Source organism: Ovis aries, chromosome 2 (assembly GCF_016772045.2).
Source record: "Ovis aries strain OAR_USU_Benz2616 breed Rambouillet chromosome 2, ARS-UI_Ramb_v3.0, whole genome shotgun sequence".
NCBI lineage: Eukaryota > Metazoa > Chordata > Mammalia > Artiodactyla > Bovidae > Ovis > Ovis aries.
In genome coordinates this window covers 73,306,684-73,593,526 of record NC_056055.1, presented here as the reverse complement: position 1 = coordinate 73,593,526, position 286,843 = coordinate 73,306,684, and the positions used below count along the sequence as shown (strand labels likewise).

Sequence of the window (286,843 nt, the reverse complement as noted above, 5' to 3'; positions counted from 1 at the left end):
GTGAGACCACATGTTTGCAGTGATGGGAAGAGAAGCTCGACAGCTTTACTCATGAAATTATTTGCATATGGAGATGACTCAGGAGTTATACTTCCCTGAGTTGTAAAGCTCATGTAAGCCAGCATTGGTTCAGTGCAATGAAAGCCTGGTGTCTGGCTTGCTTTCAGTGCAACTCTCCAAGACCACTGTGTGCAAATGACAATGGGATGTTCTGGGACTAGGATGCCAATTTAGTAATTTACAATATGAAATGGAATGGTCAAACAAATCACATCCTCAAATCTGGCTGGTCATCCGTTTTGCTCCATCAAGGACCCCACCTTGGAAAAACCATCAATGCTGAAAAGTTTTCTACTGTTTTAAACTACAGCAAAGAAAATCACAAATCCACAAGGGACATTACAGAGCCCAGAAAAACTGGAAGAACAACTTTACAACAGGGAAAGCTTTCCCACTCTCTGCATACTCCCTACAGGCTGATGACTCTTCTTATGGAAGCAGAAGCTTATACTCTGTACTTCCTTCTAATCTACTTATGCCAGGCTGATACTCTTCCTACCCACCCAAGATCTAACAATGCTGGCTGTTCATAGAGCTAAGTCTTGATCATTTCTTTAATACCTTGAAATATAGTATGCCTGATAACTGCTGATAGACTGAAGAAAAGTTAAAAATCTCAACCTGGGATCCCATCAGCTTATTTTTATAAATATCTGCTCTGGAGAAACATATGGTAAGATATAATTAAATTAAATCTATTTCATTAGACAAGTGAGATTTTGATAACAGTAGCATTAACTGAGCCAAATTCAGAGGCCCAGTGATACACCATGAAATAAGACACATTCCTATATAAATTTTATTTTGAGTGTATAATGATTAGTTACTCTTTTATGATAAATGTAAACTTTTCTTATTCATATTACAGATTTTCGGATTGATGCTTAGGTCAGGAATAGAAACTCCAAGGAACACTAACTCTAGTCACATATTAAAAGGTCACCATGTGAAAAAAAGAAGCAAGCAGATACTCTCAAAACTGTGACTATAGATGGCAGATTCCAACTCGGTATCTGAAAGAAATTACAAAAGGCTATGGAAAGGAGGTCCAAATGACAAGAGTATCATCGCAGTAAGCATGTGAATAGAAGATTCTTTGTGGAGATTTCTTTGGGTGTTTGGACTAGCTGCTCTCGTCTGGGATTCTTTCAGCTCTCAATTTTGTGGATCTTAACAGTGAAAGCAGAGGTGGTCAGCTAAGGTGTTTTCCTTTATTTAGCTAGCTGCTGCTGCTAAGTCGCTTCAGTCGTGTCCGACTCTGTGCGACCCCATAGACGGCAGCCCACCAGGCTCCACCGTCCCTGGGATTCTCCAGGCAAGAACACTGGAGTGGGCTGCCATTGCCTTCTCTAATGCATGAAAGTAAAAAATGAAAGTGAAGTCGCTCAGTCGTGTCTGACCCCTAGTGATCCCATGTACTGCAGCCTACCAGGCTCTTCGGTCCATGGGATTTTCCAGGCAAGAGTACTGGAGTGGGTTGCCATTTCCTTCTCCGTATTTAGCTAGAAGCAACCCCAAATTTTGAACCCAGGTGGCCAGATATCATATTTATAGGTCAGTACCTAGGAATTGGACACTCACAGTTCCTCTTCAAGGCTCCAACATAATATTGGCATGGATTTTTAAGATGAAAGTGTGCCCAGTAAGCACAGTTCGTACATTCTTCATTTATTCAATACTTGACTTGATTATTTTTTGCCTTCATAGATTGACTTCAAGTCTTTTTGAATGTGAACTTTACAATGGGATTTGTTTTTAATATATGTATTTACATTTGACATAGAGAGTTTCCAAGGAAGGAAAATGCAGGCAGACCTCATAAAACTGAGAAATAGGTACTAAATTTAAAAATTCCTGGAGGAGCATACAAATAGTGATTATTACCTTTGCATGCCATGGAAGATATAGTGGCGAAGGGCGGAGAGACATTTTTGTAGTTCATTGTATCCTTTTCAATAGTATGTGAATTATTTGCAAGTATGTGTATACATATTACTTTTATAATAATAAAAAAGTGAAGATTAGGAATTTTTAGGAAAACTGAATGTACTGAGAAACATGACTGTCATGTTTGGCTCTAGATCTCTGGGGACTATCAAATAGGATGTGCTCAAGCAACACTCATTGGATGAGTGTGCAAATGAATGAATAACAGACTGCTGCTGTGGAAAGTGAAGCTGGACTTCCAAGAACGAAAAGTTCAACACTGAGATATGGTTTTAACAAAGGTTGTGCCTTATTATCTACAATAAATCTTACCATTGACTTTCAAAGTAATCCGCTTGTAGTCGGCACCGCCATAGCTGATCAAGCAACAGTAAACCCCTGCATCCTGCAATTTCACATCTGTTATCTGAAGTGCAGCCTTTCCCAAGGAGAGCTGGTCCTTCAACAGCTGGGCCCTCCCATGGTAGCTACTGTGCTGAACGTTCAGGTCTTCCTTCCCATTCACAAACTGAATAATTTTCTTATCCTCCATTTCCCAGTAAACAACTAACACAAGCAGGTTTAATTGTTGGTCTACTGGAAATCTGCATTCCAACGTCACATTGCTGCCATATTCTACAACATACAGGTCCTTGGGAACTGTGATAGTAAATGCTGAAAAGAAAGATAACCAATCTTTAGAAGATGGAAAATTCCTCAAAAAATTTATAGAATGAGTCCAGGATTTACAGAAGCTTTATCTGGTCACTTACATGATAATTACACTTACGGACTTCCCTGAAATATTTATTTTATCCAGTGAGCCTGAGACATATCTCACTCCCAAGTTAGAATAATAAAATTATCTAAACAAGTTGTCCCAAAATTCATCAACATACACTACTGTAGAACTAGTACATGGTAAAGGGGTACTTATAACCAGGAAGACTTTGTTTCATGTGGACATGCCCAGAATGTCCTTTGACTGGACACTTATTTGCCTTTTACATAGTCTAAATCATAGACCCCAATGGATCTTTCTACTTATTGCCCCAAACTCTTGATCAGTTGTCTGGCCAGATGAGCATAGAGATTTAGGGAGCATCTCAGGCTGATACAGGTACTGTGTTACCCTGACATTTCATGTATGCTACAATTCTTCCTTAGAATATACTTATTGGATAAAAACAGGTCTTAGAGCAAGGTGGATAGAATGATCCTGTCCTTATTTAAAACAAATATGTAAAAGTATACACATAGGCCATTTCCCCAGATATTTTCAGTAATTATTCTTGGGAAATAGATAATGGATAATGAGTAATAGATGGGCTTCCCAGGTGGCACTAGTAGTAAAGAACCTGCCTGCAAATGCAGGAGATGTAAGAGATGCAAGTTCAATTCCTGGGTTGGGAAAATCCCCTGGAGAAGGACCTGGAAATCCACTCCAGTATTCTTGCCTGGAGAATCTCCATGGACAGAGGAACTTGGCGGGCTACAGTCCATGGTGTTGCAAAGAATCAGACATGACTGAAGCGACTTAGCATGCACACAACGAGTAATGGATATGGGTTAATTTTGTTTCTTTCAGTATGTCCCTACTCCTTATATCTTTGTCCGGTGAAATAGGCTTATGAAATATGTTTATCAACTATAATGAAGGAAGAATAAAAAGTCCTCTATATAAAAATTATATCCATTATTTCACTTTTGATCTTATAGTTAAAATATTTAAAATATAGAACCTAATGAAAGGATTTTGCATCTTACCTTTCAGCAAACAACAGTAAGCCATGAATGTTAAGACACTATATATCCTCATCTTTCTGGAATGACCTAATTATGGAAAACAGAAAAAAGGAAACTCCTTTATTCAATAATTGAATACCCAGACATTATGGGACTTGGCAGTTCTAATTGAAACTGTCTACTGATAACCAGACAATGACTGATTTGTAAGTGTTAAAATGCAGCAGGGAATTTAGAAGTTCAATACCTTCACATAATATCCCATAGCCATATAAATCTAAGTGAAAAAAAAAAGATACTATGATGAGACTTTAAAAATTTAAATACAAGGCCTGGAAAAAATTTGTACACACAAAAGAAAACCAAGATGAAAATACTGCACCAAAATCCTCTCAAATATCTTATGGGTTTTTTCTATAGTGTAACATCTCTAGAAATCCAAGCCTGCCCTATACAAAATTTCAAAGCAAGCAGAGTCTGACTTCCATGTCTCCCACCCTTCAATGCCTTTTCCCCTCAGCAGCTGAATACCTTCATCCTGCTGCTACTGCTGCTGCTGCTGCTGCTGCTAAGTCGCTTCAGTTGTGTCCAACTCTGTGCGACCCCATAGATGGCAGCCCACCAGGCTCCCCCGGCCCTGGGATTCTCCAGGCAAGAATACTGGAGTGGGTTGCCATTTCCTTCTCCAATGCATGAAAGTGAAAAGTGAAAGTGAAGTCACTCAGTCATGTCTGACTCTTAGCGACCCCATGGACTGCAGCCCACCAGGCTCCATCCATGGGATTTTCCAGGCAAGAGTACTGGAGTGGGGTGCCATTGCCTTCTCCAACCCTCATCCTACTCTTTAACTATTCAACTCTTTCAGATTATTATCCAAACCATGCCAGTTCTCGTCAAGGTGCCATCTTTCCAAAATCTGTTCTTTTGTCCTTTGCTTATTCCAAATTATAAATTATATTATATTTCCTCAATAAACTGATTCCACTAGTAGCAGGGGGAGTGAGAAGGAGAAACAGTTGGCTTCAACCACTTCATACTAAGATGTGACTCACTCACAGCCTTTTTTCAGTGGTATCTGCCTCAATTCTACTCTTCATTGTGTCATCCTGCTTGAAATTCTACCAATTCTTTAATTTAGCAAACATTAATTGAATACTTTTTCTGTGCCAGGCACTACTTTAGGCACTAGAGATATAGCAGTGAACAGGAAAGAAAAATCACTCTCTTTCTTTTAGGAGCATATATTCAGTAAATAGAGAAGATTTGGGCTATAGTTCAGCAAATTGGTTTACTTATTAACATTTTCTCATGATATACATATATTTACACACTTTGAAGAGAAAGCCAGTTTTCCCCCTTAAGAATCTCTGTGACCTTTGTATATATACAAAAAAATCACAATTGATCAATTAATCAATGCTACACATATGTAAGGCAGAAGATTTATGCCATATATATATAAATAGCTCTAAAAATCAGTAAGAAAACTACATACAACCCAACAGGAAAATGAGCCAAAGGTTCTACTATACAGTTCAGAGAATAAGAAATACAAATGACATCTAAACAAAGGGAAGGATTCTCTATCTTACCAATGAAGAAAAGATAATAGTTTAAGACATGAGACATAATTTTTCACTTATTTGCTTAAGACTACAAGTATTCCTAATATTTAGTGTTTATGAGGATATGAACAAATGGGTTTCTTTAACAACTACTGATAGGAATGTGAAGTTATATAACCTTTTTTTTTGGAGGGCAATTTGGTAATCTCCATTAAAATTTTAAATGTATATGCCATTTAGCTTTCACTTCCTCTCTAAGAAATATATCTTACAAAAACAAAAACACAAGCATACGACAACAGACATCAAAAGATTTTAGAGGCACTATCTGCTACTATCTAGTAGTAAAGTAGTGAAGGCCAGGGATGCTGCTAAACATCCTAGAGTGCCCATGACAACCCCTGCAGCAAAGATACATCTGGTCCCAAATGTCAACGATGACAAGGTTGAGAAACCTTGCAACCACTGAGAGTATCTCAGTATATATTTTCCTTCTAGATTTTCCCCTATGAAGCTTTTAAAAACAATTAGACACATAACACCCACTTTTTAAATTTAATATTTTGATGAATATTTTCCATTTTGCCACACAATATTTATAAGTATCTTATTTAGTGGCCCCATAATGTTTAGTTTCCCTGTTGTTAGGTATAGTATTGTGTTCAGTTTTTAAAATAACATAAGTATTTGTGTATTCAGAAAATATTTGTTAAGTGCCTACTGTGTACCAGGTCCCAGGCTAAGCCCTGAGGATAGATTTTCCCCAAGCAGAACTGCTGATCAAGGAGAAAGAACATTTTCCTAGTTTTTGACACATGTGGATAACTGGTGCCAGTTATACTGTGTCTTCACCTAGCACTTATTTTACATATATATACACACATATGCATATATATATTCTAATTTAATTATTAGAAAAACAAGCAAAGAACTATTGCATACAACAGAGGCACATTAAATCCACTCACAGATTTCAACTAATTTTTCCAGTGTTTATGACATTCCTTGATGGAGTTCCTATCTCTTGACGAATCTGGTTGAAAATTTTAGAGGTAATGAAAGTTTACTGGAAGGTGAGGGATTAGATCTGATATTTACCTAAGTCCTCATCATACCTCCTCTTCCAGGGCTCCATTCCTTTGGAGTACAGCTATTGTTAGCGAGGGAATAGTAGTGGGAAGGTTAGAGACCATGTAAGTAGACATGGTCTTTGACCTCTAACAGTTACCTGGTGTTCAGAAGGTAAAGTGTTTGCCTGCAATGCGGGAGACCTGAGTTTGATCCCTGGGTCTGGAAGATCCCCTGGAGTATGAAATAGCAACCCACTACAGTATTCTTGCCTGGAATATCCCATGGACGGAGGAGCCTGGTGGGCTACATACAGTCCATTGGGTTGCAAGGAGACGAACACGACTGAGCGACTTCAGTTTCTTTCTTTCTTGACCTCTAAACCCCACATCGGGGCAGCTGGTCTGAGATAAGAACACTAACATCGTCTTCAGATAAGAAACTCAGTATAACTAAATTCCCAGACCAGAACTGAGACATTCAAAGAGTAAGAAAATGTGAACTAGGAAAGAAGTGATGGTTCATTCAGGATGGGGAAGCAGGTTTGTCCCTGGGGGAACCCAGTATACCAATATGGAACTGATACTACTTCTCTATCTCACCAAGGTAGGGCAGACACGACAGAAAGTCAGGGAAAAGAACTCAGGTTTTCTTAAAAGCAAGGACTGTCATGTTACCTGTTAGCTCAGGGTTTCCTTTGATTTTTATCTGATGTATATGAACTACAATTTGATTTTTTAAAATTCCTAGAGTTTGAAAATGTCTCCAAGCAAGGGGAAAACCTACTCAATTAACAGATCAAGATAGTTGATCTATTAAACCTCTGTGCTCATATTCAGTCTCTTTAGTTGGGTGCGACTCTTCACAAGCCTTGGTTGTCAAACTCTATTAAACCTGACTAAATCCTGTGCCCTGACTCCCTCCCTTTAGTCACACTGAGTTATTCTACATTTCCCAGGTGTGGCTTCAGTTCCACAGTATTTCTGCGGCTTCCTTTAAGAACACACTCTAACTATTGTCCTGTAACCTCTGCCTACTCTATTTCACTGAGGGACGGGGAGGAAAATGTTGATTATTATTATGAATTTATTTTAAAGTGTCACAGTTCTAATAAACTGCTGGGCAACTGTCAATATGAACTGGCACAACCTTTCTGGAAGGCAATTTTCAATCTGTATCAAAGGCTCTTAAATCATTCAGACTTTGATTAGTAGTTATACTTGTAAGAGTTCATCTGAAGGAAATAATCACCAATGTTCTAGCTTTTATAAGCAATGAAGCTGGGTGAGTGGCTAAAAGAGTGAACCTCTAAATAATCTTGACGTCCAGCATGAGGGTATTAATTTTGTTTGGTTATCCAGCATCATGGAATGTAGCCATAAAAAAAAAATCACATTTTTGGAAAGCGATTTTAGAAAGCTAGAAACTCATCCACATTAAGCCCCCAAAAACAAGGTGTAATATTGATATGACATCCCTATAAGACAAATCCAAACTCAACTTTAATATAGGCTAGGCTCAAAGTGTTAAGAAATGCTTTAACATTTTTTTTCCTCAGGCTCCTCATTCCCTCCTTCAGGACTCCTTTACTCCTCAGAGCAGACAGACCCAAGAACTCCGGTTTGGGTATCCTGGCTCTTACAGCAAGAAGGGGCCTCAGGAGATGCTGCGGGTGTGAGGACTTACCCAGATCAGACTGCTAGTGAGCGGCTCAAAGTGTACTAGGACTCAGGTGTCCTGACCTCCAGCCCAGAAATTTCCCTCTAGACCCGTTTACCCACCTCAGGACCACAATCATGAACGCGCAGAAACATGTATGTACTTACAAGATAAGCAAAACTAAATCCCGCCTAACGAAAAGCTATATCTGTTACTTGTTCTTAATTTAGACAAGTAATCGGCTCTACATCACCGAAACCAGCACATGCTCTCCCTTTCCCTTCTCCTCTCTCCATCCCAAAGAAAGGGTCTATGTGGCAGTCCTGTCTTAGAGCCAAGCGAGTGAGGCAGCCAAAGACGCTGGCCAGTGAGCGAGAACGCTCCCTACCTGCCGGCGGGAGAGTCGCGGCTGGCGGTGAGACTTCGGCGCCGAGCCCCGGACTGCCAGGGCCACCCGCAGCTATTGAGCTCCCGTGGGGTTTCTCCGCCCACTTTCTGGCCCGCCCCGTAAGCGCTGACGGGACTGGATTTTCTCATCCTGACCCAAGTATGTGGGTTGGGAAATAAGCGTTTTTTCCATTCTTGGAATAAAAAGACAAAAGAAACCAAAAGTGAAACTTAAATTCGGCTTCCCGTAAATCAGCTTTTTAAAAGAAAAGTTTCAAAAATGAAAACAAATCATTATCTGACGTTTTAAACAGTATTTAGAAACAAACCAACGTCGGAAATCATCACAGATGTCCGACGTTGGTTTTGCCTTGAGAATCCATACTAAATTCTGCCATGAGGTTTCCCCTTTCTGATAAAAGCTTTTTTACAAGATGTCGGATCATCCTGACATAACTCGATCTACAACATAAAGAAAGTGGAACGATATTTCCCTAATTACTCATTATACCTCCTCTTCCAGGTCCGAATGGCGTTGATTTTTTTATTTAGAAAGTAGGTGTATGTGTATGATAGGAAATGTTATTTTTAAAACGTGGATTTTGTCACTTCCTCAAAGTTCCTCGACATAGTGAAACCATAACTGCCTTATCATTAAAATAACTTCCCATCAGGACTGACACCTTTTAAGAATGCTCTGGGGATCCTGCTATTTTGCCTCTTTGAGATCCAGGTTAGGGTAGCACATTCTAGGTATGGGTTGAGAAAATCCTCTGGTAACTCCGGATCACTGGCTGAGGGCAAGCTGAAACCACGTGACTCACACTGAGGAGCCCAGGATTGTTTAAAGCACCACCGAACTTCTGGGTGCATTTCTCTTGCTCTTTCGTTCTGGCTCTCTAGGGCAGTCTCACTGTTCGTCCCTCCCTCCTTTCTTTCTTTTTATAATAATTTTAAATTGATAAATTGGACTCTTCATTGCTTGCCTTTCCTGTTTATTCATCTCATTGGGCAATTCAAAATAGGGATAATGAATGAATATTGAGATGTTCATTGTCATGGTTAGGCACCTGCTTCCCAAGTAAGGCCTTTCACATTCTTAGAATATCACATATTTTTTTATTATTATTTTTTAACTTGGAAAAATACACAAGATGATACTACCTTTAAAATCTGGTGGGGGGGGGGGTATGAAATTCTCTTTAGCCTTAATAAAACTGTAATGGATTTGGAGATTTACCTCAAATCTCTTTGAGACCACATGGTGGAATAGAATCATGTTTTTTCAACTTAATCCCCTGTGATATTTTCTATTTAACCAGTTTCATTTGTCTAAAAATGACAGTCAAGACCCAGGATTTTCAAGACCTGCTATTGGGGTCATGATTGTCACACAGGAAAAAGCTGGCTCTAGAGCCACCTACCACTAACTCACTGAGTTTTCTGGAGCAAATAATTTACTGAGTAGGCAGATAAGTAATATCCTCTTAGACAGCCTCTATGATGCATGAATAATTTTTTAAAACTGAGGGCCAGGGGGATTGTTTATTTGTTTTACCAAAACAGTGTTCAGGGTCTACATAATGATCAGCAGGGAAGGCAGGAGGTGAGTGGAATTTGTCTTTCTCTGAAGCTGTTGATGGGAATGGAAGGTATGTACTGAGCTTTCTGCCTGATGACTTACATATTAGTAATCTGAGTAATTAGTAATCTGAGGGTTTTTGATTTTGTTCATCTCACCCACCTGTTTCCACCCTTCAACCATTCATATTTTCCCATACCATTTATTAAGCTTAATGGAGTTTGTATATCTTCTGGAGTTAGAAAAACAAGATGAGTTAAGAAAAAAATAGATTTTTACCACCTCAAAGAAGCATATGAAAATTTAACAACCAGGGGGGCATTACTCCCAAAACATTCTTCAGGTTTTGTGATTTGGGGAAAGTGGATGGAGGAGTGCTGAGACAGGAGATAAGTAGTGGGAAGCCACAGCTGTAGAAGTAGTCACCTACCTGATCATCTCTAGAATCACCATGTCCTGTTCACACACCCCCGCACCACCACTCTGTTCATCTTTAGAGGTGAAAAACTCATCATTGCCAATGTCCTGTTTCTCAGAGCATTTCTGAGAATCACTTGCGTCACAGTTGACTTGGGATAGTCATTTAAACACAGATTCCAATGTGTATAATGGACTTTTGGACTCAGAGGGAGAGGGAGAGGGTGGGATGATTTGGGAGAATGGCATTCTAACATGTATACTATCATGTAAGAATTGAATCGCCAGTCTATGTCTGACGCAGGATACAGCATGCTTGGGGCTGGTGCATGGGGATGACCCAGAGAGATGTTATGGGGAGGGAGGTGGGAGGGGGGGTTCATGTTTGGGAACGCATGTCAGAATTAAAGATTTTAAAATTAAAAATAAATAAATAAATAAAATATTTTTCCATTCAAATAAATAAATAAATAAACACAGATTCCAGGTTTCTGCCACAGGCCTGTTAAATCTGGGGGTGGTCCTGAGAGTCTACATTTCAACACCATCCCCATATGATGTACATGCACACTGAAGTTTTTAAAACTGATAGCATAATGTTTAAGGGAAAAAACTGAATGAAGACTTCTTTGCAATCACAGTATGAACCCCCTTCCTTCCTTTAGTTTGGTTAATTGTTATCAACACTGCTCTTCCCTCTACCTCTGCCCTTTCTACGTTCACTCTTGCCCCTGAAACAAGCAACATGGGCTATGCTTGTCCTATCCTTAGAGAGATAGATTTCAGGATCTTACACGTGGGCCTGAATTTCCTGGTGAAGGAGCAATTTCCAGTAAACTTTCTTGATCATTAAGAATGGTACCTAATAAAGATACTTAAAAAAAATTGACAAACTGCTTTGTTTTCACTAACAATGTAGATAATGAATTTTATTATTATATATAGACAACATCCAGATTTTGCCCCATGTTCTATTTCTTGATTACCTAGATTTATAAGCCACAGTTGTATGCTATGCCCATTTCTCTCTCTGTCCCCATTCACCAACTCTCACCAACTGTTGCTTCCACCTTTGACAGCTATTCATACTCCCATAGTGAAAGTCAAAGTGAAGTTGCTCCATCGTGTCCGACTCTTTGTGACTCCATGGACTGTAGCCCACCAAGCTCCCCCATCTATGGAATCTTCCAGGCAAGAGTACTGGAGTGGGTTGCCACTTCCTTCTCCAGGGGATCTTCCTGACCCAGGGATCGAACTCGGGTCCCCCGCATTGCAGGCAGACACTTTACCGTCTGAGCCACCAGGGAAGCCCCATAGGCTGGTGCCAAACAGATCTCATGGAGCAGAACACTTTACCCTTTTTATATGATTTGCTGTTGAGTGGCTAAGTAGTGTCCAACCCTCTTGAGACCCCATGGCTGTAGCCCGCCAGGCTCCTCTGTCCATGGAATTTTCCAGGCAATTTTCTGAAGCTGTTGCCATTTCCTACTCCAGGGGACTCTTCCTGACCCAGGCATTGAACCCACATCTCTGGCATCTCCTGCATTGGGAAGCAGATTCTTTACGACTGCACGTGACCTGGGAAGCCCTGGTTATATAACTGTTTAAAATACAGGGGCAATTAATATGTGTAGATGCCCTAGGGGTAGCAGCCGTCATCATCTGGCACCCATACTCATATGCTTCTCTTACTTAAAAATGACTGTTTTTGTCTTCTTCCTTCCTGTCCTGAACGGGAGAAGAGCTGGTCAGGTGAAGAGCTCTTGGCTCCAAAGGGTAGCTCCCAGATCGTGGATACTTTAGAAGAAAGACATGGCCTCCAACAATGTCCCTTATCCTCAAGGAATTCACAAACACAGATATAGATAATTATGACTCAGATAAGTGTGGTGGACAGTTGGGAACACACTATGGTGAATAATTCCAAAGACTCTCGATAAATGAACAGAAGACTGCTAAAAACAGAATCGACAATAGGGAAATACCCTTTCAGAGGATACTGGGAATATTTTATAGATTTAATATCTTCAGAAGTAAGTAGCCTAAGTGAATATTGAACAAATGAAAACGTCCCCTAGTGAGTCATTTCACTTGGTTTGAGGACATGATTTAGTTCAAACATCTCTGTGGAATTGCCTCTATATTATTTTATACTCATTCTTGATTTTAGTTCTAAAAGTCTAAAAGTCTTCAAAATCTTTACTTGAAAGGGAAAAACTGATTTTTGTTTTCTGGTATGAATAAATGGTTGTTATTCAAAGGCCACATACTTTGATAGTCACATCCAGGTTACTGGATCTAGAACATAATTAATCTGCCATTCATGATTATAGACTCAGCATAACAGAATGGGAAGTAGTCTTTTCCTTTTCCCCCACCCTATCCTGAAAGGATAGCAAGACCTTTCTATTCTTGGAGACAGAGACAGAGAGAGATGGGGGATAGGGGCAGGGGTGGCGGTTCCAAACATAAACTAATAAACAGAAATTTCAGATACTGGAAAGTACTATGAAAAACAAAAAAATAAAGAAAATGAGGGGACAGTATGCTAGAATGCCTTGATGTGAGTCTCCTTTAGTGTAGTGGCCAGGGAAGACTCCTTGAAGAGGTGATATTTGAGAAATGAATTATGAAGACCAACATGAAATGACTTGCAGGAAGAACATTCCTGGTAGAATGGTCAAGATATGGAAAAACTGAAAAACCAAGGTTTTTCCATCTGTAGCAAAAAACTTGGCAAGTTCTTGGAATGAAGGTCACTGTGGCTGGAGTACAGAGTGAAGTGGGCCTGGTGATCAGCTCATGAAGGGTTCTGAACACCAAAGGAGGAAGGTTGGATTCTAATTGCAATGGAAAGCCACTGGATAATTTAAAGCAGGAGGGTTACCTGATGGATATTCCAAAACCCATGCTGTGGTCTTAAGTATGGAGTACCGAGGGGCTAGCATGGAAGTTGGGAGACCTTAGGAGCTATTGCCATAGACTACATTCTAAATATAATTAATAGAACTTGTTGATGGATATTAGTGGTAAGAAAGAAAAGGGAATCAGGGATGATAGATATGATGTAATATGCTGTTCCAGAGTAGGATATTATACCCAGAGTTACAGGTTTTCAAATATTTGTGAGCTCTTTAAGGAAGTCTCAAAATGAAACACAAACTCTTCCATTAAATTATCACTGGAACCTGGTCATAACCTATCGAGAGACTCATAATTTTTTAAGAAGAAATTACAATCCCTTCCAGAAATGGAAAGTTGGTGGCAGTATGCTGAACTGGTCCAAGGCCTTGGTCCTGTTCATGGGATTTAATCAGGGTACAACATGACTGGTCTAGATCATTTTCTATCATAAGCTGAAGAAACTAACTGGGAACACTACGCCAGATATGAGTTATAGGTAGAGCATTCCTTTGACAAGTATGCAGAGGAAAAGTCTCAGAGGTTGAGAAAGACCATCAGCTAAGGCATTAGCACTAAGGTGTGCATGCGTGTCTGTGTGTGCATGCGTGTCTGTGTGTGTATGCGTGTCTGTGTGCATGCGTGTGTGCTCTTTAGGGATGAACTGCTTTACTTCCTACAGAATATGGCAGTGTGGAAAGTAAGGGGAAAGCATAGGTTTCATACATGCTTGTGGAAGAACAAGCCAACTAGAAGCATGTGAAATATGTTAGACAGCATATTCAAAAGCAGAGACACTACTTTGCCAACAAAGGTCCATCTAGTCAAGGCTTTGTTTTTCCCAGTGGTCATGTATGGATGTGAGAGTTGGACTGTGAAGAAAGCTGAGCGCTGAAGAATTGATGCTTTTGAACTGTGGTGTTGGAGAAGACTCTTGAGAGTCCCTTGGACTGCAAGGAGATCCAACCAGTCCATTCTAAAGGAGATCAGCCCTGGGTGTTCTTTGGAAGGACTGATGCTAAAGCTGAAACTCCAATACTTTGGCCACCTCATATGAAGAGTTGACCCATTGGAAAAGACTCTGATGCTGAGAGGGATTGGGGGCAGGAGGAGAAGGGGATGACAGAGGATGAGATGGCTGGATGGCATCACTGGCTTGATGGACATGAGTGATGGACAGGGAGGCCTGGTGTGCCGCGATTCATGGGGTCGCAAAGAGTCGGACACGACTGAGTGACTGAACTGAACTGAACAGACATTTTACAACCCCACGCAGAGGCCCCTGACTCAGAAACTCTCGCTAATTTTGTGTTCATCAGAGTTGACAAAGCCAAAAGAGAAGACCATAGCAGCGTTTTAAGAGTAAGATAGGATAGTGACACTCTGATCTCAAACACTGAGGTAGACTTGGAAAGTCAGAAGCAACATGGGCATACTTCTACCCCTTGAAGTCCCGCTCTCTCAAGGCGAGGCCCCAGCGGATAAAGATAAGCAGTTTATCCACAAACCCAGTGAGGCCTTGTGAGGTGTGAGTTGGAAAAGGTGGTTTTAGTTTGCAGCTGGTACAGTAGGGTTGATATCAAGCAAAATTATTGGGTATCCTTACTCTGTATGTCACAGACTCCAAAAGTTATGAAGATAACCCTCATTTGCTATGTTTTGATAAGGGGATAATTAATGCCTGCTGTAACCACAAAAAAAATTAACCCAGTGAACTCATCAGTTTTCATATGTTCTTGGAGGTCCTAAGAAGAAGATGAGGGAGTTGGCATGGGGAAAATAAAGTCTAATATTGACATGCTGCTCCCAGGTCTGCTTGGAAGAAGTTTAATAGACACTGTTTAGCATTTCCAGGGATCCTTGCCACAGAAAAAAGAGAAAAAGAATAAAGAATGAAACCTGGGAATGGTTTTTTGATGTGTATGGATGGCCCAAACAGATGTTGTGTCCCTCTTGTGAAGAGCTGCAAAAGAGAAGGAATATATAATAAGGCAGACCATTTTATTCATCAAATTTCAGGGAATGTTTTCAATTTTTTAAAAAAGGGGGTGGGGGTAGGAGAAATTCCAGGTAGGAGACCAGGCTGAATTTCTCAGAGGTACAGGAGCTGAGAGTCAGTGGCAAGGAACAGGGTTATGTGAGTAGCATAGGCTGTAGGGGAAGGAAGTTATCAGGGATTTAACTACTTCCATAACAGTGATATGGAAACCCCATGTTTGAGAAGCAGGAAAAATATAAGCAGCTACTGTTAGTGGAAAAATACTTGGAAAGAAAGCAATATGTAGAGAAGATTTTAGGAATTCCCTGTTAAATACGCTGTGCAGATCATTTCCAGGGACTGCTTCAGAAAGTTTATGTACTATTCTTAAATGCTTTAGCAGTCTGTTGCTGTTTTCTTAGAATGCTATTACATGCTTGGAGTGAACCATGTGAAGCCTCAGTTTTATTCAGGTTACACTCAAATATAACTCCTCACTGCTCGAAAAAGCTTTACTTGACTTGGCTGAATTACTGTTGTCTCTAATTATCCCATTTCAATGGCAAACCTCAACAAATGATTTCTTCATCACTTTTTCAACTATCAAGTTAACAAAACAAAATGCAATAATTATAATAAATATTAAAAGTTAACAGTAATAGTAAAACATGTATCATTTTTTAATATGTCAGACACCATGTCTTGGTGATTCAGTGCACTGCTGTTGCTGTTTAGTCGCTCAGTCATCTCCGACTCTTTGTGACTCCATGGACTGCAGTCTGCCATGTTCCTCTGTCCTTGGGATTTCTCAGGCAAGAATACTGGAGTGAGTTGCCACTTCCTTCTCCAGAGGAATCTTCCCAACCTAGGGTTCAAACCTGCATTTCCCGCTGGGTATGCAGATTTTTTACCACTGAGTCACCTGGGAAGCCCTCACCATTAGCTAGCTTTAATTTTACAACAATCTTATAAAACAGATACTATTATTGCCACTATTTTAGAGATGTGAATACTGAGGCACAAAACTTATGTAACTTATCTAATCTTACATAACTAGAAAGTGGTACAAATGAGATTCAAACCCAGGTACTCTGGTTTCAGCGTTCACTCAGTTCAGTTGCTCAGTTGTGTCTGACTCTTTGTGACTCCATGAACTGCAGCATGCCAGGCCTCCTTATCCATCACCAACTCCCGGAGTTTACCCAAACTCATGTCCATTGAGTCAGTGACGCCAATCAACCATCTCATCCTCTGTCGTTCCCTTCTCCTCCTGCCCTCAATCTTTCCCAGCATTAAGGTCTTTTCAAATGAGTCAGCTCTTTGCATCAGGTGGCCAAAGTATCAGAGTTTCAGCTTCAACATCAGACCTTCCAGTGAACACCCAGGACTGATCTCCTTTAGGATGGACTGGTTGGATCTCCTTGCAGTCCAAGGGACTCTCAAGAGTCTTCTCCAACACCACAGTTCAAAAGCATCAATTCTTCAATGCTCAGCTTTCTTCACAGTCCAACTATCACACATCCATACATGACTACTGGAAAACCATAGCCTTGACTAGATGGACCTTTGTGGACAAAGTAATGTCTCTGCTTTTTAATACACTGTCTATGTTGGTCATAACTTTCCTTCCAAGGAGTAAGTGTCTTTTAATTTCATGGCTGCAGTCACCATCTGTAGTGATTTTGGAGCCCCCCAAAATAAAGTCAGCCACTGTTTCCACTGTTTCCCTATCTATTTGCCATGAAGTGATGGGCCCAGATGCCATGATCTTAGTTTTCTGAGCGTTGAGCCTTAAGCCAACTTTTTCACTCTCCTCTTTCACTTTCATCAAGAGGCTCTTCAGTTCTTCACTTTCTGCTATAAAGGTGGTATCATCTGCATATCTGAGGTTATTGATATTTCTCCTGGCAACCTTGATTCCAGCTTGTGCTTCTTCCAGCCCAGTGTTTCTCATGATGTACTCTGCATAGAAGTTAAAGAAGCAGGGTGACAACATACAGCCTTAACGTACTCCTTTTCCTATTTGGGACCAGTCTGTTGTTCCATGTCCAGTTCTAACTGTTGCTTCCTGACCTGTATACAGATTTCTCAAGAGGCAGGTCAGGTGGTCTGGTATTCCCATCTCTTTCAGAATTTTCCACAGTTTATTGTGATCCACACAGTCAAAGGCTTTGGCATAGTCAATAAAGCAGATATAGATGTTTTTCTGGAACCCTCTTGCTTTTTTGATGATCTAATAGACGTTGGCAGTTTGATCTCTGGTTCCTCTGCCTTTTCTAAAACCAGCTTGAACATCTGGAAGTACATGGTTCACATACTGCTGAAGCTTGGCTTGAAGAATTTTGAGCATTACTTTACTAGCATGTGAGATGAGTGCAACTGTGTGGTAGTTTGAGCATTCTTTGGCATTGCCTTTCTTTGGGATTGGAATGAAAACTGACCTTTTCCAGTCCTGTGGCCACTGCTGAGTTTTCCAAATTTGCTGACATACTGAGTGCAGCACTTTCACAGCATCATCTTTTAGGATTTGAAACAGGTCAACTGGAATTCCATCACCTCCACTAGCTTTGTTCGTAGTGATGCTTCCTAATGACTTCACATTCCAGGATGTCTGGCTCTAGTTGAGTGATCACACCATCGTGATTATCTGGGTCATGAAGACCTTTTTTTGTACAGTTCTTCTGTGTATTCTTGCCACCTGTTCTTAATATCTTCTGCTTCTCTTAGGTCCATACCATTTCTGTCCTTTATTGAGCCCATCTTTGCATGAAATGTTCCCTTGGTATCTCTGATTTCCTTGAAGAGATCTCTAGTCTTTCCCATTCTATTGTTTTCCTCTATTTCTTTGCACTGATCTCTGAGGAAGGCTTTCTTATCTCTCCTTGCTATTCTTTGGAACTCTGCATTCTGATGCTTATATCTTTCCTTTTCTCCTTTGCTTTTCACTTCTCTTCCTTTCATAGCTATTTGTAAGGCCTCCTCAGACAGCCATTTTGCTTTTTTGCATTTCTTCTTCTTGGGGATGTTCTTCATCCCTGTCTCCTGTACAGTGTCACGAACCTCCGTCCATAGTTCATCAGGCACTCTGTCTATCAGATCTAGGCTCTTAGCTCTATTTCTCACTTCCACTGTATAATCATAAGGGATTTGATTTAGGTCATACCTGAATGGTCTAGTGGTTTTCCCTACTTTCTTCAATTTCAGTCTGAATTTGGCTATAAGGAGTTCATGATCTGAGACACAGTCAGCTCCCATTCATATTTCTGCTGACTGTATAGAGCTTCTCCATCTTTGGCTGCAAAGAATATAATCAATCTGATTTTAGTATTGACCATCTGGTGGTGTCCATGTGTAGAGTCTTCTCTTGTGTTGTTGTAAGAGGGTGTTTGCTACGACCAGTATGTTCTCTTGGCAAAACCCTATTAGCCTTTGCCCTGATTCATTTCGTACTCCAAGGCCAAATTCGCCTGTTACTCCAGGTGTTTCTTGACTTCCTGCTTTTGCATTCCAGTCCCCTATAATGAAAAGGGCATCTTTTTTGGTTGTTAGTTCCAAAAGGTCTTGTAGGTCTTCACAGAACCATTCAACTTCAGCTTCTTCAGCATTACTGATCGGGGCATAGACTTGGATTTCCATGATATTGAATGGTTTGCCTTGGAAATGAATAGAGATCATTCTGTTGTTTTTGAGATTGCATCCAAGTACTGCATTTCTTTTGTTGACTATGATGGCTACTCCATTTTTTCTAAGAGAGTCCTGCCCATAGTAGTAGATATAATGGTCATCTGAGTTAAATTCACCCATTCCAGTCCATTTTAGTTTGCTGATTCTTAGAATGTTGATGTTCACTCTTGCCATCTCCTATTTGACCACTTCCAATTTGCCTTGATACATGGACCTAACATTCCAGATTCCTATGCAATATTGCTCTTTATAGCATCGGACCTTGTTTCTATCACCCATCACATTTCAATGTCTATGTCCATACAAGTGAGCCATGAAATTAGTATTCTTATTCACTGCTGATGAAAACACAGGTACAATAACTGGTATGAAATGTTCATCTCAGAACTGTCCATAATAGCAAAAACATAGGAACAATCCAAATGTTCATAAATTTTGAATGGATAAACAAAATTTGGTACATCCATGCAATGAAATATTATTCCACCATTAAAAGGAACAAAATGCTGATAGATGTTACAACTTGGATGTACCCTGAAAACAGTATGCTATTTTAAAGAAAAGACTTATGCTGTGTGAAAGAAGTCACATACAAAAGGCCATACATTGTATGATTCTCTTCATATAAAATGTCTAGAATAGGCAAATCTATTGAGACAGACAGGAGGAAAAGGGGGTTAACAGAAGAGGGCGACAGAGGATGAGGTGGTTGGATGGCATCATCGACTCAATAGACATGAGTTTGAGCAAACTCCAGGAGACAGTGAAGGAAAGAGAAGCCTGGGATGCTGGAGTCCATGGGGTTGCAAAGAGTTGAACGTGACTGAGTAACTGAACAACAGAACTGAGACTGAAAGAGATTAAGATATGCCAGGGGCCAGAGGGGAAGTGACACAATGAGGAGTGACTGCAAATGGGTATGGGGTTTCTTTGGGGGGTGATGAAAATGTTATAGAATTAGATAGAGGTAATAGTCGAACAACATTTTGAATAAACTAAAAGCTACTAAACTGCATAATCTTAAATGGTAAATTTTATGATATGTGAATTATATCTCAATCTAAAGTTTTCTAGGCAGGGAGACAATAAGTCCACTGTTGTCATTATATTACAGGGCCACATGATGTCACTAGAAGAATGGACAAAGTCCAAAGTAGGCTGCACAAAGCTCAGTGATGCTCTGCTGGTTCAGATTGTGCCCAGTCTACATTTGAATCAACAGGGTGCCCCATGAATGAAGTCTAAGGTTAAAATTCAGACTCTGTTCCAGAATACAGACAACACCATTCCAGAATAGCTTAATACTGAAGAGTTTCTATCCTTAGCTCCATACTCTCCTTCACAGACTGAAGTTCTTGGCTAAACTTAGTTCCCATTGTAATGGAGAAAGAAATTCATACTCCTTTAGAAAGCATCTCTTTAAAAGGAAATACATCTGAGTACACCCTGAACTTTCAAAAACTTTGTTTGATCTACAATTCTGTGCCAGCTTCAGGTGCACAGCAAAGTGAATCAGCTACACATACACACATGCACACTCTCCCTTAGATTTTCCTCCCGCATAAGCCACCATGGAACACTAAATAGAGTTCCCTGTGCCACACAGTAGGTCCTTGTCAGCTGGTCCTCATTCCGTACATAGTAGTGTTGAATATGTCAATCCCAATTCTCCAATTAAAAACTTAAAAAAACTAATTTATGGATATACAGGGAAATATTGAGTACTTTTATTGTCCTGAGGTAGGGGGTTTTTCAGTGAGTTATGGATTTTATGCACTTTATGTCAATTCTTTCTAAAATATGTATACTATTTAATTCAGTACTTCCAATCAAGATATTAAAAAGCTATATACATATACACACATATATATATGAAGGTGATTATCATGATGTTATTTTTTAAGGCTCTGGGAAGTGACTTAATTCTATTTTATAAAGTTTTACATTGGAGCATAGTTGATTAACAATGATGTCACTGACAGAAGCAAAAAATCAGAAATATCCAAAGATGAAAATTGTACATACTTGCTTAAAATCTTATATATGTTAAAAATGGTATATATGAATGTCATTTAATAACATGAAAATTCTTATGCTATAATGTAAACTGATTTTTAAAAGCACCTGTCTGTATGTGTGCATAGAGCATATATACATACTTTCACAAATTCATAAAATTGGAAATAATGTACACACTAGTTAAGGTTATATGTCATTTGGTATTGAAATAATTTTCCTTTAATCTTTTCATCCCACATTCTATGTCTTCAATATCTATGCCAATATTTCTCTCAATTCCCAGAATAGATATTCTTATGGTCACTTTTTTCACTCATATTTTAAAATACATACAAGAATATTTATAATGTATGTGTATAAAGTGTATCCATTGGGTTTCCATCTGGAGTTGGAATTCTACTCAGTTAGTTTGACTAAAGAGATCTTAAACGGTAAACAGAAGGCAATTAAAGGGAGTAGGATTAAGAGAACCATCCAGTTCAGGCATCTCAACTACCAATTTGGGGTGATGAACCATCAGGTTGACAGTAATAGCAATGGCAAGAAACCCATACTATCTCTAGGCCGAAAAGTAAGGGAAGAGAGCATTCCCAGAGCTCTGTGACCTCAAGCCACAGAGGAGGGGCTGCTGATTAAGAGCTTCAGTGGTGAAAAGACACTACCACTGCCAGATCCTAAAACAGAGAAAGAATGCATAAAATGTACCCTATTTCTCTTTCCTCCTGCCTCCTGTCTCCTGTGGATGCCTCCATAATCCAAAACCAAATATAAGTCAGCTGAGAAGAGCCCAGGTGATGTTTTCCAAAGAGGTCAGCTTCTGGGGTATAGAATAAGGCAGGCAAGAGAGGAGAACAGGTATGAAGGGAGGCAAACAGAAGACCCAGATAGTTTACCTGTTTTGCCACCCAAGATTTATTTTTCCCCTTTGTTCAGATGGAGAGAAACTCATTCCCTAAACATGAGAATCAGAGAGTCCTATTAACTACTGTGTTGCTTTGAAGTGATGTCAATACTCTGACCTAGAAACTAAATTATAATGTTTGTCTCCATCACTACTGTTCATACAAGGAAACAGAGAAAGCAAGGCCATGGAATAAATAATCAATTAACATTTTATATACAGAGCTGAGCCTCCCAGGTGGCTCAGATGGTAAAGAATCTGCCTGCAATGCAAGAGACCCAGGTTTGGTCCAATAATCCCTGCCTCTATAGCTTATTGCTAGGTTAAAAAAGATAAATTGATAATCATAATTTCCTACTTCATTCACTTATGTTTTTCCTGCCCTATACAGTATCTTAGTAGATTGTGATTTTTTTTTTTTTTTAACCTGGTACAGTGATACAACACTTCAGTTCCTCCATGGGCTGAAATTGAAGTGCTCCCAACATTATCAGGTTACTGTAGTTATCTTATGATCATCATTGCACATGGGAGTATTAAGATGTGCCCAGTTAATCCTTGGGTGTCATGCACATTTCTCCTTGCTCTCATTGTATAGCTGTAACCCAGTTTCCTCATGGAATTCCAGTTCCATGAGGAACCAAAATGAACAGAGGGCAGTTTCAGCTTCCAATTCAGTGGTACCATGGCTGGGTCCTCTAGTGGAAGCATTTCTTCCTTTTGAACTAGGACTTCAAAATATGATAAACCCAAGGTTGTAGAAATGGTATGCTGGATTTTTGGACATTTTGTCAGAGGTCTTCGTGCCTAGCAAGCTGACCTCTATAGGCTACATAGACCTGGCCTCCTTCATCTTCAGGCTTTCTAGTGGATCCAGAAATCCACCAGATTTTTCTGATGAAAGATTTCAGCAGGATATCAGAACATAGAAGGACAGGGGATGTGTCTTTCTTTTCTACTCTGTCCCCATTTGGAGTTGAGGTGCTCACAGTGGCTGCAGCCATTGAATCTTACCCTGTTGGGCCAAAGGTCAGCATCTACTGCTTTCCTCTACTGAACAACATAGCTCCTATCGGGTAGCCCTCTCATACAGGTACAGCTATGGCTCTCGCCTGGTTTTAGTAACTTCTCCCTTCCATCCGTCTCTTCTGTGGAGGTTCTGCGGGGCAAGGCCCAGTCCTTGTTGCCATCTCGGGGGACTTCAGAGTTAGTAACAGGTTCCCACTGTTGTTGTTTACTACTGTTAACTTAATGCTGTGTGCTAGACATGGTGCTAAGTGTCTGAATATAGAATTATCTCATTTAGTCTTCATAATCCAATAAATTAGATGGCTTTAGACCTATTGCAGAGATGATAAAATTAAGTTTTGCAGAGGATGAAGAGCGACAGTGATGGAGTTGGAGATCAAATCAAATGTAGGTGTGCTTATGGCAGAATCTGTGCACTCAGATACTATCGTTATCAGTTGTTATCCTATCTTAAAGGGCCAAAATTCCAAATGGCTTTGCTCTTGTGGTTCCCAGGTCACTCTGGCAGGTCAGTGAGGTGTGCTCACATACAGAGCCTGGGAAGGTTAGACGCCTTCTCCACTGATGTGATGGCAGCCATGCCTAAGGGCAGGAACTTTTCTCATAGACCTTCTTAAAGGCCAGAGCCTGGTGAAGTCCATGCTATTTTTCCAAATTATTTAATAACAAAGAACAGAATGCCAACAGCTCCTCAAGTATTCTCTCAATGAAGCTGGGAAAGAGGGTGGCTTACTCAAGACAGAAATCAATGGTGGGGATGAGAAGAAATGAATATCTCTCAGAGCATAAGTTGAGAAAGATGGCTGTTAAAAAAAAAATGTTTGTTTTTTTTTTGGTTTGGTAACTCTGGTCAAGTCTTCTCTGTTTCTTTTCATGTCCTAACCTTTCCCCTGCTTTGATGGTGGGCAATTTAACAGCCAGAGGAGGCTGAGGCTCTAACGAATTAAATAAACTATGTCAGTGTTGAGATTCAAACAGGGGTGGGGGGAGAGTCCATCCTCAACATAAACCTAATCTATAAGGAGAAAAGCCCTTACAAATATTTGTAACTATGGATTATATGTTCAAGTGACAACTTCTCGAAAGATACATTTTCTTCTAGAAATAGACCTTACAAATGGTGGTTGACATCATATGGAGAGTACTGTGAGATGGCTCATTAAGCTGTATGGAGGTTTTAGTTCTACAAGGGAGCATGATTGCTCAGGTTCCTCATGGGTAACTGACAAACCTCAGTGAGGCCTTTAAGTGAGATTTCCATTCTGCTTTCTCTGCCCACTTCCCTCAAAATCTGAGTCGCTGTATTTTGAATTTGCCTCTTTGACCTGCCCCTCCCACGGCCTGTCGGCAAGAAAACACCAGGCCGCCTTGGTCAGGGGCGCGGGCCCTTTAAGGAAGCCAAGCGCTGCGCTGTTTGGCTGCCGCGGCCAGCCAGTCCGGAGGTTCTGCGGGGCGAGGCCCGGTCCTTGTCTCCGTCTCGGGGAGCTTCAGGCCTGGAGGCCTTGGCTGTGATCAGTGTCTCCCGCACCTCCACGGTCCAGTGAGTGAGCGCCGGCTGGGTGGGCCAGGCCGGCCGCAGGCTGTTGGGGGAAGGGCGGGTCCTGGCGGCAGCGTCTGCCGGCGCCGAGCTCCGGGTCTTCGGGCTTGCTGGGCTGCTCTGGGTGCCCTTTCCTTGTGAGCGCCCTTGGCTCTCCCGCTTCTAGTGCCAACCTGTATCGCCAACCTTGTTTCGGAGGAGCCGGTTCTCCTCTCAAAGAGTCCAGGCCGCTCCCATATCGTAATTAAATTGGGGGAAGTGGGCAAAGCGTTGTCAACGGAAATCAGCATAACCTTGCAGGAATTCCCAACTGCTGTAATTCACTCCAAGGTAAGCGGGTGGAATTTTAAATTAGGGAAAAATCTCCCGGAAGCTGTAGGTTCCGGGCTGGAATTTACAGGGGAAATGGGCTAGTTTGAATGGAACCCAAAGACGTATTGATATGATTGTAATCATGCAACCAGTCATATATATAGGTAGTTAATGCGTCATTCGATCAGGAAATGAGTCACTGGAGAAACTTGGATAACAGAAGTTATAGGTCATGGAATTATTCTTTTTTTTTTTTTTAAGTAAAATCAAATACCAGTTCTTAGATGTGACCTGAGGCGGACAGCCCCAACACTTCCTCCTCAGAAATACCCCTACCTGTTGTAATGTGTAGCACAGCTGAGGCAAGGCTGGCACAAAGAGCCCTTTATGAGATCTCAGGAGTAAATGAAGGAAAAATGAAGGCAGAAGGGACCCAAATCAGGATTCTTAGCCTTCTGAAACACACTGGTGTCAAAGTTGTAAGTAGCAAGGTATTTGTCACCAATGACAAAGTATTGGCATTTTTTAAAGACTTGCCTTATACAGTTGAGTGAATTCAAAATTATTCCTACTGCAAGGTCACTCTAATTTTCTGACACAATGAGTGAGTGAGTCAAAGTCACTCAGTAGTGTCCGACTCTTTTCGACTTCATGAACTGTACATTCTATGGAATTCTCCAGGCCAGAATACTGGAGTGGGTAACCTTTCCCTTCTCCAGGGGATCTTCCCAACCCAGGGATCAAACCCAGGTCTCCCACATTGCAAGCAGATTCTTTACACAGCTGAGCCACAAGGGAATCCCTCTGATATAATAAATTCCCTACATATGAACCTTTAAGTTGGTAACTTTCAAAGATGTGAATGGTATGCTTGCATCTTTAATCATGTAAGTTAGTTCATGTATCTGCCATACATTGTCACGTGTGTACATCCTCTACAAGTAGTTGTGCTTTTGTGTACTTACTGTACAGTACTTTATAGAATACAGGAGTATAGTATCTTTTTTCAAACCCCAGATGTCCGGAAGCAAGCATTACAGAAGCAGTAATATAGCTAGCTGGTACTGTTACCAGCCTCTGTATGTCAGCTGCTGTACTACACTACTATCCTTTTCAAGGTACTGTACTACAAGATTAAAAAAGGTTTATTTTTGGTTTGTTTTTCATGTATTTTATTTAAACCTGGAATCAGTTCAGTTCAGTCACTCTGTCGTGTCCAACTCTTTTCGACCCCGTGGACTGCAGCACGCCAGGCTTCCCTGTCCATCGCCAGCTCCCAGAGCTTACTCACACTCATGTCCATAGAGCTGGTGATGTCATCCAACCATCTCATCCTCTATTGTCCCCCTCTCCTCCTGCCTTCAATCTTTCCCAGCATCAGGGGCTTTTCAAGTGAGTCATTTCTCATTAGGTGGCCAAAGTATTGCAGTTTCAGCTTCAGCATCAGTCTTTCCAATGAATATTCAGGACTGGTTTCCTTTAGGATAGACTGGTTGGATCTCCTTGCAGTCCAAGGGACTCTCAAGAGTCTTCTCCAACGCCACAGTTCAAAAGCATCAATTCTTCAGTGCTCAGCTTTCTTTATAGTCCAACTCTTACCTCCATACATGACTACTGGAAAAACCATAGCTTTGACTGGACAGACCTTTGTTGGCAAAGTAATGTCTCTGCTTTTTAATATGATGTCTAGGTTGGTCATAGCTTTTCTTCCAAGGAGCAAGTGTCTTTTAATTTCATGGCTGAAGTCACCATCTGCAGTGATTTTGGAGCCCCCCAAAATAAAAGTCTCTCACTGTTTTCATTGTTTCCCCATCTATTTGCTATGAAGGGATAGGACCAGATGCCATGATCTTAGTTTTCTGAATGTTGAGTTTTAAGCTGAATTTTTCACTCTCTTTCACTTTCATCAAGAAGCTCTTCAGTTCTTCTTCACTTTCTGCCGTAAGAGTGATGTCATCGGCATATCTGAAGTTATTGATATTTCTCCCAGCAATCTTGATTCTAGCTTGTGCTTCATCCGGCTCAGATGTAAATTCACATGATGTACTCTGCATATAAGTTAAATAAGCAGGGTGACAATATACAGCCTTGACGTACTCCTTTCCTGATTTGGAACTAGTCTGTTGTTCCATGTCCGGTTCGAACTGTTGATTCTTGACCTGCATACAGACTTCTCAGGAGGCAGGTCAGGTACTCTGGTATTCCCATCTCTTGAAGAATTTTCCACAGTTGATTGTGATCCACAGAGTCAAAGGCTTTGGCATAGTCAATAAGGAAGAAATAGATGTTTTTCTGGAACTCTCTTGCCTTTTTGATGATCCGGTGGATGTTGGTAATTTGATCTCTGGTTCCTCTGACTTTTCTGTCTTGAACATCTGGAAGTTTGCGGTTCACGTACTGTTGAAGCATGGCTTGGTGTTATGAGCATTACTTTGCTAGCATGTGAGATGAGTACAATTGTGCGGTAGTTCAAACATTCTTTGGCTTTGCTTTTCTTTGGGATTGGAATGAAAACTGAGCTTTTCCAGTCCTGTGGCCACTGCTGAGTTTTCCAAATTTGCTGACATATTGAGTGCAGCACTTTAACAGCATCATCTTTTAGGATTTGAAAGAGCTCAACTGGAATTCCATCACCTCTACTAGCTTTGTTCATAGTGATGCTTTCTAAGGCCCACTTGACTTCACATTCCAGGATGTCTGGCTCTAGATGAGTGAGCACACCATCATGGTTATCTGGGTCATGAAGATCGTTTCTGTATAGTTCTTCTGTGTATTGTTGCCACCCTTCTTAACATCTTCTGCTTCTGTTAGGTCCGTACCATTTCTGTCCTTTATTGTGCCCATCTTTGCATGAAATATTCCCTTGGTATCTCTCATTTTCTTGAAGAGAGCTCTAGTCTTTCCCATTCTATTATTTTCCTTTATTTCTTTGCATTGATCACTGAGGAAGGCTTTCTTATCTCTCCTTGCTATTCTTTGGAACTCTGCATTCAAATGGGTATGTCTTTTCCTTTTCTCCTTTGCCTTTCACTTCTCATCTTTCCTCAGCTATTTCTAAGACCTCCTCAGACAACCATTTTGCCTTTTTGCATTTCTTTTTCTTGGGGATGGTCTTCATCACTGCCTCCTGTACAATGTCACAAACTCTATCCACAGTACTTTAGGCACTCTATCAGATCTAATCCCTTGAACCTATTTTTCACTTCCACTGTATAATCTTAAGGGTTTTGATTTCAGTCATACCTGAATGGTCTTAGTGGTTTTCCCTACTTTCTTCAATTTAAGTCTGAATTTGGCAATAAGGAGTTCATGATCTGAGCCACAGTCAGTTCCCAATCTTCTTTCTGCTGACTGTATAGAGCTTCTCCATCTTTGGCTGCAAAGAATATAATCAGGCTGATTTCGGTATTGACCATCTGGTGATGTCCATGTGTAGAGTCTTCTCTTGTGTTGTTGGAAGAGGGTGTTTGGTATGACCAGTGTGTTCTCTTGGCAAAACTCTGTTAGCCTTTGACTTGCTTCATTTTGTACTCCAAGGCCAAATTTGCCTGTTACTCTAGGTATCTCTTGACTTCCTACTTTTGCATTCCAGTCCCCTATAATGAAAAGGACATCTTTTTTGTACATTAATTCTAGAAGGTCTTGTAGATCTTCATAGAACCATTCAACTTCAGCTTCTTTGGCATTACTGGTTAGGGCATAGACTTGGATTACTGTGATACTGAATGGTTTGCCTTGGAAATGAACAGAGATTGTTCTGTTGTTCTTGAGATTGCATACAAGTACTACTGCATTTTGGACTCTCTTGTTTACTATGATGACTACTCCATTTCTTTTCAGGGATTCTTGCCCACAGTAGTAGATATAATGGTCATCTGAGTTAAATTCACCCATTCCAGTCCATTTTAGTTCACTGATTCCTAAAATGTTGATGTTCACTCTTGCCATCTTCTGTTTGACCCCTTCCAATTTGCCTTGATTCATGGACCTAACATTCCAGGTTCCTATGCAATATTGCTCTTTATACCATCGGACTTAACTTCCATCACCAGTCACTTCCACAACTGGGTGTTATTTTTGCTTTGGCTCTGTCTCTTCATTCTTTCTGAAGTTATTTCTCCACTGATCTCCTGTAGCATATGGGGTACCTACTGACCTGGGGAGTTCATCTTTCAGTGTCCTATCTTTTTGGCTTTTCATGCTATTCGTGGAGTTCTCAAGGCAAGAATATTGAAGTGGTTTGCCATTCCCTTTTCCAGTGGACCACCTTTGTCAGAACTCTCCACCATGACTCCTCCATCTTGGGTGGCCCTACATAGCCTGGCTCATAGTTTCATTGAGTTAGACAGGGCTGTGTCCATGAGATCATCACATCAGTCCATGTGTACCTAGTATAGTATAGTACTATATACCTGATCGTGTTAGTTGGATACCTAGGCTAACTCTGTTGGACTTACAAACATCCTCTTGGAATGGAATCTGTTTGTATGTAGGGGACATACTGTATATATTTTGTGAGTTGGAGAATGAAAGCTGAGAATATTCTGGAAACCTTAAGGAACCTGCCAGACTTTGGAAAATGGCTTTGTTAGGGTTGGAAAAGAGGGGAAGGTTGAGAATACTGAACTCCAGGGCACAGTTCACAAGGTGTGGTGTACTCGTTTTCAGGTGTGGTCTCCTTTGGGAACTACAGGGAAGCTATTCTTCCTGCTTAGCTTCTACCTGTAACCTGTGGGAATATCCCCTGCTATAGCCAAACTACAATCCAGACTGAAGAAGGCAAGGCCAAGAAAGAGGTAAGCCGAAGTCCTAACTTTCCAGATAGTTTCTGTTCCCTAGATGAGGATTGTAACTCCACTTCAGAGGAGAGTCCACCCCCTTATAAATACAAGCACTCTATGGGACCCAACTCTGACATACAGGGTGTGGGTGTGTATGTGTGTGTGTGTAAATAGGATTACAGGACAGCTATTCTCTTTATAAATGTTTGCTGCATATGTAAAAATTCAATTATCTACTCCTATGTGCAAAAGAAAAATAAGAAATGAAAACTGTTAGAGCTACAGTTTCTCTTGTATCATGCTTTCTGCAACATTTGTGGGAAAGAGACACCCTCAGTTCAGTTCAGTTCAGTTGCTCAGTCGTGTCCGACTCTTTGCGACCCCATGAATCGCAGCACGCCAGGCCTCCCTGTCCATCACCAACTCCCAGAGTTCACTCAGACTCACGTCCATCGAGTCCGTGATGCCATCCAGCCATCTCATCCTCTGTCGTCCCCTTCTCCTCCTGCCCCCAATCCCTCCCAGCATCAAAGTCTTTTCCAATGAGTCAACTCTTCGCATGAGGTGGTCAACGTACTGGAGTTTCAGCTTTAGCATCATTCCTTCCAAAGAAATCCCAGGGTTGATCTCCTTCAGAATGGCCTGGTTGGATCTCCCTGCAGTCCAAGGGACTCTCAAGAGTCTTCTCCAACACCACAGTTCAAAAGCATCAATTCTTCGGTGCTCAGCCTTCTTCACAGTCCAATTCTCACATCCATACATGACTACTGGAAAAACCATAGCCTTGACTAGACGGACCTTAGCCGGCAAAGTAATGTCTCTGCTTTTGAATATGCTGTCTAGAGACACCCTGGGGACTGCCAAAATGGGTAATATATTGCTTCTGCCTTCTGCTCTGCTGTTGGAGACAATGGACATGGGGCTGTGAAAGTGGAGAAAGGAGAGAACTTCTGCTAGCTCTCTCCACCTTACTGGGTGGCTGTGCCTCTGGTCACAGGATGGAGTAGGACAGCAGCTGAGGGATGGGGTGGGTAGGGAAATCTCGGCTTCCCAGGCCTGTTCAGGATTGTGCCTCTCCTCCTCTGGCTCAGCTTCTTATGCCTAACATTGAAGCTGATTCTGGCTTGGAGCCTCCTATAAATCGATGGTCTGTCTCTGGCCAAAATACAGGGAAGCCACTGATGTCTGGCGTGTAATATCCACTACTTGGAGCCCCATTAGCAGGGATAACCCATTATGTCTGATATGAAATGCCCTCCCTCTTCCTTCATCTTCTCACCAGTTAAGCTAGAACCCATGATTTTTTTTTTTTTTTTTTTGCTGAGGGTATGGCAAATAGGAGCTCTGCCCGGGGTTCCCACAGAATATTGTGAATCTTGGATAGGAAGCATTAAGAATGACCACTCTGAGCTGAGGTTCACAAAGTGCAATGGCTTACCAAAGAGAATCAGCAACATTGTTGAGGAGGGTAGAGGAGTCATAACTTTCCTGAGCTTTGTAATGTTCTGAAGGCAGAATCAACAATTAACTGAGGTCTTCTGTACCTACCCAGTTGACTTAAGGACAAAATACTGAGTTCTGAGCCATCTAGAATTGCCAGCCCACTTAAGAACTTCTTAAGTAAGATAAATAGGATAGATGATACCAAGTATTCATTTAAAATTTGTGTTTCCCAAGACATTCAAGTATCCTTAGGTTTTCCCCATTTTGAGAACTTTAATAGTAGCTTAAAAGAAAAAAATGAGGCTAGAGGACAATGGCCAATGGATGTTAACAATGGGTGGATGGAAATAGAAAGTGGGTAAGAGAGGGGAAAAGACTGTAGGAAGAGTACTGATAGAGTAACCTTGATACACTTAAAGCATAAATGCAAAGAGCAGAGAAATCAGTGTTCTAGGTGTGCAATGCATCTTCTAAGTCATCCCTCATCAGAAGCAAAAGTTCTGTCATCCAACTATACAGAAGGTAAGAGAGTAGATGGTATTCACCCAGCCCCTCATAAAAAATGAGCGATTCTGTTTGTTTTTGTGTGTTTAGTTCTTCCAGATATACAGTGGGAAGAAAAATCAGGAAACATCAACCTATAGAACAGGAAACGATTTTGGAAATCACCTAGTTGTTAGCTGTTCTTATATAAGTAAATGATGGCCAGGGGCATTATTCTGTCACTCAAAGGCATTGCTGTACATTCTAAGCAGTTATCTTTTCCTGCTTTATGAAAACTAAAAGCAAGAAAAGACTGCTAGTTAAGTTTGTCCAAGATCAGACAGCTAGTTAGGAGCAAAGACTAGAATCCATAATGTGTTCCAGGTCAGACAATTTTCTTTTTTTTTCAAATTTTGTCTTTAGCTCATGGTAGCCTGAAAAATAGAGCATGTGAGGATGCATGTAAAATACACTGCTTTAAACTTTGCTTTTTTACATTTCAGGTCAAGATGGGGTTTATATTTTCAAAGTCAATGAATGAGAACATGAAAAGCCAACAAGAGTTCATGCTTATGAATTCCCGACTTCAGGTACATTTTTAAAAAAAAAGTTTATGTTGTTACAGTGGTTAAAGTTTCTGTCACATGTATTTCAGCGCTATATTCTCCTTAACCTCACCAAAGATAAAATGCTCTTGGTGCCGTACCCTCAAAGACAAGATGAAATGGACTGCTAATTATCTGGTGAATGGACTTGTTTAAATCTTTAATCTAGATACCTAATGTAAAAATTTCCATAAAGAAGGAAAAGATAACTGCTTACAGAATATATGGCAAACAGAATAATGCCCCTCCTCCACCCCACCAAACGATGTCTGCAACCTAATCCCCTTGTCAGTATGTTATGGCGAAAGGGACTTTACAGTGTGAGTAAGCTGATGAGTTTCTAGGGGGAGATCTTTGATTATCCTGGTTTTTCTTGATGGGTCCAAGGTAATTGTAAAGGTCCTTATAAGGGAAAGAGGGAGGAAGGAGGATCAGAGTCAGAGAGAGAGAGAAATTTGCAGATGCTATGCTGCTGAGTTTGAAGATGGAGTAAAAAGTTCAGGCAGCCTCTAGAAACTGGAAAAGGTAAGGATATAGATTCTCTCCTAGAACCTCCAGAGGGAATGCCATCCCTCCAGTCCATTCTGAACTTCTGACCTCCAGAACTGGAAGGCAATAAATTTGTGTTGTTTCTGAGTTGGGATGATCCCCTAGAGAGGGGAATGGCTGCCCACCCCAATATTCTGGCCTAGAGAATTCCATGGACAGAGGAGCTGGTAGGCTACAATCCACGGGGCTGCAAAGTGTCAGACATGACTGAGCAACTTTCACTTTTCAAGCCACTGTTGCTAATTTTTTATAGCAACAATAAATTTTAATAGAGTATGAACATTTGACACTGGATTTATACAATGGCTAGATAAAAAGATCAAAGCAAAGTAGAAGATTGTCTAGTTGCCTAATATATGTTATTAAAAAGTATTTTAAAATGTACGTCAGATACATGTATACGTATGGCTGAGTCCCTGTGCCGTTCACCTGGAACTACTGCAACATTGTTAATCAGCTAAACCCCAATACAAAATAAAACAGTTAAAGTTTGAAAAAAAATGTTGTATGTCAAAATCAAGTATTAAAAGTTTGACTGAAGTTATTTTCCTAAGATTTCTAACAAAGATCTCTAGGCCTCTGCGGTCCATTATAGCCCTAGGAGTAGATGGTCCTATTGTGAGACATATAGTGACTGGTTAAAAGTGAGGACTAAAGCAAGGCAGCCTGGGTTTGAATCCCACTTCCACCCTCCTGAATCACTGTGTGGCTTGTGCTCAGTCTCCTAACCTGTAAACTGGAGGTGATAATATAGCCATTGCTGTTGTCATTATTATTATGATAAGAGTTTTCTACGAGATAAAGATTTCTTTGGGGAGAATGGGACTGTTGCAAAGAATGGGCAACTGAACTATTTAACAGAATAAAGTGACCGAGAGGTGACCAAACGTTAGGTTTATGAACCAACAGAGTGTGTTACATACTCAGAGAGCCCTTGTCCAAGACCTCTGGAAATCATAGGGCTTGTTACAGAAGTCAGGGTCTGTGAAGGTTTTAGGATTTACCCTACTTGCATGCTAAGAGATTAGCCTATTACTATTCCATTGATGCTGGCAGAACACAGGAGACACCTCTGTGTAACAGAGGCCTTTTTTTTACTCACAGCAGAGTAAGAGGATAAGCATGAGGTTCCTGTCAATTCCCCATGCTTCTCAAGTCTGATGGAGGTGACAAGGATGGGTTCACATGGGTGCTGTGCACTCAGTGGGTTGTGCCACCCTTGAGGAACACTGGGCTTGGGGAATCTACTGCTTTTCTAGTGAGTGGGGAGCTGGTGGAGTTGAGGTGGGGAGAACTTTATAACTCCTTCCTCAAGGAAAACCTCAAGAAATGGCCTGAACAAACAGCAGTCTGGGCCTTGCATTCTTGGCCTATCTAGAATGTGTAGGGACATTCAGAGCCCATGGTAGATTGCCCCTCAGTGTGACTGACCAGAGCTTTGAGAACAGCCTTGACTTCTGCCCACTATAGCTGGCACTGAGGTCAGACTGGCAGGAGCACTGTCGGCACCATTAGTTTTCAGCTTAGCTGAACCAAAGGTGAACCAGGCCCAGGCATTTAGGACAAACTCGGTGAATCCGAAGGGCCTATTGAGCCAGTAGCTTTGCTTCAGGTGTCAGAGTAGGGAATAAAGTTTTCCCCAAAGTAGTAGAGTAGTTTCTACTACTTTATGCAAAACTGAGATGACACTAGGGCCAGGCTAGCCACATCCTCAAATTTATTACTTTCATTTGATCAACAAATGGGTGCTTTCCTTGTATTTTCATGTCCTAGTTGATCCACTCAAAAATGGGGATGTCAGACCTGAGATTTACAAATTCTCTAGGGGTTAGGTTTTTAACAGGAGCTCAGTAATAGGCCAATTAACTCTCTCCCTGTTTTCTTTTTTTGAAATTAAAGAATTATTTTATTTGGTGGGAATGTTTAGGACTCCAAGTCTGGGAGATAGCATCTTATAGCTCTGAGAAAACTGCTCCAAAGAAGCAGGGGGGAAGTCAGGCTATATACAAGTTTGCAACAAAGGGAGCAAAAGTGCCTCCCTTTTTTGAAAGGAGTATGTTATGGGTTTGGAACTCATCCCATCCCCAAATTCTTATGTTAAAATCCAAACCCCTATTACCTCAGAATGTGATCTTTTTTGGAGATAAGAGTCTCTACAGAGGTAATCTAGTTAAAATGAGGTCATTAGGGTGGTGGCTCTAATCCAGTATGACAGCTATAAAATTTGGACACAAAGACATGCATACAGGGAGAATGTCATGTGACTAGGAAGAGAGTCCTGAAACAGAGCCTTCTTTCACAGCCCTCACAAGGTACCAACCCTGCTAACACCTTAACTTTGGACTTCTAGCCTCCAAAGCTGAGACAGTTTATTTCTGTTGCTGAAGCCACCCAGTTTGTTGTACTTTGCCATGGCAGCCCAGAAAACTAACACAGGATGCATTTGGGTGCCTGTGTCCAGTATGTGGCGCTGCTTGTATTGGGCAGTGGCTTCTGGAGATGGCTGGGATTTTCTCTTTTTGTCTCTATTGAATATATTGTTTCTATTTGGACCTCTTGGAAGGGGTCAGAGAATTCCTCAATGGGAGAATGTCCTCTCGTCACTATGAACATTTACAATAAAAGCAAGTAAAACAAAGTACATTATACATTTATATTCAGGGGACACAACTGCAGTTATGTTGAATCAGTCCAGTGTACTTTAATTTCCTTTTCTCACTGCAGACTGCTTAAACCCTATCAGCTGTATTTTGCTCTATGGGAACAAAGACCACAGATTTTAACATAGGTCCTTCAGAGGTTATCATGATAGTTTCAGGAGATTAGGCTATTTCCCAGCTGGGGAAGATAGGGAATACAAATGTGTTTTTTCCCTTTGGTTTCTCTTCCTGGAATTGGTACTGTTTCCTCCCCTGTGCTCTCCTGGCCCCTAGAGAGCTCAGGGGCATCGTTCTTTCAGCCAACACTGGTGCCACTGCTCCGCCCTGCATCCTTAGCACTTTGGACCACCTTGGCACTCAGCACACCCTCCCTGCATGGGACCATATCCAGCAGAGCCATAAACATTCAGTCCCTCCTCTCCCCTCCCTGAAGTTCCCTGGAACACTCACCATCTTCCCTGAAGCAGCTCAAGTTGGAGGAGAGGAGAAGGCAAAGAGCAGCTCAGAGGCAGTCAGCAAGGGTTTGACTTTACTCTCAATTTCAAAGGGCTTCCCACCACTGGACTCCACAAACAAATATCTGATGTATTTAGTCTATACAGAGTTCTATATCCTAAAGGCTGACACCACTATTTCAGCTTTATGGAACCCCTGACCCAACAGCCACAGCCACATTGCATGCCTTTTGGCTGGGGAAGGGGGCTTGCTGCCCCACTGATGTCATGATAACATCCTTTCCTTCTCCTACTCCAGAGAAGAATGTGCCACAACCAAAGCACCATCTGGGAGTCTTGTTTGGACCCTACATTTTGTTTCTCGGGCTCACTTAACACATAAGACAATGAGAGATCTTTATTCCACCCTCCTACTCCGACTACCACTTGTGCAAAAGCATTTGCTTCCAGATCTCAGGGAACTTTCTGATACCCTCTAACCCAACCAACAAGGGCCCTTCTCCTGTGTCTTCCAGAACACTATCTCTATCAGCACCTTATCTTTGTCCTCAAACTAGCAGGCTCCATGAAAGGTCCGGAATTTTACCCTACTTGCAAGTTAACAAGTTAGCCTGCTGTTGTTTCACAGATGCTAGCAAGAGCCTTGGTCCCAGCACAGCAGGCAGCATGAGCATAGTGTTGCTGCTGGTCTTCTCTGCGCTCCATGGAAGCCCCATGAAGGTGGGCCTGGTTGGATGTTGAGGTGGATGCATGGGTTTGTGACATAGGTGAAGAACAGTGAACTTGTAGAATCTATCACTTTTATCATGAATGGTGAGCAAGGCGGCTTTCTGACTGGGAAGAGATGTTGCTTCATCCCTCAAAGTTGGTCACTGCAAACACAACCCTGACAAATGACCTGGTTGAAGAGCAGGGCCTGTATCCTTGACCTACTCAGCAAGAATGCTCAGGTCAACGGCAGATTGATTTCTTCCAACACATGTGTTGGTTAGGATGATAGTTTTTCCTTGTTGACCAGGATATACTTTACTATTTTATTTTTCATTTTATGGAGAATGAAAAAAAATAGTATAGATCAACACAGTTGAAGCAGCCTTCCAAAACTGATGAAAACTGCCTGAGTTTTCATCCTAACTGGGGCGGCCAAGGGAGAGGCATACTCATCTGTAGCAGTTTGGGAAGATCGTCTTGGTCTTTAAATGCTTCACATTTAAAGGAATTGTACATCTAGCCTCATTTTAGGGCTTGGAGCTATTTCTTTTTAAATAAGAAACATAATGGCATATTTTATATATATGCTATGCTATGCTGTGCTAAGTCACTTCAGTCGTGTCCAACTCTGTGCGACTCCATAGACAGCAGCCCACCAGGCTCCCCCGTCCCTGGGATTCTCCAGGCAAGAACACTGGAGTGGGTTGCCATTTCCTTCTCCAGTGCATGAAAGTGAAAAGTAAAAGTGAAGTCGTTCAGTTGTGTCTGACCCTCAGCGATCCCATGGACTGACTGCAGCCTACCAGGGTCCTCTGTCCATGGGATTCTCCAGGCAAGAGTACTAGAGTGGGGTGCCATTGCCTTCTCCGATTTTATATATATATGAGAATATATTTGTAAATTATGAAGCATAATAAAATGAACATGGATGAGTCCATGACTAAATTGAATAATTATATTATCACAATACCCCTGAAGCTACCTATGGGTCCTTCCCTACATGCTGAATGAACCCAGACAGCTAAAGCTAGACTGGAATGTCCCAGAGTCCCTAAAACTAAGCATGGCTCTGAAAATGGAAGAAATGGGTCCCTAGGGTGGGAGATGACATGTAAATTCTTCAAAGGTGAGGTTTCAGTTCAGTTCAGTTCAGTTCAGTTGCTCAGTCGTGTCCAACTCTTTGCAACCCCATGAACTACAGCACGCCAGGCCTCCCTGTCCATCACCATCTCCCAGAGTTCACTCAGACTCACGTCCATCGAGTCCATGATGCCATCCAGCCATCTCATCCTCTGTCGTCCCCTTCTCCTCCTGTCCCCAATCTCTCCCAGCATCAGAGTCTTTTCCAATGAGTCAACTCTTCACATGAGGTGGCCAAAGTACTGGAGTTTCAGCTTTAGCATCATTCCTTCCAAAGAAATCCCAGGGTTGATCTCCTTCAGAATGGACTGGTTGGATCTCCTTGCTGTCCAAGGGACTCTCAAGAGTCTTCTCCAACACCACAGTTCAAAAGCATCAATTCTTCGGTGCTTAGCCTTCTTCACAGTCCAACTCTCACATCCATACATGACCACAGGAAAAACCATAGCCTTGACTAGGCAGACCTTAGTCAGCAAAGTAATGTCTCTGCTTTTGAATATACTATCTAGGTTGGTCATAACTTTCCTTCCAAGGAGTAAGCGTCTTTTAATTTGATGGCTGCAGTCACCATCTGCAGTGATTTTGGAGCCCCCCAAAATAAAGTCTGACACTGTTTCTACTGTTTCCCCATCTATTTCCCATGAAGTGATGGGACCAGATGCCATGATCTTCGTTTTCTGAATGTTGAGCTTTCAGCCAACTTTTTCACTCTCCTCTTTCACTTTCATCAAGAGGCTTTTCAGCTCCTCTTCACTTTCTGCCATAAGGTGAGGTTTTAGAAACCCCAATTAAAACACTTGGCCTACTAATATCTCTAGTCTGTGATGGTATGTCTCTTGGCTCTTTTCCTATTTAATGGCACTTCAATTAAAAAGGAGAAATAGAAGAAATAAAGCAACACATTTATTTAAAAGAAGCCTGATAACTAGAATCGGTTTCCCAGTGGGTTTTTTTTTAAGTTCTACTTTTTTGGTAAAAAAAAAAAAAAATAAATCATAACTTGATAATTCTACATTATTGGTGTTTTTCTTTCAGAAGAAAGGACCAGAATTAGAGATTCAGCTACATCTTATACCACTGTCCAGGTTCCCAAATCTGGCTGTATTCAGATTCAGATTCAATTCAGGGGGTCTTTTGAATGTACAAGTCCCATCCCAGACCAATCAGATCTCTCATGGCCAGGCATGTAGTTGTATTAAGCTCTTCAAGGGACAATAATCCACAGCCTGGGTTGAGAACTTTTGCTCTTTCCTTTTGCTACATAACTGTAATTGGTGATTGGCAGTGACAATATAGCATACATTGGCAATAAAGCCAAATAAGTTTTCAGTTTAAGTAAGTTAATCATTAAGTTAAATCAATCATTGGAGTCTGGTTAATAAAAATTTATAAAAGGCTTCAGATCAAAAAGGTTTCTCTTTTGTTTACAAATTGGTTGCAGTTGAGCTGAGGAGAATTCACACTACTCAATTTAATGTTTTCAGATCATCAGCAAAAGTCAGTTTCTCACTACTTCGTCTAGCCTCTGTTACTGCAGATAGTGAATGGATGGCTGTACTCAGCCAAGTATCTCAGGTAAAAATGAATACGTTCTTAAAAATGCCAATAGATGGCACACCTAAATCAATTATATATGACCTAGTGTTAGTTGCTCAGTCGTGTCCAACTCTTTGTGACCCCGTGGACCATAGTCCACCAGACTCTTCTATCCATGGAATTCTCCAGGCAAGAATACTGGAGTGGGTTGCCATTTCCTTTTCCAGGAGATCTTCCCAACGCAGGGATCGAACCCGGGTCTCCCACATTGCAGGCGGCTCTTTACCATCTGAGCCACCAGGGAAGCCCATAATATATGATCTAAGTGGCCAGAAAAGCATTTTGGTATTTTTAAAATAGGATAGAAACTACAAGGACACAAAGCAGAAAAAAAGGAAGGAAGAAAAGACTCCATGGGTCCTTGCTGTTCTGCAGTGTTTTTGTAGTTAAAGCAGTCATGGTCCATGTAAAGATTAGAGGGCAGTTTATTAATTGTTCACTAAGAGCAGGCAACAAACTAATGACAAAAAAATTATACAAGAGCCAGCCTTTGACCTGTAAGCAAAGGCTGTATACACCTGTATAGCATTTGGTGTTAAGAAAATAAGGTATAGTTACAAAGCAAAAATATAGTTATTTAACATATATGAAATTATGTGTTACATGCTAAGCAGGATTCAGACATGTAAAAGGTACAGGCTCTATATTCAAGGAACGTCTCATCTTATTTGGTGGGAAGATGGTGAGGTATGCTGCAAATAACCAGATATTTGTGGTATGAATGTGGCAGGCAGAATAAAGACCCTGTAAAGATGTGTACACCCTAATCCCTGAAGCCTATGAATATATTACTTTATATGGCAAATGGACTATTGCAGATGTGACTCAGGGAGTAGACTTTGAGGTGAGAAAATTGTCCTGGATTATCAATGTGGACCCAATCTAAACACACAGATTCTTAAAAGTAGAGAGTTAAGTGGAGAAGGCAATGGCACCCCACTCCAGTACTCTTGCCTGGAAAATCCCATGATGGAGGAGCCTGGTAGGCTGCAGTCCATGGGGTTGCGAAGTCGGACACAACTGAGCGACTTCACTTTGACTTTTCACTTTCATGCATTGGAGAAGGAAATGGCAACCCACTCCAGTATTCTTGCCTAGAGAACCCCAGGGATGGGGGAGCCTGGTGGGCTGCCATCTATGGGGTTGCACAGAGTCAGACATGACTGAAGCGACTTAGCAGCAGCAGCAGCAGCAGAGAGTTAAAGACCAAAGAGTCAGAGTGATGTAATGTTTTTGGCTTTGAAGATGGAGGAAGGCACCCCCAGACAAGGAATGCAGGTTGCCTCTAGAAGCTGAGAAATGCTAGTGACAGATTCTCCTCTACACTCTCCAGAAAGGAACACAGCCCTGCAGACATTATGATTTTAGCCCATTCAGACCTGTGTTGGACTGCCAGTGTTCACAAGTAAAGATAATAATCTGTACTGTTTTAAGCCATGGTTGTAATTTGTCTATACAGTGGTATATGCTAGAGTAATTTTTACAATGTGAAATACAGTGTAGACTCAGTAAATGCTTCTTCAAATATATAAAAGTTAAAACAGCAAATAAGAGCAAATAGCTTATGAGAAATTGAAATTGCTTAAATCCTTGTAACTCCCAATATCTATAATTCTTATGCCCTCCATCTTCTTTATTTATTTATTTACTTATTTTGGAGGTGAAAGCTGTACCAACATCTTAGACTAAGCAGGGCTTGATGTTCTAAGGAAAGCAAGAAAGTACAGTGTTTCCTTTGTAGAGAGTCCTGTGGTGACAAGGAACGCAAAATGTAGAGCAGGTACTGAAGAGGAGAAGAAAGCAGCCCACTCCATCTATAGCAAAAGGATAACCAAGTGGGAACTGGCTCAAGACTTAGAAGTGTCAGGGGACTTAACCAAGAAGTAGCTTGGAATAAGAGAAAGTATGATTAACACAAGTTCACCCCCAGTGGGAGCTATAAGGAAGGATACAGCAGCTTGATTCTACTGCCTTCATTCACAACTGTCTTCAACTTATTCCTCTGAAACTCATTTCTGCCATGTCCCCATCCTGGCTACCTGCTCTTAACCTCCCTCTTCTGAGATTCTTTTTTTTAAATTGCAGTAAAACACACACAATATAAAATTCACCATTTTAAAGTGTGCAATTCAGTGATGTTTAGTACATTCACAGTGTTGTACAACTATCACTACTACTTGATTCCATTACATTTCCCTCACCCCAAAAGGAAGCCCCATACCCATTAAGCAATCACTCCTCATTCTCCCATCCTTTCAGACCCTGGCAACCACTAATCTGCTCTCTGTCCTGATGGATTTCCCTGTTCTGGGCATTTCATGTATGTGGAATTATATAATATGTAGTCTTCTGTGTCAGGCTTATTTCAATTAGTGTAATCTTTTCAAGGTTTATCTGTGTTGTGTAATGAATCAGTACTTCACTCCTATTCATTCCGTTGTGTAAATATACAACATTTTGTTTATCCACTGGTTTAAAGACAGTAATATTTTTTCCCCTTTGGCTATTGTGAATAGTGCTGCTTATAGAAATACTTGTACACATTTTTGTTTGAATACCTACTTTTCAATTCCTTTGAGTATATATATCAGGAGTAGAATTGCTCAGTCATGTATCAATTTTATGTTTAATTTATCCCAGAACCACTAATGTTTCCCACAGTGGCTTTACTATTTCACATTCCTATAACAATGTATCATGATTACCATTTCTCCACATCCTCACCAATACATGTTATTTTCCCTTAATAAAAAATTCTAGCCATTCTGAGTGGGTTTACAGTGGTATCTTATTGTACTTTTGAATTTCCATAATGAGTAATAATACCATTAAGTATTATTCATGTGCTTGTTGGCCATTTGTATATCATCTCTGGAGAAATATCTTTTTTAGTTCTTTGCTCATTTCCAAATTGGATTGTTTGTCTTTTTCTTGTTGAGTTGTAAGAGTTCCTTATTTATTTGGATACTCAATCCTTATCAGATATAAGATTTGCAAATATTTTCTCCCATTCTATGGGTTCTTTCTATTCTTGACAGTGTTCTTTGATACATACAAGTTTTAAATTTCAGTGAAGTCCAATTTATTTTTTCTTTTGTTGCTTATGATTTTGGTATCATAATCTGAGAAAGTGTTGCCAAATCCAAGATCATTAAGATTTGCACCTGTGTTTTCTTCTAAGAGTTTTATAGTTTCAACTTTTATATTTATGTTTTTGTTCCATTTGGAGTTCAGTTTTTGTATATAGTATGAAGTAAGAGTCCATTTTCATTCTTTTGAATGTGAATATCCAGTTATCTGAGTATAAGGTTTATTCTTTATAAGCATGAAGTTAAATACTGAGCAGTAAAGATTAGGAATTTCATAGTTAGGTCTGTTACTGGCTCAGATGAAGAAGTTATTAACCTGGGCCCAGGCCCTCTGAAATGAGCATCTTGACCTGTTAGTGATCTTCAAGTGCCTGAACTGCAAGACAGTGGTAAGCTGCTAGTATCTTTTTTACTAAAGGTGGAATGAAGGGAAATAAGTTAACTATACTATGAAGGATTGGGTATAAATGCAAAGAATATACCTAATGAATTTCCTAACTTTTAAAGAAACTTCTAAAAATGTTCAGCAAGTCTTCAAGTGTGGGACAAGATATTAATTTGTCTGAAATCCCTTAGAGGAGTTAATGAAAACACTAAGAATTCCTGTATATCGTCTATGTTGAGAAATGAAAGGAAAATAATTACTGAAAGTCATTGGTACCATAGACATGACCTGCTACAAAGGTAAACAAATAACAAAGAAGGGTCAGACTGCCAAGTTGATCCTTTGCTGCCTAGCTCTTCCAGGCTGGCTCCAAGACCCTTCCTGCACTCAAACTCTCTAAGGGGAACACTGGTTTTAGGTTTGTTCACAATCTTAAATGAGACCAATGAATCCAGTTATAGAGGATCAGGAAGCTTTTCCTCTTAGTTTCCTCCCTCATCTGTAATTCTGTTTTCATAAGTCTAGTCAGAGTGAATTTTATTTTTAGTTCTTCATTGCTTGAGCAAGCAGGGAGTATTTATTAACTCTTATTTATTTATCTAATTTATTTATTAACTCAATTCATTAAGTATATTCTTATTTATTAACTCATTTACTGAATGTCCAGTATATGCAGAGTTTTGGGCCCAAAACTATTGATTAACATATGATCCTATGGCTTTAATAATTATTTTTGCTTTCCTCTAAAATCTTCATAATACATACAATGTATACACACCCAGACTTATCCCATTTATCTCAGAAATAATGTAAGGTAGGCTTGCTGTTAAAATCTTTAGACTTCTCATATGTGTCTTGTTCCTATATCATTTTCCTCCTTAAAATATGGGGCAACAGGGGGAGAAGGATTTTAGAGAGAAAAAATAACCCTATAAACATCCTTAATACTTAATATAAGAGGGAAAGCTAAAATATCATTATTCTTGAATAAAGTTACTAAAATGCAGAATTAGAGTGAATCCAGATTTTAAGAAATGTTTTAGCTTAAGATAATATATTTGTAGAAAAGTTGCTAAACCATCAATAGGAGAGAGTTTACGTATACCCTTTGTTCAGCTTTCTTCAATACTAACAATTTATAAAATCATAGTACAGTGACCAAAACCAGCAAATTAACATCAGTACAACACTGTTGACTAAATTACTGATCTTTTGAAATTTCACCAGGTTTTCTCCTCATATTCCTTTTGTGTTTCAGGGATCCCAGATCTCACATTGCATTTAACTGTTGTTTCCTGTTAGTCTCCTTTGCTCTGTGACAGTTTCTCATTCTTTCCTTTGCTTCCATGATAAGTACTTTTTGTATAAGTACTGGTTATTTAGTATAATTTCTCTCACTTTGGGTTTTTCCAACTTTTTCTCAAGACCAGATTGAGTTTGTGCGCTTTTTACACCTTATTCTTACACCACAGAATGCTGTTATGTCTTTCTCATTGCATCTTATCAGAGAATACTGTTGGTAGGTCTTATTACTAGTAATGTTAAACTTTGGTCACTTGGTTAAAGGAAAGTTACTATTTTTTCTTATTGATAAATATCTTTGAAGAGATATGTTGAGAGTCTGTTACTGTCTTGCTTCTCCTCAAACTTTTGCCTACTGCTTTTAGCATCCATTGGTGGGATCTTACATGGAAAAATGATTACTGTGGTGTTTGCCTAATGGTAACTTTTTATTTCCTTCATTCCATTTATATTTGTTCACTGGAAAAGCTATTCCATCTCCATGTATTTATTCACTTATTATACCAATATGGTTGTATGGACATATTATTCTATGGGTTATAATTTAGTACCATGATTATTTATTTTATGGCTGAAGTTATTTTGACTATTGGGAATTCCTTCCAGTTGATTCCTATGTCCCTTTGGCATATCCCATCATTTTTTGCTCATTATCTGTGATCATAAGTTAGTTCATATATATTGCTCCTGTCCCAGGCCTGGAATTAATCACTCGTTCAAAGAGTCCTGGTTTTTAGAAAATGGTGTTTAGAAACCAAGATCTGGGCTCTAAGTGTGCTTACTGCTATGGCCATTATTCCTAGATCCTTTCAGCAAAGACATGTATTTATATACCAACCCATGGATATACACAGACTTATACATAGAAGTATTTCATATTCTAAACCATGAGTTCATCCTGATGCATCTAATTCCAGTGCATTATGATGTTTCATTCTGGCCTTTCCTTTTTCTTTATATTTAAGTTTTTTTCCCAAACAGTGAAAAACCTGGCTCTCATTTTCTACAATGTATTCACTTCAGTCCTAGTGGAAACATGAAATATTTACAGGATTGCCAATACGTATCCTGATGAGAAACAGGTTCACTAACCAGAGAACATTATTTGCATGTTCTTTTCCCTTTTACACTGTCAAGTCAAGGTACTCTTTTCCTGTAAATTAGATTAGTTCTTCCTAGGCTCCTTCAGGGTGATTATTTTATTTGCAATACAGTTATACTTTGTATTCTCTCCATATCCAGGTTGAGTTTAGTTACAGGGTAGGGGAGTACATGAGACAAAACATTCTAATAATTAAAGCTATACAAAAGCTATACACTCAAAGAAGCATCCCTCCGTCCTCATCCTTGCTAACCTATGCCTAATATCCTCTTTATACATCCTTTCCCATGCTGTCTCTGTAAGTGTCTGATCTCCTAGTCTTCGGTTTACCCTTCCTGCATCTTTTGCACAATAGACTGAGAGACGTGTATTTTCCTATGTCCCCTTCTTTTTTACATGAAGGGTAGCATACTACTGATACCCTTTAGTACCTTGCTTTTTTCATTTAACAGTTTATCATGGGGATCATTCCAGTCAGTTCATAGAGCTGTTCCTCATTTCTAACAGCTGCATAATGCTCCACTGTGTGGATATATTATAATTTATTCATATTATGTTTGGGCACTGTATTAGTTTCCTATTAGTATGACAAATTTTCAAGACACAAAATAATCTTACAGTTCTGGAAGCCAGAAGTTTGAAATGGGTCTCATTGGAAGAAAATCAAGCTGTCAGCCGAGCTGCATTCCTTCTGGAAGGTTTAGGGGAGAATCCCTTTCCTTGCTTTTTGTAGTTTCTAGAGGCTGCCCAAATTCCTTGGCTCATGTCGCCTTCCTCCCTCTTTGAGCCAGAAGTGTAGCATCTTTCTCTCTAACTCTGACTCTCTTGCCTCCATCTTTCACCAATGACTCTTGCGATTACATTGGGCCAACCTGGATAATTCAGGATAATCTCCCCATCTCAAGTTCCTTAATTAATTACATTTGCCCTTTTTGCCATGTAATGTAATATATTCATGGATTCTGAGCATTAGGACATGGACTTATTTTGGGGAGAGGCAGTATTCTGCCTACCAGAAGTACTTAGATTATTTCCAATATTTTGCTGTTATAAATAGTGCTTCAGTGAATAACCTTGTGTTTTTTACATTTTTGTTGTGTTGGAGGTATACCGTCAGACTAGAATTCCAGAAGTAGGACGACTGGGTCAAAGGCAGGTGCCTTATAGTTTTGTTAGGTATTGCCACTTAGGTATTTCCCTTCAGAAAGGTACCAATTTGAGAATACCTATTTTCCCACAGTCTCTACAACAGAATGTGTAGTCTTGCTTTTTAATTTTTGCCAATCTGATAGGCAAGAAATGGTACCTCAGCCTTGTTTTAACTTGCATTTCTTTAATTATGAGTAAACTTGAACATTTTCTCACATTTGAAGGCCATTTATATGTCTTGTTTTGGGAACTATCTGTTCATTGGTTTTTGTCCCTGGTCTCTCAGTTCTTTATACATTAGCAATATTGATCTCTTGTTTGTGGAATATATTGCAAGTATTTTCTCCCAGATTGTCATTTATCTTTTACTTTTATCATGGGGTTTTTATGCCATGAAAAAAATTAAAAATTTTTTCATGTATTCAAATGAATAATCCTTTATTACCTCTGCATTTTGAGTCTTTATTCTGAAAGCCTTTTCTTATATTAAAGTTGAAGAGGCAGTCACCCATGATTCCCTATGGTATTTGTACAGCTTTATATATTTTTAAAAACATTTAGATCCCTAATCTATTCAGATTATCTTTGGAATCTACTCAGGAAGGATTAATTTTACTTTAAATCAACAAATGATTAAGTATTATTAGAAGGAAATTACTTCATTCCTTGAGTTAGCTGGTCTTTATTATCAACTTGTTAAAGAAATGTGTGTGTGTGTTTAATCAGAGTCGTGTTTGACTCTTTTGAGATCCTGTGGATTGTAGCCCACCAGGCTGCCCTGTTCATGGGATTTCCCAGGCAAGAATACTTGGGTGGGTTGCCGTTTCCTTCTCCATGTGATCTTCCCAACCCAGGGATTGCACCAACGTCTCCTGCATTGTAGGCAGATTCTTTACCACCTGAGCTACCAGGAAAGCCCTTATTAAAGCAATAAAAACCTGAATATAAACTACAAACTAGTAACAGAATATATGGAACCAAAATAAAATAACAGATGAGAAAAAAAAGAAAAATTGTTAATCTAAATTTCCCTTTGAGAAAGCACATATCTGCTGCTGCTAAGTAAAAAGATTAATGTTGAAAGACCATATTAAAATATAGAAGAAACTGTTTTGAGAAGTATGGTTATGAAAAAGTATTCATAATTATTTATACTTGCCTTAGTGAGATTTTACAGCAAACATTATTTAACTGCTTAGAGCTAATTTTAAAAAAATCTATACCTTTCACAGTACATATGCTGAAAGTCAACAGGAGATATTAGAAATACACAGAAGCCTTTTAAAATTTATTTCATATTATTATGAGATTTTCATTGTTCAAACCTACTTCTTATTATTAAGTAGATGGAAGGAGAAAAATAAATACTATTCATCAACTTGGGCTTCCCAGGTGGTTCAGCGGTAAAGAATATGTCTGCCCAGCTAGAGACATGGGTTCAATCCCTGGGTTGGGAAGATCCCATAGAGAAGGAAATGGCAATGCACTCCAATATTCTTGCCTAGGAAATCCCACGGACATAGGAGCCTAGTGGGCTACAGCCCATGGGGTTGCAGAAGAGCTGGATACAACTTAGTGACTAAAAAACAACAGCAGCAACAATTCATCAACCCTTGCCCCAACTTCTATCAACCAAGAGGGAAAATGAAAACAGCAGAGTGAAGTCTCTTTACTGTAACACTGCAAATAATTTTTCACATCCATTAGCTATTTTAATAAAGAAATATGTCACTACTACTAGTAACTAATTTTTACTGAGTGCATAGTAAATGCCAGCCACTATTCTGAGAATTTTATGTATTCTCATATTTTATTTCATGATAACTTAGTAAGGCAATCCAATTATTATTCCCATTTTATAGATGAGGAACCTGAAGCACAGAGAGGTTAAGTAGCTTGCCTAGAGTCACGCTGTCAGTATACAGTGGAGCCAAGATTCAAACCAGCATTTGCACTTTTACATAACTAACTGTAGCATTTGCAGTGTTCAGCCTTTTTAAGTCTCATTTTGATTAAACCCTAGTTGGAAATGGCAACCCACTCCAGTGTTCTTGCCTGGAGAATGCCAGGGACCGGGGAACCTCATGGGCTTCCGTCTATGGGATCGCACAGAGTCGGACATGACTGAAGTGACTTAGCAGCAGCAGCTAGTTCCCCAGAACTGTTGTTCTAAGAGATTTGCTGCCTGTCTGCCATCCAGATCTCACAGTACAGGTGTCAGATTTCTAAGAAATCAGTTCAGTTCTGCCCAGGCCAGGCCAGCTTCTCACCTCTGTGCATTTTTGCAGCCAAGGAGGTTGGCCTAGGATTGCCCAGTTGGGGAGAAGATGCCCAAAACCTTTAGCATGCTAGCAGTGGGTAAGGGGGAGGTACATCCAAATTACTTGAGGCTTTCCAGCCAACCTTTCTTTCCTTTTGAATTTCAGTTCAAATTTTTACTTTCCCTTTGAATTTCAGTTCAAATTTTAATACTGAACCCAGTTAACTCACCAACTTCAGCATGGGTTGGCTAGCTAAAAAAATTGAGGACAGCTGAGATGGACAAAGCACAAAAATCAGTGCACACACCAGGACACCTATGAGGCTACCTGCTTCGTTTCATGGTTTGAGAGTTAAGGGCCAAACTTACTCTTGCCTCGAAGCCACAGACCCTACCTTTGATTCTGGAGGATGGTCTGAAAAATCTGTGCCACTGATGACAGGTGATGCATGGAAGGCAGAGCTCAATCAACACCAGTTTCTCACTGCTTCTCACCAAAGCTGCTAAGAACTGGTCAATGTGACGTCACCTTTGTTTCCTACACGTGACAAACTACTGTGGAGTTTTCTAACACAAAACCAAAGTATGCTACCCTCATGAGAAATACGATGATGTAGATAAAATTGGTATTGCAGTAGGTTATGACTTCCTTCTATTATCTGACACCCCCCCACCACCCCCAACAATGTTTTAGGACATCTTGGCTATTTCCTATTATACCTTAAGTAAACAAATGTCATCAATTGCGATTTTGTAGAAAGAAATCTTATTTTGATTTAGCACAAAATCAATATCATATTGCTTTATCCAGAGTTTACTCAAACCAATGATTTTAGGTAAACTTAATGACCTTTACATACACAGAAACATTTAAACATCAGAGACAAATTATAACGTCTTTCATGGTTAACATCTGTTCAGCAATTATTTTTCAGGCTATTAGGATATGCTATATATCCTTCAATTGCTATTCTTAGAAAATCTTGCTACTTTGATATTTAGGATAGGGAGACTTAATAGTGCAAAATAACAAATGTCCCTTTGAGTTGAGCATTATGTTAGTCAATAGATTTTTTTAAAGTCATTTTATATTTTGAAGACATTTAAAAATTCCTCTCCCAAAATATTCCCACTTGACATGAGATGTGGAAAGCATCACAGTAGATTTGATTGGCTTCATCATCCTTTGTTTCCTCCTCCCTGGGCTTGCCTTTTTACAAATATTACCTCTAAGTCTCACAGTAACCTTGCAAGGAAGGTATTACTGGCTGCATTTTACAGGCTGAGGAAACTGTGGTATAGGGTTTCATGCTTGAGATCAGGTAACTAGTAACCAAAGGAGGCTGATCATCTGGATCTCTTTGGATCCAAAGCCACAGACTCCAACTTGGTTGGTGAATTATGTAATACCACAGAGAATAAGCATTGTAGAGGAAGGGTGAGAATGATGTAATAATATTTATTGTGCTCTTAGAGCCCACGGGGATAGAGGCCAGGCAGGAAGTTTCTCCAAACTCCACAGCCTGCCTCTTTGGCCCTCTCTGCCTGAGCCCACTCTATCTGACCTCTCTTGTGGTCTTTCAGATCCTGAAACTGGTCTAACATCAGTTCAGTTCAGTCGCTCAGTCGTGTCCGACTCTTTGCGACCCCATGAATCACAGCACGCCAAACCTCCCTGTCCATCACCAACTCCCGGAGTTCACTCAGATTCACGTCCATCCAGTCAGTGATGCCATCCTGCCATCTCATCCTCTGTCGTCCCCTTCTTCTGCCCCCAATCTCTCCCAGCATCAGAGTCTTTTCCAGAGAGTCAACTCTTCGCATGAGGTGGCCAAAGTACTGGAGTTTCAGCTTTAGCATCATTCCTTCCAAAGAAATCCCAGGGCTGATCTCCTTCAGAATGGACTGGCTGGATCTCCTTGCTGTCCAAGGGACTCTCAAGAGTCTTCTCCAACACCACAGTTCAAAAGCATCAATTCTTTGGCGCTCAGCCTTCTTCACAGTCCAACTCTCACATCCATACATGACCACAGGAAAACCATAGCCTTGACTAGACGGACCTTTGTTGGCAAAGTAATGTCTCTGCTTTTGAATATGCTATCTAGATTGGTCATAAGTTTTCTTCCAAGGCTGCCTTAATTCTGTCAACATGTCAGGTCATTTTCTGGCAATCCACGGTTTTATAGGATAATTTTACATGGAGAAAGGCAAGCAAAATATAAACAAGGACTTAACTAGGTAGAGTGAGCAAATGCTGGAATTCTAAATAAAAAACCTTCCTAGCCTGATTCAAATGAAGGCTGGCACCAGAGTTTCAGAACCTTCTAGAAAGCTTGTATTCAGTCCCCCACATTTCCACAATGATTATCTGAACCAGAAGATTCCTTCTGAGGGCTAGTGGCCATACTACACCACCATCCCTGGTTGTTTACATTTCAGACCCCTGGAAACTTCCTTTCTCTTCCTTGATATTTCTCTTTGGTATCTCGGTTTTCCGGATGTACATTCTGGCTGGGAGTTTTCCATGGGCTCCGTCCCTCAGGGAAGGTCATTCCTACTCACTATGAAGCTATTTTTTCCACTTCATCTTCCTAATGGCTTGAGGTTACCTAGGAGAATGCCATCTTATCCTGCAATGTGTGCCAGGATCCCTTTGCTCCAAGAGCCAGAAGCAAACTCCTCTCACCTCCTGTTGATACTTTCTCCCTGGGCTCACTTTGAGTCACCCATTAATTTTCTGTCTTTTTCAGAGAGGTCCCAGAGAGCAGCTCATCTGCAAAGCACGGATGATGGGTGCATCTAGCACTAAGCAGTCAGAGTTCTCAATCAGTGGACCCTCTCACCCGCTTCTCCACGTTCTCTTTGATGACTCATTAGTCAGATATTGTCAGAGGAAATTGAAAGTCTTCCTGAAGTCTTTTAATCACCCCCTCAAAGCACAGGTCATTTTACACAGAATGAGAAAGAAAACTATCCAACTGACAGCTAGGAGCGGACGTGGCACTCTCAGCTAGTCCCTGCTGAGACAGTTTCACAGATCACCACCATCAGGCAAGACCTCTCTGTAATTATGTTAGCAAACAAAGGTAGGAACATTGTCTAAACTGCAGAATGACCGAGCACCCTCAGCCCTGACTGATAGGAGTGCTGCTGCGTCTTTACTATTTGCCATTTAGATCTGCTTGATTTTTTTTTTTTTTTTTTTACCTTCTAGATAAGAAGGCTTAAGATCTCCAGTCATGGGAAACACTCCAACTTTCTGGCAGTACCCAGTTCAAACGATCTTTGAACCTCCCCCAAATCACTTGGCACAAGTCTATATGGTATAAATCTTTTTCTAAAACCTTCTCACTGAGACTCTTCACAGTTCCCACAGTATGTGTCTCCTTCACTGCAGCAGGTCCATGATGTTTTTTTTTTTAAAATTAGAGGCATGTTCCTGGTAGTCTTTAGCTGGAGGACACTGATATCATTATGATAATATGATAAGTATCTACTGTTTATTTAGCACTTACTATGTGCCTTAGCATTGTTCTAAACTTTTGTGTATATTAATACCTGTAAGAATTGATGCTTTTGAACTGCGGTGTTGGAGAAGACTCATGAGGGTCCCTTGGACAGCAAGGAGATCCAACCAGTCCATCCTAAAGGAAATCAGTCCTGAATATTCATTGGAAGGACTGATGCTAAAGCTGAAACTCCAATAATTTGGCCACCTCATGCCAAGACCTGACTCATTGGAAAAGACCCTGATGCTGAGAAAGAAGGGGACAACAGAGGATGAGATGGCTGGATGGCATCATCGACTCAATGGACATGAGTCCGGGAGTTGGTGATGGACAGGGAGGCCTGGCATGCAGCAGTCCATGGGGTCACAAAGAATTGGACATGACTGAGTGACTGAACTGAACTTAACTGAATCTTTGTTACACATCATGAAATAAGCATGATAATCCCGTTTTGTTGATGAGGAAACTGAAGCACAGGGAGGTTGAATACATGGTATTCCTGTTTCCCTGAAGAAGGACATTCCCTTTAAGTCTTTAAGATACAGAACAGGCCAATAAAACACTTCATTTGTCTATCATCTCTAGGACTGAAAGCTAGTCTATTTCCCTAGGAGAAGATCCTTTACTCTTGCCCTTTTTAAGCCAAAATATCAAGAGCTGGAGGGAAAGAGTAAAAGAGTGAGCTTGTTGCTGAAGAACATTTACTTTCTTCACTGTAAAACACGATCTCCTGCCAAGAACAATGATTTGATTTACACAGGCTTTATGATATTCTTCATGTAGCCTATGATATTTGAATGCTTACTATGTGATAGGCATAGTTTCAGATGTTTACTAGTCAATATAATTAATCTCTCAGTCTTCATCACACTCAGTTTCTCAGCAGCTCTTGACATGGTTGATCACTGATCACTCCTTGAAGCACATTCTTTAGTTCCTTTCTGGGAAAGCATTTCTTGGTTCTCATCCTATTTCCCTGACCACACCAGCTCAGACCCCTTTGCCTCCTCTTCTCCCTGACTCCTGTACATTCCTGGATTGGCCCTGATTCAGATCACACTTGTGTTCTCTTCTGCATCTACACCCACTTCCTAGGGGAGCTTGTCTAGTCTCATAATTTCAAACACCAGCTATATAACTGATGACTTCAAATTTCTATGGCTAGCCCAGACTTTGGCTATAGCTACAGACTGCCTGCTTGACATGGCCACCTGTATATCCACAAACATCTCAAATTAACGTATGCAAACCCCAATTCCTCATTTTGACCCCATTCTCATCCACCAAATCTACTCTTCCTACAGGCTTCTCCATCTCCATAAGTGGCACCAGTATGCTGTGCTCAGGCTACTACAAACCTGGGATCACTTCTTACTCTTCCCCTTCTCTCACATCCTTTTGTTCAGTCCATCAGAAAACAATTTTTAGTTCTAAATTCCAAACATTTCCACAGTCCAACCACTTTGTATCTCTACTGCTATCACTCTATTCCAGCCCCCCATCTTTTCCTTGGATTAGTGCTACAGCCTCCCAGTGGCTTTTGCAGTTTTTACCCTGCTCCCTTACAACCTCTTATTTTCTTCTGAAGTATATCATAGACACAGTAAAAAGTGTACAGATCTTGTGTATAGAGGTGAATTTCTAAATACATTTATGCCTATATAATTACCATCCAGATCAATATATATAACATTTGCAACCTAGGAGGCTTCCTCCTGCCTCTCCTACTGTTAAAAGCAGCCACTATCTGGATCTCTGCCTCCATAGATTAATTTTGCCATTTTTAATGCTTCATATATATGGGATCATCCTCTGGAGGAGGGCATGGCAACCTAGTCTAGTATTCTTGCCTGGAGAATCTCATGGAAGGAAGATCCTGCGGGGCTACAGTCCATAGGGTTGCAAAGAGTTGGATAAGACTGAAGCAACCTAGCATGTACACATGCATATATGGGATCATACAGTGTGTATTCTTTTTTTTTTTTAAGTTAATGTCTGTGAGGTTTATCCACATTGTTACTTGTAGCAGTAACTCATTCTTTTTCCATGGTTTTTAGAATTCCATTATATGAATATATCATAATTTATGTATCCATCCTACTGTTAATGGATATTTACATTGATTCATTTGGATCTATTATGAGCATTGCTGCTGTGAGTGGTAAAAATATGTGCTCATGGGTTTTAGGTACACGATATTCTTAAAAGTCAGACTGCTCTGTTAAAATGTTAAACCACACTTCTGGTTCAGAGCACTCCAGTAGCTTCCCATCTCCCTTAGAATTTTTACTAAAATTCCAGCAAAGGCCTACAAGATCTACACTGTACTCAAATATGGTCTATTTTCTAAAAACAGCAACATAGGATCTGATTAGAAATACAGAATCATGTGTCCTTCCTTGTCCTACTGAATCAGAATCTGCTTTTAACACATCCCGATGATTCATATGCATGTTAGAGCTTGGGAAGCACTGCCCTGGGTGATCTATCTCTTAGTCACCTCTGACTGCACCTTCTATCACTTTCCCCCTTGCTCATTCCATTCTGGCCACACGTAGCTATTCGTTAGACACCCCAGACACGCTCCTCATTGAGGGGTGGTGTGAGCAGGACCTAGTCAACAGTTTCTTTTCCTGACCCAGTTGTAGGCTTATCATGTGACCTTAATTTCCTAGTATGGTATCTAACCTCTTTATACTCATAAAGAATGAACCCAGAGTATAATGCTAAGTGAAGGACTTGGGAAGACTAAGATTAAGTAGTGGTGATGGGGATAAGGAAAGAAACAGATCTCAAGGGAAATACATATACAGCCAAGGACACACACACACACACACACACACACACACACATATGATAGGCTGAAAGATTTTTCCATGTCAGAATAAATAGCTTCATAGGAATAATTATGATGATGATACAAATAACAGAAAAAAACAACCATTTTTCATTAAGTCTTGACTTGACCTGAAAGTGGAATTGACAGATCAAGGGGTAGGTGTATTTAAAATTTTAATGTTATTGTTTAGTCGCCAAGTCATGTCCAACTCTTTTGTGACCCCATAGACTGTAGCTAGCCAGGCTCCTCTGTCCATGGGCTAGCCCAGGCAAGAATACTAGAGTGAGTTGCCTTTTCCTTCTCCAGGGGATCTTCCTGACCCAGAGACTGAACCCATGTCTGCTGCTTGGCAAGTGGATTTTTTACCACTGAGCTACCTGGGAAGTCTAAATTTTAATAGATGTTTCTGAATTCAGCCATGCTGCTGCTGCTAAGTTGCATCAGTTGTGTCCGACTGTGTGTGACCCCATAGACCCCTGTCTGTGGGGGTCAGCCCACCAGGCTCCGCAGTCCCTGGGATTCTCCAAGCAAGAACACTGGAGAGGGTTGCCATTTCCTTCTCCAATGCATGAAAGTGAAAAGTGAAAGTGAAGTCGCTCAGTCATGTCTGACTCAGCGACCCCATGGACTGCAGCCTACCAGGCTCCTCCGTCCATGGGATTTTCCAGGCAAGAATACTGGAGTGTTGCCAGTACGGGAACACTGGCATTGCCTTCTCTGGAATTCAGCCATGGGGCTGTAGTATTTCTACATGTTATTCTCATTAAAAATGTAGTCCTCATGACAACCCAGTAAGGTAGTTACTATTACTTTCTATATTTTATAGAAGAAACTGAGCTACAGAGAAATTAAGTGACTTGCCCAAGGACACAGTGTTGTAAGTGTGGCATTAGTCTGGCTGCAGGCAGTCTGGCTGCAGGACTCACACACATTCTCAACCCTTTCATCACGCTCCTTTGTGCAACCATCACCACCGTCCACCTTTTCCATTTTCCCAACTGAAATTCTGTACTCATCAAACACTATCTCTCGACTCCCTCTCTCCCCAAACCCTGGCAATCATCATTCTACTTTTCTGTCTCTATGAATTTGACTCCTCAGGGTACCTCATATTACTGGAGATCATTATGTAGTGTCTTTGTTTCTTACAGCAGCCTGTGAAGTCTGTTTTGTCTGATATAGTATTACCACTGCAGCTTTTTTAAAATTTCCATTTGCATGGAATACCTCCTTCCATTCTATCACTTTCAGTGTGTGTGAAAAATTGTTTTAAGTTGTTGGTCTTTTAATTTTAAATGCATTTCCAACATCCTGCATTTGGACTCTCTTCTTCTCACAATTTTTCATTTTGATATCATATTTGTGTGTGGATTATTTCCTGCTTTTACTTTATGTTTATCTCTGTATGTACTCAATTGATCAGTCATGTCCTACTCTTTGTGACCCCATGGACTGTAGCCCACCAGGCTCCTTTGCCCATGGAATTTTCCAGGCAAGAATACTCGATTGGGAGTGCCATTTCCTACTCCAGGGCATCTTCCCAACCCAGGGGTTGAACCCACATCTCTTATGTCTCCTGCATCGGCAGGTGGATTCTTTACCACTAATGCCACCTGAGAAGCCCCAGGTGTATCTTTACTGGTGAGCTTTCCCATTCATAAGTTTCTTGTTTTTAGTTGTAGCTTTTTCTTTTTCCTCTGGCGTGGTGGTGCTGAATTTTCTTTGCTTTGTCTGTAAAGCTTTTGATTTCTCTGTTGAATCTGAATGAAAGCTTTGCTGGGTAGAATATTCTGGGTAAAGTATCCTTGGTTGTAGGTTTTCCCCTTTCTTCACCTTAAATATTTCATGCTACTTCGTTCTGGCCTGCAGAATTTCTGCTGAAAAATTATCTGGTAATCTCATGGGGGTTCCCTTGTATGTTATTTGTTGTTTTTCTCTTGTGGCTTTTAATATTTTCTCTTTGTTTATAATTTTTCAGTTTAATTAATATGTGTCTCAGAAATATGGATCAGTGGAACAGGAGAGAAAGCCCATAAATGAACTGACACACCTATGGTCAATTAATGTACAACACAGGAGACAAGAATATACAATAGAGAAAATGCAGTTATCTTCAATAAGTAGTGCTAGGAAAACATGACAGCTACATATAAAAGAATGAAATTAGAACATTCTCTAACACCATACACAAAAATAAACTCAAAATGTAAGATCGATACTATAAAACTCTTAAAGGAAAATTTAGCCAGAACATTCTTTGACATAAATTACAGTCTTTTTTGACTTGACCCACCTCCTACAGCAATGAATATTAAAAACAAAAATAAACAAATGCGACCTAAGTAAACCTAAAAACTTTTGCACAGCAAAGGAAACCATAAACAAAATGAGAAAACAACCCACTGAATGGGAGAAAATATTTGCAAATGATGTGACTGACAGGGATTAACCTCTAAAATATACAAATAGACACATGTACCCCAATGTTCATTGCAGCACTGTTTATAATAGCCAGGACATGGAAACAACCTAGATGTCCATCAAGAGATGAATGGATAAGAAAGCTGTGGTACATATACACAATGGAGTATTACTCAGCCATTAAAAAGAATACATTTGAATCCGTTCTAATGAGATGGATGAAACTGGAGCCGATTATACAGAGTGAAGTAACTCAGAAAGAAAAACACCAATACAGTATACTAACACATATATATGGAATTTAGAATGATGGCAATGATGACCCTGTATGTAAGACAGCAAAAGAGACACAGATGTGTAGAGCGGACTTTTGGACTCAGAGGGAGAGGGAGACAGTGGAATGATTTGGGAGAATGGCACTGAAACATGTATACTATCATGTAAGAAACAAATCGCCAGTCTATGTCCAATGCAGGATACAGCATGCTTGGGGCTGGTGCACGGGGATGACCCAGAGAGATGTTATGGGGAGGGAGGTGGGAGGGGGGTTCATGTTCGGGAACGCATGTACACCCGTGGTGGATTCATGTCAATGTATGGCAAAACCAATACAGTATTGTAAAGTAAAATAAAGTAAAAATAAAAATTTTAAAAATTAAAATAAATAAATAAACAAAATAAAATATACAAATAGCTCATGCACCTTAATATCAAAAAACAGCCTAATCAAAAAATGGGTAGAAGAGCTAAATAGACGTTTCTCCAAAGAAAACATACAGATGGACAAAAAGCACATGAAGAGATGCTCAATGAAGCTAATTAGAGAAATGCAAATCAAAACAACAAGGAGGTATATCACCTTACACCAGTCAGAATGACCATCATTAAAAAGTCTACAAGAAATAAATGCTGGGGAGGGTGTAGAGAAAAGAGAACTCTCCTACATTGGGGGTAGGACTGTATATTGGTATAGCCACTATAGGTTCCTTAAAAAACTAAAAATAGAACTATCATATGATCCAGGGATCCCACTCATGGGCATATAACTATCCAGAGAAAACCATAATTCAAAAAGATACATTCATCCTAATGTACACTGCAGCACTGTTTATTAACACAATAGCCAAGACATGGGAGCAACCTAAATGTCCAGTGAGAGAGGAATGGATAAAGATGTGGTACTGTATATAATGGAATATTACTTCGCCACACTAAAGAATGAAATAATGCCATTCACAGCAACATGGATGGACATAGAGAAGTAAGTCACACAGAGAAAAACAAATATCATGATGTCAATTATATGTGGGATCTAAAAAAAAAATGAGACAAATTCATTTACAAAACAGAAACAGACACACAGACTAAGAAAATAAACTTATGGTTACCACAGGGGAAAGTAGGGGGAAGGGATAAATTGGGAGTTTGAGATTACCCTATATACACTACTATATATAAAACAGATAATCAACAAGGACCTATTCTCTAGTACAGGAAACTTAATAGTCTATAATACTCTAAATGAAAAAGAATCTGATAAAGAATGTGTGTGTATATATACATATATATAACTGAATCACTTTGAATCACTTTGCTGTACATCTGAAACTAATACAACATTGTAAATCAACTATAAAAATTTTTTTAAAGAAATAACTAAAAAAATTATGTTTACAAAAAGCCTGTGTGAAAATGCTTATAGCATAAAAAATCTTATAATATAAAACTCTAATTACACTTATGTTTGTTTCTCAGTTTGACCTTTCTCTCCCTCTCTGTAGCTATTCAGTTTAGGTTTTTGTTTAGCATTGTCTTTGAAAAGAAATGACTGCTCACTAGAGGGATTAAACAGCAGCAAATCTAAGATTTATTGGTCATGACTGGGTCAGGCTCACTTTTCTGCAGAACTCTTAGATCCATACAAATTAGAACAGGAGAACATGCAAAAATAATATCTTTTTCAATTTCAGGAATTAACCATTATTTTCTTATAATAGTGAAATATTTTATTTTTAAATTGCATGTGTATACAAATATCAGAAGTATCTTTTCCCAGAAATGGATAACTACATAATGAATTCTTCCTACAATCTGCTTTTGTTTTCACTTTTAAATCAAGCTTAAAGAATCAATTTCTAATTTAAATGCTTGTCTAAAATTTCAATTCCCTGGAGAAGGAAATGGCAACCCACTCCAGTATTCATGCCTGGAAAATCTCATGGACTGAGGAGCCTGGTGGGCTACAGCCCATGGGGTTGCAAAGAGTCGGACATGACTGAGCGACTTCACTTCACTTCACTTCAAAATTTCAATTAGAACTGGAAATGATTGCACTATGAATTATTCCCATTAACAATTTTTATATACCAGACTAACCTTCTAATGTTAAGTGGATTCTGATTTTAGCTGCTGTAAAATGTATTTTTGTTCTTAATGAGAGAATCTCCAGATTAACAGCCATCCAAGCTGAGCTCCCAAAATACTTTGCAAAACTGATGCGCTAACATTTGAGCATTGTTTAAAATAAAACAGATCAGCTCAACCCACCCTTTTAACAAAAAATTTTCTGTGGTATATACTGTACCTCCTTAGGGCAAATAAGGTATAATACTCAAGGAGGGTGATATGAGTATTAGGGATAGGAGTGCTTGAAGAGAAATTGGAAAAATTTAAAGAGAAAAAAGCAGTTATCTTCCTCACTTCCTGACACTGCAAGGAAAATTTTCATGGTGTGTTTTAGTAAGAAAATAGAAAATGTATGGAATATAAAGCTTAAAAGTAATTATTTATGATAAGGGATATATAAGTAATCATGGTTATCTGAATACCAGACCACCTTACCTCCCTCCTGAGAAACATGTATGCAGGTCAAGAAGCAACAGTTAGAACCAGACACGGAGCAGCAGACTGGTTCCAAATTGGGAAAGGAGTACGTCAAGGCTGTATATTGTCACCCTGCTTATTTAACTTATATGCAGAGTACATCATGCGACATGCTGGGCTGGATGAAGCACAAGCTGGAATCAAGATTGCTGGGAGAAATATCATTAACCTCAGATATGCAGATGACACCACACATGGCAGAAAGCAAAGAACTAAAGAGCCTCTTGATGAAAGTGAAAAGGAGAGTGAAAAAGTTGGCTTAAAACTCAACATTCAGAAAACCAAAATCTTGGCATCCAGCCCCATCACTTCATGGCAAAAGATGGCAAAACAATGAAAACAGTGAGAGATTTTATTTTCTTGGGCTTCAAAATCACTGCGGATGGTGACAGCAGCCAAGAAATTAAAAGACACTTGCTCCTCGGAAGAAAAGCTATGACCAACCTAGAAGGCGTATTAACAAGCAGAGACATTACTTTGCCAACAAAGGTCCGTCTAGTCAAAGCTATGGTTTTTCCAGTAGTCATGTATGGATGTGAGAGTTGGACTATAAAGAAAGCTGAGCACTGAAGAATTGATGCTTTTGAACTGTGGTGTTGGAGAAGACTCCTTGAGAGTCCCTTGGACTGCAAGGAGATCCAACTGGTCCATCCTAAAGGAAATCAGTCCTGAGTACAAATTGGAAGGACTGATGCTAAAGCTGAAACTGCAATACTTTGGCCACCTGCTGGGAAGAACTGACTCATTGGAAAAGACCCTGATGCTGGGAAAGATTGAAGGCAGGAGGAGAAGGGGATGACAGAGGATGAGATGTTTGGATGGCATCACCGACTCAATGGACATGAGTTTCAGCAAGCTCAGGGAGTTGGTGATGGACAGGGAAGCCTGGCGTTCTGCAGTCCATGGGGTTGCAAAGAGTTGGACACAACTGAGTGACTGAACTGAACTGGTATAAATAATGCCAAACCATTTTTTTTCTTCCCTCTTTGATAAATACAAAAATGGAATATGTTATTATAAAATTATTTATAATTATAAGTTATATAAATAATATAAATTTTAAGAAAGAAAATGCACTGGAAAAGCAGATTACTAACTCTGTGCTCAGATTCAAATATGTATAACCATACTTTCGTCTTTTATTTTATACAGCTGGAAAGGCAGCTAATAATGCAGAATGAAATGAGAGAAAGACAGATGGCTATGCAGATTGCTTGGTCTCGGGAATTCCTCAAATATTTTGGAACTTTTTTTGGCATTACAGCAGTCTCTTTAACAGCTGGGTATGTTTACTATTTATTTTAAAATTTTCTTCCATTTCTTTTTGTCTTGCCATGATTATATTATTAAGTTGGCCAAATAGGACTTTGACGTAAATAGTCTAACACATGTATGTCAACAAAGTAACTCTTATAGCTTAGTGCTTGGGGGTAACTCTGTAGAACAAGGATAGTAATAGTTAATTCTGCCTTTAGTTTCTTAGATTTCTCCTGTACCTTTCTTCATTTTACAATATAAATAAGGGAGAGGATTGACTTTACGCCAAGCTAGAAGGTCTCTACAAATTCATCTCACAATCCCTAAGGGATAAATATCAATACTTACATATTTTAAAATGAGTAATATGAGCCCCAACATCAAATAAAGATGAACAAATCATAGGCTCATACACCCTACCAGAGAACTGCAGAATCTGCTGAGGAATTATGAATAAGGAAATCCTATCTCCATAGAGAATTAAGACCTTCTGAAATGTAGGATATTCTTCCAAAAAGCAGGTAACTTTTTTTTTTAATTGAGTACAGAGATATGTATTTACAGGTTTTTCTTTTATATTAATTATTTTTTGTTCCTGAATCAGAGCAATTAAAGGGAAGAAGCCCGTCCTCATCTTTCCTATGGTTCCATTAGGCTTTGTCCTTGCCTACCAGTATGACATGGGCTATGGAACCCTTATACACAGAATGAAAGGTAAGTCTTTGGTAAACCAGAGTCTCAATTTCTGATTCATTTTTCGGTTCAAGGATCTAGTCCTCCCAACTCTCCCTGAGCTACCATTGACCAACATTTCTGTCCCCTCTTACACAGCTCACAAGAGCCAACTGTCAAATGTTTGGAATTTTGTAAGCTGTTTGTTAAATACAGTCATTATTAAAAATTAAATGATATAAACTAACACAACATTGTAAATCAACTATACTCAAAAAAAATTAAAGTACATAAACTTACAATTCAATAAATTACAGAAAATAAATAGTTTGAATTATATAAGAAACATTAATACATACTCAGAGCTTATCAGTCTCTAATTTTACTATTATCTATACTCTCAAGTTATGTATATCTCTTCAAGTTATGTATATCTACTGTATCCGTATGGTGGAAATGCAGGTACAGTATACAGACACAATAAAATACAGATGCAACTCTGACTTCCATGCCATCCCACTGGCATGTCAGCTTAAAGTTGGTCATGGTGGGAGTGTTTACACCATGGAAATCTGCAAATCCCAAATTAAGGCTTGACCTACTGTTTTGTTGATTGTGGTTGATAAACTGTAGTCTACAGGCTGGCCACCTATTTTTGAAAATAAAGTTCTATTGGAACACAGACGTGCCCATTCATTTCTACTTTTCCATTTCCATGTCAGAGACGACTCACTGAAACAGATATGAAAGTGCCCACAAGCCTAAGATGTTTCCTATCTGGCCTTTTAAGAAATTTTGCCAACCCATGGTCTAGACTTAAAAAAAATGATAAAGAAAATGTTAATAATGTATATTAATCTTAAAAGTGTACTGCAGAGCCATCATATTGTGAATAACATTAAAAAATTTAGGAAGTGTTCTAATATTTTAAAACTATTATCTGATTCAACAAAGTTCACAGCATTCTCAAACAAGTTCCAACATTCGTCCTTGTTTCAGTTTTGTCCTCCTTATTAACATAAATAAAAACAGCAACCATCATTCATGTTGAATTATACTCTCTCATCAACTGTTATAGGTGAGCTATGGGTAAAAGAGTTCAGCAAAAATCAATAAAAACATTCTTTAAGGATCAATTTGCTATTTGGAATTCATGATAAAGAGTATTGTACATGTTATTATTTATAAATTATGTGCTACACACATTTCATATAAGCAAAATTTATAATAAGCTATGTACATAATAAGCTTATACACATGTTTTGTTGTTTTGGGAAGCGTGTTGTTAAATATTCACCAGTACCATGCTGCTTTCACACTGAACTCTGGCTCTCACTGCCCTTGAAAATAGCATGGCTGACACAGATGCTGTTCCTGACCCAGAAAGACAGGGTTTCCCATCAGTTCAGGATATCTGTGTCTTTGATTCCCACCACCACATACTGCTCATGAAGATAACTATTTCCCTACTCCTGAAGCCTTCAGCCCAGAGCATACTGGAAACAGTGTTTCTCAAGCCTGCATTTTTGGCATCCTGTTCTCTCCTGAGCTGTAGGCTCATGACTATCCCTGAGGCTCTGTAGGGACCGATATGGTATGGGGAAGGAGAAGGTGCAGATTCCTCTGTAGGTATTGGAAGTAGGATGTAAAACATTTCATTCACAGACTTAGGAAGATAGAGGGATTACATGTTCTTTACAATTCCCATTTGACAGAGACAATAACTGCAAAAGAAACAACTGATAAAGGATTAATCTCCAAAATATATAAGCAGCTCATGGAGCTCAATACCAGAAAGACAAACAACCCAATCAAAAACTGGTAGGAAGAACTAAATAGACATCTATCCAAAGAAGACATACAGATGGCCAACAAACTTATGAAAAGATGCTCAACAATGCTCATTATTAGAGAAATGCAAATCAAAACTACAATGAAGTATCACCTCACACCAGTCAGAATGGCCATCATCAAAAAATCTACAAACAATAAATGCTGGAATGGGTGTGGAGAAAAGGGGACCCTCTTGCTCTGTAGATGGGAATGTAAATTGATACAGCCAATATGGAGAACAGTATGTAGATTCCTTAAGAAAACAAAAAACAAACAAACCTAGGAATAAAACTACTATATGACCCAGCAATCCCACCACTGGGCGTATAACCCTGAGAAAACCATAATTGAAAAAGACACATGGACCCCAATGTTCATTGCAGCACTATTTACAATAGCTGGACATGGAAGCAACCTAGATATACATCCACAGATTAATGGATAAAGAAGTTGTGGTACATATATACAATGTAATACTCCTCAGCCATAAAAAGGAACACATTTGAGGCAGTTCTAGTGAGGTGAATGAACCTAAAGCCCGCTATACAGACTGAAGTCAGTCAGAAAGAAAAACAAGTGTCATATATTAATGCATATATATGGAATCTAGAAAAATGATACTAATGAACCTATTTGCAGGGCAGGAATAGAGATACAGACACAGGGAACAGACTCTGGACATAGCAGGGGAAGGAGAGAGTGGGATGTACTGAGAGTAGCACTGAAACATATATATTACCATATGTAAATGAGATAGCTAATGAGAAGTTGTTGTATAACACAGGGAGCTAAATGTGGTACTCTGTGTCAACCTAGAGGGGTGGGATGAGGTGGAGGGTTGAGGGGGGAGGTTCAAGAGGGAGAGGACATGTACACTTAAGGCTGATTCATGTTGCTCTATGCTGCTGCTGCTAAGTCGCTTCAGTCGTGTCCGACTCTGTGCAACCCCGTAGACGACAGCCCACCAGGCTCCCCCGTCCCTGGGATTCCCAGGCAAGAACACTGGAGTGGGTTGCCATTTCCTTCTCCAATGCATGAAAGTGAAAAGTGAAAGTGAAGTTGCTCAGTCGTGTCCGACTAGTAGCTACCCCATGGACTGCAGCCTTCCAGGCTCCTCTGTCCATGGGATTTTCCAGGCAAGAGTACTGGAGTGGGGTGCCATTGCCTTCTCTATGGCAGAACCCAAAACAATATTGTAAAGCAGTTATCCTCCAATTAAAAATAAATTTTTAAAAATCCCCATTTGAAAAGAGAAGTATATTTTTCACAAAGATCCTAGGTTAAAATGTCTTCTGGGGTCAGACGTTATTGGTATCACAGTTCAGCTATATAGTGGGCTAAGCTGTGTCTTGTGGGTTGCCTAGAAATTTATAGCATATATCACTGTGGAAAATGTATTCTGAGTTCTAAAACACTGATCTACAAATTAACTTTTGGAGTACAATTCTATTTTAGGCTGAAAACTAACTGTACAAATTGATTTATTTATGTTAAAATTCATTTCAGTAACCTGTTCAGTTTCATGTTATTCATCTGCTTAAGAATTCTTTGGTCTGAGCTCAACTGTGTCTCATTGTTTATATGCACATTAGAATTCTCAGTGCCTCATACAAATTAATATATAGTATTAAAAAATCTCAGCTCTGTTATAGAGCATTCACTTGAAGATATTACTAACGAAGGGAAAATTTATTTTCTAGGAACATTTTGCTTATACATTTTGGATATACTTGTATTACAGGCCCATTAGAATCTATAGAGTATAAAAGTTTAACTTCCAAGATATGTTGTGGAAATGGAAATTTCTTGTTTAAAAAAAAAAATTAGAACCCACTGAGAAATTTACCATTTAAAAAAATATATAGACTATAACATATAGCCCTGTTAACTAGTGATCACTCCAAGATAGACACTTCCTGTTTAACTGAATTTATCATCAGCCATTCTGTTAACACATACTAAGAATCTGTCATGTGGAAGGTACTCTCATGTGGAAACATCTAGTCTGCCGTCAATAGTCTGCAGAATTACATACAATTTTACTATTTTTTTTAATTTACTATTTTAGACTATGGGCGGGGAACATGTTTGCAGATAGTTGGAATGCTGTGATAATTTACAGATTGTAGCCTGCCCTATTGGATTTGGAATATAAATTAATTGTGTGTTAAAAGAGGAATACTTAAAGAAAACAATTACCTTTATTCTCAAGGAAAGTATATGGAATATCAACAATATATATTATAATTTTTCAAATATTGCTAATTAGTCTTAAAGAATAAAAGTTGGCAGAAGTCACTGGGCCCAGGAAATTACGAGCTATTATTTAAAAGAGGACTTGTTTATAAAAATGTATATATATGTGTGTGTGTGTGCATTTATTTGGGATATTTATAAGTAGTTTCAAGTCAAAGATTAGCTTTCTTGAAAAATTAGAGATTTTAGCAAACTTTATTTTTTCTCATGTCACTTATAAGAAGGGGCAATAAGAAGAACTGTACGTGATTTCTCCACCCTAATCCCCTCCTGATACAACTCAAACTTACCATCCTGACTTTCCTTCAAGGAACAAACAATATTACTTGGTATTGTTTCTCTTCTATATTTAAAAATTCTGTCCTCTGTCAAATAAAGTCTCTGGAATCTGATGTATCTTATGTATCTGATGTATTCATTATAGTATTTCCTTTGGGAGGTCAGTTCTCCCGGGGACAGTAGGCAAGATATTTAACAGTGAGATGTGGGGGCATGCCTCCATACAGTGTTACATCATGTCACTGGAATACAGCAAGTAGATCTTCTTACAAAATGCTGATTACCCCTTTGTCACTTTGTACATTTCTGTACTTTATTTAAGGTGAAGCTGAGAACATACTGGAAACAGAAAAGAGTAAGCTGCAGCTGCCAAAAGGAATGATCACTTTTGAAAGCCTTGAAAAAGCAAGAAGGGAACAGAGTAAATTTTTCATAGACAAATGAAATCATGTTTACCCACCAGATCTCAAAACACAGAATTGTTGACTTGAATCATGACTTTCATAACTTTTTAAATGCTTGCGATTTTGATATAATGGATTTCATTTTAAAATAATAATCAAGATGAATTTTGTTAAACTATTTTAAAATAAAATTTATACCATTCAACACAAAATTATGGACGTACTCTGAATAACTTTCAGATTTCCTATATATGTGTATGTATCACAAACATCTAAATGTAATAAAATATATTGTTCTGAATTTCTGAAAGCAAAAGTTCTGCTGCTCTCATTTCTCTGTCATACACACTTTCACTATCACATTAATCTCCCACAGATACTGCTTTTATTTGGATTTTTAAATTGTGTCCTGTCTCCACATGATAGAAAAATACCAATATTAACAGTTAACATGTATACTGCACTTGCTGTGGCCATACACTCTCTGTTTTGCATAAATTCTTATAATCATCCCAACAACCTCATGAGGCAGGCATCATTTCATAGATGTGAAAACTAAGGCATAAAAAAACTGAATTACTCACTCAGGATTATACACAGACAGAACTGAGACATAACCTTAGATGGTTTGGCTCCCGTGTCTACACTCTAAAAGATCTTGAAAAACTTCTGCCTTAATGCATTCTTGACATGTAAACAGAGCTGTGAAAGACAAAAGGTAAAAATATTCAAATAATGACTCAGGGTATAGTCGCTAGAGAGGCAAGAAGAAGGCAAGGTTAATTAGGATGCCTACTTTTTTATTTCCACTCACCAGGATATAAAACATTTATATTATATATATTTATTTTATATTATATATTTATATTATAAATATTTTATATTAAATATTTTTATTTTATATAATATATAAATATAAAATATTTACACTCAATTTATGCCATTTTTACAGGTGTAAACCCTACATGTGCTAATTTCAAAATATTTCACTGTTGTACGCACTAGGGCTATATGAGTGAATGTAGAGGCAAGGTTGCTATATTCTAGGCAGAGAAGTAAGTTCTAGCGAAGAGTAGGAGATCTGGGGAGAGAATCAATAAACATGAAGATAAGTTCATGTCTAACAGTGACACGTGCAAATAGGATGATAAAAGAATGATAAGAATGTTGGAGAAGGCTACTTTGATCTTGGACAGTAGGGACTGCCTTTCTGCGGATGACACTTGAGCTAAGACTTGAATGAGGCAGTCCTGTGAAGAACATGAATGGGGACAGGGAAGGGATCTCTAGGCAAAGGGAAGAGCCAGAGGAAGGCTCTGAGACTTGGCATGGCCAGAGAATGAAAGGCGGCCAGGGAGAATACCAGAAAATGAAATCTGAAGGGAGAAAACAATTATGAATACAACGGCTGCTACTCTCAAGCATCGCAAGATATAGTTTGAAACAATAGTTGTAGATAACTTGGGTGAGGTCTTCAAGGATATGTTGATTTTCTCCATGAAGACAAGGAGGTAAAGGGGAGGGGCATTCTGTGCAGAAGACTGATAAAAGGCAGGTCCATGCATGCCAAGTCCAGGGATCTGCTGCTGCTTGTTCAGTTTACCTGGGGCAAGAAGTTCCTCACATGGGGTACTTGTCATGAAAGGAGCCTGGAGGCACAATTCAGCTCCTCAAAGACCTTGGATGTACACTCCATAGTTAGCTAACACTCCATAGTTAGCACTCTACCTTCAGGGTGATGGGCATGAAAGAATCTGCACTGGGGTTTTACTGGGATCAGTCAGTTGCTGAGGGAGGATCCCAGAGCCCAATCAGGGAGGAACTGCAATGGTCACCTGAGCACTCCCCGGGGCCCTAATCTGTCTAAGATGTGGCTCTGGGGATGGACTCAGGAAAATGAAAAGGAATAATAACAGGCCTAGAGAGCTAGATGGAGGTTTTAGAGGGAGGAGAAGGTGATCTCTCTTCATTTAATCCACGTGGATTATCTGGGGCCCATGGAGAACACAGGAAGGAACTAATTGGGAGGCATACTCGTAGTCTAGTGGATATCTAAGATTTAGCACTGGCTTGTAGACCGCGTCAGAATTGGGAATCATTAAGTCTTTCTTTCCTTTGTCAGCTGACAAAGGTCCCATCTAGTCAAAGCTATGGTTTTTCTAGTAGTCATGTATGGATGTGAGAGTTGGACCATAAGGAAAGCTGAGCACCAAAGAATTGATGCTTTCGAACTGTGGTGTTGGAGAAGACTCTTCAGAGTCCCTTGGACAGCAAGGATATCCAATCAGTCCATCCTAAAGGAAATCAGTCCTGAATATTCATTGGAAGGACTGATGCTGAAGCTCCAATACTCCAGCCACTTGATGCAAAGAACTGACTCACTGGAAAAGACCCTAATGCTGGGAAAGATTGAAGGCAAGAGGGGAAGGGGATGACAGAGGATGAGATGGTTGGATGGCATCACCGACTCAATGGACATCAATTTGAGTAAGCTCAGGGAGTTGGTGATGGACAGGGAAGCCTGGCATGCTGTAGTCTATGGGGTCGCAGAGTCGGACATGACTAACTGAACTGAAGTCTTTCTTTCCACTGAAATTCAATCATGTTGTCCAAATATTCCTTACATGATCTAACCAGGGCTCCCCAAGAGTGGGTTCAGTCCCCTGTATGGGTTGACTGGCTAAATAACTTACATGGGATTTGTGATGTGCAACATATCCAGGTCCTAAGCTCCTTCTGAACCACCAGGAAATCCATCTGTCTTGGTTTCTTACATTAGCATTGACCCTGAGTTCACTAATAACAGTTACTCGATAGAGCCTCTGCTAGACACACTCACATACTCATACTTTTTCTTTAGTTCCTTCCTGGGTTCTCCAGGGCCCCCAGATAAGCCATGTGGATCAAATGAAGGGAAATCACCTTCTCCTCCCTCTAAAACCTCCAAATGGCTCCCCAGCCTTGTTATTATTCCTTTTTATTATCCTGAGTCCATCCCCAGAGCCAAGTCTGGTGTGTGGAGAGGTAAAAATCAAAGCATAGCTATTAACTAATGGCTTTGCAACACAACTGTATTAAAATATATCTTAATTGTCTTCTTAGGATTAATCATGATCCAAAGCTTTCCTCCTAATTTATTATTTACAGTATTCTTTAATTGAAAAGACAAATATTTATGCCCGGATTCTCCTGAGCTGTTTCTTAGTCATTTTATCTTAATTAATAATTGCATTAATATATGCTCGGGACTTACCTATTGGTCCAGTGGTTAAGACTCTGCACTCCCAATTCAGGGGGTACAGGTTTGATACCTGGCCAGGGAACTAAGATCCCACATAGCATGTGGTGCAGCCAAAATATATTAAAAAAAAAAAGAAATACTAAGCCTCAATTACTAACTAGACATCTGACATCTCCAAATTCTGAACTACATACGGTTTTTGTTCAGCTAAATTACAACCACAGATTTTTGTGATATTACAAGAAGATTGAGGAAATTACTCTAAGAAAGTATATAAGGAGAAGGATAACAAACTATGATCTGAGTAGGAAGAAAGCTTTAGAGCTTAAAATAATGTCAGCTTCATCCAATGTCTTTGTCAGTGATTAAGATAAAAGCTGGGGAGGGGGGTGTGAATCTCTTCAGTCCATATGACTGTCCATCTCTCCCCAAATACTGCTGTTTTAACCAAAGCAGAGACTCTCTTAGTGGATGTGGTAGTTAAGTCATGATTTAAAGGAAATAAATATGGGTGCAGAAATTCTCTGCAGCAGAATGACCCTTCTTGGAAATCACTTTATAATAGTAAATATGGAGCTTCTGACATCACAGTACCTGAGTATTTTGAATGTTTAAAAATCATATTTAAATGAGAAAACTGGGGAGTAAACTTAGACGGACTAAAATTACAAATAAATAGTTTACATGGAGTTCCACCCAATACTTAACTGCAGTTTGCATAGCAGTGTCCCAAATCTACGGAAAAGAGTTTTAATGACAAATACTGAAATGATCATCAAGATCTTAAGGAAGGAGGGAAGACCTTTAGAAATGATCTTGTCTAAGCCTCCACTTTTACAGTTGAGTAAATGGAGGCCCTTAGTGATTTACCTAAAGTTTCACATCTAGTAATGGTAGTTTGTTCTGAACATTTGGTATACCTGGGAGGATATTTTTTCCCCCAATACAACATGCTGCCTGACTCTAAGAGAATGATGATAAGGTCAAAAAAAATGTTTTTTTAATAAAACCACCACATATACTCAGTCTCAGAGCCTTAGAAAATGCCCTACAGAAACATGAGTTAGAAGAGATGGGAAGGAAGACTCAGGTTGCAAAAATAATCTACAACATCATAATAGGAATATGAGCAATCTGAAGTTGAAAATGTTTTTATAGATTTCAACAAGTTTAATATTTATACATTCAAATAGGATATTCTAGACCCTTGCCAGAACTATTCTGCTCCACTTTTCTGCAAAAAGAACAATCTCTTACAGAGAATATATTTTCATATTAGTTTTTTGAGAAAATATTTTTAAATAAAGCCTGTTACTCAGGCAGTGTGGTTCTTCTTGGCCTTGGAGTATGTCTGCTTGGCATGAGGGTTGGAAATATTCCTTAGCTTTGGCCTTGTGGACACTTACAGGAGATTTCAGGAATACTTGCATACTACCAACTATTAATTTGCAGAAAGTAGTTTCTAATATTCAAGGCTAACTATTTAGCATCCCTACTGATTTGTCTACTGGAAACTCTGCATCAGTCTTGGATTATGAAGGCTGGAAAAGTACTCAGGCTGCAGGGGCACCAGGAAGCACACATTAACCAGGGGGAGAGAAAGGGAAACAAAAAAAAAGACTAGAAATTAAGAAGAGGACCAAGTATAGTTTCAGGAAGGGAGAGAGCTAACCCAAATCCCTCTCACAGTGAGGAGCCCAAGAATGGTTGCCACAGTTCAGTTACTGGCCTAGATGGGGGAACTGAATTTCCCAGGACTAAAATCACCCATGGGACCCCCTCAAAGGCAAGTTTATTTTGCTAGGCTAACTTGCTCCTCTGGCTACTTGGATGACAGTAAGAAGTATGGCTGGGGCAACACAAATTCATCATGATCACAGATAAAAGCAAATGGAAATCTATACCCCACTGATAAAGATTCAGTAACACTGCTGAGTCTGAGCTCTTGATGACCTTTTTGGTTCACAATTTCTTAGTTCACAAGTGTCATGAAACTGAATGATGGGATGCAGGCAGATCCTTAATCGGAGATGGTTTTGCCATTTCATTTGGTGTTAGGAGAACAGAGTTAAGGATGTGTCCAAAAGAAGTCACGTCCTATGGAAGACTGGCAATCAGAGATTCAGCTTATTGAAGGTTTCAAAAAACTGTACGGAAATAGGTGTTGGATATATGTGAAAATCAAGGACTACAGATAATAGTAGACATCGAAATGCAATAACAGAAGACTGTGAAAAGCTATCAGGATGTCAGGATAATACGGTTGGGCTTTGAGGAATATAGGTGACAATTTGTCTTTCTCTTCACAATATCTCCACACCATTAAAGTATTGCTGATGAAGATCGGACTTGAGTAGAAGGTAGAACCAACTCGACCCACCAAAGTGATATTGAAAGAGAGAGAAGGTCAAGGAGAGTGCGAGGAACCCAATATGGATTCTGAGATACTTGACAATTTTATATATTCCTAAAATTACAGAAAAACTGGCCTCGGGAATACTTTTCATCTTCAAGGAATTAAATCTTTGAAGAGTTCAACTAATGCTACCTGTTTCAGAATAATAATAATAAAAAGACATCAGGAGTTTGAATACAGTCTGTGCCTACAGATAGTTACTTCTCCGAATTCAATAGCCATGGGAAAACACAGGGTGCTGGACTGAACTTCCAGTCGTTTTCCTTGTCCAAACTGGAGGCTCACCACCTCTGAAACAGCTTGACAGTCTATCTAGGCAGGCAAAAGAGGTTCTCTTCAGCTTATGACTTTCATAAGTACTTCTCAGCAATTGCAACAGAGACACCAATTTCCCACTAGAATAGGAGAATTTTAGGAAAAGGAAAAATTTAAACAGGCTCATAAGTCACAGTTAAAAGACATTCTGTTCAACTTCCCATTTCCTTTTCCTCAGAGATATCCACTTTTACCTCTTTTAGCTGTCTCAGTGTAGGATCTCCCTGAGGCGAATTTTGCAATAACGACCTGACCCAGTCATTTATTTGGCAGACAATCATAGAAATGCTTGTGGGGAATTGGGGAAAAAAACAAAGGTGGTAAATAAAGTCAGACACAGGAAGTTACCTCTGTGGGCTCCAGCTGGGGAACACTGAGGAAAAGTTTAGAACACACTTCCCTCAGGCCAGAGTTATCCCACACAAGGAATGAAAGAGTTGGGGTATTTATAACCAATTCTTGAGTTCACTCATGGGGGGCACTTCCTGATGTGTTATTTCTCCAGCATATATGATATTCAGGCTAAGTGTGATCTAGAGGCCAGAGAAAACCCTCCTGCTGCTGCTAAGTCACTTCAGTCGTATCCAACTCTGTGCGACTCCATAGACGGCAGGCAACCAAGTTCCCCCGTCCCTGGGATTCTCCAGGCAAGAACACTGGAGTGGGTTGCCATTTCCTTCTCCAATGCATGAAAGTGAAAAGTGAGAGTGAAGTCGCTCAGTCGTGTCCGACTCTTAGCAAACCCATGGACTGTAGCTCACCAGGCTCCTCTGTCCATGGGATTTTCCAGGCAAGAGTACTGGAGTGGGGTGCCATTGCCTTCTCCATCAGATGCTAGAAGCTGGAAGTCAAATCCACTCAAACAGAAATGTTAAGCAGTGCTTTTGAAAGCGCTCATATTTTAGTTACTATGTTATTTTGTGTAACTTTAGATATTTAAGTAATATCCTGATGTAGTTACTTCTTAATGTTTCAAAATACTTTTTGATACTATTTCTTGACACACTATTGAAATCATGAAGAATTTGCTCTCTTAGTTCTCCTATCCCACCACCTCCACACACCCGAATCCTTCCCATTCCTGCATCTTTCAAGTACTGTTGTGTAATCATTTTTAGTTACATCTGTAGCCAGTGTTCACATTGTAAGGAGGATGAAAACAGTTTACAGCTATGCCATGATATAAAGTATGATTACTGTTCCTTTCTTGCTCAGCTTCCTGTTTTCTCTGGAATTAATCTTGTTGCTGTTTTGTGTGCTTAGTATTTTCTGTATTTATCACTTCTTTAATCTGAAACTTTGTTGGTTTCTAAATCTAGTCCCAAGACATTCATTCACATCAGTTATTCAATCAACATCCTGAAGAAATGTGGAGACTTCTAACCTGCTCTCACCTTGACTGTTTTCCCTCTACATCTGGTGCTCCACTCTCATCCTGAGTTCTCCACCACCATGGTGGAGGATCTCTTTTACTTAACCCTGTAGAGGGTCTTTCATTTTCTATATTCTGTGTTGTGCTCCCTCATTTGCTGAAATTCATAGCTTTCTGAGAAAAAGTGAATGGAAGAAAAATGTTGATACCTTATATACCGAAAAATAATTTTATTCTCATCTGACACTTAATTGATAGGTTTGGCTGTATACAAAATTTCTGGTTATTAATAATTCTCCATCAGGATTTCTAAGGCATTATTTTATTTTCACATTTCTAAGCCTGTTTCAGTGTCAGCACCCTTGGCAGGAAGCCCTCCTTCACAGATTGCCTTCTGTACTCTGAGTTGCAACTGTTTAGACTGCCACCCATCACATAGACGTTTTCCTCATTCCTTACAGGTGCTGACACACCTGCCTGACCCACTGGGCAGAAGCCCTCCTTTACCAGCTCACGCTCACACATGTCTCCCTGGGCCACCTTCTCATTCTCTCTGACCCCAGTATGGATGCCCTCCTCACCCTCTCAGGTTCCAAAACCCATTTCTGAACCACCACAGCCTTCCCCTACCCCTGCCAGGATGGGTACCTCCTTTGTGCTGCCTTTCCTAAAGGCTTTAGCATGGGATTATTTAGAAAGAGAAAGGAAGAGGAAGAGTGAAATAATGGAATGGAATTTTAACATATTTCACATAATTTTAGGTGACAAATTTTTAAAGAAAATTTTAGAAACAAAGTTACTTTCAAACTGCATGTTAATGGTATTGATTTTTACAAGCCAGATCCTTTTATTTAGAAGTTGGATACAGAAATCTTCACCAAAGAATATTCAGGCTAACTGGAGAAAAGTACTCCAGTGAGTTCCAGCAATGCCAGAGGGCACAGAACTGGATTTCAAGGCAAAGCAGCCAAAGAACTGCCTCCTCACCAGAAGACCAAGTCGTGAGCTATCCAGCAGATTCTGTATGGGATGTAGATACTCTCAGGAAGTGTGTGGGCCCTTAAAATTTTAGAATGTCTAGTACTCTGCCAAAACACCAGCCTTAAAGCAAAATATTTTAGAAATCACAAAAATATGTTATTATACTCAATATGCCAGATCATTAGTCCAATAAGTTTATTTATTAAATGTATCACCATTTCAGAATTTCTAATTATTTGAATAATTCTAATAGTGTATATCAGTGTATAATTCTAATAGTGTAAATGAAACTATTCTGTTGTTTCAATCCAGGTTTCTCAACCACAGCACGTCTGGGCCAGATAATTAACTGGGGTGGGGTGAGGGGCAGGGGATGCTGTCCTGTGCATTACAGTATGTTTACCAGTATTCCTGTGGTCTACCCACTAGGCATCAACAGTAACACCCTCTATCCCAGGTAGACAACCAAAGATGTCTCCAGATCATCCCTAGTTGAGAACCACTGCCTTGAATTTATACCTTAATTATTTTGACTCCCTTCTTTGTTTAAAATGTATCTTTTTACCCAAAGTGATGAAAAGCTATTGCTTTTTTAGCTTCCCAGGTACACAAAATTAACAGATGGTTAATAAAAGATTGCTACTGCCGGTATCAACACAAAATGCTAATTTTAAAAATATTCAGCTTATGTTAATTTCCACTATTATCTCTTCTTCAAATTCTAAGACTTCCTATTTTACTGGTATTTAAGTAGCCATATTAAAGGTAACTGAAAGCAAATAATGAAAATAAAAAACAAACTGGATTTTAAAAATGTATTTCCGGGAGAAACCTTATATGTTAAACTCAAACAGTCAACATTTCCAAAACAAATAATTTAATTTTAAAACTATTTCACTGGTGCTTTAGATCCCCATTTATTCACTTACCTCAGAGTCATATGAAAGACAATAACTTCAAAAGTATTTTGGGTAAAAGGGTTGCACTTTTAATGGTTTTGGCAATGTTCATTTCTCCTATATGCAATGTGCCAACATTTGGTAATTTGCTATATACTAAATTAAAATACTATTCCTGCTATGATTTAAAAAATATATTGTAAATGTTTTTCTTTATGATCTGTTCTTTTTAATAAGTCATTTCTAAAGCTCCAAATTTTCAAAGGGTAAACAGGAAGAGTCCAGATCCCTCAATGTGGTTCTTAACCAGGGCAGAATTTTATAACTGGTATCGTGAACTCCTGATTGCAAAATTCAATCAAATTGCAAAAAGACTTAATTGAAAAAAAGTAGAGAAAACCACTAGACCATTCAGGTATGACCTAAATCAAATTCCTTATGATTATACAGTGGAAGTGACAAATAGACTCAAAGGATTATATCTGATAGACATAGAGTCTGAAGAACTATAGATGGAGATTTGTGACACTGTACAGGAGGCAACGATCAAGACCATCCCCAAGAAAAATAAATGCAAAAAGGCAAAATGGTTGTCTGAGGAGGCTTTACAAATAGCTGAGAAAAGAAGAGAAGCTAAAGGCAAGGAAAAAAAGGAAAGATATACCCATTTGAATGCAGAGTTAGAACTGGACATGGAACAACAGACTGGTTTCAAATAGGAAAAGGAGTACGTTAAGGCTGTATATTGTCACCCTGCTTATTTAACTTATATGCAGAGTACATCATGAGAAACGCTGGTCTGGAAGAAACACAAGCTGGAATCAAGATTGCCGGGAGAAATATCAATAACCTCAAACATGCAGATGACACCACCCTTAGGGCAGAAAGTGAAGAGGAACTAAAAAGCCTCTTGATGAAAGTGAAAGACGAGAGTGAAAAAGTTGGCTTAAAGCTCAACATTCAAAAAACGAAGATCATGGCATTTGGACCCATCACTTCATGGGAAATAGATGGGGAAACAGTGGAAACAGTGTCAGACTTTATTTTTTGGGGCTCCAAAATCACTGCAGATGGTGCTTGCAGCCATGAAATTAAAAGATGCTTACTGCTTGGAAGAAAAGTGATGACCAACCTAGATAGCATGTTGAAAAGCAGAGACATTACTTTGCCAACAAAGGTATGTCTAGTAAAGGCTATGGTTTTTCCAGTAGTCATGTATGGATGTGAGAGTTGGACTGTGAAGAAGGCTGAGCGCCGAAGAATTGATGCTTTTGAACTGTGGTGTTGGAGAAGACTCTTGAGAGTCCCTTGGACTGCAAGGAGATCCAACCAGTCCATTCTGAAGGAGGTTAGCCCTGGGATTTCTTTGGAAGGAATGATGCTAAAGCTGAAACTCCAGTACTCTGGCTACCTCATGTGAAGAGCTGACTCATTGGAAAAGACTTTGATGCTGGGAGGGATTTGGGGGCAGGAGAAGAAGGGGACGACAGAGGATGAGATGGCTGGATGGCATCACTGACTCAATGGACATGAGTCTGAGTGAACTCCGGGAGTTGGTGATGGACAGGGAGGCCTGGCGTGCTGCGATTCATGGGGTTGCAAAGAGTCGGACATGACTGAGTGACTGAACTGAACTGAACTGAAGCAGAAAATATTAAGAAGAGGTGGCAACAACACACAGAAGAACTGTACAAAAAAGATCTTTATGACCCAGATCTTTATGACTATCGTGTGATCACTCACCTAGAGTCAGACATCCTGGAAAGCAAAATCAAGTGGACCTTAGGAAGCATCACTACAAACAAAGCTAGAGGAGGTGATGGAATTCCACTTGAGCTATTTCAAAGATGATGCTGTGAAAGTGCTGCACTCAATATGCCAGCAAACTTGAAAAACAGCTGTGCCTACAGTACTGGAAAACGTCAGTTTCCAGTCCAATCCCAAAGAAAGGTAATGCCAAAGAGTGTTCAAACTACTGCACAACTGTATTCATCTCAATGCTAGCAAAGCAATGCTCAAAATTCGCCAAGGGAGGCTTCAACAGTATATGAATCAAGAACTTTCAAATGTTCAAGCTGGATTCAGAAAAGGCAGAGGAACCAGAGATCAAATTGCCAACATCCATTGGATCATCAAAAAAGCAAGAGTTTCAGAAAAACATCCGCTTCTGCTTTATTGACTATGCCAAAGCCTTTGACTGTGTTGATCACAACAAACTATGGAAAATTCTTCAAGAGATGGAAATACCAGACCACCTTACCTGCTTCTTGAGAAATCTGTATGCAGGTCAAGAAGCAATAGTTAGAACCAGACATGGAACAAAGGATTGGTTCCAAATTGGGAAAGAAGTACGTCAAGGCTGTATATTGTCACCCTGCTTATTTAACTTATATGCACAGTGCATCATGTGAAATGCAAGGCTGAATGAAACACAAGCTGGAATCAAGATTGCTGGGAGAAATATCAGTAACCTCAGATATGCAGATGATACCACCTTAGTAGAAAGTGAAGAGGAACTGAAGAGCCTCTTGATGAAAGTGAAAGAGGAGAGTTGAAAAAGCTGGCTTAAAACTCAACATTCAAAAAACTAAGATCATGGCATCTAGTCCTATAACTTCATGGCAAATAGATGGGGAAACAGTGGAAACAGTGACAGACTTTATTTTCTTGGTGTCCAAAATCACTGCAGATGGTGCTTGCAGCCATGAAATTAAAAGATGCTTTCTCCTTGGAAGAAAATGTATGACCAATCTATCAGCATATTAAAAACCAGAGACATTACTTTTCTGACAAAGGTCTGTCTAGTCAAACCTATGGTTTGTTTTTCCAGTAGTCATGTATGGATATGAGAGTTGGACTATCAAGAAAGCTGAGTGCTGAAGAACTGACGTTTTTGAACTGTCATTTTGAAGAATACTCTTGAGAGTCTGTTGGACTGCAAGGAGATCCAACCAGTCAATCCTAAAGGAAATCAGTCCTAAACATTCATTGGAAGGACTGATGCTGAAGCTGCAGCTCCAATACTTTGACCACCTGATGTGAAGAACTGACTCATTTGAAAAGACCCTGATGCTAGGAAAGATTGAAGGCAGGAGGAGAAGGGTGCAGAGAATGAGATGGTTGGATGGCATCACTGACTCAATGGACATGAGTCTGAGAAAGCTCCCGGAGTTTGTAATGGACAGGGAAGCCTGGCGTGCTGCAGTTCATGGGGTCTCAAAGAGTCGGACATGACTGAGTGACTGAACTGACCTGATTTTAAATGCTGTGATTTGCTTTAAAAGAAGAAAGGAAGCAAAGGGTTTGAAAACATCCTTCAAGGAATAGAGAGGCAGATGTAGAGAATGGACTTGTGAACACAGTGGGGGAAAGAGAGGATGAGATGAACTGAGAGAGTAGTGCTGACATATATGCACTACCATGTGTAAAACAGACAAGGAGTGGCAAGCTGCTGTATAACACGGGGAGCTCAAGCTGGTGCTCTGTAACGACCAAGACTGGTGGAATGGATGAGGGATGGGAGTGTCAGGAGCCACGTTAGGCATTACTGACAAAACGGAGGCACGGCCCCAACTCCCTCTCCTTGTCCCATAGGCACAGACCCAGCATGAAGGAGTTACACCTTGTGATCCTGACTTGTTTTTTCCTCTCCTCGGCTGAGCTGACTGAAAAGAATATTAAGGTGCTTGTTGTTCTTGAGAAGGCACAAAGCCTTCTGTAGCTGTGCTCAGAGAATGATTCATAAAGTTAGTCATTGACATTCGTTCAAGGACCTTTACAGAAGAGTGTTCCAGGATGAGCACGTAGGCCGCAACTTGAGGCCATGGGAGGGATTGCTATCTGAAACCTATCTGTGAGGGAAATGTTTATGGCAAAGGAGTTTGCTGAATTTAGGGCTTAGGAATAATTAAAATAGTTAGAAGCTAAAGATTTAAGGAATGTTGTAATGTTAGCGTATTTTACTATAGCTTATAGAGATTAGGAATTTTGGAGATATTAGTGGTTCAGTTCAGCTCAGTTCAGTCGCTCAGTCGTGTCCGACTCTTTGCGACCCCATGAATCGCAGCACACCAGGCCTCCCTGTCCATCACCATCTCCCGGAGTTCGCTCAGACTCACGTCCATCGAGTCCGTGATTCCATCCAGCCATCTCATCCTCGGTCATCCCCTTCTCCTCCTGCCCCCAATCCCTCCCAGCATCAGAGTCTTTTCCAATGAGTCAACTCTTTGCATGAGGTGGCCAAAGTACTGGAGCTTCAGCTTTAGCATCATTCCTTCCAAAGAAATCCCAGGGTTGATCTCCTTCAGAATGGACTAGAAGCCTTTTTAGAGAAAATGAGTTCAGGATACTAGGGGCAAACAGGATTTAGAAAGATAAGAAATAAACTGAGGAATGTGGTATACAGCCCAGACATTAGCATGAGTTACTATGTATTCACAAGGACACATGAGAAGAAGTACATAAGAGAATCACTGAGGCAGGAACTCCTTTTGAGGGGCAACAATGATTTATGGAGACAACAAATCTGGGTCAGGGGGAACTGAAAATGCCAAACCTCTGACCTAATGCTTTTGTCAAAGTATAAAAGAGAATCTTAAGCTTAAAATAAATATGCAGTCCAAAAAAACTGAGAGGCTACATCGTTTCTCGCCAACACCGCTCATCCCTCCAGCCTGATTCCCTGGCTGCTGGAGCTGGACTCCGACATGGGAGCAAGGCTTAAGAGGGAGGCAATTTAGGGATACTTATAGCTGATTCACACTGTTGTATAGCAGAAACTAACACAGCATTGTAAAGCAATTATTCTTTTAAAAGAAAAAAAAAAAACATCCTTCAGCTTCAAAGGATGAAGGTGTGTATTATGTAGGTATGTATGTTAATTATAAAGATCCAAACTATTTTTAAATTTCCAAATCAAATAACCATGTTGCTGTGTGGATTGCCTGATAGGCTCTAAGGGAAGTTGACACTTTGGGGTGGTAGGAAAGGCACTGTACTTGATATCTGAAGTTTTGTTTGAGTCCTACCATAGACTGTTACTGTGATCTCTGCAAAGCAACTCTGAATTTCACCTCTGTGTGTGTGTGTGCATGTCTATGTGCTCAATTGTTTCTGACTCTTTGGGTACTCTGGGACCCACCAGATTCCTCTGTCTATGGGGTTTTCCAGGCAAGAATACTGGAATGGTTGCCATTTCCTCCTCCAGGGGATCTTTCAGACCCAGGGACTGAACTTGTCTCTCCTGCATTGGCAGGCAGGTTCTTTACCACTGAGCCACCTGGGAAGCTCAAATTTTACCTGTAAAATGGACTAAATAGTCATGGAATATCCTTATTGTGTCAGAAAAATTAAATCACATTTGTAAAATTTTCAAGAAACTACAAATGACAGTCAAGTGTTAAGAGCCCAAGCTCTCCTGACAATCTCAGTTTGAACCCTCACCTCTCTCACAGCTCATAAGACTCAGACATGTGACTGAATCTGTGTTCCTCTACACCTCATTTGTAGTTTGATGATATAAATACTTTATGCAGGTCAGAGGACTATGGAAAGGGATGAAAATGAGATAATGCAGACAGCGTTAGGCAGATGATAAGCACTCAACATTTCCTAATACTATTGTGATATGTTTATTGACATTCTCCAAAATAGGCATATTCCATGTCTATTGCTATTTTCACTCTACCCTATAACTTGATGAGTTGTACTTTACATGGGAGAAACTGACTGCAAAGCATTCCCTGTTAAGCAGTTGACTATATACCTTATTTCTCAGAAAATGACTATTCTGTGGAAACAGTGAATGTATTTGAGAATTTAAACTAGAGTCAATGATGTGATAAGGGACCATATCTGACTGACACATTTCAATGAAACTTCACAAAAAAGGTATAAGCTCAACTGACATTTAGCTGTGCATTAAACAAAGGATATTTACAGAAAAGACCATAACTGAAATCACGGCTATCTTCAAAAATCCAGAATATGAAGTATCTGGCTCTGTGGACCAAAAAAAAAAAAAAAAAAAAACCCAGGACGCAGGAAAATGGGGTGTTCAGAGAAAACTGTGCCTTTTAGAGACATAGTATTGGGCATTTAAAGTAGTTGGTTATTGAAACCAGTAGACTCCAACCCTGGAAGCAAGTGAGAAGAAGGTCTCTCCATTCATTGTGATGAAATGAACAGATATTCTGCACACATCAGAGAGCAGGAAGAGCACCTTCATCAAAAATTAATAAATCACTTCTTAGAAACAACCGAATCACAGATGAAGAGAGTTCATAATCATATAAAAGCACATAACTATCCCTAGAATCTTAATCAATTTTCTTTTCCACTGATCAGCTTACTTCAGAATGATTTTGTCAACTGCTTTTGAGTATCCCCCTTACTCAAAGAATGACCTATATAACCAATCTCACCTATCAATCAATGTTAATATAAAAAATGTAATTAAACTTCATTTATAAGATGGGCAATTTACAACTTACAATTCTGTTCAAATGCTGCTATGAAAATAATATTTTTTGAATTATAACTGAATTATGTTTTTTGAAAGCCTTAAAATGTCATGTCTAGCATGCTATAAATGCTTGAGAATTATTTGAGAACAATTAATAAGGATTATTTGAGATGTTTCAAGGTTGGTAAGTTGGCCAACATTTTAATGTCTTCAAATATATGCAAATTATAAGTGACATTTGATGTCCTTGCATAATAAAGTGTTGCTGTTGCTGCTGCTAAGTTACTTCAGTCATGCCCGACTCTGTGTGACACCATAGACGGCAGCCCACCAGGCTCCGCCGTCCCTGGGATTCTCCAGGCAAGAACACTGGAGTGGGTTGCCATTTCCTTCTCCAAAGCATGAAAGTGAAAAGTGAGAGTGAAGTCGCTCAGTCATGTCCGACTCTTAGTGAACCCACGGACTGCAGCCCACCAGGCTCCTCTGTCCATGGGATTTTCCAGGCAAGAGTACTGGAGTGGGGTGCCATTGCCTTCTCCAAATAAAGTGTTAAGGAAGGAATAAAGTATCATTCTTCAGCTTCTATATTCATGACTAAACATTTTCACACTAAACTTTCATGCATTCCATTGTTATTGAAGTAGAATAATTAATGTTTATAAAAACCATTGGCTAGAACCTTAGAAGTACTAGTTACAAAATATATTGTCTTTAACATACATACACATTTGTTATTCACCATGTTAATTAGCGTAGCCTCATATTACTGACATTGGCTCTTTATAACACATTGCATAATTTATGATGAAGACCGCTGTAGTTAGGAATTTCAGTTCTATCAATTTATTCAGGATTTCATAAGTAACAAATTCAATGAAAATAATTGGCAAAATCATTCACATAAAGGCTATACTGATTTAATTGCTTGGGCAAGCAACATCGCATTAGGAGTTGTTTAAGTTCCCCAAGTGATCCTATGTGCTACAATGCTGGTGAAACTTTAGGATGGGGTAAGCATCCTCATTGGGATTGGGAGGCATGAGCCATTGGCTAATCTGAAGGATCACTCATCCTATTCAAGAAAATTTCTAGATTACAGGGTGTGGGGATGGGGATAAGGAGGGTCCTGGGGCAACTCTTACACAATTGCTGCATGGTTTGTAAAAATGTGCAGATGGCACTATTTATTGGCCAAGGCATCCAGTGCTAAGATGAATATCTTAAGTTGGTCAACCGTGCTGATGGCTGATTCCTGGCCTTTATGAGCAACATCAGAATTAAGAGATGGAATGTTGTTTCAGTACATATATGGAAATGATACCATCCATAAAGTATACTGACTCCCATTGTTGTCCATTTGTGCAGGCTTGCTCAGTCACTTAGTTGAGTTTGACTCTTTTCTGACCCCAGGGACTGTGGTCTGCCAGACTCCTCAGTCCATGGGATTTTTCAGGCAAGAAAACTGGAGTGGGTTAGCATTTCCTCTTCCAGGGGATCTAGTTGATCCAAAGACTTGCCAGGCAGCCAGGGGTCCAGCAGAGGGGCACCCCTGCAGCATTGTGCCACCTGCCAAGGGTTTGAGGACAGGGAAGGCCACCTCCTTCCCGAGGTTTAAGTCATTCTACAGCTTGTAGGGTGCTGCTTCTATGACCCAAGGCATAATGGGCAGCTAGATATGGAGAGTCATAGGACCAGGGGCTTTAAGAACCTCTATTCCCAGGAAAGGACAGTATATGGCCAGCAATTGCTGTTCTAATAGGGTCTAGGAGGGCAGTTTGGTGCATCACAAGACGATGGGCAATTTACCAACAGAAGGGGCCAGAGGCTCTAGGAGGCACAAAAATAGGTTACTAAAGCCTGTACAGTGAGGATGTCATGAAAGGCACTAACTGGAGTGTCCTTGAATTTCAAACAGGAATGATTCTAGAGCCTTTATTTGGAGGGGGGCCCATTCTAGGTGGGCTGATTTGTAAGTCAGAGTATCAAGTGATGAAGTAAAAGTTGTGAATAAGGACTCCATTGAGTCCATAACCCAACAAGGGCTAAAAAATGAACCCCCTTGTGGGTTGGAAGAGCGTCAATACCTGTTTCTCGACATTGTCATGATGGAGAAGCCCTCAGTTTACTGAATAATTTTCAGGAGTTAAAAAGAGGTGGCAGGGCTTGCATTATGTATGTGGCAATAGCCCATATCTTTTGTGAGCTCCTTTGTGAGTATTTGTATGTTCTTAATTCGTGTGCCTAATAAATCTCCTCAGAGGAAAATGTCATCAAAGTGACATGACACCTTTGCTCTTGGAGGAAGGTGAATGTTAAGATCTTTTTGCAAAGATAGCAAGGCTCCTAAGAAACCTCAAAAGTAAATATAAATTGTATCCCTTTAGAGGTGAAGGCAAATGGCAACTAAAAAACTGTTGAAATAGATGCTGAATAAGACATATTAGCTAAACTGATAATAGCAAAATATTTACCAGTTGCTGAGTGGATAGAATTACTAATTTTGAAAATATCTGGGTACGGGCCTTAATGGACGGGACTACATTAAGGCTGCAATGATGTACCAGGACATGAATTTGCTTGCTACCTTTAACAGTAGGGCAAGGGTTTTCTGAAAGTTTACTTTTATTTATGTTTGAAGGATTCATTAACAAAAGAAGCTACTTGTTACAATTCAGTTTTTTACAGGAGAGTACTTGACTTAGTATACACTCATTAAAAGAAAAAAAATAGAACCAATAGAGAGAAGTAACAGTGTAGACCTCACCAAATTGGGCTGACTTATATCCAGACTTAACAGCACTGTAAAGTTCCTCATTAACAGCAGTTTGGAGTACCATTGGGAAAGGATCATGGACAATGCCAACACCCCACAAATTAGAATTCAAATTGCCATGTCCCGCTTATAATCCCAGGTGGCAAAATCATATAATCATGTCTGCACACAAAAATACAGCTTTGGTTGTACTGTGACCTTTTTATAATTGTTTGGTTCACCTTGTGAGTCACAAGATTTCCTGAGACTCCCAGGGTTTCACCAGGCTTCCAGGGGCTCAAGAATTTCAAGACCCACGACCTTTGCTGTCTAAAGTATTGCCTGGCTTGATGTGGTTGCAGGCAGGTACTAATTCTGGGCTGTATATGCACAGGTCACAAGCAGATCAGAGGCCTGCTCTCCTGGAATTCTGAAACATGAACTACTCTTCAATTTTAATATTTCTAACAGTTGGACTTAACAGTTATTTTGGCTGAAAAATACAGGTATAACCAAAACAACATGAGGGGTCTTCTTCATTCAGTTCAGTTCAGTTCAGTAGCTCAGTCATGTCCGACTCTTTGCCACCCCATGGACTGCAGCACACCAGGCCTCCCTGACCATCACCAACTCCCGGAGTTTACTCAACCTCATGTTCATTGAGTCGATGATGCCATCCAACCATCTCATCCTTTGTCGTCCCCTTCTCCTCCTGCCTTCAATCATTCCCAGCATCAGGGTCTTTTCCAATGAGACATTTCTTCACATCAGGTGGCCAAAGTACTGGAGTTTCAGCTTCAACATCAGTCCTTCCAATGAACACCCAGGACTGATCTCCTTTAGGATGGACTAGTTGGATCTCCATGCAGTCCAAGGGACTCTCAAGAGTCTTCTTCTTCTCCAACATCACAGTTCAAAAGCATCAATTCTTCGGTGCTCAGCTTTCTTTATAGTCCAACTCTCACATCCATACATGACTACTGGAAAAACCAGCGTCTTGACTAGACGGATCTTTGTTGGCAAAGCAATGTCTATGCTTTTTAATATGCTGTCTAGGCTGGTCATAACTTTTCTTCCAAGGAGTAAGCATCTTTTAATTTCATGGATGAAATCACCATCTGCAGTGATTCTGGAGACCAAAATAAATAAATAAATAAATAAATAAAGTCTACCACTGTTTCCACTGTTTCCCCATCTATCTGCCATGAAGTGATGGGACTGGATGCCATTCTGTTAGTTTTCTGAATGTTGAGCTTTAAGCCAACTTTTTCACTCTCCTCTTTCCCTTTCATAAAGAGGCTCTTTGGTTCTTTGCTTTCTGCCATAAGGGTAGTGCCATCTGCATATCTGAGGTTATTGATATTTCTCCCAGCAATCTTGATTCCAGCTTGTGCTTCCTCAAGCCCAGCGTTTCTCATGATGTACTCTGCATATAAGTTTAATAAGCAGTGTGACAATATACAGCCTTGACGTACTCCTTTTCCTATCTGGAACAAGTCTGTTGTTCCATGTCCAGTTCTAACTGTTGCTTCCTGACCTGCAGACAGATTTCTCAAGAGGCAGGTCAGGTGGTCTGTATTCCCATCTCTTTCAGAATTTTCCACAGTTTGTGGTGATCCACACAGTCAAAGGCTTTGGCATAGTCAATAAAGCAGAAATAGATGTTTTTTTGGAACTCTCTTGCTTTTTCCATGATCCAACAGATGTTGGCAATTTGATATCAGGTTCCTCTGCCTTTTCTAAATCCAGTTTGGACATCTGGAAGTTCACGGTTCACATATGCTGAAGCCTGGCCTGGAGTTTTGAGCATTACTTTACTAACGTGTGAGATGAGTGCAATTGTGCAGTAGTTTGAGCATTCTTTGGCATTGCCTTTCTCTGGGATTGGAATGAAAACTGACCTTTTCCAGTCCTGTGGCCACTGCTGAGTTTTCCAAATTTGCTGACATACTGAGTGCAGCACTTTCACAGCATCATCTTTCAGGATTTGAAATAGCTCAACTGGAATTCCATCACCTCCACTAGCTTTGTTCGTAGTGATGCTTTTTAAGGCCCACTTGACTTCACATTCCAGGATGTCTGGCTCTAGGTGAGTGATCACACCATCATGATTATCCGGGTCGTGAAGATCTTTTTTGTACAGTTCTTCTGTGTATTCTTGCCACCTCTTCTTAATATCTTCTGCTTCTGTTAGGTCCATACAATTTCTGTTCTTTATCAAGCCCATCTTTGCATGAAATGTTCCCTTGGTATCTCTCATTTTCTTGAAAAGATCTCTAGTCTTTCCCATTCTGTTGTTTTCCTCTATTTCTTTGCATTGATCGCTGAAGAAGGCTTTCTTATCTCTTCTTGCTATTGTTTGGAACTCTGCATCAGATGCTTATATCTTTCCTTTTGTCCTTTGCTTTTCACTTCTCTTCTTTTCACAGCTATTTGTAAGGCCTCCCCAGACAGCCATTTTGCTTTTTTGCATTTCTTTTCCATGGGGATGGTCTTGATTCCTGTCTCCTGTACAATGTCACGAACCTCATTCCACAGTTCATCAGGCACTCTATCTATCAGATCTAGGCCCTTAAATCTATTTCTCACTTCCACTGTATAATCATAAGGGATTTGATTTAGGTCATACCTGAATGGTCTAGCGGTTTTCCCTACTTTCTTCAATTTCAGTCTGAATTTGGCAATAAGGAATTCATGATCTGAGCCACAGTCAGCTCCCAGTCTTGTTTTTTGCTGACTGTAGCTTCTCCACTCTTCATTATATAAGTCAAATAATAGTTCCAGATAGTCAGTTGAAATAAAGTGATCAAAGAAACATGTAATGGTTTAAATAATGTAGGAAACTATTTTTGAGCAGTAGGGGATTTACTGAAAAAGTCCCATCATGAATGAGAAATATGTTTTCATACATCAAGTCCTATATCCATTAAGTTATTGGCAGCAATATTAGTAAAAATAGAATGTTCTATCAGTATACTAAAACATTTATCTATGAAACATAGAAACTTTTCAAGTGAAGTGAAAGTTGCTCAGTCGTGTCTGACTCTTTGCAACCCCATACAGTCCTTGGAATTCTCCAGGCCAGAATATTGAAGTGGGTAGCCCTTTCCTTCTCCAGGGGGATCTTCTCAACCCAGGCATCTAACCCAGCTCTCCTGTACTGCAGGTGGATTCTTTGCCAGCTGAGCCACCAGAGAAGGTTAAGAGTACTGGCGTGGGTAGCCACTCCCTTCTCTAGGGGATCTTTCCAACCCAGGAATAGAACTGGGTTTCCTGAATTGTAGGCAGATTCTTTACCAGCTGAGCTACCAGGGTATCTAGAAACTCTTTAGAACCACAGAGTTTCTAAAAAGAAAAAAAGAAAGAAAGAAAGAAAGAAACCCTTTGGTTCCTGGTAAAATTCTAAAGGGATTTAATGTTGGGAATAGAACGAGCTGGGAACTTTAGAGGACTCAATACCTGAGTTCTCATGTTGGGAATGTAAGGGTGGTCCCCTTCCATAAACGGCCAACACATGTTAGACATATGGAAAAAGGGATTCCTAACTGATACATAGAAGTAGTTTCTAAATCACTGGTTACAATACATAGAAATTCAAGGGCTACTTCAAAAAATGTATTATAGTATTCATGGAAGACAGTCCATTCACAACAGCTGATGGAGTTATCCAATTAGGAGAGTTTCCAAATGTGAGGTGTTCATCTACATAGCAGTCCCCTGGTGTTAGGGAAACTAAAATGGAGGAAGCCTTGTTCGGGCTTCAGAAGAAAGAGAACAGGCCTCTGACCTGCTTTTGCCTTGCCTGTACCCTGCTGGATTCCATGACTGCTTGCAAGGACAGCAATACTTTAGATAAGAAAGGGAGTGGGCTTGGAATTTTTGAGCCCCTGGAGGTCTGAAACAAACTACAACTGTTTGCTTCACCTTCTGAGTTACAGTCACAGTTGCGCGAGTCTAAAGAAATCCTATGACTCACAAGGTAAAACAAAACAGCATTGTAAAAAATGATGAAGTAAAATCAGAGGCACGTTTTTGTGCGCAAACTGATGATGATACCATTCTGTAGCCTGGGATTATAAGCAAAGCCCCCGAAAGTTGAAGTCTCACCTATGAGGTGGACATAAGTCAAATAATTTTTCATTAAAAAAACTGAAATTGTGGTGGACATAAGTCAAATAATTTTTCATTAAAAAACTGAAATTGTTTATGTGTAACAAGTGGTTTCTTTTATTAACAAATCCTTTCAACCGGAAACAGGAGTAAAATTTTCAACAAAACACAAATTAGCATTATGGGCAGCATTTGTAAAACAAAATGCCACTCTTTAAAAAGAAAGAGGTTAAGACCAATCAAGTTTTTATTCCCAGAAGGGAATATCTGTCTTACTACTCATTACCTATTGAATAAGACATACCCATTGGATTGTTTAAGAAATGGGGCCCCAAATTAAAGCAGGATGAACCATTTATTGAATGTATCTGGCTTGTGCCAATTGAGAAATGACAAGAATGTACCTCGCTGGGTTGGAGCAATGGATCTTCATTGCTGCCTACCTTAAGGTACATGAAGACAAAATTGGTTGAAGACTCATTAAAACTGAAAAAAGACTTATGTGATTTCCAAAATGACTGTCTCCATGTTACAATGCAAAATTACATTTTAACTGACCAAGTCTCCACTTTCCAGTTCACAGCAGAAAAAGCTGTTGTAAAATACTGAAAGCAAGTTAAAAAAAGAAAGTTCATCTGCCAATAGTCAGAGCAGGGTAGACTAAGACTCTGATGTTTGGTATGGGAGATTAATCCCTTCAAAATTCAGGGACCTACTGAGACTTTAAAGTTTGGGGAAATACAATGGACTAAGGGACATACAGAGATTTTACCTGATGCTAAACAGAAGATAATGGAATTTAAAACTCCCCAGACAAAAAGGTAGGCTCAAAAATGTATATGGATCACTGATTTCTAGAGACTGCATATTCCACATTTGGGCCAGATATTGAGTCCACATTACAAAGTAACTCAATGGGAAGAAACTTTAAGGAAAGAAAAAGTAAATGAGATGGGAGCTTTTTTATTTATTTATTTATTTTTCAGTCACAAAGTTGTGTCTGATTCTTTGCAACCCTATGGACTGCAGCATGCCAAGCTTTTCTATCCTTCACAATCTCCCAGAGTTTGATCAAATTCACGTCTGAAAGTTCAACTGAAGAGCTTTTAGATAAATTCTGTTCAGAATAATTATGGTTTAGGAAAGTCCACCTAAAAGAGTTTTTCCAGATTTTGGTAACTTGAGTTGGTCAGGTTGTGTTAAATTAAGTGATAGAAGTTTATTAAATGGCTAGGTCACTCCCAGATAAAATAAGACAATGAAACATTAATTTCTGAACAATAGGTTTCTCCTATAGAGCAGCAAAGTTTTAGCACTAGTAACAAATATGTTTGATACCATCCTGAGATATTCTCTATAAGAAAGCAAATATTTTTAGAAACTATCACTGCTGTTTATGTTCACCAATTTACAGAATTCTAATATACAGGAGAGTTCATGTTGCTTAAGGAAAGTAGGATGTTTGTTTTTGAAGCAGGTATGACAAATGGAACTGCATTTTGATAAGGGAAAATGAAGTAGGTTTGACTTACACATGTCTGTTTCAGAGGGGCAAAATAAAGTTATGGATATAGGAAGTAGTAAGAAAGTTTTGTGGACAATGCATCCTGTTAAAAGGGTTTTATGTATGGTAAAAGTTCGCCTGGAATGTTGAACTGTCTTGGATAACAGATTTTAAATGTCTTTACCTCTTAAGTGATCCATTCTGTGTATGCTTTTGATATAATCTTTACTTTCTGTTTAATCTTTTATTGTTACTTTGGCTGAGTGAATAACTATTTTTTCATGGTGATCCATGATCTTACCTGAGTGTTGCAAACCCTTTGCTATTTTTGACAGAACCTCCAAAAATAAAATTCTATTGAAGTTCTTTTGACCTCTAGCAGACTTTGGGGTGTTTCAGAGGGCACCAGAGGTACCCCAAAGAAAAATATGAAACTAATTAAGTTATTCGTTATGTTAAAAGTACATGGTAAGTACTGTCAAATAATAAACCTTAGATTTTATTGTATGCCAGACTGGAATTTGATTTTTCCTTGGTTAAGAAAGCAATGTTTTATTAGAATGTGGCTTTTGATAACAGACCATATGAATTTCTTTGCCTTTAAATGGTTTATACCAGTTTTTAAAATCTTTTCTTACCTTGGTAAATAACTATTATTTCATAATAATCTATGAAGATTATGGCACAACACATAAAGTTCATTCTCTTCTATAAAAAATGAACCCCCACTTGTCAGGCTTTTGCTATCCTGATATCCTTGGGATATGGCAACAGCCTACTCGTAAATCAAGGAATTTAAAATGGGTAAAAATAGCTGTAAATCAGAGATGGGGCTATGGGAAATCAAAGATGGCTGCTTGGTTTTTCAAGGTTCCCTGACAAACCTCACTTTTTATTTGATGGGAAAAAGCCTTCCCTGGCTGCAGAGTTAATGTTCTCAGGTACACACATATAAATTTTTGTTTCTCACTGAACATTAAATTCTAGTTTTGTTACTTGAGATCTATGTTGACCAAGAGTCACTTCTCAAATAGTTTCTTCCTGTTATGTTTTATTGCTAAAAAGTTTAATTGAATTATTCTATAGCTTATGTCAGTCATCTATCTTTAAAAAGAGATCAGTTACCCAAAAAATTACAACCAGGGGACATAAAATTACATGTATCTATCAATGAACTATATGCTAATTGGAACTTATGGCAAAAACAGCAAGACAAAAGAGTGTCCTTGGATTTCTGGAATAGGAAATTTCCAGAGGCCAGAAAGAATTATACTAAGAGTAGTAAATTTGCTGAATTATACACAGTATTTGCTATTATTGTTAGGTACCTAAGTTGTGTCCAAGTCTTTTACACCCCAAGGACTGCAGGATGCCAGGTTTCCCTGTCCTTCACTGTCTCCCAGAGTTTGCTCAAATTCATGTCTGTTGAATCAACGATGCTATCTATCTCATCCTCTGTTGCCCCTTCTCCTCCTGCCCTCGAACTTTCCCAGCATCTGGTGGACAAAGTATTGGAGCTTCAGTTGCAGCATCAGCCCTTCCAATGAATATTCAGGGTTGATTTCCTTTAGGATTGATTGGTTTGATCTCCTTGCAATCCTAGCAACTCTCAAGAGTCTTCTCCAGCACCACAACTCAAAAGCATCAATTCTTTGGCACTCAGCCTTCTTTTCATCCAACTGGTCCAACTCTTACACTCAGACAAGACTACTAGAAAAACCATAGCTTTGACTATATCATCCTTTGCTGGCAAAGTGATGTCATAGCTTTTTAATATGCTCTCTAGGTTTCTCATAGCTTTCCTTTCAAGGAGCAAGTGTCTTTTAATATGGCTGCAGTTGTCATCAGCATGATTTTGGAGCCCAAGAAAATAAAACCTGTCATAATTTTCACTTTTCCCCTTTCTATTTGCCATGAAGTGATGGGATCAGATATCATGATCTTAGATTTTGAATGCTGAGTTTTAAGCAAGCTTTTTCACTCTCCTCATTCACCTTCATCAAGAGGCTTGTTAGCTCCTCTTCATTTCTTCCATTAAAGTGGTATCATCTGCATACCTGAGGCTGTTAATATTTCTCCCAGAAATCTTCAGTCCAGCTTGTGATTCCATCCAGCTCAGCATTTCACATGATGTACTCTGCATAGAAGTTAGATAAACAGGGTGATGATATAGTCTTGTCATTCTCATTTTCCAATGCTGAACCAGTCAATTGTTCCATGGTTCTAACTGTTTCTTCTTGACCCACATACAAGTTTGTCAGGAGACAGGTAAGGTAGTCTGGTATTCCCATCTCTTTAAGAATCCTCCAGTTTATTGTGACCCACACAGGCAAAGGCTTTAGTATAACTAATGAAGCAAAAGTACATGTTGTGCTGGAATTCCCTTGTTTTCTCTATTATCCAACAAATGCTGGCAGTTTGATCTGTGGTTCCCCTGCCTTTTCTAAATCCAGCTTGTACATTTGGAAGTTCTTGGTTCACGTACTACTGAAGCCTAGCTTGAAGGACTTTGAGCATAACCTTACTAGAAAGGGAAATGAGAGCAATTCTATACAGTATCAGTTCAGTTCAGTCGCTCAGTCGTGTCTGACTCTTTGCGACCCCATGAATCGCAGCACGCCAGGCTTCCCTGTCCATCACCAACTCCCAGAGTTCACTCAAACTCACATCCTTCGAGTCAGTGATGCCATCCAGCCATCTCATCCTCTGTCTTCCCCTTCTCCTCCTGCCCTCAATCCCTCCCAGCATCAAAGGCTTTTCCAATGAGTCAACCCTTCGCATGAGATGGCCAAAGTACTGGAGTTTCGGCTATAGCATCAGTCTTTCCAAAGAAATCCCAGAGCTGATCTCCTTCAGAATGGACTGGTTGGATCTCTTTGGAGTCCAAGGAACTCTCAAGAGTCTTCTCCAACACCACAGTTCAAAAGCATCAATTCTCTGGCGCTCAGCTTTCTTCACAGTCCAACTCTCACATCCATACATGACTCCTGGAAAAACCATAGTCTTGACTAGACAGACCTTAGTCAGCAAAGTAATGTCTCTGCTTTTGAATATGCTATCTAGGTTGGTCACAACTTTTCTTCCAAGGAGAAAGCGTCTTTTAATTTCATGGCTGCAGTCACCATCTGCAGTGATTTTGGAGCCCCCCAAAATAGTCTGACACTGTTTCCACTCTTTCCCCATCTATTTGCCATGAAGTGACGGGATCAGATGCCATGATCTTCGTTTTCTGAATGTTGAGCTTTAAGCCAACTTTTTGACTCTCCTCTTTCATCAAGAGGCTTTTAGTTCCTCTTCACTTTCTGCCATAAGGGTGGTATCATCTGCATATCTGAGGTTATTGATATTTCTCCCAGCAATCTTGATTCCAGATTGTGCTTCTTCCAGCCCAGCGTTTCTCATGATGTACTCTGCATATAAGTTACATAAGCAGGGTGACAACATACAGCCTTGACGTACTCCTTTTCCCATTTGGAACCAGTCTGTTGTTCCATGTCCAGTTCTAACTGTTGCCTCCTGACCTGCAGACAGATTTCTCAAGAGGCAGGTCAGGTGGTCTGGTATTCGCATCTCTTTTAGAATTTTCCACAGTTTATTGTGATCCACACAGTCAAAGGCTTTGGCATAGTCAAGAAAGCAGAAATATATGTTTTCTGGAACTCTCTTGCTTTTTCCATGATCCAACAGATGTTGGCAATTTGATATCAGGTTCCTCTGCCTTTTTTAAAACCAGCTTGAACATCAGAGAGTTCACAGTTCACGTATTGCTGAAGCCTGGCTTGGAGAATTTTGAGCATTACTTTACTAATGTGTGAGATGAGTGCAATTGTGTGGTAGTTTGAGCATTCTTTGGCATTGCCTTTCTTTGGGATTGGAATGAAAACTGACCTTTTCCAGTCCTGTGGCCACTGCTGAGTTTTCCAAATTTGCTGACATACTGAGTGCAGCACTTTCACAGCATCATCTTTCAGGATTTGAAATAGCTCAACTGGAATGCCATCACCTCCACTAGCTTTGTTCATAGTGATGCTTTCTAAGGCCCACTTGACTTCACATTCCAGGATGTCTAGCTCTAGGTGAGTGATCACACCATCATGATTATCCGGGTCGTGAAGATCTTTTTTGTACAGTTCTTCTGTGTATTCTTGCCACCTCTTCTTGATATCTTCTGCTTCTGTTAGGTCCAGACCATTTCTGTCCTTTATCGAGCCCATCTTTGCATGAAATGTTCCCTTGGTATCTCTGATTTTCTTGAAGAGATCTCTAGTCTTTCCCATTCTATTGTTTTCCTCTATTTCTTTGCATTGATCGCTGAAGAAGGCTTTCTTATCTCTTCTTGCTATTGTTTGGAACTCTGCATCAGATGCTTATATCTTTCCTTTTGTCCTTTGCTTTTCACTTCTCTTCTTTTCACAGCTATTTGTAAGGCCTCCCCAGACAGCCATTTTGCTTTTTTGCATTTCTTTTCCGTGGGGATGGTCTTGATTCCTGTCTCCTGTACAATGTCACGAACCTCATTCCACAGTTCATCAGGCACTCTATCTATCAGATCTAGGCCCTTAAATCTATTTCTCACTTCCACTGTATAATCATAAGGGATTTGATTTAGGTCATACCTGAATAGTCTAGCGGTTTTCCCTACTTTCTTCAATTTGAGTCTGAATTTGGTAATAAGGAGTTCATGATCTGAGCCATAGTCAGCTCCTGGTCTTGTTTTTGTTGACTGTATAGAGCTTCTCCATCTTTGGTTGCAAAGAATATAATCAATCTGATTTTGGTGTTGACCATCTGGTGACGTCCATGCGCAGAGTCTTCTCTTGTGTTGTTGGAAGAGGGTGTTTGCTATGACCAGTGCATTTTCTTGGCAAAACTCTCTTAGTCTTTGCCCTGCTTCATTCTGCATTCCAAGGCCAAATTTGCCTGTTACTCCAGGTGTTTCTTGACTTCCTACTTTTGCATTCCAGTCCCCTATAATGAAAAGGACATCTTTTTTGGGTGTTAGTTCTAAAAGGTCTTGTAGGTCTTCATAGAACCGTTCAACTTCAGGTTCTTCAGCGTTACTGGTTGGGGCATAGACTTGGATTACCGTGATATGGAATGGTTTGCCTTGGAGATGAACAGAGATCATTCTGTCATTTTTGAGATTGCATCCAAGTACTGCATTTTGGACTCTTTTGTTGACCATGATGGCTACTCCATTTCTTTTGAGGGATTCTTGCCCGCAGTAGTAGATATAATGGTCATCTGAGTTAAATTCACCCATTCCAGTCCATTTTAGTTCGCTGATTCCTAGAATGTTGACGTTCACTCTTGCCATCTCTTGTTTGACCACTTCCAATTTGCCTTGATTCATGGACCTGACATTCCAGGTTCCCATGCAATATTGCTCTTTACTGCATAGGACCTTGCTTCTATCATGTCACAACCACAGCTGGGTACTGTTTTTGCTTTGGCTCCATCCCTTCATTCTTTCTAGAGTTATTTCTCCACTGATCTCCAGTAGCATATTGGGCACCTACTGACCTGGGGAGTTCCTCTTTCAGTATCCTATCATTTTGCATTTTCATACTGTTCATGGGATTCTCAAGGCAAGAATACTGAAGTGGCTTGCCATTCCCTTCTCTAGTGGACCACGGTCTGTCAGTCCTCTCCACCATGACCCACCTGTCTTGGGTTGCCCCACAGGCATGGCTTAGTTTCACTGAGTTAGACAAGGCTGTGGTCCTAGTGTGATTAGATTGACTAGTTTTCTGTGAGTATGGTTTCAGTGTGTCTGCCCTCTGATGCCCTCTTGCAACACCTACCATTTTACTTGGGTTTCTCTTACCTTGGGCGTGGGTATCTCTTCACAGCTGCTCCAGCAAAGCGCAGCCACTGCTCCTTACCTTGGATGAGGGGTATCTCCTCACCGCCGCCCTTCCTGACCTTCAACATGGGATGGCTCCTCTAGGCCCTCCTGCGCCCGCGCAGCCACTGCTCCTTGGGCGTGGGGTTGCTCCTCCCTGCCGTTCCTGCGCCGTCGCAGCCTGGCACTCTCGGCTGCTGCCCCTGACCTCAGAAGTGGGGTAACTCCTCTTGGCCACCGCCCTTCGGGCATGGGGTCTTTCTGGCTTCTGCCCCTGACCTTGGACATGGGGTAGCTCCTCTAAGCCGTGCTCAGTGCGCTGGTCGCAGCCGCCTGTGCTATACAGTATACCAGGCTCTAAAACAGGAAAATTTAACTGAATGCCAAACGTACACAGTTTCTTGGTTGGTAGCAAATGGACTGGTCACTTGGCTTCCCTTATGGGCAAAGGGTAACCAGAAAATTCCCTCCAAAGGATTTTTGGCCTGACATTTGGGAAATTGTTCAAACTACTATTGTTTTGGTCTTTCATGCAGATGCTCACATGTTCCAAATTCTGTGGAAAGACAGTATATCGCTTACAGATGAACAAACTGAAATCCAACCAGTAGAAGTCACTCCAGACTCCAGTGACTTAAAAGGTTTAACTTTCTGGTCACACCAAAAATATCATCATCTGGGATAAAAAACAATATATAGGTGGGCTCAGGATCAAGGTCCTTCCTTAACTATCTCATTTAATCTGTTATTTTACAATCTCCAACCTGTCAGCTTGCCAAAACTAGTCAAATGACATTTGGCACATGGCAAGATGCCTGGGCAAATATGGCAAATTGATGATATTGGTATATTAATTCAAAATAAAGGATTCCAATATGTGTATGCTACTGTAAACACCTATTCTGGATATGTAGTGGCCATTCTCTTTGGGAACAGGCCTGAATATTCATGGAAGGACTGATGTTGAATTTGAAACTCCAATACTTTGGCCACCTGATACGAAGAACTGACTCATTTGAAAAGACCCTGATGCTGGGAAAGAATGAGGGTGGGAGGAGAAGGGGACAACAGAGGATGAGATGGTTGGATGGCATTGCTGGCTTGATGGACAGGAGTCTGAGTAAACTGGGAGTTGATGATGGACAGGGATGCCTGGTGTGCTGCAGTCCATGGGGTGGCAGAGTCAGACCCGACTGAGCGACTGAACTGAACTCTTTGGGAAAGCTAATCAGGCTAATATTATTAAAACACTGGAGATAATTAAATTATATTGTGCTTTGCTAAGGTGCTTCAGTCATGTCTGACTCTGTGTGACCCTATGGACTGTAGCCTGCCACGCTCCTCTGTCCATGGGATTCTCCAGGTAAGAAATCTGGAGAGGGTTGCCATTTCCTTCTCCAGGGGATCTTCCTGACTCAGGGATCGCATCAGGGTCTTCTGCATTGCAGGCAGATTCTTTACCATCTTAGCCACTAGGGAAACTTATCAATTTATATTTCAGTTCAGTTCAGTTGCTCAGTCGTGTCCAACTCTTTGCGACGCCATGGACTGCAGCACTCCAGACTTCCCTGTCCATAAAGACTTCAAATACTGACTACATTACCCAAGCATACAAAATGTTTGAGGGTAAAAGAGAGAAAGCAACAATTGTTAAAGGTCCAAAAACAGAAAGTTGGGCTAATGGAGGAGTGGAAGGAAGGGTGAAACCTGCTAGAAGTCTGGCTGCTACTGTGCCAACTTACCAGAGAGATTTCAGGCAAAGACAACGAAGATATTCAGGAATGTGGCCAAGATTTCATCTGCATCCTTATTGACATCTGTAGCTTGCCCACATTTAAGAGAAATGTTCTGAGTGTGGAGGAGGCTCCACTGGGATCAGGACCACCAGCAGGTGAGAGCTCCCACCCTGCCAGCAGCTTGGCACTTTCCACTAGTTGCTGTCGGGCTGCCAACCAATAGGAATGGCTGGCCATGGTGCCTGGCTGGAAACTGCTCACTGCCTTGACTCTGAAGCTGCTGGTGCTCAAAAAGAAGTTTCAGCTTTTGCCTGCTAACTTTGCTTCCTAGTGAGGATTTCACCCAGTATTTCACCAGAGGCACAGAAAGCAGCAGGAAGAGCAACTGGCTGGGCTCAGCTGACAGCAACTGTTGCCCTTCACCTCCTGGCAGTCAGGTTGACAGGACAGGCAGAAGCAGGGAGTGACAAAGAAGGTAAGTTCTCAAAGGTCCACAGGAGGCAGGGCACAGTCAGGCCACATGACCCAAGAGTCAAGGTCTGAAGGCAGGACTGCAGGCTTGCTGGCAGGTGGGGCAACTAGACATGGCATCTTGACTTGATATGACAGGGGGCAAAGAGTGAGGTATGAGATGGTTATCAAGCTATTTGTACACCAAAGGGCATGTGCAGAGAAGTATGACCGGATCCTGAAGTGGTAAACATAAAAGCGGGCCTTAAACTTAATGATCCTCATCCTTGATTTAAACAACAAAAAAATGAAACTGGTCTGTGGACCACATCATTGAAAAATTCCTCTTTTATTTGTAAACTTCACTAAAGGGGAGAACCTAGCCTCCCACTTCTTTGAACTGAGTCTAAAAGTTCAGGTGTATGAGAAGGGATTAAACAGAAAGATAGGGGCTTGCTGGTTTAATAAGAGAAACTGAAGGAGACTAAGAGTCAAGGGACATTTGCCCTATAGATAAAGAGCAGAAACCCTGATCGATGCTTCAAGAATTTGGAAGCTGCAATAGGTTTTCTTTAATATCAAGATCTCAGATTGGAGTATGGCTTAAATCTGATGTTTTAAAAAACACTTTGTTAGTTATAAAGCACTTATAAAGATAAATTGGGAGCTAAGTTTAAACAACAATGGAAATTTTCACTGAGGTATACGTTAGTCTAATCAGTGTAATGGGTCATGTGAAAATCAGAGAGGACAAACTCCATTAAGGATAATTGTTTTATATTTTACAACACGTGCAATTTATGATAAATCATAACTATATTTTATAGGCTATATGGATATCATATATAGAAGTGGCCCTCATATAGAATCACTATGCACACTAAGTACATTTACTGCCCTTTTGTGGAACTTAAAACATGATATAAAACTTTTTTACTTTACTTTTCTGCATTGTTGGTCAGAGATTTATTGAATGCAACTATCTACATAATTCTTTGTTACTCTTTGTTTATGGTTATTTTCCAACAATGTGTGCATAAATACTACTCACTGTACCCCTTTTAAGAACAGCATAGAATTTTTATTTAGAATTCTATATTAGTGAGATTTTACTCCAAATTATACTGATTAAAAAACATTTGTACTTATTTAGGTTGATTAGGATATTATCTTTTAGACTCCAGAAGTTACAGCTGTTACAAACTGCAAATTGTTTCAAAACAAATTTAAAAAATAATTTTAATAAAGAGTACAATGCAGGCAACAAAAGCAAAATTAAACAAGTGAAGCTGTATCAACCAAAAATACTTTTAAATTTATTGAGGATTTTAATGGGTAAGTCAAAAACTCTTTTGCTTCATGTCACATTGCACTTGAAAATGTGCAGGTTATTTTCAAATATCCTTTGATATTGACTTCTAACATAATTCTATAATGATTAAGGGAACAGACTCTATATGGTTTAAATACCTTCAGAACATGAAATTTTTATACCTTGTTTTATGTCCTTGGACATGTACTAGTGTCTCCTGGTTTATGGTGTATGGGAACTTGAACAGAATTTGTATACTACTGTTAAGTGAAATCTGTAGAAATCTTAATTATGTTGAATTGGTCCACAGTGCTTCTCAGGTGTACTACAGCCTTTTACTTTTCTGTCTATTCATTCTATTAATTTTTGAGAGTTTGATATTAAAACTCTACCTAAAAATCTTAATTTATTTACTTAAAAATAAATGTAATAAATAGTAAACTATATGTAATTTTGTGGCTGTATTTTCCAAGTCTCCTGTAAACGTATTACCAGACTTTCATAATTTGAAATTTTTTTTTAAAGTAAAGAAAAGGTTCTGTATACATACAATGGAGTATTATTTCACATTTAAAAAGGCAACCTTAACCTACATAACAACATGGATGAACCTGGAGGACATAATGCTAAGTGAAAAATGCTTATCTCAGAAAGATGAATATGGCTAGATTCTACTATAATAAGTATCTAAAACAGTCTAACTCATAAGGAAAGAATAAACGGTGATTATCAGGATTGGGAGGAGGGGAAAATGGGAGTTTCTAATTATTACATATAAAATTTCAATTATGCAAAATGAACTGGTTCTAGGAATCCGATTTATAACACTGTACCTACAGATCACTCACTCATGCTCAGTCGTGTCCAACTCTTTGTGACCCCATGGACTGTTTTAACCTGCCAAACTCTCTGTCCATGCAATTTTCAGGCAAGAATACTGGAGTAGTTTGCCATTTCCTACTCCAAGAGATCTTCACGACCCAGGGATCAAACCCAGTTCTCCCCCACTGCAGGCAGATTCTGTACCATAATCATGGTGTACTGGTGACTTAAAATTCTGTTCAAAGGCAGATATCATGTTAAATGTTCCTACCAAGATTGAAAAAAAGAGATACATGGGAATTCTATCATTTTTGTGAATTTTCTATGACTTTCAAAGTATTTTAAAACAAGTTTTTAAACTGAAAAAAAAAAGCCCCAAACAATATATTATGAGTAAATGTAATAGAAATAACAAATATATTGCCTGATTCATTAGCTGGCTCAGTGTATGGGAATCAGCTTTCCTATGTATTCAGCAGAGCCAGTTAGAGAAAGTTTAAGTTACAGCAAGGAGTATTTTTATGAGGACAGACTGAATTGAACTTAGGATATCTTACTGAGGGAAAAGCAAAACTTTCTACCAAAAAATGGTATGAATTCCCATCTGTCAGTGCCAGTTTAGAACCTGAATAAGAGAGAACACTAGGAGGAAAAATAAAATGTTAGAGTATTGTTTTCTTTCCACTGAGAACTCTAATTGTTGAAGTTTGTTGTTGTCTGAGACTTGCTACAGAAGTCATAGGAAGTGAAGTAGCCTGGACCATTCCTGCCACGGTGAGTGGGCATGGCCTTCTCTGATTTGCAGGCATCAATGATTACCCAGGAATTCATCTTCCATGCTTAAGATTTCTCTTGACCTCATTGTTTCCACTATTTCAAGGGGAATGTCTTATTAATAAGCTGAAAAGGACAGTTCTGCTGTCCATGAAAAAGAGCACAAATTGCTTTAGGTTTACACTATAATGTAAACTTTATAAATGTTTCTTTCTTTCTTTGTTTTGGTGCTATAACTCTCAAAACTATGTAATTGGGATAGGTATGGTTGCAATGAAGCACCAGCTGGAATCAAGATTGCCAGGAGGAATATCAATAACCTCAGATATGCAGATGACACCACCTTTATGGCAGAAGGTGAAGAACTAAAGAGCCTTGATGAAAATGAAAGAGGAGAGTGAAAAAGTTGGCTTAAAACTCAACATTCAGAAAATTAAGATCATGGCATCTGGTCCCATCACTTCACAGCAAATAGATGGGGAAACAATGGAAACAGTGGCAGACTTTATTTTGGGGGGGCTCCAAAATCACTGCAGATGGTGACTACAGCCATGAAATTAAAAGACGCTTGCTCCTTGGAAGAAAAGGTATCACCAACCTGCTGCTGCTGCTGCTAAGTCGCTTCAGTCATGTCCGACTCTGTGTGACCCCATAGATGGCAGCCCACTAGGCTCACCCGTCCCTGGGATTCTCCAGGCAAGAACACTGGAGTGGGTTGCCACTTCCTTCTCCAGTGCATGAAAGTGAAAAGTGAAAGGGAAGTCGCTCAGTCATGTCCGACTCTTAGTGACCCCATGAACTGCAGCCTACCAGGCTCCTCCATCCACGGGATTTGCCAGGCAAGACATAGACAGCATATTAAAAAGCAGAGACATTACTTTGCAAACAAAGGTCCATCTAGTCAAAGCTATGGTTTTTCCAGTAGTCATGTATGAATGTGAGAGTTGGACTGTAAAAGAAGTTGAGCATCAAAGAATTGATGCTTTTGAACTGTGGTGTTGGAGAAGAAGAAGACGACTCTTGAGAGTCCCTTAGACTGCAAGGAGATCCAACCAGTCCCTCCTAAAGGAAATCAGTCCTGAATATTCATTGGAAGTACTGATGCTAAAGCTGGAACTCCAATACTTTGGCCACCTGATGCAAAGAACTGACTCATCTGAAAGACCCTGATGCTGGGAAAGATTGAAGGCAGGAGGAGAAGGGGATGACAGAGGATGAGATGGTTGGATGGCATCACCGACTCAATGGACATGAGTTTGAGTAAGCTCTGGGAGTTGGTGATGGACAGGGAAGCCTGGCATGCTGCAGTCCATGGGGTCGCAAAGAGTCAGACACAACTAAGCTACTGAACTGAACTGAATGGTGAGGAAAGAATCCACCTGAAAGGTTTTTGAGGGTAGGAAAGATGTTTTTACTTGTATCTCTCATCTGGTGATGCCAGAAACATGGAAACAGTCAATACATGTTCAACAGTAGTGAGTAAGTATAAAGAAGGAATATGTCAGATGGTTCCTGAAAGGACCTAGCCCAAGTCCCAACCTTTATGTATGCCCATCCTGGCACACTACTTAAGAACAGACTCCCTTCCTAGGCAACACACAGAACTTGCACAGTTTATGATCCACAATATTGAGACAAAAAAAAAAAACATACACAGTACATACACAGTCAGTAGATATACATCACAAACAGATTAATAATCTGTCAAAGTCAATGATTTATTGGTTAATGTCTTTTAACCCATTTATCTATAATGTAAGGGTTTCTCTATAATCAAAGGGTTATTGATTTGGAGTAAACATTCTAGGGAAGAGAAATTATTAAACAGATGTACGAGGAGAATCAGAGACTGGCATCTCCTCCTTTCTAGATCAGAGCAGTTGGAAATTCTGCTGTTTTTACTTTATCCTGAAGCAGTAACTTCCTACCATGAAAATATTTGATAGTTTAATTAATATACTTTTCATATACTTAGTCGTAGAAGAAAATTACTCAGGTAATAAAGATTCATCCATGGTCAAACTAGTGTTTTTTATGGTTAAGATGACTTCAGAAGTGTCAGATTAAAAAAAAAAAGTGCTATGATGAAAATATTAAAGGGACATGGGACATGAGGCGAGACAACAATGGGTCCAAGTGGAGTAAAGCAGAACTTTGGTAATATTGGAATATTTTAACCTGCCCAACTATAATAAACTAAGCTTTTTAGATATGAGGACACTTGCTAAGTCTGTTTGATTGTTGAATTCTGTTGAGGCAATGCTTTCCTTTGTGTCTGTGCAAAATTTTATAGTTTTCCTGACATTCTTTGGCATGGATATTTTTTCTCTTCCCCCTCGTTTAAAATTAGAAATCATGCCATCCTCCATGACCAATGATGTAGAAACCTTAAAGATGCTGGAATTTGTTCCTACTTTGCCATAAGAGAAGAAGGCAACACTATCTGAGAGGCAGCCATCATTGAGAGAGCAACTACATTCTGCATTAAAGGATTCAAATCTTAACTCTGAAGAATTTAAAAATGAAGCAGAAGACAACAGAGGTTCAGAACTGGAAAACCCAGGCTCAGAGAGACATTACCCAAAAGAGAGACAGTTAGCCTGGCTAAGAAATGTTGCTATGACGCTTGTACCAAAAAAGACATAGTTCAATTGTGCTGAAATGAAGCTGTGCATTTCATCTAATCTTCACATGTATTCTCGATGACAAAGTCACCAATGCCTCTGTCACCCTACTGATTATTAAAATATGAGAAATTATTTTTAGTGTTTATGTTTTCATTTGATATGTAAGAAAGCGTCCCATGTGTTATTGTAGTTTCTGCTAATAATACTTATGTGAGAGGTAGTTTATTAATGATAATAATTATGTTATTCCTTTTTGAGTGGTGGTAGTTTAAAATAACAATAACTCAAAGTAAATAGAAATAGATTGTTTAGTAAAAGGCTATGTCCTGCATAAATGAGTGGACAAAATTTCAAAAATAAGTCTGGTTTGGAAATTTGTATCTGATAAATTATAATCCGTCACCATTTCTCCTCCAAACCTAATGCCCAAATGTTCTGTCACTATTTAATATAAAATAAATTATTTTAATAGCCAAAAAACAAATAGAAATTTAAAAATAACTTTACACAATCCCTAAAGCCAGGTACATAAAATGGACCAAAACACTTTTGACAGTAACTCTTAAATCAAATATGCAGAGTTATAAGATTTCAACTTTTATAGTAGACTTTAAAATATTTTTGTGTCTTAATGAGCTATTAATTGCAAAGAATCAGATTGGACTCCAAGTCAATTTAATTTAGTTCAAGCTATATAAACTCAAGTATTTTTCAAACTAGGGTTCTTATATGAACTCTACTGTCTAAAATACTAAAAAGCAAAGTATAATCTTTAAGGAGGAAAACATACATACATATAAAAAATAATAAACATTTCAGTGTCATATATTGCAGAAAAACTGGTTTAGCAAGGAAACAAAATTTTTGTTTGCTATTTAAGTATTTACAAACCATTTATGTAATAAAATAATTGTGACAAGCTATGAAACCTTGTAGGTATAGTAACAAAGTTATCATCTTAGTATTCAGTCAGTTTCTTTAATTTATATACACTCAAACTTTTAGGCAGCATTTACAGAAAAAAAAATGCACTTAAATAGTAATTTAACCTCCATCATCTGTCTGTAAGAAGAATTTAAAAGGATTAAAACAGCAACTCCCATATTTCAAATTCCCATACATAATTAATCATCCTCGGGCCTCCAACCAAGGCCACCTGGGAAAACTTCATAAAATGCTGCAGAACCTCAGAGGCCATAAGCCCCCTTGGACAAAGCCAGGAAGAGTGCTGTCTGAAATGGAAAATCCAACAGAGGAGAACAAGAACAGTGACCAAGAAACCTACAGCCCAGAGAGGAAAAAGAGACAGTCCCCCCACACAAGAGGCATCTCCCCAGACTCTGCCCTGGCCCATGTTCCTGAGTTGCTGCTCCACAAAAGCCCTGGAGTCAGGGCTCCTAGGCCAAGAATCTGTATTCACCGCCTCTGATGATACCACTTTTTAAGCGCTACAAGGACAGTCTGTGGCTAATCATCTACTATAAATAATAAGATAATAAGTTAACACCTTTAAGATATCTAATTCTTGAAGCTGATGACAGTGTGTTCACTTTATTTCTCATGTAAAAATTTACTCTTCATATATATGTATCAGATAGGATTGTGTTGTCTGTAAATGACAGAAAGTCCTACAACAGTGGCTGGCTTCAAAGAAGACTGTGGAGTAAAGATCTGACCCTGAATGATGCCAGCAGGCTCCTCATGACTTTTCCAGTCAGCTCTGCTTAAAATATAGGCCTTCCTCCGTATGCTCTTCTCCTCATGAGACCAAGATGGCTGATGCACCTCCAGATCTCAGGGTACATTTTAGGGTAGAAGACGTAGTGCCAGGATTAGAAAAGCAAAGGCTTTGCCAGAAACCGCCACATGTGTGCTTATTTCACATTCGCCAGACCTGTGTCACACGGATACTACTACCTGCAAGAGACACTGGGAAATCATTTCTACCACTTAGAGACTAGAGAGTTAAGGTACGCAAGGGAGACGTGTCTGGAAGGAGACTGGGTCAGTCAACCCATAGCTTTGCTTATACTTGCTACTTCTGTACCTACAATGTCTGTTTCAAATGCATTAATCTTTAGTATTAATCTTCACCATTAAGATGAACTCTAGCTGGAGTTGGATCCAAATGGTATGGGAAAAAGAAAGACCTCTTTGGAATCCAGTAGACATGGGTAGGACTGCTCTAGCACTTACCAGCCATACGCATGGGCACACTGAATTGTCTTTAAAAGTAGTCTTTCTGTGTTTTGATTAAAATGTCTATTTTAATTTCTGAATTAATAGACATTATTTTTTTTACTGAAATTGAGTTGCTATACAATATGATATGTCACAGGTGTACAATATAGTGATTTTCAATTTTAATGTGTAATGTTCCATTTATACTTAATATAAAATATTGACTATATTCCCTGTGTTGAATAATATTTCTGTAGAATTTTTATTTTATGATTAAAAATTTATACCTCTTACTCCTCTACCTCTACAGTGCACCTACACACTTTTCTTTCCCCACTGGTAACCACTAGCTTGTTCTCTGTAGCTGTGAGCCTGCTTCTTTTTGTTGCATTCCCTGATTCGCTGTGTTTTTATATTCTACATAGGAGTGCTATCATACAGTATTTGTATTTCTCTTATTTCACTTAGCATAACGCCTTCTAAGTCCACCCATTCTGCTGCAAATGGCAAATTTTCATTCTGTTTGTTAAGGCAGATTACTATTTATTGGGGGTGTGTATGCGTGTTTCACATCTTTATCTATTTATCTGCTGTTGGACACTTGTTTGTTTCCATATTATGACAATTGTAAATAACACTATGAGCACTGGAGTTCAAGTACCTTTTAGAATTGGTGTGTTTGTTTTTTTTTTTCCTAGATATGTACCCAGGAATGGAATTCCTGGGTAATACGGTAGCTCTAGTTTTAGTTTTTTGTGAAACCTCCATACTATTTCACACTGGTGCACTAATGTACATTCCTACCAACAGTACTGAGATATCATCAATCTAAATAACACTATACTTACTAAGGAGATTGAATCAATAATGAAGTACCTACCAAGAAAGAAAAACCTGAGACAAGATAGGTTCACTGGAGAATTCTACCAAATGTTTTAAAGAATTAAAACCAATCATTCTCAAACTCATACAAAAAAAATTGAAGAATTAAAACACTTCCTACCTCATTCTCAGGACCAAAATTACGTAATTCCAAAGCCAGAGAAAGATACTACTTAGGAAACTACAGGCCAATATCCTTTACTGATGCCAAAATCCTTAATAAAAAACAGCAAACTGAATTCAACTAGATATTAAAAGGATGATACACAGTGACTAAGTGAAATTTATTCCTGGAATGCATGGATAGTTCAACATATGAAAATCAATGACTGTATTACACTACATTAATAGAACAATGGGACCAAAAACATGTAATAAAAGCATGACAGCAGGGCAAGGTGAGGCCGGGACAAACTGAGAAAGTAGCATTGACATATACACACTACCATGTATAAAATAGCTAGCTAGGGGGAAGCTGCTATATAACACAGGGAGCCCAGCCTGGTGCTCTGTGACAACCTGAGAGGGGTGGGGTGGGGCATGGGGTAGTATTATGGGAGGGAGGCTCACAAGGGAGGGGACATATATAAATATATGTGCTAAATATATATATATATATATATATATATATATATATATACACAGAGAGAGAGAGAGAGACTCACAAGGGAGGGGATATATATATATGTGCTAAATATATATATATAGATAGATATATATATATATATAGAGAGAGAGAGAGAGAGAGCTGATTTGTATTGTTCTATGGCAGAAACCACCACTACACTCTAAAGCAATCATCCTATAATTTAAAAAAAAATGACATAACTCAATACCATTTCATGATTAAAAACAACCAACAAACAAGGAACAGAAGTATACTTCCTAAGCCTGGTAAAGTCTATGTATGAAAAACCCACACTTAACATCATTCTCAGTGAAGGACTGAAAGCTTATCCCCTAAGAGCAGTAACAAGATATTTTATATTTATTTTAGACTAGGGAAATGATGTTAGACAAAAAAGCAATTTTGAGCAATTTTCTTATTTGAATTCAAAATGGGTCGTAAAGCAGTCTGAAACCACAGTTTTGTTTGCACCAACCTAATAATTAACTTATGTTGTGAAAGAAAGGTTGTAACAACAACAAAAAACTTTTTCTTAAATATGCATGACATAGAATGATTCTTGATTTCACATTTACATGTATATTCTCAATGATGCATTTCAGTTCAGTTCAGTTCAGTCGCTCAGTCATGTCCGAATCTTTGCGACCCCATGAATCACAGCACGCCAGGCCTCCCTGTCCATCACCAACTCCCGGAGTTCATTCAGACTCGCGTCCATCGAGTCAGTGATGACATCCAGCTATCTCATCCTCTGTCATCCCCTTCTCCTCCTGCCCCCAATCCCTCCCAGCATCAGAGTCTTTTCCAATGAGTCAACTCTTCGCATGAGGTGGCCAAAGTACTGGAGTTTCAGCTTTAGCATCATTCCTTCCAAAGAAATCCCAGGGCTGATCTCCTTCAGAATGCACTGGTTGGATCTCCTTGCAGTCCAAGGGACTCTCAAGAGTCTTCTCCAACACCACAGTTCAAAAGCATCATTTCTTTGGCGCTCAGCCTTCTTCACAGTCCAACTCTCACATCCATACATGACCACAGGAAAAACCATAGCCTTGACTAGATGGACCTTAGTCGGCAAAGTAATGTCTCTGCTTTTGAATATGCTGTCTAGGTTGGTCATAACTTTTCTTCCAAAGAGTAAGAGTCTGTTAATTTCATGGCTGCAGTCACCATCTGCAGTGATTTTGGAGCCCCCCCAAAATAAAGTCAGCCACTGTTTCCACTGTTTCCCCATCTATTTCCCATGAACTGATGCGACCGGATGCCATGATCTTCGTTTTCTGAATGTTGAGCTTTAAGCCAACCTTTTCACTCTCCTCTTTCACTTTCATCAAGAGGCTTTTTAGTTCCTCTTCACTTTCTGCCATAGGGGTGGTGTCATCTGCATATCTGAGGTTATTGATATTTCTCCCGGCAATCTTGATTCCAGCTTGTGGTTCTTCTAGTCCAGCGTTTCTCATGATGTACTCTGCATAGAAGTTAAATAAGCAGGGTGACAATATACAGCCTTGAGGTACTCCTTTTCCTATTTGAAACCAGTCTGTTGTTCCATACTCCTTTTCCTATTTGGAACCGGTCTGTTGTTCCATGTCCAGTTCTAACTGTTGCTTCCTGACCTGCAGACAGATTTCTCAAGAGGCAGGTCAGGTGATCTGGTAATCCCATTTCTCTTAGAATTTTCCACAGTTGATTGTGATCCACATAGTCAAAGACTTTGGCATAGTCAATAAAGCAGAAATAGATGTTTTTTTCTGGAACTCTCTTGCTTTTTCCATGATCCAGCGGATGTTGGCAATTTGATCTCTGGTTCCTCTGCCTTTTCTAAAACCAGCTTGAACATCAGGAAGTTCACGGTTCACGTATTGCTGAAGCCTGGCTTGGAGAATTTTGAGCATTACTTTACTAGCATGTGAGCATTTACCTAGGTCCAAATCAGGCCCCACTAATTATTAGAATATGAGAAATCATTACTAGTGTTCACATTTTTCAAATGTTATGGAACAGTATTGTCTTCCCATATCATGTTTTCTCTCAAAAATCAATTTTTTCCTGCTAAAGAAGCTGTTTTAAAAAAATCAATGGTATTACTGCATCAATTACTTTTGTATCTTATTAACTTCATAATGATTTTAAAAGCTTTATTATTTAACTGACATAAGTAGCTTTATATACACCTAACACCAGGTACATACAAAAGTAATAAAAAATGTTTAATCTAGCTTGTCGATATAGACTATGTAAACATTAAACCAGAAACCTTGTAATTTTCTACTTGAGCCATAGCAGGTTTTATTTTCCCTGCTGAAATAATGTTTGAAAGCAATCAGATTCAATACCAGATACAATTAGATTTTTGTGCCCAAATGAACTCAACTGTTTTTCAAGTTATAATACTTTCATGTTTCTAAGAAATTCAAGTAAATATATTTAAGTGACATAAATGAAGTCCCAAAGTAAACAGAACAAATAAATCAATGTTTTTTTCCTTAGGAAAGAACTAAACTGGAAAAAAATTCAGTAAAGTTTACCATTTTAGAATTTATGGAACATTCATGTAAGCAAAATAAACTGTGAGATGATATGAACATTTGTTAAAATTGTAAACCAGCATGGTACTAATAGTCAATTGCTTTAATCTATATATTGATACATAGTTAGCTAGTATTTTATTTTTTTTTCAGAGAAAATATACTTATAACAAGTTAATCTTGTCCATCAAATGTCTGGAGATGAAGAATAAAAGATGAAAAATCACATTTCCTATATTTCAAATCCCTAGGCATGGCTAGCCATAAGCAAATCTCTGAAGTTCATCATGTTCTCCCTGAGGCCTCCTCCCAAAGAGCTCCTTCTTATTGAGGAAGCAGAGACCAACAGAATGTAACTCTTTAGGGAGAAAGTCAGTGTTCTTGCCTGGAGAATCCCAGGGACAGAGGAGCCTGGTGGGCTGCCGTCTATGGGGCTGCACAGAGCTGGACACGATTGATGCAACTTAGCAGCAGCAGCAGCAGGGAGAAAGTCAACATTTTTGCAAGAGTTACACTTTCATCATGAAATCTTTGTTGCTGATTTTAACACTTCCATTCATATGTCATTTATTCCCCAGCATAGTTCACTGTCAATTTCAGACTCCATTTGCTCTGAGGTCCACTCCTTATTCCACTAGTTTTCACATCATACTTAACACTGAAGTTTCACCATCATCTGGTGACTCAGTTAAATTTCATCTGCTAGTACATACCACTACTCCTGCCTATCTTTTCCTCCATTTTAAATGGAAAAGTATCCCCAAATGTAACCCCTCTACCTGTCTGTATGTTATGACCATGGTTTTCATATTCCTAAATGACTGTCTATGTGTAACAGGCATGAATTTGTAAGCACAGTCTCTGGTGTGAAAGAAATACTCAACTATTTTATTCTTAACAGATTGATATATTTAAATGCTGTCACTGAATTGGAAATTTAGCATCAGACATTATTCTAATGGAACTCCCCCATTAAGCTGTGCTTGAAACCCAGGGTTTTAGCACCAAAGCACTAAGTCCCCAATACCCATAGTTTCAACAGTTTCCCCATGACACCAACTATTCTAGCCTGCATGGTGTCTCCATTTAAGATCTTACCTCTCTTGGAGTCAACAGAACTTTGCCAAATGTGCGTCTTTTCTGCTCAGCGTCTGTTTCCCTAGCTATACCATATAGCCATCTCTTCTAAGGCTCCCCCTCTCCATGTCACTGCCACTGAGCACTGCACAGCAGTAATTCTTTATTTCAGGACTCTAGGCCATCATCCTCTTTCCATTACAAGGAAAATCTTCCCTTTCACCCCTCAACCATCTCTCCTTCTTCCTCTCCATTTCTCTCTTACTTGTCCACTGGGGACACCTGCCTAATTTTTGCCTCCTCCTGTATTTAGGGGTCATGGGAAGAGTAACTTTAAGCAACCTCTGTTTTCTGCCCTGCGAAAGTCCATCAGGAAGGAAACACTTAGGCTCTGGATACCTGGTTAAAATTTGTGGGGAGATGGTATAACAGGTTGAAAGGAAAAAATATAGGGGAAAATGTAATGTTTCAATTATTTTGCCACACTCTTTGACCTTGTACATCATCCACCTTTCCTTCTGCATGGGAATCTTCCTCTGTTTCTAATATATTTCAGTAAACAAATAAAACTGTTTTTGCATCAACTCTTCCTCTGCCAAATCAATGGAACTGCTGCTAGCTCTTCACCCCTCATTCCCTCTGGGACCCACTATGAACTGTTCCCTACCTGATTCTTAGCCTATTAAATTCCACACTGGCCTCCAATCCCAAATTTTAATCTTAAATTTGCTTCTCTTTTACTTTTCTTTCACATTTCACTCCACTGATGAACCCTCTTCAGAAAATTACCTTCCATTTTTGCTTTTATGAAAAGCAAAAGGACATCATCCTCTATAATTCTTGTTTTCTCCTTCTTTATCTCTTCTCTCACTTCTTACCACATGAAATTCCCTCTTCTTTGCTTTGACACTGTATGCCCTGTCCATTAGTCAGAGAGTTTATTTAATTTTATTTCTTTAACTCACAACTCTTTGCTGTTGATTTCCGAATCTGGATCTCCAGGTTGGATGTCTTAGCATACTTCCAGCCCCATGTTTCCATTTGTTTTGTTAGGAGAATTCCTCTTGAATACTTTATAGTTTTCTAAAATTCATCATTTCTTAAGCTTTACTGGGGCTTCCCAGGCAGCACTAGTGGTAAAGAACCCATCTGCTAATGCAGGTTTGATTTCTAGATCGGGTAGATCCCCTGGAGGGAGGGCATGGCAAACCAATCCAGCATTCCTGCCTCCAGAATCCCATGGACAGAGGACACTGGCAGGCTATAGTCTATAGGGAGTCAAAGCATCATACACAACTGAAGTGACTTAGCATATGCAAAGCTTTACTGTAGGATTAAATTCCCCTCATGATTCCTCAATGTCATCAGCTTTTCATCCTCTACAGCTCAAAGCCCTGGTCTTCCTGACATACAGTGGCAAAAAGGCACATGATTTTCAACACTGCTCATTATTAGAGAAATGTAAATCAAAACTACAAGGAGGTACCACCTCACACCATTCAGAATGGCCATCATTAAGAGTCTACAAATAACAAATGCTGGAGAGGGTGTGGATAAAAGGGAAACTTTCTACACTGTTCCACTATGGAAAACAGTATGAAGATTCCCCAGAAAAGTAGAATTATCATATGATTGAGAAATCCCACTCCTGGACATATATCTGGACAAAACTATAATTCAAAAAGATACATTTACCCTTATGTTCATAGCAGTAGTATTCATAAAGGAGAAGACATGAAAACAACCTAAATGTCTATCAACAGATGAATGAATAAAGAAGACATGGTACATATATACAATAAAATACTACTCAGACATAAAAAAGAACAAAATAACACCATTTGTAGCAACATGGACGCAACTAGAGATCATTTACCAAGCGAAGTAAATCAGAAAGAGAAAGACAAATACCACAAATATATATCACTTATATGTGGAATCTAAAATATGACACAGATGAACTTATCTATAAAACATAAACAAACTCACAGACATAAAGAACAGACTCACAGTTGCCAAAGTGGTGGAGGGGAGGCAAGGAATGGAGCAGGCATTTGAGGTAAGTAGATGGAAACTATTACATATAGAACAGATAAACAAGGCCTTACTGTACAGCACAGGGAGTTATATTCAACATCATGAGATAAACCATAATGGAAAAGAATACAAAAAAGAATGTATATATTTTGATATATGTATAACTGAATCAACTTGCTGTACAGCAGAAATTAACATAACATTGTAAGTCAACTGTACTTCAATTTTTAGAAAATCCCTGGTCGTCTTAAACTCTTCTCTCTCTCCCACATCCAGGTTACATAAAACAAGTCATCAAATCTAATGATGGTTCATTTAAAAATCACATTTATGGGTCCTTTCTGCTTATTTCTACTCCTTCCATCCTACTGCTGGGTCTTCACAATTCACTGATCCAAAACGTGGACTTGTAGTTGGTTTCTTCACTTTTGGTTTTTCTCCCTCCACATCTGTATACATTAAGGTCAAGTTATTTAAGCTTCAATTTTAGCTTCCCTGGTGTCTCAGTGGGTAAAGAATTTGCCTGCAATGCAGGAGACCTGGGTTCGATCCCTCGGTTGGGAAGATCTCCTAGAGGAGGGGTATGGCAACCCACTCCAGTATTCTTGCCTGGATAAATCCCATGGACAGAGGGGCCTGGTGGGCTGCAGTCCATGGGGTCTCAAAGAGTTGGACACAACTGATTAAGCACAGCAGCACATACATTATCCACTAATTATTTAATAACCTCCTGTTCCCCATAGGATAAAAAGAAAAAAATCCAAACTCCATAGTCTGAATTTCAAAGCTCCCTTTGTCCTCTAGCAATATTCCCATCTTCTACTAATCCTTAACATCACTATTATAGGTTCTTTTACCGACGATATGCCTTGCTCACTTGTTTACATGCCTTTATAGCTTCCATCCTCTCTTCGGATGCAGTACCAGTCCCACTTTCTGACTACCTACTTTTTCATCAAAGCCTAATTAAGTTCTGTCTCCTAAATGAAGTCTTCCAAGACTACTGAGCTCATACAAGTCTCCCCCTCCTACAAATTATTTTACTTAAATTTTCTGCAATTCAACATTTAACCAATGATGTTTTTGCTCCATTATATTTAAACATAATTAGAATAAGAAGTCTAAGCTTCTGGTGCTTAAAAGATACTTCACTTATTTCATTTATAGATCCTAAACACAAAAGACTTCCCGCCACCCATTGACTTAGTGGAGAATCTTTTTTTGTAGGACTGGATCATGACTATATCGACTGCATACTATCTTTTATGTACTAGAAGTAAAAATGATTTTAAATGAGTTTCTCATACTGTAGCCAAATTAACAGTCTGGTACCTCATATATAAGAAATGCAATAATTATTTTAAAGAACACCAAACCTATTATCTCATTTGATTATCACATTCCAACAAAGTAGCTGCTGCTGCTAAGTCGCTTCAGTCATGTCCGACTCTGTGCAACCCCACAGACAGCAGGCCACCAGGCTCCTCCATCCCTGGATTCTCCAGGCAAGAATACTGGAGTGGGTTGCCATTTCCTTCTCCAATGCATGCATGCATGCTAAGTCGCTTCAGTCATGTCCCAATATGTGCGACCCTATGGACAGCAGCCCACCAGGCTCCTCCATCCATAGGATTCTCCAGACAAGAATACTGGAGTGAGGCGCCATTTCCTTCTTCACAACAAAGTAGAAATGGCAATAATTATACAGCTAATATGTATCATTATGTGTCAGGCATTGTATTTTCTCATTTATTATTTCATGTGTTACTTACTGCATTATGTCATATAATCCTTTAATAGCATTGTCAGAAGGCACTATTATTACCTACCTTCAACCTACACCATGTGTTCTTATATTCATGACACATGTTAAGTAAACCAGTATAAGATTTCTGCAGATTTGTATAGCTACTTATTCCTGTGGCTGAGACCAGCTTCTAAGTGTCTTTATTACCAACAGAGTGAACTTTTAAGCCCATTCTGAGGCAATTACTTTAATGTGTGTGTGTATATGCTTTTTTTTTTTTTTTTGGTCCAAATCATTATTTTCTCTAATCTAAGGGTTTGGTCTAAAAGATTTGCTTTTATATTATAACTGGGGCTCCACAGCTCAGGGGTTAGAGCACTGGCCTCATGAAAGATTTGCTTTTATAATATCATGTGCCACCATTACCAATCCCAAAGAAAGGCAATGCCAAAGAATGCTCAAACTACTGCACAACTGCACTCATCTCAGACACTAGTCAAGTAATGCTCAAAATTCTCTAAGCCAGCCTTCAACAATACATGAACCATAAACTTTCAGATGTTCAAGCTGGTTTTAGAAAAGGCAGAGGAACCAGAGATCAAATTGCCAACATCCGCTGGATCATTGAAAAAGCAAGAGAGTTCTAGAAACACATTGATTTCTGCTTTATTGACTATGCCAAAGCCTTTGACTGTGTGGATCACAATAAACTGTGGAAAATTCTGAAAGAGATGCGAATACCTGACCACCTGACCCACCTCTTGAGAAACCTGTATGTAGGTCAGGAAGCAACAGTTAGGACTGGACATGGAACAACAGACTGGTTCTTATGATTCACACAGTCAAAGGCTTTGGCATAGTCAATAAAGCAGAAATCGATGTGTTTCTAGAACTCTCTTGCTTTTTCGATGCCAACATCCAGTGGATGTTGGCAATTCGATCTCTGGTTCCTCTGCCTTTTCTAAATCTGGCTTGAACATCTGGAAGTTCACGGTTCACGTACTGTTGAAGTCTGGCTTGGAGAATTTTGAGCATTACTAGCGTGTGAGATGAGTGCAATTGTGCAGTAGTTTGAGCACTCTTTGGCATTGCCTTTCTTTGGGATTGGAATGAAAACTGACCTTTTCCAGTCCTGTGGCCACTGCTGAGTTTTCCAAATGTGCTGGCATACTGAGTGCAGCACTTTCACAGCATCATCTTTTAGGATTTGAAATAGCTCCACTGGAATTCTATCACCTCCACTAGCTTTGTTCGTAGTGATGCTTCCTAAGGCCCACTTGACTTCACATTCCAGGATGTCTGGCTCTAGGTGAGTGATTATACCATCATGATTATCTGGGTTGTGAAGATCTTTTTGCACAGTTCTTCTGTGTACTCTTGATAATAACAATAATAAGTAGTAGTTGTAGTCAGGAATGTGTTCATTCATTCAATAAATGTTTATGAAGGGTCTACTTAGCAGGCATTGTCCTAGACACTGAATAATAAATATGAAACAAAAATAATTCCAGTCTTTAATGAGCTTACAACTAGTAGAAAAGATAATTACATGATTTTTTAAAAAAAATTCAGCATAGTACAATAAATAATAATTATGACATAAATATGAATTAGGATACAAAGGAACAAGTAGTCAATTCTCAGGGAGTTTATTCACTTACTAAATCTTATGATTATTGATATGATTAACATTTTACTTAATATTTGTTGACATTGCTATAATTGTTAACATTAAATTATTACTGAGAATTTACTATGTTTCACACTGTTCAAGGCAAAGATGCTGCCAAAGTAAACAAAAGAAACAAAAATCCCTGTGGTGTAGAGCTTACATTTTTGCAGGAGACAGATAGAAAACGTGAAGAAGTAAGATTATATATAGTATGTCAGTCTTTAATGAAGATGTGCACACTGAAGAAGTGCAAAGTAGGATGAGAATACTGAGAGCACAAATAGAATGGGAGTATAGATTTTTGTGTGGTTCGGACATATACTGGCGCTTCCCTACCGGCTCAGCCAACGGGGTAAAGAATCCTCCCGCAATGAAAGAGACGTAGGAGAAGAGGGTTCAGTCCCTTGGTGAGGAGGATCCCCTGGAGGAGGGCATGACAGCCCACTCCAGTACCCCTGCCTGGAGAATCCCATGGACAGAGGAGCCTGGTAGGCTACAGTTCATAGGGTCACAAAGAGTCTGAAGTGACTTAGAACGGACGTAACACATGCATTGTTTGAGAGGTTGTTTGTTTTGTTTGGTTGTGTTCTTAAAATATATATATATATATTTCTCAGTATAATGAATAGTTTCCTTTCTCACAGGGATTCCCTCGTGAAGTTCTGCTTAGGACTCACAGCCACTACAGTTTATACATGAATTGTTTCTCAAAGTAGGCAATGAAATTGTGCTAATCAAATTACATCAATCTTTTAAAAGATCTGACTGCCCGTTACTAAGTACTCATGGATACCACTGGAAAGTAGGGCAAAGCTGGGCGAACAGAAAACGGAGAAAAGTACACAGAGGCAAAAAGGAGAAGGAGTACAAAATAACCTTGTAAAGGGTTAAGAGTATCACTGATAATTGCTGGAGCCTCTGAGGCTTCAGTATACTGACGTTGACTATTCCTGAGACAGCCCCTGACTGCCCCCTTGTGGCTGGTAGGACATACTTCAGCGCCAACACAGTCTAATAAAATTTCATTTAAAATGACAAGGCAACCTGTAGGGATTGCGCTGTACTTTCCTGCCCCTTCCCTCTTGATGTAGCAGAATACTATTTTTCTTAGAAGACAAATCCTCTACAAATTTCTGTCACATCTCGACTAAAACTGTAGCCGGATAGATTTGAGTTGGTAATGGACAGGGAAGCCTGGCGTGCTGCGGTCCAAGGGGTCGCAGTCGGACACGACTGAGTGACTGAAATGAACTGAACTGAGACCTAAACGGAGCGCGCTCATGACCTGTCATGCATCATCAATGTATCCCAACAGGAAAAGACAATTGCCTACATCTCCAAGAAGACAGGGCGCTATTTAAAACACAACAGGAAGAAAACTTCTCTCTGGTCCACAGATCTCAGCCAATCAGAGGTTAAGCAACACAGCCAATTAGAAGACGCCACATTTTGGACTCCCAGCTTCCCCAGTGGATCCTTTAATTATCACACCCGCTCCCACCTTCCCCCTTTTCCCTACAAAAGCAAGTTCCTCTTCTTAGTTCTCTGAATTTGCATATGGTCCATGATAGTACACATATCCTGAATTGCATTCCTCTAGCTATTCCTGTTCACCTTTGCTGGTAAATTAACTGGCTATTATTAATGTTGACACTATAATTTTGCAATGGATAATCCTTTACAATCCATGGCCAAAAGAACCGATTATCTCAAATACTCTGTTCTGAAGATTGAGACTAAGGCCCATTTCTCCCCGTAGAAGTGGTAAGAATTTCCTCAGGAAGCTTTGCATCTGCCTTTAAAACGTGCACACAAGTTTTAATATATTTGACAGCCAACAATTCGTCAGGCCCCGCGGTACAATTAGAAGCAATGTCACAACCACTGCCTTCAGGAAACCTGCAAACTAGGGGAAGAAGTTATCAAACAACTGCACGAGTAAATGTGAGCAAACCTACCAAGATAAACACCATGAAGAAAAGGAAGGGTTTCTTGAAGAAGGTGACGTTCCATTAGCAAGCAGGCAAAAGACGCGGGAAATGCATTTCACGAGAGGGAGGCTTTATCCGTTAGCTACGGCCCCATATTTCATTTGATAAGTCTTCCTAGTGAGGGTGGGGAGAAAAACGAACCATTTTCAGGACCAACAGCTTGCCACCTGGGCGGCCTGAGGGCCCTGCAAAATTCGGAAAGCTTAGGCAGCGCCTCCACAGCGGCCCTCATCTAGACTCGAAGTTCTCGCGAGGTCTGGAAACGAAGATCAGAAGGTGCGCACCTCGCCTTGAAGTTCTCGCGAGGACCTCACACGAAGATCAGAAGGTCTCCATGTGCACGTGTGCAGTCGTGCGGGACTGGCAGTTAGAGCGCGCGGCGTACCTGGTTTAGGGGCTCAGGGATGCCGCGGTTCCTCTATCTGTGTCTCGGGCTCCTGCTGGTTCGAGTCTCCCGTGAGCTGAACGACATCAGCAGAGCCAGGAAATTGTGCGGCCGGCATCTACTGCATGAGATAGTAAAACTCTGTGGCGATGTTAGCTGGAGCCACGTTGAGAAGGAAAAGCCTTTCACCCAGCTGCTTTCCCAGGCCTCAGAAAAGGTTGAAAGCTTCATTCCTGACCGGTCAGAAAGCTCCCAAACCACTTTTCCGGTCTGGAGGAGAGCGACAAACCCAGGTGAAAATCTAAACCAAAGGCATGTTTGTTCATCTTTGTACATTTCTTATTCTCGAATTCGCTCTGCCAGCCTTTGAACTTCAGGAAGTGGAATTTGTGCCTAATATACATACACAATCTCTGTGAAGCTTTTTTTTTTTTTAATTTAACTTCGAGGAAAGAAATGCACACATGTAAAGTCTACAAACCTGTATAAGACTGCTGGAGTTTTCCAACTTTCCCTTCCCGCAGTGCCCTTGTCACCTGGCAAACTCTATTTTGTCCTTTAAAGCCTAATAGAGGTATCATCTTCCCCGGGAACTTGTGGCTCAGACAGTAAAGAACCTCCCGCCGTGCAGGAGCCGCAGGTTCAGTCCCTGAGTGGGGAATATCCCCTGGAGAAGGCCATGGCAACCCACTCCAATATTCTTGCCTGGAGAATTCCATGGACAGAGGAGCCTAGTGGGCTCCATGGGGTTGCAAAGAGTCAGATAGGACTGAAGCTGCTTGGCACACACACACACACACACACACACACACAGGAATGTATGTTTTATATGAAATGCCCAGCAGAGGGCCAAGCATAGAGTATATGCTTAATGTATATTGAATTTATACAAAATGCTTTTAAGCGGTCTTTAGGAAGAACATTTTTTGTTTTAGATCCATTCTTCTGTTTTTACATTTTTGTGGCTAATGCATTTTAGTCCCAATAGGTTTGCTGTTTTAAAACAAAGTGCACTTTATTTGTGGAGAAGGCAATGGCACCCTACTCCAGTACTCTTGCCTGGAAAATCCTATGGACGGAGGAGCCTGGTAGGCTGCAGTCCATGAGGTCACTAAGAGTTGGATACACTTTCACTTTTCACTTTCATGCACTGGAGAAAGAAATGGCAACCTACTCCAGTGTTCTTGCCTGGAGAATCCCAGGGATGGGGGAGCCTGGTGGGCTGCCGTCTATGGGGTCGCACAGAGTAGGACACAACTGACACAACTTAGCAGTAGCAGCAGCCCTTTATTTGTAAACAGTTGTCTAGAGAGTATAGTTTAAGTCACTGCCTTTTACAATAATTCAGTTATTCTGATTTGGGCAAATTTTGTGAAAGTCAAGATTCTGAAATTAAAGGAAGGAGTAGACTATCACGTCAAAAGAGAGACCCTAATATAGATGAGTAAAACAAACTAAAACATTGCCTAGCACTTTATGAGCCCTTACTCTTTTTTATTGTTTTGAAGTATAGTTGGTTTACAATATTAGTCTCTGTTGTACAGCTGGTAATTCAAAATTTCTATAGATTATATTACATTTAAAGTTATAAAATATTAGCTATATTCTGATTCTTTTTTAATGAATGAATAAAACCTATAAATTATTGATGCTACTGCTAAGTCAGTTGTGTCTGTGCTAAGTCAATCGCGTCAGTCCTGTCCGACTCTGTGCGACCCCATAGACGACAGCCCACCAGGCTCCTTCGTCCCTGGGATTCTCCAGGCAAGAATACTGGAGTGGGTTGCCATTTCCTTCCCCATATTGATGCTAAGGGAATAAAAACTTTTTTTTTTTGAAGTATAAGTTGATTTACAACATTGCATTAGTTACGGCAAAGTGACTCTGAGTCCATTCATGTTGCTGCAAATGACATCATTTCATTCTTTTTTACGGATGAGTAATATTCCGTTGCATATATATATATATATATATATATATACACCACATCTTCTTTACCCATTTGTCTCTCAATGGATGCTTAAGTTGCTTGCATGTAAATAATGCTGCTATGAACATTGGAGTGCATGTATATTTTCAAATTAGATTGTTTTTCCAGATATATACCCAGGAGTTGGATTGTTGGAACATATGGTCATTCTATTTTTAATTTTTTAAGGACCCTCTATACTGTTCTTCATATTGGTTGCACCAACTTACATTCCTACCAACAGCATAAGAAGATTCCCTTTTCTTCACACCCTCTCCAGCATTTATTATTTGTAGACTTTTTGATGATTGACATTCTGTAAGGCAATAGCTCATTGTAGTTTTGATTTTCATTTCTCTGTTAGTGATGTTGAGCACATTTTCATATGCCCATTGGCCATCTGTGTATCTTCTTTGGAGAAATACTTATTTAGTTCTGCCTAATTTTTGATTAATTTTTTAATTGAGCTATATGAGCTGTTTGTGTAATTTGGAAATTAAGTCCTTGTTGGTTGCATTAGTTGAAAATATTTTCTCCCATTCTGTAGGTTGTCTTTTTTTGTTTATGGTTTCCTTTGCTCTGCAAAAGCTTATAAGTTCAATTTGAGCTCCTTTGCTTATTTTTGGTGTTATTTCTATTGCTTTGGGAGACTGACCTAAGAAACCATTGGTATGATTTATGTCAGAATATTTTGCCTATTCTCTGTACTAGTTTTATGGTGTTATGTCTTATATTTTAAGTCTTTAAGCCATTTTTAGTTTATTTTTGTGTATAGTGTAAGGGAGTATTGTACCTTCATTGATTTGCATGGGGCTATCCAGTCTGCCCACACCACTTCCTGAAGAGACTATCTTTTCTCTGCTGTATATTCTTGTCTCCCCTGTTGAAGATCAATTGACCATTGGTGTTGGGTTTATTTCTGTTCTCTCTATTCTGTTGTTGATCCATAAGTCTGTTTTTTTGTGTCAATACCACATTTTTTGATAGCTATAGCTTTGTAGTATTGTCTGATGTATGGAAGGGTTATGCCTTCAGCTTTGTTCTTTTTCTTTAGGATTGCTTTGTCTATTCTGGGTCTTTTGTGATTCCATATAAATTTGAGGACTATTTGTCTAGTTCTGTGAAAAATGTCATGGGTCATTTGGTAGGAATTGCATTAAATCTGTAGATTTCTTCAAACCCAAGAGCACAGGCTATCTTCTTATTGCTTTGAATCGTCTTCAGTTTCCTTTATTAATGTTTTATAATTCTGAGGTTATAGGTCTTTCACTTTCTTGGTTAGGTTTATTCCTAGGTATTTTTAAAATGTGATTTTAAAAGGGATTTTTTTAACTTTCTGATAGTTCATTGTTTGTGTAAAGAAATGCAACAGATTTCTGTATATTAATATTGTAACCTGCTACCTTGCTGAATTTATCAGTTCTAGTAGTTTTTGTGTGGAGTCTTTAGGGTTTCTATGTAGAGTATCATGTAAAGACAGAAACAATAGAAAGCATCAGACTGAATCTTGATCATTTTCTATCATCAAAACCACCTACATATAAATTCACTTTATCCCGTTCTTGTAATAAAGGAATTATCTCTCACCAAACTCTCAGTTGTACTTCAGTTTAGCTGATATTCACACTTTAATGTGTATATGAATCACCTCAGGAATGCTGTTAATATACAGATTCTGATTCAGTAGGTCTGGGGTGGAGACTGAGTTTACTTTTTACAAGCTCCCGGGTAATGCCGACCCTGTTAGTTGGATGATGCTTTTTAGGTAACAAGGGACTAGTTCAGTTTTCTATTTCTTCATTATTCTTTTCTCTCACAAGTGCAAGGTGGACTTCCCCATTTTACTTCATGCCTGGTGGGCGTTCCTCTCACATCGAATGCTGTGCTCTCATTACCTATGCCATGGGTATATGTAATTTTAATTCAAAATTTTACCTTCAGACATCCAAGCTCGAGTTTATGATTGAGAATGAGTTTGGAATCCTTTTTCTTGACCAAGCAACAATAAATCCCTGGTGACCTAGTGGCTAAGACTCCATGCTCCCACTGCAGGGGGCCTGGGTTCAAACCGTGGTCAGGGGACTAGACCTCACATGCCACAACTAAGACCTGGCACAGCCAAATAAATAAAATATTTTTAAATCAACTTTAAAACTTGTAGCTGGTTAATCACTCCTTTATTTCAGGTGTTATTCACAGTACCCCAAAGGAGTAAATGTCATTAATTCAATGAGGAGAGATCTGCAGTAAAACAAGATTTATATGAAATGGAAATATATCTGATCATATTTCAGGATTGTCATACACATTAAACATGTTACTATGGGAACTATATAAAGGACAGTTTGTAAAAGTGGAAATATGTGGCAATGAAACCATGTTTTTTTAAAAATATATGGAAGAAGAAAATGAATTTAGGTTATCAATATGAATTTGTATTAGATTTTAAAGAATTCTTAATCTGTAAGGAAAGATAGAATATAATATATTAATTTCCAGTGACTAATTTATTAATAGAAGTTGAAGAGAGGCATGTATTTCCAAAAGAGAATTCCAACATAGAATATATAATTATGTCATTTCTTTTGCATGCGAATGTTGCTGAAAAGTTGATTAATTTTTATTTAGCTTATATAAGCAGAATATATTTCTGTGTTAGGTCAAATCAGTTATCAATAATTTTAATCTTCTGTTAATTTCTTTGGGTCTGACACAGGAAATAACAGTTTGGTACACTGATATTCAAAAATGTCTTCTTCAGAGCTACTCAGACATAAATTGAATTTGAGATTTGCACTTCTTGTTAATGAATCCCAAATATATGGACCATGTTGCCACAACCTATTTCAGAGTGTGGCAGCGTGAAACTAATGTCAGATTTCTAAATTCTGAGTATGGTGCTGCCTAACTCTTAGTGCTAGGTGAAATTATTGAAGTTTCATTACCAGTATTTCATAATCCATACCCCTATTCCAGTTAATGGGCTGTAGTCCCTTATTCCTGGTCTTCATCCATCTATTCTTGTTTTTTACTAGTATGAATTCCTATGTTCTTATATCCATGCCAAGAATTAAAATTATATATTTTTTAACATTTTTCAGTGTGATAGACATGAAATAAAATCTCATTTTTGTCTTAACTTGTTCTGGATTTGAGTAACTCATCATATGCATATTAGCCTTTTGGGTTCCTTTTTTTTTTTTTTTTGAAAACTTCCTATTTTTCAGAAATTTTATTTCTATATTTTGCCCATTTTTGTCAAAGCTGTCATCTTCCAGTTAATTTGTAAGACTCATTCAAAATCTAGATACAGTAATAGTTATGTTTTAAATATTGCAAATATGTCCTCCTGTCATCTATCTACTGATGTTTTTAGATAGAAAGTCTTAATTTCTATGCCATTAGACAAAAAGTATTTCACTGTATTGTTCATCCTTTTGAATGTTTTGTTTTTTTTTGTTTCTCTATTTGTTTTATAGTTTTACTTTTCTCGTTAGGTCCTTAATTCTTCTGGGGCCCATTTTTAGTTCTGTTCTGGCTAGAAATACTATCTTAATTTTCTCAAAGTCTTACTTTTCTGTACACGAGGAAGTATTTTTCTGAATACCATCTACTGAACAGTCATTCTTTTCCACTGATTGTAGAGCCACTTTTATTGTCTATTAAGTTTTTCTGAGATTCTTATTTAACTGGTCTTTTTGTTTGGCTTTGTGTTATTACTACACTGTTTTAGCCAACGTTTTCATTCTCCTCTTTCACCTGCATCAAAAGACTCTTTAGTTCCTCTTTGCTTTCTGTCACTAGGGTGGTATGATCTGCATATCTGAGGTTATTGATATTTCTCCCAGCAATCTTGATTCCAGCTTGTGATTCATCCAGCCTGGCATTTCACATGATGTACTTCACATACAAGTTAAATAAGAAAGGTGACAGTATATAGCCTTGACATACTCCATTCTCAATTTTGGACCAGTATGTTGTTCTATGTCCAGTTCTAACTGTTGTTTCTTGACCTGCATATAGGATTTTCAGGAGTCAGGTAAGATGGTCTGGTATTCCTATCTCTTTAAGAATTTTCCACAGTTTGTTTTGATCTACACAGTCAAAGGCTTTAGTATAGTCAGTGAGGCAGAAGTAGATGTTATTCTGGAATTCTCTTGCTTTTTCTGTGATCCAGTGAATGTTGGCAATTTGATCTCTGGTTTGTCTCACTTTTGTAAATCCAGCTTGTACATCTGGAAGTTCTCACTTCACGTATTGCTGAAGCCTGGCTTGGAGAATTTTGAGCATTATTTTACTAGTGTGTGAGATGAGTGCAATTGTGTGGTAGTTTGAGCATTCTTTGACATTGCCTTTCTTTGGGATTGGAATGAAAACTGACCTTTTTGGTCCTGTAACCACTGCTGAGTTTTCCAAATTTGCTGGCATATTGAGTGAGGCACTTTAACGGCATCATCTTTTAGATTTGAAATAGCTCAGCTGGAATTCCATCACCTCCACTAACTTTGTTAGTAGTAATGCTTCCTGAGGCCCACTTGAGTTCACACTCCAGGATGTCTGGCTTCAGGTGAGTGATCACACCATCATGGTTATCCAGGTCATTAAGACCTTTTTTATAGTTCTTTGTTTTTTTGCCATCTCTTAATCTCGCCTGCTTCTCTTAGGTCCTTACCATTTCTGTCTTTTATTCCCATCTTTTTCATGAAATGTTCCCTTGATATCTCTAATTTTCTTCAAGAGATCTCTAGTCTTTCCCATTCTTCTGTTTTCCTCTATTTCTTTGCATTGTTCACTAAGAAGGCTTTCTTATCTCTCCCTGCTATTCTTTGGAACTCTGCATTCAGTTGGGTATATCTTTCCCTTTCTCCTTTACCTTTCACCTCTCATCTTTTCCCAGCTATTTGTAAGGCCTTCTCAGACAACCACTTTGCCTTCTTGCATTTCTTTTTCTTGGGGATGGTTTTGGCCTGTACAATGTTATGAACCTCCATCCATAATTCTTCAGGCATGCTGTCTATCAGATCTAATCCCTTGAATCTATTTGTCACTTCTACTATATAATCATAAGAGATTGATTTAGGTTGTACCTTAATGGCCTAGTGGTTTTTCTTCCTTCAATTTAAGTCTGAATTTTGCAGTTCAGCTCATGATCTTCGCCACGGTCAGCTCTAGGTCTTGTTTTTGCTTACTGTGTAGTGCTTCTCCATCTTCAGCTGCAAAGAATATAATCAGTCCAATTTCGGTACTGACCATCTGGTGATGTCCATGTGTACAGTCCTCTTTTATGTTGTTGGAAGAGGATGTTTGCAATGGCCAGTGCATTCTCTTGGCAAAACTCTGTTTTGGCCTTGCATTCTCAAGGCCAAACTTGCCTGTTACTCCAGCTATCTCTTGACTTCCTACTTTTGCATCCCAGTCTCCTATGATGAAAGGACATCTTTTTAAGTGTGAATTCTAGAAGGTTTTGTAGGTTTTCATAGAACTGGTTGACCTCAGCTTCTTCAGCAATTGGTTGGGGCATAGACTTAGATTACTGGGATGTTGAGTGGTTTGCCTTGGAAACCAACTGAGATCATTCTGTTGTTTTTGAGATTGTACCCAAGTACTGCATTTCAGACTCTTGTTCACTATGAGGGCTCCATTCCCTCTGAGGGATTCTTGCCAACAGTAGTAGATGTAATAGTTATCTGAATTAAATTTGTCCATTCCAGTCCATTTTAGCTCACTGATTCTCAAAATGTCGATGTTCACTCTTGCCATTTCCTGTTTGACCATGTCCACTTTACCTTGATTCATGGACCTAACATCCCAGGTTTCTATGCAATATTGTTCTTTACAGTATCAGACTTTACTTTTACCACCATACGCATCCACAGCTGCGTGTTGTTTCCATTTTGGCTCAGACTTTTCATTCTTTCTGGAGTTATTTCTCCCCTCTTCTCCAGTAGCATATTGGACACTTGGGGGGGTTCATCCTTCAGTTTCATATCTTTTTGCCTTTTCATACTGTTCATGGGGTTCTCAATGCGAGAATACTGGTTTCCCATTCCCTTCTCCAGTGGACTACATTTTATCAGAACTCTCCACCTTGACCTGTCTGTCTTGGATGGCCCTGCACAACATGGCTCATAGTTTCATTGAGTTAGACAAGGGTGTGATCCATTTGATCATTTTGGTTAGTTTTCTGTGATTGTGGTTTTCATTCTGGTGGCTGTGGGACTGAAGTTCTTGTTTCATCTGTCTGCCCTCTCATGGATGAGTCTAAGAGGCTTGTGCCAGCTTTCTGATGGGAAGGCCTGCTGTGGGGAAAACTGGGTCTTGCTCTGGTGGGCAGGGCCATCCTCAGTAAATCTTTAGTCCAATTTTCTGCTGATTGGTGGGGCTATGCTCCCTCCCTGTAGTTTGGCCTGAAGCTCCCAGTCCTGGAGTCTGCAGGCGCTATAGTAGGACTGATGGCGACCTGCTGCAGTAGGAGGATGAGCATGCTGTGCCTCCCAGGACTACTGCTGCCAGTGGCCCCTGGCCCTGCCGCAGGCCACTGTCAGCCCATGTCTCCACCAGAGACTCCCAAACATTCAGAGGCAAGTCTTGCTCATGTCTCTTGTGGGGTCACTGCTCCTTTCTCCTGGGTCCTGGTGCACACAAGGTTTTTTTTGTGCCCTCCAAGAGTCTCTGTTTCCCCAGTTTGGTGGAAGTTCTGTAATCAAATCCCACAGATCTTAAAAGTCAGATGTGCTAGGATTCTTTCCCTTTGCCAGATCCCCAGGTTGGGAAGTCTGATGTGGGGCCTAGAACCTTGGCGTCAGTGTGAGAACTTCCTTGGTATAGTTGTTCTCCAGTTTGTGGGTCACCCACCTGGCAGCTCTATGATAGGGCTAATGGTGACCTCCTCCAGGAGGACCCAGGTCACACACTGTGCCTCCCAGGACTGCTGCTGCCAGTGCCCGTCCCTGCGGCCGGCCATTTCTGACCCACACCTCTGCAGGAGACCTTCAAACCCACACAGGCAGTTCTGGCTCAGTCTCTTGTGGGGGTCACTGCTCCTTTCGCCTTTTCTATTTATACTTACTCTCTTTGTGATCTGATCCAGTCTTGTGGCTCAAAAAATTATCTGTATACCTGACTCTTAACTTTCTTCAAGCAAAATTTTTTCTTCCATTCTGATAAGCATGAGGTGATATCTCACAGTGGTTTTGATTTGCATTTCCTTGATGTCTAGTGATGTTGACCATCTGCATTTCCTTTCTGAAAAAAAATGTTCATTTCTTCTGCACTCTTTTTAATTGGGTTGTTGTTTTTATTGTGGTTTTTTGATGTTGAGTTGTATGAACCTCCATTGCATCTGTATGTAGTCCTTTTTTCCCTAGTGTATTTTGTTCATTTTCATTTTTTTTCTTGATTAGTCTGGCTGAAGTTCGGTTTTATTAATCCTTTAAAAGAATCAATGTTTGGCTTTCTAAACCTTTATATTTTGTTTCTATATTTCACTTATTTCTTTCCTTACTTATTTGGGTTATCTCTGTTGCTCTTTTTCAAATTCATTGATTTGAACACTCATTTTTAATCTTTCTAATTTTCTCATGAATATAGCTTCTTTCCATTTAAGTCCCTTTCTCAATTTGACATTCATGAAAAAGCTTCCTTCTTATTGTCTGCCTTTTCTTCTTTTTTTGTGACAGATGGGGCACGTATCATCTAGGAAGCCCTTTCTTCAATCTGCCTAAAAAAAAAAAAAAAAAAAAGAGCTGCAAGTCACTCAGTTATTTCCGACTGTGAACCCATGGAGTGTAGCCCACCAGGCTCCTCTGTCTATGGAATTCTCCAGGCAAGAATATTGGAGTGGGTAGCTGTTCCCTTCTCCAGGGGATCTTCCTGACCCAGGGATGGAACGTGGGTCTCCTGTATACCAGGGAAGCCCCTGCCTAGACAACCTAATTCACTTTTCCCCTTCAGTGTACTCTGTTCATTGTGACATACTTTATTGATCACGGATTTATCCATCTTAGATGACATTATTCTTTTGCTACTTTAGAAGAGATTAATATTTATCCTAAAGGTTTACTATTCCACATTTCATCGTAAGCATTTTTTAAATCAAAGTTGTTATATTCTAATAGGACTCTTAACTTCAAGAGGCAGAAGTTCTCTTAAATATCCTCAAGAAAAAAAAACTGAGGATAGTTATTATAGGAAGAGGATCTGTAAATGGACCTAGAAAGGCTCTGGAAAGCCTAAGGAATCATGTCAATGCCTAAAAATCATCTTTCTCTGAATCTTTTCTAATAACTTTAGCTTTCATGATATGCTTCATAGTATCCTTTCAGTTTTGTTTCTAACTCATCTTGTTCTCATTACTTCTTAGTTCTAATTTCAACAAGTGAAGTGAAGTCCCTCAGTCATGTCTGACTCTTTGCGATCATGACTGTAGCCCACCATGCTCCTCCATCCATGGGATTTTCCAGGCAAGAGTACTGGAGTGGGTTGCCATTTCCTTCTACAGGGGATCTTCCAAACTCAGGTCTCCTGCATTGCAGGCAGACACTTTACCATCTGAGCCACCAGGGAAACCCAATTTCAACAAGAGGAAATCTTATTGAGCAAACTTATTTTTCACAGGGCATGGATTGTTGGCCACTGTAGTAGATGGTTTCTTTGGGGTCAGTTGCCAACCTCCTGTCTGTTTCTTTGGGGTCAGGTGCCAATCTCCTGTCTTTTAACTGTGGGTATAGGATGAAGTCACATGGTTCAGAACATGACTGCCTAAGGGCTGACTCAACAGCAGTGGCTAGAGGCAATATATCCCTCAAAAGGAACTATAGATGGGCAAGGGCAATGATGGAAATTCAACAAGCCTTCAATTAATTACCTTCTGGTGTTATTTTAATTTCTTATAAGTAATATTGAGTAAGAACAGTGTAACATTAACAATTCACTAAGCATATCACACTTCTCCATTTCTTTATATTTCAACAGAATGGCTTCTCTAACCACTTAGTTATAAAATATGCATAAAATCAAGTAACTCAATTACAAATGGGCAAAAATTTGAATATACATTTCTACAAGGAGGATATACAATAAGGACATGAAAAATGCTCAACATCATTAGTTGCAAGATCATTACATCTCAAAACGATAATGGGATTCCACTTCACATCCGTTAGGATGGCTATCATCAAAAAATGGAAAATATAAAATGTTGGTCAAGATGTATAGCAGTTGGAAGCCTAGTGTATCGGTGGGATTGTAAAATGGTGTAGCCACTGTGGAAAACTGGCAGTTCCTAAAAAAGTAAACAAATTTACCATATGATCCAGCGGTTCTACTCCTAGGTATATACCTAAGAGAACTGAAAATGTGTTCACACAAAAACATATATGTGGATGTTCTGAGCAGTGTTATTCTTAATAGTCAAAAAGTAGAAAGAACCCACCTATTCATCAACTGATAAACAGGTAAATAAAATGTGATATATCCATACAATGGAAAATTATTCAGCCATAAAAAGAATAAAGTACTGGCAGACAAGCTGCAACATGACTGAACCTCGAAAATATGCTCAGTGAAAAAAACAGACACAAATGACCGTATATGGTTATGTTTTAGGCAGATCTATAGAAATATAAAGTAGATTCGTAGGTACCAGGGGCTGAAAGAAGAGGAAAATGAGAGTGACTCCTAATGGGGGGAGGTTTCTTTTGGGGATGATAGAAATGTTCTGGAATTGGTAGTGGTGATGTTTGTGCAACCTTGTGAATATACTAATTGTATACTTTAAAATGCTTAATTTTATGGCATATGAATTATAGCTCAAAAAATGTTTTCTGAATAAAAGTGTGCAAAGGTTTCTAGGCCTTTTTATAGGAAAACATTACAATTGTTTTCGTTTAAAATATACATTGCTTTTGAATAACCATTTTACTAGTTAAAATGTGATTACTTGTGTTTCAGAATTAGCTGGCTTTAGTGTTACAGCATTATGATTAAATTTTCAGCTAAAGGAAGATTTTAATAAAGGATTTATTTCTTGTCTCTCAACAGTTCCTACTTCTGCCTCTCAGGAAGAAGCAATAAACAATATGAAGGTGCAGTCACTGCCTGAGTATCAGTATAAAAAGGCCAACTTGCCTTTTAAGACAAGACAGGAGGACTCTTCCTCATCACAAGATATCAGTCCATATATTCATGAGATTATAGAATTTCAGAAGAAAAATACAAACAAAATCAAAACCTTAAGCAATTTGTTTTGGGGGAATCATCCCCAAAGAAAACGCAGAGGATACTCAGAAAAATGTTGTCAGAAGGGATGTACAAAAGAAGAACTTATTATTGCATGCCTTCCATATATTGATTATGAAAACTTAAGGAAGCGTCAGCAGTTGTGACTGAGATATACTAACCATCATGAGACTTACACTAACTTAATAAAAAGCTTAATATATTTTACTGATTATTTTTTTGGTGATTGTCCTTCTAGTTTCTCTGCTGTGACCAGCATCTGGATTTGTAAGCATTTAACAATACTTTGGAGAAGGCGATGGCACCCCACTCTAGTGCTCTTGCCTGGAAACTCCCATGGACAGAGGAGCCTGGTGGGCTGCAGTCCATGGGGTCGCAAACAGTCAGATGCAACTGAGCGACTTCACTTTCACTTTTCACTTTCATGCATTGGAGAAGGAACTGGCAACCCACTCCAGTGTTCTTGCCTGGAAAATCCCAGGGACGGGGGAGCCTGGTGGGCTGCTGTCCATGGGGTCGCACAGAGTCGGACACAACTGAAACAACTTAGCAGCAGCAGCAGCAGCAATACTTTGTGGTGGTCATACAACTTAGTATTTTCTTTGGTGTTCTATTTTTCTATATTTTTATATTTGAAGATATTACTGGAGGTGGCATGATCTATGCAGACATCTAAGGATTACCTGCTTATTCTTATTTATGGTTTTGAAACAAGTAGCATTTAAATGGATTACAGAATGTTCTGCATTCCATGTGTATGATATACTGACTGGTGCCCATTACTATTAGGCTCACTCTAGTATGCCAATACATCTGTCCTACTGACTTAAAATAGCTAACCAACTACCCCTAGTAGCTCTCACACATTTTTAGTAGGTACAGTTTTAATTCTTTGTATAGTAACTGGTAAGTCTTTTCACAGTTTCTATTGAGGACATAGTTCAGTGACTTTCTTGAGGTTGTAATCTCTCTCCAAGATCCCCCGTCTTTGCTTTGAAGGTACTGATACAATGTGAAGTCTTATTCAGGCTTGGTCAGAATAGAGTGCAGTGTCGGTATCACCTGGGAACGTGTTAGAAATGCAGTTCTAAGGTCCTCTCCCAGACCTACTGAATTAGAACTCTGGGTATGGGGCTCTTTGGTCTGCATTTTTACAGGCCTTCTGAGTCATTCTGAAGTAGGTTAAAGGTTGACAATCACTGTTAACATTCACAGTGTGAATGTTGTAGAAATTCTATTTATGTACTTGCATGTCTTAACTCAATATAGGTAAGTTTTTGGTTATGTTTCTCCACTTTATGTCCATATGAGAAAATCTTTTAATGCCACAAATTAGAGCAAAGCTTATACAAAGAACCCAAAGTGAAATTCCTATTTTCTGCCATTAATTAGGGGGTATCATTTGAAATGTTATTCTAGTTTCTTTCCCAAATATGCACTATAATGTTCTTTTCAATTAAAATTTTAAATTCCTATTTGGCTCTGTTATTTTTTAGAACCAAAGCTCTTTTCCACGTGTATCTGTTATATTCACTTACAGTGCATTAATAGATACAATTTTTTTAAACCAGTTCCAGGGTACAGCATTCACTTTAATTTTTTTAAGTATAGTCACTTGTTTTGATACAAAATGATAGATTATATCATATCACGGCTGAGTGATAGAGTAAGTTGGCTGGGTGTTTGATGAAACTCCATTGAGAGTAAGCCAAAATACAGTGATACACTTGAACTAGTTTGAAGAAGTATGGGTCTGTACTTGTAGTTTAAGAATAAAAATGGAGTTTTACTAGCTTCCTAATATATATATATCCAAAATGTCAATTAGAAAATTATGAGATTTACCAAGTATGTTATCTGCCTAGCTATATACTTACCTACATACTTTAACAATTTTTATGCTAGGGTATATTTAATTAGCTTCTTAGCTTAATGCCTGTCTCTTAATATCTGTAATTGTATTAACAATGATTTTGTTAATTTAGATAGAACACTCATATTTTCCTTACGGACTCCTTAGGGCAATCCTGAAGTAGGAAGAAAAATGAATGAAAGCTGAGGTACCTTAATATTATGCAGCCTCTTGAGGCTCCTTCATGTTAAGTTACTTGCTAGTTAGGGGTAGAGCTGGATCAAGATTTTAGTTCTAGCATCTTGTTCAATGTTCCTGATGTCAAGATCATGAGCAGAAATTATCCATATGTTTTGTCTGGAGTTCATTTATTTGGCCCCTACTTTGTTTTGTTTGCATCTGTGTTGGTTAATAATTGCCCCATTTCTGCACACTTGGTAAGAATGTATATTTTGCTATATGTATATGCTGCTGTTTGTGGAGTAGTTTATAAATGTCAGTTGAAGTTGGTTGATTGTGTTGCTCTCAGAGTTCTGTATCTTTACTGATCTTGCTTTTTTTTCTGTCAATTAGAGAAAAGTACTGAAATATCTATAATTTTACACTTGTCTATTTGTTCTTTTAGCTCATTTATTTATGCTTCATGCATTTAAAAATTACTGTGTGCATGTTGTATCTATCATCTACTGAATTAATAGTTCCATTATTGTGTCTCCCTTTATCACTGGTAATATTCCTGATACTAATATAGCAACTTCAGCTTTCTTATGATTAGTGTTTCCATCATATATTATTTTTTACCTTTTTATTCTTAATTTCTTTTCATCTTTATATTTAAATTGGTTCCTTGTAAACAGCGTGTAGTTGGTTCTTGCTTTTTGAGTTTGACAATAATATGCCTTTTATTTGGAAGTTTAGATCATTGATTAATGTAATTATCAATATGGTATGGATTTAATTATCCATATGGTTTGGATTTAAATCTATACTTCTGCTATTATCCTATGTGATTTCTGTTCTTTTTTTCCCTTGCATTCTGTTGGGTTGAAACCTTTTAAAATTTCATTTTATCTTGTTGGTTACTTTGCTATTTCTTAAAATTTGATACAATATACATCTTTATTACAGATTCCTTCAAATATTTTATCACTTCACATGCAGTTTAAGGCCTTGTCAACACAATACTTCTATTTACCCCTCCTGTCTTTTCTGCTATTTGTGTTTATATATTTAATTTCTATATGTTATAAACTATACATTTTTATTACTTTAACTTCTGTTATAAGCTATACATTTTTATTATTTTATTTTCAAGTTTTTTTAATTCATACAATTTTAATGAGATTATTGCTATTGCATACATTTTCAACTGATTTTTATGTTAAACCAGTGTCATGTAACTGTCAAAACCATGTAGTCCAATTTAAGTTCAGCTTAAAATTAGCCACTTCTGATTGTTTTCATAAAGTTTTTCTACACTACAAACTCATATCAGCATGAATTATAAACATACCTGCATCAGTGCAAACATTTCTCAGGTCCGCTCTGTTAAAGCTCTCTGAAAGCTTCACGAGTACTTCTAAATAACCTGTTTTATCATGGTACCTTCATAGATTTTCAGTATATCTAATATTGCTTATAAATATATATATATATATATTTATTTAATTTACCTGGAGACAGCAAAACAGGATTCACTGTGCTTGTCTGTAGCCATGATCATTTTAACTCTATGCAGAGTATCATACCCATCCATTTGAGTAACTCCATTAAAGTCCTCTGAACCTATCAATCAGGTGAAGTACTTTCAGAAAGCTAATACTCACAATGACATCTGTTTTCTTCATAAAAATGATGCATGGCTGATAATCTCTGGCATACTGAAACAGTTCTCTGATCAAATGAGCACTTTCACCAATGTACTTGTCTATAGCAGAGCTAGATACATTTAGGAAATTGTAGTCCGGCTGGCTAACGGCTCTTGCTATTAGTGTTTTCCCTGTAACTGGCTATTCATACAACAGCCTTTTAGCCATACTGCCATTACACTGGAATAATTCTAGGTTTGTAGGAGGTAGTTCTTTCACCTCTGTCAAGTTGATAATCTGTTCTGATAACAGCCCAGTCTCAGAAAAAAAGAAGTATTACCTGTGTCCTTATGAAACATGCTATAAAACAGTGAATCTTGGCAAATGTGTATTCATACCCAAGGCAGCTTTTGTTCCTGGCTTCAATTAACTTTTTTCAGGCTACAAGGACAACTCAAAACATACCTTGATCCATTTATAGCTTTAACAGTGAATTTTTGAATCAATATCTTAAGTACTTTACCCACAATCTTTCTACATTTGGGTGACTCGAAGTCCTTCAGATCATTTTCAGACTTCTCATTACTGATTGGTGGTGGTGGTGGTGTAGTCACCAAGTTGTGTCTGACTCTTGTGACCCCAAGGACTGTAGCCTGCCAGGTCCCTTTGTCCATGGGATTCTCCAGGCAAGAATATGGGAGTGGGTTGCCATTTCTTTCTCTAGGGGATCTTCCAGACCCAGGGATCAAACCCAGGTCTCCTGCACTGCAAGCAGATTCTTTCCCAAGTAACTGCGAGGGAAGCATACTGATTGGTAGGGTCTTTTCATTGTTTCCTTAACGGTTTAAGACAGCTATTGTCTTGTGTTCCAGCACTTTCCTGCGCGTGATAGTCTTGAAGTTTATTATCTCTGTGGTCTACCGTGATGAGATGCCATCACTCATAAGGAATGCCAAGAATGGCTGGGCCAATGAGGTGGGGAACAAGATGGGATGAAGAGCAGAGCAGCACTGGAAGGTGGGGGCCAGATGATCCTGCCCATTTCAGTTTTGTATTCTCCCTCACATTCATCATCTATCAGTCTTTATTCCTTTATTGTCGAATCAAGTTACCATGTGGTACATAACTGTGTCTGATTATCTTCCTTCATTACAAATAGCTGAGAAAAGAAAAGTGAAAGGCAAACAAGAAAGGGAAACATATACTCAACTGAATGCAGAGTTCCAGAGAATAGCATGGAGAGGTAAAGCCTTCTTAAGTTAACAATGCAAGAAAACAGAGGAAAATAATAGACTGGGAAAGACTAGAGACCACTTCAAGAAAACTAGAGATACCAAGCGAATATTTCATACAAAGATACAATAAAGGACAGAAATGGCAAGGACCTAACAAAAGCAGAAGAGATTAAGAAGAGGTGGCAAGAATACACAAGAACTGTACAAAAAAAAAAAAAAAAAAAAGATCTTAGTGACCCAGATGATAGTGTGGTCACTCATCTAGAGCCAGACATCCTGGAGCATGAAGTCAAGTGGGCCTTAAAAAAAAAAGCACTACAAACAAAGCTAGTGGAGATGATGGAATTCCAGCTGAGCTATTTCAAATCCTAAAAGATGATACTGTTATTTGGAAAACTCAGCAGTGGCCACAGGACTGGAAAAGGTCAGTTTTCATTCCAATCCCAAAGAAAGGCAATGGCAAAGAAAGTTCAAATTACTGTACAATTGTACTCATTTCACACGCTAGCAAATTAATGCTCAAAATTCTTCAAGCTAGGCTTCAGCAGTACGTGAACCAAGAACTTCCAGATGTACAAGCTGGATTTACAAAAGGGAGAGGAACCAGAGATCAAATTGCCAACATATGTTGGATCATAGAAAAAGCAAGAGAATTCCAGGAAAAAACATCTACTTCAGCTTCATTGACTATGCTAAAGCTTTTGACTGTGTGGATCACAACAAACTGGAAAATTCCTAAAGAGATGGGAATACCAGACCACTTTACCTGTCTCCTAAGAAACCTGTATGCAGGTCAAGAAGCAAATCAGAATCAGACATGGAACAACGGACTGGTTCAAAGTTGGGAAAGGAGTACATCAAGGCAGTATATCATCACGCTTATTTAACTTATATGCACAGTTCATCATGTGAAATGCCAGGCTGGATGAATCATGAGCTGGAATCAAGGTTACTGGGACAGAAAACAACCTCAGATATGCAGATACTACCACCCTAATGGCAGCAAGCAAAGAGGAACTAAAAAGCCTCTTGATGAAGTTGAAAGAGAAGAGTGAAAAAACTGGCTTTAAAACTCAATGTTCAACAAACTAAGGTCATGACATCCAGTCCCATCACTTCATAGCAAATAGATGGTGATAAAGTGGCAACAGTGGCAGATTTTACTTTCTCAGGCTCCAAAATCACTGCAGACGGTGATTGCAGCCATGAAATTAAAAGACGCTTGCTCCTTGGAAGAAAAGCTATGACAAACTTAGAATATTAAAAAGCAGAAACATCACTTGGCCGACAAAAGTCCGGATAGACAGAGCTATGGTTTTTCCAGTAGGCATGTACAGGTATAAGAGTTGGACCATAAAGAAGGCTTGGCCCAAAGAATTTCTGCTTTTGAACTGTGGTGTTGGAGAAGACTTGAGATTTCCTTGGACAGTAAGGCGATCAAACCAGTCAATCTGAAAGGAAATCAACCTTGAATATTCATTGGAAGCACTGATGCTAAAGCTGCAATACTTTAGCCACCTGATGCGAAGAGCAGACTCATTGGAAAAGACCCTGATGCTGGGAAAGACTGAAAGCAAAAGAGAAAGGGGTGGTAGAGGATGAGATTGTTAGATAGCATCACTGACTCTATGAACATGAGTTTGAGCAAACTCTGGAGATAGTGAAGGACAGGGAAGCCTGGTGTGTTGCAGTCCGTGGGGTTGCAAAGAGTCAGACATGACTTAGCAAGTGAACATTATTTCTTGAAGTAAAAATAATGATGAATTCTCTTGTTTTCCTTACCCTACTGGACTGCTCTTTGTCTTTTCTTGCTCAGTCTTCATCCTCAGTCTAACCTTTAAATGTTAAGATTGTCTCAGGTCCTGATTCTCTACTTGCTATTTTTATCTAACACTTCCTTAGTTAGCTTAACTATATCCACTATTTTAAATGACTACCTGTGTAACATTTCTGGGTTTTCCTTCTACTTCGATATCTATTAGGCATCTCAGATTTAATATCTCCAAAGTGGAATTCTGGTTTAAACTCCATCTAGTTGCTTTGTTCTTCTCTTATCCTTTCCATCCAAACCACAATAGCATACTGACTTCTTTCCATTTCTGTCCCCATCTCTCCAGTCCAAGCTGCAACATACTTTGAGGGAATGAATGGTGGTTAAACCAGTTAGGCAGTGTTTCCAGCACTGGAGCCTACAGGATGTTATCTTGGTACTATAGACCCAGGCAAAATACTTGTCTCCCCCAAGAGTTCTGGTAGATGAACATTCCCTGATGTTTCCAACACCAGTTTTTATTACCCCAGGGAGAGTCACAGCCGTCCCTGCTTTCCCAGACCACTGCTGAACAACAGATCAGCAGTTAAGTCTGGCCTAGGCACCTATGAAGTCACTGCTTTTGCCCTGAGTTCTGGTGAACATGAAACCTTGTGTTCGCCCTCCTGGCAGCTGCTACACCTGCTCCTTCCTATTCAGCTCACAGTCATATTGTACCTTCCCAAGCTTTTTTTTTTTCCTTTAAGTTCATTTACTTTTCAACTTTCATTATCTAGCAAAAGGCATTATCATCACTTACGTTGTTCTTTCTACAAAGACTTGTTTTCTACATTTTATCAAACTGTTGTGCACTTTTAGGGTATTTTTTTTTTTTACTGAGGGACAGAAAGTGACAGTCCAACTAAAAATATGTTCAAATAATTTTCACTGGAAACTGAAATGATTTTGTCATCTTGCCATCCGAGAAATATAATCATGGATCACTGAAGAAAGCATATCTAGTTTATGGCTGCTTTATATGTATGCTGCCAAAGCTGTGAAAGGCAGCATAGTGAAGCGATTATAAACTCAGGCAAACTCTTGGAGTCAGACTGCCTAAATTCAAACTCTAACATCCCTTCTTTCTCCACTTTCTAAATTTATTGTATCTTGCTAAATGTCAGTGTCTACATATTTAAAGCAAGAAAAACAATGGTATCTACCTCAGAGAGTTGTGTGGATAAAATGAGATAACTATCCAAGAGGATACTGGACGTGAAATGAAGTGTTAGTTGCTCAGTTGTGTCAGACTCTCTGCATCCTCACGGACTGTAGCCTGCTAGGCTCCTCCATCCATGGAATTCTCCAGGTAAGAATACTTGAGTGGGTAGCCATTTCCTTCTCCAGGGGATCTTCCCAATCCAGGGATTGAACCTGGGTCTCCTGCATTACAGGCAGATTCTTTACCCTCTGAGCCACCAGGGAAGCCCTACCTGTACCCTAAATACAGTCTACAGATTTAATGTAATACCATTCAAAATCCTCATGATTTTTTTTCCCAGAAATAGAAAACCCATTCTAAACCTCATATGCAGTTTCAAGGAACACCAAATAGCCAAAACAATTTGTACAAAGAACAACAAAATTGGAAGCCTCACACTTCATGACTGCAAAACTTACAATAAAAGCTACAGTAATCAGAACAGTGTGATACTGGCATAAAGACAAACATATAAACTAATAGCATATAACAGAGAACTCAGAAATACACTCTAATGTATACAGTCAAACACGTTTCAACAAAGGTATCCCAAAGTCATTTGGTAGAAGAAAGATACCCTTTTCAAGAAGTGGTGCTGGAAAAACTAGAAATCTACACGCAAAAAATAAATAAATATAGATAGATAGATAGATAGATAGATACTATCTTTCAACATATAGAAAAATTATGGACCAAAGACCTAAATGTTAAGAGTTAAAGGTATAAAACATGTACACCCCCATGTTCATCACAGCACTGTTTATAATAGCCAGGACATGGAAACAACCTAGATGTCCATCAGCAGACGAATGGGTAAGAAAGCTGTGGTACATATACACAATGGAGTATTACTCAGCCATTAAAAATACATTTGAATCAGTTCTAATGAGATGGATGAAACTGGAGCCGATTATACAGAGTGAAGTAAGCCAGAAAGAAAAACACCAATACAGTATACTAACACATATATATGGAATTTAGAAAGATGGTAATGATGACCCTGTATGTGAGACAGCAAAAGAGACACAGATGTATAGAGCGGACTTTTGGACTCTGAGGGAGAGGGAGAGGGTGGGAGGATTTGGGAGAATGGCATTGAAACATGTATACTATCATGTAAGAAATGAATCGCCAGTCTATGTTCGATGCAGCTTGGGGCTGGTGCACGGGGATGATCCAGAGAGATGATATGGGGTGGGAGGTGGGAGGGGGGTTCATGTTTGGGAACTCATGTACACCCATGGTGGATTCATGTCAATGTATGGCAAAACTAATACAGTATTGTAAAGTAAAATAAAGTAAAAAAAAAAAAAAAAACCTTATGAAGTTTTTCCCCAGTGTTTTCTTCTGACAATGGATTTGGCAATGATTTCTGGAATATGACACTGAAAGTAAAAGTAAATAAACTGGAAAATATCAAAATTTTTAACTTTTGTGCATAAGATACAATGAACAGAATAAAATGGCAATCCACAGAATGGGAATAATATCTAAAATTAAATATGTGATAAGGGGTTAATATCCAGAATATTGAAAGAACTTCTACAACTAAAAAAATGAACCCAATCTTAAAATGGACAAAGGACTTAAATAGACATTTCTCCAAAGATAAACAAGTGACCAATAAAATTACATATTAAAAGATACTTAAGATCATGAGGTGGATAAAACTGGAGCCTATTATACTGAGTGATATAAGTCAGGAAGAAAAACAATACCTTATATTAATGCATATATATGGAATTTAGAAAGATGGTAATGATGACCTTATATGCAAGACAGCAGGAGACACAGATGTAAAGAATAGACTTTTGGACTCTATGGGAGAAGGCAAGCGTAGGAAGATTTGAGAGAACAGCATTAAAACATGTATCTTACCATATGTGAGACAGATGACCAGTCCAAGTTCAATGCATGTAACCGGGCACTCAATGCCAGTGCACTGGGACAACCCAGAGGGATGGGCTGGGGAGGAGGTGGGAGGGGGGTTGAGGACAGGGGGACACATGTACACCCGTGGCTGACTCATGCCAATGAATGGCAAAAACTGCCAGAATATTGTAAAGTAATTGGCCTCCAATTAAAATAAATCATTTAGAAAAGATCACTAGTCACTAGTGAAATGCAAATGAAAACCACATTAAATAACATCACAACCATTACAATGGATATCACAGAATGTAGAAAGCTGTAGCATTTTTCAAAGATGAATGCTTTGACTTCTAGGTAAATTTCATAGAATAGATATGATCTTCATTTGGTGGTGTTAGTTTCTTTACTATTTCCGTGTAGAAATTCTGTTTTTCAATATTTTATTTTTACTATTTATTTTGGCTGTTCAGTTCAGTCGCTCAGTCTTGCCCAACTCTTTGCAACCCCATGAACTGCAGCACACCAGGCTTCCCTGTCCACCACCAACTCCTGGAGCTTACTCAAACTTATGTCCATCAAACTGATGCCATCCAACCATCTCATCCTCTGTCATCCCCTTCCCTTCCCACCTTCAATTTTTCCCAGCATCAGGGTCTTTCCAGTGAGTCAGTTCTTTGCATCATGTGGCCAAAGAATTGGAGTTTCAGCTTCAGCATCAGTCCTTCCAATGAATATTCAGGACTAATCTCCTTTAGGATGGACTGGTTGAATCTCCTTGCAGTCCAAGGGACTCTCAAGCATCTTCTCCAACATCATAGTTCAAAAGCATCAATTCTTTGGTGCTCAGCTTTCTTTATGGTCCAACTCTCACATCCACACATGACTACTGGAAAAACCATAGCTTTGACTAGACAGACCTTTGTTGGCAAAATAATGTCTCTGCTTTTTAATATGCTGTCTAGGCCGGTCATAGCTTTTCTTCCAAGCAGCAAGCATCTTTTAATTTCATGGCTGTAGTCACCATCTGCAGTGATTTGGGAGTCTAAGAAAATAATGTCACTGTTTTCATTGTTTCCCCATCTATTTGCCATGAAGTGATGGGACCAGATGCCATGATCTTAGTTTTCTGAATGTCGAGTTTTTTTAAATTTTGGCTGTACAGGGTCTTAGTTGCAGCACGTGAGATCTTTGGTCTCTGTTGGGACATGCGGAATCATTTAGTTGTGGCCTGTAGGATCTTTTGTTGTGACCTGAGAACTCATTTGCAGCCTGTGGGATCTAGTTTCCTGACTATGGAGCATCCTAGGTCCCCTGCATTGGGAGCAGAGAGTCTTAGCCACTGGAGCACCAGGGAAGTCCCTATTCTGCCTTTAATATACGGTAATATGACATGGTTTTAATATCTATTATCTCCTTTTATGATCAAGAAGAAAAACTGCTAATACCCTGCATATCATTAAGATACCCTAAATTTTTTGAGACAATTATATATTAACTGATTTTTGTGAAATGTAAAATCAAAGACAACAAAATGGTTCTCATGGAGGTACTCCATTGAAGAAGCCTCGATTTTTCCCTCTATGAAGGAAAACCTTTAAATTCTAGAGAGATTAAAATTAGGTGACTTTACCAACTAATTTTTCTTAGTTCAAATACACTATTTAGTATATTTTGGAGAAGGACATGGCAACCCACTCCAGTACTCCTGCCTAGAGAATTCCATGGACAGAGGGGACTGGTGGGCTGCTATCTATGGGGCTGCAGAGAGTTGGACATGACTGAAGCAACTTAGCATGCATGCATGCATGCTTAAAGATCCAATATACTCAGTGTTCTCACACTGACATATCTTCCCTTTCTTACTGAAGGCATTTCTCAGGTAGTACTGGTTTGGCCCATGTCTACATGAGTACACTTAAGAGCAGTGTTTCTCAACATTCTTTTCATTATCCCCAGTATCTACAAAGAACTTTTTAGTCATTTTCTCCTAGTCTCTTCCACCATGAGAATTTTATATTACTGCCTATCTACTTATGTCCTGTATTTCTGTGCTTTATACATTAAAAAGTAAGGGGTTTTTGGTCACTGTTCACCCCTGAGAGTTGGTATCAATTCTGCTGAAAAAGCATGCTCTAAAAAGAAGTTTATATATGAAATTCCAACTCTCATATTAGGCCCAGGCCCAAGATTTTCTTTTTATGGACCCTTTATATTTGGGGCCACACCAGATTCCCTAAAACCATCATGATTAGGGCTGGTATCTGAAAGTTGCAGCAGAACTGAAAGCTTAAATCTCTTGGTTTTGTCTGTATGTTTATTTAACATGGAATTATAAGCTGAAATATCATCAGGATTGACCCTCACATAAGATTACTCAGAACTCCTTTGTCTATATCCATAACTGCATATCTACTCTTCTTTATTCTCAACACATGAAAGGGATTTAGGATTTTATCAAGAGGTGATGTCTTCATTACTGCAACCATTAATTTGAATTATCTGATGCAAATTTAAAGTCGCAGGGAGCCTGCACGTGTCAGTATTGGTGAGTGTATATGTAGGAAGGTCTGAAGGGGAATACAATGTGGATATGATCTTTTATTTTTTAAGTTCAGAAAAGAAAAATGACTCTACTAAGAATCTGAAAATTAAGTGCCCACGTTGGAGCAGCTGTAAAAAAATGGCCCAGGTAACTGCTAGAGCCATAATACTTTGGCATTTGACTGAGCTACTCATCCTCTAAACTTTGTCAACTAGAAATTGGCACTTGCCATCTACTTCTACAAAGACTAAATCATGTGCTGCTGCAGCTGCTTATTTTCAACACCCCCTTAAAGGAGTTTAGGATGGAGAGCAGAAATGAGGCACACTGTGCTGGGGGGGAAACTGGCAGGACAGGTCTTCAGTTAGATATTTTTGGGAGCAGATTTTATGAGCCCAATTCTTGAATCTCCTATCTAGGAAAGCACTAAAATCCTTCATGATGTCAACTGCTCATGACTAGCAGAAACTTTCTAAAAAAAAAAAAAAGTGCTTGATCTGCATGTATCCCCCTTCACCAAAATCACATATATACTGACCTTCTTCCCCCCTGCCTCTTTGGAACAATTTCTTAGAGCTGTCTGAGATACTGTTTCCTGGGTCCTCATTTTGCCCCAAACAAAATTTAACTTGTAACTCTCACGTTGTGCAGTTTTTTTTTTAAGTCAACACCTTCTACATTTATTATAGTAATCCTAAAATAAGAGAAATTCAAGATGTTAGAAAAAATTCCCATTAAATGCAAGTTTGAGATCTGACAGAATCTAGCAATCTCCTTTCCCCCTTACCACATACATTGCTCCTTAGGTCTCAGATTTGCAAACCATTATTAGGAGAAAGATTGTCCTCTACAGTAATCTCAGTTTTTGGAGTTTTATTCCTCTATAATAGTAAATTGGGAAGTAAATGGGGCCACCTTAAGGAATTATAATGATATACTCAGGGTTTAGAATTCAACGTTTATCAAAGTCCTTCAATAAAAAGCTAAGATTTTGTTTCAATTTTTTAAATCACCAATACCCTTACTATATTATCAAGAATTCCTATTCAGTAAGTTACATAATAATGTTACAAAACTAATAACAGAAAGGAAAAGAAGTGGTATCAGGGGATTCATGCTGTACTCAAACTTACTGATAGAAACAAGTATTTAAAACATTTTTTTAAAGAAGGAAAGAAAGAAAACAACATTCTGGCAGAATTTGTAGGAAATAGTGACTATTTTTGTTTTTAAAATGCTTTGTGAACAGTAGACAATAATTTCTACCATTCAACAGAAACTACATTAGATTTGTCATTTAGATCTGGGCTACCTGCAGCTTGCAGTCAAGGGCTTAGCTACCTGGGTTATGAAGATTAAAAGTATTTTAATCAGTATTGTTGGAGAATTCAGTTACTTGTTCTTAAGAATCAAGATTCTGCAAACAACTTTCTTTTCCTTCTTCTCCAACCAAAATTATTCCAACAACTTAAATGTTACTAAGGACATAAAATAAAATTTGTTCTTATATACTTAAAATTTGGGATAGTTATAAAGGTTTACAGCAATCTTCAACAAATTATGCAGAAGAATAATGTATCATGTGTATTTCAAGTTGTTGAAGTTGAAAAAATTTCAAGTATTTTAATAATTGTTAAGTTTATGTGTTTAGGTTTGTATTTCTCATTTTATTTTTATTTTCTATAGTGTCTATGATTTTTTTGCTAATATTTTTAGTTTCAGTTAATAAAGTCCAACTCACAAACTTATATTCAATACTACTAGAAAACTCATGCTTTGAGATTCATATTTTTCCAAGAGTTTGAAACACTCAAACTTTTTCATTAAAAATACTACCTACTTAATTATTTCTTTGTGTGTGGGAAGTACCTAAACATTTTCAACTATGTTCTTGAAAGGATAACTGATAAAACTTTCTGTTGTATACTTCCATTTGTGTCTTCAGTATACTTGAATCTGATAATGTCTTATCATCTGCAACTAATAAGTTCCTATCCAGCTGCCTCTACAATGTCTTGCTATATGCCTTTTCCTTACCACCTTGCACCATTTATTAATGCTATTTACCTGTAGTCAGACCTAAAAGCTATGCTACTTTCTGTTCACATTGCTCAGAGGTGACAGGCTTGACCTCAATAAATAGCATCTATTAAGAGTTCTTCCTGGTACAGTTATTAAAAACATAATTGTTCATAAAATCTAATGCTATGGATAACTAGAACAGGGACTCCTAGAACTCTTTTAATGATTTCATAAATCTATTACAGTTCAAACTAAGATGTTTAGCAATTTGCTATGCAAAGAAAAGCATTATAATGGAAAATGCTCATTAAAAACTTTAAGAAACATTAATATTGATTGATGTTTCATTTAGAGATAAGGCTTTTCCTTATAAATTTATAAGACTGGAAGAGAAAAATATTTAGGCCCTGTACTATGCAATAACATCTGGAATCAACACAACAGAAATTATTAACATTTTAACCTAAGATGAACATACTGTAATGAAGTAAAACAATATTGGTAATTTAGAAAATATTTTAATATTTAGGTATGTAATGTGACACTGAAGAAGCTGAAGTTGAATGGTTCTATGAAGACCTATAAGACGTTTTAGATCTAACACCCAAAAAAGATGTCCTTTTCATTATAGGGGACTGGAATGCAAAAGTAGAAGTTAAGAAACACCTGGCTGCTGCTGCTAAGTCACTTCAGTCGTGTCTGACTCTGTGAGACCCCACAGACGGCAGCCTACCAGGCTCCCCCAGCCCTGGGATTCTCTAGGCAAGAGCACTGGAGTGGGTTGCCATTTCCTTCTCCAATGCATGAAAGTGAAAAGTGAAAGTAAAGTTGCTCAGTCATGTCTGACTCTTAGCGACCCCATGGACTGCAGCCTACCAGGCTCCTCCGTCCATGGGATTTTCCAGGCAAGAGTACTGGAGTGGGGTGCCACTGTCTTCTTTCCAGGCAAGAGTACTGGAGTGGGGGGAAACATCTGGAGTAACAGGCAAATTTGGCCTTGGAGCACAGAATGAAGCAAAGGCTAATAGAGTTTTGCCAAGAGAACATACTTGTCATAGCAAACACCCCATTCCAACAACACAAGAAAAGACTCTACACATGGACATCATCAGATGGCCAACACTGAAATCAGATTGATTATACTTTTTTTTTTTAAATGTTGTATTGGTTTTGCCACACATCAGCATGAATCCGCCACAGGTGTACACGTGTTCCCAATCCTGAACCCCCCTCCCACCTCTCTTCCCATACCATCCCTCTGGGTCATCCCAGTGCACGAGCCCCAAGCATCCTGTATCCTGCATCGAACCTAGACTGTCCATCAGCAGATGAATGGATAAGCTGTGGTACATATACACAATGGAGTATTACTCAGATTGATTATATTCTATGCAGCCAAAGATGGAGAAACTATACAGTCAGCAAAAACAAGACCAGGAGCTGACTGTGGCTCAGATCATGAACTCCTTATTGACAAATTCAGACTTAATATGAAGAAAGTAGGGAAAACCACTAGACCATTCAGGTATTACCTAAATCAAATCCCTTATGATTATACAGTGGAAGTGAGAAACAGATTTAAGGGACTAGATCTGATAGACAGAGTGCCTGATGAACTATGGAATGAGGTTAGTGACACTGTACAGGAGACAGGGATCAAGACCATCCCCAAGAAAAAGAAATGCAAAAAAGCAAAATGGCTGTCTGAACAGGCCTTACAAATAGCTGTGAAATGAAGAGAGAAAAACACAAGAGAAAAGGAAAGATATAAGCATCTGAATGCAGAGTTCCAAAGAACAGCAAGGAGAGATAAGAAAGCCTTCCTCAATCCAAAGAAATAGAGAAAAACAACAGAATGGGAAAGACTAGAGATCTCTTCAAGAAAATTAGAGATAGCAAGGGAAATTTTCATGCAAAGATGGGCTCAATAAAGGACAGAAACGGTATGGACCTAATAGAAGCAGACGATATTAAGAAGAGGTAGCAAGAATACACAGAAGAACTGTACCCAAAAGATCTTCATGACCCAGATAATCATGATGGTGTGATCACTCACTTCTGAATTATTTATTACATCAGTATTTCAATTTTGTAGGAACATGCTAAAGGCACAACGATGAAAATAATACAGTCTCAATCTGACCACATCATGCCACCCCAAAATGAGTCCCCATGTATAAAACTGCAGTATCTTCTAATGTCCTTAACAAAATTGTTTAAATAAAATTGAAATGTCAAGTTATGGTTGTGAGAAAAATTTCACTTGATTTTAAAGCAGAAGTCTTGGGTTATAAGAAAGCACTCTTCCATAGCAAATTATAGTGCTACCGGAAGCATATATAAATAACATGAAAAAGTGACTGTTTCCCAAAGTAGGTAGCCATGGATATAGGGAATTATTTATATAAAGATTGTGTAACTAAAAATACTGGAATATTTATAGAATCCCAGATTTTAAAGAAAATCTTTACCCTCATTTCTGAAAAATATTAATTTGAAGAAGCTGTCTGGCATTAACTCGTACAATACTTACTTACCTGTGTCTTATGCACAATCAACTGAACAGCGGCAAGTTTACTTTCCTTTTATGTAAGGTCTGAATCAAAATTTAAAACATCATAAACACTCAATGAACAATAATTCTCTTGAAAGCTTAGAATTTTACAATAAAGCAGTCATTCCATCTAAAAACTTTAGATATATGGAATTTTCTCCTAAAACTAAAAACTGAAGCATTAAAAGAAAAACTATTTTAAAAGAAATCTAGTTAACATCCTTATTTTTATAAACAAAATGTTATCGACCTTTAAGAATCTACTTCAGGTACCTAAGTTTTAGTACAATAATCTGAAATCAAACATATATGATATGCTATTTTTGACTTGAAAAGTAGCAGAACGGAAGATCTCTTAAGTGCATTAACATTACATATATAGATCCTGGAGGAGTCTTTTTACAAATTAAATAAAAATTATAGTCAATTTTCATCAAAATATTTACTAGAAATCTTTTAAAGTCTAATATATTATCATTTTAGAAGATTTGTCTGTTTGGTAACTACATTTGGTAAAATGTTTTAAAGTAAGTGAAGGTCACTCAGTCATGTCTGACTCTTTGCAACCCCATGGACTAGACAGTCCATGGACTTCTCCAGGCCAGAATACTGAAGTGGGTAGCCTTTCCCTTCTCCAGGGGAATTTTCCAACCCAGGGATCGAACTGGTGTCTCCTGCATTGCAGGCAGATTCTTTACCAGCTTAGCCACAGGAAAGCCCAAAAATACTGGAGTGGGTAGCCTATCCTTTCTTCAGGGGATCTTCCCAACCCAGGAATCGAACCAGGGTCTCCTGCATTGCAGGCAGATTCTTTACCAACTGAGCTATGAAGGAAGCCCAAATACTTTAAAGATAACATAAAAAGCATTTTTTTCCCTTTCCTTCCAACAAAAAAACTCAAACTTTATGTGTGAGGCATTTTTTTTCCTTATATAATATGCATTTAAAAACCAGCTCCAAAAGTTAGAAAGATAATCTAAAGTCTTTAAGTTAAAAAAAAAAAAGCAGCATATAGCATTGAAAATGAACTATTTTCTTTCTAACCAAAATTCCAAGTATTTTAAACTTTGTATAAATAACACACACAAAAAAAAACCCCACCATATTTTAGGTATGATGTCTAAAATGGAGTAGCACTAAAATGACAATAACAATAAACAACCCTTTATACTTAATTGAAAACACTCATTTTTCTTCAAGATATATATTAATAATTTTCTACTGGCATTTTTGAATAAAATTAATAAGCATTAAAAAAAATCAATTTAATTTCTCCCTTGTATATAAGAATCTAACAACAACAAAAGATCTCTTTTATGACTATAATAGATTTCTGAAATCCCTAAAATATACATTCTTAAGAAAAAAATTCCTAACCCACTGTGCATCTTAGCAGGCTTTATATATGAAAAACAAAATCTATATTACAGCTTACACTTAAATTTAATGCATGACCATAGGTCCCAGGGATCTTCTTGGCAACCAACAGCTCAAGGGATGACAATATTCCTGGCAATTGTAATCTCAAAATTTTAAAAGAAAACTGTTCACGGTGGTCTTAGAAAAAATCTGGAGATAGTTCTATTTAAAAAACACAGGTGCCACAAACAGATACAAGGGAGACAAATAAGAAAATATATTGTGTTAATCTTTGTAAACTTGTTCCATTTCAAAATGTATTCTAGAGGGTCAGGAAAATTCCCTATACAAATAAAACTAAACATTTGTTCCCTTTGCTTTGAAAAATATTTACAGTACACAGAACAACAAGCTAAAGTATACACCTGCTTATATTGCTGGCCAGTGACATAGATGCGCAAGGACAAAAAGTTGCCTATTCAATTATCCGAGTATCTTAATTTGTCTATAGAGTGAAGTTATCATAGATAAACTATGGAAAAATTATAAAACATTAGTTATGAATACCAGCCCTTGTGTAAAACATCACACAAGGTGCCAAGGTGTCATACATTCACTATGGTAAAAACTGTACATACATATTCTGTATATATTTAAAATTTACAATTTTTTAATCTCTCATAATTCTTAGTTGAAAAATGTCTAATTTTCTTTTTTGCCAAAGAAAAGTGATGTTAACTGACTGATCAGGTTCCCGAAATATTTTACAAAACTCTTTGCTAAGGACTTTTCATCAATGTGTTTGGCTGGTATCCTCATGAAGAAAAATTCACTAAACTTCGAAAGTTTTAAGCAGGTATTTCCACACTTTTGCTGGCTAGTATTGTGATATACATAATAATGATATACGTAACAATAGTCCACAGCAATGTGAAATACAAAACTTTGTTCTGTAAGTCTATTCTGGTCTCAGAGTGAAGTTCATTTCTTTCATCCAGTCATGTTGTCCCTTATTTGATCAACTCGAACTGCTAGGTCTCTGAAAGAGGGGCGCTGGTTTACATTATTGTTCCAGCATTCTGTCATAATCACGTAAATCTGTAAAAGGGAAAATAAACCAAAATTACAATGAACACAAAGCGCCATTTTTTAATTGGTGAAGCCAGGAATTCGGAACTCCCACTTAATTTTTTCATAGAGGCATATGGCATGGCTACACCTACATCCACAGTCATGTTTATGCTATGCATCTAAAAGTTCAGTGAACTGCATAAACTGACCTGAAATCCTTGGGTAAAAAGAGAAAGAAAATGCATGATTACTGTGGATAAAAAAAATTTTTGTTACCTCATCTGGGCATCCATCTGGTCTCGGTAATCTTCCATTATTCTTTAGGAGTTCTATCAAATGAAACACGATCATCTGTCCTTGTTTGTCATTGCCAATCATACGCATAAATTCCTGAAACGCAAACCCACTTTTCAATGACATATTTTTGGTACATTTAATTTCAAGCAGAATTCTCAATTTCTTCCAGTAAATGGGAAAAATCCCATGTATGTATGTTTCCTTACCTTGAAACTTTTAAAAACAAGACTATTTTAACTTTAAAAACTTCCTTTTCAGTCATACTTCATAAAAGATTATTAAATGTGGAACCTCTATAATGCCATTTCTGTAACTTTAACACCCTCAACACAAATCCCGAGAAGAATTCAAAACCAGTGAACTAAAAACACACTTTGTTTTAACATATCATATCACATTTCAGTTGAAATAAAAAGCTGAATGTAGAAGAGGTCATTTAAAAAATGCAGAATGAGTATTAAAGCATAAATGCAATGGAGAGATGTTCATATGTTTAAATTTCATAAGATTAAAGTCTGAACCACAAGGTAGAGGAATATTTACAATGAACACATTTATTTAAATACAGAAGACTCTTGTATATTGGTAAGAAAAATTGCCAATATAAAAATGGGCAAAGTACACAAGGATACAATGCACACGTGCACATACCCCAAACACCCAATAAATATGTACTCAATCACACTAGAGGCAGAAATGCAAATTAAAATCAAATCGGTACAACTTCTCTCCCATCAATTTGGCAAAACTGCGTGGAAATGTAACAGTCGACTCTGACAAATGATAAAACATATACCCCTATGCACAGCTACCGAGAGTCTAATTGAGATAGAGATTTCCTGGAGAACATTTTGAAATTATCAAAATCTTTTATATATAAGAGCTCATAGTGTTTCACATATAATTACATTTTCACTCTAACATGACAACCAGAGATAAACATAAATATTTATATATAAGGAGAGCCACTATGTTCAATGAATGTTATAAGGATGAAAAATGGAAAATGATTGTCCAGAAACTATGTCCTTATGTTTAAACACCACCAAGAAATTAGAAGTCATATTTGAAGTAAATATTTATTAACATAGGAAAATGTCCATGTTATAATCTGTAATGAAAAAGTAGGAAAGCAAACTGTACAGTATGACTTATTTTAGAAATTTTTAAATAAAATTTAATTTTTACATATAAAATTAAAAGAATCCTGAAAGAAAACATATACAGTATTAAAGTGATTACCTCTGAGTAGCTGAATTAGAGATTACTTTCATTGTCTTTTATATACTGTCCTATATTAAAATTATACAATGAATAGAAAAAATATTACTTTAAAAGGTTTAACATTTGCAATAATTCCTGGGATGAATGAGTTTATTGGCTTTACTAAAAATAATATTAACAGAATATATTAAACAGTACTACAATCCCCACCTTTCAGAACCTCAAGTTAATTTAATGAGTTAGTTTGGGGGTTATTCTGTTGCTTTTTATGTTATAAATAACCAATAGGAACTCTAAAATAACCCTAAGTTTACTATTACTCTTTGGAAAAGCTTTTCTCATGTTAAAAAAAAAACTGAAAGCAAACAAAAAGCATACTGACCGCTGGTGGGCTTTTACTCTTCTCAATATATGTGAAAAGTTCATACAGAACCACTCCAAAGCTCCAAACATCTGAAGCCACAGAAAACTTGCTCTCTGTCAGTGATTCTGGTGCATACCTGTAATATATTTAAGAGTTACTTGATGTGCCAACTCTTGATTTTACCTGCAAATCACTGGATTTAAAAACAAAACAAAAAAACAAGGTGTACAGAAAAGGGTTAACACATCAGGCCTGAGTTTGCAATCATCAAAAAGGTCTATGCGTTGAATGCTGACACTTGACTGGTACCTGGGATGTTAGATTCAGGAGGGTTTCCACAATTCCCTAAATGACAGAAGTGGCTTACTGCACCTAAACCATTTTGGTAGACAATATGAGTCTAGAGTTTTGGTATATGCCAGACAGAAATATCTACATGGGTCAGTTCCAATAAAAACTGTGGGCACTGAGTCTCTATTAAGCTTCCTTAGTAGATGACATTTCACACATGTAGTCAGAATTTATTGCTAGGGGAATTAAGTGTGTCCCATTTGACTTTACTGGGAGAGGATACTTGAAAACATGTGCTTGGTTTCCTCCAGGCATCGCCACAGAGTTTTTCCCTTTTGCTGCTTTTCCTTTCCATCCTTCCTCTGTAAGAGTCATAGTCATGCTTATGACTGTATGCTGAGTCCTATGAGTCCTTCCAGTGAATGATCAAACCTGAGGGTGGTCTTGGGAACCACAACACACAAAGATAACTAAAAGATTAAAAAAATTTTTTTTTAATTTTGTCTCCTTAACACCAGGGTTAATTGCACAGTACTTTCAAAGAAATAGGAAAACAAACAAAACTGATCTTTACAAGTTAAGCTTAAAATGAAAATGAATCCAGGTAAATATCCTAGGGAGGCGTCCCTGGTGGCTCAGATGGTAAAGGATCTGCCTGCAATGCAGGAAACTAGGGTCTGATCCCTGAGTTGGGAAGATTCCCTGGAGGAGGACATGGCAATCCACTCCAGTATTTTTGCTCGGAGAATCCCATGGACAGAGGAGCCTGGCAGGCTGCAGTCCATAAGGTCAAACAGAGTCAGACACAACTGAAGTCACTTGGCACGCATGCAAGTATCATAGAGAAAAAAGTGCCTTTTAAGCTGGAGAAGACTTGAAGCTATTAACATATAAAACAAATAACTGTTAATCTGAAAGGGGGTGATTAAAAGAGGGAATATAGAAAATAGAAAGTCACAGGGGAAAGTGGTGTCATCCTTTCCCTCAAGTATTAACACTACCCAAGGGAGAATTTTGGCCAATGGATTATGAACATCATGGTCTACAATGTTTATATTCTGTTTATATTCATTATAGAGAATAATGAAAGATCTGTTTTAAACTGAGATTTAAAATATGAATTATATAAACTGAATCTCTCCTTCAAAATCTCCTTCTCTCCTTCAGTTTCCCCCAAGTTCCTCACTTCCAGAAATCCTTCTCTAACTACTTAAGGTCTTAATGACCTCATGCTACTGAATTTCTATAGTACTTTCAGTCTATACTACACCATTAACCATGTAATGCTCTATTAATTTTATATTTATTTTAAAAATTTAGATATTTGGTTATGTTAGTTTATCCCACAAATGGAATATAACCTCCTTGAAGAGGAGTACTACTCCCTCGACCTTTGCAAAATATTCTCTTACTTTGGCTTTCATGAAAGCACTCTGTAATTTCTCCCTTCATTTTCACATTACATAAGTAAGGATAAATACAAATGGAAAAAGAAGCCCATGTAGAAAAGGAGGGGAAAGACTCTCTCATTTACTTTAGAAAATCGAGAATTGTGAATTCTCTCTTTGAAATATATGTAAAAATCTTTTTAAAAGCTTTTGCTTAAAAGCCTCTTCCCAGGTTTACATATAGCAATGTCTTTCTCAAGAACCTGGAAACCACCTCTTCAGAATGCAGTTACCAAGGAAGATCATGCCCCTACATCCCAGTTTAAGTGGGAGGGCAGGAGCCTAACCTGGGCTGGTACCTCCTGCAAGTTTCAAAACTATCTCCTATCATAAAGATATGAGAAGTTTATTTTTCCTTTGGATAAAGCCAATTAGCTAACACAAATGTGCACTCCTATTACTAAGTGAATTTAGGATGAACTTATGTGTGACAGATGATGCTGTAGAGTCCTCTCACTTGAGGACTAGTTACTGTTTATCCTGAGAACATATATGGAACAAGTTGAACTGGCTTGGCCATATCCAAGAGTGAGATTTCTTTCTGTTTTTTGCAATCTGGATTAATGTTTACTCAGTAATGAACTGTTTTCTTTCTGTTTTGGGGGAGAGGCTTTCTGGGTTGCGAGGTGATTCGTTTTTAATGGCATTTCCCCAGCACGCTCCCTCCTTTTCTCCATTCTCTAAAGTTGGGTTTCCCCCAAGTTCCATCATCAGAGCTTTTCCTCTCTTTCAAAAAATTTCCCTTAGATAGTATCATCCACTTACACACTAAGGTCTCCCAAATTTACAGCCACTTTATCTTTGACATTTCTCTCGTGTTTCAGACTTACTGAAAATTTACACATTAAAGTTCCATAGGCAAAAAGAAATCCAGCCCATCTGTTCAAGATTATTTTGCTTTCTCTGTGCAATCAATGAATGGCATCAAATCTATCCAACTCCCTAAACTGAAAATCTTAAAAATTATATTTGACTCATCTCTCACTCCAAAGTCGACTGAGTCACTAAGTTTCTTTAGTATGTCTTAGATATGTCTCCAATCAGCCTTCCAATCCAATACTGCCATTACAGTCTTCGGTTAGATCTTTATCTCATAACTAGTACAGAGATCTTCAAACCAGGTGAGGAGTAAGCAGAAAAACATACACATATTTTCCAAGGGGCTCTATAGCAAGAACAGTGTAAGGATTTGCCATTAATTCAAAACCCTGCTTTAATAATTAAAAAAAAAAAATCTCAAGGAATTTTATCGTTTCTGGTCTTACATTTAGATCTTTAATCCATTTTGAGTTTATTTTTGTGTATGGTGTTAGAAAGTGTTCTGCTGCTGCTAAGTTGCTGCAGTCGTGTCCGACTCTGTGCGACCCCATAGACGGCAGCCTGCCAGGCTCCCCGGTCCCTGGGATTCTCCAGGCAAGAATACTGCAGTGAGTTGCCATTTCCTTCTTCAATGCATGAACATGAAAAGTGAAAGTCGCTCAGTCGTGTCCGACTCTTAACAACCCCACGGACTGCAGCCCACCAGGCTCCTCCATCCATGGGATTTTCCAGGCAAGAGTACTGGAGTGGGATGCCATTGCCTTCTCCGAGAAAGTGTTCTAGTTTCATTCTTTTACAAGTGGTTTACCAGTTTTACCAGCACCACTTGTTAAAGTGACTGTCTTTAATCCATTGTATATTCTTGCCTCCTTTGTTGAAGATTAAGTGTCCATAGGTGTGTGGATTTATCTCTGGGCTTTCTATTTTGTTCCATTGATCTATATACAAAACTCCTAGAGGAGAACATAGGCAAAACACTCTCCAACATAAATCACAGCAGGATCCTTTATGACTAACCTCCCAGAATACTGGAAATAAAAGCAAAAATAAACAAATGGGACCTAATTAAAATTAAAAGCTTCGCACAGCAATGGAAACTATAAGCAAGGTGAAAAGACAGCCTTCAGAATGGGAGAAAATAATAGCAAATGAAGCAACTGACAAACAACTAATCTCAAAAATATACAAGCAACTCCTGCAGCTCAATTCCAGAAAAATAAACGACCCAATCAAAAAATGGGCCAAAGAACTAAATAGACATTTCTCCAAAGAAGACATACAGATGACTAACAAACACATGAAAAGATGCTCAACATCACTCATTATCAGAGAAATGCAAATCAAAACCACATTGAGGTACCATTTAACGCCAGTAAGAATGGCTGCGATCCAAAAGTCTACAAACAATAAACGCTGGAGAGGATGTGGAGAAAAGGGAACCCTCCTACACTGTTGGTGGGAATGCAAACTAGTACAGCCACTATGGAGAACAGTGTGGAGATTCCTTTAAAAACTGGAAATAGAACTGCCTTATGACCCAGCAATCCCACTGCTGGGCATACACACTGAGGAAACCAGAACTGAAAGAGACACGTGTACTCCAATGTTCATCACAGCACTGTTTACAATAGCCAGGACATGGAAACAACCTACATGTCCATCAGCAGATGAATGGATAAGAAAGCTGTGGTACATATACACAATGAAGTATTACTCAGCCATTAAAAAGAATACACTTGAGTCAGTTCTAATGAGGTGGATGAAACTGGAGCTGATTATACAGAGTGAAGTAAGCCAGAAAGAAAAACACCAATACGGTATACTAACGCATATATATGGAATTTAGAAAGATGATAACGATAACCCTGTATGCGAGACAGCAAAAGAGACACAGATGTACAGAACAGTCTTTTGGACTCTGTGGGAGAGGGAGAGGGTGGGATAATTTGGGAGAATGGCATTGAAACATGTATAATATCATATAAGAAATGAATTGCCAGTCTAGGTTCGATGCAGGATACAGGATGCTTGGGGCTGGTGCACTGGGATGCCCAGAGGGATGGTACGGGGAGGGAGGAAGGAGGGTGGTTCAGGATTGGGAACACATGTACACCCATGGCAGATCAATGTTGATATATGGCAAAAGCAATACAATAATGTAAAGTAATTAGCCTCCAATTAAAATAAATAAATTAAAAAAAATTTCAGCAGAAGCATTTTCCCTTAGTTCTTCTTAATACAAACCTACAGGGCAAGCTGTAAGCTAAACAACACTTTTGAACAATAAAAGCAATATAGATGACAATGATTCTTTTAAGTGAAATTACATATTTTTAAAAATATGGTGGCTAAATCCTATGGATAAAAATTATGATTTCTTTCAAATTTTAGATTTAGTGTTTACTTTTCAGTAAGTTAGTTAAAATATATTCTATCAACTCCTTCTGAAATATTTATGTAAAAATTAGTTGACCTCATTTACTTATATAAAACACTTAGTATTTTTACTTGCTACTATGAAAATAAAACAATATGCTATCTGATTGGTTTCTAGCAGTATATAGCTTTCTTTTTCATTAAATGCATAAAATCTTGATCATGATGACAATGATATGGTTTTTGATTTTTATACAAGCTTCTTATTAGTGAATCCCCAAAGTCAAACATCAGGCTTCCCAGGTGGCCATACTGGTAAAGAATTCACCTATCAATGCAGGAGATGCAAGAGACATGGGCTGGATCACTGGGTGGGGAAGTGCTGCAGAAGGAAATGGAAACTCACTCCAGTATTCTTGCCTGGAAAATCCCTGGTGAATTACAGTCTACAGGTTGCAAAGAGTTGACACGACTGAGCAGCACAAAGTCAAACATCAGAATTCAATTTCCCTAAAACATTTATTTGCTGAAGGAGTAATAGGCCTTTTACCATATGCCTTACCTCATAAAACATAATCTTAATGATATTTTATTATGTATTAGGAAATTAAGTAATGAGAAGTGGTTTATCTTAATTGTTTAATAATGAAATTAATTGTACTAAATATACATCATCTTAAGTTTATCCTGCCCTGGAGGAGGGCACGGCAACCCACTCCACTATCCTCACCTGGAGGATCCCACAGACGGAGGAGCCTGCACTCCTCCTTGGAGAGGAAGGCTATAGTCCATGAGGTCGCAAAGAGTCGGACACAACTGACGCAACTTAGCATGCACGCAAGCACATAAGCTTATCCTGACTTCCTTTGTGACTAATCCTTCCAGATATTCAGGAAGAAATACAGGGCCCAAAGCTTTAGGGGCTTTCTTTATGATAAGAATATAAAGTTAGGTATGAAGGTGAATATTTAAAATTAGAAAAGAAAGAATCTCAAAAGGAAGGAACTCTGATAGATATGCCTTGTTAGGCTTCATTGTAAACTTGTCTCTCTGCACATGTGTTCTATAGTTTACAATTATTTTTTTAAAAACAGTATTTCATAACATTAATTATTTGAACTGAAAAATGAACTAAAGTTTTTTCTGTCGAAAAATAAGTGTATTTGTTTATGAGGCCTAGTATTGCTAAGCAGATTGAATGAAGGACATTCTTCATTAAGTGACTCAATCTTTGAGATAGCGCAAGGGATTGCCATATTTAAATCACGTATTTAAAAATGATAAAATGTTATTTAAAATACTGTATCAAAATTAATATTCTGTTTTTTAACTTTTTATAAATGTATAAACAAGATGCCTCTACATGAGAGTAATACCATGATTTGAATTAATTTGAAAAAAAATTTTTGGCATGCTTCCCAGAAACTGAGAAAATTAAAGACCCTAATGACTGGGTAGTAAATCCACTTTTGAAAATCAAGTGGGTTTAATTCTTTGTTTTCTATGAAATTGAAAACAGAATGGATCTAATGAAATTGCCAGCTAACAAATTCTATTGGTAGATCACTGTATACTGTTTTGCTTATCACAAGTCACAAACATGAATGACACTGTTATAACAAAACTTCCATTCCCATCTCATTTATACAAAAAAGTTTTCTCTGTGTTTACAAAAACAAAAATAAACTTGGAATTTATGTTGAATCTGGTCCCATTATACAAGTAAATAATATTTATCTAAGGCTGTATGGACTAGTTGGAGGGGGATTTTTAAAGAACTAGTCAAATTACTAATCCAAATTAATAATTCATTTATATTGCATTGGAAATTGCACCCTGACAGTAACTTCAATGATAGTTCAATCCAGAAGAAAAAAAAAAAATGATAGTTTTGTGGTCACAGGAAATTTAAAATTAATTCAATTTATATATGTATTTTGGTTACAAAGGAGATTATCAAGATATATTTCAAGTGCAAAATAAAATACATTAAGCAGAATTCTGAGAAGGGTGGTGTAAACATAATTTTAAAGAGAAAAAGGAATAACAAAGTTTCTATCAAAAAGAAAGTCTCTTCCTATACCTTTTTAAGTGGTGACAATCTGTATCGAGTTACTGTGGCATTTGGATTTCACTGTATACCTCTAAAGGATTGACATACCTTGTATTAATGTCATTATTTATAATACTTTACAAAATATTTACAACCATATAAAATTTTAAAATGTTTCATAAAGAATATAGCTTTTGATGAGCTTCCCTGGTAGCTCAGATGGTAAAGCGTCTGCCTACAATGCAGGAGACCCAGGTTTGATCCCTGGGTCGGGAAGATCCCCTGGAGAAGGAAATGGCAACCCATGACAATCTGTATCAAGTTGCTGTGGCATTTGGATTTCACTGAATACCTCTAAAGGATTGATACACCTTGTATTAATGTCATTATTTATAATACTTTATAAAATATTTACAACCATATAAAATTTTTAAATGTTTCATAAAGAATATAGCTTTTGATGATTCTTTCAATGGGTATATAAGCACAAAGGGTTTCAAAATCAATGACCTAGATACCTGAAAAAGTTGTTTAGTCCTCTCTGCTGTTAGCCTTTCCTTAATACAATGCATCCTCTATACCTCCAGTTCTGGTGTGAAGTCCCCTATACACTAAAAAATTACTGATGTGCCCCCAAAGCTTTTGTTTATGTGGGTTGTATCTACTAATATTTACCATATTAGATTTCAAAACCAAGGAGACATAAAAGTATCATTAAAAATAACAATAAACCCAGTAATACTAGCATAAATAATATTTTTATAAAAAATAACTATTTTCCAAAACAACAAATATTATATTTAGAGTATTATGTTTTACATTTTTGCAAGTTTCTTTAATGTTGGTTTAATACACCTTTTTTGCACCTGATTTTTTTAAATTTTTATATATGATTTTTAAAGGTTTATACCATTTACAGTTAGTACAAAATATTAGCTATATTCTCCATGTTGAACAAATATATCCCTGTAGCCTATCTTACATCCAACAGTTTGTACCTCCCATTCGGCCACCCCCACAATGCCCTTCCCTACTTGTAACCACTAGTTTACTCTCTGTATCTGTGAGTCTGCTTCTTTTTTTGTTATATTCTCTAGTTTGTTGTATTTTTGATTCCAAATATAAGTGATATCATACAGTATTTATCTTTCTCTGTCTGACCCTCTAAATTCATCCATGTTGTTGCAAATGACAAATTTTCATTATTTTTTAAGGCTAAGTAGTATTCCATTGTATGTGTATGTACATAAAATTGCATCATCTGTGTATATATCTACGTATACATAAAAGAGATTCATTTCAGAAGTAAAGATACACACAGACTAGATGGAAGGAAAATATATTTATAAATACACATTTATACATACATAGGAGCACCAAAATATATAAAGCAAATATTATCAGACCTAAAGGGCGAAATTAAAAGCAATACAATAAGAACAGTAGGGGACTTTAACACTCTACTTACAGCAGTGGATAGATCATTCACAGAAAAATCAGTAAGGAAACAGCTGGCCTTAAATGACATATTAGGTGAGATGGAGTTCAAAGGTATGTACAGAATACTCATTCTTCTAAGATGCACATGGAATATTCCAAGATAGATTACATATTAAGCCACAAGTTGCCTCAATAACAACATGCTACTAAACAACTAATAGGTCAATGAAGAAATCAAAAGAGAAAAATAAAATCCAAAGACAAATGAAAACAGAAATAAAGCATACCCAAATCTACTGAATGCACCAAAAGTAGTTCTAGGAAGGAAGCTCATAACAATACAGGCCTACCTCAAGAAACAAGAAAAATCTCACAAACAATCTGAATTTACACCTAAAGTAACTAGAAAAAGAAGATCAAAGTCCAAAGTTATTAGAAGGAAGGAAATAACAGAAATGAGGGCAGAAATAAAGACTGAAAATGGCAGAAAGTCAAGAGGAACTGAAGAGCCTCTTGATGAAGGTGAAAGAGGAGAGTAAAAAGCTGGCTTAAAACTCAACATTCAAAAAACTAAGATCATGGCATCTGGTCCCATCACTTCACGGCAAATAGATGGTAAACAATGGAAACAGTGACAGATTTTATTTTCTTAGGCTCCAAAATCACTGGATGGTGACTGCAGCCACGGTATTAAAAGATGCTTGCTCTTTGGAAGAAAAGCTATGACCAACCTAGGTAACTATTAAAGTTCTGCACTCAATATGTCAGCAACTTTGAAAAACTCAGCAGTGGTCACAGGACAAGAAAAAGTTGATCTTCATTCCAGTTCCCAAGAAGCAAAGTACTAAAGAATGCTCAAACTACCAGACAATTGCACTCATTTCCCATGCTAGTAAGTTAGTGTTAGTCGCTCAGTTGTGCCCGACTCTTTACGACCCCGTGGAGGATGAGTTACAAGCTGTAATCAAGATTGCCGGGAGAAATATCAACAACTTCAGATATGCAGATGATACCACTTTAGTGGCAGAAAGCAAAGAGGAACTAAAGAACCTCTAAAGAGGAGAATGAAAATGCTGGCTTAAAACTCAATATTATAAAACCAAGATCACAGCATCTGATCTCATTACTTCATGGCAAATAGAGAAGGGAAAAGGTGGAAGCAGTGACAGATTTCCTCTTCTTGGGCTCTAAAATCACTGCAGATGGTGACTGCAGCCATGAAATTAGAAGATGCTTGCTTCTTGGAAGAAAGCTATAACAAACCTAGACAGTATATTCAAAAGGAAGGACATCAGTTTGCTGACTAAGGTCCATATAGTCAAGGCTGTGGTCTTTCCAGTAGTCATGTATGGATGTGAGAACTGGACCATAAGGAAGGTAGAGCGCCAAAGAATTGATGCTTTCAAACTGTGGTGCTGGAGAAGACTCTTGAGAGTCTCGTGGACAGCAAGGAGACCAAACCAGTCAATCTTAAAGCAAAGAGATAAAAATCAGTCAATCAGCTTTGAATACTCACTGGAAGGACTGAGGCTGAAGCTGAAGCTCTAGTGTTTTGGTCACCTGATGCGAACAGCTGACTCATTGGAAAAGTCCCTGAAGCTAGGAAAGATTGAGGGCAGAAGGAGAAGAGGGCATCAGAGGATGAGATAGCTGGATGGCATCACCGATACAATCGACATGAATCTGGGCAAACTCCGGGAGATGGTGAAGGACAGGGAAGCCTGGTGTGCTACAGTCCATGGGGTAGCAAAGAGTCAGACACAACGTGGCTACTGAACAACAGCACTCAAAGCAATCTACAGATCTAATGCAATTCTTATCAAAATTTCACAGAACTAGAAAAAATTCTAAAATTTGTATGAAACTACAAAGATCCTTTGAGAAAGGGAAAAACCTTGATAAAGAAGAACAAAGCTGGAGGTAGCATGGAGAAAGGACAGTTCTCCAATAAATGGTGTTGAGAAAACTGCACAGATACATGCAAAAGAATGAAATTACACCATTATCTTACACCACATATAAAAATTAATATCAAAACAGATTAAAAACTTGAACGTTTGACCTAAAACCATAAAATTCCCACTGAAAAACACAGGGAATAACTTCATTGATTATTATTATAAATATATAAATGACAAACTACTAAAAATAAAAATAAAGTTTGAAGTTTGTGCTCTAAAACTTCATTTTATGGTACTAAAACATACTCACCAGAATATGGGACTTTCACCAGGCTCTTTCACTTTGTAGTACTCTTTGTCTTGTGGCAAGACTTTGGTTAATCCAAAATCTCCTATTTTAACTCTGTTTTCATTCTCCACTAGTATATTCCTTGTTGCCAGATCCCTGTGGATATACCTTTTTGTACCAAGATATTCCATGCCCTATGGATAAAATAACATTTTTCTTTCAGCCAGCTTTATAAACATAAACAATTTAGTCTTCTGCTTACCTACTCCCTTAATTATCTAAGGAAAATTCTAGAGAAAATAGAAAAAAATATATTATTTCTTAATAATTACTTCAACGTATGCTCTTTATTTTGGCTTCCCTGGTGGCTCAGATGGTAAAGAATCCACCTGTGATACAGGAGACCTGGGTTCAATCCTTGGGTCAGGAAGATCCCCTGGAGAAGGGAATAGCCACCCACTCCAATATTCTTGCCTAGAGAAACCCATGAACAAAGGAGTCTGGCGGGCTATAGTCCATGGGGTCGCAAAATAGTCAGACATGACTGAGCAACTAAGCACAAACTCTCTTCATTTAGAACAAATAGCCAGGATATTAGGTACCTTGCATATCTGAGATGTGTACTGCAGAAGTTTTTTATGATCTATCCGTTCTTTATGTTTTTGGAGATAGTCTCGTAAACTTCCATATGGTAAATACTCCATAATTAATCTTAGATTATGCCGGCCTATTAACACACAAATGAGAACGTAATGTTTTATTCTGTCATGTTTTATTGATGAACTAATATAAGATAACTGTGTATGAATGACCTAAAGAGATATAAAATCTGAGTCTAAGATGACAAAATCTGATTATAAATTAAAGGTCACGTGGTAGTTAGGAACACTAACTTTCTGAATCAAAATGGTCTGAACAGAAAGTTTTAGAAATACTTATGTTTTAATCTCCTGTAACCATTTATGCAAATCAAAATAAGCTGATGAGAAAACTTACTTTCTCTTCATCTATACTGAATAAAAAGGATCTAATTAAAAAATAATATTTTCACAGAAAATATGAACAATTTCTTTAGAAATGATATTCCCTTGGTATGCTAAAGCAAAAATGGTAACCATCATCCTCAGTGAAAAGAATGATCAGCCAAGTAATCAAGGATTTCCTGCTGTTACAGCCCACCAACACCAAACACAATCTCCAGTCATACAGAATGTTTCCTTCTCTGGGCACTGGAATATTTTAAGTCCAGATCTTGAGACATCATATGTTTCTATTACCCACTATGTCAAAGACATATCCTAAATTCAAAAAAAGTATCAACAGGCAACATACCAGCACTGTAACAGACTCCTTTGTACTTTACAATGTTGTCATGCTGCAAGGATTTAAGGATTTCAATTTCTCTTTCAAAGTCTCTGAGGTGCTCTTCAGTACTGTGCTGGAGCTTTTTCACAGCCACCACCTCCCCAGTATTGTCTTGTAGAGGGTCATACCGGCACATCTCCACACTCCCAAAATTACCCTTAAACAACACATATCACATTAAGATAGAAATCTCAAGTTTTCTAGAAAAATTACTGATTCTGATTATACAGTCAATTTCAGCAGCTAGAATTAGAAGATGTATCTCTAAACCCACATTAAATAACTTTCAGAAAAAGGAGACAATATTTTAGTAGGTGTGTAGTAAGCCTAAATATTTAATTTCTCCAAAAGGAATTAGAGGCTGAAATATAAACAACTTCAAAAACGTTATTTTTTAAGATAAGCCAAAGGACATGCCAGGGAATTTCTAAATTTCTGTCACTAACTTCCAGGAAGAACTTTCGTTTTTCACAATATAGACTTTGATATCACTGTCAGTGAGCTGTATGGAATAAGGGTCTGTTATGGATGGAGGAGCCTGGTGGGCTGCAGTCCATGGGGTCGCTAAGAGTCGGAAACAACTGAGCAACTTCACTTTCACTTTTCACTTCCATGCACTGGAGAAGGAAATGGCAACCCATTCCAGTATTCTTGCCTGGAGAATCCCAGGGACGGCAGAGCCTGGTGGGCTGCCATCTATGGGGTCACACACAGTCGGACACGACTGAAGCAACTTGGTAGTAGTAGTAGTATGGACTGAATGTCCATGTCCCATCCCCTCAAATTTGTATGATAAAGCCCTAACCCCAACGTGGTGGAGACAGGGCCTCTGAAGAGGTAATAAAGGTTAAATAAGGTCACAAGAGTGAGGCCTTCATCCTGTAAGGCTAGTGCCATTATAAGAAAAGGAAGAGACACCAGTGCTGTCTGCCGCATGAGGACACAGTGAGAAAGTTGCCATGTGGCAAGCTAAGAAGAGAGCCTTCACCAGAAATTGAACCCTACTGGAACCCTGATCTTAAGACTTATCTCAAGAACTTTGAGGAAAAATATGTCTGCTGCTTAAGCCAAGGTCATGCTGTGTCATTGGTAGCTTCTGTGATTATCTCCCAATATTCTCTACATTCTGATATTCAAGCTCTTTTAAAATCCCCTTCCTTTGAGTGTAGGCTATAAACTCATTTATAGTAAACATTGACTGAAAGTGAAAGAGAGTGAAAGACTGAAGGCAGGAGGAGAAGGGGACGACAGAGGATGAGATGGTTAAATGGCATCACCGAATTGATGGACATGAGTTTGAGCAAGCTCTGGGAGTTGGTGATGGACAGGGAAGCTTGGCGTGCTGCAGTCCATGGGGTCACATAGAGTTGGACACAACTAAGCAACTGAACTGAACTGACAGTGAACAGAATATGGCAAGAGTGAGAAGATGCCATGCCTGAGATAAGGATATAAAAAGACTATGGCTTTGATCTTGGGTGTTTGCTCTTAGCTCCCATGTTGTGAGGCAGCCTGTGGAGAGGCCCATGTAAGTGAGCTAGGAAGCAGATATTCTGAGGCCTATCAATAGCCTCAGAATATCAATAGTAATATCAATATCAATAGTAAGTCTTTCCCTAGTTAAGCTTTCAAATGAAACTGCAAGACCTGGCTGACACCTTGGTTGCAGTCTTTTGAGAGACCCTGCACTAGAATCATCCAGCTAAGTTGCTCCCAGATTCCTGACTCACCTAATAAATGTTTTGTTTTGTTTTGTTTTTCCCAGCTGTTAAGTTTTAGGGTAACTTGTTGCACAGCAATACATAATGAATATACCAAATACCTAGACTTATTTTTGTCATTGCTACACTCTCTGAAACATTTTCAAGAATACTTTACAAAGGATGACATCAAAGTATTAATAAAACTAAGCCAATGTATAATATAACCCCCGATGTTTAGCTCTGGCAAAACTGGATCAGAACATTTAGTTTAGATTCAATACCTAAGTGAGGCCTTCACATTGCATCCATGCCAAAAATCCAGTTCACAAGGTCACATGGTACAGAACCCTATACTACCAAGCTTAGAGGAAGAATGAGGGCTTACCACTATGATTGGACCTACTAAGAAGTAAGCCTTTTCTATCTTACTTAAAATATAGGTTGGTGCAAAAGTAATTGTGGTTTTGCACTGAACTCTGCTGTTTGATATTGGAATACATTCTTAAACAAATGCACATTTCTCACTTTATGGCATTTTGCTAGTGACTTATTACTTGCCGTTTATTTTATATTTATTTTAGACTAGGGAAATGATGTTAGACAAAAAACAAATTTGAGCAATTCAAAATAGGTCATAAAGCAGAGAAGACAATTCGCAACATCAACAATGCATTTGGCCCAGAAACTGCTAACAAATGTATAGTGCAGTGGTGGTTCAAGAAGTTTTGCAAAGGAGTTGAGAGTCTTGAAGATGAGGAGCACAGTGGCTGGCCATCGGAAGTTGACAACGACCAATTCAGAGGATCATTAAAGCTGATCCTCTTACAACTACACAAAAAGTTGCCAAAGAACATTCTATGGTCATTCAACATTTGAAGCAAACCAGAAAGGTGAAAAAGCTGGGTGCCTCATGAGCTAACCACAAATCAAAAAAATCATCACTTTGACATGTTGTCTTCTCTTATTCTATGCAACAATGAAATTGATCTGACTGTGACATGCAATGAAAAGTGTATTCTATACAACCAGTGACAACCAGCTCAGTGGCTGGACTGAGAAGAAGCTCCAAAGCACTTCCCAAAGCCAAACTTTGGGAGGTTTGGTAAAAGGTTGACAAAAAAGGTCATGATCACTGTTTGGTGATCTGCTGCCTGTCTGATCCACTATAGTTTTCTGAACCCTGGCAAAACCATTCCATCTGAGAAGTATGCCCAACAAATCGATGAGATGCACCTAAAACTGCAATGCTTGAAGCCAGCACTACTCAACAGAAAGAACCCCAGTTCTTCTCCATGACAACACTCAACCACACACGACACAACGACTGCTTCAAAAGCTGAATGAATCGCACTACGAAGTTCTGCCTCATTCTCCACATTCAGCTGACCTCTCGCCAACTGACTACCACTTCTTCAAGCATCTCAGGGATTTTTTCCAGGGAAAATGCATTCCAAAAGTCAGTCGAATCCTGAAACACAGATTTTTATGCTACAGGAATAAACAAACTTATTTCTCATTGGCAAAAATGTGCTGATTGTAATGGTTCCTATTTTGATTAATAAAGATGTGTTTGAGCCTAGTTACAATGGCTTAAAATTCACGGTCTGAAACTACAATAACTTTTTTACCATCCTAATATGTAGGCTATGCCTGACTGTGTGACCTTTCAGAAGAGAGAAACTGTCTGCCAGTAAACATGCCTTCTCCAGTCAACATCTGCACTCTGAATGAGCAAGCAGATTAATTATTTCTTCCTTAGGTGACTAAAAAAGGAAGCTGGTGGAAAGGCTTATTAATTGTTCTTCTCTGTATCTCATAACTAAAGTGCTCTCTACCAAGAAAGAATCTCATGGTCAAATTAATTGGGAAAAATATATCTTAATTTATCCTCCTCTTGAAAATGTTCAATGCACAGTACCTGTTAAAGGTTCCAACAAAATTTTCAGTAAAGACAGCTATTTAACACAGCATTTCCCCAAAACCTGAAAACTAAACCTTTTTTCTACAAACACCTTTTTAAAAACTTTTTATTTTATACTGAAGTATAGGTGATTAATAATGCTCTGCTAGTTTTAGCTGTAGAGAAAAGTGATTGTTATATATATATATACGTATTTGTTCTTTTTTCCAATTCTTTTCTCATTTAGGTTGTTATAAAATATTGAGCAGAGTTTCTTATGTTATATAGTAGGTACTTGCTGGTTATACAAACACTCCAAAACTCTGTGGAAAGTGAACTTTAGAGAAAAGTCTGTTCTCCCCTAAATAAAATGTTTTGTGATTACACTTCAATTATTTAAAAATCTTCTGACACCTTACCTTGCCAAGTTGCTGTAGAAATTTCAAGTGTCTTTCTTCAAATTGTGTAGGGTCTCGGTCTTCAAAAGCACCAGAAAATCCTAGGGCACCTATTCTCATATTTGGTAACATGTCATTTTCTGTTAATAGTTCATAATCTGGAGAAATAAATAACATTTCTACCATAATCTGGCAAATCCATTCTCTGGGTTAAAATTATTCTTATTCAGGCTGACCAAAATAATCATAATGAGTTAGAAACACTAAATACAAATTGATACAAGGCAACTCTAAACATTTAGATTCTTAATGGAAGCCTTGAATTATAACTCATAATTGGACAGGTTTTTGGTAAAGATTTTTGCAAAGGATAAACGAATACTTTCCAAAATAGGCAGTTTTAGTATTTATAAAGTAAGTTTGTATGCCGATTTTTGTGGCAAGAAGAGCAAGTAGTATTGGAACAGAAAATATTTATGGGTCAGACACATGTATATTTAGCTAAGTTTTTTAAGGAGGAGAGGACAAACAAAAATCTACTTCATGTTTAGAAAATTAATCAGCCATATGTGAGAGCTAGTTTAAAAAACAAAGAATTGTTTACAAAAAATCAAATAAGCTTCTCAGTGTAATATTCGTTAACTAGCAAACTAAAGTGAGGTTATTAAAGGGTAAAAGCCTTTTATGAAAATACTTCACAATCAATGAGACTAGAATACGTATAAGGTAGAAAAAGTCATATGAATGTAAGAAATTAAGAGGGTCTAAAAGACATCAGGGAACTTCCCAGAGGGGCATTACAAAATTAGTAAGGATTTCTTAAATACATCATTAAGATTGCTCCAACAGTACATACCTGGAGTAAACAAACTATTAAGATCTCTTATAATGGCTCTGAAAGAAGGTCTAAAATCTGGTTCATAATCCATGCAATTATTAATAAGATTTGCTAATTCTGTCCACTTTGGTGCAGGAAGCTGGTGCCTATCTTCATAAAATTGTAGTTTCTATAATTAAAGAACCACATGTTGAGAATAAATTATAAATGCCATTATCAACCTTTTTTAACATAAAATGGGCTAAAGAATATCAAATAATGTGAAAGAAATATTAGGGATCACAAAGTAATTACAACTTCAGTGTTTATATAAACTTACTCTTTGAGAATCCAAAGCACTCAGCGGCTTATCTCCTCCACTACAGATTTCCCACAATGTGGTACCAAAACTCCATTTGTCTGTTGCCAGGTTTAGATTTTTAGGATTTTCAATGCATTCAGGTGGTACCCATGGTATTCTCTCCTGCAGGACTTTTAAATGATAGTAAAAAAAAAAAATGCTTAAATAACTCCCTTAATAAAACAATTCTTATATATGTTGATAATTTCACACAAATTGGAATAATCAAATCATTTTAATTTGCTTGGGGCAGGGGGTATGTTCATGCATATACACATGCTTAAGGGCCAGAAGGGACCTTTGAGATCACCTAATTCAACATCTAAGCTTTAACAATGCCAACATTAAGACCCATAATGACTGAATAATTTGCCCAAAGTTATATAATTTGTTAATAGCACAGAATTAGTTACTGTACAATGAATCCCGGATCGACTAAATTTTTCATTAAACCATAGTGTTTCAACTACTGCCCCGTTCTCTCTACCCTTTCCTAATAGCTATGCATTCACAGTATTTTTTTCCCCATAAATTTTTTCCCAAATTGCTTCTTGATATATTTTTTACTTCTTTACAATGTATAAACAATAAAGGTAATGTTAACATCATTTCAATCTGTACTAATGACTCAATAGTAGTGACTATTCTAACCTGCAGATGAAAAACAAGGGCCAACAGGCAAATGAATGATTAAATTATACCAAGATATTCTTGGCACAATATTGATATACATAGGTTCTGCCCAGACCATGGAATCTTCCAAGTTAATTTTTTGATGTCTTTGATCCCATCAGAAAAATGGTATTTACAAAAGGAGGGAACACTTTAACTTTACCTTCTGGTATTCTGGCATAGACAGAATGATAGAAGATAGATATATATTAAGTAAACAGGTATGTAAATAAGTAAATAAATAAATAAGAATGATAGACTGTTGCATCTTTTGGTATATTGTGGTAAAGCAATGTGAATATTTCTAGTGCATAATTAAGAGATATAAGAGTACAGAGTCCTTTCTCCTTCATACGAATTTATATTCTCTTCACATTCCGCTCCAAACGGCAAAATCCCCAAGTATCAGATCTAAATTCCTAAAACATTTTCTGCCCTATAGTCCCTGTCCTCACTGTCATATAAAGGTACAGAGTTCAACTACTATTAGCTCAAAAAAGAAACCACGCATCAATGTACAAAAGTTGATAAATCTGGATTCTAAATGTAGAGCATTCAATTAGAGAAATTAGCTAATTCAATGAAACACAATTACAACACTATTTGGACCAAAAAAAAACTCCTCTTTGACTGAAATTTTTAATTTTGTTAAGGATGTTACCAACACAAAAGAAAAGTAAAATAAGGCATAATTAGCTGAATAATGAAACAAAATAAAAATTTCAAACTAGAAATATTTCTTCACAAATTTTTATTTAATGACTAAAGAGAAAAAAATTTAGAAAATTTACTTGTGATTCAAAGAATGATATTTAAAAATTCCACAATAAAATTGGATAAAACCTGACATTTCATACTTAATTAGGGATTAAAACTGCTTCAAAAAATCACTTTATAGTTCGGAAACATAAGAAAGGAGAAACAGACAAGAGTCTAAGATGTAACTATAATTTAGGTTGCTGAAAATGGTAACTAAATTTATTAAGCAAGAATATGTCAATAAAATAGTGTTTGAGAAAAATTAACAGCATGATTTTTATGCCTCTTTCCAAGCAAAGGTTAATGAAATTAAATTTGATTCCTGTAGAACTTACTGTCTTTTGGCAAAACTGTAATACTAATGCCAGGATCACTAAGTTTGATGAAAGGAGGATTTCCTGTCTTCCTGTCTTCTTCTCTGATAAGAAGAACATTTTTGGCGCACACATTCCCATGAATAAGGGTTTTTTCTTCCTATTAAAATTAATTGCATAAACATTCAAATATTAATCCACAAATTTTGAGCACTTGGTATGTCCAGGGCCTCCAAATGGATTTAAAAAACAAAAATTAAGTAAACATTAATTTGGAGGTATACTTTGAGAAAATAAAAGGAAATTTTATAGCAGCACTGTGCTTCCTATTTTACATTTTAAACAAAATAATAATCTATACCCATGATAAAACAAATACTTACTTTTATCATTTTTACAGGCTATTTTATTTAATTATTAATTTATTTTTTGTCACACTCAGCAGCATATGGGATCTTAGCACCCTGACCAGAGATTGGACCTGTACCCGCTGCTTGGAAGTCCTAAGTCTTAACCACTGGACTGCCAGGGAAGTCTCTGAAAAATTAATATTTTTAAAACTACTTTATGCCAGTTCACTTTATGAATCTGAGATTTTAAACTGTATGTATTGTAGATAGCAGCTGACACAAGAAATACTGTTTCTGTTCAGTAGGTGCACTCTGAAGAATCTGATTACTGGCTGACCTTCTAGTATTTTGCTTTTCTGACAATATCACTTTCTCAGTGGACATAATTTCCAATTACCTACAAATATTGTAACAAGGCACTTTCTACAGGATTTTTATGCTGTCCATAGCTTTTTTTTTAATAATTTTTCATTCAATTCTTTAAAGTTAAGGTACACAAACTACAGATTACCCTTTAGCAGTTCTAAGAGACTGATGGAGTGACAATACTACTTATTTCAAAATTTATTTCATATAAATACACACCTAAAATAATCCCTTTCCACAAGTGACACAGATTATTTTAAATAACTCAGCATCTATAGACTTATTTCTTGTTCCCAGGTCAAGATCCTTTCACACTGCTTCAAAACGTAAAACAGTAAGTTGACAAAAGAATATACTACTTACTAGAAAATGCATGGCCCATGCCAACTGTTTAGCCACTTCAAGTTTCCATAATATATTTATAGAATTTTTATTCTTTTTCAGATATGTATCTAGTGATCCAAATTTTACAAATTCCTGAACCAGAATATCTGCATTAAAATATAATAATAATAAGGCTAAAGTATAATATAATGAAAAATATATAATTTTAAACTTTTATAAATATAGTCAGAGTTATATGTGAGTATTATAGGTAAAGAAATTAAATTACATGAAATACAATAATTTAAAGAAAGCATAACAGGTATATACTACTGCATTTTGGGGTTTTAGTTTATTCACAACAGTAAGAGGTAGAAGTCTAAATAATTATATATAAATACAATATCATATATAGAATGAATCTCAAATCATGACTCTGCTTCAACTAATATTAAAATTAGTTTTCATATGTATATAACAATTTTTGGTGACAAAAGTCACCTTTGGATCTTGCTGGGTAACTAAACCAAATGTTATGAAAGTTTTGCTGCCCGTGGTTAACTTGGAGAATAATCCATACATCAATAATAAAGAATTTACTGGAGAAATTTACATTAGTATTAAAAAAAAAAGATCTTGGAGTTTTAACGAGCAAGAGCTTAGTAAAACTTTATGTGGCACACAAAGACTTACATATATATTTCATAGATGCCACTGACTGTCCTATGTCCCATTATTATGGACTGCAAAATTTTTTAAATTGTTAATTATGAAATACCATCAATTATATCATATTCAGATACTTTTAATGTTAAAAAAAAGCATCACAGAGTCAATGAAATAAGTATAAAACCAAAAGAACTGGGATTATATGCTCTAAAACACTGTTTTCAAACTTTGTAGGAAGTATATTCTCCTTTTCCCCTAAATGAAAAAGTATGGGAAATATTAATAAGTTAAAAAAGAAATACAGTGTTTTCTGTTTCAACAATATTTAATTTGTTATAGTTATACTGATATCCAACTATGATCCTAAAATTAAATTTTCTATATAAATAAAAATGGATGTTTTGAAAGACATAACATTAACAGAAAGGAAGCTGGTGGTTTTACTTACTCTCCTCTCCACAGACACATACTCCATAATTTAAAATCAGATGTTTGTGAGAAAGCTGGCTCATCATGCTTGCTGCTTCAAAGAAAGACTAATGAAAAGAAAAAAAAAAAGTAAAAATTGCAAAAGAATTACCTTTCATGTCTATAAGCATTCACAGTTCAGAAAGATATTCTGCCATTAGAAAAATGCACTTCTATTCTCAGCAGGACTATATACAAGACTACAATGTGCTTTGGTCCCTTTAGATTTGCAACTTCCATCAACCTTGATGTTAAGAGTTCATTCCCAAGAAACCGCCGATTTAAGCTTAGTTTAAGGAAACAGCAATGAGAAAGAGCAATCGTGATACAGGGCAATATGAATGATGCAAGACAAACAGTCTTAGAACCCATAGCAGCCAGAGTGGAGAACAGAGATACATACAGCTGCATACACCAGAGACAGTGATGTGGAACCGTGGTAAACATGGATGGGAGCTTCAGTTAACACTTCCTAAAGAATTAGGAATGATGACTCGGCAGATAAAACAGTCTAACACCTATGTCAGGAGACTGGCAGATAATATCACTCTAACTCAACTAAACTTTGCCTAGAACTTCGGGGTATGGTTGTTGAAGATCACAATCACCAACACTGTGGAGTTCTGGATTATAACAACTCTTTGGCTTGTATGTTCCACATTATGTTCTACTGACTTCTTTTAAGACATTTTAAGTTTGTAAATGTGTGTTAAATCACGTTAGGTGATATTTTACCATGCTAAAGACTCTGGCAACTGGCAGCAGGATTTCTGCTGGCTAGCATCTTCTGCTGATGCCCAAAGGTATCCATCCACATTTCACCTACACAGTGTTCTTCAGTACACTGCCTTTCAAACTTTTTTAAAAAGTAGATTAAATTACAGAGGAAACCTGTGGAACCCAGGAAGCTCTGGGGAGCCAACTTTAAAACCAACTGCCTTAGTATTATATATGCAAAGATGTAATCAAACACATAACACCATGCTTAAAAATTAGTTTGGAAATTAGTTACAATGAAAAAATTCTGTTGTTTTTTAGCCCCAACAGAATGTATCCTCAGAAAGGTCTTTGATATATATACTTTTAAAAATTGTAATTTGAAAAGCCACATGCATCAGTGTGTTTTGTGTGTATGAGAGCATATTTTAACTATCATAAACTACATGAATTATATAAAGAATATACAAACCTCTGAATAGTTTCTATGTGCTTTATCCAGAACTTTTAAAAGAACTTCTGTTTCATGCAGCTGACCATAGTCTCCTATTTCTCTTCTTATACCTTTAAAAATTTTTGTAAAAGTTCCTTGGCCAAGGCTTTCATTCTTTAACCAAAAAAAAAAAAAAAAAAAAAGGAAAGAATGATTAAGGATGGAAGAAAATGTGGGAATTAGGAAATATGTCCAATGACAAGAGTTAAAAAAAAAATTCATGAGCAAATATTTCCTTTACAAACCAAATCTTGATTTGAGACTCCATATTAATTATATTCTGCTTTTTTCATAGTAATACAACACAGAAAACAAAGATTAAAGAACAAAGTGTAATTTGATTTCACCCTGTTCTTAAATGCCCTAAATTAGGTATAATTATCAATTTTAACACTTTTTATAATGTCACTGTTTACCTACATTTATTTGCATGTGAGTCTCTTTCCTTGCTTGCCTTTCCTGATAGTGCAGAATCTCTGACCTGTTTTTTATTACTACTTACTAGTTGTGTGACCTTCTATAGGCCATTTAATCTTTCTATACAGCAATTATCTTGGTATCTTCACCTGAAGAATCAGGATTATTTTTCCATAAAACTGTCATGAACAATAAATGAAAAAATACACAATAGCATTTAGTGCAGTCTACAACACAGTAAATGCTCAACTAAGTGTTAGCTATTACTACTATTACTAGTGCTTCTTATATACCCTGACAGAATAATTGAAAGCCTGCAATCTGAAGCAGGGCTGCCTGCACTCTATTATTATCAGTTTTGTGATGTTAGTCAGGTTACCTAGCAACTCCCTGCTTCTTGTTACTCACATAAGATTCATATCTTTGTAATTCTGAATAATGTTATCTATTGTCTCCTTAAGGAATTCAGATACCAGTTTGGTCTTTCTCACTCTACTTTCCACATCCCTTAAGCTTTCTTTCATAATTTCCATTTCTTTCTCCCTATCTGCAGCATTTAAATAATTTTCAGATCTTTCAATTCAGTAGTTCTCTCTTCAACTATGAATAATCTGCCTTTACTTTGTCCACTTTTTAAATGTCAATGAGTATATTTTTCATTTTTATACTTTTTCCTCCAAATTTTTTTGGGCTATGTTGATACTATCTTGGGTTTTTCCCTTGTTTTCAACTCCTTTTTAATGTTTAAACATATAAATGTGTATTTTATAGCTTCTATCTGAAAAGTCTGTTATATGAAGCTCTTAGATATAATTTTGATGCTTGTTGGTCTGCTGATTCTTGCTTAATCCTGGATTACTTCTCCATATGTTTTTAAATTTTCAGCTTAAAGCTCATGTTTGGAGTCATTTTATCTGTGGGAATCTTGGGTGGCCTACATTAACAGGATATCCTTCCAGAAAGATTTTATATTTGCTTTTGATGACCACCACAAGGTGTTACTAAAGGAGTACCACCTATTATTTTAACTTAATTTACTGGGTTCAGTTCAGTTCAGTTCAGTCACTCAGTCCAACTCTTTGCAACTCCATGAACCGCAGCACGCCAGGCTTCCCTATCCATCACTAATTCCCGGAGTCCACCCAAACCCATGTCCATTGAGTCGGTGATGCCATCCAACCATCTCATCCTCTGTCATCCCCTTCTCCTCCTGCCTTCAATCCTTCCCAGCATCAGGGTCTTTTCCAATGAGTCAGCTCTTCGCATCAGGTGGCCAAAGTACTGGAGTTTCAACTTCAACATCAGTCCTTCCAATGGACACCCAGGACTGATCTCCTTTAGGATGAACTAGTTGGATCTCCTTGCAGTCCAAGGAACTCTCAAGAATCTTCTCCAACACCACAGTTTAATAGCATCAATTCTTTGGCGCTCAGTTTTCTTCACAGTCCAACTCTCACATCCATACATGACCGCTGGAAAAACCATAGCCTTGACGAGATGGACCTTTGTTGGCAAAGTAATGTCTCTGCTTTTCAACATGCTATCTAGATTGGTCATAACTTTCCTTCCAAGAAGCGTCTTTAATTTCATGGCTGCAAACACCATCTGCAGTGATTTTGGAGCCCAGAAAAATAAAGTCAGCCACTGTTTCCACTGTTTCCCCATCTATTTCCCATGAAGTGATGGGACCAGATGCCATGATCTTCATTGTCTGAATGTTGAGCTTTAAGCCAACTTTTTCACTCTCCTCTTTCACTTTCATCCAGAGGCTCTTTAGTTCTTCTTCAATTTATTGGCTTAGGGTTTCTCAAACCATGCAGGTGGTATAAACTTTAATTCGAAAGTTTATAATTACAAATTCTGAAGATGAACTTTTTCCTAACTTAAGAGCACAACTAAGACAACATTCTTTTTCTCTTTTTGCTAGTGGATAAATTTTTCATAATCCGTATACTGTTTCACTGAGGATGCATTTACTTAAGAATCCTGGCTTTATTCACAGATAGCCTTACTTTTAACTCCTTGTCTTGTATAGAACTTAAGACTTGGCCCTTTTTTGTACTGCTTTTAGCTCTTAGTTCTCTTGATTCGTGAGAATAATCCTATTTCCCAAAATGTCCTGTGGCCAAACATCAGCTCTTAGTGTTACTACTGTTTTCAGTACCTTCTTTGAATTTCCCTTACTTTCTTGAGAACCTGAGAATTAAGATACTTTTTCAGAAGAATACTTTTAATTTTTAATATTTTTTAAATTTCTCAAAAGAGAATACAATTCCATTCTTAAAATAATTAACTCGTTTGGTATCACATTTTCCATAGGAAATGAAAGTATCTGAACTGCTATAAACTTTTTATAACATAGGTTACAATAAAGAGTCGGACACAACTGAGCGACTGAACTGAACTGAACTGAAACGTCATGTGAATGAATGTGGGGTAGAAAATGAAGAACAGTTGTTTAAAAAGACAAAAAGACAATAATCAGCATCTATTGACTTACAAATACCAAATCTTCATTTCTAATTTTGTGGAACACCATTTGGTTCACATTATTATGCCTTTGTAAAGTTGGTGAGGTTGGTACATCAGAAACACCATTGGTTCTGAAGACTAGAAGGTTTGATTTGTCTGTTTAAAAAAAGGATAGAATGAATGAAAAAATATACATAAAATCAAAACACACTGAGAATATAAATTGCTCCAAAGGAATAAAATAAAATGTGTCCTATAAAAAGGAAATGCTTAACAGCCTCTTATTGTTCCTTTTTATTTTCCCATGGAAAAGTATTTTAGGAGTTTTTTCATTGAAGTTTGATGTACTCTAACCAGTTATTATACTGTATGCAAAATTATAATCATTTTCTTAACTAGTACAATTTTTCAGGAATTTTAATATGCCTGTTATCTCAAGAGATTTCTAATCTTACTATTTTCACTTTAAAAGATAATTTAAAAGAAATTAAGATTCTAAAAGGATCTGAAAGTATTTCTTCAGAATAACAAGAGAATTTGGTTGTGAGGTCTTTCAGTTCAATAAATAAGTAGCTTATTGATACTATGAAATTATTTCTTAAGATAAATTTTAGAATTATACAACTTTAAGTTACTTATAGACAACCCAAACCAAACTGAACAATTCTATTAGAGGATGCTTGTACAACATATGAGGAAAAAATTCATTGTTTTTGGAGCTTTTTCTCTCCTGTTTCTTGTGAAATCAGTATACCGAAGATATCTCCCACCATATAAAACACCCAAGACCAGTATTTTAAAAATAACTAGAAAACTATTTTACCTTTTGGCTTTGGGGGACAGCATTTAGTAAACTGGAAAATTATACTGTCCGAGCGAACAGTTTCCATCTGGTAGCAATTCAGAAGATCTTTAAGATTACTGAAGTTCTTCTTAGTACCACTGAGGTTGTATTCTCCATTTTCATTTTTTGTAATCAAACAGTGCTTATATTCAATAACATTCTCTCGCTATGTAAGTTTAATTATAAAGAAAGGGAAGGAAAAATCACAATGGACATCACAGTGATTACTGTGACAAAAAGGATACCACAGAAACAACCAACAGAACATTTAGATATTTGAACCATAAATCCTAGCCTATAAATGTGGCTTAAGAGTTACTTTATTGAAAGGCAAGGAAGAAAGCAATAATAATAAACAATAATAATACCATCCTTAAGAGCTTTCCATCATTTAAAAGACATAGTATAAAACGATTTTAGCATATAAGGCCTTCCATGAGTTGGTTTCTGCCTCCATCTCCAACCTTAACTCCTGCCACTCTCAACATATAATCCATGTTCTAGCTATATTGAGTGACTTAAAAAATTTAAAGCAAATGCCATGCCATTTCATGCCTTGAAAACTGTAAGTGCTATCTCTCTGCAGAATGTACATCCTTTCCTTTTGAGCAATGGACTTTTATTCAATTCTTAAAACTCAGTTTAATTTCACTTTTTCTGTGAGGTCCTCCCTAACAACATTTACTCCATTCCACAGGCAAAGGTGATGACCTGTTTCACTGTGCCACTACAGTATTTGTATAATTATCTCTAATGTGGCAATTCTGATAATATTCAGTTTTTCAATGTTTGTCTTATGTGCTGTACTTCTCATCCATCTATTTTTAAACATATTCAGTCTGCTATAAACATATTCAATCAACTTACAACCATTTTTTTATAAAACCAACTCATTATCTCTGGTCAGTCTCAAGTCCTTCGTACTCTAAAGGACCTATTTTAATCATTGTAAACCTTCTCTTATTGTCTTATTTGCTTACACTGGATAATGCTCAATTTAATATTTTTTGGTATACTTCATTTTTGTTTTACAAAAAGATAAATATCTTAAAGCAGGGTTATACTGTATGCTCCCTAATATACAGCCCTCATATTATACTAGACTAATACAGTAAACATAAAAATATACTTATTTTGATTTGATAATTGAATATAAGAGACTGTGAATTAGGATAGACTATCAGTATTTTACAATATTAAAGTCATGGAGCAACCGACTTTCTATATTTTCATGGACAATTAACCCACTTTACATATGTTAAATACGATTTTTTTTAATAAAAATTAAAATAACACAATTCTTACAGTCTCTACTTTTAAAAAGTATGATAAATTTTGGAAGCAGCTATAAAGTTTCTCAAGATTTATACCATGAAATTGCTTTATAAATGATAGTATATTTTATATAATTTTGCACAATAAATAATTTTAGTTGAGATTCAAAATGGTCTGTATTAACAGTAAGATTTCATTACAGTATTACACTTAAAGTGTACATTGTAGATCATTATTCTTAATATTGGAAAAACCACCAGTTAAAAGTACAATGTCTTCTTCTTTGTCATTACCCTATTTCACTCTAATCCTATAACCATTACCAGTAAAATGAAAGTTTACTTCTGATTTGTTTTGTTCTAAATGTTTTGGTAAAGATTTCCATTTTTGTGACAAAAGAGACTTCAAAAGATGTGATGAAATCTGACATACTGGTAATACTCAAACAAAAAAATCCAGATAAAAAGATACTAAGATATTAGAAATAATTTTTAACATAAATCCTAGGAGTTATATTTTGTTTATGTATAAAGAATCCCTGAGGTAAATTAAGCTTACTTAATTGCTAGTTATCATATCCAGAACTATTATTTGGAGCATTAAAAAGGAAATACAGTAGATATTATCAAGGAGGAATTACATGCACTAAATAAACATATTTAACATATTTAACATTAATTATGTCATACTAACCTCAACAGCAAAAGTCAGAAAATATTTATGAAAGTCCTTGGGACTGCATCGAAGTACATAGAGTCCAGTCTGATTACCTGTTTTCTTCAGTTTACTGATAGCAAAATCCATTCTAAAGGTAAAGAAATAATCTGAATGATAATGCAGTAAGAACCATGACATCACAACCAAAGTGTCATCTAACAGATCGGAAGTCAAACCTAAAACTCTAAGAATTTTTATAAGTCTCCTCCACTTCATATTTTTCCCAATAATCTTGCAAGGAAAAATACTGAAGTACCAAGCCATTCTGCAATAAGTTCACAATGATTCAAGGGGCAATTATATTGCTTTAAAAACATCAGGTATTGTAAGACATACAAAATCACAAAGAACACAATTCATTCCTTTGACTCTTCTGCCTTCCAATTTCAAATTTAGCATTTTAAAAACCATACTCAAAACTTCATTTAACTATACAATCAGTGTATCATAAAACACTTGTCTCTTCCATCACAGCCATTACTAATATAAAAATTTATGAGTATTTTTAATATTTAATATAATACCAAGGTCTAATAGAAGACCAATGGCAAACAACAGAGACTACTAACTTTTAAAAATTTGCTTTATGTTTAACTGAAGCTGTATATATTGAAAGAAATGTAATCTACATGAAAGCAAGAATTATCTTGCTGTATTTCTCACATATAAACCAGCACCTGATACATATCAGGTACTTAGTAAATGTTCTACAAATAAATGAAAGAATGGATGGATGGATAATGAATGAATGAATGGCAGGAGTTTTTAAAATATTGAATATGTAAATTACAGAATGTTCAAATAATGCAACTTTGTCATAGCAACCACACTTCTTTTTTGGCTGCACTGAGTAGCATGTGGGATCTTAGTTCCCTGATCAAGGATCAAACCCATGACCCCTGCAGCGGAAGCACAGAGACAGAACCACTGGACCACCAGGGAATTCTCACAATCATACTTCTTAGACAATGGGTATAGGTCAAACCAGTCTTGAATTTCAGTCAGGACCTGATTCCTCAAATATTTAAAGACAGGGTAAGGTAAAAAAGCTTCTTCAGTGGCGCAGACTGTGAAGAATCTTCCTGCAATGCAGAAGACCCGGGTTTGATCCCTGGGTCAGGAAGATATCCTGGAGAAGGGAATGGCAATCCCTCCAGGATTCTTGCTGGGAGAATCCCATGGACAGAGGAGCCTGGAGGGCTACAATCCATGGGGTAGCAGAGTCAGACACAATTGAGCAACTAACACTTTCACTAAGGTAAAAAACATGCTCAAAATCCCAGATTCTTTCTTCTGCTCAAGTCCTTCAAACCTGCTGCTGCTGCTAAGTTGCGTCAGTCACGTGCGACCCCATAGACGGCAGCCCACCAGGCTCCACCGTCCCTGGGATTCTCCAGGCAAGAACACTGGAGTGGGTTGCCATTTCCTCCTCCAATGCATGAAAGTGAAAAGTGAAAGTGAAGTTGATCAGTCGTGTCCGACTCGTAGCGATCCCCTGGACTACAGCCTACCAGGCTCCTCAGTCCATGGGATTTTCCAGGCAAGACTACTGGAATGGGGTGCCACTGCCTTTTCTGCCTTCAAACCTGGTGCCAATCATAAAACACATTCTGGTTGAGAGATAACTCTAGTTGGGGTGAACAAATATTCATGATAGCTGTTTTTATCTAGTGCTAAAGTAAGGCCTACAACTGTGTGGGTCAATATGTTGGCTAGTAGCCAGATGAAGCTCTTCACAGTTGACCCTTTAATAGTGTGGGTTTGAACTGCAAGGGTCCACATATATGCAGGTATTTTTCAGTAGTAAATACTGTACTACTGCATGGTCTGTGGTTGTTTGAACTTAAGGATATCGAGGAACCACAGATATGGAGGACTGACTGTAAGTTATATGTAGATTAAGATCCTGTGTTGTTCAAGGATCAATTGTAAAGCTATTAAAATTAAATTAAAAATTCAGTTCCTTGGTTGCAGTAGAAACATTTTAAATATTAAATAGCTACATGCGGCTAGTTGCAATTACTAAAGAGCACAGATTTAGAACATCTCATTTCCATCACATACTGCACAGCAATAGTCTAGAAAGATGGATATCAGACACAGTTTGTGTTCAAAGCTTTCAATAGAAGGTGTTGGATTATTCAAAAATAAGGATGATTATCAAATTTTGCATTGTGGCTCCTCCACATTATTTCCAAATTAATGAAACATAAATTGGATGGTTTTAAAAAATTAATATCAAAGAATTAGTTAAACACAAGGAGATCCAACCAGTCCATTCTAAAGGAGATCAGTCCTGGGTGTTCTTTGGAAGGACTGATGCTAAAGCTGAAACTCCAATACTTTGGCCACCTCATGCAAAAAGTTGATTCATTGGAAAAGACTGTGATGCTGGGAGGGATTGGGGGCAGGAGGAGAAGGGGACAACAGAAGATGAGATGGCTGGATGGCATCACTGACTCGATGGACGTGAGTTTGAGTGAACTCTGGGAGTTGGTGATGGACAGGGAGGCCTGGCGTGCTGCGATTTATGGGGCTGCAAAGAGTCAGATATGACTGAGCAACTGAACTGAACTGAGAGTACTAAATATCTAACTTAAACAAGTTAGTACTACAGACTGGAATATAGATGGTAGATTATAATCTAAATAATTCTAATTATTATGTAATCTGATTGGAAATAGACTTTTGTTAAAAGAAAAATAATTTCAGTCAGATCAAGTTAATATTTCTCTTCCTGAACTTCCGAAACCTAGGTATATCATTCTGTTGTGTAAAATATTCTTTATAAATATCTTGTTATTACTTTAAAAAATTTACTTTAAAAGTCAATATTACTCACGAAATTGGGCCATGACAGTTGCTTTGTATATTTTCAAGCACCATTGGAGGTGCTACTTCTTTACAAAGATAATGATGTGCATCTGCAGTTAATCTATAATATCCATCAATTAATGACACAAAAGACAAAGCTTCTCTTAATGACTTAAGTTCAATTTCCTAGGAGGAGAAAAGAAAAAGAAGAAATTTATTTTCACTGCATGTTATCAGGTAATTCTTCTAAATTACTTTTCTTTGCGATTGCTCAAATGTCTTTAATGGCTCCAAGTTATACACTTTGAATTACAAATTCTTGTGTCTGATATTTGAGACCCTCTCAAATATGGGTTTACCATGCTTTTTCAGTTACAGTCCACTCTATATCCATAATTATACTATATTTTCCAAAACCCATTAGACAAATATTCCAGTCATTTCAATTAGAAACCTATCTATATCTAGTCTGATACAAAAGTTGGTATGAATTAGAAATACTACAAGAAACTGAAGCAACGATCAACTTGCAGAAAAACAAAAAGTTGTACATATAAGAATGAAACTGTAATCATGGTATAATGCCTGTTCAGCAAAGAACAATATTAGTCACAATGAGAATAGAGAATATGTACTTATATCAAAAATTATAAGGAAAGAACTGTGTGAGGTATTTGAACTATCAAAAATATTTAGCTAACACAGGTTATAAAAATGAGTCCTATAAAAGATACCATAAACAACGACATGAAGAATTGCAAACCTGTGCAACAAAGGATTAATACCTAAGAACAGGAAAGCATGCTGATCAAAGTGAATTACAAGTTTTATAATTTTGGTCATATAACCCTGAAATGGCCAGAGAGGTAAGACAGAGAGATATTTAAATTACAAAATAAATATGACATTTAAGCCAAAAGTACAAGAAATATCTGAGTTAAAAAGAGAACAGAGCCAGAAAAATAAAAGCAGTTTAAGAGGACAGTACAAAGGAATTCATTTCTTCCTTTCAATTAAAATAAGTAGGATGTCTGAAGCTGTTTTGTCTTATCATTATTATCAGCCCAGGCTGGGCAGCATGTGGGCTCTTAGTTCCCAGACCAGAGATCAAACCCATGGCCCTGTAGTGGAAGCACACAGTCCAATCCATTGGACAACCAGGGAACTCCCTCTGAAGCTATTTTAAAACAGAGGAAAGGTTAATCTTTTATAATCAAACATGCCTCACAGTTCAGATAAGGATTACCTGGGATTGGTTCACAATTTGTTACATAAATAGGCAATATGATAGAATTATGCATACCTCTACTGGTAAAAAAGATTATACAGTTGTCCCTCCATTCCTCTATATCTGCATGGTATTGGCTCAAGCATCTGTCTCCCCTCCACAGACACCAAAATCCCTGAATCCACAAGTCCCTTATATAAAATGATGCAGTATCTGCATATAAAGTATCTATATCCTCCCATATCCTTTAAATCATCTCTATAATACCTAATATAACGTAAATGAGATGTGAATGGTTATAAATACAATATAAATGCTATGCAAATAGTTGCCTGCACATGGTAAATTCAAGTTTGCTTTCTGGAACTTTCTGGAATTTTTTTCTCTGAATATTTTCAATCTACAGCTAGTTGAATCTGTGGGTGGAACTCACAGATATAGAGAGTAGACTGTATAGAGAGGAAAGAGCATTACAACAGGGAACGAGCAAAACTGGGGTCGGGGTGGGAGAGGAGAGGGCAGGAAGTAACTGGTGCTTTGCTAATTATGAAAATGACTGAAAAATACATTAATGTGCAAGACATTCTTTGGGGAGATGGTGTTGGTAGTGATACAAAAAACTAGATGTAATCAAAAAGCTTACTAAAATGATGTTTACAGCTCTAAGTTGATGTTACCAGCTCTATTTAAAACTACAATCAAAATCCCTACAAGAGAACATCTTAGGTATTAAGATGCTGAAATACTTATTTCTGACAACCATAAAGCATAACCATTATATAATGATAAAGCAAACTTACTAGACTTTTACCATCTTGCTTATGAATAGTTACAATTCTGCTTTCATTTGCGCCTTCTTGATTTGCTTGTTTAATACTGATATCAATAATATCAGGAAAATCACAATACAACTGTAAATCCTGTAATTAAGAGCAGTTGATATTAAAAATAGGTTGAATTTAGGGAGCTATTTTAAAATAAGACTTATAAAGGAGAGAGATTTCATTCCAAATTCTTTTTTAAAGTATTGACAGCAATAGATAAGCATTAAATGAGATTCTCTCTCCCAATAATGTAACCCTGTATCTTGGTTTCCATTTAAAAATGAGAGGATTAAAGGGTGCCAGGAATCTAAAGTGTGCTATAGTACCCTTCAATCCAATCAACATTAATAGAAACCATTACCAGAAAATTCAGTTTACCAAATAATTAAAATAAAATAAAATCTGACAACATCCTAAGAACAATATAGACATGAACAAACTTAAAACTTGTAATGCAAACTTAAAGAAGTATTTAACAAGTATGCAACATCATAAAATCAATAAAAACTAATCTTTTTCTAGCTGAATTTCATAATTGTCCTTCCAGTTATCAGTAACAGTTAAAGAAAAGAAAGAAGCAAAACAACTTTAAAAATCACTTTTAGAATTTAAGCCTTTTTGAACCTATAAGAACACCATCTGTATTTTCCAAGTCTCCTGTAAATGTGTTATCATACTTTCAGAATTTTAAAAACCAAAAATTAAAAAAGAACACCATTACTAATTATTTTGTCATAGAAAACAAACAAAATGCCATTTAAGAACAACGAGAAAAGAACCATAGCTATGATCTTGCTGGTGTCACATTATTAAAAACTTCCACTTATATCAATGGAAGGAGAGTAGTGCAAGACCATGTTCCAAATGACTAAAAGTACTTTGCTTCTATTGCCATTCTACTTAAATTAACAAAGAACAAGAACATATCGTTGAGGATTACCTGTTCTGTCAGTGTCTCACTTTCTTTATGTTTCCCTCTTGACCACTGAATTCCACCGTTTCCAGTTATTATAATGGTTGCAAAAATCTCCTCACCTGAAGGACCTCTTCCAGGTTCTTTTACTTCAAATTGCTCTGTGTAGAAGGCAGACTGAAGAGTTTCCAGATTTATAAGATACTTAAGTTTCAAGTTTCTGGCAGTGGCTTTGCAATGGCTGAATTGCTCAATAAATCTGCGAAATCTGTACCTTATTCTCTTCCTTGTCAAAATATGATACTCTTGGATCTTTGCTCGAACACATTTTGGCAAAAATGTCTTGTAGCTAGAGATAATAAAGAGTACACACAAGAGCAAAACAAGTTGGAACAAAATAAAATTAGAAGATACCACTCTTCTCCATAATAAGTAAATAGCACAACAGTCAAGTGAAAAAGGTAACAAAATCACCATCCATATAGTATAAAACCTTAACGTTTTATTTGATGATGTGAATGCCTTTACAAATTCTGAGTTGTCATAAAATTTTAGAGAAGGCGAAGTTAATTTTTTTCCCCTAAAGAAATGAAGACAGAGTCTAGTTAATATTGGAATCTCTAAAAATTTCTCTATCTTATATACGTCATTTTGGCATATCTTTCCTATAATACTATACTCTAAAATTTATCTGAATTCTGGAAATTGTTATATTTTGTTAGATATTACTGATATTCACTAGGCAAACATACTTCTTTTGTGTTCATTATTCTCTCAGGTCAGCTTCAATAACTCCTATTAATCCCTTTGAAATAAAAACAGTTCTATTTGGAAATGTTCTGAATCTTTTGTACTTCCATCTCTATGTAAAATATCCCAAGGAAGGAAGATAATTTATTTCCCTTCTGCTCAAGTGTCTAAAAAAGGAAGACTATTTTATTTCTGAAGGTACAGCTGGATCTCTATAACCATGTTAGATGCTATTCCCTTTGTCTGACAGCATTCTGTGCGATGCTCCATAATTAATCACTTATCACATTGTCCTACACGTACCTGAGTGCTGGAACTGCCTAATGCTGACAGATTATTATATTTTAATGATTATTTTGTACTGTTATAGAGCCATCATTAAAATTTGAATTAAATAAAATAGCAAATAAATTACATTTAAATATAGACAATAAATACTCAAAAGGCATCACTTCCTAATTATTTTACATTATTTATTTATTTATACATTTTTACTACTATATGTGCTTTTGAGGTTATATGTGAGTGACGGAAAGGGTTTGCTACTCATCTCTCTTCAACTCTGCATTGGGTGACCTCAGATTGCTACTTTGAAATTGGCCACAGATACATGTTATTTAAACCATGCATATCAGCAAAAGTTACAAACAAATCAGATATTTTTTTCTCTAAGAACTGTTGTTAAACATTTACCAGCACACCACTGCTTTCTTTCCTTCCCTGCTCTACCCTAATCCCCTTACAGAGCTATCAGTCTTGTGTTCAAGTAGCCAAAGCTGCTGGGAAAAGTCCTTTGACAAGGTAGATGGCTTGCATTATAAATTCATAATCACAAATTTCAAACAGGCTTTTGTCACTACTATCACTTTTATGACATTTCTCTGTTCAACTAATTTTCCCAAGTCCCACAACTATGTCAAATCTCCGATATTTTTAAAGTTCCTTCTTCTCTTCTTACACCTCAGCTACACTTCTCTCTATTATCAAAAACGACTTCATGTTTTTCTTAGGGGGAAAAAAAAAGCTTCTCTAAGCAGAACTCCCCCAGTATCATGCTAGTAAACCTTATACATGTGCATTCATTCTTTCTTCCTTCCCACCTATTACAATAAATAAGGTATAAATCTATTAAAGTTATTTCTTTGATATGTACTTACCTCTACCCTCTGGGGAATTTTACCCTATTTATTACTTATCTTCAAACCACAAGTTTTAAAGTTCTTCCCATCTTAAATATAAAAATCTCCTTATCCCTCTTCTCTCTCCAGCCACAGCCTATCTGGCTTCTTTTTAAGAGTTCATATAGCCAATTTCATTTCCTCACCTTCCATTTACTCCTTAACTCACTCCAATCTGGCTTCTGTTCCATCATTCTCTAGAAACCACTCTTGCTAAGATCAAGGAATGTTGCTAAAACCAAATTCCTTGTTCATTTTACTTGCCATTTTTCAGAAGCATCCAACAGTGTTAATCACTCTCTCCTTGACACTTTCTTCCCTTAGTTTTCCTGATTTCCATCCCATTTCTTTGGCTACTTTGCCAGTCTTCTTTACAGGTTCAATCCCCTTTAGCTGGTGATAATTGTTAGAATTCTTCAAGACCTAACTATGGGCCCTCTTCTTTTCTTATCTATACTTTCTTTCAGTCTAGATACAAACGACTCTGATATCTCTAGCTCTAGCCCAGACTTCTAAGCTTCAGACATTATCCTCCATAGTCAAGTCAATTTACCCATATAATGTGGATGTCTCAAAAGTGCCTCAAACAATGGAGCAAACCAAATTTATGAGTCCCCATAACGTCCTCCCCTAAAAGATTCTCCTAAAGCATTTCCTATCTGAGTACACTGCACTAAAGATCCCCTTATTCCCACAAGCCCCAGAAACTCATGAATCATTCTTTACATAACCTCCCCACCAATCCCCATTATTCAATCTGTCACCATCTTCCCTTGATTTTCCCTTCTAAATATTTCTCTAATTTGTCCATTTTTCTTATTATTAACCAATTCAACTGCAATTCCTAGAGGAACTACTGCAATGACCTTACTATCTAGGCAACCCACATTTCCATTTTCTCTTTCAGCCCTCAAATTAGTTTTCTACTCTGTTGTCATAGGAATCTTCTATGTATTAAACCCTTGCTTTAATACTCTTACATAGGGCTTCACTGGTGGCTCAGTGGTAAAGAATCCAGCTGCCAATGTAGGAGACACAGGTTTGATCCCTGGGTTGGCAAGATAACCTGGAAAAGGAAAGGGCAACCCACTCCAATACTCTTGCATAGGAAATCCCATGGACAGAGGAGCCTGGCGGGCTGCAATCCACAAAGCTGCAAAGAGTTGGACACAACTTAGCAACTGAGCACACAGGCAATACTCTCACATAGTTTCCTAGTGTTCTTAACCTTATCAACATGCCTCTAGGTTCTGTATGGTCCAGCCCTTGCCTCATCACCTACTAACTCTTTGAGCTCGAACCATACTGACTCTCTTCATCCTCCCCATATTTCTTTCTGCTGCAAAGCCTCTTCCATGAGCCTCTACTCTCCATCAGTTACCTCTCTTCACCCAATAAATTCTACTCATTTTTCAGATCTCAAAAGTCACATTCCTTTCCTTTTAAGGGCAATTATATATGTGTAAAAGACTCTTGATGAAGGTGAAAGAGGAGAGTAAAAAAGCTGGCTTAAAACTCAACATTCAAAAAACTAAGATCATGGCATCCAGTCCCATCACTTCATGGCAAACAGATGTGGAAACAATGGAAAACACTGATAGACTTTATTTTCTTGGGCTCCAAAATCACTGCAGATGGTGACTGCAGCCATGAAATTAAAAGATGTTTACTCCTTGAAAAACAACCTACAACAAACCTACACAGTGTGTTAAAAAGAAGAGACATTATTTTACTGACAAAGATCCGTATAGTCAAAGCTATAGTTTTTCTAGTAGTCAAGTATGGATTGAGAGCTGGACCATAAACAAAGTTGAATGCTGAAGAACTGGTGCTTTTGAATTATGGTGTTGGAAAGGACTCTTGAGAGTCCCCTGGACTGCAAGGAGATCAAACCAATCAGTCTTAAAGGAAATCAATCCTGAATATTCATTGGAGGGACTGACGCTGAGGCTGAAGCTCTAATACTTTGACCACCTGATGTGAAGAGCCGACTCACTGGAAAAGACCCTGATGCTAGGAAAGATTGAAGGCAGGAGGAGAAGGGGACAACAGAGGATGAGATGGTTGGATGGAATCACAGATTCAATGAACATGAATTTGAGCAAGCTCTAAGAGATGGTGAAGGACAGGGAAGCCTGGCGTGTTGCAGTCCATGGAGTTGCAAAGAGCTGGACATGACTGAGCAACTGAACAAAATATATAAAATTTAACAAAAGTCTGGATAGAATATAGGAGAGCCTCGGTAAGTTTAGAAAAAAACTGAAAGGTGTAAAAATACAATCAGAATACAAATACTTCCTACTTTACCTTCTTCTGTCAACAACTTTAGCTAAACCAAGAGCCCTACTAAATCTGGATTACAATTTATATAAACACCAGTGCTACTTGATTTGACAAGGCTTTGAAAGCTTGTCTGGAAACCAAAAGAGGAATTTAAGATAACAAAATACAAAAAGTTTTTCCACTTTGATTCCTAGAATAAAGGACAGACATACATCCTTTGCTATACTATAAGAATGTATAGTTTCTTGAATATGATGAATCTGCTTTGGTATCATCTGTTATGGGAACTAGCTAGATTTTGTTAGAAACACTAAAAATTTTTCAAAAGTCACAAAGTTATTAATTCCTGAAGCATGGAAACATTATTCTTGATGCTTTTGTTATACTGAAACTTTAAGTGTTAGTTACTCAGTCACATGGAATTCTCCAGGCAAGAATATTGGAGTGGGAAGCCATTCCCTTCTCCAGGGGATCTTTCTCATGATCTGGATTGAACCCAGGTCTCCTGCATTGCAGGCATATTCTTTACCATCTGAGTCACCAGAGTAGCCCTGAACCTTTAAGGTAGCCTAAAATTCAGGCTCTAAAAGCTTCTGAAGTTAAGTCTTATCTTACATACCATTTTTGTACCATAACATGAAATCTGCATCTTGTTATTACAATTGGAATAGACCACTGTGAACTCTAGTATCTGCTTAGCTGTGCAGGAGTCTAGTGATATGAGGTATATATCTCCGTTGCTATGTTAAGTGGCCTTGGCCCTGGTCTAGTGTTCACAAATTCAACAGGGTCTCCTTTACACACTTTTCATTCTCTACTCTCTTCCTTTTGCAGACCTAGGATTTCAAGGAGCAGATGAAGAATGAAACAGAAAAACCTTCTCCATTTCCTTTACTTTCTGTACTCCAACAACAAAACCACAATGCGCAATCAGGATCTGGCACAGCGAAGGCTAAGTGTCTAACACACACACACGCACAAGGAGGTGCACGAGCACACAGACACAGGCACACACGTGGACACGAAGGCTCGTTCTCACAGACACAGATGCACCTGATACACAGGCACAGACACACAGAGACGTACTGTACAGGTATTTTTTTAAGTCTGGGAAAGATAACACAGGTATTATTTTATGTATCATACTAGTCTGAGAAGCATACTCTACTGGATATTTCTAGGAACAAAGCAGCTTATTTCATTCGGGAAAGAACAAATTATTCACCTGTTCTTCCATCAATCCCGAAAACTTTAACAAAAAGTAGAGTTCCTTGATTATTTTTCAGAAATAAGCAATGAGAGAAAATTTGGAAAACATCAGGGAATTAAATTACATTAAGAAGGCAAGCTAATCAGGCATGATTTGCTTCAGTACAGCGATAAATTATTTATCTAATATTAAAAGGTCATGGTACCAAAGACAAACAAAAAAATAGATAAATTAGGTTACTTCAAAATTTAAATTCTTGTGCTGCAAATAATACTTTCAAGAAAGTGAAAAAAAATCCACAGAATAGGAAAAATATTTGCAAATCATATATATGAGAACCTACATCAGGAGACTTGTATTCATAATATATAAAGAACTCAAATATATTTATAACTCAATAATTAATACTGAATTGTATAATTAAAACAAGTAAACTTTATGTTATATGAATTTTATCTCAATAAAGCTGTTTTAAAATAGCATGGAATCTTATAATGAATGTTTAGTATCTATACAGTTTTAAAAGTAAATGAAAAATGAAGCAGAATTTTGCAGATGCACTTATATTCTGGTAAAGATAATCAAAGAAATACAATTACTATACATTCACTGGTTTTAGGACACTAGATTAAATAGGCAGGAAAAAGAATAAATAGATGATGCAATTCCTGACCTCAAAGAAACCATAATCTATAACGTGCCAAGACTTTTACAATATCATGTCTCCATAATGTTCCACCATAGCTTAAGTCTAGAGTTGGCTTCATATTTAAAAATTCATTTTCAATGGCTCAAAGCTTCTCTGTTCCTCAACTATGTCCCTTTCAATTCCTTCAGTTTCTACTGACAACATCTAAGACACTCACTGTGTTCTACTATGGTCTTGCTACACCAGATATTCAACAAATAGTTGTTAAATGAATAAATGAATGAACAAAGGAATGAGTAAGTTATTATCCTAAGAGGTGTTTGTCTGGATTTTAATAAAGATCAAGGCCTTACTGGAAAACAGAAACATTTTTGTTTTTTCTTTAGATGTTGGAATCTTTAAGATAACTTCAGTGAGTTCCTAAAATCATTCCCTATGGCCGGCCTACACCCTTAGATGTAGTAGACATTAAGGACTAATAGGACTAAGGACTAACACACATTTGAAAACAAAACAAGAATACCTAAAACCAAAGAGGGAAACATAGAAACTGATAACCTGCAAACTGGGTATTTAACACGAGGGCAGTCATAAAAAGAGGGACAAAAGCCAGTTACTGAGAGAAGGATTTCTAGGAATAAAGAGAATTTTAACCACATTCATGACATATTCAAACTTATAATCAGGTAGGTATATATAATATGTAAAACAAATGTTTAGTCTTCAAACTTCAAAAAAAAATTAAAGCATCCTTACAGTAGTCATACATAGCTTCAAAAGGAGTATAAGTCTTATAGCCATTAAAGATGGGCAATAGGAGTAGCATTTCAAAAAATCATATTAGACATGACTGTCAGAATTCAAGATAAAGAAGAATAATTCTGAGTCTGTGGATCACATGTCTAAGAATCTGCTGGATGTGTTATAACATGAATAAGGCCTAAGGAGCTAATGTAAAACCTGACAATAACTGATAACACTGTATTATATAACAGAAACTTGCTAAAGGAGTAGAATGTAAGTTCTCACAATAAATGAATAAAGAAATATTTATGTGAGGTGATAGATACATTAATAAAGAGGGAACAGTTTTACAATATATAGGTAGATGTTCACTTTAAATACCTTATAATGTTATATGTCAAGCGTACAAAAATAAACTCAAAATGGATTTTGAATTAAAAGTCTAAATGAATTAAAAGTCTAAATGTAAGACTGCATACTATAAAATTCCTCAAGGAAAACACAGGTAAAAAATACCCTGACATAAATCATAACAGTATATATTTTTTGGTATTCATCTCTTAAAGCAAAGAAAACAAAAGAAAAAATAAATAAATGGGACCTAATTAAACTTAAAATTTTTTGCATAGCAAAGGAAACCATCAACAAGATGAAAAGACAACCTACTGAATGGGATAAAATATTTGAAAATGAAATGAATGATAAAGGATTCAGTTCAGTTCACTCAGTCATGTCCGACTCTTTGCAGCCCCATGGACTGCAGCACGCCAAGCTTCCCTGTCCATCACCAACTCCCGGAGCTTGCTCAAACTCACGTCCATCAAGTTGGTGATGCCATCCAACCATTTCATCCTCTGTTGTCCCATTCTCCTCTTGCCTTCAATCTTTCCCAGCATCATGGTCTTTTCCAATGAGTCAGTTCTCAACTCATATATACTCAACATCAGAAAACCTAACAACCCAATTAAGAAATGCGCCTAAGAACTGAATAGACATTTTCCCAGAGAAAAAATGCAGATGGCCATCAGGCACATGAAAAGATGCTCAATACTGCTAATCATCAGGGAAATGCAAATTAAAACTACAAAGACATGTCACTTTGCACCCACCAGAATGGCTATTAGTAAAAAAAATATCATACAAATATCAAATGTTTGTGAGAGAGGAATGTAGACTGGTACAACATTGTGAAAAATAGTATGGAGGCTTCTCAAAAAATCAAAATTAAAATTAACACATGACACAGCAATTCTACTCTTGGGTATAAATGCAAAAGAAACAAAAATACTAATTTGAAAAGATACTTGCACCCAATGTTCAAGCAGCAGTGTTTACAATTGCCAAGGTATAGAAGCAACCCTGTGTCCATTAACAAATGAATGGATTAACAAGATGTGGTATATACACACATGCGCACACAATGGAATATAACTCAGCCCATAAAAAAGAAGGAAAATTTGCATTTGCAGCAAAATGGATGGACTGGCAGTGAATTATGTTAAATGAAGTATGCCAGACAGAGAAAGACAAATAGTGTACAATATCACTTATACGCAGAATCTAAAAAATACAACAAACTAGTAAACATAACAAAAAAGTAGACTCACAAATACAGAAAATGAACTAGTGGTTTCTGGTGGGGTGAGGGAAAGGAGGAGGAATTCTATAGAGGTAGAAGGGAAAAAGGATTATTATGATAACATACAAAATCATTTGTTTGAAACTTCTGAAATCCTAAAGCATCTATGGAATTAAAAATTTTTTTCATTTAATTTTTAAAAAACACCAAAAAATAAATACAGGCAAACTGGAAAAAAACAAGTAAGTTATACAAAAACTATAACTAGTCATACTCATATGGATTTGCATAAGAAAATTACCTGATAGAGCTATAGATGTCCAGTGGCGTTTGATTCTTTTCTTTGGCTATTCTCATCATATCTAACACTGCCATCCCAAGACATTCTTCCTGTGTTTCATGAGTCACGGGTACTTTTATCCATCCATGTAAAAAATCATGCCGCCACTAAAGTAAAAACAAAATATAGAAGAAAATACTTAAGTTTCACTATCACATTTTAATCTATTATTATATTTTAATCTATAGCATAATTTTCAGAACATATACATTTAACAAGGTCAACTCTTCCCTTGATTGTGAAACACTTTGCCATAAAGTTTTAGTCTAAGTTCTTTTGCAAAGATTTAAATTAGGTTACCAATTATCAGCCTATTTCACTGATTCTACCTTCAAACTGCATCTTCAACATCAAAATTACCTAAATTAGAATAGGTATTAATCAATTAAATATGCACTGAGTTCCAAATATGCTCAAAGTATTGTACTAAGGACTGTTTTGGCTACAAAGAAATATAAGATGTAGTCACAGCCTCCAAGGAGACTAAACTGTAACCAGGAAGTGAAACAATTGAAAAAAAAAAAAATTACAATGTCAGACACTGTATAGTGAGTACCACACAACAGATGATTTAGGAACTTAAAAGAAGTTGAGATTGTATCTAGCAGCAGTAACTAGGAAAAGTTTTGCAAAAAACATGAAAATTTCATGTATTCTTTGAATATGAAGAAATTTATAAAATATATTTATTTATTTATTTATTTGGCTGCACTGGGTCTCTGTTGTGTCACACAGGATCTGTGGCTCAGCTGCTGCAGGGCATGAGGGATCTTAGTTTCCTGACCAGGGACTGAACCCATGACTCCTGCACCCCACAAGGTGGACTCTTAACCACTGGATCACTAGAGAAGTCCCGGAAGAAATTTTTGATTAACACAAAACAGGATGCAGAAATAAAAGAAATGACACAAAAAGCAAGCACAAGGCATGTTCAGAGATGCAAAGTAGTTTGGTTGGAGCAGATAATTCATGTAAAGTGAACGAGCGAATTAGGCTTGGAAAAGCAAGTTGGGGTCAAACTACAGGTACTCTTCAACAACTGGATTCCAGAAGCAATAGAGAACCATTTTCTTAAATGTATCCATTTCATAAAGTATCTTTTCTTAAAGCATCATGCCTGTTTCACTGGTAGAAGCAGCAATAATACAAGGACTTTAAGAAAATAGTGTATTCAAGGAGACTCTTGAAGAGGCTGCAGTAATGGTTCAAATATGAGAGAGTAAGGCTTTGCTGTATAGAAGAAAAAACACTAAAAGAGTCTGAAAAACCCATTAACTTTATAATTATATGTAAAAGAATTAAGAAAATGGAAAAACAGAAATTCTAAGATTTTGATCTAGACAATTTAGGGACACAGATAAAATTAGACTAAATATGCAATGGGAGCAAGGTTAAAAGTACCAGTATTCTAAAAATAACAATTTTCTTTATAAGAAAGGTAAAAGCCATAATAATGGCTGAAATACCAACCAAGGCTTAAACTAAGAGAAAAGATCATCCATATTTTATACACATATCTCCCTTCTTCCATATGATAACGTCTCATGAAATTAAGTTTTACATGAATTTAAAAAATAATTTTATTTTAAAAAATTAATATGCACTTAAAAGCAGGAGAAACTAGGGAAAACCGCTAGACCATTCAGGTATGACCTAAATCAAATCTCTTATGATTATGCAGTGGAAGTGAGAAATAGATTTAAGGGACTAGATCTGATAGATAGAGTGCCTGATGAACTATGGATGGAGATTTGTACCACTGTACAGGAGACAGGGATCAAGACCATGCCCATGGAAAGAAATGCAAAAAAGCAAAATGGCTGTCTGAGGAGGCCTTACAGATAGCTGTGAAAAGAAGAGAAGCGAAGAGCAAAGGAGAAAAGGAAAGATATAAGCATCTGAATGCAGAGTTCCAAAGAAGAGCAAGGAGAGATAAGAAAGCCTTCCTCAGTGATGAATGCAAAGAAATAAGAGGAAAACAACAGAATGGGAAAGATTAGAGATCTCTTCAAGAAAATTAGAGATACCAAGGGAACATTTCATGCAAAGATAGGTTCGATAAAGGACAGAAATGGTATGGACCTAACAGAAGCAGAAGATATTAAGAAGAGGTGGCAAGAATACACAGAAGAACTGTACAAAAAGATCTTCACGACCCGGATAACCACGATGGTGTGATCACTCACCTAGAGCCAGACATCTTGGAATGTGAAGTCAAGTGGGCCTTAGAAAGCATCACTACGAACAAAGCTAGTGGAGGTGATGGAATTCCAGTTGAGCTGCTTCAAATCCTGGAAGATGATGCTGTGAAAGTGCTGCACTCAATATGCCAGCAAATTTGGAAAACTCAGCGGTGGCCACAGGACTGCAAAGTCCGTTTTCATTCCAATCCCAAAGAAAGGCAATGCCAAAGAATGCTCAAACTACCACACAATTGCACTCATCTCACACGCTAGTAAAGTAATGCTCAAAATTCTCCAAGCCAGCCTTCAGCAATACATGAACTGTGAACTTCCTGATGTCCAAGCTGGATTTAGAAAAGTCAGAGGAACTAGAGATCAAATTGCCAACATCTGCTGGATCATGGAAAAAGCAAGAGAGTTCCAGAAAAACATCTATTTCTACTTTATTGACTATGCCAAAGCCTTTGACTGTGTGGATCACAATAAACTGTGGAAAATTCTAAAAGAGATGGGAATACCAGACCACCTGACTTGCCTCTTGAGAAATCTGTCTGCAGGTCAGGAAGCAACAGTTAGAACTGGACATGGAACAACAGACTAGTTCCAAATAGGAAAAGCAGTACATCAAGGCTGTATATTGTCACCTTATTTAACTTGTATGCAGAGTACATCATGACAAACTCTGGGCTGGAAGAAGCACAAGCTGGAATCAAGATTTCCAGGAGAAATATCAATAACTTCAGATAATGCAGATGACACCACCCTTATGGCAGAAAGTGAAGAGGAACTAAAAGCCTCTTGATGAAAGTGAAAGAGAAGAGTGAAAAAGGTGGTTTAAAGCTCAACATTCAGAAAACGAAGATCATGGCATCTGGTCCCATCACTTCATGGGAAATAGATGGGGAAACAGAGGAAACAGTGTCAGACTTTATTTTGGGGGGCTCCAAAATCACTGCAGATGGTGACTGCAGCCATGAAATTAAAGACACTTACTCCTTGGAAGGAAAGTTATGATCAACCTAGATAGCATATTGAAAAGCAGAGACATTACTTTGCCAACAAAGGTCCGTCTAGTCAAGGCTATGGTTTTGCCAGTGGTCATGTATGGATGTGAGAGTTGGACTGTAAAGCAAGCTGAGCGCCGAAGAATTGATGCTTTTGAACTGTAGTGTTGGAGAAGACTCTTGAGAGTCCTTTGGACTGCAAGGAGATGCAACCAGTCCACCCTAAAGGAGATCAGTCCTGGGTGTTCTTTGGAAGGAGTGATGCTAAAGATGAAACTCTAGTACTTTGGCCACCTCATGCGAAGAGTTGACTCATTGGAAAAGACTCTGATGCTGGGAGGGATTGGTGGCAGGAGGAAAAGGGGATAACAGAGGATGAGATGGCTGGATGGCACCACCGACTCTATGGACGTGAGTTTGAGTGAACTCCGGGAGTTGGTAATGGACAGGGAGGCCTGGCGTGCTGCAATCATGGGACCATAAACAGTCGGACACGAGTGAGCGACTGATCTGAACTGAAAAGTATATCTGGTAGCTAACTTTCAAATTAGAAAATATTTTTGTATAAGAAAAGAAATATACTACCTAAAAGGCACAAACCATGAAATAACCAGTAAGTACACACATACACACACCCATCCAAAACAAAGGCCTCAATATTGATAAGGCAAAACTGACTCACAGAAGGATATTTCTTTTTGCTCAATTTCAAATACTAATTTCGTCCCACTTCTGCAAATAGGCAAGTAAATCATTCTTGATTTAAAAAAGCCACAGATAACCAAAGGCTAGGTAGATTATTTTTAATAGTTTGCTTCCGTTTCATATATTATATGGGACCAGAGTATAATAAATTCTGTTTATGAGAATATCCTGTGGAACTCATGCCCAAAAGGCAATAAACATATGAAAAAATTAGTGCAGTGCTAACAACAGTGCTAACAACAGAATCAGCCAAATAACCATTAGAAAAAAGTACAAATGAAAGAGTCCCAAATGCCAAAGCATATAATGCCAAAATTTTAAACTAGCCTTCTTAACCATCAATAAAACTGATTCACTTAACTGACTCATTTAAGTAAAACTGTAGAAAAGTAGTTTCTCATGTAGGCAGCTGACATTTGAACCAAGAAATTTTATCTACATTCAGCCAGGAAAAAAGAAAGAAAGAAAGAAAACAGTTATAGTAAAAAATTAGCTGTATTTAGTCTAAAACATGCATAAAGTCTAATCTGATATCAATATAATCTAAGAATAAGTAACTATTACCTTATTTATTTTCTGGGCATGGATTTAGAGAAGTAGAGATACTAAGTAATAGAAAATTGCATGTGGTAGTGTCCAGACACAATAGGACTCTATTATGAAATTATTTTGCCATCCTAGATAAGAAAAATCCCTTCTAGAAAGATAAAATTGGAAATCACCTATCATTTTTCTAGATCAAAAGTATGAGATATCATAATACTAATATTATGGTAATGTAGCTCAATGAATAGTTTAGGAAAACCTGGCCTATCAATGGGACTTAACTAGCATGCCACCAAATAAACCATATATGCATAACAGATGAAATAATACAATCATAAAAGCAGCAGAAAGTCATAATTTCATAGTACCCTATTCTCAGAAGCTTGTTTCTCTTTCCTTAATGACTACCGAAACAAAGGGAGCTACGTAAAAGTTGGTTAACAGTCAAATGGTTTTGACAAGAGTGCCAAGACCATTCAACAGAAAAAGAATAGCCTTTTTAACAAATAGTGCTGAAAAAACTGGATATCCACATGCAAAACAATAAAGATGGACCCTTACCTTACAGCATATAAAAATTACCTCAAAATATAAGACTGTCCTTACATGCAGGTGACATGACACTACATACAGAAAACTCTGAAGACTCCACACAAAAACTACTAGAACTAATAAAAGAATTCAGCAAGGTAGTAGGATATAAGATTAACATACAGAATTTGGTTGCATTTTTACACTAACAGTGATATATCAAAGAGCATGTTAAAACAAACTTGCTTTTGAAACAAAATTTTATTTTATTCAAAAAAATAAAATACTTAGGAATAAATCTGATCAAGGAGGTAAAAGCATTATATGCTGAAAACTATAAAACATTAATAAAGAAAATTAAAGATTATTCAAAGACACAGAAAGATATCCTATGTACTTAGAATGGAAGAATAAATGTTGTTAAAATGGTCATACTACCCAAAGAAATCTACAGATTTATTTAGCACAATCCCTTCAAATTACCCATGACGTTTTTCACAAACTAAAAGGAATCATCCTAATTCTTCTGGCCATGCCATGCAACTTTCAGGATCTTAGTTTCCCAATTGGGGATTAATCCCAGGACCTGGCAGTGAAAGCACCAAGTTCTAACCACTGGACTGCCAAGGAATTCTCAGATAATATTCAAATTTATATGAAACCATAAAAGACCCAGAATTACCAAAATAATCCTAAGGAAAAATAACAAAGCAAGTGATCCTAAGGAAAAAGAACAAAGCAAGAGTCATAACCCTCCCAGACTTCAGACATTACTACAAAGCTACACTAATAAAAATGGCATGGGACTGGTGCAAAAACAGACATACAAATCAACAGAACAGAATGGAGAGCCCAAAAATAAGCCTACACACCTATGGGCAACTGATCTTCAACAAAGGAGACAAGAATAATTGGGAAAAAGTCTCCTCAGCCAAGTAGTATTAGGAGAGTTAATAGCCACATATAAATCAATACTAGAACACATGCTCATACCATACACAAATATAAACTCAAAATGGTTTAAAAACTTCAATATAAGACATGACACCATAAAACTCCTAGAAGAAAACATAAGCAAAACATTCTGACATAAATCCTACCTACGGTCAGTCTGTCAAGGCAATAGAAGTAAAAAAGTAAAAATAAATAAATGGGACCTAATCAAACTTACAAGCGTTTACATAGTAAAGCAAAATGTAAACAAAACAAAAAGACAACCTATATAATGGGAGAAAATACCTGCAAATGATGCAACTAGCAGGCTTAATTTCCAAAATATACACATAGCTCGTACAATTCAATAACAAAACAACAAATAAACCAATTGAAAAATGAGCAGAAGAGCTAGACATTTCCCAAAGAAGACATACAGATGGGCAACAGGCACACGAACAGACACTCCACATCACTCATTGTTGGGCTTCCCTAGTGGCTCAGATGGTAAAGAATCCGCCTGCAATGCAGGAGACTCAGGTTTGATCCCTTGGTCGGGAAGACTTCCTGGAGAAGGGAACGGCTACCCACTCCAGTATTCTCGCCTGGAAAACTCCATGGACAAAGGAACAATGCAAAACAAAAATACACTGAGATCTCACTTCACATTGGTGAGAATGGCTATCATTAAAACGTAATAACAAATAACAAATGCTAGAGAGTATGGAGAAAAGGGGACCCTCCTACACTGTTGAAGGGAATGTAAGTTGGTACTGCTACTATGGAAAACAGTATGGAAAAAAACTAAAAACAGAGTTACCATATGATTCAGCAATCTCACCCCTGGGCATATATCTGAAAAAAACTGTAATTCAGAAAGATAAAGGTACCCCAATGTTCACAGCAACCTATCTACAAGAGTCAAGACATAGAGACAACCTAAATCTCCCCTGACAGATGAATGGATAAAGAAGGTATGGTACGTATATACAATGGAATACTACTCAGCCATAAAAAGGAATGAAACAACGCCATTTGCAGCAACATGGATAGATCTAGAGATTATCACAGAAGTGAAGTAAGTCAGAAAAAGAAAGACAAATACCATGTGATATCCCTTATAAGTGGAATCTAAAATATGAACTTATCTATGGAACAGAAACAGACTTAGGCATGCAGAACAGACATGTGATTGCCACAGGGTGGGGGAACGGACTGGGAATTTCAGGTTAGCAGATGTAAACTAGAGAATGGATAAATAACAAGGTTCTACTGTATAGCACAGGGAACTATATTCAATATCCTATGATAATCTATAATTGAAAAGAATATGAAAAGTGCGTGTGTGCATGCTAGGTCTTTTCAGTTGTGTCCGACGCTTTATGACCCTATGGAGTAGCTCACCAGGTTCCCCCATCCATGGGATTCTCCAGGCAAGAATACTGGAGTGGGTTGCTGTGCCCTTCTCCAGGGGATCTTCCCAACCCAGGAGTCAAACCTGCATCTCTTGTGTCTCCTACATGGTAAAGCAGGTGGGTTCTTTACCACTAGTACCATCTGGGGAGCTATGAAAGAGTGTATATATGGATATATGAATCGCTTTGCTGTACAGCAGAAATTAGCATACTGTAAATTAACTACAATTTTTTAAAAAAAAACCCTGAAAACAGATCAAAGATCTAAATATAAGAGCTAAAACCATAAAATATTTATAAAAAATAAAGAGGGAAAGCTTTACAATGATAGATTTGGCAATGATTTCTTGCATTTGACACTAAAAGTATAGATAACAGAAGGAAAAAATAGATAAATTGCACTACATCAAAATTTAAAATGTTCGTGCATCACAGGACATAGTCAATAGTGAAAAGGCACTTCACAGAATGGGAGAAAATCACTGCAAATCATATATCTAATAAGGGGTTAGTAGCCAGAACCAGACAACAACAACAAAAAAAAACCCTAAATAAGCTGATTAAAGAAATGGGCAAAGGACTTGAACAGAAATTTCCCCAAAGAAAATATACAAGAGGCCAATAAGCTTATAAAAACGCTCTACATAATTAATCATTAAAGAAATGCAAATCAAAACCACAACATGATTATCACTTTACACCTATCAGAATGGCCATTATCAAAAAGTGTTGGTGAGGAACACTTGTGTGCCACTGGCAGTAAGGTAAAAACGGTGCAGCCGCTATGGAAAACAGTATAGTAGTTCCTAAAAACATTAAAAATAGAATTACCATATGATCTAGTAGTCTCACTTCTGGATATATATCCAAAAGAATTAAAAGTAAGGTCTCAGAGATATCTGTACATTCATGTTCATTACAGTATTGCTCATAAGTACCAAAAAGTAGAAGCAAAGCAACTCTCCAGAGACATGAGCAAACAAAATGTGGTATATACAACAGAATATTACTCAGCCTCAAAAGGAAGGAAAGTCTGACACATTCCAAACACAGATGAGTCTTGAAGATACTATGATAAGAGAAATGAGCCTGTCACAAAAAAGCAAATGCTGTATAGTTCCACTTAACTGAGCTCACCTGGAATAAACAAATGAATAAAGACAGAGTAGAAAGGTGGCTGCCAGAGGTCGGGAGAAGGAAACAAAGAGGTACTTTTTAATGGGTAAAAGTTTCAATTTGGGAAGATGAAAAATGTTCTGGAGATGGATGGAGGCAAAGGCTGCACAATATGAATTCCCTGAATTAAAGCACTGCTTTGATCACTAAAAAATGGCTGAAATAATAAACTTTATTAAGTATATTATATCCCTTCACACAAAAAAATGTCAGTTGCTCTATACAGCAAAAAAGAAATATTCTTTAATCTGTTGCTCATAAACAACTATATCTACTACACATCTTAGAAATGTGAGCTATGAGGATCTGTGAGATTACTTCCCATGATATTAGCAAATCTGATTTAGAACTTGACTGGATACCTTGGGAATATCAAGAGCATATCTTTACATAAAAGCACTAATTTCTTTCTTTACTAACTACTCCTCACTCTTGCAGCACATAGACTCAAAAGTAATTTAATGCCAAAACATTTCAATTACTGTTTAAATCAAGGTTATAAACAAGAAAGCATTTTAAAATGTTCTAAAATACCACAAAAATCATACAGTATTAATAAACAAGTAACTGGAACACAGTTTTTAGGCTAAGTATCAACAACTAGCTCCCCTCCTATGAGGGGCTACACATACTACTGTATATTGATAGTTCACTTTTTATGCAGTTACTGACTTTCTTCACATTTCGCTACCCACTAATAAAAGTCTGAAACTGTTTAGGAATTTCTTTAAAATCCCCCTAAAGAAATTTCACTGTCCTATATTACGGCCACTTAGGTCTACATGAATCATGCTGTAAAACTCAGTCTAAACTTTGTAAATTCTTAAAATCATTTAAAGCACTAAAATAAAAAAGAAAATTCAAAGGGCCAACTCTAGGAATCTTTATAAATTAGCATCTATTATCCATAAGCCATGGGCTTCCTAGATGGCATCAGTGGTAAAGAATCTGCTTGCCAATGCAGGAGACACAAGAGATGCCAGTTTGATCCCTGGGTCAGGAAGATCCCCTGGAGTAGGAAATGGCAGCCCCCTCCATTATTCTTGCCTAGGAAACCCCATTGACAGAGGAGCCTGGCAGGCTACAGTCCACTGGGTCGCAGCAAAGAGTCGGATACGACTTGGCACACATGCACGTACATCCGAAAGCTAAGGGATTAAACATTAGTGATGAAAGACTCAATTTTGTTACCTCTCTGCACCTGCTATGCATACAGAGCATCAATTTTCCCATATGCAAATAATTTCCAGATTAAGAAATATACTATACAGCAAGATATTTATAATTTAACACATGTACAATGAAGATAATATAATCATACCTGAGCAAAAAGGTAAGACATGACAAAGTCATCAAGAAGAGGAGCTTCAGCGCCTCGAGCTATTCCATGTCGATAGGTTCTGTTGCTGCCATTACAATACCAGTAAGGAAAGTAAAATCTACGAGACAGTTAAAATACTCAGTCAGCCTCCAAACAGTTCTAAAACAGATATACTGTGTATATATAACCAGTTCCAGTCTACCAAAAGGTATTATCCCATAATCAGAAAACACAACTAAGAGTGTTAAATATAAAATGAGGATAAAAGAAAATACGGGTAAAACCACAGTAATAATATAGGCAGAAAATATAAGAAACATAAGTTTAAAATTCATAATCTGCCTTCTTCAATGCACAGAACATAGAAGCAATAACAGAAAATAGAGGAATGTAGAAATAAAACATTAACAAAAAAATTTTAATGTAATTCTAGCAATATCAGTGGAAGAATGTGAAAATGTTAAATTTGGTGTGAAAACAATTGTCTTCTTTTTAAAAATGGAGATTACATTAAAAAGAATGAAATAATACCACTGGAAACAACTGCTGCTTCTTTTAAGAAATGGCGATTACATTAAAAAGAATGAAATAATACCACTGGCAGCTACATGGATGTACCCGGAGATTATCTTATTAAGCAAAGTCATAAAGAAAGAGAAAGACAAATACCATATGATGTCACTTATATGTGGACTCTAAAACATGACACAAATGAACTTATCTATGAAATAGAAACAGACTCACAGACATAGATAACAGTCTTGTGGTTGCCAAAGGGGTAGGGAGTGGGGGAAGGTTGGCTCGAGAGTTTGCAGTTAGCAGATATGAACTATTACATATAGAATGGATAAACAAGGTCCTACTGTATAGCACAGGGATATTCAATATCCTGTAATAAGCCATAATGGAAAAGAATACGAAAAACAATATACATAAATATGTGTAACTTGAATCACTTTGCTGAACACCAAAACTAGCACAACATTGTAAATCAACTACACTTCAATTTTTTTAAAAAATGGATGTGACAAACTTGTCCTTCAAAGAAACAAGAAAACTTCTATACTGCTTTCACAGCTCTATTGAGACATACTTCTTTAAAAGTTAAATGTTTTTAGTATATTCAAAGCATTGTACAAATATCACTAAAACCTAACTTTAGAACATATTTATCTTCCATAAAAGAAATTCCATTCTCACTGGCAGTCACACCCAAGCCACCCAAATCTACTCCCCAGCCCTAAGTTACTATTACTCTGTCTCTATAAATTTATCTATTCTAGACATTTTATATAAGTGGAATCATATAATGTGGATTTTTCTACCTTCTTTCACTTAGCATACTGTTTTCAAGGATCACCCATATTTATAGCGTATGTCAGTACTTCATTTCTTTTTATTGCCCAGTTAGATTTTCATTGTATGGATGTATCACATTTCGATTAACCATTCATCACTTTATGGACATTTGGTTTGTTTCCACCTTTTTGCTGTTGTGAATAATGTTGCTATTAATAATCATATACAAGTTTTTTTTTCCCCTGAGGATGTATATTTTCATTTCTCTTGCATATATACCTGGGTAGCACTGCTGAATCCTATGAAATTTTATGTTTATCTTTTTAAGGAATAGGAAAACTCTCTTTCAAAGCATTTGGATTATTTTATACTTCTAACAAAAATGTATGAGTGCCCCAATAGGTCACACCCTTGCCAACACTTGCGTGGAAGAATTTAAGCTGAATTTTTCTATGGTACTGCCGACTCAGCATTCATTTTGTTTGCTCAAGAGTCCCATACGGACTTTAAACTGACATTAATCCCCACACAAATGCATGCTCCAGACAGAAATCTGCAGTCACAAGCAATTACAAGTTCCTGATACGACTTCCCCAACAGCCTTTGTGATCCATAGTCATCCCTGCCTCTCCATGCCCATCCCTATATGCCTCTTCAGTGGACGCCCATATGGCTTACCAAAATCCAGCTCTTTTGAAATGAATCTAGCCTTAGTCCAGGAACCCCAAAGCACTCACCCACAAACCCTAATAAAGGCATGTACTCCAGGGCTGACTATCTGCAGTGTGCCTTAACTTTTCCATGTGACACCCTAAGGCATGCTGGTATGTCCTCAAGGACCAGTGAGGAATAAACTTTTCTGCTTCAATTCCTTTTGCAGTTTATTGTTGAAATGTGGCTCATCATCTGGTACCCCGTGTCCCACTTAATAAGAGTTAATTTGAAAAACTGATAATCACTGTCCATCTTTTTAATGCTTGCCATTCTAGTGGGTAAATGATATCCCATTGTGGTTCTGATTTACATTTCTCTAATGAATAATGATGTTGAGTATCTTTTCACATGCTTATTGATCCTTTGAATGTTTTCTTTAGAGAAAGGGCTATTCAAAACTTTGCCCATTTATTTTAACTGGGTTATTTGTCATTATATTGAGCTGTTAGAGTTCTTTATATATTATAGATATAAGGTATCTGTCAGATACATGATTTACAAACATTTTCTTCCATTCTGTGGCTTGTCTTTTCACATTCTTGTCAGTATCCTTTGATGCACAAACATACTTTGATGAATCCCAACTAACCTATTTTGTTGTTGTTGTTGTTACTTAAGCTTTGGGTGCCATATTGAAATACTGCCTACTTTAAGTACACAAAGATACAGTCCTATGTTTTCTCCTAAGGATTTTATAGTTTTAGCCACTAAATTAAGGTCTGTGATCCATTTTAAGTTACTTTTTGGTCAATGGTGTGAGTTGGTGGTCTAAGTTTGTTACTCTACATGTGGATATTCAGTTGTCAAAGCATCATTTGTTGAAGACTATTCTTTCCCCATGAATTGTCACGGCACCCTTGCCTAAAGTCTACAGCCATAATGTGAGAGATTATTTTTGGACTTTCAATTTATTCCATTAATGTATATATCTAACCTAAAGTCAGTGCCACAGTCTTAATAACTATGATTGTGGACTAAGTTTTGAAATAAGAAATGTGAATCTTCCTACTTTGCTCTTTCTCAAGACTCTGACTTTTCACAAATTTTATGATTATCTGTCAATTTCTGGAATAAAGACAGAATTTCAGTGGAGATCACACTGAAAATAAAGCTTAATGATGGGAATATCACCATATGAAATCTTCCTATACACAAACATGAGACAGTTTTCCATTTATTTAGGTGTTTCTCGAATTTCTTTCAATGATATTTTATATTTCTCAGTACACAAATTCTGTAATTCTTTTGTTAGGTTTAAATCAAAGTATTCTTTTATGGTATTGTAAATGGAATTTTATTAATTTCACATTTGTACTATAATTCCTAGCATGCTGCTACTAAGTTGCTTTAGTCGTGTCTGACCAGGCTCCCCCGTCCCTGGGATTCTCCAGGCAAGAACACTGGAGTGGGTTCCCATTTCCTTCTCCAATGCATGAAAGTGAAAGTGAAGACGCTCAGTCATGTCCGACTCTTCGCGACCCCATGGACTGCAGCCTACCAGGCTCCTCTGTCTATGGGATTTTCCAGGCAAGAGTACTGGAGTGGGTTGCCATTGCCTTCTCTAATTCCTAGCATACAGAAATACATCACTTTGAATTTCTATCTTACAACTAGGCTGAGCTCATTTATTAGTTCTAATAGTTGATTAATTTCTTAGGATTTTGCATATACTAGATCCTAATATCTGGGAATAGAGAGTTTTATCTCTTCTTTTCCAATATAGATGCCCTGTATTTCTTTCCCTTGACATATTTCCCTGTCTAGAATCTATTCTACAGTGTTCAACAGAAGTGCTGAGAGAAGATATTCTTGTGTTGTTTTTGATCTTCGGAAGAAAGCATTAAGCTTTTCACTATCAAGTATTAGATTAGCTCTGGAGTTTTTCACAGATCCTTTATCATACTGAGGAAGTTCCAGTCCATTCCTGTTGTGTTTGGTATTTTGATTAAAATAGAATATTGGATTCTGTCAAAAGTTTTCTTCTATGTTTATTAAGATGATCATATGCTTTGGCTCTTTATTCTAATATGGTACATTATACTGATTTTGAGATGTTAAAGGAATATGCTAGGATAATCTCTACCTGGTCAATATTTAATCCTTTTTATATATAGGTAGATTTGGTTTGCTAGTATTTTCTTGATGATTTTTACACATATGTTTATAAAGGACATTGGTCTGTGGCTTTCTTATTTTTTGGACTTCTTTGTCGGGATTTGGTATCAGGGTAATGGTGAACTTACGGAACGAGCTGGGAAGTGTTTCCTCCTTTTCACTTTTTGGGAATAACTAATAGGGGTTTCCCTGGTGGCTCAGATGGTAAAGAATGGGACTGCAATGCAGGAGACCTAGGTTTGATCCCTGGGTCAGGAAAGATCCCCTGGAGAAGGAAATGGCAACCCACTCCAGTATTCCTGCCTGGGAAACCCCATGGACAGAGGAGCCTGGCAGGCTACAATCCATGGGGGGCAAAGAGTTGGACATGACTGAACGACTAACACTTTCACTTCTTTCAGTATCAACATTCCCTTCATGGATCACAGTCTTGTCACAGGGAGGGGACATGCATAACTCAACGAAGCTGTGAGCCATGGCATGCATGGCAACTCGAGAAGGAGGGGTCAGAGTGGAGAGTTCTGACAAATCATGGTTCTGGAAAAGGTAATGGCAACCTACTCAAGTATTCTTGCCTGGAATGCCCCATGGACAGTATGAGAAAGCAAAAATATATACCAACAGAATATGAGCCAACCCCTACCCAGGTCAGGAGATGCCAGTATATTACTTGGAAAGAGTAGAGGGCAATTACTATTAGCTCCAGTAAGAATGAAGTAGCTGGGCCATACAGGAAATGGCACACAGCTGTGGATGTGTCTCGTGGTGAAAGTAAAGTCTGATGCTGTAAAGAACAACACTGCATATGAATCTGGAATGCTAGGTTCATGAATCAAAGTGAATGAGACATAATAAAACAGCAGATGGCAAGACTGAACAAATACATCTTAGGAGTCAAAATCAGTGAATTAAAACAGACAGTCATGGGTGAATTTAACTCAGATGACCATTATATCTATTGCTGGAAAGAATTCCTTAGAAGAAATGAAGTAGTGCTCATAATCAACAAGAGTCCAAAATGCAGTACCTGGGTGCAATCTTCAAAACAACAGCATGATCTTTGTTTGTTTCCAAAGCAACCCATTCAACATCACTATAATCCAAGTGTATGTCCTAACCACTGATGTGGAGACTGATCATTTCTATGAAGACCTACAACACCTTCTAGAACTAACACACAAAAAAGATGTCCTTTTCATCACAGGAGACTGGAATGCAAAAGTAGGAAGTCAAGAGATACCTGAAATAACAGGCAAGTTTGGCCTTATAGTACAAAATGAAGCAGGGCAAAGGCTACCATAGTTTTGTCAAGAGAACACAGTGATCATTAGCAAACACCCTCTTTCAACAACCCAAGTGATGACTCTACACATGGACATCACCAGAGTGTCACTATCGAAACTGGAGTGATCAATTAAAGATGGAGAAGCTCTATACAGTCAGTTAAAAAAAAAAAAAAAGACCTGGCACTGACTGCGGATCAGATCATGAACTTCTTACTGTAAAACTTAGGCTTAAATTAAAAAAGTAGGGAAAATCACTAGGCCATTCACGTATGACCTAAATCACATCTGTTATGATTATACAGTGGAGGAGACGAACAGATTCAAGGGAGCACATCTGGTAGAGTATGTGAAGAACTACAGGCGGAGGTTCCTGACACTGTACAGGAGGCAGTGACCAAAACCATAAAGGGAACATTTCATGTGAGGATGGGCACAATATACAACAGAAACAATAAGGACCTAACAGAAGCAGAGAGATTAAGAAGGAATGGCAAGAATACACAGAAGAACTATACAACAAAGGTCTTAATGAGCCAGAAAACCATGATGGTGTGGTCACTCACTTAGAGCTAGACATCCTGGAGTGGGAAGTCAAGTGGGCCTTAGGAAGCATTACTACGAACAAAGCTAGTGGAGGTGACAAAATTACAGCTAAGCTACTTAAAATCCTAAAAGATGATGCTATTAAAGTGCTATACTAAACATGTCAACAAATTTGGAAAACTTGGCCGTGTCCACAGGACTGGAAAAGTTCAGTTTTCATTCTAATGACAAAGAAGGGCAATGCCAAAGAAAGTTCCAACTATCATACAATTCCATTCATTTCACATGCTAGCAAGATTATGCTCAAAATCCTTCAACCCAGGCTTTAGGGGTACGTGAGCCGAGAGTTTCCAGCTGTACAAGTTGGGTTTAGAAAAGGCAGAGGAACCAGAGATCAAACTGCCAACATTCGCTGGACTATCAAGAAAGCAAGGGAGTTTCAGCAAAGCATCTACTTCTGCTGCACTAACTATGCTAAAGCCTTTGACTGTGTGGATCACAACTGTGGAAAGTGCTTAAACAGAAAGCATTAGCAGACCATCTTATCTGGCTCCCGAGAATTCTGTCTGTGGGTCAAGAAGCAACAGTCAGATCTGGACATGGAACAAGTGACTGGTTCAAAACCAGAAAAGGAGTATGACAAGGCTGTATACTGTCACCCTGCTTTTTAAACTTCTATGCAGAGTACATTATGTGAAATGCTGGGCTGGCTGAATCACAGCCGGAATCAAGATTGCTGGGAGAAATATCAACAATCTCAGATATGCAGATAATACCACTCTAATGGCAGAAAGTGAAGAGGAAGTAAAGAGCCTCTTGATGAAGGTGAAAAAAGAGAGTGAAAAACCTGACTTGAAACTCAACATTCAAAATACTAAGGTCATGGCACCCGGTCCCATCACTTTATGGCAAATACAAGAAGAAAAAGTATAAACAGTGACAAATTTTATTTTCTTGGGCTCCAAAATCACTGCAAACGATGACTGCTGCCATGAAATTAAAAGACGCTTGCTCCTTGAAATGAAAGCTATGGCAAACCTAGAGAGCATATTAAAAAGCAAAGACATCACTTTGCCAACAAAGGTCTGCATGTCAAAGCTATGGTTTTTCCAGTAGTCATGTAAGGATACGAGAGGCAGACCATAAAGAAGGCTGGGTACAGAAGAACTGATGCTTTTGAATTGTGGTGGTGGAGAAGACTCTTGAGAGTCCCCTGGACTGCAAGAAGATCAAACCAGTAAATCCTAAAGGAAATCAACCCCAAATATTCACTGGAAGGAATGCTGCTGAAGCTGAAGCTTAATACTTTGGCCATGTGATGCGAAAAGCCGACTCACTGGAAAAGACCCTGATTTGGGGAAAGATTGAAGGCAAAAGGAGAAATGGACAGCAGGGGATAAGATGGTTAGATAGCATCACTGACTCGATGGACATGAACCTGAGCCATCTCTGGGAAATAGAGGAGGGCAGAGAAGCCTGGCAAGCTACAGTCTATGAGGTCACAAAGTTGGACAAGATTTACCAACTGAACAACAACAAAGTATCAACATATCCTTAAAAGTTTAATAGAATTCACCAGTAAAGCCACTTGGATCTGGGCTCTCCTTGTGCAGAGTTTTTTGTTTTGTTTGTTTTTTAATTACTAATTGAATTCTATTTCTTTACTTGTTAAGGTCAATTCACATATTCTATTTCTTTGTCAGTTCCATAGTCTGTGTCTTTCTAAGCATTTCTCTATTTCATCTTGGTTATGCAGTTTGTTGGCATACAGCTGTTTCTTATAATCCTTTTTATTTTTGTAAAGTCACAGTAATGTTACCTCTCTTATTCCTGATTTAAGCTTCTCTCTTTATCTAGTTAAAGCTTTACTGATACTGTTGATCTTTCCAAGGAACCAAACAACTTTCGGTTTCCTCGTTTTCTCTTGTTTTTCTATCCTCTAATTCATTTATCTCTACTCTGATCTTTATTTCCTTCCTTTAACTTGCTTTCAGTTTAATTTACTCTTCTTTTTCTACTTTGTTAAAATGGAATGTTATTGATTTGAGAACTTTTTTTATATAGTTTCAATAACTATGAATTTACTTTAAAGCATGGTTTTTAGCTGCATACCCTAAGCCTCAGACGGTAAAGTGTCTGCCTACAATGTGGGAGACCCAGGTTCAATCCCTGGGTTGGGAAGATCCTCTGGAGAAGGAAATGGCAACCCACTCCTGGAAAATTCCATGGGTGGAGGAGTGTGGTAGGCTACAGTCCATGGGGTCGCAAGGAGTTGGACACGACTGAGTGACTTCACTCACTCACCCTGTTTTCATATGATCCGTTTTCATTTCCAGTTATATCAAAATATTTTCTATTTTCCCTTGTGATTTCTTCTTTGACCCATTATTTATTTAGAATGGTGTTGTCAATCACCACATATTTGTGAACTGTACAAGTTTCCTTCTGTTAATGATTTCTAATTTACTTCCACAGTGGTCAGAGAACATGCTTTGCATGATTTCAATATTAGCAAATTTACTGAGATTCATTTGATGGACTAACACATGATCTAACCTGAAGAATATTCCCTATGCACTTGGAAAGAATATGTATTGTCCTGTCGTTAGGTGCAGTGTTCTATGTTTGTATGTCTAGCTAGTTTACAGTGTTATTAAGGTCTTCTATTTCCGCGCTGATCTTCACTCTGGTTGTTCTGTCCATTACTGAAAGCGAGGCATTGAAGGCTCCAACTATTATTGTTGAACTGTCCAGTTTTCCTTTTAATTTTTTCATTGTTGCTTAATTTATTTTGGAGCTCTGTAGTTGGATCCAACTTATAGTAATTACAAGCAAATGTTATGCTTCCTAACGGATAAACTCATTGATCATTATAAAATGTCCCTCCCTGACCTCTACCAACAACGTATATCTTATAATCAACTTTGCTTGATAATATAGCTTCTCAGCTCTCTTTTGGTTACTCAATGCCTGGTATATCTTCTTCAATCCTTTACTTTCAAGTTATTTGTGTTTTTGAGTGCAAAGTGTTCCTCTTATAGACAGGATGTAATCTATATATTTTTTAAAAATTTAGTTCTTCAGTTTCTGCTTTTTGAGAGTTTAATTCATTTACACTTAAGGCTATTACTATTAATAAAGCATTATGTCTGTCATCTTGCTTCTACTACAATTTTTTGTATTTTTTTGTCTTTTTGTTCATTTGTTTCATTATTGCTATAGATATTTTCTAGTATATTATTAATATATTAATTTTCTAGTGTATTATTAATACATTAAGTCTCTTATTTTATCTTTTACTATATATTTTTGAGTTTTGGCATATGAGTCTCTCGGAGAATTACAAAAGACACTGTAACTTAATCTAGTTCTTACTAATATCAACTTAATTTTAATATAATACAAAAACTCTCTTTCATCCTCTTTGTTCTATATTTGTCATATAAATCACATCTTTATACATTATAAGTTCTCCAACACGGTTTTATAATTGTTGCTCTTTTATGTTGATTCTGAAATAACCCATAAATATGTAATAAAGGAAATGAAGAAGAGCCTCTAAACCACAGACAGGCACAATTTTTAAAAATTATATAAAATCTCTTTGGGGCAGTTTCTGGTTACATTATCCTTAGTACTTGTGATTATAGGTAGCAGTGCCTATGTGCCCCCTTAGTTTAAAAGTAGGAAGAAGTCATAAATTTGATAAGGGAAACATTTTTTAATTCTTTAGAAGACATCAGCAAACTACTCCTCACAATGCCTAAAATATTTACTATCTGACTTCTTATAGAAAAAGACTGCAGATTACTGCTCTACAGACATTTTAAAATAAAAAGATACACTACTTGCTGATTACAGAAAGGAATTATAGAAATTGATAAAGAAAATATTCTTTATAAGATACTGATATTCTGTGAAACATATGTTGCATATTACTCTGCTTCTTTAAATAACACAAATTTTAAAAGTCTTAAAACCTGCGTGAAAGTCTTAATAAATTTGAATAGGTTTAATTCTAAGTACCTTATGTTTTTTGCTTTTATTAGTCTTTATTTTAAGTGACCTCTTTTCTGTTTGTTTATGGTGTATGGAAATGGCTACCTTAACATACTGATCCAATAAATATGGCCTTCTGCTGAATGGTTATTACTGATGCCTGTAGATTTGCTCATAGTTTTTTTGTTAATAATCACATGATTTCCAAATAATGACTTTTTCCTTCTTTGTTCTCAATTATGAAATATTGTTCCTGTTTTACTGTATTGGTTAGGAACTCCACCAAAATCCTACGTAGAAGTAGATAACTGTATACATGTTATCTTTGCTTTTTATCTTATTCCTGACTTTAGACGAGAATGACGCTAATATTTTATCATTTAAGAATATTATCTGCCACATGTTTTTGCAGATATCCTTTAATCATGGTATGAATGTCTCCCCTGACTTTTAATTTACTAAGGTTTTTCTCTCCTTTTTATAATCATGAATGAGTCCACGGTCATGTTCTACTATGCAACACTGACTCTATGGAACTAATCTGTTTCAGAAGGAAGAACAGACTGGACTTCTTTCTGTTTCATCCTTTTAAATCATAAAATACCTCTGGATTTCTGCAACTTGGTATTACATATTACCAGAAATTACTAAACAATCTGTAATTTGAGGTTGTAAATAATCACTGGCAAAATCTTATCCTTCCTTCACTTCAGCTGAAAAAGGTTTTTAGAAAGAATGGATGTGAGATCACAGATTATTATATAAAACATCAAGTTTTCTGAGAAATTATCAGTATTCCAAACATTTAGGATTTTTCAAGTAAAGGTCATTCTTATCCTTTCAAATTTTAATTATAATCTTAAGTGGAAAAGTAGCATCCTACCAAAAACAGCTTTATTCTCAGAGCATCCTAGTAAAAGAGCATGTATGAACACTTTATCTAGTGGGGAAAGAGAATCTTAAAAGAAGTGTGTGTGTGCATACTAAGTCACTTTAGTAGTGTCAGACTCTACCACCCTATGGACTGCAGCAATACTGGAGTGGGTTGCCACACCCTCCTCCAGGAGATTTTCCCAACCAAGGGATCAAACCCATGTCTCTTATATCTCCTGCATTGGCAGGTGGTTCTTTTCCACTAGCACCACCTGGGAAGCCCAAATGAAGATTAGATGCTAACCAGTTCTGGTCTTCGACACTAAAGACCTTGCAATTAAAAAGTTATGGTTGATAATTTCTCCCACTTTGCCTTTTACCATTAAGTTAAAAGTGACTACTTTACTGGAGAAAGTACCTGATTCTGTAGAGTACGTTTTGCCTGGTTGATTCATCTATATGGAAGACATGGTTGGGTGGATACCAGATCCTTTCTGTTTCACTCATTAAAGCAAACATACTATAATATACAGGTGTGATTCCTAAGAAAGAAACAGAAACAAATTATTACAGACATTAAAGTATATTTACAATAACATCTATAATCTGCAGTGGGGCTGAAGTAATAACTCTTAAGATCTGTGCAAAATGTAGCAGCAGTCAAAATCTTCTGCTTCAACACCACTTACAAGTAAGTTCTTAATTAAATATATTTTCCCCCTGTATTGTAACATTTGACTGCTAGGATTCTTTCAAATACATTATAAAAAACAGTTTATCTACTTTTGTTAGTTATTTTGTACAGTAAAGTTGACCCAATAATACTGGATTAACCCAACAATATTGTTTTAAATAATAATGAGGATACCAAATAACTAAAATACTTGAGTCACCAGGTGCTTTTAAAAAGAACAATGAAACAGTTTTATTTTTAAATATCAAGTTTTACACAATATACTTGTTATTATATTCTCTGAACTATTTAAACTTACAATGAAAACTTTTAAACATCAACTTAAAATGCAAAGATATGTGATTTTTTTTTCAAAAATATTTTAGAAGGTACATTAACAAAAGGCTAAAGGCCAGTGAACTTAAAAAATCATATAGAACACTTAAACCACAAAATTAAATAATGTGTATTATTTCCAAACACAGAGAGAATCCACACAAGTACATACCAATCATGTGGAGGCTAAAAACAAGTCTCCAAAAATGCTAGAGACTGGTCATACATACCATGTTTTCTATTCACATTTCAATTAAATCAGAAACAAATACTAAGAAAAAAGAGAACAGGAAAGCAATGTTTCTTTAAAAATATATGACAAAGTTCATTTATTTGAAGATTGGAGAGATGGCTAAATTAAGAAAATCTATTAACATAACTCATCAGGATGGTGGCTCAGAGAGTAAAGAATCTGCCTGCAATGCAGGAGACCCAAGTTTGATCTCTGGGTCAGGAAGACCCCCTAGAAAAGGAAACAGCAACCCACTCCAGTATTCTAGCCTGGAGAATTTCATGGACAGAGGAGCCTGGTGGGTTACAGTTTATGGGGTCACAAACAGTCAGACACAACTAAGTGACACTTTAAACATCACGATAACATATTAGAAAAAAGTCGGCGGTTAAATGACAAAATGATAAATTTGACAAGTAGTAAGCACACTGATATGTATTTTATCTTTCTACACACAGAATTACTTGAAATGTTATAATAAAAATCAAGATTCAAAAGGCAAAACAAAAATATTAAAAGTGAAAATGGAAAACAAATGGAAATAAGTTATTCACAGTGGAGCAAATCCACAAGACTAAAAAGCAGAAGAAAGAATGGAAATATTAGTGTTGAAGAAAATGTAAATTTAAATTAAGTAATATCCCTTTATCCCCATTCACCTAAGAGGGATAGCATCTAGTGCTAATTGAACTGTAGTGAAAAGGGAACTACACTACATAATTGCTAGAAACGTAAACTAGCACAACTGACAAAGTAGTACCTACACAGTTATGAGAAATCAATGTCAACAAAAATTTAAAATGTGTTTTTAAGCCAGCAATCTCTCCTGGGTACTCCTAAAAATGTAGTATAGTAGTAAGAAATTAAAAAGAAATAAAATGTAAATTCAAGAGTAGAAAATATGAGAAAACTGAGGTGGTATAATCCATTCCATGGACCTTTATGAAATTTAATAAAAAGAATGAGTTAGTACAAAGGCAACTGGTTTGAACAGATTTTTCACAATGTATGTTTTCATGAAAAAAGCAAGACGCACATAAGAGTGTATAATATGATTCCATGCTATAAAATAATGATCTCAAAATCCTAATGACTCTGTATGACACGGAGGGGGGTTGTGCATCCCTGTATGATTATATGGGAGCTTCCCTGGTGGCTCAGACAGTAAAGAATCTGCAATGCAGGAGACCCAGGTTCAATCCCTAGGTCAGGAAGATCCTCTGGAGAGGAGAATAGCTACCCACTCCAGTCTTCTTGCTGGAGAATATAATGGTCAGAGGAGCCTGGTGGGCTATAGTTCATGGGGTAGCAAAGAGTCAGACATGAATGAGCAACTAAGCACAAAGGGTTACACGACTATGGAGAAAATCTGGAGGGTTCACCAAAGATTATGGTCTTCGTTACCAGGATGAGACTAAAGTAAAAGGAAGATAACTAAAGTAAAAGGAAGATAAAAAGGAGAATAAACTTCTTCTTTTTTAAAGAATTCATTAAATAAAAACAGCAAGCCTCTTGTTAAAAAGAAAGGGAAAGGGGAAAACAGATCCAAGCCACTAGTGAATACAAGTAAGAGTCCACCACGTATGCCACTTTGAAACGAGAGAATAATGGGTTGTTCGTCTCTAAACTTTAAAATAATCATAAGATGATAGGAAAGAATACTACTCAAATAATTTGAGAAGTAATCATTTTATCTGAGTACTATTTGGATCTAGTCTAATTCTGCACTGAAAAAATGCTTTAAACTTGACATTTCTTCTATCTAGAAGGTACAAGGCACTACCTTACCTCTCTCCACAAAATAAGTCCTTTTAACTCCTTTTCTTTCCCTACACACTAAGTTCAAATTATTCTTATTTTTATTTAATAAAAAAATTAAATTCAAAATGTTTCTTCTTTTCTAAGCCACTACCAAAACTGTGATTCGATTCCATATCATTTTAGACCAAGAACAGTCATTCCACTAATATCAAGTCTCTATTCTATAATATGCACAAGATGGGTATGGAAAATACAAAAATGAAAACATTGCCTTAGTTTAAGGATCTCATCATAGATGACCCAGAGAAGCCATTAGAGAATTACAAAACAAGAAATTAAATGCATGATAGTAAAGACCACAAGAAAACACAAAAGTATAGTGCTGACAAAGATTCTTTCCTAGACCAACTTTTAGTCAGGCTTCTCTGAACCCTCCCCTAAGTAACCCTAAAAGTTTATTTCCTTCAAGAATCCAGGAATCCTACTTAAATCCATTTAGCAAGATTTTGCCACCTTTGACATATCTAATCAAATTCTGCACTCCTTTAATCCCCCAGCTGGTGTCTGAATCACCATGGTCTGCTCAGCAAGAATCCCCTCCAGGTGTGATGTCTCCTCCAGTAATTTGTGATTCCCCAGTGTCCCCATCCTACTTGTTGCTTGGCTATAAATTTCCACTTTTTCAGACTATATTCAGAATTAAGCCCACTTCTACACTGGAGTAGCTTTCCGTACTATTGCTTTAAAAAGTACATCTTTATCACATTAACTTTTGTCTGGCTCTGATTTTCTTGAGCAAAGGTAAAAAATGTATCAAGAGGTTCAGTGAAGTAAAGATAAACAACAGTTGAAGGAATCTGTCACCAACAGATCTGCAGTACAAGAAACACTAAAAGGAGTTCTTTATGGTGAAGGAAAATGATGACAGATGAAAGCATGGAAATGTGTGACAAATGAACTGGAAAGAGTAAAAGAACAATAACCATTTAAATTAATAATAATTTGTATACCTGTGTGTTTGTGATGTATACAAAAGTAAAACAGGTCAGTAACACCAAATGTGAAAAGAAGTAAACACAGTTAAATTGTTATAAAATTCTCGAATTGCCTGAAAAATAACATGCTAGCTTAAGACTGTAATAAGCCAAAAAATGTACACTATAATATCTAGGGTAGCTGCCAATAGAAAAATACAAAAACTAGTTCCAAAAAAAAAAATCCAACAGAAGAGATGAAGTAAAAAAAAAGAAAGAAAGAAAGAAAGAAAAACACTTGATCAACCTAAAAAAGGCATAAAAGAAGGAAACCTAAAGATACATAAAATACAAAACAAGGTTATAAACACAAACACATCAGTAATTCTATTATACATAAATGTAAATAAGCCAATAAAATACATATTATATTAGTCTGGATTATTAAAAAGAAAACTGTGTTATTTACAAGGGACCTACTTTAACAACCCAGGTTCGATCCCTGGGTTGGGATGATCCCCTGGAGGAGGAAATGGTAACCCACTCCAGAATTCTTGCCCAGATAATCCCATGGACAGAGGAGTCTGGCGTGCTATAGTCTATAGGGTTGCAAAGAGTCGAGCATGATTGAGTGACTAACACTAATTTAAACAAAAGGATATAGATAGGTTGATGCTAAAAAGTAGGAAAATTATACACCATGAAAACATATGGCAAAAAAAAAAACCCTGATGAGTCAACATTAGCATTAAACTAAGTAAACTTTTTTTAAAAAAGAAAGATTAGTTGAGATAAAAAGGAATACTTCACAGTAATAAGAGGGCCATCTCAACAGGAAGACATAATAATATTAAATGTTTGTTTCACTAATAAACTGAAAGTGACAGTCACAAAGTCTTGTCTGACTCTTTGCGACCCATGGACTGTATCCTACAAGGCTCCCTGGTCCAAGGAATTGTCCACGTGAGAATGTTGGAGTGGGTAGGTATTCTCCAGGGCATCTTTCCAACTCAGGGATCAAAACCCGGTCTCCTGCATTGCAGAACAAAGGCTTTATTTACTGTCTGAGCCACCAGGGAAGCCCCACTAATTTCAAGGCTCAATAGAATACATGAAGCAACAAAACACAGAACCAGAAGGAGAAACATACATTCAAAATTTCTCAGAAATTGTGAGAAGACAAAATAAATAAAGGATATAAAATTTAAAATTAACCAAATTTAGTTTACATTTAGAGAACACTACACCTAGCTAATCAGACTATACACTATTTTCAAATGCATGTGAAACATTAAACAAGAGAGTAGATAACCTAAGTAACAATGAAAGTCTCAAAAAGTTTCAGAGGATTGAAATTATATAGAGTATGCACTATGAACATAGAAAAATAATTTTTTAAAAATCAGTAACAGAAAGATAATTTTAAAATCCCCCAAGGGAATCAGAATCTGGATGTGCTATATTACCTAAAATGTCCAGTTTTTAACAAAAGGATTATGAGATATGCAAAGAAACAGGAAAGTGTAATCCTTGGGCAAGAAAACAGGAAGCTAACAGACAATGCCTATAAGAAGACCCAGATGTAAGATTTAACAAAAATTTCAAAGCAGTCGTTATAAATACGTTTGAAGAACTAGAATAAACCATGATTACAGAAGTAAAGGCAGAGTGACATCAGTGAAAATGGTGTATTCCTATACAAAATCGACAACAGAAAACAGTAAAAACCGTCGAAAGCAACTTCATGAGAACTCTGGAAAACAGTCAAAGATATGCAACAACCAAGCATTCCTGAGTCAGGAAAAAGACAACTTTAAAATGGTGGGGAAAACTGGCAGCACTTCCACTCTGCTCTCTGCTCAGGAAGGGCTTAGAGATGGCAGCTGGTATTCCCAATATGAAACTCTGGTCCATGGCTCTAGAGTTAATAGTCAATCTTAATGATTGATTAAGTCATAAAGTGATTTAATCAATCAAAACTATTAAATAATTTTAATTTGCTGCCTTCAATGTGCTCGAAGAGCTAAAGGAAGCCATGGACAAAAAACTAAAGGAACCAGGAGAAAGATGCGTAAACAAAGCGGAACAGTATAAAAAGTGAAAATCTGGAACAAAGAAGTACAACACCTGAAACGAAAAATCCACTAGACTGTTTCAAAAACAGGCTTAGGTAAAATGATCAGCTAACTTAAAGATAAGTCAATTAGATTATCTAGTCTGAAGAGCAGGGGAAGAAAAGAAAAAAGATGGACAAAACTAATACACCTGTGGGATACATTCAAACCTGCCAACATTACATTATGACAGTTGCAGAGATCTGAAGAGAGAGTGGAGAAAAGGAAAGAATATTTGAAAAATAATGGCCCCAAACTCCCCAAATTTGATGAAAACCATGAACCACACAAATCCAAGAAGCTGAATGAATTGCATGATGATAAATGCAAATTGATGCACACCAAGACACATTAAAAATCAAACCACCAAAAGACGAATATAAAGGGAACATCAAAAACAGCAAGAGAGAAATGACTCATTACATACAAGGAATCCTCAATTAGGCATTCTCAGTAAGACTCATAGCAATTTCTCATCAGAAACCAATATGGTCATGAAGAAATTGGATGATATAATTAAAGAGCTCAAAGAGAAAAAAGTCAAATGAGAATTTTATATCTGACAAAATAGTTCTTTAAAGATGAAGTAGAAATTAAGACATTCTAAGATAAACAAAAGCTTAGAACTGAAGTGATACATCATGAATGAACCTTATAAACATTACATGAGCTTAAGAAGTCAGTAACAAAAGACCAAATACTGTATGATTCAAATTTACTGAGAACAAAAGGTAAATTTACTAAGACAGAAACTAGACTGGTGGTTGTCTAAGAAACTGGGTTAGAATAGAGAGTTAGGAAGTGATATCTAATAAGCACAGGGGCTCTTGAGGGTAGTGATGGCTGGACACCTCTGTGAGGATAATACAAAATACTGAACTGTACATTTTTAAGGGTGAAACATATGACTTTAAATGCATGGAATTGAATTATATATCAATAAAATATTTACGAAAAACAAACATGAGACATTACTTCATACCCACTGGGTATGATTCACTATTAGATGGCACCAAGGGTATTGCCTTGGCTGAATAAATGTCTGAACTATCTCTGGATTGGCCAGAATTGTCAGTATTAAACAGTAGGACCCTGACAACTCTACCTCAAAAACTCCAAAAGGAATTGTCAGATCAAGTCAAAGAAAAAGAGTCATTTGGTTAATTTCCTCACTTTAAAAGAGAGATAAATATACTAACTTGTGTGTCAGTTTCAGCTTATCAATAATGTTGCTACGAACCAGAAGTACCTAAAGACCCACCCAGGACTGAGGTGAGCCTCCACAGACATTTCCCCTTCCAGAGTTAATGCTATGACAGGACCAGCTCTTGTTGACCTTATTATGATTACAAGGTGCATTTCAGCAAAAATCATCAGGGAACTTCTCAAAGTAGAAAAGAAAGGCCACAACTAGCAACAAAATTACAAATGGAAAAGCTCACTGGTAAAGGCAAATATACAGTAAAGGCAGGAAGTCATCCACACAGAAATATAATATCAAAACCAGAAATTGTGAGGACAGCACAAATACAGAAATATTGGAAATGCATTTGATATTAAAAGATCAGCAACCTAAAACAATCTTGTTTATATACAGACTGCCATTACAAAACCTCATGATAACCACAAACCAAAAATCTACAATAGATACACACACATAAAAGAAAAAAGAATCCAAACAAAACACTAAAGTTAGCTATCAAGTCTCAAGAGAACAAAAGAAGGGGGGGAAGAAAAAACACCTACAAAGAAAAATCCAAAACAATTAATGAAATGGCAGTAAGAAACATATATCGATAATTACCTTTAACATTAACAGATTAAATCCTCCAAACAAAAGACATAGACTGGCTGAACGGACACAAAAAAATAGGCTCATATATATGCTGTCTACAAGAGACCCACTTCAGATCTAGAAACGATACAGACTTAAAGTGAGGGGATGAAAAAAGGTATTCATGCAAATGGAAATCAAAAGAAAACTGGAGTAGCAATACTCAGATAAAACAGATTTTAAAACAAAGACTGTCATGGGAGACAAAGAAGAACACTACATGATGATTAAGGGATAAATCCAAAAAGAAGACAAAACAATTGTCAATATATATGTACCCAACATAGGAGCACCTCAATAAATAAGACAAATACTCACAGCCATACAAGGAGAAATCAACAATAACAAAAGATAAAAAGGGAGAAGTTTAACACTTCACTTTCATCAATGGACAGATCACCCAGATAGAAAATCAATATGGAAACACATGTCATAACACCTTAAAGCACATGGACTTAATTGATATTTATAGTATTCCACCCCAAAGCAACAGAATACATATTCTTCTCAAGTGCACCTGGAACATTCTCCAGGACTGACCACACACTGGCCCACAAAGAGAGCCTCAGTAAACTTAAGAACATTAAAACCATATCAAGCATCTTTTCCAACCACATTATCAATTTACAAATCAACTGTAAGAAAAACTGTTTAAAAAAAAACCAACAAAAATACAAAAAAACATGCAAACATGTGGAGGCTAAACAATATGCTACTAAGCAGCCAATGAATCACTGAATAAATCAAAAAGGAAAATTTTAAATGTCTAAAGACAAATGAAAAAAAAAAAGCATGATAATTCAAAACCCTGGGGATGCAGCAAAGGAGTTCTATGATGGAAGTTTACAGCAATATAACCTTACCTCAAGAAACAAGAAAAAATTCAAATAAATGAGCTGATCTTACACTGAAAGCAACTAAAAAACAAAATCCAAAGTTATTAGAAGAAAAGACATCATAAAGATCAGAGAAATAAATGAAACAGAAATGAAAAACAGAAAAGACTAATGTAACTAAAAGTAGGCTACTTGAAAAGATAAACAAAACTGATACACCTCTAGCTAATTCATCAAGAAAAAGGAGAGGGCTCAAATCAATAAAATTGCAAATGAAAAAGAAGAAGTTACTACACATATCACAGAAGTACAAAGAATCGTAAGAGACTGCTACAAGCAACTATCTGTCAATAAAATGGATTATTTGGAAGAAATGGACTAATTCTTAGAAAAGTACAACTCCTGAAACTGAGGTAGGAAAAACTAGAAAATACGAATAGACTAATCACAAGCAATGAAACTGAAACCGTGATTTAAAAACGTCAAACTAACAAATGTCCAGGACCAGATGGCTTCACTAGTGTATTCTATCAAACACCTAGAAAAGAGTTACTTTTACTTCTGAAACTATTTCAAAAACTGCAGAGTAAAACACTCCCACACTCATTCTATGAGGCCACCATCATCCCAATACCAACAAAAAACAAATATCACTAGAAAACTACTGGCTAATATCACTGATGTACATAGATGCAAAAATCCTCAACAAAACAGTAGCAGTTCAAATCTAACAATACATTAAAAGGATCATACACCATGACCAAGTGGGATTTATCCCAGGGATGCAAGGATTTTTCAATATCCACAGATCAATCAGTATGAATCATCACATCAACAAACTGAATAATAAAAACCGTATGATCATCTCAATAAATGCAGAAAAATCTTTTGACAAAATTCAACATGCATTCATAACAAAAACTCTCCCAGAAGTGGGACAGAGGGAACATACAACATAATAAAGGCCATATATGACAAACCTATAGCTAATATCATACTGAACAGTGAAAAGCTGAAAGCATTTCCTCTAAGATCAGGAACAAGACAAGGATGTCCACTTTTACTACTTTTATTCAACACAGTCTTGTAAGTCCTCAGCACAGCAATTAAAGAAGAAAAAGAAGTAAAGGGAATCCAAACTGGAAAAGGAAAAGTAAGACTTCACTATTTGCAGATGCCATGATACTATACATAGAAAGCCCCTAAGACACTACTACAAAATTACTAGAGCTTATTAAAGAGTTAGGTAAAGTTGCAGGATATAAAATTAATACACAGAAATCTATTCTGTTTGTATACACTAGAAATGAAAGATCAGAAAGAGAAATTCAAGAAACAATCATCACATCAAAAAGAATATATACCTAAGAATAAACCTATCTAAAGAGACAAAGACCTATATGCCAAAAACTAAGAAGCTGATGAAAACAACTGAAAACGACACAACTGGAAAGATATACCATGTTCTTGGATTGCAACAATTAATAATGTCAAAATGACTATACTACCCAAGGCAAAACACAGACTCAATGCAATTCCCTATCAAATTACCAATGGCATTTTTTAAGAACTAGAATAAAAAATCTTAAAATCTGTATGGAGACACTGAAGACCCCGAAGAGTCAAAGCAATCTGTGAAAGAAAAATAGAGTTGAAGGAATCAGACTCCCTGACCTCAGATTACTGAATAAAGCTACAATCATCAAAACAGTATGGCACTGGCACAAAAACAGAAAGATAAATCAATGGAACAGAATAGAAAGCGCAGAAATAAACCGATGCATCTATAATCAATTAATCTATGACAATGGAGGCAAGATTATACAATGAAGAAAAGACAGTCTCTTCAATACATAGTGCTGGGAAAACTGGACAGCTGTATATAACAAAATGAAATAGAACATTCCTTAATACCATACACAAAAATAAAATGAACTAAAGACCTAAATGTAAGACCAGATATTATAAAACTCTAAGAGAAAAACATAGGCAAAACACTCTCTGACATGAAACACAGCAATAGCTTTTTCAACACAGCTCCTAAGCTTATAAAAATGAAAATAAGCAAATGGGACCTAATTAAACTCAAAAGCTTTTGCACAGCAAAGGAAACCATAAACAAAATGAAAAGACAACCCATAGAATGGAAGAAAATATTTACAAACTATCTGAAGGACAGGGATTGGTCTCCAAAAATCTACAAATACCTCATGCATAACAACAGCGACAAAAAAGATACAATAAAAAAATGGGCAGAAACCTAAATAGACATTTCTCCAAAGCAGGCACATGAGAAGATACTCAACATCACTAATTTATTCAGTTCAGTTCAGTCGCTCAGTCGTGTCCTACTCTGCGATCCCATGAACCACAGCACTCCAGGCCTCCCTGTCCATCACCGACTCCCGGAGTACACCCAAACTTATGTCCATTGAGTCGGTGATGCCATCCAACCATCCCATCCTCTGTCGTCCCCTTCTCCTCCTGCCCTCAATCTTTCCCAGTTACTAGAGAAATACAAATCAAAAATATGAGCGAGAGATCCCCTCACACCAGTCAGAATGGCCATCATCAAAAAATCTACACGCAATAAATGATGAAAAGAGCATGGAGAAAAGAGAACCCTCTTACACTGTTGATGGGACTGTAAATTGGTACAGCCATTATGGAGAACCATATGGAGGGTCCTTGAAAAATTAAAGTAGGGCTACCATGTAATCCAGCAATACCATTCCTGAGCATATAGCTATCCAGAGAAAAACTGGATAGTTTCAAAGGATACATGCACTTCAATGTTCACTGCAGCACTGTTTACAATAGCCAAGACATGGAAGCAATCTAAAGGGCCATCAACACAGGAATGGATAAAAAAGATGCTGTACATATATACACCAGAATATTACTCAGCCACTAAAAAGAATGAAACAATGCCATTTGCAACAATATGGATAGAACCAGAAATTACCATACTAAGTAAGCCACAGAAGGACAATTATCATATGATATTGTTTATATGTGAAATTTAAAGAAATAATGCAAATGAACTTATTTATAAAACAGAAAGAGACTCAGACTCAGAGAACTTAGAGTTACCAAAGGAAAGGGTTGGGGAGAGGGATAGAATCGGAGTTTGGGATTTACATGTACATAGATAACCAACAAGGACCTACTGTATACTGCAGGAAACTCTGCTTAAGACTCAGACTCAAGACTCTGCTTAATAACCTAAATGGAAAAATAATTTGAAAAGAATAGATACATATAAATGTCAAACTGAATCACTTTGCTATATACCTGACACTAACACAACACTGTTAATCACCTATATTCCAATATAAAATTTAAAAAAATTTTAAAGCTATCAGATGCTTATCAATACACACATACACCCTAGTGCTATTGCAAGAACTGAGTAACACATATAAAACAATTATGTGTTTTATGTAAACAATGAGAATAAATTTCAGCCAGCTGTAAGAGGTGAATGGGATACAACTGTAACATTAACTTCATATTCTCATTTCAACTGAGAAAAGAATAAAAGTCACTTTAAAAGAATACTGGAGTGGGTTACCATTTCCTTCTCCAGGGGACTTCCCGACCCAGGGATCGAACCCAGGCCTCCCGCATTGGAGGCAGGCACTTTAACCTCTGAGCCACCAGGGAAGCCCCACTTTAGAAAATACATTTCCTTTAAGCATTTTTTTTTTTACAATTAGAAGTTATAACAGATCAAGATTCTTCATTAAATACAAATATCTCAATATTAAAACTTATTTATAACTTAATATAAATTATTTTATCATCAGAGCTACACCTAACAAAAGGTCATTCAACAAAGGGCATTTGGGGATGGGAACGGAAAGGAATTTGAAGATAATAGATATGTGAGTAGGTAGTCACGAAAGTCTAACTGATAAAGGGCTCAGACAGGTGAGAGGATTCCAAAAGATAACTCTATGGCCTCTTTTGTCTAAACCTTGCTGTTTCTACACTAGAACTAATTATCTCATATCTTTAACATAAAACTTGTCAAGGCTGTAGATATGATATCAGAATAACTGTCTTCTCATTTCACAGATTTCTGAATCAAGAAGACCATCTAGACATAATTGAGAGAATATAGGGAGAACCTGGATTTTAAACCTGATTCAATGACAGCTTTGGGTATCCTCACTGAGGAAGGAAAAATTTATTTTAAATACTGAAAAAAGAAAATTATCTGTGGCCAAGAGGGAGAAGTGTAGCAGACTACATTATTGCTCATAAATACTCCATCTTTTCCTCCCACTCCCTGAGAGGACCACCTCATCTGAGCCAACACTGGCTTGGCCATATGACTCAGTCTGGCCAATGGAAACTGAGCAGGAGTGATAGTGTGTTAGATCCAAAAAGAGGCAGCAGCGGGTATTTCATTTCCAGCAGCTCTCATGTTTTTTGGGGGGTTACTCCTTCAGCCTGGAATCCACACTGAGGCCATACATGGAACAAACACCTACCAGCTATTTCAGTTTACCATATGTGTTATAAATCATACCCATCAACATGTGGTGTTACAACTTCTCATGTGATTTCAGATAACCTTCCTTCTATAACTTCACACTAACTCACAGGATGCAACCTTTTCAACATCCACTTCCACATGCAAGCTTCCTGACTTATTTAAGGTAAAGTGCCAAATATATTGCACTATTTATATATATATTTTTTTACCACTTAGCATGTGCTGTTTTTTACTAAGTTGTTTTTTTTTTTTAATATCACCAAGTTTAGACTGTCATATCCCTAACCTTATTTTTCCTATAAGCCCTGTGGTTTTTACTGCACAATTCTGCAGAACACAGTGTCTTTTAGGAATACATATTTCACACCATAAAATAACTGACTACATCCTGAAAAAACAGACACAAATATCTATAATTCTAAGAGACCCAGATAACTTAGTTATCTATTAACTAAGCCACATAAGGGTAGAAAAGCAACTGGGGTAAGGTGATATTTAACCTTATGACCTGGTAATACCGGCAGATACAATCACATTGGGAGAATATGTTTCAACATATGAATTTGAATGTTTGTGTCTTTCTCCCTCAACCTATAGCATTCTATTCCTGGCCCTCCAAAAATAATATCCTTTCACATTCAAAATACATTCATTCCATCACAATAGCCCCAGGAGTCTTAACTCATTCCAACATCAATTCAAAGTCTGAGTTCAAAGTCTCATTTAAATATCATCTAAATCAGATGTGGAGAAGGCAATGGCAACCCACTCCAGTATTCTTGCCTGGAAAATCCCATGGACAGAGGAGCCTGGTAGGCTGCAGTCCATGGGGTCGCTAAGAGTCGGACACAACTGAGCGACTTCACTTTCACTTTTCACTTTCATGCATTGGAGAAGGAAATGGCAACCCACTCCAGTGTTCTTGCCTGGAGAATCCCAGGGACAGGGGAGCCTGGTAGGCTGCCGTCTATGGGGTCGCACAGGGTTGGACACGACTGAAGCAACTTAGCAGCAGCAGCAGCAGCAGCAAATCAGATGTGGATGAGACTAAAGCAAGGCTTCAGCAGTATGTGAACTGAGAACACCCAGATGCACAAGCTGGGTTTAGAAAAGGCAGAAGAGCCAAAGATCAAATTGCCAGTATATGTTGGATCATGGAAAAAGAAAGGAAATTCCAGAAAAATATCTACTTCTGCTTCACTGACTATGCTAACACCTTTGATTACGGATCACAACAAACTGTGGACAATTCTTAGAGAGATGGGCATACCAGACCACCTTACTTGCCTCCCAAGAAATCCGTATGCAGGTCAAGAAGCAACAGTAATAACGAGACATGAAACAACAGACTGCTTCAAAATCCGAAAAGGAGTACAACAGGGCTGTATACTGTTACCCTGCTTCTTTACCTTTTATGCTGAATACATCATGTGATATGCCAGACTGGATGAATCACAAGCTGGAATCAAGACTGCCAGGAAGTAATACTAACAACCTCAGTATGCAGATAACACTTCTCTAATGGCAGAGTGAGGAGGAGCTGAACAGCCTCTTGATGAGAGTGAAAGAGAGTGAAAAAAAGCGGTCTTAGAACTCAACATTCAAAAAACAAAGATCATGGCATCCAGTTCCATCGCCTCATGGCAAATAGAAGGGAAAAAGTGAAAGCAGTGATAGATTTTATTTTCTTGGGCTCCAAAATCACTGCAAAGCCATGAAATTAAAAGATGCTTGCTCTTTAGAAAAAAGAGACACAAACTCTGGTGGAATAAGAATCTCCACCAAGGCATCTTAAGCTACAACAAACCTAGACATCATATTAAAAAGCAGAGATGTCCCTTTGCCAACAAAGCTCTGTATAGTAAAAGCTACGGTTCTTCCAGCAGTTGTGTACAGATGTGAGAGTTGGACTATAAAGAAGGCTGAGTGCCAAAGAACTGATGTTTTCAAATTGTGGTTCTGGAGAAGACTTGTGAGTGTCCCTTGGACAGCAAAGAGATCAAACCAATCAATCCCAAAGGAAATCAATCCTGAATATTCACTGGAAGGACTGATGCTGAAGCTCCAATACTTTGGCCATCTGATGAGAAGAGCCAACTCATTAGAAAAGACCCTGATGCTGGGAAAGACTGAAGGCAGAAGGAGAAGGGAACAACAGAGGTTGGATGGCATCACAGACTCAAAGGACATGAGTTTGAGCATGCTCCAGAAGATGATGAAGAATAGGGAAGCCTGGCATGCTACAGTCCATGGGGTTGCAAAGAGTCAGACATACTTAGCAACTGAACAACAAGGTACAATTCATCCAGAGGTTCTCCAGCTGTGAACTTATGAAATCAAACAAATTATGTTTTTCTAAAATATAATGGTGGAAAAGACATAGGATAGATGTTCCAACAGGCATAGGACAAATATTTCCATTCCAAAAGAAAAGAAGAAATGAGTGACAAGTCTCAAATAAATCTAAAACCTAGTAAGGCAAATTCCATTAGACCTTAAGGCTGATGAATAACCCTCTAACTTGATACTCTGCCTTCCAGACCCACTGAAGCAGAGATCCCACCTGCAGGGCACACCAGGGCAACATTCCTGCCCCTCCAGCTTTGCTGAGCACCAAAGACTCCTGGCAGCCCTGCCCCATGCTTCCCTTTTTTGAAATATAGGTGGAGTCAGACATGCCTCCAAGGCCTTTGCATTCTCCACTAGTAGAGATACTTATTCCACCAAAGTTTGCTGCCTGCACCCCGCTGAGGGATAACTGCCGCACTAGGGGCTGCCAGAACCATAACCAGGGCAGCCAAGGAGCTCAGCAACAGCATTAATTTTTCACAACTATAAGCAGTCATGAGGACTCAAGCCACACCTTCAACCCTTCGCTTAGAAATGACTTGAAGTAAATACCCAATTTTATTGCTCGTAAGTTCCACATTCTATAAAGCACTGAAACATGAACATAACTCCGGCAAGTTCTTTGACACTTTATAACAAGGATCACTTTTCTTTCAGTTTCCAATAACATAGTCCTTATTTCCATCTGAGATCTTATCAGAATGGTCTTTATGGAACACAATTCTACCAATATTCTGCACAGGACTGCACAAGTGTCCTCTAAGAAAATTGTTTTCTTACAACTCTGCTTCTTTCTTTCCAAGTCCTCACCAGAATCTCCTTTAAAAATTTGTTCCCAACAACGTAGACTTTTTTTAGCATGCACCTCAAAACTCTTCCATTACCCAGTCCCAAAGCCACTTTTACATTTTTAGAAATTTGTTATAGCCCTTCCACTTCTCAGTACCAATTGCTGTTTTAGCTCATTCAGGATGCTATAAGAAAATTACCATATATGAAGTGGCTTATAAAAAACAGAAACATATTTCTCACATTTCTGGAGGTTGGGGAGTACAAAATCAAGGTGCTAGCAGATGTGGTGTCTAATGAGGACCCTATTCCTGGTTCATAGATGATTCATTTTCTTATTTATCTTCTCGCTATGTCCACAAATGGCAGGAGGGGCAAAGGAACTCTCAGAAATCTCTTTTAAAAAGGTACTAGTCCCACTGATGAGGGGTCCACTCTCATGACTGATTCATCTCTGGGAAACCCCACTTCCAAAGTCATCACACTGGAGAAGTAGGTCACAACACAAATTTGGGGGGAACACATTCATTCTATACCACTAGCTCAACATGGAATTTACCTTATATTCTACTTTAGTAATTTTCTCATTTTATATACATATGAAAACACTTGTCAGTCATGGAAGCATAAAAAATATATTAAGCAGGCACATTGTGTTAGAGTATAATAAACCAAGCATATATTAATAAGAAGAAAAACACTGTTTTTTAATACTTACCACAAGCTTTAGAAGCAGCAATACAAATCTCTTCAGCAACATACTCTCCAGTTGGAAACTTCAGATAATCCTCCTCAGCTTTCCCAAGGGAATGATAAAGATAGACCTGTAGGACTGGATCTATTTGCTTCACAGAGTTAGCATTTCCAGAAATATCACCATTCTGATGCACAGGGGATGTGGATGTTCCTTCCATTTCTGTCATTGTAAGGCAAGCCATTCCCATGCAGAGTCGTTTTCAGAACATTTGCCTGTAAGAGAAACCAAAGTTACAAATCAAAGTGACACTGACAAGTTATCCTTCATATATAAAGCAGTCCTCACTGATAGCATCGACTCTATCAAATCCATTAATTGAATAAGTACCATGCACAAGCATTTCTCAGAGATACTGAAGGTTTTGTTCCAGATCAGTGCAATAAAATAAGTCACACCAATTTTTTAGTTTCCCAGTACATATAAAAGTTACATTTACACTATACTGTACTCTATCAGGTGTACAATAGCATTATATCTTTTAAAAAATCCACTGTACATACCTTAACTGAAAATGCATCATTACTGTTAACCATCACATGAAACTTCAGCAATTTGTAATCTTTCCACAATAGCAACTCTCATAAGGATATAAGATACATACTGCAGGAAATCATAAGGATATAAGATACATACTGCAGGAAATCATAAGGATATAAGATACATACTGCAGGAAATCATAAGGATATAAGATACATACTGCAGGAAATCATAAGGATATAAGATACATACTGAAGGAAATCATAAGGATATAAGATACATACTGCAGGAAATCATAAGGATATAAGATACATACTGAAGGAAATCATAAGGATATAAGATACATACTGCAGGAAATCATAAGGATATAAGATACATACTGCAGGAAATCATAAGGATATAAGATACATACTGCAGGAAATCATAAGGATATAAGATACATACTGAAGGAAATCATAAGGATATAAGATACATACTGAAGGAAATCATAAGGATATAAGATACATACTGAAGGAAAAAAAAAAACTGGCAAACCGAATCCAGTAATTTTTAAAAGAATAATAAATCCTGACTGAGTTTGGCAATTCCCTGGTGGTCCAGTGGTTAGGACTTGGCATTTGCTGTCAGTGCTGCGGTCCAGGTTTGATCCCTGGTCAGGGAACTAAGATCACAACCCACGTGGTTCAGCCAAAAAAAAATCTTGACTGAGTTACTTATACCAGAAATGCAAGGTTAACTGAATAATCAAAATTCAATCAATAAAATTTACTAATTATTAGAATAAATGAGAAAAGTAATATATGATCATTTCACTAAATGCCAAAACTGAATTAAACTTCTATAATAGTTCGTGATAAAAACTCAGCAAACTAGGTTTAAAAGCAAACGTGTGTAATTAAGAGTAATTACAAAAGACCTAAAATTAATAACTTAATGGCAAAATATCAAACTTGTTTTCCCTGAATTAAAAAACTTAATATGCCTGTCTAAAATCATGTCTTCTAATCAATATTGTAGTAGAGTCCTGAACAGTGCAATGTGGCAAAAAAAAAAAGAAATAAAAGGTATAATGGAAAAGGTAAAACTATCATTATTCACACATGATATGACTGGGTACATAGAAAACTTACTAAAGTGAGCTTATAAGATCACAAGATACAAAGCCAATATATAAAAGTCTATTGCAATTCCCATATGCCAGAACCAATTAAAAAATGAACATTTTAAACTGATAGTGAAGTTGCTCAGTCATGTCCGACTCTTTGCAACCCCGTGGACTATAGCCCACCAGGCTCCTCCATCCATGGGATTCTCCAGACAAGAATACTGGACTGGGTTGCCATTTCCTTCTCCAGGGGATCTTCCCGACCCAGAAATCGAACCCAGGCCTCCTGCATTGCAGGCAGACAGTTTAACCTCTGAGCCACCAGGGAAGCCCTGATATAATTTATAACAGGAATCAAAAAGTCAAATATGTAAGGACAAATTTATTGAAATATCTGTAGGAACTCTGAAATGAAAACATTGCTAGAAGAAAAAAACAAAAGGCCAGAAAATTTGAATAGATATTTTTCTAAAGAAGACATACAGATTGCTAACAGAAACATGAAAAGATACTCAACATCACTAATTATTAGAGAAATACATATCAAAACAATTAAGCATCATCTCACACCTTTCAGAATCACCATCATCAAGAAGTCTACTAATAATACATGCTAGAGAAGATGGGAGGAAAAAAGAACTCTACTACAATAGTGGTGGGCATATACACTGGTGCAGTCTCTATGGAAAAAAGTGTGGAGTTTCCTCAAAAAACTAAAAATAGAATAACCATATGATCCAGCAATTCCACTCCTGGGTACATATTCAGAAAAACCAACAACACTAATTTGAAAAGCTACAAGCACCCCTACATTTATAGCAGCACTGTTTCTAGTTTTTCTTCTTCTATTTGCCATGAAGTGATGGGACTAGATGCCATGACCTTCATTTTTTGAATGCTGAGTTTTAAGCCAGCTTTTTCACTCTCCTCTTTCACCCTCATCAAGAGGCTCTTTAGTTCCTAAGACATACACACTACCCTGTATGAAATAACATGGATATACTGTATAGCACAGGGAATTATAACCATTATCTTGCAACAACTTTCCATGGAGTACAATCTGTAAAAGTACTGACTCACTATGCTGTATACCTGGAACTAATATTGTTAGTCAGTTATATTTTATGACAAATACAAAAAATAAAAGCCAAGAACAAAACATGGTGATAGACAATGATAGGAAAGTCAATGTTGTCCAGATATTGATTCTTCTCCAAATTGATCTATAGATCCAACACAATCCCAACTGAAATTTTAGCAGCTTACTCTATGGAAATTTACAAGCTAAAATCTATATGAAAAACAAAAAGGACTTACAATAGCCAAGATAATCTTGAAGAGCAAAATGGAGAATTTATACTACCAGACACCAAGATTTATTATAAAGTCAGAGTAATTAAGTCAGGTTGGTATTGGAATAACTACAAATAAATAGGCATATGAAACAGAATACCAAAAAAAAAAAAACCTCACATATGGTCACCTAATCAGAAAAAATGCCTCACTACATTTCAGTGGAGAAGAAATGATTATTTTTTCAAAAAATGTTTCTCAGTCAATTGGTTATTCATATGGGAGGTGAAAAAAAAAAGAAAAGAAAAGAACTTTGACCTCAAGTTTATACCATACATAACTACTAATTTGAGATGGATAATTGACCAATATGCATAAGGAATAAACTTTTTCTGGAACAAACATTTCAGAGAAATGGAGACCATCTTCATGACAATAGAAACATCTTTCGATAATAAAATAAGAGGGGAACAACATTTAAACACACTTAAAAAAAAATCACTGCAGACAGTGACTGCAGTCATGAAATTAAAAGACACTTGCTCCTTGGAAGAAAAGCTATGACAAACCTAGACAGTGTATTAAAAAGCAGAAACATCACTTTGCCAGGAAAGGTCTGTAGTGTCAAAGCTACGGTTTTTCCAGTCATCATGTATGCATGGGAGAGTTGGACTATAAAGAAGGCTGACTGTCGAAGAATTGATGTTATCGAACTATGTTGCTGGAGAAGATTCTTGAGCGTCCCTTGGACTGCAAGGAGATCAAACCAGTCAATCCTAAAGGAAATTAACCCTGAATATGCTTTGGAAGAACTGATGCTGAAGCCCCAGTACTTTGGCCATGTGATGTGAAGAGTCAAATCACTGGAAAAGACCCTGATGCCGGGAACGTCTAAGGGCAGGAGAAAAAGGGGATGACAGAGAATGAGATGGTTGGATGGCATCACCAACTCAATGGACATGAGTTTGAGCAAACTCCAGGAGATAGTGAAGGACAGGGAAGCCTGGCATGCTGCAGTGAATGGGGTCTCAAGGAGTCGGACATGACTTAGCGACTGAACAACAACAAAAGGAGATACAAAATTGTCCAAAAGCACTTATGAATAACTACTGAAATCACTAATAATTAGGGAAATATAAATTAAAACCATAAGATATGCTCACACACCCATTAAAAAGGAAAATTTAATACCAAATGTTTAAAAAGTTGTAGAGAAATTAGAACTCTCATTGCTGGTGGGAATGTTAAATTGAACAAACAGTTTGCAAAAATGTTCAGCACTTCCTTACAAAGTTATACATATACTCATACCATGATCCAACAAGTCCACTTCTTGGTAATTTAGCTATAAAGTGCACCCTTTTTTCCTTGCTACTTCCTCCTTCAGGCTACCCGAAATGAAGACACAGTAGCTGAAGCTATACAATGACTCTCTTGCAACCACAAGGTAACCATGAGGATGGAAATCAATGCAAAGGTTGGAAGAACAGAAAGTTAGCAGGTAACTAGTTTCTTGACAACCAGGGAGTCACTAAGTCCAACAGAGAGAAACAATAAATCCAATATTATTTGCAAGGCTTCCCTGGTGGTTCAGTGGTAAAGAATCCTCCTGCCAAAGCAGGAAATGCAGGTTCAATCCCTGTGTCAGGAAGATCCCCTAGAGTAGGAAATGGCAACCCACTCTAGTATTATTGCCTGGGAAATTCCATGGACAGAGAAGCCTGGCAGGCTATAGTCCATGGGATCACAAAGGAGATTATTTGTATATTCCAGTTATCTGAAGCCAAGTCAAATCGAAACTGATGTCCTTCTCCAGATTTCAACTCTTGTACAACCTAAAACATTTTAGTAAATAAGTTAATCTTTTCTTTGAATTTCTGCCCTTCCAGGGCTCTCCTATCTTGCATTTACGATAAATGCTATTTGCATTCAAACCAAGTCAAGAAGATATGTTATCTTCAAGATTGTACAGGATTAAGTCAAAAGGATTTCACAAAAAAGTATGCTTATTTTTTAAAAGAAATATGTTCAAAAAGGCATTCTCTCACCAGCTTCAAATCTGAGGTCTGATTTTAGCAGTTTCAAAAGAAGCAAAAGAATTTCTTTTTCTTTAACAGAAGCAAAAGCAATTGCTGAGGCAAAGCATAGAAAGCCAGTTGGATCTCATGTAGTTTCTTAGCTCAAAATCACAGAAACTCATAAGCAAAAAGTTATGATCAGAAAATCTGTAACACAGAAAATCCTTTCCTTCTGTTCCCTTGTGTACTTTGTCCATAACACCATTCTAGAAGACAAACGGTTATTTTCTCCATAATCCCTCACCCTCAACTACTAAACCTAAAAAGTTCATTGAGAATAGTTTGAGAAAAGCACAAAAATTATTATTAAAGGTGCTGGGAATAATATCTAAATACAACTTCTCATTATTCATGCTCATACAGATTGTCATTTTGCCTTTTTGATTTAAAATGAAACTGTATGGCTAGGAGTGAATCATATGGTATTTGAATTATGCACCAATAAAACATTTTTAAAATATATGTATTTTTAGGAAAAATAGAAATGTTAAAACAATTACCCCAGATACCTGTGTAGCATCAAAACAAGTAAACTTCTGTTGTCTTTCTCCCTTCATATTTCTACTAGTTTGTCCATTTCTACCATATATTTGGCTATCCAAACATACTTTTCACTTCACATTTGATCAATTATGTCTAATCCAAGTGTGGGGACAGCCAAGACAATTACATAACATAAACTGCACAAGAACAGAGACAGTGCAGCCTGAATTTGTCAGGAATGTCAGAAATGGTAATAGGAACATAATGTTTTCAACAGAAATGATCAGTGAATAAGAATTTGGATTTAATTCTCAGTAATTATTGTTCTAAAAAGTTCTAAGATATGAAACAATACATATACTGTTTCAAAACATTTAACAGAATATATACAGTGAAATGACTGGTCTATGCATAAACTTGGCTCAATCACCAAACGTACATAAGTGAAAGGGAGGAATCCATCCTCAATCTGAGCTGATTGAGTGACTAGGTATATACAAAGTGCCAAAATAGATAAAAAGAGTAAGAAAGAAGAAATGAATTTTAGATATTTACAGTCAGAAGCACCTATAAGGCAATTAAAAGGAATATTTGTAGTAACTGGCTTGATATATGAGTAGTTAAGAATGATTTCTTAATTTGGGGTTTGAGAAACTGGGTATCCAGTATTATAATTCACAGAATAGAATATATGGAACACAAGGATAGTTTGGGAGGAATGATTAATTCAATTTAGCATAAAATGAACTGAGTTACCTATGATACATACAGACTGAGATATCCCAAAGGCAGCTAGATTTATGCAGGCTAAGGAAAACATAGCGTGCTTTTGTGACAGATTTCACAGTCAGTACACATAAAGGTAGCTATAGCCATAGATGCATATGACATCCAGATATAAGGTATGAGGTAGGAAGAGAAGATGATAGATCAAATCCTTGAGGTCACAACATTTAACATTATCCAGAAAAGTCACAGATGGAGGGCATAAAGAAGAATGTAGCAAAGATCTTGAAAATAAATGGCCAGAAATAGAAGAAAACTAGAAATAACTGTATAAAAATTGATTAGTGCATTTTTCTATGTGTATATTTTAATAAAAATATGGTTCCCTTTAGGGAAAAAAAAAAAAACAGAAGAGAAGAATTATCTATGAGAAGAATTATCAATCATCATGAAGAAGTTAAATAAGAAACAGAAGGGAAAAAATCAGCTGAATTTAGTAATTAAGAAGTAAAGACCACCTACAGGGAAAGAATCTGAAGCGTTAACGATGGCTTTTTCTTTTCATTTGGTTTCATTATTTTGAGTTCTCTAATCTCAAGCATTGTTTTCAACTTAGGACTATTACCCAGAAGAATACAGGCGTTCCCAAACATTCAAAAACTCAAAGTTTACCTCAAAAGCAGCATTGAAGAAGTTATTTTCTTAAGATGTAATAAACCATACAAAGAGTAAATCCAAAAAGAGGATGATATCAGGTCCAGAAAATAGATCTAATCCTGGAAAGTAATAAAGTTAAGTTATGATGAAAGTTGAACAGCAGGCCTGAGGCACACTCAGAGCAGATAGGAACAGAGGAGCTCTAGAAGGAAGATTTCAGAAAAAAGTGTTAGACTGCTTGCTATGATTAGTTCAAAACAAAACAAAACACCCAGAGTGGACATGATAAAGGAAAACAGTGAAAAGAAAAAAAGGCGATTCTAGTGGGAGAAAACGTTATAAGAAAGGAGATGAAATTATAGCATACTTCTAGGCTCCATAATAAACAATCCTCAGTATAATATAAATATTGTTGTGTTAACTATGGTTACTGAACAGAACATAAATGGCTGAGAGGTGAAAACATGGAGGGAAGCTAAACTAAAGCTTGGGAAAGAAGCACTAACCTTAGAAATTGCGAAATCAATAAATAATGCCAATGGTTGCTGAACAAGAAATAAAGTCACAATATTACTGTAGGTTACAATGATAGCCAATATAAGAAATAAAATAGTGAAAGCTGTAATCTGAAGAAAAGAGGAGGAACATGGTGGTACAGGTAAAACAGAGACTTAACTACCAGAAGTTAACAGAGTTAAAACCGTCTCCCTCTGGAGAAAAGGATTAAAGTTGGAAGCACAGAGTTTTTCATTGTAACTGGATTGTTATTAACGCTTCTGTGTGATCTGACTTTTTAAACCAATATAAATGAAACATCTATGGGAAAAAAAATTATGAGAGTAATTAGGAAATAAGAAAACCACAGTGACACGGCTACTCTTAAAGGTGAAAAGCAAAAAAGAAAAAGTTTAGCTGCTGGGCTTCCCTGGTGGTACAGGGGTTAAGAATCCACCTGGGAATGCAGTTTGATCCCTGACCTGGAAAAATGCCACAGGGCAACCAAGCATCACAAATACCAAGCCCCTGCTCAAGAGCCCACAGGCTACAACTACTGAGCTAGAGGGCTTCAAGTACTGAAGCCCATGTGCCTAGAGCCTCTGCTCCACAGTGAGAAGCCCACATCTGCAACTAGAGAGCAGCCCCCACTCTCCATAGAGAAAGCCCACAGGCAGCAATGAAGACCTAACAAAACCCCAAATAAATAAATTATAAAAATCCCAAATAGGATATTTTTAAGGTATTCAGTACTACCACCATTGTAGATCTAAAATATCTGATCAACCTTAATTATACAAACCCAGTTTGAATTAATCTGCAAAAAAAAAAAAAACAAAAAAAAAAACCTTGTAAGAACTTAGGAAACATACCTTCATAAACTTTTCATGGAATATAGATGCTTAAATATTTAATTTATAATCTACTGTAAGAATTACTAGCCCCAATTCCTCTCCCTTATCTGGTCTTATCACATTGTTCACCTTGATTTCTTCTTTGACTCCCTTCATCTTTAAAATAATGATACAATCACTGTACATCATCTTGAAATAATTTAAAACAATGGTTCTCACCCTGGTTGCAAGTTACAGTAACAGGGAATTCTATAAATACCAGTGCCTGAGACCAAAGAAAGGAATGATATGGTCTGATAGAAACTTTACAGTAATTATTAGTCATGATCAAAGAAACAAAGGCAAGATTAACAGGCATGAAAAGAACAAACAGCTATAAAAGAAAATAATTTCAGTAGAACATGTCAGACAACGATTACTCAGAAACAGATGAAGAGCAGTAAACTGGAAGGTAATACTAAGACATTCAACCAGAAAGCAGCATGATAAAGACAAAAAAACTGAAAAGACAGTTAAGAGGCCTGGAAAACAATCAAGAAAACTATTTTTCAAGAGTGAAAAAAGGTATTCTCAGACATTTCAAAGCTATATGAAGATAAACTACATACATATTCTGACAAAAGGACTATTAAAAGATACATTTTAATGAGAAGAGAATTCTGACAGGAAGTACTTAAATACAGCAGTAAGCACCAAAATTGATAAATTATTGGTAAATGGTAATAGATACTGACACGTGTTTTTAAGTGAGAACAACAACAAAAAAAAACCCCTCAAGAAATATGTGACTCTGGGAGGCTAGAAGGAATCCTTATCACCAGAAACAGGGAATTCAAGGTTGAGAAAGCTATATAAACTTAGTTACTTCATTAATTTGCTACCCCACGCCCAAAGCCCTTTGTTGTATCAAAACTTCACAAATATTTCTTTGTTTAAAAGGGTATATCAACAGCCTGATCTGGTCACGTCTTAGGTCTTATATCTATGGGACTTCCATATGTATGAAATAAAATTTGTTTTTCTTCTGTGAATCTGTCTTGAGTCAATCTGATTATTAGGCCAGCCAAAAGAACCAAGTGACAAAGAGGGGAAATTTACCTTCCTCAACAGTTTTGGTATAATCAGCAGGATCTTCCTTTGCTGGAAAACTGCCTGTTCCAGGACTGCTGCTGCTGAGAAATCCTAGAACCTCTGACAAGAGATGGCAGCAGGGAAGGATTCTTACTGTCAGCCTTCTGGATCTTTGTCTATAGGGGTCCAGTGAAAGCAAAAGTGATGACAGACCTTTTTCTCTTTCTAAATTTACACTAACAGAAGAAACTATTTGTGTAACAAGTTTCTTTGGCATAGCAACTATTGTAAATTTAATTTGAGCACTCCTGGTTTCTATTGTTCCTTTTCCTCCCAGAGATGGGCACCTTTTTTTTTTTTTTTTGGCTCTGTTGTATCATTTGTACTAAGGAGGAAAATCCACAGGGTAGAACACAGGCATAAGCCCTATAAGCATGCTGTTTGAACCAGCTTTCACAGACTAGTGAGTTCAGTTCTCATCAGATGAGTATGAGGATTTTCATTTCACCTTGTTCTATATCCTGAGAGCTTGGCTTTGTGTCCAGTGAAACTATTCTCTCTGATCACTACCATCTAAAAAGTACACTTGTCAGGGTATACTCAGTGACCAGTCAAATAGACTGGGGTGCTGAGACATGAAGTCACAAGCAGCAATCTGTCCAGCAGTGTAAGCCCTCAGGGTAATTGGTCACAAGGGGTCCCAGTCCATAGGGGACTCTGTCATCTCAACCTTTGTTGTTTTATCAGTGCTGGGAAAGCCCCATTCCAGTAACACCTGCCTGCTGTCACAGATTAGCAGATCTGTAATCAGAGGTGTCTTATATTCTTGGGAAAATCAGAAACACAGTTTTCAGCATACAATTCTTACCACCTATGCAACAAAAGACTTTCCCTTCTTAGACTATCTTTGTGATATCTTTTTGGATACTGTGAGAGCTGATTCTTTGTACTCTCTTTGAGAACACCTCTTGCATCCATAGTTAAGTCATAAAAATGCTTATTTATGGTTTAAGTCACTATTAAGAAGATCCTACTCCTCAATGCTCAGACAGTGGATCCTTCAAAGTGGAAAACCTTCTAATTTTCTCATCTTAAACAACTGTATTATTGGTACATATGGGAAGACCAAAGTTAAAAGTGGATATGAAGAAATATAATGATTAGCCTTAGGTATTCCTTTAACAAGATAAAAGAACAGAAATTAAACTCAGAACAAAATTAAAAATCAAATCTGACATAAATCCCCTTTCTCCTCCCTCTTACACACCTCTTGCCCCCATCTCTCTATCCCTGACCTACCAGAAGATCATCTAGATGTAGGGGCCCTGCACTAAACACTACCCCCCTCATAGAGATGGCCAGAACCTGTCCTAGGACCTTCTGCAAATAATCAGGTAATGACTCAGCTACAGGCCAATATTCAAGGCACGACAGGAATGAAATTAGAGGCTTTCTCCCCTACAGCGAATTGGACTGAGGTCATATCATGCCCTATAAATAGTAATTGCCCTAAAGTTCTGGTAATAGGCAAATGTACTCCAAAACTGCCAAGAGAAAACCTGCATTCTTTCTCTGTCCCTTAAAGATGTAAACTTTACTGTATCTTTGAATGTAAACGTTCCAGAAGGCGTATTTAAAAAATGCCCAGGCTCACCTGAGACTAAAGACAGAAAGAGGCTTTTTTAAAAATATAAACTGCTAAAAGCGTTCTCGTGCCCAAACTGTAGAACACAGCCTTCTTAAGGTTACTTGTCAAAGACGAACACAAATCTTTAAAGTATTCTTCATAAACATTAACAGAAAGCTTTAAAGGTATGTATCTTTAACTTGTTCCACAAAAGACACAATTATGTATAAATTAGTGAGTTTTGTATTGTACTTGATTCATGGCCAAAGTTCTGGAATAGAGCTCCAAGATCTCTTGTCTGTCTGCATATTTTATCTATGTATGTACATTATAGATTTATTTTTGCACCTCCAGACAGTATTGCTAAAAATAATTGGTAAAGAGCTCTATGCAGTTGACTTAAGAGAAAAGTAAGCATTTATGTAAACCAAGCATACGCATGCATCTAAGTCACTTCGGTCATGTCCGACTCTGTGCAACTCCATGGACAGCAGTCTCAGGCTCCTCTGACAGGCAAGAATACTAGAGTGGGCTGCCGTGCCCTCCTTCAGGGGATCTTCCCAACCCAGGGATCAAACCCGTGTCTGTTACGTCTAACCTGCACTGGAAGGTGGGTTCTTTACCACTATTTGTCACCTGGGAAGCCTCAAACCAATTTTAGTCTCATACACATAGAAGATAATCCAAATGTTTTTCATGTTTATATGATCTGGGATGATCTCTGATAATAAAGCTTGCTTAAGTTTATTGCTTTAATAAAAACAAGCATGTCTTCAAAACTCAAGAAAAATACCTTAAGTTGATCATTAATTATTTCATGTCTAATGCAAACATAATTATTACAAACAAATGTTTTAAATAAATTTAAATAAGACAATAATTTATACCAAGGTAAACTAAATAATGGATATATATTGACTATCTAAATCATTTCTAGACAGGATGGTATACTGAGATACTGATTGCTAAAAATAGTCTGTTTAGTTTTGACTTTGTAATTTTTTCAGAGGCAAAGGATACTTGGGCCTATTAATAAATATGTTTTAGGCCACAATGAAAAAAATTATTATAAGAAAGAATATACTTCTAAAATTATTGAAATTTATAACTTTGCTAATCTAAACTACTACAGAATGTAACATCATATATTAACACAATGTTTGTTAATATATGATCGTTCACAATTGCCAGCTTCCTAGTTTTCACTGGAAAGTAAAGATCACAGTTTAAAAGGCTGGAAGAAGAGCTAAGACAAGAATGAACCAAAGAGAAAATGTCAGAACACAGAGTAATAAGTATAAACTAACTCTACACAAATATGTACATTGGCGCTGAAAGAATGTAGGCGCCCTCTCTGAAAAGTGAGAAGCAGTGAAGCACCCATGAGCACCATCTCCTAACTGTGGAAGGATTTGCCGTAACTTCTATAATTTTAATGTATCTTTTTCAAACTGTAGTCATGGAATATTGGTGAGTTATGACTAACATTTATCTGAAAAGTACAGAGGTTATCTATAGTTTACATAGATAAATGGATAATATAAATCTACAGCTTTATACTTTGTAAACAGGTAAATAAACATTTATTATCTATATATAAACAGAAAAAACTAGTTTCACAAACTATAAAATAGAGTACATGCAAGATTTCTACTTAAAATAGGAAATGTGTTTCAGTTTATTAAATTTTTACTACAGTTACTTACATAGTTTTGTATGTGTAGCTGTGTTGGGCCATAACATACAGTGTCTTTCTTACTGTGGAATGACCCAATGTGTCTGAAAAGCCACTGCTGTTATATCACAGTAAACTGAACAACAAAAAAGGTGTATGCAGCCAGCTAAAAAAAGAGTTGAATAAAAACACTGAAATTCTTTTAGCCAAAAAAGACATTTGTTGTTGCTAAGTCACATCCAACTCTTTGCAACCTCATGAATTAAAGCACACCAGGCCCCAGAGTTTGCTTAGATTCTGTATAGAGTCTGTGATGCTATCTAACCATCTCACCCTCTGCCATACCCTTCTTCAACTGCCTTCAATCTTTCCTAGCATCAGGGTCTTTTCAATAAATCCTCTTCTTGCATTAGGTGGCCAAAGTATTGGAGCTTCAGCATGAGTCATTCCAATGATTAATCACGGTTGTTTTCCCTTATGATTGACTGATCTCCTTGTTGTCCAAGGGACTCTCAAGAGCTCTTCTCCAGCAATTTGAAAGCATCAATTCTTTGGCGCTCAGCCTTCTTTATGGTCCAACTCTCACATCCATACATGACTACTGGAAAAACCATAGCTTCGACTATACAAGCCTTTCCAGAAAAATAATGTCTCTGCTTTTTAATAAATTTGTCATAGCTTCCCTTCCAAAGAGTGACTTTTAATTTCATGGCTGAGTCACCATCTGCGGTGATTCTGGAACCTAAGAAAATAAAATCTGTCACTTTTTGCCCTTCTATTTGCTGTGAAGTTATGGGACTGGATGCCATGATCTTAGTTTTTTGCATGTTCAGTTTTAAGCCAGCTTTTTCACTCTGCTCTTTCACCCCCATCAAAAGGCTCTTTAGTTCCTCTTTACTTTCTGCCATTAAAGTGGAATTATCTGCATATCTGGGATTGTTGATATTTCTCCTAGCAATATTGACTCCAGCTTGTGACACATACAGCCTGACATTTCACATAACATACTCTGCATAGAAGCATAAGCAAGGTGACAATATACAGCCCTGTCATACTCCTTTTCCAAATTTGAACCTATCAGTTGTTCCATGTCCAGTTCTAAATGTTGCTTTTGACCCACAGACAGATTTCTCAGGAGACAGATACAGGGGTCTTGTATTTCCATCTCTTTAAGAATTTTTCAGAGTTTGTTGTAATCCACAGTCAAAGGCTTAAGTGTAGTCAATGGAGCAAAAGTAGTTGTTTTTCTGGATTTCCCTGGCTTTCTCCATGATCCAACAAATGCTGGCATTTGATCATTTGTTTGTCTGTCTTTTCTAAACCCAGCTTGTACATCTGGGAGTTCTCAGTTCACATACTGCTGAAGCCCAGTTTGAAGGATTTTGAGCATAGCCTTACTAGCATGTAAAATGAGCACAACTGTACAGTAGCGTGAGCATTCTTTGGCATTGCCTTTCACTGGGACTGGAAGGAAACTGACCTTTTCCAGTCCTGTGGCCACTGCTGAGTTTTCCAAATCTGCTGACACTTCAACAGCACCATCTTTTAGGATTTGTAATAGCTCAGCTGGAATTCCGTCACCTCCACTAGCTTTGTTTGCAGTGATGCTTCCTAAGGCCCACTTGACCTCACAATCCAGGATGTCTGGCTCTAGGTGAATGGCCACACCATCGTGGTTATCCAGGCCATAATGATCTTTTTGTATAGCTGTTCTATGTATTCTTGCCATGTCTTCTTAACTCTTCTGCTTCATTAGGTCGTTACCGTTTCTGTCCTTTATCATGACCAACCTTGCATGAAATAGTCCTATGATAGCTCCAGTTTTCTTGAAGAGATCTCTAGTCTGTCCCATTCTATTGTTATCCTCTACGTTTTTGCACTGTTCACTTAAGAAGGCTTTCTTATCTCTCCTTGCTGTTCTCTGGAACTCTTCATTCAGTTGGGTGTATCTTTCCCTTTCACCCGTGCCTTTCATTTCTCTTCCTTCCTCAGGTTATCTGTAAGGCCTCCTCAGACAACCACTTTGCCTTCTTGCATTTCCTCTCCTTTGGGATGGTTTTGGTCACTGCCTCCTGCACAATGTTACGAACCTTGTCTATAAGGTACTCTGCCTACCAGGTCTAATCCCTTGAATCTGTTCATCACCTCTACTGTATAATTATAAGGGATTTGACTTAGGTCATACCTGAATGGCCTAGTGGTTTTCCCTACTTTCTTCAATTTAAGCCTGAATTTTACAGTAAGGAACTCATGATCTGAGCCATAGTCAGCTCCAGGTCTTGTTTTTGCTGAATGTGTAGTGGTTCTTCATCTTTAGTTAGAAAGAATATAATCAATTGGATTTCAGTATCGCCCATTTGGTAAAGTCCATGTGTAGTCTTCTCTTGTGTTGTTGGAAGAGGGCGTTTGCTATGACCAGTGCATTCTCCTGGCAAAACTCTGTTAGCCTTTGCCCTGCTTCACTGTGTACTCCTAGGCCAAACTTGCCTGTTACTCCAGGTATTTCTTGGCTTTTGCATTCCAGTCCCCTATGATGAAAAGGACATCTTTTTTTATGTTAGTTCTAGAAGGTGTTGTAGGTCTTCACAGAACTGTTCAACTTCAGCTTTTTGGGCATTGATGCTTAGAACACAGACTAGGATTACTGTAATGTTGAATGGTTTGCCTTGAAAATGAACCAAGATCATTCTGTCATTTTTAAGACTGCATCCAAATACTGCATTTCAGACTCCTTTGTTCACTATGAGGGATACTCCATTTCTTCTAAGGAACTCTGGCCCACAGTAGTAGATATAACAGCTAGCTGAATTAAATTTGCCCATTCCTGTCCATTTTAGTTCACTGATTCCTAAGAGGGTAATGTTCACTCTTGCCATCTCCTGCTTGACCACGTCTAATTTACCTTGATTCATGGACCTAAGTTTCCAGGTCTTATGTAATACTGTTCTTTATAGCACTGCACTTTACTCTCACCACCAGACACATCCACAACTGACTGTCATTTCTGCTTTGGCCCAGTCACTTCATTTTTTTTGTCAGTTCGGTTCAGTCACTCAGTCGTGTCCAACTCTTTGCGACACCATGAATCGCAGCACACCAGGCCTCCCTGTCCATCACCAACTCCCAGAGTTCACTCAAACTCACGTCCATCGAGTTGGTGATGCCATCCAGCCATCTCATCCTCTGTCATCCCCTTTTCCTCTTGCTCCCAATCCCTCCCAGCATCAGAGTCTTTTCCAATGAGTCAACTCTTCGCATGAGGTGGCCAAAGTATTAGAGTTTCAGCTTCAACATCAGTCCTTCCAATGAACACCCAGGACGGCTCTCCTTTAGGGTGGACTGGTTAGATCTCCTTGCAGTCCAAGGGACTCTCAAGGGTCTTCTCAAACACCACAGTTCAAAAGCATCAATTCTTCAGTGCTCAGCTTTCTTCACAGTCCAACTCTCACATCCATACATGACCAATGGAAAAACCATAGCCTTGACTAAATGGACCTTTGTTGGCAAAGCAATGTCTCTGCCTTTTAATATGTTATCTAGGTTGATCATAACTTTTCTTCCAAGCAGTAAGCATCTTTTAATTTCATGGCTACAATCACCATCTGCAGTGATTTCGGAGCCCCCAAAAATAAAGTCTGACACTGTTTCCATTGTTTCCCCATCTATTTGCCATGATGGGACTGGATGCCATGATCTTAGGTTTCTGAATGTTGAGCTTTAAGGCAACCTTTTCACTCTCCTCTTTCACTTTTTTTTTTTTTTTTTTTTTGTAGCTATCAGTAATTGCCCTCCACTCTTCTCCAGTAGCATACTGGACACCATCCAATCTGGGAGGCTCATCTTCCTGTGTCGTGTCTTCTTTTGCCTTTTCACACTGTTCACAAGGTTCTCACAGCAAGAATACTGGAGTGGTTTGCTGTTCCCTCCTCCAGTGGGACGAGGGACATGTTTTGTCAGAACTCTCCACTGTGACCTGCCCACCTTGGGCGGCTCTGCGTGGCATGGCTCATAGCTTCACTGAGGTAAGTAAACCCCTTTGCCAGGACAAGGCTGTGATCCATGAAAGGGCAAAGACTACATTAAGTGTGTAATTAACTAAAGAAATCTCAGCTAAATCTGGAGTAGGGACAGCCTGTAGAGGGAGCTCTCAGGCGCTACCATGCATCATCCATTGCTCCAAGCAGGAAAAGGCATACCTACATTTCTAACAGGAAGGTGCCTCTACTTTACTAACCAGCGGGCAGAAGAAAACTTCTCTCTGCTCCATGACAGCTCAGCGAATCACACTACAGATGCCCACCAATGAGAATCTGCCATACTCTGAATTCCCAGCTCCTGCCAATAGATTCTTTGGTTAACAGAGTCCCTCCAAAAAGTTCCCCTTTTTCCTTATAAAAGTAAGCTCCCCTTGTTTGTTATCTAAATTTGCCCATGGTTCACCATAGCTTGCATTTCAAAAACTGCAATTCCTTTGGATCTTTCCAAATAAACCAACTTTGCTGGTAAAATAAATGGCAATTGTATAATTAAAGCTGACATTTTTGGTGTCAGAAGTGGGACCCAAAGCAGGTGAACCCTGAGACAATGAATCCTGGAATCAAGCAAGGTACCAACACCAAGCCCCTTGTGCTCATCACTTCCATGAGCTACTGCCAGTTTTTGTTTTGGTTTTTTTTTTAATTGGAGGCTAACTACTTTACAATACTGCGGTGGTTTTTGTCATACATTGACATGAATCAGCTACTGGTGTACATGTGTCCCCCTGTCCCAAACCCCCCATTCCACCTCCTTCCCCATCCAATCCCTCTGGGTTGTCCCAGTGCATTGGCTTTGAGAGCCGTTTCATGCATCGAAGTTTGGTAAGTAAGTGTCCTCTCAGGTTCCAAGCTCTGCTCTTTTTGCATTTTGAGCTTTCTGACTTAACTCAGTATCTGGAAAGGCTTGGTCCTTTCAGGTTGGAGGCTCTGACTTTGGAGAGTACTCAGTTGCTTTCTACAGTGTGTAGTAGTGAGAGGTTTTGGAGGGGGGCAGCTTCTGGTCATCTAAATGTTCTAAGCAGAGCCCATCTTTCAGGACTCTGGACAGTTTCATGTTTAAATGAACCATGGACCCCAGCATGTGCACTTTTAACTAAATGACCTGAACAAACTACAAGTAATCAGAACTACAATGGGCTCTATGGGGAATTTTCAATCTCCCCAAACTTGTTTTGCTTAAGATTAAAGTGGAGGACTACAGTTCTATAATTACACAAAACAAATTCAAATGTACACAAAACTCTAAAATTTCCACTTTGTAAGATAACATTTCTAAATTGGATGAAACAACAACAGAAAAAACCTAGAAAAGAACAAAATGGCTTCTGAAGCTTCCTGCGCCTCACCCTCCCCCAACTTCTTTGTCTCAGGAGCCATCGTGTGTCTTCCCTGATCACCCATTTGTCTCAGACTACATCCCAGCAGCCATTTTGTGCTCAGGCCCCACCTCCATGCCTCTTTCTTCCTCTGCAAAAACCTACCCCTTTAAAATTGGAGCCTCTGAAGATTCAAATGCTATAATCCTAATTACTGTTTCAAAGTTAACTTGAGCAGATAAATATTTAGAAGAAAAGTGTTAAATAACAACTGCCCTAGATTTCTGGTAACAGACATATACTCTAAACCTAGGAGAAAACTTGCTTTCTGTTTCCTTTTGTTAGGTAAGTGACCCTTCCCGTTCAAAGGGGAAACATTTGTTTTAAATAAGTCCACCTAAAGAGAGGATTCCAAACCTCTTGTGAGACAATAAAAAGCATTTTTTGATTGGCATGCATAAGCTTCTAAAAAATAAACTGACTCCAAAAACAGCTCTAAAAAGACCCTTACAGGACACAAATACATTTTGAATCTATTATTCTTCTGGGTTTGTATCAGCATATGGCTAAAATTTTAAATCAAACAGTTCCTGTTTGCATCTGAGTGTTCATGTGTGTATATATAGGTGTTGTAGACAGGTGGGTTTTGTTCTTTTCTACCTTCAGATGGTATTGTTAAAATTTGTTTGTAAAAGAGTTCTATTTAATTTGCTTAAAAATAAATAACCACTTACATTAATTAAAGAAATATCACAGAACATAACCCAAAATGCTTTTGAAGTTCACATGATCTATTCAACAGGATTAAATTTTGGTAAATGAAAGCTAGCTTAAGGTCATTGGTTACATTAAAATAGGTTACGTCTTTGGAGTTATAATGGTATAAATAATAGCATGTGTGCGTGCTTAGTCATGTCCAGCTCTTTGTGACCTCATGGGCTACAGCTTGCCAAGCTTCTCTGTCCGTGGAATTTTCCAGGCAAGAATACTGGAGTGAGTTGTCATTTCCTTCTCCAGAGGATCTTCCCAACCCAGGAATCGAGCCCATGTCTCTTGCATCTCCTTCACTTAGAAGGTGGATTCTTTACCAACTGCACCACCTGGGAAACTCCCTTTGCGTCAATAACGGAAGCATACAATTTTCAGTTTACCTGGGTATATGCATGAGTTTCCCACACAGCCCTGTCCCAATTTTAGCTGAAGTTTTTTTATTTCACGTTTTCCCCTTTTAATCAAAATTTTCCCTTAAAAGCATCACTGATCAAGAGTAAGGATCTCCACACGTAGTGGCATATTTAGTCTAAAGCCTCAGGCTAAATTTTGTAAACAGAAGGGGTTTTAATGCTTTAAAACCAAAGTAATTTGGTTGAGGGAGGGGAACTGCTCTGTACTTACATTATCCAAAACTTGCCAAGTGTTTGCTAGAGAAAAAGATCCTCTGTGAAACTGATGCTGTCATTCAGTCTCTAAGTAATGCCTGATTCTTTGGGGAACTCATTGATGGTAGCCTGCCAGGCTTCTCTGTCCATGGGATTTCCCAGGCAAGAAAACTCAAGTGGATTGCCATTCTCTTCTCCAGGAGAGCTTCCAGGACCAGGGATCAAACCCATGTCTCCTGCATTGGCAGGTGGGTTCTCTACCACTGAGTCACCAGGGAAGCCTGTGAAGTTGATACATGAAACCAAGATGGTACACAAAAAGTCACTGGCTATTTACTGATATTTCTCTACTTGTGCATTTATAGACTCTTTATTTGAAATACACTTATAAATGCTGTAATAGTATAAAATAACCCTTTCTCTGGATTAATGAGGAGGAACAGTATCTTAACAGTAATAGCATCTTACCAGTAACAAGAATCCCATCATATAAAGATGTGTATGTCCCATAGATGGCCAGTAGACACATGAAAAGATGCTCAACATCACTAATTATTACAGAAATGCAAATCAAAACTACAACGGGGTACCACCTCACACCAGTCAGAATGGCCATCATTAAAGTCTACAAATAACAAATGCTGGAGAGGAGCTGGAGAAAAGGGAATCCTCCTACACTGTTGGTGGGAAAGAAAGCTGGCACAGCCACGATGAAAACCAGTATGAGAGTTCCTCAGAAAACTAAAAACAGTATGATATAACCCAGCAATTCCACTCCTGGCATTATACTCAGACAAAACTATAATTCAAAAAAATAAATGCAGAGGCCTCTGTGGTGGTCCAGTGGTCACAAGTCTGCCTAGCAAAGCAGGGGACCCTGCTTCAATTCCTAGTCCAGGAGGATCCCAAATGCTATGGAGCAACTAAGCCTATGTGCCACAATTACCAAGCCCTCTCTCTAGGGCCCACAAGCCACAACTCCTGAAGCTTGAGCACTTCACAGTCCACGTTCCACAACGAGAGAAGCCACTGCAACGAGAAGCTTGTGCAACACAACTAGAGAGTAGCCACTGCTCGCTGCAACTAGAGAAAGCCTGCACACCGCAACAAAGACCCTGAGCAGTCAAAAATAACTAAATAATTAAAAAATGATTAAATGTTCCATATTTATTTTTTAAAAGTACATGCACCCATATATTCACAGCAGCACTGTTCACAACAGCCAAAACATGGAAACAACCTAAATGTCCACCAAAAGATGAATCGATAAAGAAATTCTTTATCCATAGTACGTATATTCAATGGAATACTACTCAGCCATAAAAAAGAACTAAATAATGCCATTTGCACTAACACGGATAAAACTAGTGATTATCGTGCTAAGTGAAGTAAGCCAGAAAGAGAAAGACAAATATCAATAGCGTACGGTATCACATGTTGAATCTAAAATATGGCTCAAGTGAACCAACCACCAAACAGACTAACAGATATAGAGAACAGATGTGTGGTTGCCAAGAGGGGAGGAGTGAAGAGAGAGTGATGAACTAAGAGTTTGGGGATGGTAGATGTAAAATATCACATTTAGAATGGATAAAAAACAAGGTCCTAATGAATAGCACAGGGAATTATACTGAATACAGTGTGATACACCATAATGGAAAAGAATATATAAAATAACTCTAGCCAAAATAGTACTGGTATATGCTAGACAGATCAGTGAACCAAAAGAGCATCCAGAAATAAATCCAAGTATATAGTGTAATCTGATGACATTGCTATGCAATAGAAAAGGATATTTAGTTTTTATAAAAAGCACTGGCATAACTGACAGTACAACTGGAGAAAATATGCTACAAATATATTATTGTCTAGTCACTAAGTTGTGTCCAACTCTTTATGACCCTGTGACAACAACCTGCCAGGCTTCTCTGTCCATGGGATTTCCCTGTTCACTGGAACTAGAGAAAGTCCACGCATAGCAATGGAAATCCAGTGCAACCAAAAATAAATAATGAATTATATATAAATTTAATTTTCAATGTAAAAAACAAAACAATAAAAATACTGGAAGAATTTTTGAGAGAACTTTTACCTGAAATGGAAAAACTTTCTTACACAAAATGGAAAACTCAAAATCCATTTAACAAAAGTCACACAAATTGAGTGTCTGAGTCCCTATTTTCCTTGACTAATAAAGTAGTTTTCTTATTCTCACTTCAATTTCAATGCCTTAGGCAGGACAGGGAGTTCCCCATAATCTCCACTTCTCCCTACTATATTCCATAACAAGCCCCTTTATATTCATTAATGACATTTTAGTCATTTAAGTTTTCTACCTCCACAATAAAGAAAAAGATTCATTATATTAAATTCTCAATTTCTCTAGAGAAAGGGGACCATAAACAAAATCAAAAGACAAACAGACTGAGGGAAATATTTGCAATTTGTTTATTAAAGAATATCTCTAATACACAAAGAGCTCCATAAACTGATAAAAGACAAACAATCTACTAGAAAATGACAAATATATTACAACTTTCCACTTAAAATATATTTTTTGAGCACGTATGGAACATTTATAAAAACTGACCACAATGAAGCATGCTTGAAAAAAAAATTTTTTTTTACAGGAAACTCTTAAAAGGCATAACAAAATCTAAAAATTACTTCAAAGTTATTATAACTGTTCCTAAGAAACAGTCTCTGCAATGAGTATATGCCTTTATTTCACTGCCACGTTATACTTGTCTTTACATCTGGATCCTTAGTATACTTAGTCAAGAGAATACCATGATATTAAAGATGATGTCCACTGACTTATCCTTAATAACATACGCAGTGGTTTAGTCGCTCAGTCGTGTCCAACTCTTTGTGACCCCATGGACTGTAGCCTGCCAGGCCCCTCTGTCCAGGGGATTTTCCAGGCAAGAATGCTGGAGTGGGTTGCCATTTCCTTCTCCAGGAATATATGCAGTGCACAACATAAAATGGACACTGACAAAATATCTACCAGGTGACACACACTTACTGTCACCTAATCTATGACAAAGGAGGCAAGAATACACAATGGAGAAAAGACAGTTTCTTCAATAAGTAGTCTGGGAAAACTGGACAGCTACATGTAAAATGATGAAATTAGAACACATCATAATACCACACACAAAAATAAACTCAAGGACTTCCCTGGTGGTCCAGTGGTTAAGAATCCACCTTTCTGTGTAAGGGACACCAGTTCGATCCCTCATTCGAGAAAATTCCACATGCGGTGGGGCAGCTAAGCCTGTGCATCACAGCTACTGAGCGCATGGTCCAGAGCCCATAAGCCGCAACTACTGAGCCCACATTCCACAGTTATGGAACCCTATGTGCAGTAGAGCCCATGCTCTGCAACAAAAGAAGCCACTGCAATAAGAAGTCCATACACTGCAACTGGAGAGTAGCCCACTCAGTGAAACTAGAGAAAGCCTGCATAAAGCAACAAAGACCCAGCACAGTCAAAAATAAGTAAATTTTTTTAAGGCTCCATATAGCTAACAGTCACTAGCCAAGCAATACATCTAAACTCCCAATAGCTTTCTCAGAAATAACACCTTTGATATATTAATCACTATAATAATTTGGTTGCTTAAGTTGTTTTTCAGGAACTCAGAGCTAGATCTTGACCAGCTCAAACCAGCTGAGACCACCAATCTTATTCAACTAGGCCTACCTGAGTATCCAATGGATCACCTTTTTATGTCAGAAGGCCAAAAACTCGACCCTCAGATCAGGCTAATGCCACCAATTTCTGAACATGCACCCCATGAAGAAGCATATAGTTCAGATCCTTGGAGAACTTCAATCACTATACCTTTTTCCTGCATCCAATCACCCTTCCCCAAGCCTCAAACCACCCTGCTCCTTTATCCCTTAAATATCTCAAAATCTTCACCTTTGGTTTTCTCTCTTAGCTGTGCCCTGTGAGTAAACATTTTCTCTGCTGCAGACTTACCATCTCAGCATGTGTCTTGCTGCACATCAGGCAAATGAACCTAGCTCAGTAACATGATTAACAGAATCTATTCTTCACCCTACCTTCGCCATGTTCACTGAAACACTCACTCTTAAACCCTGACTCATCATGTAAGAGAGCCAAGTATCCTGAGTCCCCGATGTTTTAAGGAAGTCCAAGCCACATGTATTGATACGTGCTCCAGTGCAGAGTCTGAGGTGAGATCTCAAGTCAAATAGCCAGTATCAACCTGCAGTCATGTGAGTGAAGATACCTCCAGATGATTCTAGTCCTCTGCCTTCACATTACCCCCGCCAGCAGCTCTTCCCAACTGATGTCCTAGACACTGAAGGGTAGAAACAAGCCATCCCTGACGTGCCTGATCCTAAGTACTGACTCAAAACGTCTGAGTCTAATAAAGCAGCTATTTTATGTCACTAAGTTTTCAGATGGGTTTGTCATAGCAATAGCAACAAAAATACATACTAATGGAAATGATCCAGTAGATGAAAAAATACTATTCTATTTTTTAATAGGGTCTAGGAGAGGAGAGGACAAAGAGGAAGAAGAGAGAAAGAAACACAATGGTAAAGTTCTTGAAGGTAAAAGGGGATGGGTTCTTCTACCCAAATAGATGAAGAAGCCTTACATGGGACACTGAACAGCACATACATTGTAAAGGGGGGGAAAGGGCAGAGTATAGACACAGATGCAGAATTGGAGGAGGGTCTACTGATGGCAGATTGTGTTATTTAGAAAATAGAGGTAAGTACCAGAAGACACTCTCGTAAGATTTGTAAGCGGTTTCCTGACAAACACGAATGAGAGATGGGGAGAGAAGTGGGTAGAGGCAAAGGGCTGCTGTTTTCCTGTTACAAACATTTAAGCCATTTATCTCTTAAACTTAAATTTTTAAAAAACTCCCTCATTTTCTAAGTGAGGAAAAAACAAGACTCATTGATTATGTGATTTGCTCAAAGTCACACACCATATTAACAGCACTCAGTCTTTGATCTCGATTTCCAAAACAGTATATTTTCTCACATTATACTACCTTTTATATTATAAAAATATTACCTAGTGGAATTATATTTCATAATCAGAATTTATTAAACTAAAATAATTTAGTAATCAATAATGAATGCCCTATTCTCGAGGACTGATATCAACAAAGAAGGCAGAAGGATGTTCTTGGGAAGATAAAAATATGCATTCAAGCAAAACAAATAGCCCACGGACTATCTCCACCTCAGTCACCTCCAGAGTAGCTACATCATACAGGTTTCAAAAACAGATAACACTTCCTTTTACCCTTTCCAATTCTCTTAATCTGAGTACTCCTAAAATTTGCTACCTTCAGTATTCTAAGTTATCTATAAGAATTTCTCTTTCCTTTTAGCAATTAATACCCTTATCATTTTATTCAGATCTTACCAATACAACTGCATCAAAAGTCATTTGTCTACCCTGACAGACCACTAATTATCTTAATGCTAACCACTTAATGTCCACTCATTCAAATAATACAAATGCAGGGCTAATGCCCATAATATGGGCTCCTATATAGCACGATATGAGAGGACACAGATAAATGTCAAACACTCTTTCAAAAAATACCTTCTGGTCTTTATTATGTCTAAAATTCTCATCATTAGTCCCAGGGATGGAAAGCTTTGGAAAAAAGTCTCCGTCAATCAACCAAAATCAAACTCAAAGGTTGTTATACTAAATTAACAAAATAATAGCAGTGGTTAATTATGCATGGGAAAACCATAAGCAATTTTCTTCTTTCTTCTGCTTTTCTAGGTTTTATATTAGGAAAAACACCAGTAAACATTTATAAGACCTTTTTCAATTCTGATTCTTCTCACTTTTTGGCAGTGATCAACCATGATCACCTTGATAGCCACTCCCACCTTCTTAGCCTTCCCCCTCACTTGCCTCTCATATTAACTGCTGTCCTTGTTGCCTTCGCCAATTCCTCTTCTTTCACTCACTCTCCAATTATGTGCAGTTCCCAAGGCTCAACCTCAGATCCCCTGCCTTTCTCTCTAAGCACAATTTCAGCCTTAAATTTCTTTGCTAAGTTCTATTCACATTGTCCCACAGTCTGGTGATATGCTGTGTGTGTGTTAGTCGCTCAGTCTGTCCAACTCTTTGTGACCCCGTGGACCACAGTCCACCAGACTCTTCCATCCATGGGATTCTCCAGGCAAGAATACTGGAGTGGGTTGCCATTTCCTTCTCCAGGGGATCTTCCCAACCCAGGGATCAAACCCGGGTCTCCCGCACTGCAGGCAAATTCTTTACCGACTGAGCTACAAGGGAACTTGCTTATCTCACTGTCACCTCAAATTCAACAAATCCAAACTACAAGCCCAGATGTCTGTACCCTTCAACTAGCTAATATTTCATACCTATTTCTGTCAGTACAGTCATTAATTAAACCCTTGTTCTTTTTTTTTGTCACCAACTAAATGAGTAACTTTTGCCATATTTTTAAACCTCTCTGGGTTTCCTAATGCACATGTTCTCATATATCTTAAGAGTTTCAACACTCTAATTTCTTGTCACTGTGGATCAAAACTTCAGTCATCTCTGATTACTCCCCTTCTTCCCCTCCCCCCACTACATCTTCCTTTCTTATCCAGTCCAGAACGAATCTTGCGTGACATCTCTCCAGTCTTATTTTTACTAAATTCAAATCCTCATTACCTCAGGCCTAGGTGATTTTCCTAGGTCTATGACTTCTCTTTCCAACTCATCATACTCTACCCAGCTCTGGTGCCACTGCAATTTTCTTAAAACACTTTTTTTAAGCAAGTTCTTTCTCACTGTGAAACCTTTAAAGCTTGCCTATTACCTATGAATCGAAGAACATTATTCTAACCCTGCACTTAAAGACATCCACCCATCTAATCCCAAACATTTTCACCTGGTTTCTTAGTACTCTCCCACAGAAACCTTCATTTCAGTCAACTTATTATGTACTGTTCTCTTATCCTGTTCTGCTTACTTTGCCTTTACTTCCTATACAAGTTCCTTCCTCTTCTGTAAAATCAAATTCCGCCCAGTTTTGATTCTACCTCTTCTCTGGATCTTTGTCTGCTCACTTCAACTTTATATGGTATCAGAGATTTATAACTTTTATTATTTGCCTATCTCCCCTATTACATTACAAGTCCTCAAGGAAAAGAACCTGCTTTACATTTTTCTGCATCTCTTTTGGATATATAGCAAAGTACCTTTACATTGTAGATATGAATAAATATTTGTCTGGTAATGGCCTAAAATTCCTTTTTAATACACAGCATTTCTTGAATGTTCCCCATGTACTCAGCATTGTGGGTTTGTATGTGTGTGCGTTTAATCTAAACTCTGTTTCTCAATGCATACACAATCAACTTGAAAAGATGTGGCTAACAGAGAAATAATTACCAAACAACCAAAATATGATATATAATTAAACTATTGATGATATACTACGACTAAAAGAACTATAGAACTGTAAGAGAGGAAAAAAACAATAATTAGTGAGAAACAGTTTCATGAATGAAGTGGAACTTTTAACTTAGTAGTAGTGGTAACAAATTGTTGTAATAATAATAGCTTATTATATTCAGAGCATTATATAATTATGACAATAGTTTACTATTAAAGGAGTTTATGTCTGGGAGTCCTTAATGTGCCAGGCCCTATTCCTGAGGGCTTTTCATGTATCAACTCTCTTAATTCTCACTACAAGCTTACAGAAAAAGTATAATTCTCAGTTTTCAGATGAGAAGACTGAGGCTCTGCTCAGTTATTCCACACCTAGTGACTCGTGCAGTAGGGTGTAAAACTGGACTTACTGGAAGAAGGACGGAAAACGTGTGAAAGTTAAAAAACAGAATAAGCTTAGCTGTTATTAGGAAGTATGAGACACAGCTTGCAATACTAGAACAGAGGATGCTTGCCGAAGGTCCTCAGACAAAACTGAATAAACAGGGCAGAGACTGATGACAGAATATTTTGAAAGCCAGGAAAAAGAAGTTCAACTTAACAGGTGGAATGTAGGAGGCCACTGAGGATTTGGGAGCAAGAGAGTGCCACAAAAAGGAGCATCAGAGTGGTATTTATAGAAGGAAGAGATGCTGGATTCAAAGGGGTTGATATGACTTCCAATATTATAGGCTGACGATGAGTCCTGGGATTTAGGTAGTAAAAGTGGGAGAAGCAAAGGTATGGACGACAAAAGAAATATGAATAGGACATGGTGAATGGATTAGTATGTAAGATAAATGAAAGAGGCAGTTTAAAGGTTATGTCTAATTTAAAGCCTGCATGGCCAACAGAGAGAAGGAAATTACAAAGGGGTATAAAAAGATGACTTTCATTTGGGGCAAAGTTAAGTTTAAGGAGATGGTCAAAAATACTAATAGAAAACCAGTACTGGAAAAGCCAGAAAGTAATCATAATGACAAGCAATAGGATCAGCATAAAACAAAGGAACTAGATAGTAGCTATAAAGATATTAAATAAGAGAGTAAACATAGGAAGCCGTGATCAGCTGGTACTAACTTTGTATCAATAATTGTACCAATAACTTTGGTGGGGAAGGGAATCAATTAGTGACCAACATTTAAAAATGCAGTTTTTCCATTAAATTTTTTTTATCAGAAAGCCAACAAAAAACTAAGGCAAAGGCTTCCAAACTTTCTCCATATAGGGAATCCTTAGACTTAGTAATTTTTTCATAGCACCCCCAGACCAAAAGAAATACTTAAGTGGGGGTGGTTTCAAACCACATAAGTATTAATGTCCTTATAATTTAGTGTTTGTTGGGCACTGTACAAATTCTCAAACTTGGAATCAAATTTGACAACATCACATTCCAGTATTCTGTTTCATACAGTAGTTGCTTTTTATCAGAGCAACCTTTAAAAATACAGCTTTGCGAAAACATGACATTGTAGAAAGGAATGTGTCGGTCTAATGTTGAAACTGTGAACTACCTCAAATTATCAGTTAAAGCCTGAGTTCAATGGCACCCGGGGGCACCCCAGCACACAGTTTGAGTAACTGGGAGCAAAGGGAAGGGGCCTAAAAAGAAAGGGAAAAAAAAAAAGGGAGCGAGCAAAAAAATTCTTATTAGCGTGGTTAACCACAAGAGGGCAGCACAACAGTAGGTAGAGGCAGCACAAACGCAGAGGGGCAGAAGGGGTGAGGAGAGATGATACAGGTCAAACCTTCCCATAAAAAGGCTCTAAGACCCCTTAACCAGTTCAAGATATAAAAGTCCTTTTTCTCCTTAGACTAAAAAGGAAGAAACACTGGTCACTGGCAGATCACCTTTTACAGTCATCCTGCCCTTCTCTAACATCCTTTCTTTGCCTACTCAGTCGGGAGAATAGCCATGACTTTCACAGTAGCCAAGCAATGTACTACTTTGCATGCATAATTTTATTCAATCTCCACAACAATCTTATAAGAAAGTGAGGCTCAAAGAGATTTTAAATAACACTATTAAAAAGCAGGAACACCAGAATTCAAACCCAATCTGACCCCAAAGTCAAGGTCCTTCCCTATTTGGTCTAAAAAGCATCTCATCTTTCAGCAACAGCCAGTTGAAGTAGAGAAGAAAACCATGTTCCCTTCCTATACCTGAGACACCTGTCTCAAATCACTAGGAAAAACCAGCAAATGAAGTAAACTCTTCTTTAATGGGTTCCTAAAACATGCTAAATACTCCAAACGTAGGACACTCAGAGAAAGAAACAAGCATTGTATGCTTATCTAGTCAGCAAGTACTGTAGTTTTCCTGTACAGGTAAATACATGTTAAGGCAAATGCTGGACACATCCAGTTTGCAAATATGTTACATATTAAAAGATATGCGCACACAGGAGCAAGGGATTCTCATACCCAAAGTGGTAAAGGGGGGAGGGAAAGGGAGGAAAAAGGTTGATAATTCATCTTAATATCCGTTGGGTGTTATAGCAGAATACCTGCAGTAGCCCAACAAACCTATTATGAAACCAAAACCAATCGTCATCACTTATTACCACTTGCAGTTTCCTCCTCCACATTTCTCCTCCCCCTATGACATACTCAGCTGCCTCTATCCTTTCATTCAGAGAAAAAGGAGTTCCTCCGGACAGATTAATAACCACCGGAAAGCAAAATGGGTAAATTCAACCGACAAAGTAAACTTAAGCAGATAAAGCTGTCCAGGAAGCATTCTATGCGGTAGCAGAAACCCCAGCAAGAGCAGCTAAAGTGTCCTCTCAATAAGTATCTCTTATTACTTGAAAATGTTCCTGCCTCAAAGATTAAGAATCTTTGGTTGCTTGAGGAGAAAGGGTATTGGATGACGTTTTTCTCTGCAAAGAAAAACAATGTACAATCAGCAGAGAAACAAATGAAGACTGTTTCTTAAAGAACAACAATAAAGCCCAAAATTACCCTCCCAGGGCAACATTCAAAGTTCAGCACTGCCATTTTCAAAGAAGCAACAATGAGCCCTGCCTGTCGACACACGCTTCCAACCTTCCTACGCACGGACTCACACCTCAAGACACCCTCGTCTTCACTGCAGAGAAAAAGGACTGCAGTCAGGATCGCTCACCCACCTTCGGGGAAAGGGGCTGGAAGGGCCTCTTCTGCAGAAGAGAAACAGATCACATCTTGTTGCCTTGCCTGCTTCCGAAACCTAAAAGGAAAAAAAAAAAAAAAAAAGCGGCAGTTACTACCGCAGAAATCCAGGGGAAATAGATGCTCTTTTCTAGGCTGTTCAGATGTCTAGAAAATTTTAAAAGAGAGATAAGTAAAGGGGAGGAGGAGTATCAGGCACATAAGGATGCAAGTATCAACAGCAAGACACTCCGTCCGAGGTTTCCTTCTAAAAGGGAGGATTTTCTTGCCGAGTTTACTGACACTAGCAGGGGGGAAGGGGAGATCGGGGTGGAGAGGAGGAGAGAGAGAACTGCTGCCCTCCACCTGGAGCCCAGGCAGCAATAACACTCACCGCCGCACGGATGTGGCGACGAGGACGCGCCCCCAAGCCCGAGGGGACTGCTCTTACCCGGTGCCTCCGGCTGGCCACACTACGAAGCCCCTGGAACAGGCAAAGGTCCGAGTGTCCGCCAGGCTGAGACCTCGCGGGCCCTCCCGTGCGGGTTCGGCTCTCACTCACATCCCTCGGCGGCGAAGATCTGGCCTTTCCCTGCGCTGCAATAGGAGCCCTCCGCCCCTACGCTCTGCCACCAAGTCCGGACCCAGGGGCCGAGGGCCCGAGGCGGCGGCGCGCACTGTGGAGCGAGCAGGACGCGGGCCCAGCCTGTCAGCGCTCAGGAAGGCCGTTAGCGTCGGCCGCTGCGGCCCGCTCCTGCTCCTCTTCCTCTCTCCTTCCTGCAACCCACACCACTCCCACTTTGGGCAACCGGGAAGCCCGTCACAGTCGTCGTCTCCACCCTCTCCGCAGTCACACCGTCTTCTCAGCCCCGCAGGCGACACTGGCTGGGACGTCCTATTTACGTCCGACTCAGCCTCCCAGTTGGCCTCTGGTCTGGCGTCTTGCTCACTGCAGAGACCGCCTCGGTGCGGGGCCGGCGCCTGGCGCGCACCCCCGGACTGCGCGTGCGCCGCTCCACCCAGGCTGCGTTTTCACCGACGCGCGCCGGGGGCGGCCGACGACTGGCTACACAGAGCCTGGGCTTCTCAGGAAACAAACCGGCGTGCGCGGAGATTCCCGCGGTGGCCCCTGGGCGTGAGCGGGCGGGGAACTTGAGCTGGGCCGGGCCCTCCGCAGATGGGCGTGTGCGTGGCCGCCGCCCGCCGTGGAGGCGGCTGGGAGTGAGTCAGCCTGGCCGTGTAGGGACTCCCCTGCGCACAACCTGGCACCGCAGCAGAGACTTACCCTGGTCGCGAGGCCGAGGGAAGTCGCGCCGAGGGTTTGGTGCAACGCGTTCCTAACTCACCGTATCGCGCCAGCGCAGTTCTGGGAGTCTGATTCCAATCAGTCACTTCTGCTGGAAAGAAATGAGGGTGGGATGAGGTGCCCAGATGCCTGCGGACTGGCGGCAGTGCCAGGCAAACGAGAAACAATTTCCACCATCCCGAAGAGCCTCATTCATTGGGTCAACAAATATTTACTGAGCACCTACTGTTTGCCATTCTTGGTAGGACCCCAAAGATGCTATGTGAACACAACCCACATACCCCTTGCCCTACTGGAGCTTGTATTCTGATAAAGCGACAAAAATAAATAAAAAGCCTTAAATTTATAACGTGCCAGAGTATAATTGCCACTAAGAAAAGTAAAGGAGCAGGAAGTGGGGAGGCAGTGTGCTATTTTAGTTAGAATGGCCAGGAAAGACCTCCCAGAGTAACATTTGAGTGGAGCTCTGAAGAAGGAGAATGAGCCAGTCCTGCGGCTATCTGTGAAGACAGTTTCATGCAGAAACACTAGCAAAGGCAAAGACCCTAAGAAGGGAATGTGCTTGGCAAGTTCAAGGACCAGGAAGGAGGTCAGTGTGGCTGAAGAACAGTAAAGGAAGGGACAACGGTAAGAGGTGAGGCCAAAGAAGGAGCCTGTAATCCAGCTATGTCGGGCCTTCTGTCAGTCTGAAAGGCATATGTCGTTAGCCTTCTGTCAATCTGAAAAAACAGATACATTTATAGCCCCTGTTTCACCATACAGATGATGCTGCAATTCAGGTCTAGCTTGTACTTAATTGTCCCTTTAAATCTCACCAAAGCAACTCCTGCATTTCTTCTTACATAAGACCCATTGCAAAAGGTCTTTGAGCAAATGATAGCAGGCTAGGAAATGACTTGAATCCACACTGACTTCTTTAAATAATGAACTGGAGCCCTGTTTTCGCCTAAAAGGGATATACTGGGAAACTGCATTCCTATGGCTCCTGTCTTACAAGCAAAATATGCCAGAGAGTGCTTTGTTGTTGCTGTTGTTTAGTTTCTAAAAAGAAATTGGAAATAGGAGTTGTGACACAATAGCAAATCTAAAATCTGCTTAGAATATTAAGGCTGAAATTACAAGCAGGAACCATCATGAGAGTTCCCCCAGCAAACAAAACTGTTAACTAGATTAGAAACCAGAACACAGACCCACACAAAGAACATAAAGTGCTGAAGGTGACCTTAACATTAGAGTTAAAATGAAAAGTATCTGAACTCTGGAAGTGGAAGCATTCTCTTTAAGCGGGGGGTAAAAAAAAAACAAAAAACCTGTTTAAGAACTCCAAACAGTACAGATACAGTCATTGTAGTAAATAATATTTCTGAATTTTGCAATGATATGTTTATTCAACCAGGCATGGTATCTGTTACTGTCCACTGCCTTTTTGCAGGGAAAAGCCATTTAGAACTAGTGGATGTTGAGGGTGTCTTGTGGAGGAAAGCATTCTTTTTTATATTAGTGATTTGGATAGGGAAGAGAGGGTTGCCAAGGGAACTATATTAGTCATAGGCTTATAAACTTGAGAAATCTACCCACACAGAGAGATAAAGTGACTTACTTACTGTCATTCTGATAGTGAAAGCCTCTCTCCTCACCAAGATACTATGATTTTAAGCCAATATTACCCTGGAATGTTTAGCTTTTTTCACTCTGTAGCAACTTTTTAATGCTTTTATGTGATCTCTGATAGTGACATAGCTGGAAATTTGCTCCCAGGGCAAATATTTCAGAAAGTTTCCTCTATTCTTTGATATGATAAAAGAAAATTCCAAGACATCTAAGTCTTTCAATACACTCTTTCACACAATATGGAAAAACAAAAATTGTGAATTTGGTTAGATGGTAATACATCTAGATTCAAAACTGATTGTAGGTCATAGCTAGAAGTAAAAATTAGCAGTCAATTGTCAAGTATGGGGTGTTGTGCCACAAGTTCTGTTATCCCATTGTAATAGAATATGGTGGCACTGGTTCTTGATTGTCACTCCTCAACCTAAACCTGCAACGAGACTGACAGTACATGTGAGATGGAGCTTTGGCATTTATTTCTTTTTATACTGTAACGAAGGCTGAGCGCCGAAGAATTGATGCTTTCCAACTGCAGTGCTGGAGAAGACTCTTGAGAGTCCCTTGGACAGCACGGAGATCAAACCAGTCGATCCGAAAGGAAATCATCCCTGAATATTCATTGAAAGGACTGGTACTGAAGCTGAAGCTCCAATACTTTGGCCATCTGATGCAAAGAGCTAACTCATTGGAAAAGACTCTGATGCTGGGAAAGATTGAGGGCAGGAGGAGAAGGGGGAGACAGAGGATGAAATGGTTGGATGCCATCACCGACTAAATGGACATAAGTTTGAGCCAACTCTGGGAGATGGCGAAGGACAGGAAGCCTGGAGTGCTGCAGTTCAAGGGATTGCAAGGAGTCAGACACAACTGAGAAACTGAACAACAAAGTCCTTAAGTGGTTTTGATGCAAAGGTTAGAAATCCATGGTTCAGGGAATCTGGCTGACCCAGGTTTGAACTACTCTTTTCACCAAGGAAGTAATTTAAATTTTCTAAGCTTCCATTTCCTCATCAGTATAATGAGGATAAGAATATCTTCCTTGAAGTGTTGTTTTGAAGATTGGATGAAAAAATATTTTAAACCCTTAGCACAGTTATTAAAGCCTATTATGGTTTTGATAGGGACAACTTATATATATTGCCAAAATGTTGGATTTTCTCAGTAATCCTGAAGCATTTGTCACAGTTTATTGCATGACATGGAACTCTGTGGGCAAGAATGATAAGGGCTGAGTTGTAATAGAGATAAACGCAAAGATCTGCCATTTGTATAAAAACAACTTATGCGATTAGCTGATGAAATAATGAAAACACTCTTAAGAGCAGAAAAAGATACAGGAAAGTTATTCCCCTTGGAACAGGAAACAGGCCCAAGCAAAAGACTGGGGATAAATCCACAAATTAGTTTGTTTCCTTCCAGGATAGAGATTTACTCTTCTAAAGGCATCAAGAAAAGAGCTATGGAGAGAGGCTGATTTACCCCAAGTCTAGTAATATATGCCAAAAGACAAAGTCAGGAGTGTGAATCAGGTAGACAGACAAGCAAGCAATGTTGTTTTACTTTGAATTATTCACATATTTTAGGACAATTCATTTCAAAGTCTGGCTGGATATGGAATTTTTTTTTTTTCAAAATTTCCTCTGCATTTAATTATATCTCTATCTCTAAATCAATCCTTTCATCCTTCAATACAGTCTCAAAGAAAAAGATGTTCCTGGCAAGCAGGTCCCTCTTTCCCTTGAGATAGCTGGATAAGTTTAATATTGGTGGATAAAAACTGATTTCCCCATCTGTAAGCCAGGAATAAATAACCTCCTTCAGGTAAAGATGATTATTTGGCAAAATATGCAAAACATCTATTATATAATTCTGCTGCTGCTGCTAAGTCATTTCAGTCGTGTCCGACTCTGTGCAACCCCATAGACGGCAGCCCACCAAGCTCCTCTGTCCACAGGACTCTCTGCACAAGAATACTGGAGTAGGTTGCCATTTCCTTCTCTGAATTATGCTCTACTTAACAATAAAATTTTAACTTAAAACATTTGTAGTACCAATTTACTAAAAATATGTTTCTTTATAAAAAGATCCATACCAACATTCACTCTTAAGAATAGAAATCCCCAGCATAATTATTAGTTGTTGTTTAGTCGCTAAATTGTGTCTGCCTCTATTGCAACCCCATGGACTGTAGCCTGCAAGGCTCTCCTGTCCATGTAATTCCCCAAGCAAGAATACCTGGGTTGCCATTTCCTTCTCCAGGAGATCTTTGTCATCCAGAGACTGAACCCACATCTCCTGCTTAGCAGGTGGATTTTTTACCACTGAGCCACCTGGGAAGCAATTAGTTTCAGTTCAGTTCAGTCACTCAGTCGTGTCCAACTCTTTGTGACCCCCATGAATCGCAGCACGCCAGCCCTCCCTGTCCATCACCATCTCCCAGAGTTCACTCAAACTCACGTCCATCGAGTAGTTTATAGAGTGTTAATTCCTGAGTCCTTATTTAGATTAAGGATTTTGCCCTCTTTCATTGAGAAATGACCTCTACACCCAGAGTAGTCAGCCTCTAGCCCCTGTGTTCGGAGAAGGCAATGGCACCCCACTCCAGTACTCTTGCCTGGAAAATCCCATGGACAAAGGAGCCTGGTAGGCTGCAGTCCATGGGTCGCTACTAGTAGGACACGACTGAGAAACTTCACTTTCACTTTTCACTTCCATGCATTGGAGAAGGAAATGGCAACCCACTCCAGTGTTCTTGCCTGGAGAATCCCAGGGACGGGGGAGCCTGGTGGGCTGCCGTCTATGGGGTCGCGCAGAGTCGGACACGACTGAAGCGACTTAGCAGTAGCAGCAGCCCCTGTGTTATGCTTTGTGATCCTGTCCCCCATAACTTGATTATACTATAAGTCAAACTGAATCATTCATGGTCTCCCCATAAGGAATTTGGAACTGGGATTCAAAGACAGTTGCTCAGACTTTTTTGTTATTTTAGAGTAAGTTACCCATGCTCTAAAGTTGTAAGATTTCTATCTGTATTCATGTATGTGGAGTTGCACAGAAAGCTGACTTGCTTTGGGAGAAAAAAAGACAGTGTACCAAGAATGAATTCTCTTAGGTTTTTGGCTTCCTCTTCCTTACACGGCCCAAAGAAACTTCCTGTATTTGGTATCTTGAAACTTCCTTATGACAAATTTCTCCTTTTAACTTTTACCAGATCTGGTAGAGTCAGAGTATTCACAATGAAATAACCTGGATTATAGTAGACTGATAAGAATAAAATATTTTTAAAAAAACTCTCAAATTACAACAGGGAAAATGTATGTCTTTTTTTTTTTTTTGGTCATATGATACCTTTCATTTATTTCTTTGTGATTCAAAATTTTTATAGATAATACTCCATTTATAGTTATTATAAAGCATTGGCTATATTCCCTGTGCTGAACTGCATGTCATTTAAAAACCAAATTTACCCAGCAATTTTGGAATTCTATCTTCAATCATAAAGTCAAGCATAACTATAAAAGTATTAGTCACAATCTAAGACATTACACAGAATCTATGGGTTAGCAGAAAATAAAGATACCTGCCCCTACAAAACATCACTGCTATCACTACTGTTTAGTTTCCTTTTCTCAATCACTTCACTCTACTTCCTCTGTAACTTAATAACATTGTGAGTTTTCTGGGCCACAGCCACAGTAATGTCGTGGTTACTCCATTCTACCTACACTACCGACCAAAGGAAAATTTGATTTGATATTAAAGCATCTTAATAATGTGGTTAAGTACTCTGAATTTCAGTTTTACCTATGAAATATATAAATGAACCAGAAAATGACAAGTGACATAGTTCTCAATTTTAACTTTCACTCGTAACTGGTTACATACCTCCAACATCTATAATTCATCTTTAACTACATCTTTTTTTCCTCTTTTTCTTTCCTCCGATGCCTTCTCTTCCTAAGGTTTTGAGCCTGTGCTCGTTTATCTCTACATCATGAGAATTAACCAAAGGGAAAACCAGTGTTTCCCTCCTCACAGGGGCAACTGGTGCTAAGAGAGCACCTTCTTTCAGGTAGTCTTGCTTTATCAATGTTTCTGTCCTCTCAGTTCCCTTTGAGACCTAAGATCTATCACAGTGACCTATGTCTAAAATTTTTTACCTGAAAAAAAATGCTCTTAAATCATCTATGTCTTTTTTGACTATTGTTGAGATTATTCGAATTGAATGACTATGAGTTCCTTTAAAGTCTACTGAATCAATCTTATCAGACTTAGGCAAATGCCATATATTTTAAATGACTTATTAATAATTGATCACACTTGACTCCATTGTTACAGGTTGAATTCTGTTCCCCCAAAAGTTATGTTTAAGTCCTAACCTCCTGTACCTGTGACATGGAAATAGGGTCTTTGTTTGTAATTAGGTTAAGATGAGGTCATCAGGGTGGACCCTAATCCAACAGACCAGAGTCCTTAAGAGTATAGAAGACAGAGACAACACAGAAAAACAACCCTGTGAAAGGGAGGCAGAGACTGGAGGGATACATTTACAGCCAAGGAACACTTGGGGCTACCAGAAACTAAAAGAGGCAAGGAAGAAACCTTCCCTAGAGGCTTTGGAGAGAGGATGGCACTCCCAATACCTTGATCTTGGGCTTCTAGCCTCCAAAACTGTGAAATAATAAATTTCTGTTTGTTTTAAGCCTCCGGCTTATGACATTTTGTTTCAGCAGTCAAAGAAACTAATATACCATGCTACTTTCTTCTTTCATCCACACCTGATACTGTCTCCCACTGAACACTGATATAACCATTCATTTGGAGAAAAAAACAAATGCTATTTCTTTGGTTTCTCTTTTTGTATAATGGTGTTTTTGTTTGTTGGAGTTTTGTTTGGTTTCATTTGGGTTTTTTCCCACTGTCACCTTAATCTGCTATAAATCAAGCATGAAATGATGTAATAGTCCTCAGGCAAACTCTCTTGGCTAGGTACTCTAAGGCTATAAGAATTTTAGTACTGTGTGCTTTCCATTCAGATGCCAATTCAGCTCTTTACTTCTCACAGGAAATGTTCTGGGAATCAACAGCCGTACAAGTGATCAAGTTTTTAGTTGGAATGATAATTTTGGAAATTTTAAAAAATAACTGCTAATTATTGGAATAGACATGTTTTAAAGCTTGTGAAAGCCTTATCTTGTGCATCTGTTGCCCTCATTTAAGTGCTTATGTTTCTTGAGAAAGCTACTTTTTTCTTTTTTGATCGCAAAGTAAACATTAATACATACTACTTGTGGTAAATCCAACTAATGTGGATCATCATATCAAGCATATGATATGGAAATTCTTCTTGATCCTCTGTTTCTAGTCCCTTTCACTTCTCAGAGGTAAACACTGATAACTATTTGTGATATAACTTACTAAATAATTTTCCCATTTTGATTTGTAATTTTCACAATTAGAAACAGTGCTAAACTTAAGAATCATTGTACATATTCCATGGGCACAAAAGTATTCCTGCGGATAGATGATTAGACTCTCTGGGTCAAAGGAAATACATATTTAAAATTTGGTGGCTATTGCCAAATTGACTTCAAAAACCTCATAGTAGTATATCAATGCCCTTTTCTCTATAATCTCACCTACTCTGGATATTATGAATCTTTAATTTTAGGTCATTTTAATAGATCATTCATTCCAATAGATCAACAAATCTTTTAAGTTTAATTAGGTTCCACCTGTTCTTTGTTGTTTTTATTTCCATTACTCTAGGAGGTGGATCATGGAGGATCTTGCTGTGATTTATGTCATAGACTGGTCTATCTTTGTGTAAGGAAGCATTTAACAGGAGGCTTCCTGTGTGCTGTCTTGGATCTGTCAGGAATCCTCTGTTCCTTATTAATTCCTGAATATTCAGGAATTAAGAGGAGAGGCAAGCCTCTCCCGGGGCTGAGGGATCCAAGGCATTTCCTTCGTTAGTTTTTCAATATGGTGATAAGTACCCTCTTCGTTCTTGTGAACCATAAGGTAAAAGTGATTGTTTACAACTCTGTCTCTCTTTAATATGGATCGCCTATGTTTTGTAAGTCTGGAATTTTAATCTTTAACTTCGCTGAGAATAACTACAGTATATATGCACACACCATGTTGATTAAAACACCTTTGCTCCATCAGAGCTTGGGTCCCCGTGTCTTTCTTTCTTTCTTTCTCTCTCTCTCTATGTCTCTATTTCTGGCTGATTTCCTGGAATTCGAAAGCCAGCTGTGTAACCCAGGAAATATTAGCCTCTCTCCTTCTTTCACTTTCTCATTGTTGACTCTGGACCACCAGGTTCTGGTCCATTGAAGGACCTCAACATCTGTGTTTTCCTCTAAGAGTTTTATAATTTCTCATTTTGCATTTAGGTCTTTAATTCATTTTGAGTTTATCTTTGTGTATGGTGTTAGGAAGTGTTCTAATTTCATTCTTTTACACATAGCTGTCCAATTTTCCCAGCACCACTTATTGAAGAGACTATCTTTTCCCCATTGTATATTCTTGCTTTCTTTATCAAAGATAAGTTGCCCATAGGTGTGTGGGTTTATCTCTGGGCTTTCTACCTTGTTCCATTGTTCTATATTTCTGTTTTTGTACCAGTACCATACTGTCTTGATGACTGAAGCTTTGTAGTATAGTCTGAAGTCAGGAAGGTTGATTTCTCCAGCTCCATTCTTCTTTCTCAAGGTTGCTTTGGCTATTCAGGGTCTTTTGTGTTTTCATATGAATTATGAATTTTTTTGTTCTAGCTTTCCACCAACCATCCTGATCAAGCAAGTATTGGGTTGGCCAAAAAGTTCATTCCCACTTTCCCATATGATGTTATAGGAAAATCTGAATGAACTTTTTGGCCAACCCAATAATTTTTCAATTACATTCAGATCTACTTTTGAAATTAACTTCCTTGTATCATCCTTCTTATGGGAAAAAATGATTCCTTTGGGAAAACACTGGTGAAATAACAAAGCCCAGAGATTTTACCAGCTGGGGGTTCTTTATTTAACCTTTCTGAACTTCTGTTTCCTAGTCTCCTCAATAAGAATAACAGGGGTGCCTACCTTTTAAAAGAATTAGCTTTAGGTTTGAATGAGATAACATAGTGTTAGTCACTTAGTCATGTCTGATTCTTTGTGACCCCATGGACTATTGCTCACCAGGCACCTCTGTCCATGGAATTCTCCAGGCAAGAATACTGGAGAAGATTGCCATTCCCTTCTCCAGGGTATCTTCCCTACCCAGGGATTGAACCCAGGTCTCCTGCAGTGCAGATTCTTTACCACCTGAGCCACCAGGGAAGCCCATGAGGCAAAATAGAGAAGACAATAGATTCCTGATGGTAATAAGTAATGTCAGAGTGTGTATAACACACCAGTCATTCTTCAAAAGCTTTATACATAGTAAATCATTTGAGCCTCATGACAACTACAGATGGCTACTTCTGTTATCTTCATTTCAAAAGAAAGAAATTGAGACACAAGAGACTAACTTTTCCAGGGTCTTCCAGAAATTCTGCAGAGGCAGGACCAAATCTCAGAGAACCTGACTTCAGAGCTTCATACCAACCCCACTTTTCTGTCTCCTGTATATGTAATCAAGCAAAAAACAACATTTCCTTTATTCTTTGTGCATTATACAGGGTCTATCAGACACATATCCCTACCTACTGGATGTTAAATATGCTGACAGAAGATGACTCACAAATTCTTAAGCTTTGTATTACCATATAAGGAAATCATCTAATGTTATTTATATACAGTGTATAACAAAGGCTTCTTACCCAGGGATAAATTATTATTTGCTGGAACAGCTGCCAGATATTCCTATACTGTAAAGTAGTAGTTCTCAAAATGTGATACTTGGACCAGCAGTAACAGTACTAACTGGGAATTTGTTAGAAATGTAAATTCTTGAGCCCCAATTCAGATCTCATGTCTCAAACTCTGGAGGTGAGTCACTTGTGTTCTAAACAAGAATTCCATGATTCCGAGGCACACTAAAGTTTAAGAACCACTATTATATGTGTTCAGGTTTTTCAGCATAAGCCACCACATCCTCCTTGCTTAGCCCTACAATAAACTTTTCTCCACTCAACAAAACAAAACACCAAATAAACCACAATTGCATAGAATCCAAGTAGTGGGTTAAGTGAGAAATAAAAAAGCAAGCCAGAGAGCTTAGGCTGACAATAATAACAAACAAGTCATGCACAGAAGGTGGGAAAGACAAAAGATGTGTGAGGCCCAGGTACAGTACCTGACTTGAGGGATGAATAAAAAGAAGAAATCTTTATTTCAAGTTTATGTAGTATGTGGAAGGAAATAAGAGATAGATGGCAAAGAGAATATCAAACATTTTGCTTTATGTTATGTATTGGTTACAATTTCATCCCCTTAAAAAAAACTCATATTTTCTCTCTAATTATCTTGGTTATCGACTTGCATTTGTTTGGATACAGTTACTTTATAATGCCTAGACCATATAGGAACCCCTAGTTTTATTAAGATTACATTGTTATAATGCAATGAATTTAAATTGAATAGCATTGGGTATACAACAGAAATCAAATTCTAAAATCAGAAAGGGTTGATGCTGAAGAACCTTAAGATAATCACCATAAAGATCATTGATGAGATACAATAATCAAGTATAGATACCATATTCTACAAAGGTTGCAAAAAAAGACAATGCAGTCCAAGCAATGTACCTATTCTTTGGCTGATAGGTGTAGGAAGAATCAATGGAATAAACATTCAAAGTCACCCCTGCAGACAATAAAGGCAGGAAACAAATCTGTTTCTTTCCCCACCACATATCCAGTATCAATCAAAGTTTGACATGAAATAGGTGCTAAATAAATACTGTTATACAGTTGGTTAATGAAAAAGAACAAAAGGTAAAAAATGAGGGTTCTCTATTAATAATACGCTAGGCTATCAGGAAAAAAGTTACCACTTCAACTACCTGGGTAGAGTTCTGGATATGGAATTAATTCCTTCACCTTAAGGGAAGAAAATGAGATACAGAAGTGTAGCCTGGAGAAAATGACTGAGTATCAGTAGATGAGATGAGTGATAACTGAGTTAAGCATAGGATGGTGATGTTCAAGATTGCCTTCCAGCCCAGACATCCAGCACCTGTGCCACAGTCAGGAAGAGAATGGAGAGAGAGAATTTAATCAAGAACATTCAAATAAAATACTGATATATCCAGGGCCTCTGTAAGAAACTGACAGCTCAAGATAGAGCTTTTTGTGGCTTAGTTATAGAGCCCAACCATGGAGGTATTCCACTGGAAGACTTTGGTCTGAAGTTGTAGAAGTCAGAGTTGCTGCTTCAGGAAGTCAAAATGGATCATTACAGGAGCTATAACAGTAATTGCAGCTGCAGCCAGGAATCAGGGCAGCGACTTTTCCTAGACCCCTTCCCCACCTTCCTATATCCACGTATCATGCTCCATATCATATGCTTCAGATGAGATGTAACTGAAATCCCAATGTATCCCAGCCTCCAGCACTCCCTACATCAATACCCTGATTTGGTTTTCTCCATGACACTCACTGGGCTTCCCTGGTGGCTCAGTGGTAAAGAATCAGCCTACAATGCAGGAGTCACGAAGATGCAGATCCCTGGCTTGCAAAGATCCCTGGAGGAGGGGATGGCAATCCACTCCAGTATTCTTGTCTGGAGAATCCCATGAATAGAGGAGCCTGGCAGGCTACAGTGGACTTAGCATGCATGCATACAAGACACTCATTACCATTTCACATATATTTCATTTATTTGCGTGTTTGTCTTCCCTAAGTTATAAAGTGAGTTCTTTGTCCGTTTTATTCATACTGTATGCCTAGCACCTTGGACAGTGCATGATAAATGGTATGTGCCAATAAATATCTGTTCAGTGAATGAATTCTTCATGATTTTTGTTCTACATTCTATTAGGAAAGACTTCTTTCTATTTTGCACACAATAAGTGAAACTCAGCAAAATTAACTGGTCCAAAGTAACATAACTGCTAAGTATTAAAGCTGCTATTTGAAGCTAGCTGCTATTTGAAGTTAGCTGCTATTTGAAGTTGTCTCTACACAAAGATGTTCTCTCAAAGATGTCATTTGAGCTTTACAAATGGGTAGTATTAACTGGAATGACTTTAATAACTTATGTCTTTTAAAATTTTGCATTATGTTCTGTAGCTACAATCTATATTCTTAGTCTGACAATAAGAGAGTCAATATTCTTCAGTCATTCTGCTATAGTTTCTTTATCTCTCAGTTCATCCTTTATTAGTTTCTTCTAGAAGGGCTCAGGAGAACTAGTCTCTAATTAGAGCATGTTCAAAATGTTTTCTTTTTATTTCCTATCCACTTAAATTTTTTTGATATGTTAAGCATGGGAAGCTTATTAGGTATCCAAGAGGAAAAATCAGATAAGCAGTTGTGTTAAAGTAGGAGAGAGAAAGATGGAAAGTGCTGGAAGGGGAAGTAAGGCAAAGAGAATAATTGTTTAATTAATTGAACAATTGTGAGAAATAACAGTGTGTATGTAATCCAATGGAATGGTCCAGATGAAAGGTAGCAATTTATGTTGAAGGAAGGAAAAGGGGAATTGCTACAGCAATGTTCTTGAATAGGAAAAGAAGACAGAATCTAGATCATAAATGAAAAGTATGGCCTTACATGAGAGCACAGAGCATTCATCCAGGATGTATAAGTGTAGGTCTTATGAGAAGCAGGTGCCAGGATAAAATTAGATGTGCCAGAGGCTTACCAGGAGAAAATCTATGAAGGGTTAAGACAAAAGAGATCAGGAGTAGCTACAAAGTGCCTTCAGACCATTATGCAAGCCTGAGACTTGGGGGGAAAACAGAAGAAGTAAAAAAGGATTGGGTAATTCCTCAAAGGCTTAAACACGAAGTTATCATACTGCTAAGTCACTTCAGTCATGTCCGACTCTGTGCGACCCCATAGACGGCAGCCCACCAGGCTCCCCCGTCCCTGGGATTCTCCAGGCAAGAACACTGGAATGGGTTGCCATTTCCTTCTCCAATGCATGAAAGTGAAAAGTGAAAGTGAAGTTGCTCAGTCGTGTCTGACGATTAGCAACTCATGGACTGCAGCCTACCAGGCTCCTTTGTCCATGGGATTTTCCAGGCAAGGGTACATATGGACCAACAATTCTACTCCTAGGTATAAACACCAGAGAAATGAAGACAAATATCCTTTCAAACACTTGCACAGCATGCTCACAGAAATACTATTTATAATTGACAAAAAGTTGAAACAACCTGAATCTCTATTAGCTAATGAATAAATAAAATGTAGTGATTAAATAAAATGTATTGATTAAATAAAATGTGGTGTGCCCAGACAATGAAATATTTTCAGCAATAAAAAAGGAAGTACTGATATATGCTACAATATAGATGAGCCTTGAAAACATGCTAAGTCAGTCACAAATGACCACAAAGTATATGACTGCTCTTACATGAATTATCCAGAAGAGCCAAATCTATAAAGACAAGAAATCAATTAGTGGTTATCAAAGGCTTGGGAGATTTGGAGAGTGACAGCTAAAGGGTATGGGTTTCTTTAGGGAGCAATGAAAATGTGCTAACATTGATTGAAGTGATGGTTGTATAACTGTGAATATAATGAAAAGGAATGAATTATACACTGTAAATAGGTAAAGTGTATGGTATGTGAAGTATATCTCCATAAATATTTTTTAAATGAGAAAGAAAAACAGAAGATTAGGTAGGAAGACTCAAAACTGCAGTACCACTCAGAAAGTCTTAACTGGTTCAATAGGGAGTCTTCAAGCAGGACTGCCTATTATAGGAACTGCACGTGTAGGAAGAATGACCCATTTCTGGTATTCACACCATACTCAATCACTGGCTAGGGGAAGCCCAGGGGGCAATGGGGAGGGCCCTCGGTGTAAACTGCAGTGAAACTAAAGTAAATCAACCAGAGGCCATAAGCCAACTACATACCTCCCAGGAGATTCCCTTCAGTAAAGCACCTCCAAACAGTAAAAGAAAGCAAGTTATATGGCGACAACCCTGACAGATGAGTGTTCTGTTCATGAACTGATTCTTTTTTTTTTTTTTTTTCTGTGTATAGGATGCAAGATCATCATCAACTGACAGTGAATTTGGGTGGGAGGGGGAAAAGACTTTGAGGTTTGAAGATAACAGAGAAGGCACGAAGAAGTCACCTAGAATAACAGAAGGTGAAAAGACCAAGGAGATGTAGTTTGATAACCAGGCAGTGAAACAGCCCACTAGACATCAAGAATTTGAAATTGGGCTCTGCAGCACAGTTGTGGGTTTTTTCCCACCCACATTCAGCTACACGAGACAAAGTTCAGAATAAGAGAAAGCTTAATTAAAGCAATGTTGGAGTTTTCCTGAATGAGTAAGAGGAAGTGAAAAAGAGACAAGGGAGTTGAGGGTGTATGCAAATCACTGATTATAACAGTTGATCATGGAATTTTAATTCAGTAAGCAAGAGAGTGAAGATATGAGGTAGGTGTGGACAACAGAAAAAAAAAATTAATGGTTTGTCCAATAAGGGACTGTTTGAAGGATGCTTGGAGTTAGGGTACTTGAGAGAGTGACCTAGAAATAGAGGAGGTGGAACTATCGAAGGTAGCAGAGTTGTAGAGAAGCTTCTGCTGTCAGCTTGCCAGCTTCATTTGTATTATAGTCATCCCTCAGTAACCAAGGACGACTGGTTCCAGGACACCCCTAGGATACCAAAATCTGTGGATGCTCAAGTCTCTTATATAAAATGGCACAGTATTTTGATATAACCTATGCACATCTCCCCACCTACTTTAAGTCACCAGCGTTACTTATAATACTTAACACCATCTAAAGCCTGGCAAGATGCAGTTCATGGGGTCACAAAGAGTCAGACACAACTTTGTGACTGAACAACAACAAAAAGTTTAAATGTAAATACTATGTAAATAGTTGCCTGCATATGACAAATTCAAATTTTGCTTCTTGGAACTTTCTGCAATTTTTTTCCTAATATTATTAATCTGAGTTTGGTTGAATCCATGGATTCAGAACCAAAGGATATGGAGGGACAACTGTATTCCAAACAGGTTTTGCCTATTAAATCAAGGTGGCCCTCATGCTTTGGAGAACTATCTTCTGCTGACTTACTCTGAGTTTGGAAGCCACAAGGATTCTTCTCTCACACAGTCTCTCCTCATATTCTGTGCTTCACGATTACAGGAATACCTCTGAAATACTGAGGGTTTGGTTCTGGACCACGGCAATTAAGCAAGTCACATGAATTTTTTGACATCCGCACACATATAAAAGTTATGCTTAAACTATATGGTAATTTACTAAGTGCAATAGCATTATGTCTAAAAAAGTATACATATGTTAATTTATTTTTTTTAAGTGAAACTGTTTTTATTTTTTTTTATTTTTTTTTTTAGTTTTTTATTTTTTAAATTTTAAAATCTTTAATTCTTACATGCATTCCCAAACATGAACCCCCCTCCCACCTCCCTCCCCATAACATCTTTCTGGGTCATCCCCATGCACCAGCCCCAAGCATGCTGTATCCTGCGTCAGACATAGACTGGCGATTCAATTCACATGATAGTATACATGTTAGAATGTCATTCTCCCAAATCATCCCACCCTCTCCCTCTCCCTCTGAGTCCAAAAGTCCGTTATACACATCTGTGTCTCTTTCCCTGTCTTGCATACAGGGTCGTCATTGCCATCTTCCTAAATTCCATATATATGTGTTAGTATACTGTATTGGTGTTTTTCTTTCTGGCTTACTTCACTCTGTATAATCGGCTCCAGTTTCATCCATCTCATCAGAACTGATTCAAATGTATTCTTTTTAACGGCTGAGTAATACTCCATTGTGTATATGTACCACAGCTTTCCTATCCATTCATCTGCTGATGGACATCTAGGTTGTTTCCATGTCCTGGCTATTATAAACAGTGCTGCGATGAACATTGGGGTACATGTGTCTCTTTCGATTCTGGTTTCCTCGGTGTGTATGCCCAGAAGTGGGATTGCTGGGTCATAAGGGAGTTCTATTTGCAATTTTTTAAGGAATCTCCACACTGTTCTCCATAGTGGCTGTACTAGTTTGCATTCCCACCAACAGTGTAGGAGGGTTCCCTTTTCTCCACACCCTCTCCAGCATTTATTGCTTGCAGATTTTTGGATCGCAGCCATTCTGACTGGTGTGAAGTGGTACCTCATTGTGGTTTTGATTTGCATTTCTCTAATAATGAGTGATGTTGAGCATCTTTTCATGTGTTTGTTAGCCATCCGTATGTCTTCTTTGGAGAAATGTCTATTTAGTTCTTTGGCCCATTTTTTGATTGGGTCGTTTATTTTTCTGGAGTTGAGCTGCATAAGTTGCTTGTATATTTTTGAGATTAGTTGTTTGTCAGTTGCTTCATTTGCTATTATTTTCTCCCATTCAGAAGGCTGTCTTTTCACCTTGCTTATATTTTCCTTTGTTGTGCAGAAGCTTTTAATTTTAATTAGATCCCATTTGTTTATTTTTGCTTTTATTTCCAGAATTCTGGGAGGTGGATCATAGAGGATCCTGCTGTGATTTATGTCTGAGAGTGTTTTGCCTATGTTCTCCTCTAGGAGTTTTATAGTTTCTTGTTAATTTAAAAATATGTTATTGGGACTTCCTGGTGGTCCAGTGGCTAAGACTCTGTATTCCCAATGCAGGGAACAAGGGTTTAATCCCTCGTCAGGGAACGAGATCACACATGCCACAACTAAGAGTTCACATGCTGCAACTGAAGATCCCTCACACCACAGTGAAGATCAGAGATCCCATGTGCTGCAGCTAAGACCCAGTACAGCCAAATAAATTAATATTAAAAATACTTTATTACTTAAAAAATGCTAAGCATCATCTTAACCTTCAGCAAGTCATAATATTTTTGCTAGTTGAGGGTCTTGCCTTGATGTTGATGGCTGCTGACTGATCAGGGTGATGGTTGCTGAAGGTTGGCATGGCTATTTCAATTTATTAACACAGGCAATAATGAAGCTTGTCACATTAATTGACTCTTCATTTCACAGATGATTTCTCTGTAGCCTGCAATGATGTTTGATAGCATTTTACCCACTTCTTTCAAAACTGGAGTTGACCCTCTCAAATCCTGTTGCTGCTTTATCAACAAAGTTTATAGAGTATTGTAAATCCTTTGCTGTCATTTCAACAATCTCCATAGCATCTTCGCCAGGAGTAGCTTCCATCTCAAGAAACCACTTTTCTTGCTCACCCATAAGAAACCATCCCTCATCCATAAAATTTTTATTGTGAGATTGCAGTAGTTCAGTCACATCCTCGGGCTCCAGTTCTGATTCTAGTTCCCTGGCTTCTTCCACAACATCTGCAGTTCCTTCCTCCACTGAAGCCTTGAAACCTTCAAAATCATCCATGAGGGTTGGAATCACTTCTTCCAAACTCTTATTAATGTTGATATTTTGATCTCTTCCCATAAAACTTGAATGTTCTTAATGACATTTAGAATGGTCAGTTCCTAGAAGGTGTTCAAGTGACTTGGCACAGATCCATCAAGGAGAAGCTATAGCCTTAAAAAATGTATTTCTTAAATAATATGGCCTGAGGTCAAAATGACTCTTTGATCCATGGGTTTCAGAATTCATGCTGTGGTAACAAGCATGAAAACAACATTAAATTCACTGCACATCAGAGCTCCTGGTGTGACCAGCAGTAATATTTTGAAAGGAATCTTTTTTTTTTTTTCTGAGCAGTAGGTCTCCACAGAGGACTTAAAGTATTCAGTAACCCGTGTTGTGAATAGATGTGCTGTCATTTAGACTGTAGTTCCGTTTATACAGCACAGAGTAGATTTAGTGTAGTGTTTATGGGTCCTAGGATTTCTGAAATGACCACTGGCTCCAAACTAAAGTCACAGTTACATTAATCCCTAAAAAGAGAATCAGCCTGTCCTAAGCTTTGAAGCAGGCATTGACTACTCCTCTCTAGTGATGAAAATCCTAGCTGCCATCTTCTTCTAATGTAAGGCTGTTTCATCTACATTGAAAATGTGTTGTTTAGTGTAGTCAACTTCATCTTAGCTAGATTTGGATAATTTGCTGCAGCTACATCAACACTTGCTACCTCACCTTGCACTTTAGCACAACTTCTTTCTTCTGAATTTCTGCATATGTTTCAATTTGATAATAAAAATTAAATAAAATTTTATGTATATAAATAAACATTTAACATAAATAAATACATAATAATAATAAACTTTACCAAAAAAATCTTCATGACCCAGATAACCACAATGGTGTGATCACTCACCTAGAGCCAGACATCCTGGAATGCAAAGTCAAGTGGGCCTTAGGAAGCATCACTACAAACAAAGCTAGTGGAGGTGTTGGAATTCCAGTTGAGTTATTTCAAATCCTAAAAGATGATGCTGTGAAAGTGCTTCACTCAATATGCCAGCAAATTTGGAAAACTCAGCAATGGCCACAGGACTGGAAAAGGTCAGTGCTCATTTCAATCCCAAAGAAAGGCAGGGCCAAAGAATGTTCAAACTACTGCACAATTGCACTCATCTCACAAACCAGCAAAGTAATGCTCAAAATTCTCCAATCTAGTCTTCAATAGTATGTGAACTGTGAACTTACTGATGTTCAAGCTGGATTTAGAAAAGGCAGAGGAACCAGAGATCAAACTGCCAACATCCATTGGATCATACAAAAAGGAAGAGAGTTCCAGAAAAACATCTACTTCTGCTTTATTGAGTATGTCAAAGCCTTTGACTGTGTGGATCACAGCTAACCATGGAAAATTCTTCAAGAAATGGGAATACCATACCACCTTACCTGCCTCCTGAGAAATCTGTATGCAGGTCAAGAAGCAACAGTTAGAACTGGACATGGAACAACAGATTGGTTCCAAATTGGGAAAGGAGTACGTCAAGGCTGTATATTGTCACCCTGCTTATTTAACTTATATGCAGAGTACATCGTGTGAAATGCCAGGCTGGATGAAACAGAAGCTGGAATCAAGATTGCTGGGAGAAATATCAATAACCTCAGATGTGCAGAAAGTGAAGAGAACTAAGGAGTCTGTTGATGAAAGTGAAAGAGGAGAGTGAAAAAGTTGGCTTAAAACTCAACATTCAAGAAACTAAGTTCATGGCATCCGGTCCCATCACTTCATGGCAAATAGATGGAGAAACAATGGAAATAGTGACAGACACTGTTTTCTTGGGCTCCAAAATCACTGCAGATAGTGGCTGCAGCCATGAAATTAAGACGCTTGCTCCTTGGAAGAAAAGCTATGACCAACCTAGACAGCATATTAAAAAGCAGAGACATTATTTTGTCGACAAAGGTCTGTCTAGTCAAAGTTTTTCCAGTAGTCATGTATGGATGTGAGATTTGAACCATAAAAAAGCTGATTGCCGAAGAATTGATGCTTTTGAACTGTGGTGTTGGAGAAGACTCTTGAGAGTCCCTTGGACTGCAGGGAGAGCACACCAGTCAATCCTAAAGGAAATCAATCCTGAACATTCATTGGGAGGACTGATGTTAAAGCTGAAACTTCAATACTTTAACCACCTGATATAAAGAACTGACTCATTGGAAAAGACCCTGATGCTGGGAAAGATTGAAGGCAGGAGGAGAAGGGGATGACAGAGGATAAAATGGTTGGATGGTATCACCAACTCGATGGACATGAGTTTGAACAAGCTCTGGGAATTGGTGATGGATAGGGAAGCCTGGTGTGCTGCAGTCTATGGGGTTGCAAAGAGTCAGACACGACTGAGTGACTGAACTGAACTGAATAAAAATTATCTCCTCTGTTAATTTTGAACAGATCTTCCCACTGGTATTTCCACTTCCTAGAATTATGTCTGATTCATAAAAAGTCAACAATGAAAGTTTTTTCAAATAAATAATGAATAACTAAATTACTCCAGTGACTACAAGGTATTACATAAACAAAGATTTCAAATGTATGCTCAACTTAAATCTAACTGATTTCCTCAGAATAGATTTCTTGTATTCTCTGTACATTGAATCAGAGGATTTCAGTCCATGCTTAGAGGGATCAGAGGTTGTATGGAAATGGTTCAGGGTGTCCAGGAACATCTGCATAACTTCCCATCAAATACAAAAAATTTTAAATCATAGTAAAGTTTGTACAGTTATTATGTCTGCTTTACACAATGGGTTTTGCAGACACATTTTTAAGGAATTCTGCCACTGCTCTAGTATTGTAAACCATCCAGTGCTTGAATCTTTTTTAAAACCTATCTGACAAGTGGTTCTATCTGAAACAGTTCAACATTATCTAGGACAACTATTTTGCCCTAATTGTTTAATTAAGTTTCCCAAATTAACTATCGTATTCTACCAGAATTTAAGTACAGGCTAATTAATTATAATTAACTATCTTAAAGTATGGGCCTATATATGAAAATCTATATTGTGTCTTTTTATTTTTTCAATTGAAGATTCATCCAGATGACAATACAATGGCAAGACTCATTGCTACTCAAAGTGTGGTCCACTTAACCAGTAACATTGATATCATCTGGGATCTTGTTGGGAATGCAGAATCTCAGTACTACCTCTGCTGATTCAGATTATGGATTTTAACAAGACTCAGGATAATCATATGAACATACATGTTTGAGAAGCAGTGATATAATTAACTCAGAGCAAAGAGCATGTCTGTATTAGGCATGAACTAGTTTACATAGAGAAGAAGAGAATGTTTTTAAAAGGTTCCCAAACTTGGTCACATATTAATCATATCTGGGTAGCTAAAAAAAAAATACTGATGCATGGATCTTACTCTCACATATTCTGACTTAATTTGTTCAGGGTGAAGCCTGGGTATCTGAATGTTTTTAAATTCTCCTGGTGACTCTAATGTGCAGGTGAGTTTGAAAATCATTTCTTTAGGTGAAATGTTTCTAATTTGTGGTTACATGTGACAGTCCCTTCAGGAGTTTTGAAAAAATACCAGTGCTGGGAACCATATCCCCAGGAGCTCTGATTCAATTTGCCTAGGTAGAATCCCTGGCATTGGTGTTTTTGAAAGTTTCCCAGTTGGTTCCAATGGACAGCTAGAGTTGAGACACAACTCTACATGTTCCTGATAAATCCATTCTCAAGTTAAAGTGAAATTCATAGTATTGGACTAGAGTTGATAAAGTGCCCTCATCATCTCTTGCCCCATAAGATACAGGAATCCAGCAGGCATAAAAAAACACTCATGAATACTCACACTTAATTTCTGGGAACTTGTATAGCCAGCAATACCCCTAGATATCTCTGCTCTATTGGAGATCTACAGCTATGAAGTGAAGCCCCGTACATTTAGCAGCCTTCAAAAGGCTTGAACATTCAAACAAGAAGGCACAGTTTTTGTAAAGACAGCCACTCAACTTGGAAAGTGTTCTCTATAACCTACTAAAACAAAGCCCTTTAGCCATTTCCTTCACCATTCAGCACCATGCCTTCCTTGGCACAAGAATCCCCAGCACTCCTGCCTTTGGAGGTCCAGGTCTACAAGGTAAAAATTAAGAGTACTTGGAAGAGGAAACACAACATAATTAAAAACAGCAAAAAAGAAGCTTAACCTTCCATAGAATCATTGACCAAATTTGAAAACAGAGCAAAAGCATTCTCACTTCCACATATTATCCAAACATGGGTGATGAATTGTACTACATAGAACTGCAAAGTATTGATGCCAATACCAGAAAATGAACACTGCTTTAAAGATATGACTCAATATTGAAATAAAAGGCATTCAAATTGAAAAGGAAGAAGTAAAACTATCACTATTTGTAAATAGCATGATTTTATATAGATAGAACCATAAAGATTCCTCCAAAAATCTGTTAGAAATTAATAAATGCATATAATTAAGTCAAAAGGTACAAAATCAACATGCAAAAATCTGTGGCTATCCCATTAACAATGAGATAACTGAAAGAGAAATTAGAAAAATAATCCCACTGACAATTGCAACAAAAAGACTACAATACCTAGAAACACATTTAACCAAGGAGGTAGTCCAGTTCAGTTCAATTCAGTCACTCAGTCGTGTCTGACTCTTTGCGACCCCATGAATTGCAGCACGCCAGGCCTCCCTGTCCATCACCAACTTCCGGAGTTCACTCAAACTCAAGTCCATCGAGTCAGTGATGCCATCCAGCCATCTCATCCTCTGTCATTCCCTTCTCCTCCTGCCCCAATCCCCCCAAGCATCAGAGTCTTTTCCAATGAGTCAACTCTTCACATGAGGTGGCCAAAGTACTGGAGTTTCAGCTTTAGCATCATTCCTTCCAAAGAACACCCAGGGCTGTTCTCCTTCAGAATGGACTGGTTGGATCTCCTTGCAGTCCAAGGGACTCTCAAGAGTCTTCTCCAACATCACAGTTCAAAAGCATCATTCTTTGGTGCTCAGCTTTCTTCACAGAAAGCTGTGAAGAGACTCACATCCATACATGACTACTGGAAAAACCTTAGCTTCGACTAGACGGACCTTTGTTGGCAAAGTAACATGTCTGCTTTTGAATATGCTATCTAGGTTGGTCATAACTTTCCTTCCAAGGAGTAAGCGTCTTTTAATTTCATGGCTGCAATCACCCTCTGCAGTGATTGGAGGTA

The 286,843-nt window shown here is 37.9% G+C and overlaps 5 protein-coding genes and 2 pseudogenes across 12 annotated transcripts in view; 3 read left to right on the top strand and 4 right to left on the bottom strand.

Annotated features, from left to right (window-relative positions):
- The window catches only part of CD274 (CD274 molecule), a 19,960-nt gene extending 11,498 nt beyond the window's left edge, over positions 1-8,462 (bottom strand). For all 4 annotated transcript variants that reach the window (XR_009599238.1, XM_060409427.1, XM_042243426.2 and 1 more), the window contains exons 1-3: positions 8,413-8,462; positions 3,754-3,819; positions 2,320-2,661 (exon numbers count right to left, since the gene is read on the bottom strand). Coding sequence is in view for 3 of the 4 variants with exons in the window: in XM_060409427.1 (XP_060265410.1) it covers positions 2,320-2,661; positions 3,754-3,805 (394 nt within the window). In the remaining variant the exon portion in view is untranslated. The remainder of the gene's footprint in view (positions 1-2,319; positions 2,662-3,753; positions 3,820-8,412) is intronic.
- A 15,893-nt stretch (positions 8,463-24,355) lies between these two features.
- On the top strand, positions 24,356-67,150 carry PLGRKT (plasminogen receptor with a C-terminal lysine). 4 transcript variants are annotated; one of them, XM_042243424.1, is made up of 7 exons: positions 24,356-24,462; positions 29,440-29,567; positions 31,982-32,068; positions 51,696-51,804; positions 61,286-61,416; positions 61,995-62,104; positions 66,753-67,150. In XM_042243424.1, exons 4-7 carry the CDS (start codon positions 51,721-51,723, stop codon positions 66,872-66,874), a joined length of 447 nt encoding a protein of 148 aa, XP_042099358.1. In that variant the 5' UTR covers positions 24,356-24,462; positions 29,440-29,567; positions 31,982-32,068; positions 51,696-51,720; the 3' UTR covers positions 66,875-67,150. The 4 variants fall into 4 exon arrangements, with proteins under 4 accessions (XP_042099358.1, XP_042099357.1, XP_004004410.1 ...); XM_042243423.1 differs by having other exon boundaries at positions 24,356-24,789; XM_004004361.5 differs by lacking the exon at positions 51,696-51,804.
- Positions 67,151-94,667: 27,517 nt separating this feature from the next.
- RLN1 (relaxin 1) lies at positions 94,668-104,585 on the top strand. Its single transcript, XM_060409425.1, is given in 4 exon segments — positions 94,668-94,963; positions 98,018-98,095; positions 104,177-104,422; positions 104,425-104,585. Coding segments are annotated over 2 exon segments (303 nt in total). The 5' UTR covers positions 94,668-94,963; positions 98,018-98,095; positions 104,177-104,181; the 3' UTR covers positions 104,487-104,585.
- Positions 104,586-119,561: 14,976 nt separating this feature from the next.
- INSL6 (insulin like 6) lies at positions 119,562-131,932 on the top strand. The gene is made up of 2 exons (XM_004004359.5): positions 119,562-119,871; positions 131,589-131,932. The coding sequence occupies exons 1-2, from the start codon at positions 119,598-119,600 to the stop codon at positions 131,930-131,932; spliced, it is 618 nt and encodes a 205-aa protein (XP_004004408.1). The 5' UTR covers positions 119,562-119,597.
- Positions 130,406-144,487, bottom strand: LOC121818645 (26S proteasome regulatory subunit 10B-like; annotated as a pseudogene).
- A 3,681-nt stretch (positions 144,488-148,168) lies between these two features.
- On the bottom strand, positions 148,169-264,156 carry JAK2 (Janus kinase 2). 2 transcript variants are annotated; one of them, XM_042243421.2, is made up of 25 exons: positions 263,600-264,156; positions 263,205-263,284; positions 233,291-233,541; positions 216,589-216,712; positions 205,342-205,459; positions 195,489-195,634; positions 186,822-187,143; positions 185,858-185,977; positions 183,858-184,015; positions 180,992-181,103; positions 179,003-179,189; positions 178,208-178,335; positions 175,270-175,404; positions 174,061-174,148; positions 172,983-173,110; positions 171,925-172,063; positions 170,138-170,289; positions 169,837-169,987; positions 169,002-169,138; positions 164,947-165,136; positions 164,217-164,341; positions 163,636-163,808; positions 153,016-153,133; positions 151,389-151,502; positions 148,169-151,139 (listed from the first exon to the last, which is right to left on the bottom strand). In XM_042243421.2, the coding sequence occupies exons 3-25, from the start codon at positions 233,514-233,516 to the stop codon at positions 151,032-151,034; spliced, it is 3,399 nt and encodes a 1,132-aa protein (XP_042099355.1). In that variant the 5' UTR covers positions 233,517-233,541; positions 263,205-263,284; positions 263,600-264,156; the 3' UTR covers positions 148,169-151,031. The 2 variants fall into 2 exon arrangements, with proteins under 2 accessions (XP_042099355.1, XP_004004406.1); XM_004004357.5 differs by having other exon boundaries at positions 263,657-264,156.
- Positions 264,157-280,676: 16,520 nt separating this feature from the next.
- On the bottom strand, positions 280,677-284,849 carry LOC132659124 (tigger transposable element-derived protein 1-like; annotated as a pseudogene).
- Positions 284,850-286,843: the final 1,994 nt, after the last annotated feature.

Excerpts from the sequence above, each read along its gene's own strand:
- PLGRKT (XM_042243424.1), top strand. The coding sequence starts at position 51,721 with ATGGGAAACACTCCAACTTTCTGGCAGTACCCAGTTCAAACGATCTTT. Across the intron at positions 51,805-61,285 it reads ACTTGGCACAAGTCTATATG|CTGGAAAGGCAGCTAATAAT; the intron begins GTATAAATCTTT and ends TATTTTATACAG. Across the intron at positions 61,417-61,994 it reads GCAGTCTCTTTAACAGCTGG|AGCAATTAAAGGGAAGAAGC; the intron begins GTATGTTTACTA and ends TTCCTGAATCAG.
- INSL6 (XM_004004359.5), top strand. The coding sequence starts at position 119,598 with ATGCCGCGGTTCCTCTATCTGTGTCTCGGGCTCCTGCTGGTTCGAGTC. Across the intron at positions 119,872-131,588 it reads GAGGAGAGCGACAAACCCAG|TTCCTACTTCTGCCTCTCAG; the intron begins GTGAAAATCTAA and ends GTCTCTCAACAG.
- JAK2 (XM_042243421.2), bottom strand. The coding sequence starts at position 233,516 with ATGGGAATGGCTTGCCTTACAATGACAGAAATGGAAGGAACATCCACA. Across the intron at positions 205,460-216,588 it reads AACGTACTCTACAGAATCAG|ATTTTACTTTCCTTACTGGT; the intron begins GTACTTTCTCCA and ends ACTGTCTCGTAG. Across the intron at positions 164,342-164,946 it reads AGGAGTCTGTTACAGTGCTG|GCCGGCATAATCTAAGATTA; the intron begins GTATGTTGCCTG and ends GTGTGTTAATAG.